The 288358-nt window shown below is 32.7% G+C and overlaps 1 protein-coding gene and 1 long non-coding RNA gene across 4 annotated transcripts; one reads left to right on the plus strand and one right to left on the minus strand.

Moving 5' to 3' along the window:
• Positions 1–47943: 47943 nt before the first annotated feature.
• Positions 47944–179418, minus strand: LOC146996044 (uncharacterized). Its single transcript, XR_015042809.1, has 3 exons — positions 179124–179418; positions 144157–144290; positions 47944–48129 (listed from the first exon to the last, which is right to left on the minus strand). It is a non-coding gene; the product is annotated as an uncharacterized LOC146996044 (long non-coding RNA).
• On the plus strand, positions 74291–241921 carry sas (stranded at second transmembrane protein). 3 transcript variants are annotated; one of them, XM_085822770.1, is made up of 22 exons: positions 74293–76019; positions 187512–187657; positions 193499–193604; positions 196899–197059; positions 198472–198598; positions 201502–201732; positions 204096–204257; positions 207016–207135; positions 211228–211662; positions 214426–214671; positions 218063–218407; positions 220575–220838; positions 222501–222764; positions 224246–224488; positions 226209–226451; positions 228038–228286; positions 229640–229954; positions 231149–231514; positions 233523–233730; positions 235440–235582; positions 237213–237424; positions 239909–241921. In XM_085822770.1, the coding sequence occupies exons 1-22, from the start codon at positions 74615–74617 to the stop codon at positions 239987–239989; spliced, it is 6072 nt and encodes a 2023-aa protein (XP_085678896.1). In that variant the 5' UTR covers positions 74293–74614; the 3' UTR covers positions 239990–241921. The 3 variants fall into 3 exon arrangements, with proteins under 3 accessions (XP_085678898.1, XP_085678896.1, XP_085678897.1); XM_085822771.1 differs by having other exon boundaries at positions 74295–76019; positions 239927–241921; XM_085822772.1 differs by lacking the exon at positions 228038–228286 and having other exon boundaries at positions 74291–76019.
• Positions 241922–288358: the final 46437 nt, after the last annotated feature.

The following is a 288358-nucleotide window of genomic DNA, read 5'->3' on the forward strand; positions in this document are numbered from 1 at the left end:
AGAATCAAAACACAATTCATTCGATAATATTACACTAGAGAGCCCCAAAGACACGTTTACAGACGTCGAAAAACTGCAACAAACACTCTGAAACAATCAGCGACACAGCTTCAGACTACAACGGTGAAGACGGCTTCACTGCAAAGCACTAAAGTAAGGCTTCCGACTCGGTTCGGTCGCTCTCAAACTAATCTCTGAACTCGAAAGACTACTACTGAACACAAAAGCTTTAACCTACCTTCGAGAACATTCCCCAGGAAAATCGTTAAGATTGCGTTCTAAAATGCTCTCGCTCCGTCTATGGCATATCGCAAATGTTGTCCCCAAATGTGGCTGTGCTGTATGAGGATTTTAGCAATGTTTTATGCTTTGTGATTCTGAGTTTACAGAGATCGTTTACTCTAGAAGTCAATAGTAACTTGAATATAAGAAGTTATTCTGATGCATTATACTGCTGAACAATATCAACTGGGTATATTAATGTGCATCATATGTGCTGTTCAGGGCCTAATTTCTAAAATTAGAAGTGCCGAAACCCTATGCAAGATCATCAGGAACGAGGAACAAGAGTAAATAAGTAGTTAAAATCATTAATAATGTAAAAATTAAGTAATTAATTATTACCAGATTAATTAATAATTATTAATATCAATAATCAATATCAGTACTGATATTTAATAAATAATTATTTTTCAGTTAATTAACAATTAATTAATCATTAGGGATTAAAATAATTAAAGCAATTAAATGATTAAAATTAAATTAAATGTACAGAGACAAATTAAAATTTAATAAACGATTTTTAATAATTTTATTGTTAAAAATAATATTTGAGATCAAATGGTGCTCTGTGTGTAAGTGGACCGCACATGTTTTTTTAATGATCACATATATTTCTAACTCTACACACTGATTTGTATTTCTTAGCATCACCTTCAGATATCAGGCAGTTTATATATGAGTGAATTGTAAGCGAACCGACGAATGAGACAAACAAATGTTACACTGCAAATTTCTATTGTATTCTGCAAATTTCTACTGAAATTGTTGTTCAGTTACATAGAAGTGCCGAAGCCTTATTTAAGGCTCCGGTGCACTCCGTCTAGAATTATGATTTATCCCTAAAACAAAGAAGTACCGGAGCCAGGCTCCGGGCGGCTCCGGCACAATTTAAGCTCTGGTGATGTTCACATATTTGCAGGGTTCCTGTGTAACATTTGTTTGTCCCATTCGTCGGTTCGCTTACAGTTCACTCATATATAATCTGCCTGATATCTGAAGGTGACGCTAAGAAATACAAAATCAGTGTATAGAGTTGGAAATATATGTGATCATTAAAAAACATGTGCGGTCCACTTACACACAGAGCACCATTTTATATCTGCTTGGCATTTTGTACCGGTGACTGGTACAGAACACTTGAAGATGGGATTAGAAAATGTTAAATTCATTATACCACCTATCAGCCGATAGATCTGTATTGAGAGCTTCTTTTTTCCCTTAAAAAAATTTGATTGCTTTTAGATTTTCGCAGTTCATTGACAGGAGAGTTTTAAATTTGTTCCGTAGTAGCTTACTCTTTGCAATGGAGAAGGAAGTAAGTATTTCATGACAGGCATTGAAAATCTGCGTGTTCTTAACCGCAAAGCGCTGAAAGAATTGCGTCAGCCAATGTCCCAAGTAAAAACAACCAGCTTTTTAAAAAAACAATTGCATCATTTAACTGCTCTTGCTTTTTTATTACTGCTGCGATGCAGTAATAAAAATCGTTTCATTTAATAGTTTCGTTTTCGCTTTTAATTACAACAGTACTTATGTTTGTTTGAATTTCACATATTTTCTTAATTTAAACTATAAAAAACCCCCTTTTTTTTTTTTTTTTTTTTTTTTCTATAGAAAGTTAATTTTGCGGAGTGCGATTTTGTCGTTCGCGCAATGTATTAATGACGTAACCTCCGCCTTCGGCAAAAATTTACTGTATTTATTTAACAGTGGCAGATAAGTCGAAAAATATGACCAACGGAGTTTCTATAAATAAAAATGTGACCAACGGAGTTTCTATAAATATAAATGTGACCAACGGAGTTTCTGTAAATAAAAATGTGACTACCGGCGGAGTTTCTATAAATATAAATGTGACCAACCGAGTTTCTATAAATAAAAATGTGACCAACCGAGTTTCTATAAATAAAAATGTGACCAACGGAGTTTCTATAAATAAAAATGTGACCAACGAAGTTTCTATAAATAAAAATGTGACCCAACGGACGGAGTTTCTATAAATATAAATGTGACCAACGGAGTTTCTATAAATGTTCATCATATAATATGAATAGGAGAGCTCCTGAAATATACGTTCAATTACCCAGGAAAATCACTTATCCAGAATGGGTGAAGTCCCGTTGCTGCCGTTTAAGAGATATTCTGTTGCATTTCCTAGAGATATACAGGGAAGAAGACTCATAAGCAAGGCCGGCGCCAGAGTTGGTGCAACCGGTGCGGCAACATTGGTTGGGAGAATTTAGGAACGTCAAACATTTTATAATTAAATTAACATCGAGCAATAAAATTTACAGGTGAAAAGTTTTAGAATTTAGGTCACGCACTGGCGAGCAGAATTTAGAGTCCGCAAAACACTGCGCAGCAGAATTTAGGACTTGTGAAAACTGCACCGAGCGGCAAAATGCCTAGCGTTAGCTTTGCACTTATGTTATACAAAATACAGAAAATAACTCGTTTCAGTGCTCGAAATAGTCATGTTAAAAATCCGTAAAGAAATCATTAAAAAAAACCATTAGAAACAGGTGCAGAAAACTCATGTAATTTTAATTACAGTCACGTGGAAACTCATAAATACACATCTTGTATAGATAACCTCAGATTCACCATGCCGTTTGCAGATGTCTAAAAGTGGATTGTTACAGGTTGTTTGAAACTCTGTTGTTGAGGCATATAGATAACAACTGCCAATAAAAACTTAACGTGAGAAACCTGAAAACAACACAACAGGAGGCAATCAACGTGCAATTCGCATTCGTATACGTTTGCAGCTTGAGCTTCCTTACTTTGCGACATGGATCACTTTTAAAGAAATGAATAACGAATACTAACTGCTGTATATATGTGCATATTTAGGCAATCAAGTCATGCCTTTTCTAACTGAAAACGGATGAAATTTTGTTGTTACTCATATCTGCATGAAAAATATAAGTCTGTTGGTTGTGCATTAGCACTGAAGGCGTAATGAGTACGTTTCCTCAAGCACAGAATTAAAGAATCATAAGTCAAAAGTTTAACTACGAATTCTTTATTTAATAAGATAGGATAATTTTGCTTAACTTAAGCATAACAAAAAAGTAATAATCTTCACAGACATTAAAATTGAAGTATTCAAAAGAATAACTTACATAGATTCCTCATCAGTACTAAATATCATCAGGCTTACCTATATTAGGCAATAAGAAAAATAAACAGGAATATACTTTGCCATCGTACCTGAAAGAGAAGAAAGTACTACTGGATTAGACCTTTGGCCAGGTACAAGTAGCTAGGGTGAAAATCAAATATTCTGCATTGCACACGAGCTTTACTTTCTCTCGCCAATATATACCTTGGCGCACGTTCGTTTCGTATGCCTTTCGAGTTTCATTATGCAAAATACCTAAATTTATGCTAACAAAGTCAACAATTTTTAGCCAAAGTTTTACTACTAAAGTTTGGAGATAGGTTTGGAGATAGATTCCATATGAATAGTAATTTGCAAATAATATAACAGATTCAATAAGTGAAAAAAAATTATTTAATCTTAATACACAATAACCACGTTTCTTAATAGCTGGACTCGATTCGGTATTTTCAAGCAATTCGCCGAAACTGCATTCTACTGGCGTAAATCCACATCCTCCATGAGGATTTCGAGCGGTATGTATCACTACACGAACGCAGAGCTCGCCGACATGCATTCTGTATGAGGTTTCTATTAAAACGGAGTAGTTTTTCAAAAAGGAAGTACAGAGAAGGATTCGCGATTGCTCCCTTTCAGCAGCTGCTCCGTTTCTTCATAGATAAAATGAATGTAGAGGAGCTTTGCGCTGCCTAACACCTGAATTCGCACGGGGAATGATGATTTACGCCAACAGAACGCTTTCATCTGCCGCTTAATATCGCCTTTTTATCATCTCAACGCTTCATTTCCTCATACAAATTCCATTACAATATCCGCTCATTTCTTTTCCTTTACATTCTGCCAGATATTTTTGAATCAATATGTTATAGTATGAAAATCCGTTCTCGTAGAAGTGATAAAGCGACTAAGATAAAATAAATCTTGTGATTACTTGAGATTAGTTACCCCAATGGAAAATTTAAGTAAAATTCTTCAAGCTAGTATCAAAGCTCCAATAACTGATTCCACTCTTCAAAGGATATAGAATCCTAGAGATAAAATACCTCCATGAATAATATTCGTGCAATAAAACCTAATTACTTTAGTTTTATTATACATTGCAGCTAATTCCACATGAAATGAAACTTTATGAAATCTAACTGATGGAAATTAGTGTGAATGAAACAATAATCGGAATTTCAAGCAAAAGATTAAAAACGTATATTTGATGTAAGATTCACAAGAGAAAGGAAAGCTCTTTGGTATGTGAGTCGATAATCTTTTTGTGTGATACGCCAATGAAATTTCGTTAGAAAAGATAATGAACAAAATAATGAAAATGCTGCAAATGGGTAAATGGTAGTTAAAATATCTGCTGTTATTAGTACTATTTTTCAAAATTTCACTCGTTATTTTTATTAGAGGGATTGCATTTTTCTGACCTATTTTAATAAATAAAAATATTTAAATTTATTAGTCAAAACGGGGTTTTAGTTCCGAAACGAAGCTCTGCATCACTTTTCATATTGTTGCCATCAAATTTTATCGCCCTGTATTATATTTTAAGAAACTTAATAAGGAAGAATCTGGATGAATAAATGACTGTTTCTTGAACTGTGAAGAAAAAGCGGTACATAGAGCCATCCAATTTTGAATAACGTAGTTCTCAACCCGAATATGGGCACCTGGGAATCCGAATTTCGAATTTGTTTTATTATATATATCATATTTTGTGAAACTTTAACGATTTCGAAGAGAGCAGTGGCAACACTGAACGGAATAAAACAATTTTATCTCCAGCGCGCGAGACTTTCTATCGGAAATTCTAAAGATATGCTGTTTTTAAATATATTTAGCCCAAAGGGGCGTTAGCCAAAATACTCTTTAAACGCGTTTTTGTGTCTAACTGAAAAAATGGCGCTTTGGGCGTAATATAGAGTCTGAAAGCTTTCGCCGATTTTTTTTTTTTTTTTTTTTTTTTTTTTTTTTTTTTTTTTTTTTTACATTTTAAATTTATTTTTTTATTATTTAATTTTCAGTTTCATCAAAAATCTGCGTTTAAGAATTTTTGTGCTCATATGCAAAGCTAAATTTTAAGGAAAAACGATATTTACAATTCTGTCTTCTGAACATAGCAGGTTATAATAATCATAATTACAACTGTTATATCATTAGTATCAGAGGTGCTCTTAGGCTTAACCGTCTTAATCCCTCTTCAACTAAAAGAACGTTGCCAACAAATGCTATTGGCATGGATTATTTAAAAAAAATATATAGCAAATACACACAAACACACACACACACAAAAAAAAAAAAAAAAAAAAAAAAAAAAAAAAATTAAAATCTGAAATGTTTCAGATTTTAAATTACGTCCAAAGGGGCGTTTTTTTAACGTTTTGAGTGTTACCTTTATTTATTAAATATCATGTTCTTTTCACTTAAACCATAAAATTCAGTTCAAGAGCAATATCGCAAAATAATGTTAAATTAAGCATATCTTTAGAATTTCCGATATACACAGTCTCGCGAGCTGGAGATAAAAGTATTTTTTTTCTATATAACGTTGCCATTTCTCGCTTTTAAAGCATTGAGTTTGTAAATCAAAAATTCGTTAAAGTTTTACAAAATATAAAATCTATAATAAAACAAATTCCAAATTTGGGATTTCAGATGCCCATATTCGCAGTAGGATTTCGTCATTCAAAATTCGATGGCTCTATGTACCATTGTTTTATCACAATGCGAGAAATAGACAATCATTTATGCAGATTTTTCATTATTTAATTTCTTCAAATATAATGCAGGACTCTAACATTTTGTGGCAACAGTTTGAAAAGTGAACCGACGTTTATGAGTCCGACGCAAAATCGCAAAACGAAAACAATAGTCCTTCAGGGACAAAGCCCCTTTGGACTAAAATAAATAAATAAAATAAAATAAAAAATAAAAAAAAATAATAATAAATAAATAAAAAATAATAATAAATAAATAAATAAATAAATAAAAATAAAAATATTGCAAAACATAATCGTTTGTCGAGAGTTTTAAAGGTATGGTATAGGATGCCCCCATATATATAAACCACGGACATGGAGACTATTTTTCCCAATCCTCGTCTATCGTATTCAGATGATTATGTTACTATTTTTTGTGGAATATTTTCAAAATATCAGGCTCATTTACGGTCATAAACAAATCTATTGCTATTCTCTGTCTGAATATTCGAAAAATTAATAACATCAACAACACGAGAGTTAAACATAAGTGCTAATTTTAACTACGACTTGTGTCGTCATAACTGATAACTGTAGTTTATGGTCTCGCAGACGATTACAATGAAGTGAATTTTAGCTTTTCTTTTCGTATTTATTATTAGGTATAATTTTTATACCGAGTTCATTTACGATTTAAGATAATAACATCGTAAAATACCCTAAACAGAACGAAACCAATGTATATAAAAATTAGATTTAATGCTGTATTCTTGCATAAGTTACTACCAAATAATTTTGCTAGGTGGTTCCCTTGTTTACCTGCAGCCCTTCCTTCCCCTCATTTCAAACACGTTAAAAAATTCAGGGTAGTCACGTGTGCAACGCCGTCTTACTCGGACCAATACGATACTTTGTAGCAATTCGACTTAGCGTAGAATCTAGAAAGAAGGGACCAGATATTTTTTAGAATAACCCTTTACTGCGCTGTGTTAAGATAAAACTGCTTCTATTATAGTTTATAGCAGAGGTAGGCGGGGTTTACGAGTAGGCGTGTCGTTACCCGGATATCAACGGCACGTGCCTGCCCGAAGACAGACGAGAAAGTAAAAAAGAAACAGAAAAAGAGTTTTCTTTACGAAGCTGGACTGAAGTAACGTCATAGATTTATTACTGTCTCCAAATTTATAGAGCATGGTATCTTTGTATTTTTTTTTTAAAGATATGAAACTTGGAACTGGATTTAAACGCTTAATAATGGTAGAGATGTCAAATGCAAGCTCAAAAGTATAAAAAATGGGCTGCTTATCATTTTTGTGATGTCAACTGGTAGGCGAGGAGATTGGATATTATTAATGAGAGTTACCATGTGAAAGCCTTACTTAAAGATTAATAAAAAGAAAATAGTTAAATAAAAAGAACTAATAGCGTTAAATCCAAATGCCTGCCTCTGTTTTCTCCGTAGCGAGATTACTACTATAAGAACTTCGTAATGTCAAGTGCCTTAGGGCTCACTTGCGATGGAGCCGTCAAAATTACACGAACGTGTAATAGTTCCGACGATATGTTTATAAGTTGAAGTTGTAGTTGAAATCCAAATCTTATTACAGGAATTTTTAAGAAAATATTGCTTAATTTCAAAAGATGAATCGAGAAAATAACACACATAATGTGGTAAAAGAAATAAATTTCTCATAAAAGAAATTTAAATACAGAAGGATATTTTGTGTATATTAATAAAAATACAATTCAACGTTCAGTAATCGTTCATCCTTAAGAAGTTTGCATCTTCTACAGGTAAAGTGACTTAGGATTACTTATCTTAAACACATAACGGTTATTCACAGAAATTAAATCTAATATTTAACGAGATATTGCCTGTAGAATTTCTTCACTAATAAACATTAAATAGAGCTCAAATGTAAAATTTTATTAGCCACAACTTGTGGATGCTACAAACTGAAATGAAAACGAGCTTCTGTAAAGCCAAGATCTTTACATCGGAGTTTACAACATATAAGCAATTTGTTGTCTTCTGATTCAGAAGGTTCATAACTGATTCAGAAGGTTCATAACTTCTGATTCATAACTCGTATAAATAAAGGTAACCCACATTTTGTGGGTTACCTTTATTTATACTTGTATTACGCATTGTAATACTTCAGTTCTGTCGCCCAACCGGTATAGTGGGTAGCGTCGCTGACTGCCGAATCGAAGGGTTCGGATTCGAATTTCGAGACGGCATGTATGTTTGTAAATGTAAATGTATAGTGTCCGTGCGGAATAGGGGCACTCTAAGCATACGGAGAGCCGAAAGTCCTCTCGAGAAGTTGGTGGTAGGGAAAGAGGGGTGGGAAAGCCTAGGACCCATCTCCCCCGAAGTGCTTCTCATAAAAATTGGGGGCGGAACGAAGCTAAATCTCACTGTCACCTGTAAGGTGCTCAAGACTTATCAACGACAGGCGTATCTTACACTCCTTGCCGCGAGAAATTTCGTGGGCTTCGGCTGACTATAAGTCAGACAAGTAAGCATTAGTCAACAACATCAACAATTTCAGTTCCAAGGGACGCCTTTATATGAAGCTCTGTAATAAAAATGCCAGCACTGTTATGCAAATCAGCCACTGTTAAAGGGGGCAAACTTAATAAACCATAAAATTACCATTCTAGGAACAATAAATTAAAATCTGATGTGTACACCACATGACTTCCTTGTACGGAATATTAAATTATACGCATTTTTTCTTGCATTTCGTTTAAACTTATTGGATTGAATTAAATCTACTTCGCTAAGAGCGCATAAACCACAACAGAATAAATGCATTCTTTAAAATTCACTCTATTTGTTTACTATAGTGACACTCTGGCACTAGGTTCTTTTAACAGTATTATATTTCGTTCATATTATAACTCAGAATGCACAAAATTTATATCACTTAAAGAATTATCTAATCGTTGCCACAGGTTCTATTCAAATACTATAATAAAGCTAGAACGATGTATAAAAGAAATTAAGCAAACAAAACAAAAAAGAAACAGTTTTTCACAGACGATTGAGTATTTCACATTCAATTAATTCAGTTCTCACTTCGTGACAAGGCAAAAATACATAAAAACTCAAAATATCTGTCTTAAAAATTACGAAGTAAATCTTAAACACTTATTTCCTCGAAAAAATTCCAGAAAGGATTAAGCATGATTTAATTTGCAATAATAAATGAAGGCGTTATCTTTATTGTTGTGAAGCTACGTTATTCTAGATTGGCAACAAATCTATTACTCTGCTGTTTCAAATGTAAACAAGCAATGGGCGCCATCAAAAAAATTATTAGGCTTAGTGGCACTTAAACAACTTTAAAATGGTTGATAATTCTAAAAATCTTGTATACAGATTTACCAAAGGCATAAAAACCTTAACCGGAAGATAAGAACGATATAATTCAATCTTTTTTAAAGCAAAAAATGTACAATTTACAAACATATAACAGTAAAGAAACTGAGATCACTGAGCCGGGTAACAGATTGCATATATATATAAATATATTTATATACGTTTGGCGCGGCCGATTGCAACCAAAATACGAGGTGCACATCTACATGTTACAGCAGTCCTACATACAAAATTTCAACGTTCTGAGGCTACTCGTTTTTGAGTTATGCGAGATACGTACGCGCAGACGCCACGAAAAATTCTCTTCAGAATTCATTTTAAAGCAGTTTTATAATTTTTTTGGAGGAAAAGAGTCTTTTGTTCTGTCCTTACGTACAGATATCACGCAAAAACATCGTTAAATTGCATTCGATAGCGGTCAAAATGCATATTTTCGTTGAAATATGCTGCCTGAAACTTTTCGCGATAACAATACTTCCTTTTACTTCGTACAAGGAAGTAAAAAAAGAATTAAAGCAATAGCAAAAAATCTGAAAGCTTTCAGATTTTAAATAACGTCCAAAGGGGCGTTTTTTAACTTTTAGTGTGTTACCTTTATTTATTAAATACCATGTTCTTTGCACTTAAAGCATAAAATTCAGTTCAGCAGCAATGTCGCAAAATAATTTTAAAATAAGCATATCTTTAGAATTTCCGATACACAGTTCTGCGCCCGCTAAAGATAAAAAGGTTCCCCCTTTCCCGCCGTAGAGTGTTGCCGGTGCTCGCTTTTAAATCGTTGAGTTTATTACTCACAAATTCGTTAAAGTTTTACAAAATATGAAATCGATAATAAAACAATTTCCAAATTTCCAATTTGGTGTTCCACATGCCCATATTCGTAGGAGGATTTCCTCATTCAAAATTCGATGGCTCTATGTACCGTTGTTTTATCACAATGGGAGAAACAGAAATAGACATACATTTATGCGGATTATTTGTTATTTAATTTCTTGAAATATAATGCAGGACTCTAACATTTGGTAGCAACAGTTTGAAAAGTGAAACGGACATTTGTAGTGATTCGACGCAAAATCGCAAAACGAAAAAAACAGTCCATCAGGGACAAAATCCCTTTGGACTAATAAGGGAATTTTGGACTAATAATAAATTTACTACTGAAAACTTCGCTGCACTTCTAAATTATGAAAGCTTAGTGATGTCTAACAAGTTGACTCAGAACCTACAGCCGAAAACATCGCGGCAAAAACATCGCGGACGAAAACGTCGCGGAGAAAACAACGCAAGGCGAAAACGTCGTGCTACAAAACATCGTGGTATACAAAACATCGTCGTCGAAAATAAATCAGTTCAAAAACTTCGCAGTTTGAAAACATCGCCGTCGAAAATATCGTGGTAAAAAATAAAGTATCTACAAATCATCGCATGACGATAACATCGCAGACATGCTTTTTTCAGGCTTTAATAACTGTAAATGGATATTCCCATAATGATTTGTGAGCGCAAGTGATGTAAGGAAGGATAATTTTTACTTTCACATTTTTTTATTAACTAATAAATTTTTGCTGAAAAAATAAGAAGGAAACTTAAGCATAGAAAATTAAATGCAACTTAATAGATTATACTTTTTATGAAAAATTAAAAGTAAAAACTTTATAAAAAATGATTTATTAATGGTCTTTGTTAGTTAACTATGTCGGTTTAAAATTAAGTGCTATAAGTTGCATTAATTTTCTACGCTTAAGTTTCCTTATTTTCTCAGCAAAAATTTAATATTTAATAAAAAATATGAAAGTAAAAATTATCCTTCTTTACATCTTGCGTTCACAAATCATTATGGGAATATCCATTTACAGTTATTAAAGCCTGAAAAAAGCATGTCTGCGATGTTATCGTCATGCGATGATTTGTAGATACTTTATTTTTTACCACGATATTTTCGACGGCGATGTTTTCAAACTGCGAAGTTTTTGAACTGATTTATTTTCGACGACGATGTTTTGTATACCACGATGTTTTGTAGCACGACGTTTTCGCCTTGCGTTGTTTTCTCCGCGACGTTTTCGTCCGCGATGTTATCGGCGGATACCACATCGGCAGGATATTAATTCAGCGATAAGAATACGAAGCTGATATTCAAGGTTAACAGCTGGAAGAAATAGCGACGTGCGTTCACAATAGCGAAATCCCGCCTGAATAAACTTTTCGCTACATCAGTGTAAATACACTCGTCCACCCTAGCTAATTTACATCCTGGCTAGGAAATAAGAGATGACAGAAGAAGCTAACAAATTAAATAAATATTAGAAGAAATAAATGAAACTTTATATGCTCTCCCGGGTCGTATATAGTTATTCCCCGGCCGCCGAGAAATCTCTGGTACCTTCCACTTCTCGAAATTACTTGAAGAAATATGAGAGCCGGATCCGGTTACAGTTAGAGTTACAGTTACATATATGGATCAATTACATTTATTCACTCAGAACAGCAATTACAGTTATACAGGGATCGTACGAAAATGTCACCAAATGGTCACCAAGTTTGCCACTTTTTACGATTTCTTGTCAAGTTCGGCGGCAAAAATTAGTCGCCAAAACGCTCGCCAGGTTGGCATAGCTCACCAATTCAGCAAGGTAGCCATTTACTCAATGTTAAACTGGCTTACCCCTTTAATCTGATTTTTCTGACAGAGCTCTGTCCCTTTCAAGGATTTCATGTTAGATTATACAAAGCAATCCTACAATTCCACCAAAAATTGTAATGCTTGTAAATGTGCAGTATCTGTGCGGCATAGAGGCAGTCTAAATGTTTGGCGAGACGAAAGTCTTCTGGAGAGGTTAGTGGTAACAACAATTTGGGCTGCCCAGGGCGCGAGACTTAACCGCATATGCAGATCCACGCACCTTCAAAACGAGGCGCGGAGATTCAACTTCCGCTCTCGGCCCTTGGAAGGCGAAACGCACCCCTGGCAACAACAGAGGCACTGGTCGTTAATTTGCTACCTAGCAGTCGGTCGGGCTGCCCGTCGCAATGGGACATTACCCAGCGAATCCAAGGGCACTACCCTCCGGGCTACTACAGTCGTACCGCACAGGACGTGCTAGACCCCGGGCCGGCTAATAAGTGACCTTTCCTGGGCCTTCAGAACCACCAAGTTCATAAATTTCATACCCCCGTGGCCGAGACTGCCTAGGTACAGATCCTAGCCCGTAGCTTCGCAAATTTCTCTACGTCGACCCCCGGGGGGGGGAGAGAATATTGGTAGGAGACTCTCGTACCCGTCTCCCCAAGGTGTTCTCCTTCAAAACTGAGAGCGGAACTGAGCAAAGTCGTACTGTCAGCTGCATGACACCCAACGCTCTTGAACGATAGGCGCAATCTTGTCTCTTTGCCACGGTCAAATATATCAGAGATCAGACAAATTGATCAAATACATCAGACATCATACAATAAAAGAAATATCATACAAGTGAGATTAATCAGAATACAACGCTCTCATACAACGCACGTACAAACGTAAAAAGAAGCTTAGAGAAAAACTCAAAACTCTGTGGGCTGGCTACAAGAATCGTCCAACACAATTTAGCTCGGGCCCCACTGTAGACTCGTTAGGTTTTCGAGAGAAAGAGAGATCTTGAAAAATCAGCCGTGTTGTCACCGTGATTAAATACCATATCATCCAGTTAGCAAAAACTACACGCGAGAAAGACCATTAATTCCTTACAATGGGATATTGATGCTTCTACGAAATATCATAGCTCTGTGAATATAATTAATACTAGTTCTCGCTGAAGTAATTTATGCTTATTAAGGTCTGTATATGGAGGCCTAAAGGTTAAAAAAGTCTAGGCAAGTTGGCGGACTACCAAAGCTCGAACATTTTCTCTTCCTAGGCTTAGAAAGTAGTTGAGAAGGCTTGCCCTCCTTCTCCGGTATCGGGTTGAGATCGCCAAGTCAGTATAAAGTTTTGAACCCTTAAAATAAGACTCTTTTTGTTAAACCCGCTTCTTTCATATTGTACAAAGCTGAGCCAAAAGGATCAGACTTCCTAATTACTGACTCCAATTATTCTCTTTCCTTTTTTTCTTCGTTCGAAACCTTCCTTTAGAGCAGGACTTTTTAAACAATTTTTAGTCACGACCCCTTTTTATCAGTGAGATTTTTTTCGCAACCCCAGGACCCCATAATATTTACGAAAATTTTGTGGGACTCCATAAGCATTGCGCAAATCCGACACACGCGTGAGTGAAGCTGACAATTTTTTCACTTGTACTGTAATATACTATTGCAATTTTAGGTCATTAACTTTAATTTCTAATTTTAAGAGATAGAGCAATGTGAAAATTTTAAGTAAGTAACACGAAATGACAGCGTCACTTGTAAAGCAAGTAAAATGAACGTTTATGTTATAAAAGGAACGCGTCGAAACGTTTTTTTCTTTGTCTGTATTGTCTTATCTTTATCTATTTTCGGATATATTATGTAAAACATGTTTGGTAATTGTAAAATTATTATAATATAATAAGTTAAAGAAATATAAAAATGTTTTGGAGACACCCTGCTGCAAGTCCTGCGACCCACAGTTTAAGAAACTCAGAGCTTTATCCTCTTTTCCCTTTTTTCTTCGTTTCAAACCTTCCTTTAGAGCAGCGGTTCTCAACCTTTTAACTACCGCGTACCATCTAAACAAAAATTGAAAACCTTTAGTATCACCAGTACAAAGTACTACTGCCACCACAACTCTCGAATAAAACTCAGATCGCATAAATTTACGTGTGTTAGGGAAAGAACTCAATCAGGATGTTGGGGTTTAATTTTTGAATTCAATACTTAAAAATACTTTGCTTCTTTGCGTACCACCTAGTTTTCTCTTGCGTACCACCAATGGTACGCGTACCACCGGTTGAGAACCCTGCTTTAGAGCCTGATAGAGAATGTGAAAGAAGACGCCTTTGAAGCTCGGATCTTATACTGAAATGTAAAAAATTCGGTCTCTATTTTTAGAAAAAATCTGATGTGTACACACATGACTTCCTTGTACGGAATAAAGGCATTCTTTAAAATTCACTCTATTTGTTTAACATAGCGACACTCTGGCGCTAGGTTCACTTAACAGTATTATGTTTCGTTCATATTATAACTCCGAATGCACAAAATATATATCATTTAAAGAATTATCTAATCGTTGCCACATGTTCTTTTCAAATACTATAATAAAGCTAGAACGATGTATGAAAGAAATTAAGCAAACAAAACAAAAACAAAAACAAAAAAAAAAAAAAAAAAAAAGTTTTTCACAGACGATTGAGTATTTCTCATTCAATTAATTTAGTTCTCACTTCGCGACAAGGCAAAAATACAAAAAAAGCTCAAAATATCTGTATTAAAAATTACTAATTATTAAAAATTAAAATATTAAAAATTAAATTATTAAAAATTAAGTAAATCTTAAACACTTATTTCCTTGAAAAAAATTCCAGAAAGGATTAAGCATGATTTAATTTTCAATAATAAATGAAGGCGTTTTCTTTCTTGTTGAGAAGCTACGTTTCTCTAGATTGGCAACAAATTCACTACTCTGCTGTCTCAAATGTAAACAAGCAATGGCCGCCATCAAAAGAGTTATATTAGGCTTAGTGGCTCTTAAACAGCTTTAAAATTGTTGATAACTCTAAAAATATTGCATACAGATTTAATAAAGGCATAAAAAACTTCACCGGAAGACAAGAACAACATAATTCAATCATTTTTAAAGCAAAAAATGTACAGTTTACAAACATATAAGATTTCAAAATTTCAACGTTCTGAGGCTACTCGTTTTTGAGTTATGCGAGATACATACGTACGTACGCACGTACATACGTTCGTACAGACGCAACGAAAAATTCTCTTCAGAATTCGTTTTAAAGCAGTTTTATAATTTTTTTGGAGGAAAAGAGTCTTTTATTCTGTCCTTACGTAGACAGATATCACGCAAAAACATCGTTAAATTGCATTCGAAAGCGGTCAAAATAGATATTTTCGTTGAAATATGCTGCCTGCAACTTTTCGCAATTACAATACTTCCTTTTTACTTCGTACAAGGAAGTAAAATAGAAAACACTTAAAATCTTTGCTAAACAATGCAGCGAAGAGAATGCAGTTTGCTATTGGATTTGATACTGCTTGCAAAAATTTAAAACAAAATACTCAGTGGAAATAAATTCATTAAAAAGACTAAAGAAAATAATATTCCTTCCTTCTTTAATAAAAATATTAATGTTTTAAGTTAACAATAAGAAGAAAAAAAAGAAGAAAATTTAGAAGCATCAATTTACATTGCGACGTTAATCGCCTTTTAGAACTTGAAATTGCATAAAATGTCTTTTTAAGAATCTCATAAATTCTATGAAATCGTAAGTTTCGCAAGCGAAAGTTCAATGAACTTGCAGACAAAAGAAATGGAATATGAATCTACAGTTTTCCCCATATCGATATGAAAACGATATAATATGCATTAGAAAAGCGTAGCATTTTCCATTTGCTTCTAAAGTGTGATTTAGAAGCTTTATGTTCTCGCGTTCCAAATTACATTTATTACTTTAGCTCGTATTTTGTAATCATTCACTGTGATGCGCATCAGTAAATATATATCAACGAAGTAACGTTTTCTGAAGGAAAACCTCTAGAACAGGGGTTCCCAACCCTAAAGCCCACAGGCGCGATGGCGCCCGCCGATCGTTTGACGTGTGCGTTTGACGTGAGATAAAAATAAAAGTGTTTTAGTTTTGAATCAAATTCTATAAATTCTATGTGAAAGTTTTCTTATTTTTAATGCAATAGAAATTGCGCCTAACACAGATTCCAGCACAAAGCGAAATGCGACCGATCTCTCTTTTTTGAGATTAGATGTATTATTAACTCTATCGAACTATAAATTCCCCTTGAAAAAATAAATGGTACCCGCCGCCCATCAAATAATCCAGAATGTGCTGTTAGGGACAAAAAGTTTTGACGATTCTGTACGGCTGACAAATGTGCATTAATCATTTACGCATTATTACATGGTTACCAAAATTTCCTTTTTATTGTGTCGGTGTCGATGATGTACCAGCGTCGATTCTATGGCTAGTCTATACTATTTAGTGTGATTCCGCGTAGTGTAGACTCTGTACAGTACCGATTCTATGCAGTGTAAGACTTATGAATGTTGGTTTTTTATGATACCATTTCTAGTTCGTATGGCCATTCTACACTCATGTTCATAAATTAAGGATAATTCGGAGTCACGCGGAAATCGAACTCTAAAATAAATATATCACCTTATAACGTTGCGCGCCTCCAACTTGCACGCAACCAAGAGGTGACTGTGAAAACGTGTATAAAAGATAGAGCCTTGTGAAGGGTTTAAGTCCCTTTTTATTCAACGTAATAAATTACAATTGCGTTCTCTTGACGCTTACAGACGGTGCCAACTCGGCAGTCAAATAAAAATAATAACCTGAAAAGAAACTAAAGACAAGATTCTAACTACGAGGCTCTCTAAAATAACTAACTCACCGCGTTTTACAATACCGCTGCTAATTCAGCAGACTTGAAGCTCACTGGAACGATTCCCACTACTTCCCGCCAAGCACATAGGCCGCAACGCGAGGTTCTTCAATTCTCGCTAACTACCTCCGCGCTCGCTAAGTAATAATATCACACACCGAACTTGTTTCCTTCTATTTAAATCAGAATACTTCCGCTGATAGTTTGAATCCTTGCGCGTTCTACTCAAATTTACATATTCTGGCATTGGCACTTCCAGGGGAAAGTAAGGCTTGACAGGAAAGATAGTTTAAACTTAAAATAAATGTTAGTTAAAATAAATATAAACCCTACAACCTGTAAAATCACTACACACATCTTCAAGAATCATATGCAAATTTCAGGAAGTAACCAGATGACACCGATGGTACGTCACAATGACGAGAGTGTAAGAAAGTGATATATAAGGAATACAGGCAAAGAAGTAAAATTGTTCGCAGGCGCTTTATAAGCATTTCAGTGCAATAACCGAATAGTTACGACACAAAGGACGCATTTGGATGATTTTTTACGTGATAGAATTATCGGCCGTCTGGAATGTGGGCGTACCCAACTGGAAGTATCAGACGAACTTAAAATTGCCCAGAGTGTCATCTCCAGGCTTTGGCAACGATTCCAAGATGATGGTAATGTGAGTAGACGTTACAGCACAGGTCGCCCAGAGTTACAACGCCGAATGAGACCGGTATTTGGCAGTTACTGCCAAAAGAAACAGGCGGAGCACAGCCTCAGACCTGTATCGTCAGCTCTCTTCAGCCACTGGTACGACAATTTTAAGGCAGATCGTGTACAGACGCTTAGGGAAGATTGGTCTATACGCTGGTAGACCTGTCAGATGCGTTCCACTTACTGCAACTCTCTGTCGCCTGCGGTTAGCCTGGAGTAGAGAGCATGCATTGTGGACACCGCAACAGTGGGGTTGTGTAATTTTTTCCGACGAGTCCAGGTTTAGCTTGCAGTCTGATTCTCGCCGGAATTTCATATGGAGAGCTCCAGGTACTCGTTACTACCAAGAAAACATCATTGAACGACACCGTTACGGTGGTGGAGTGCTCGTTTGGGGTGGAATTATTCTGGGTTCCAGAACTGACCTGCGTGTTCAAATTGGAACCATGACAAGCCAAATCTATCGGGACGTCATTCTAGAACAACATGTAAGTTTGTTTCGGGGCGCCATAGGCGTACAATTTGTGTTTATGGATGACAACGCCCGTCCTCAACGTGCAAACATCGTAAGCGAATGCCTCCAATGGGAGGATATCACCCGTATGGACTCGCCAGCATTCTCACCGGACTTGAATCCAGTAAAGCACGTGTGGGACATGCTTGGCCGACGAGTTGCAGCCCGTCAACCTCCTCCTACATGTCTACCGGAACTTCGGAGAGCACTGCTTTTTGAGTGGTGTGATATCCCCCAAGATCAGATCGATAATTTGATACTCGGCATGCCTAAACGTTGTACAGACTGTATTGCATCGTCTGGGAGATATAAAATGTATTAACAATCATACCAACCATGTAATATTGGTTTTTGGTAAATAGGTTTTTAATTTGCTCCAGGGGAAAAAAATCGCTAATTTTTTTAATAATATCAAACATTTCGCATCGTTTTTTGCTCTTTACCTTTTGTTTAATAAATAAGCTTTAAGTCAAATTTGTTTTGCTTCTAACTCTTTCTTTGACTGATTTTGCATTATCCTTAATTTATGGACATGAGTGTAGATCATATTGTTACGGATTTTGTATTTAATTTGCTATTTTTAGTAGAATTATAACATAATTAAAAATTTTTTATTTCCCCGTGTAAGGCAGCTCTTGACGAATTTTAAGAGAAAGCTACTCCAAAAAAGTAAAAATACAAGAACACGCGCATTTAGCGCTTAATAAATAGGTATCGTGTAATTGTACTCTTTTGCTTTCCAAAACCTCGAGAAAATGGGAATTACCAGAAGCTTTTCGTAGCTGTCTCTGCGCTTTGAACTGTGTTCTATTTAACGTTTTAATAGTTTAAAATATAAATACTGTGTGATATTGTACGAACATCTGTGAGGAAAAGTTTCAGCATTTTGTTTTATTTCTTGTGATAAGAGTAAATTTTATTAACTTTTTATCAGACTTGTGCATTCAATCTATTACGAATCTGTACGTACGCAACAATATGTTTTATAATCTTAGTTAAACTAGGTGACATTTAGTTGCATAAGAATATAAATTCAAAAAAATGAGTGAAACTTATGTGAAAGTTGCTGAACAGTGCTAGTTCGATTCCAGGCGAATGAGCTGGTAGCATCGGCCCTTTTTTCTTTCATGTATAACGTGGATATGAGACACTTTTCCTTAAAATGTCCTCCACGAATGCATCCACCCTTAGGTAGATAGCACTCTTATGCTTTGCCGTAATGAACTAAACTAAACCAGAAAATTAAAAACGTGGCATTGAGGCTCGCCATCAGAAGATTTTGTCGATTCATGTGTATTGCAATTGAAACAATCAATTCCTTTCTTTAATGAATGTTTGTGCTGTACGTCAATAAAGCTTCCAAATTTTGGAGTTAAAAGGTTCGAAGTTTTCGAATGCCTAGAAAAGAGCGAAGGTTCGATTTTCAAAATTTTGGATGTTTTTTCAAGATTCGTGGGATTCGAAGATAGTATGTTCCATAACTTAAAAAAAAAAAAAAAAAAATTCATTCCCATTCTCACAAAACGGGCACGAAATTCTGACATATTTTTAATGTTTTTTTTTAATATTTACCTTACATAGGATGGAAAGGATTCTATAAAAAGATACTAACTCCACATAAAGCTCGAAAATGGTAGGAATTCCACAAAAAAGGAATTATTCTTTTATGAGTTCCCTGAGTCTAAATGTTTTAAAACCACTATTTCAAGATAAAATAGACTCTAAAGAAGTATCCACTGCTGATTTTTTTTTTTTTTTTCAGAACGCTTAAAACCGAAACAAATTTCTGGAAATCTAATTTTATTGGAAAAAAGAGAAGAATTAAAAAAAGAGAAGAATTAAAAAAAGAGAAGCACACGTTAAAAGATAAAGTGTGGTTCCTTTTTCAGTGTTTCCAGTGAAGCAATAGAATACAAAATAAAGATTTCATCAAACTAGTTTAACGTAGCCTGATGAAAAGGGGCACGTCCTTGAGGACAGTGTCTAACTCGTGTTTATCATTCAACTATGACGTTTAAAAAGTTATAAAAAATTAGTATTTCCACCACAATAATAATTAAATAAAACATTCCCTGTAAAATATATGCTAGCAGATCTGGAAACTGGGACTGAAAGGCAATGTAAACAGTTCACACGGCAGTATAGTTCACGCTTAGAAAAGTAAAAAATTCCGCATTTGTATTACTTTGTATTACAGTATGTATTAAAATTGACTGTAGCGACGTACAGGTATGATAAATTATGAAAAAAGATGATAATTCTGTTAAAACAAACTGACCACAAATGGTAAATTTTATTGTAAAATACCATCATAACCACGCCAAAATCACGAATCTTGCAATCTTTGGAATTGCCTTTTCAAAGGAAAGGAAACACGCGTTTCAAAAATTTGCTACTCGGTATACACCTGCAAAAGGTCTGATATTTGTTAATGTAAATAAACCAATAATTAGATGGCTCTGTAATAATTCGGTTCTCTTTCTGCACCAAAATAAAATTTTTAAGTTCTATTTAGCCCATAGGGCGTTAGTCCAGAAGGGCTATTAATTTCGTTTCGTCATTTTGCGTCGAAAACGTTAAATGCCCGTTTCAGTTTTCAAATTGTTGCCGCCAAATATTATCGCTCTGAGTTACGTTCAAAGAAATTAAATAATGAAGAATATGCATAAATGTATGTATGTTTCTCGCACTGTGATAAAGCAACAGTACCTAAAGCCATCAAAATTTCAATTACGTATGTTTCTACCCGAATATGGGCATCTGGAAGTACAAATTTGGAATTTGTTTTATTTTATATTTCATATTTTGTAAAGCACTTATGAGTTTTTAATTAAGAAACTCAACGATTTCAAAATGCCAAAACGAAATGAATAGCCCTTCTGGACAAATTGGCCCTTTGGTCTAAAAATAAAATTATATGTGTATATAAAATCTTTTGTTTATGTCATTTGTTTTGTAACATCTCTCACACTTCCATTAGCAATTCTATTCATTAAACGCCAGCTGCTTTTAACACATACTTTACAGTTTCTTATACACTCATGTCCATAAATTAAGGATAATGCAAAATCAGGCAAAGGAAGAGTTAGAAGCAAAACAAAGACTTATTTGTAAAGCTTATTTATTAAACAAAAGGTATAGAGCAAAAAACGATGCTATATGTTTGATATTATTAAAAATATTAGCGACTTTTTCTCCCTGGAGCAAATTACATAAAAAAAACCTATTTACAAAAAACCAATATTACATGGTTGGTATCATTGTTAATACATTTTATATCTCCCAGATGATGCAATACAGTCTGTACAACGCCTAGGCATGCCGAGTATCAAATTATCGATCTGATCTTGGAGTGTATTACACCACTCAAAAAGCAGTTCTCTCCGAAGTTCCGGTAGACATGTAGGAGGAGGTTGACGGGCTGCAACTCGTCGGCCAAGCATGTCCCACACGTGCTTTACTGGATTCAAGTCCGGTGAGAATGCTGGCGAGTCCATACGAGTGATATCCTCCGATTGAAGGCATTCGCTTACGATGTTTGCGCGTTGAGGACGGGCGTTGTCATCCATAAACACAAATTGTACGCCCATTGCGCCCCGAAACAAACTTACATGTTGCTTTAGAATGACGTCCTGATAGATTTGGCTTGTCATGGTTGCAATTTGAACACGCAGGTCAGTTCTGGAACCCAGAATAATTCCACCCCAAACGAGCACTCCTGCACCACCGTAACGGTGTCGTTCAATGATGTTTTCTTGGTGGTAACGAGTACCTGGACTCTCCATATGAAAGTCCGGCGAGAATCAGACTGCAAGCTAAACCTGGACTCGTCGGAAAACATTACACAAGCCCACTGTGGCGGTGTCCACAATGCATGCTCTCTACTCCAGGCTAACCGCAGGCTACAGTGAGTTGCAGTAAGTGGAACGCATCTGACAGGTCTACGAGCATACAGACCAATCTAACCTAAGCGTCTGTACACGGTCTGCCTTGAAATTGTCGTACCAGTGGATGAAGAGAGCTGACGATACAGGTCTGAGGCTGTGCTTCGCCTGTTTCTTTTGGCAGTAACTGCCAAATACCGGTCCTCATTCGGCGTTGTAACTCTGGGGCGACGTGTGCTGTAACGTCTACTCACATTACCATCATCTTGGAATCGTTGCCAAAGCCTGGAGATGACACTCTGGGCAATTCCAAGTTCGTCTGATACTTCCAGTTGGGTACGACCACATTACAGACGGCCGATAATTCTACCACGTAAAAAATCATCCAAATGCGTCCTTTGTGTCATAACTATTCGGTTATTGCACTGAAATGCTTATACAGCGCCTGCGAACAATTTTAGTTCTTTGCCTGCATTCCTTAAATATCACTCTCTTACACTTTCGTCATTGTGATGTACCATCGGTGTCATCTGGTTACTTCCTGAAACTTGCATATGATTCTAGAAGATGAGTGTAGTGATTTTACAGGTGATGTATTTATTTTAGAGTTTGATTTCCGCGTGACTCCGTATTATCCTTAATTTATGGACATGAGTGTATATATAGGCAATACCTATTTGCCGTGAACAGAATCGTCCAGAAAGGATACTAAATTCAAATTTAGTGCACATGTATATGTGAATATGTGTATACACACATAGATTGTTGTTAGCTTCCTTCTGCATCCAATGAAAACAGTTGAGCTGTAAAGCAACACAAAAAATGCTAACATATGAGAAATTTGAAAACAGTGGATTTAGTGTCTATACAATCTGCTACGATTTTCCCAGTCTGCTTTTTTGTTGGAGACGGCGTAATTGATCTATCGTTTTCACTTTACTAACCTTCAAGAAGAGATCATTGTGACCATTTCGCAATCTTAAACTAAATCTGATTTAACACGCCTGAAAAACGCCAGCATAGCAGGATGAGTAACGGTAAAAATATTCAGGCAGAGAGTGACGAGTCACATGAGTTGAGAAGACGTGAATAATCTATATTTAATTTCATTGCCATCCAATAAAAATATCTTGGAATTATGAAGTAAAGAAAGGCCCTGAATCTTGAAGTACAGGATTTAGTTTCAATAATGTGAAAGCTGTAGTTAAATTGCTTAAAGTTAGGCAAAGTTTTAAAGCAGACGAACAATCATCTTTGAAAAATCAGCAATTTCAGTAATTCGAAAATGGGTTAAATCACAATTACTGCTATTTCAAACAAAATTTATATTTACATTTGGTGTAGTGCTGTTAGAAAATCATGGGTTGCGGAACAAATCTGTAGAAGAGTTGATCCCCTCCCCCAGAAAAACCTGCAAGAAGAGGGCAATGAATCAAAAGAGGTGGGAAAACTATAGGCTGAATGGAGAATTAATAATAATGATAATAGTTTCATCATTTAAATTTGATAGTTCTATGCGTATTGGCAAAATTAATATAAAATGCAAGAAACTTCGTTTCCTGTATTTTATACTTAATTTAAAATTATGTATAAAATACAAAAAAGGCATGGAATTCCCGTATTTTTTTTTTTTTTTTGAAGCCATTGCATATTTGTCCTACAAAGATGACTCAGTTATATGAAATTTTTGAATATTCAAAATAGGCTGTTGTTGCAGTTAATTCATAAAATTTGAGTATTTTATTCGACTTAAAAATTACCTCAAAAAATGATTCTAATGTCAGTCAACTTCCGTAAGACAATACTAAGCAGTTTTTCTTACAAGAATTTAAATGAGTAATTATCATGAAAAATATTATTTTATTAACAGTAATGGAAAGTTAAATTTCAATTTCAACTAATAGAATATCTTAATAATAGCTACGTAAAAATATTAATATGAAAAAAAAAGGTGCAAAAATATGTTCTTTAGTTCAGGGAGAGCAAGTTAGAAGAAACATTTACTTGCCAACAACAAAGTTAATAATAAAAAAATCTGAAAGGTTTCAAATTTTAACTCTCGCCCAAAAGGGTTTGTTAAGGTTCCTTACGCTCTCGCGAAGCTCGTAGTTTTCTGTTATACTCACTCCTGGTAACCCATTTTTTGTTGTATTTTTAGCTTTTTTATTAAGCACCATTTTCTTTGCACTTAACGCCATGTACAATTCAACATAAAAAATTACAAAAATTTTAACAGCAGTATAGCAGTTCCTTTTAAGAAATCGGGGCCCACCAGCGGCCGAGCGGTAAAGTTGCTGAACACTGGTAGTTCGGTCTGAGGTTCGAATCCCGCGAACGGGCTGGCTGCATGGGCGTTTTCGTGGTTTTCCCCATGTGTAACGTGTATACAAGCCAGTTTCCCTTAGAAAGTCCACCACGAAGGCATCCCTCCTTTTAGGCAGATAGCCCTCGAGGCTTTGCCATAATCACACACACACCTTTTAAGAAATCACAATACAGCGCTAAGTGTTTGCGTAATATTTTTCTACTTTTTTTCTTCAGTCTTTTCTCATTTCATCATATCAGTGTTCAGTTTTCTTATTAAGGTGGCTTTGCAAAACTGGTATGTACTTTTGTTATTAACATTTTATGTGTTTACTTTATCTATTAAACATTACATTCTTGGCGCCTATGCATAAAATGCGATTCAAAAACAAAATAAAAAATATTAAAAAATAGCATATTAGACTATCTGATAGAGAGTCTTGCGCGCTAGAGGTAAAAATGCTTTATTCCGTACAGTGTTGCCACTGTTCGGTTTGAAATCGTTGAATTTGTTAATCAAAAATTCATTAAATGTTTGCAAAATATGAAATAGATCATAAAAAAATTCGAAATTTAAAATTCGGTATTCTAGCTGCCTATGTTCGGGTGGAGGACTACGTTATTCAGAATCTGATGACCCTAAGTGCCGTTGTTTCTTCACAATACGAGAAACATGCATATTCTACATGATTTAATTCTTTTAAATATAATAACGAGGGATAATATTTGATGGCAACAGTTTGGAAGGTGATAAGCCGTTTGCTGTGATTAAACGCAAACTGCCGTTTCGAGACCAATATCCCACTCGGGACTAATGTCCCTTTTGGGCTAATGAAACGTTTAGTTCAAGAAAAGGTTTGGAGGACAAAGGGGAAAAATAATTTGATATCCTCTTCGAAATAATAATTTGATATCATCAGGAAGCATTTAAAAGGCATTTAAAATCAACCGCTTTACTAATTCCAATTCAGAACGAATTTCCTTTAATAATTAAATTAAAATTAAACCAATGTAGCAAAAAAAATCTTTTAATTTATTACCAGAATTGTAATAATGTATCTTTATTTATTTGCATTACCTGTACTAGTAGTTGTTGCACTTTTAATAGATTTTTATTTTGTTTTCCCTTTTTAAATTAATATACAAACAGAAAAAAGTGGAGACTCAGTGGATAAAAATGGATGCCGCATCAGTCTCTATGCAAATGTCATTCATTTCATCTCAACCATCTTCTTTACCATGACATAGCACAGGAGCACGAAAATTATAACCTCAGCAAACTGCGCAGTTATGTGTTCGATAAACCTAATTTTTGCATACTCATTAAGTTCTTGAAAATTTCCTTACTGCCATCACTCTTCGAGAACTCCGCGCGTGCACGCTAGGATGCTCTGGAACATTTTTCACCAGCGGTATCTATCACAAATCGGTTACGCCGAATTGATTGGTTTAATTACGTTCTTTGAAACAGATACTTGCCGAAACGAAATATCAATAAAAATGGAATCGTCTCTTTTCTTTTTGAAATTCCTCGTGTATTTAGGACATCTTTAAGCAAGCGTGAAAATTACTTTTCATTTTGTTTCACTTTGTTCGAATCAAGAATGTTTATGATTCCATTTCGAAATGAGATCAATTTCGCATTCATTTTCTCTTTGCCATTTTGAACATGTAAAAGAGATCAGTGAATTTATGGTTAAGTTGCCTCCATTTATGCTTTTATCACTCTCTTTATTTGACACCGAAAACACTTTGAATCTGAGTTATGATTTCTTTTACAGGAGCGATCTTTGAACTGGTTTTTTTTTTCCCTCGGAAACCTAGAATTCTTTTTACTAGTAGCATTCCAAGTTTTTTCTTTTTCTTTTTAGTCCAAAGGGATTTGAATCCCGAAGGACTATTAGTTTCGTTTTGGCATTTTGCGTCGGACGGATAAATGTCGGTTCACTTTTCAAACTGTTGCCACAAAATGTTAGAGTCCTGCATTATATTTGAAGAAATTAAATAATGAAAATCTGCGTAAATGTATGTATATTTCTCGTATTGTGATAAAACAACGGTACATAGAGTCATCGAATTTTGAATAACGTAATCCTCCAACGAATATGAGCATGTGGAAGACCAAATTTGAAATTTGAAATTTGTTTTATGATCGATTTCCTATTTTTTAAAACTTTGACGAATTTTTGATTAACAAACTGAAGGATTTCAAAGCGAGCAATGGCAACGTTGTGCAGAAAAAACATTTTTATCTCCAGCGCGTGAGTCTCTGTATCGGAAATTCTAAAGATATGCTCGTTTTAAAACTATTTTGCGATATTGCTGTTGCACTGGATCTTATGGTTTAAGTGCGAGGAACATGATATTTAATAAAGAAAGGTAACACACAAAATGTTAAAAAACGCCCCTTTGGACGTAATTTAAAATCTGAAACATTTCAGATTTTTTTTTCTTTCTTTTTTTTTGGGGGGGAAGGGGAATCATTCTTTCATTATTATCATCATTAACGGCCCAACTGCACAATATTGCACAAGGTCCTTTATCAAAGTGTTATTACTGCTAATGCTCACTTGTCTGACCTATAGTCAGTCCAAGCCCACGTAATTCCTAGTGGCAAGGAGCGTAAGTTTACACCTGCCATTGGCAACAGCCTTGAATAAATTATTGGTGACAGTGCGATTTAGCTCAGTTCTGTTCCCAATTTTGATGAAGAGCACCCTGGGGAGACGGGTGCGAGGGTCTCCCACCCCTCTTCCCCTACTACCAACCTCTCGAGAGGACTTCTGGCTCCCTGCATATTTAGAGTGCCCCCTTGTAGCAAGTACACTATACATTTACACACAGTCATGCCTTTTCCGAGATTCGAGCCTAGGCCCTTCGGCACGGCAGATTTTTACCCAGATAGTGCAATTTTATGCCCTAAGGCCATTTGTGGTAATTATGTTAATTAGGATGCAATCACACCACTCACCTGGAAGCGAAAATATAGAAAAGGCAAAGGCAAGAGTTAAATTCATCAATTCTAATAAGAATGCGCTAGCGAAGTAAAGCACTGCCGTCTTACATAATTTATGAGTAAGCTATGCGTACGAATTGAAATAATTCTTGCATTTACACTTGTATTCCGAATTAAGATTTAAATTAAAATTAATGTAGATAATAAGTTAGAGAGTTAGATTTTTGTAACGCAGTTTACGTGAGTTGAGACAGTACCTCCTACATACAAATTTTGCACAGTTACTCATTCCACGATGTAGACGGGCTCTAAGAACGGATTTTACGTAAATCCTGTCCTAAACGGATTTTTGTAATACAAATAGAAGTTTCTCATACATTTGGTTTTCAAATCCAAGTTCAGAATTTTTTATTGTTGCCAAAACTAGATATGTAATACAATGTTGCCAATGAACGCATTTTCTTTTAAAATCATTAAAATGGTAAATGACTTACATCTATCCAGTAAAATAACATTTAAATGATAAAGTTAATAATAACATTTATATTTAGCTGTTATCGTAAGTTTCATGAAAATAAATGTTATTATTAAGAGAAATAAATTATTGTGATGAAAAATAAAAAAATTTTTGTTATTTGTAAAAATTGCCATATATGAAAAATCAAGAACAAATAATTATAATGGATTAAAAAATTTGATAACAAAGATAATGACATTTATTTTCATGAAACTTATGATAACAGTCAAATATATATAAACCTTAGTTTTATATTGGTAATTTTTCGTGATGTAGGCCTACTGGGGATCCCACCCCGTTAAATAATGGGAACGCGTCGCAATACGCATGAGTGATGTGGAAATCTGTGTATGACAGACTCGCTGACTGGCACTATATTTCCCGAATTTAAATTAAAAAAAATTACGTTAATTATCATTTCGAAATTAGACATTTTGTCTATATAAGAAGTCTAGGTTCACATTCAAATAGTGGGCACAGCAAAGCGGGCGTGTTTATAATCCTGGTTCATAACTAGGTGAAATTTAATTGCATAAGCATATAAATTCAAGAAATGTGTGAATCTTATCTGAAATATACAGGAAATCCTGGGGCAATAATTAATTCAATGCGCATATTAGAAAATCTCTTATCAGACACTTATCTTACTGTGCCTGCATATCTACTTGTCCTTGAAGAAATATAAGCAATACTAGTTAATAAGACATCAAATAAAAATTTCATAGATAATTAAATCCGTGAAAGAGGTCCTTATCATAATACTAGTTTGCTTCTAAAATTTAATAAGGTCGTCGTGTAGGAAATTACAGTTTTCTGCTAGAAATAGACAGATTTCTTTTATTTTTCTATCGAGAGTATAAGAAGACTGGAAAATCAAGAACAAGTCTAGAATTTTTTTTTGACGTGACTTTGAAAAGCGAGTGTGTAAGGTTCAACTGGATTTGATAACGTTTTTTGTTTTAAATCTTTCCACTTTTGTGAAGGTTACGTTATATGACATATTTGCATTTTTATTGTTAAATCACATGATAAAATTACGAATAACTGAATGTGCAGGAATGGTTATTAACTGCCACATTAACACAATGCAGATTTTCCTTGAAGATATAAAACCTTATCTTGGCAAAACTGAGGGATAAGAACGGAAAGAGTCTGAAAGCAGCCCTTGGCAAGTATTGCCACTGCGTGGAATTAAGTCTAATGATTTATCTTCCACGCACTTTATGCTGCTTTTAAAATCGCACGTGACTAGTTTTAAGCATGCCGCTATTCTTCAAGGCAAAAAATCTTAAATTTATCTTTCAAATTTAATCAATCTGATATTGATTAATGACAGATTAAGCGATTTAAAAGCAAAGTAGGGAAATTAAAGAAGTTCCCTATTTTGCTTTTAAAACAAAAATTTGTAAAAAAGAACAACCAAAATTTAAATTATTAAATTAAAATTTTTATTTTTATTTTTTAATCATGAATATATTTATATTAATTAAAATATACATAATTTGCAACATATCCAAGTAACAATTTTAGGAATATTTATAACAGTTTTCTAATTAATAAAAGACAAGTTTCTAGTTCGTATGCTTCCGAACTGGTAGACAATATCTAAAAATGTTTTCATGATTATTCCAATCTAAATAAAATGGTTTTTCGACTTCAAATAGTAGCGCAAAAAAATTATTAACCATATTTTAATTTAAATTAAATTTTCCCTTAAAATCATATGAGAGAATGCCGAAAGAATATTATGCTGATTTGTTTGTGAAGAATGTTGTACACTAGAATCTTTCGATTACTTTTGTTTTCTTGTGATATTTAATGCCTTCTTTTAAATTGCATTTATTTTATTGAAACAGTACGTGCTTCACGCTGAGCCTCACAATGACATAAAATAAAATACGAATAATCCTATCTAGATATAATCTTATTATTTGTTTCGGAAATAGCTGCCAGCTTTTATAAAATAACATTGCTCTTTTTAACACATTTACTACCGCCCAACCGGTCTAGTGGTTACCGTCGTTGACTGCTGTGCCGAAGGGGCCGGGCTCCAATCCTGGAGAAGGCAAGGATGCTTGTAAATGTATAGTGCTCGTGCGGCATGGGGCTCTAAATGCGCTAGGAGCCGAACGTTTTCTCGAGATGTTGGTGTGGAGGGTTGGAACAGGGGTGGGAGACCCTCGGACCTGTCCTTCCTGGGTGCTCTCCATCAAAACTGGGGTCGGAACTGAGCTTAGTCGTTCTGTCACTTTGTAAGGTGCTCAAGGCTGTTGCCAACGACAGGAGTAATCTTGCGCTCCTTGCCATGAGGAATTTCGTGGATGACTATAAGTCAGACAAGTGAGCATTAGTCAACGACAACAACACTTTTTAATTGTTTGAAACATTTAATTTTCACTTTGTTCAGTAGTTAGACTACAATCTTAAAGTCTTTAATTTGAAATTTTTTTTTTCAGCCTAAATGTCCTTAACCTTATCCCGAATGGAATATTCAGCTGAGAATGGCATTTTGTGTCGAAACACTTAAATGCTTTTGTATCACTTCTCAAATTGTCGCCACCAAATATTACTTTCCTGTGTTACAGCTAAGTAAATTAAATAATAAAGAATCTGCATGAATGTGTGTAGTATGTTTCTCGCATTGTAGCAAAACAAAGGTGCCTAGAGTCATCCATTTTTGAATAACGTAGTCCTCCATCCGAACATGAGCACCTGGAAGACCGAATTTTGAATTTATTTTATTATCTGTTTCACATTTTGTAAAACTTGAACCAATTTTTGATTTACGAACTCAACGATTTCAAACCGAGAAGTGGCAATACTGGTCGGAATAAAATACTGCTATCTATCTATCTATCTATCTATCTATCTATATATATATATATATATATATATATATATATATGCCAACACTTAACACAGTCTCGGAAACTTTTAATATATACTGCTATGCTGCTTTTAAAATTTTTGCAATTTTGCCGTTGAATTGTACATTGTGTAAAGTAACGAAGAAAATTGTACTTAGCAATAAAGCTAAAAAGACGAAAAAAAAAAAGGGTTAGCAGGAGTGAGTATAACAACAGACTGGTAGACTGGGAGTTCAGCTAGAGGGTAAAAAACTTTAACAAACCCTTTTAGGCAACTGTTAAAATCTGAAACCTTTCAAATTTTAATCAACGTTTTCGCGTAAACGAAATATGGTGTAAACAATGGTTAAACGTTCAATTCAGTTTTGTTTTCAAACTTACTTCTTTTGTGTCTGGAAACCGAATGAAGCTAAAAGAAGCAGATTAACCCTTTTTAGGCTTCAGTGTAGTATCTGTAAAGAATTATGCTTTAACCAATTTGCAATTCCTTCTGCACTGATTCTTCTAGTGTTCAAATATTTGCATCAGTTTTCTTGCACTTCTTTGAATGAAAAAGAATACAAAAACAAATCGGTCAAATCTCAGTCTTTGAATAAATTTGATAATTTTGTAACATTCGGTTAGCATAAAGGTTGCTTTTATGATGGGATACCATTATGATGCAATCCTGTTATCATTTTTCTAATTCCAACAATGACATTTTGAAACAGAATACACGAAAAAATAGCATACACCAAATTGAAAATTATAAGAGCATACACCAAAAAAAAAAAAAAAAAAAAAAAAAAAAAAAAAAAAAAAAAAAAAACAGTGTGTTACAAGATTCATGTTTTAACAGAAATTATGTTAAGTTGCCGTAAGAACTGATCTATAATTTTATTTCATAACAACAAAATCTGATTATTACATATTATTATTACATGAATAAATTTTATTTATAAAATGCCATTTTGTTCAAAAAGTTCTCCAAAACCTCATGTCAAGTGAAGAAAACTTGCATCAATTAGATTTCGTTATTAGACAGAAATGTTTGAAGTGACAGCGGAATAGCGGACTTTACGCTGTAAATCAAACAGAATAAAACATCTACAGAGCATTGGGCAAGATATAAGATCTTGAACAAAGGGCGTTTGAGCCCAGAAATTAAAATTTCATTGATCAGACTTAGAGACCCCATTATGACACAATTATCTTATTATTATGACACAATTTGCACTTGTTTCTCGTTTCGCACTTCTCTCGTATCAGCATAGTTCCATCGGATCAAAGTTTTCAAAGCATTTATTGAACCTAAAACGATGAGGTATCTAGTTTATTATACAGGGTGATTCTAAATTACTTTTACAAACTAAGATGGGTGATAGTACTCATCCAGATGAGCAATAATTACCATAGAACACAGGCTCGCATTTCACTCTGATAGGCATAAAAGAATATTAGAATTCTAATCTGAACTTACAACAACAGTGTTGGAGGAGCGAAGACTAAATGAGACTAAATGCTGCACAATCAATTTAGTGACAAACTCCCAGAGAATGCACAAAACGGATGAAACCGAAAACTTGTCGTTCAAGTGTTAATTAGAGCTTTGATGGCTAACACTCAAATGCACATCTTTGGTTGACAAGGTCTCAACCTCGCAAACGATTGCAACAAGTTAATTATGTAAATCAAGGGCTGAATATTATCAACTAATTCCAACGACCACTACATGCCGAGATTAGCATGAAAAGCTCATGCTGCGTTCCGGCTGTCAGGACTTCGTATCTCATAGAACGGCGCTTGAAGTAGAACGAGCGCAGCAGAGTAAGTCCAGGAAGACAGGATAGAAGATGGCTAAAAGAAAAACAACTGCTACCTTGATACTTGATATCAAGGTAGTTTTCCTCCCTTATAGATAACTTCCCCCTAATAATTTAGATAATTAACTTGTTGCAATCATTTGCGAGGTTGAGACCTTGTCAACCAAAGATGTGCATTTGAATGTTAGCCATCAAAGTCTCAGCTCTAATTAACACTCGAACGCCAAGTTTTCGGTGCACTCTCTGGAAGTTTGTCACTAAACTGATTGGGCAACATTTGGTCTCGTTCATTCGCTGTCTCAACACTGTTGTAAGTTCAGATTATAATTCTAATATTCTTCTTGTCTGCCTCTCAGCGTGGAATGCGAGGCTATGTTCTATGGTAATTATTGCTCATCTGGATGAGTACTATCTCTCTTCTTAATTTGTAAAAGTAATTTAGGATCACCCTGTAGATACTGAAAGAGGTATTCTCGCAATATATCGAGGTATATTGCCTCTGAGTGTTACTTCTATGAAGGTAACTAGGCTAAAATATTTCACATTTCAAGAACTGCATTATAAACCTCTTCCACTAACATTCTGAACATACGAGTAAGTATTAATCTACTTTTCATCATTAAAGGCAGTTCTAGTGCAATGTTATGAAGCAATGTTGCCAGATGGGGCAATTTTTCGCGAATTTTCCACTTTTGACGAACATGTGCGACTAAAATTTATGCGTATGTGATTTTGCGACATTTTAGGTATTCCATCAATTCCTTGTGATACTTTTTGCGCCTTTAAACTTCTTGTAAAGTACTTATATGTTAAAATAATGTATCAACTAAAATTGATTTAAATAAATAAACAAACAATTGGTTTAGGTTTAAATAAAAATTGAGATAGTCAGAATCTGATCAAATTCAATAAGTCAAATAAGTCAACCAACGGAAAATTTATTGAAAAGAATTAAAAATTAAAATAAAGCAAAAAATAATGAATTAGAAAAAGGAACTGGCAATACAAAAAAAAAATTAGTACAAAATTTCTAGCAATTCAAACTTGAGGAAGCACTTAACAATATATGAACAAATTAATTAAACAACAGAAACCTAAGTCAATGAGAATTAATTAAAAGTAAAAAAGGAATGTTTAATCCATGGATAATTAGAATGTAGTTTTAAAATTTGCGTCCAAATTAAGATACAGTAAGACCCCGCTTAACGCTGTTTCGTTGAGCGCTGTTTCGGTTTAGCTCTCTTTTATTTCAACCCGGGGATTCCACGAAATCGCTCGCAGCATACGGGGATTCCCCGAAATATTATGTAGCGATAGGTTTCAAATACATATCCGAAAGAGTGTACTTGTATTTCTTGTTTGGTGCGGTATTGTACAGACATATTTTGAAGGAGTAAATGTGGAAGATGTCGAAGAAATAATTCAAGAAGCAGCGGCTAGTCTTTCTAATGATGAGCTCAAGGAATTAACTGAACAAGAAGAAAACAAAAATGTTGACAACAGTGATTCAGAAGAAGAGCAAAAAGAACTTTCGATGGCGTTTGTAAAAAGGAGTTTGTCTACCTTAACTGAAATAATGGATCAATTCATTGAAAATGATCCGAATTTTGACAGGAGCTCAAAAGTAAGGCGTGGTGTTAGAGATGCTCTATCCGTTTATGAAGAACTTTTAAGAGAACAACGCAAAAGAAAAAGGCAAACAACATTAGATGCTTTTGTCACAAAAAGGCAGAACACTGAAAACGTGGAAGGCTAACTAAATATGACTGACTGAGAATTTTATTTGTTTTTTTTTTAAGAATATTCGTTTTGTTATTTATATTTTGTTTTTATTTTTGCAAGAAATAATAATGTGGGATTAATTTGGGCTTTAAGAAATAAATGTTTGGTTTTATTTTTATTAAAAAAACATAATTTTTAAATTTAATACCTAACCAATTTCCTAGCCATCTTCCCCTAACCCCAATATTTACATGTAAAGATAGCCTCGTTTAGCGCTGTTTAGCATTACGCTCTACTTTGATGGAACGTATCCCCCGCGTTAAGCGGGGTCTTACTGTACGTAATTAAAATGATCAAGAATCGAATTACAGTCCGTAACTTAACGAAACCAATGGAGACTGAATTTGTGATGAAATCAGAGGTCATACGAATATATGCAACTACGACGTCACTAAAATCACGTGATATCTGACGTCATGGGCTACTTTTTGCCACTTTCCAATTCTTCTCCTGCTACTTTAGTTGAAAAATTTCTGGAAACATTGCTGCGCAGCACACGTGTACGTCGCAGTTGTTTTGCAATAAAATGCAGCAAACACGATAAATTTTGAGTTTTATATTAACTACTTTACAACAAAAGTTGATGCTAGAAGCAGATGTTTACCATTCTGTGAAACACATCTTCAGTGCCATTTTTCCTAGTCTAGTACATGAGGATGCAATTCCAGAACAAATATAACATTTTCACTCATCTTATATATTTTAGAAACAAGTGTCTGGAAATGTGAAGAAAACAAGTAATATAAAAATATTAAAGTCAATTCCTACTTAAAACAAAGAAAAAATTTAAAAATACATAAAAATACAAAATAAAAAAAAAAAAAAAAAAAAAAAAAATCTGAAATGTTTCAGATTTTAAATTACGTCCAAAGGGGCGTTTTTTAACATTTTGTGTGTTACCTTTCTTTATTAAATATCATGTTCCTCGCACTTAAACCATAAGATCCAGTGCAACAGCAATATCGCAAAATAGTTTTAAAACGAGCCTATCTTTAGAATTTCCGATACAGAGACTCACGCGCTGGAGATAAAAATGTTTTTTCTGCACAACGTTGCCATTGCTCGCTTTGAAATCCTTCAGTTTGTTAATCAGAAATTCGTCAAAGTTTTAAAAAATAGGAAATCGATCATAAAACAAATTTCAAATTTCAAATTTGGTCTTCCACATGCTCATATTCGTTGGAGGATTACGTTATTCAAAATTCGATGACTCTATGTACCGTTGTTTTATCACAATACGAGAAATATACATACATTTATGCAGATTTTTCATTATTTAATTTCATCAAATATAATGCAGGACTCTAACATTTTATGGCAACAGTTTGAAAAGTGAACCGACATTTATCCGTCCGACGCAAAATGCCAAAACGAAACTAATAGTCCTTCGGGATTCAAATCCCTTTGGACTAAAAATTATTGTGTGAAAAAATTGTATTAACATCAAGTGTCATCTACTACAAATTAAAAAATGTATTTGAACTTAAGTGGATGAATAAAACGTAATTTATTAACGGTTGAAAATTTGATCAAGATATAGGGAGAGTGTGAGTTAATACTAGGAATTTAAAAAGAGGATCTAGTTTTTACATTATCACTGGAGTTTGTTCACCATAGTTTTAAAATGCCTATGTGAAAAAAATATGTTGAAAATTCTGCAATTTCAAATGGTTGAAAAGTGAAGAAGACATAACTCATAACACCTACTAACCATGAAATGTTTTTATTACACTTCAACTTTCTACTAAAGTAAAGAAATAATTTGCGAGAGATTTTACAAAACATCCGTTGATCTTTTGTTATATACTTCAACGAAAAAGATATTTTATGCAGGAACATCATCTTCTTTTCAGTGCATCGTAAAAAAAGGCTTGATTGATTTACGTTTTTCTCAGAAGGGGACAAATTTATTTTCTATAGTGCCTTTCAAAATGTCATGTTTACATTCCAAAAGTGAAGTATATAACAAATGAATAGAGTTGTTTTTGAAAACGATGCGTAAACGATAATTTGCTACGTTATGGAAATAAACGTTTTCCAGTTACTGTCTTTACTTGGTTCGTTTAAGGACAATTTCCGAGAACATTTAGCTGTTGTTAAAAAACATTCGTGTAATCATAACTGGATTTTGTATGGGAATGTGCATACTTTTTGACAGACATGAGATATTCTAAAACTCGAACTTCCCCGCTTTGTTCCATCATTCCGAAACGTTGTCGTTCTACTTGAAGAATTCTTTAAGCATTTCAAAATTTGGAAAGATTAATTTTGTTGATAACCAATATAAGCGCTCATTAGGGGGGAAGAAGGAAAACATGACTATTGCCACTTTCGGTTGACTAAGACTGTAAGGATCTTAAGTTTTACTAACGTTTATTTTATTTTAAATCTTTACTATCACTTCTTATTTTCTACTTCCGGCCAGAATTATAAGCGTTAAGGTTTTTATGCAAAGTTTGTCTGGCGAACGCCAAGTATTTAAGTTGTGGCTTTTTGCCAAGCGAGAGAGAGGAAGCAGTGAGTCGAAGCAGGCCGCTTACCTTAGAAGTTACGCAGTTGCTTGTTGCCTTCCAGGCCAGAGGTTTTAATCCTCTTGATAAATTTTAAACGTATTGTGGTGTTCACAGTTCTCTGTACTACATACGCTTCCTGTTAATATAAGGCCAATCTTCCACGTTTATTATTCTAAAATTAAATTAGAGTTTAGTTTTATTTTTATACTTTTACGTTTTGACCCCAAGTAGCGGGTCGGTGTATTCCGAAGTACGGAAGTCATTGTAAATAGAGAAAAATAAAGGGTTTTGTATACCCTTCTTGTGTATCCTGGGAGCTGCTATTGTAAAAACAAATTTCTTTCTTTTAAATTTCTAGTTTCTAGCGAAAAATATTTGTAAAAGATTGGCCTCGCGTTAGATTCTAGAGCTAAAAGTTTTCAACAAGGTCGTTTTAGACCTCAGTTTCAAACTAATTAACTCTGGCGGGAAGTATGTAAGGATCTTAAGTTTTACTAACGTTTATTTTATTTTAAATCTTTACTATCACTTCTTATTTTCTACTTCCGGCCAGAATTATAAGCGTTAAGGTTTTTATGCAAAGTTTGTCTGGCGAACGCCAAGTATTTAAGTTGTGGCTTTTTGCCAAGCGAGAGAGAGGAAGCAGTGAGTCGAAGCAGGCCGCTTACCTTAGAAGTTACGCAGTTGCTTGTTGCCTTCCAGGCCAGAGGTTTTAATCCTCTTGATAAATTTTAAACATATTGTGGTGTTCACAGTTCTCTGTACTACATACGCTTCCTGTTAATATAAGGCCAATCTTCCACGTTTATTATTTTAAAGTTAAATTAGAGTTTAGTTTTATTTTTATATTTTTACGTTTTGACCCCAAGTAGCGGGTCGGTGTATTCCGAAGTACGGAAGTCATTGTAAATAGAGAAAAATAAAGGGTTTTGTATACCCTTCTTGTGTATCCTGTTTACTTCCCACAGTTTTGAACATAGCTTTAGTAAGCTCTCTGTTCCGAGTCAGGTCCTTGCATGTTCCCGAAGAAGGTTAGAAGGAACATTGATCCTGATAAGACTACCAATATCACCTCTTAGTGTTAATTTCCACATTTAACGAATTCAACATTCCGTGTTTTCATTTATCTTAAATCTAAAAATAATCCTTTCCTTACATTTGCTTCGATTTTAAAAGATTATATAATAAGTAGAACTGCTACTTGAACATTTTTTTTATCAAATTTTGTCACATTATTAAATTTTATTTACGAAATGAATCTTAGTTTTTTTTCATCACATTTTCAAAATTTATCGTGAAAAATCAGCCTTAAAATTCAAAAGTTTTTAATTATGTAATTATTTTGCTTAATTTTATCTATGAAGTCTTAATAAATAATTCCATATTTTTAAAAACTGTACTGATAATTTTTTGGCATTAAACATGAGTTTCAAAGTTAAAAACTTTTAATATTCGTTTTTTTTTCCTGTTTCTTATTTTTATTCTTCTTCTATGAACGAATCTACATATCGAAGACTTTTTTTTATTCGGATTCAGATTTGGAATCGAAATTAATTAAATTTCTCTCCCATTTTTATTATTTGGAAGTCATGCAGTACGAAACAGTTCTGTGCCTCAACAACGCGCCATTGGGGGACAAGGTGGAAATAAATTGCAATTCATTTTACGATGCGCAAGTATGCAGTTACTTTAAGAAAGAGTGTGATAAAGATAAATATTTTTTTTGGTCGCAATTAACACAGAACTTCAACTAGCAAAACAATTTGCTAAAACTTTTAAAGATAAATATGCTTTAAAATGCATTTTCACAGAGGTTCCTTCACTAATTTTAAAATATCTTATGTGGACACCATATGATTTTCTTGACCTTTTAAATTATACATAAATTTTATTGCACCTCATTTAAACGTATTTCTTCGAATTTCATTAGAGATATATTTCTCATTGAATAAATTCAGTTCCCACTTCACAGCCAGACAAAAATACATAAAAACTCGTAAAATACAGAAGAACCTAAAACACCAAATACAGTTTAAAATAATTAAAAACATTTTTTAAAATTGAAATTGAAGTTTCTAAGTCAAAACAAGCAATTGGGCAGGAAGACCAAATTTTCGGTGCACAAAACTGAAAGTTAACTTTCTGTCCCACTGTACAGAAAGACACTGAAGTTGGTGCACCAAGTAACTTAGTTTTCTATTTTAAAATGTAAACAAATGACGGCCGCCTTAAGACTAGTACCACTTTTAAATTGTTGATAATTCTACAAATATTGCATGCAGATTAACTAAAGGCAAAAAAACTTTAACTGAAACATAGGAACAATAAAATTCAACCACTTTTCAAAGCAAGAAAGACACAATTTACCAAAATATAAGAATAAAAGTACTGAGCTCACAGATCCGGGTATCAGGGTGGGAATACAATATATATATATAAAAATTAATATATGTACACTATATATATACACACACGCATTTGGTGAGGCCAGTCGCAACACAAAAAGGAGGTGCACAATGTTGTAACCCAGTCCCATATACAAAATTTCAGCGTTTTACGGCTACTCGTTTTTAAATTATGGGAGATACATACTACATACGTACGGTACAGACGTTATGAAAAAACTATCTTCTAAATCTATTTTACAATCCATTGAGGAAAAAGAGTCTTTTATTCTTTCCGTACATGCAGCTGTTACGCGAAAAAAAAAATCATTCGAATGAATTCGACAGAAGACAAAATGAATATATTCGTTGCAATATTTAATTATTACCTAAATTTTTAGCGATTACTATACTTCCTTTACTTTGTACAAGGAAATAAAAAAATAAAGGAGAATTACTCAGTTTACCTAAAAATTCAAAAAAATTAGAAACTTTAAATTGATATATTTTAGTTAATCAATCAAAGAAAAACAAGTATGATTTATTTGACCGAAGAAGAATGTATTCCGGTCGAATGGTTTACACCTTTCAGATTGATTAATTGATTAAACAATGCAAGCGGAAGTTGTTTACTTAACGGAACAACTATGTTAATTAAGTATGCTTTTCTTCTGTTAATGCTGCTATACTAATTAAGTATCATTTTCTTCTGTCATGCTTTATTAGCATAAACATTATCAATACTTCCTTAGAATCTTCTTTGCTAATAACTGAGAATATTCTCAATGACATTATAATTGTAAGATGAAAGTAATCTTTAAGTTGTTCTGTATGCATCTGCATTTCTTCAAAAAACTTTGCACTTTTAAGCGGATGACAAAAAACAGCATAATGTAAAGAATTATTGTTGGAAACTTCTACAGAAGTAAGAGTTCTGCTATTTGTTAACTTTATGAAAAGCAAAATGGCAACACTTCGACCAAAAATAAAAAAGGCAATGAGTGCAATTTATGTCGAAATCGAATAAGATTTGAAAATGATACATAGAATTATAATATAAGTACATAGTTTTCAACTGTGCATTCGAATATAAATAAAAATACAAAAAATCTTTAAGACAAATTAATTTATATTTTTCTCGACCAATGTTTCCTGCAAAAACTGAATATGAACTAGTTTTGGCTGCTTCAGGCTTTTAATAAAATGATATTCAGCCAAATCAGATTTTGAAAGCCGTCGAAATACAGTGTGTTTCATACTGGATAGAACAAAAAGAATAACATAGTACAAACTCTGTAATTGATTTATTAAACCGAAGTAAATTAATTGTGAAACTATTATTATACAAGTTTTATCTGGCAACAGCGAAAAATCTTCCGGTTGCGAAATTGCTCCTGAAGACACTGTTAATCAAGATGGCGTCATTCATGCAAGAGAAAACATACTGTGTTTTGAAATGCGTCAAAACTTCATCGTTTATCGGCGTTCAAAGCTATTTCGTACGAAATTTGGAAAAGAACCACCGCACCGTCGCAACATCGAACGGTGAGTGAAGCCTTTCAGGACACGAGCTGCTTGTCTAAGAAAACTATCCCAGGACGAACAGCAGTCAAAACCGAAGTGATTGGAAAAAATCGTAAAATGTTTTTACGAAGTCCCTCAAAATCAACGCTTCAGGAAAGTTCTGAACTCAGTGCGCCTCATATAGCGGTGTGTTCCATAGCTGCATTATGGAAACGCCTACAATTCAGAAGATGGACATTTCAGATGGTGCAGGTGTTAAAACTTTCCGACGAACCATTGCATAAAGCTTTCTGTGAGAATTTGCAAGATACGCTGGAGGTAGATACTTTCGCGAACAGACTTGTGTTTACGGATGAAGCCACTTTTCCCGTTTCTCGCAAATTTAATCGCCATAGTTCACGATTTTGGTTCACGGAAAATCCACAGGGATAACGGAACATAAACGCGATTCTCCAGAGGTTTATGCGCCATTTCCAACAGCTGTGTTTTTGGTCCTTTTTCTTAGCGGAATAATCGATTAACAGATGCATTTATCATGATATGCTATCAAAGTGGTTGATCCCTAAGTCGGAAGAAGCGGTTTCCGTCTTTATTCTGCAGCAAGAGTGTGCTCCACTTTGGCATAAAATTGTATGCCAGTATCTGAACGATAGGCTACCCTATCGCTGGATTGGACATGCAAGGTCAAACGACAGGTCATTGCTTTGTTGGTCACCGAGATCTCCAGATATATAAAAAATATTATAATATATATATATAAAAAAATTAATATATGTATACTATATATGTGGAGATCATCGACGACCGATGCTGACTTAGCGAATACCTAGCGAGGTGACGTCACCCCAGCTTAGCACAGTGCGAAGCAGTCGAGACAACGCCAGATAGTGTCCAGACATGGAGAGGAGCGGAGGCAAGCTGATGGCTTGTAAATCCTCCAAGAGTTGGTGGAAACGGATGGTTTCCTTCGATGTTTAAGTTCCTTGTAGCCAAGCTGATCATATTATCTAAAGCTAGCTGTGGATGTTACGAGTGAGTGAGAAATGTTCATCATTACATGAATCCTGTGTGGACTGAGTACAACTATCATGACATCACCTGTAATATTAATTTTTACTTAACTTACCTTTTATTACTTTTATCTATATTTCTTATTAGTAAAATTAAGCATTTAAAAATGCAATAGAGGTGTTCTATCGTGTGATATATTTTCGTTTTGATTTTAATTTTAGACTAGATTTAGAAAGTTTGATTTTGATTAACATATTTTAACACCTTAATGTGTCATTCTGAGCGGACGCGTCGGGAAATTGGAACAGAGAATTGAGACTATTAAAATTTCCAAGACACTTTGTCAAAAAATTTTTTAGCGAAAAAGTTTCAATTGTCTGTTTCGGCGAAACGCGTAATGGGGTTAGCTTGATTCGACGTTCAAATAAATGAAATTTCCCTTGAAAAGCCTGTTTGGATGTCGAATTGGGCTAATTTACCATTTTCCGCTTACTTTTTAACTTTTTCTGTTTTTTAATTTTATTGTATTTATGTTTTACATGTCTAATGATTTGCTTTTCATGTGTATTAATTTTTGAAAACGTCTTAAACCTTTTGGAGCAGCAGCTCTTGGTAACTTTTAGGCGAGCTTTCCACAATTTATATATATATATATATATATATATATATATATATATGCACATTTGCTGAGGCGGATCGCAACAAAAAAAGGGTGTGCACAATGTTATAACCCAGTCCCATATACAAAATTTCATCGTTTTAAGGGTACTCGTTTTTAAATTATGGGAAATACATACTACATACGTAAGGTGCAGATGTCACGAAAAAAATATCTTTTGAATCCATTTTGCAATTCATTGGGGAATAAGAGTCCTTTATTCTTTCCGTACAAACAACTGTGACAAAAAAAAAAAAAAACCCTCTTGTGATTGTTTCATAAGGAGTTTGGTTATTGTTAGCTCTTGTGATTGTTTCATAAGGAGTTTCATAAGGATTCTGTTCGTGCCTCCATTTCCCCATGACTTAACAGCACCGAACTGCTCGAACCATTAACAAAGGATATTCTGCCAAGAGTGTGGCAGGAACTGGAATACCGTATAGATATATGCCGTATCACCAGAGGGACACACGTATAACACATATAGAAACTTAGATAACTATAGTTTCACTGTAAATTTGGTTCATCAAAATAAAGTAATTACAACGTTTATTGGTATGCTTTCTTTTAGTCTCATTCAGTATGAGTAAGTAAATTCACTTGTTCCTTGGTTCACTTCATAATTCCACTCTTCTGACTGTTCATATGCATATTCAGGTAAATTTAATTATGTATGGTTTGACTAGTCTGATTTTTCTTTATTACTCCTTTCAATAATGGTTCGTGATACTGCATTTTCAAACTGCATTTTCAAACTTCAAAGCAAAGACAATATCACTAACAAGTCTCCACAACAAGAACGTCAGCTGTGCTAATCAGTACGGTGGTTAGCAATGCCGGCTTCTATAATCGTTAAACCTGGGGTTCAAATCCCAATAATAGTTAGTGAATTAAAGTCCCCTGAGAGGTTTGGGATGTTCTCCATCAGAACCATCATGGAATTGAGTAACTATACCTTATAAAATGTTCATGGCTTTCACTGATGACAAGCGTTCCAGCCTTCATCTTGGTTATGATGAATTCATGGACCTTATTTAGAATTATATTCAAATCTTGAGGATTACTAACAACAAATGTCGGGACATTAGATTTTTTTGAAGCAGGAGTCATGAAAAATGAGCAATGCCCTCGCCGGGACTGGAACCTCGGACTTCTCGAACACGCGCCGAGTGTGCTGACCATTACACCACAAAGGCATGCCAAGAAAACGGAAGAAATACCTTACGCAACATTGAAGGCCATGTAGCATTAAACCCGAAAACAGAACTGGTCTCCGTATCAAAGCATCTCTTCCTCATCTTGTATGCTCTGTCCATATTTATGGCAAATTTTGATTCAGATGCTCTCTCAAATGCATTCTATCTTTACGACGAACTTTGACTTAAATGTTCTCCGAAATATTCTGTATGAGAATAAAAAAGTTTTATTAAAAAAAGCATCATCCCTCATTGCACTCAATTGCGGCATCAGCTAGTTTTGTAGTGTATCCAAGTAAATCCGTTCACTGTTGCATTGAAAATGTTGACACACTGGGTATCTGTGAAATATGGAAAAAATTAATCAAGTTGCGTAATTTATTTGCTATGAATCCTTAACATATTTCACGCAATTACGAATAATATCCTTTGCTAAATTTCACTCGTAAACTTAAAACATAATTTTCAAGCTAATAATTATACGGAAATTCGAATAAACATACCAAGATTTTCAAAAGATTTCATTAAATATAAAATGGCTATTGTTTGGAGATTATTTTCAGAAAACAATTCTAACTTCGATTAATGGCCCACCAAAAATTGCACTAAATGAAGAAATTTGTTCAAGTAGCCATTCGTTCTGTAGATGCCTAATTGGATTTACTTTACTTAATGACGTGTTTAAATGTCTAAATCATGGGTAAATAACCGATCTAATAAAAAAGAATAAAAATGTGTAAAGTTAAGATGCCAGAAGTCAGATGTGAAGATGCTACATTCATTAATTCTGTTCAATTTTATGCTTAATATAAGACTGCAGCCTGATTTCTCGAACACATTTATCAAATAATAAGTCATGCCCTGGAATTCAGATAAAGTCACGAAAACGTGTAAATCAGATCACGCTTTACCAATGCTCGTATTTCTTTCAGATATTTACAAAGAAAAACAGAAACAAATCTCTGACGGAATTGAAAAGAGTTATTGAACCTCAAAAATATGATACTGCTTTTTTTTTTTTTTTTTCTTAAAATTGCAATGCTTAAACGTCAAGGCTTAAATCCAAGCCGTTTGGAACCTAGTTCCGAAACATCTGAGTTTTTGAGCCAAATGAGTAATTTCAGACGATGTCATACATAAAATGAGTTTCGTTCTTTTGCTGTTACATGCCCGGATCTTAATATTAGCAGAAACTTCTATTGTTCCTGTAACATTACTTTTAGAAAGAGTATAACTGACATTGGTAACGAGCAGATCCTTAATCCATACCTCACATTTCCTCGAACAACAACGTGAACAACACACCAAAACAACACAAAGAGCAAAACAACGTAAAATACAGAACCCTTGAAGAACAACGTCTCCCATTTCTAAATGTTATATCTTTTAAGAAGAGGAATATTTAAAGGCCAAGAACGTTTTAAGTGAATTAGAAGAAAAATAAAGAAGCATTTTCTTTTTCATAATTCGAAGAATATACAAAATATTTACCTTTTTAATTATTCTGGGCATTATACATTATTGTCATTAACTTTGTTATTTTTTCATTTGGTTATTTGTTCATCTAATTTTATGATCCGTTATTTTTAATTCATTATCCGTCTATTAGTAGCTAATTTAAATTTTAACACTTTATTTACGTCTTTGAATTTTATTTATTAATTATTTATTTTTAATATCGTATTATTAGTCCAAAGGAGCTTAGGAGGGCTATTAATTTCGTTTCGGCACTTTGCGTCGAAAACATTAAATGTCCGTTTCACTTTTTCAGATTGTTGCCACAAAATATTATCGCCCTGTGTTATATTTAAAGAAATTAAATAATGAAGAATATGCATGAATATATGCATGTTTCTCGCACTATGATAAAACAACAGTGCCTAGAGCTGTCAAATTTTGAATAACGTAATCCTCCACCGAATATGGGCATGTAGAAGCCCTAATTTGAAATTTTTTTTATTATCGATTTCATATTTTGTAACACTTTAACGAATTTTTGATTAACAAACTCAACGATTTCAATGCGAGCAGTGGCAAAACTGTAGGGAATAAAACATTTTTATGTCCAGCTTTCAGGTTATTAATTAAAAAATCGTTTGCATTTGCCTACCCATTTTATGATGTTTTTGATGCCATATTTCACTTACCATTTCCTTATAATAACTGCGTACTTCGAAAAAGATCCCGCATGGTAGCAATAATGCCTGTTTTCAACGTTTCAAAGGTGTATGAATTGTTTATGAGCAAAGTTTCTTTTCATTGCCCCCACATAAAATATTACAGACAACCATATTCTTTCTGCAGCCAGGAGTGACGTTCATTCTTCTGTAATACGCAATAAACTACCAGATAATATCTTTCGTAGGCTTCAGTGTCCATACTTGGGTTCAAAGAATAAGGCGGGATCATTTCTTGTTGTTGTAGCTGTGACTTATCTCATTTGTCTGACAGTAACATCAAATGAAGCCCACGAAATTCATCGTGCCAAGAAGAAGAAGATTGCGCCTGTCCGCCCGTCGTTGGCAATGGTGCAGCACCACGCAGGTGACATTACGACTTCGCTCAGTACAGTCCCCAATTTTTATGCAGAGCACCCCGGCGGGGGACGGATCCAAGGGTCTCCCACCCCTCTTTCCCTACCACCAACCTCTCGAGAGGGCTTTCGGCCCGGCACATATTTAGAGTTCCCCATGCCGAAAGCCACTACAAACATTCATGAATTCTCCGGGATTCGAACCCGAGCTCTTCGGCACCACAGTAGGCTCCCCTAATCACTCTACCGTCTGGGCGGCTGGAAAATTTGTAGTTTAGACATGCAGTAACTTTTTCAACAAACAAAGGAGATTCAGTAAATAGATGCATGTTTTACATAAATACCGTACCTGAAACGGTTCGTATATAAAAAAAAATAATTAAAAAAAATCTAAATAATCACCACGAATGAAGTTATTATTATAAATTAATTACAATACAGTCACTAAAGGTTAGAAATACAAAACAATAGTTAGGGTTGAGATGCACAATATGATGACATTCAACTCCTCTTTCCGCAAAACATTCATCAAACCCCTTTCTGCTTCCGAAGAATTTTTGTCCCCCATCCCACCAAACTGGTTTATGAACTTCTCTAGCACAACAGAACAATGCAGGAATCAGAGGACCACTGCAAACAATATTTGCTGAAACTAATGTATTTTACAAATCACAGTTCACTTTTAAAATGAATAGCTTGAACATAGCATACTGACTGATATATATTAATATATACATGATGCAATGTACAAACATCTGTATCACTTTTCAAATTGTTGCCACCGAATGTTATCGCCCGGTATTATATTTAAAGAAATTAAATAATGAAGAATCTGCATGAATATATGTACGTTTGTCGCATTGTGATAAAACAACAATACCTGGAGCCGTCAAATTTTGAATAACGTAGTCGTGCCCCTCTGAATGTGGACACCTGGAAGCCCCAATCTTGAATTTCGAATTTGTTTTATGTATCTATTTCATATCAACGAAATTTTGATTAAGAAACTCAACGATTTCAAAGCGAGCAATGGTAATAGACTATGCCAGAATGAAATATTTTTATCTCCAGTGTGCGAGACTGTCTATCGGAAATTCTGAAGATATTTAGCTCAAATTTTCTCGATATGTGTTCGTATGTATAAAAGAAAAAATACCCATTTGGGTCTAATATAAAATCTGAAAGGTTTCATTTTTTTTTCTTATCAAATTAACAACTTGAAACTTAACTTACCTGAAGGTTAATGGCGTAGCTAGAAGGTTTCGAAGGGGCCAGTTTGCCCTAGGCAGCACATCTTTTGGGGGTCATATATTTGGGAATAATAAATTAAAGGGAAGTTGGTCGTGTGGATCATTGGTGGAGAAAGAAGGATTAAAATTGATTAAAGTACCAGCAAAGTTCCTTATGATTCTCTGCCTAAAAGAAGGGATGCTTTCGTGGAAGACCAAAAAAGGCTGCAGAAAGAAAGCTTGGTTCTCCAAGAAAGGCTTGAAAGAACCAAGAGAGAAGCAAGAAAGGCTTGAAATGCTTGGTTCTCTAAGAAAGGTTTGAAAGAAGGCTTTAAAGGCTTGAAAGAGGTTTGAAAGAAAGAGCCAAGAGAGAGGCAAGAAAAAGGCGAGAGAGTGGCAAGAATGGTTTGAAAGAGGCTTGAAAGGCTTGGTTCTCCAAGAGAGGCTTAGGACATTGAGAAACGTCCTAAGCCTTTCTGGCTCATATTCACATGACAGCATGTATGAATACTATGTTACATATTCTGATTTACATTTTCTTACCTGGCATTTGGGTCATTTTAGAGGCTTCCCCAAGAAGAGGTCTCTCATTGTGTTTTGAAAGGTTGACGTTCGCCACACACTGCGTTAAACATAAGGTACACACCCAAAATACTTGCAGCCGTCTCATTCTTTGGAATTTGCCACCAGGTTGAACTAACAGTATCCAGTCATCTTATTCGCTCGGTCACTGCTGAAATGAAGAATCACGAGACACTGAATATGAAATTAAATTGAGGAAGATTTCTGCCAACACTGAAACAAGTATTAAAAGAAATAGCTGCAAAATTTCAACAGCTTCATGTTCTTGCTATGTATTCCTTTCTCTATCGAAACATTTGAATGAAAACTAGGAATGCCAATTAAATTATGATCACAATGCTATAAACAATAAAAAGTCTCCCCCGAAAGAAATAGTCCAGAGTTTTACTTTTGTTACCGCTTGGAAAGACGAAACAAGATGTGGAATGACAGTCGCTTTGAAATTTGGCAGTTTCTACTACTATACATAATGCTACAAAGACTACTATATAGTTTTTCGGAACGCAATTCTACATGTTATAATATCACAATGAAGTTTCCATACAGTTTATTATCTTGAATGTTATTTATTGTGAGAGGACGTTTTTTTAAATACTAATCGATTAAAGAAACAATTAAGATCTAAAAATCGGTGCCTTGCTTTTATGATATCTCACTAAATTGTTACGGAACAGCATTTGGAATAACGAAGAATGTGATCGACGATATTGTTAACAGAAAAGCAGCCCCTTAGGAAGTTGGAATTAAAGTTTGTTTCAAAAGTAAAAGATTGGCTTTTATTTTTTTTCTATTTTTTCATTTTCTCTCTCTCTTTTCTCCCTCCCCCCAATACTGTTTTAACATTTTTACATTATATAGATTTCCTACTGTGCACTAAGAAGGGCGACAAAAGCGCATCGCTTTGAGCGAAAACGCTCTGCCTGCACAGTGGCACCTTGGTGTAAAAGTATCGCAGCTTTATGAAATTTATTGTACTTTTGAAACATTGTTGTTTGCGATTGCAAACAATTATTGAGTGAGACTACGGATATCTGCCTAAGGGAAGGGATGGCTTCTTGGAGAACTTTCGAAGGAAAACTGGCTCCTATGTCTCTTTCACATAAAAGTCACCCAAAACGCTCGACTACTTAGACATCGGCTGGTTGCCCGAACACCTGAATCTTTTCTACCAGATACTTTACCCTATCAAGTCAGTGCACGGTTCGTTGCTTTCCGGAGTTGTTAAACGGCATGCCAATCATTCTTTTGACGCGATAAAAATACATCAATTATTTGAATGCACCTTTCTTCTCCTTTGTTTAGCATCAGTGTTTTGATGTTGATGTCCGAAATTGCAGTTCTCTCTTAAGGGAAACTGCATAAGTGGTGAGAGTACATGAAGATCCCAAGAGAGAAGTTGTCGCTTTACTTAAGTAGGTTATTGTTAACGCTGTAGCGTTCTACTTGACATGGGGAAAGGAAATCCATTCCAACAAAAATGCATACATACGGGCGTTTCAGATGTTTGAGAGAAAACCGATTTTGGCCTCTACCAATGCCCAACTTTACACAAGGGGAAAACAACGAAAACACCCATGCAGCCAGCCCGTTCGGCCTGGAATCAAACGTAGATCGGAACTTCCAGTGTTAAGCGACTTTTACCGCTTGACCTCTAGTGTTTGTCCTTTGGAAACTGACTTATATGAGTATTCGACCACCATTACGCGAGGGCTGCTATTACCTTATGAAGGTTCATGCCTTTTCGAACAGTGGCGAGCTTACATAAAGGTGGCGAGGCTTTAGGACGAAGAACCATCATGAAGTGGTCCCCTAGTATACTTAGCGGGCCCCTATTTATATTTTTATAACTAGTTTTGGAGATAAAATATTGCAATAAAAATTAATATCATATTATACTGCTGAGTTTTTTTTTTTTTTCTGTCAAAAAAGAACAAAAATGAAATACACTCAGCTGCAAATAACGAATGAAATAACATTTAAACGAAGACATAATATTTAAATAAAGTAAATTAAAACTTGAATGAATGGGAATAAAAGCAAAATTTTCATTCTTAAATCCATGCATGTAGAACAAGTCTCATAGCCAAAAAGGCAAAACGAGATCCTTCCCATTTATCAAGATACGCATATCAAAAATGAATAACAACCCAGTGAAATCTGAATTTAAATTTTAAAGAATTTTTTCAAGCATCGTTAAATAATGCATCATACTTACGGGTCGTATTAAAGCCCTAGGTAATTCAAATCCCAAATAACAACCTGTCTGACAGTTTCATATCACCTGCAGCAAAACATTAAATCAAAATTCTGCTATGCGGTTTGCGGTTTAAACTAACCTCTCCTCGAAATTTTCTTCCAAATTTCATTCTTAGAAGCCTAGAATTTCGTTCTGAGCACCAAAATATCAAGCTAAGGTTGATAAAAAATAGAATGATTCGTTTGCTTCGAAAGTGGCATAAGACCACTTTCCTATAAATGCATATCCAAGAGTGTGTTTCAATTATTAAAAAGGCCTGTGAAAATAGATGTGTTTGCGGTACGAGTTTAAATGCATTAAATCCATCAAGAATTTATCATTTATCAAAATTAACCTATCTAAATATTGATTTTCTAAGCGGAATTTAATATTAACTAAGTCATTTGTGTAAATATAAACCTCTTCGAATCTTCTTCTTTAGTCTTTCAAGTAATAGGAGATGTTATTAGATAAAAGTTTGAATTTTCTTTTTATTTATACCTGTTTTTTTTTTTTTTTTTTTTTTTTTTTTTTTTTTTTGGAGGGGGAATTTTAATTTTACATCCCATTTTTAAATCACTGACGTCATTTTGGAAATATTAACTTTAGAGCTTTGGGCTTCAATACTGTTTCTTATTTTATTCACCTGTTTTCATTTTGCTTTTTAACTATTCAATTTGAATTAAATTTTATTTTGAAATTTATCAATTCCACATTTGAGAAGTTTGGCCATTCTGTGGTTTTTAGATTCTACTTTTAAATTTTACTTGGTAAATTCTGTATCATGCCATTTCGGTTTTTCAATTGGCTTAGTGACCGTTTGCTTTTGTTTTTTTCAACAATTTTGCAAAAGCTTGATTCCATATCTCCATATCTAATTCATCCTGTCTTCATTTTGCTTTTCGACTATTTTTTCTCAATGTAAATTTTTAAAAATTATTTTTAATTTTACTTTCAACAATTTTATATTTTCAAAATTCAGATAATTTTGTCTTTTCTAGTGTTTTATATTCTACATTTGCCTTTTCCTTGGTGATTTGTGCAGTATATTATTTTGCCTTCCGAAACCACTAGTTTAAAAAAAAATTCCAGATTTTACATAAATTGATTTTTCTCTTGATCAAGAAATTGAAAATCGATTCACAATGGAGTAGGTTACATTCTTATGAATGAATTCAAATAATATCGAATTTTATCACTATTATTTTTTTATTTTCTTATTGACCCAAAGGGAACATTTGCCAAGAAAGGTTATTAATTTCGTTTTGGCCTTTTTCATCGTCCACTATAAAACAGCATTTCTCTTTTCAAATTGTTGCCACCAAATTGTCGCCCTGTTTTATATTCAAAGAAACTAAATAATGAAGAATCTGCATGAATGTATGTATGTTTCTCGCTTTGTGAAAAAACAACGGTAGAGACATCAAATTCTGAATAACATAGTTCTCACTCTAATATGGGCAAATGGAAGCCGAAATTTAGATTTTGTTTTATTATCTATTTCATATTTTGTAAAACTTTAATTTTTATTAAAAATTTTTTATTAAAAAACTCAACGATTTCAAAGCGAGCAATGGCAATACTGTACAGAAAAAAAGAAATAAAAATCTCCAGCGCGCATTTTATATATGTGATTTGTGGCAATAGTTAGATTCATCGCATAGTAAGGAGTTGCCATAGTGACGATAAGCTCATAAACTCGGAACAACAATTATTATATTTTTGACTTTTGATTTTGTATCATCATGATAAGTTTCTTTCCTGCACTTAGATATATTTAACTGGTAAATAAATAAATATTTATATACCAATAGTCATAATTTTGTATACCAACATTTCTTTAATATCACATGTGTTATTCCTTGAAATTCTATGAATAACCCTTTCTTTTAAAACAATTCTTACAAAAGCATCCTTAGTTGCAAATGAAAAAGCATCCTTAGTTGCAAATGAAAAAGCATACTATGATAGCTAAAAAAATATTTTTTACTTTCTAAAACATTAATTAAAAAACACGTAATTCTATTTTAACCTTCAAGTTTGATTTGGAAAATAGATCTACACCACTTTCTCCACAAAAATTCGAAATGACAAAAATAAATCAGATTATTCACCTGTGCTTCTCGAAAATATCTCCATCACGCTAGAGGGAGAAAAAAAACTGACAAATAAGAAAGAAATAACTCCTATTTCGAGGTCTCGTTCCCAGGTAAAGGAAATGAGAGGGAAAGAAGAAAGTTGAGAAATTTATGAAATAGCATTTAAATGCTTTGGGAATACAGATCTGGGAGAAGAATAAGAATAAAATGCCGATGCTACACAGCTCATCAAGAAGACTAGATTCTAGCCTGCCTTGAGAGGGTAATTATTATCCGAGTGACGTGGTATCTGGTACGAGAACAGCATTCTAATTCTGTTTAATTAATCGCATTTGAATAAAGTACTTATTCTAATTTTTCCGTATGTGTAGGTAATAGTTCGCTGTTTCTGAATAATGATCTAAATAAAGATGATATGTGGTAACAGTTAAGCTTCTTAAGTACTTATTCTACTAAAATAATATGTTTTATTTACGTAATATTGTGATCGTTAGCTTTCTACTGTAGAGACTATTAGGTTATTTTTGAAAAAGGAAGAAGTGAAAAATGAGCAACGCCTTCGCTAGGAATCGAACCACGGACCTCTGGAATACGCGCCTAGCGTGCTGACTACTGCACTACGAAGGCATGCTATGAAGGCGGGGGAAATACCTTATATACTCCGCCTTTAAAAGGGTGACTGGGCTTTTAGGAGACTCAGTCTCCAAATTCTGGGTGTGAAGAGTCATCATCCACCAACCTTTTAGTTCGGGCGCCACTGTAGAGACATTAGGCTAATTTTGAAAGCAGGAAAGATGAAAAATGTGCAACGCCTTCGCCGGGAATCGAACCACGGACCTCTGGAATACGCGCTAACCGTGCTGACCACTACACTACGAAGGCCGGCTAAGAAGGCGGGAGAAATACCTTATACTATCTTAAAATATTATTAAAAAAGTGAGAAAAGAAGGTTTCAATCTGAAGACTTCAGATTAGAATTTAAAACCTTTAGAATCAAACATTTGAAAGAACTCTTATTTATTATCATTTTAAAGCAATAAAAACATTGTAATAGTTCTCAAATTAAAAACATCTTAAAATTAAAACATCGTAATAGTTCTCAAGTAGCTTCTTATCAGCTATAGCAATAAAAGCTTCTTACCAACTATAGCAAACACATCAATAATATAGCATTAATAGCTTCTAACCAGCTATTGTAATAATATAGCAATATAGCTTCTTTACAGTTACGTAATACTGTGGCATTATAAAGAAATCTTAAAAATTGCAATATCTAAAAAATTTTCATAAAATTATCAGTTTAACATTTTGTTTCGTGCGTATGGGTTCGTAATAGATTGAATGCACAAGTCCGGTAATAGGTTAATAAAATTTATTCTTATCAAAAGAAATATATCAGAACTCTGGAATTTTCCTCAGACATATTCGTACAAGTGTTCACATTAACACACATTATACTTCAAACTACTAAGAATATTAAACTCAAGGCAATGCCAAGCGCATCTAAGAGAAAGCTAATCCGATCTCAGGCTAAACTCGCAACAATAGCCACAATAGCAAATAAATGACTGACTAAAGAATTGAGAGCAGATTCTCCCTCTTCAGCCTTAAATAGTTTTCAATCGGCAGTGAGTTATTTCTAATGCTTTCTACTTCTCGAAATTACTGGAAAGCAATACGAGGGTGGAATTACGGTTACAGCTAACACACTGGTCAATTACATTTATTCAATTTCAATACATATTACGATGATACAGGAACCAGACCAAAATGTCACCAAATAATCGCCAAATTTGGCGACTTTTGACGATTTCCCGTCAAATTTGGCGATAAAATAAGTTGCCAAAATTGTTGTCAGCTAGGCGATATCTCGCCAAATTACCGAGATATCCATTTACTCAATGTTAAATAAATGCGCTTGCCCCTGCATATTACATTTCCGGCATAGTTTTGTCTCGCGCTACATTACACAGAAAAATGCATCAATTTTGCTTACAATTCTACTAAAATTAGCTAAGTACAAAATTCGTTAAAATATAATAAATTTAAAGCATCTTAATTTCTAACAATTATTTTTAAAAATATGAAATACAGATATAAATTATTAAAACGTGTTTAAATTTATCAAATGTGTTTGAAGAAAACATTACATGTTAATTTAAAACTGTATGTCAAAAATAAATTACATAAATAAACTTATTTATGTAATTTATTTTTATAAATTGTAAAAATGTAAATTTATGTAATTTATATTTATAAATAAACATTGCAATCATAACTAAAAGCATAAACTGGCATGAGCAATTCGGATTGAAGTAGTATTTATTAAATATGACCTCCTGTGAAAGTGCTTTTTAACTTCTTTTTTATTTTATATAATTTTCAAGGCAACAAAAATAAACAAGAAATGAATTTAAATGATTATAATTGTTAGGTTAGGTTAGGTTAGGTTATTTAATTACAGCAAAGCCTCGAGGGCTATCTGCCTAAGGGAAGGGATGCCTTCGTGGAGGACTTTCTAAGGGAAACTGGCTCGTATGCACGTTACACATGAGGAAAACCACGAAAACACCCATGCAGCCAGCCCGTTCGCGGGATTTGAATCTCGGACCAAACTACCAGTGTTCAGCGACTTTACCGCTCGGCCGCTGGTGAGCCTTATAATTGTTAGAAAAAATCCTAACAATCCAATTAAATTAACTAGTAGAACAGAACGCCGCTGGAGTAGTCCTTTCCCTAGCATTAACCGTTCGAGAATAGTTAACTAGGTAATCTCGCACAAGTTATATGAGAACATTAAATCAACATTGCGTGAGCATTAGACGTGCAGACAATATACAAATATGAACATATAAAAATTATATACAAAGTCAGATTATTTAGACATGAATACTAGCTATGATGAAAACTATGTATGTATGTATATGTTACGGTGAAACGCCGAAATCTGGACAATGTCGAGTTTCACCGGTGAATGTCAACATTCACATAGTCGCTTGGTGTACGTCCGAAATATTTTCCAAATATTCTTATTTCTGACTTACACCGGTAAATGTCGACATTTACCATGTACTAATGGTGAACGTTGAACATATAAGAATATTATATTTCCTTCTCCGTAATTCATTCGCGAAAAAACGCACTTGAGACTCAGAATAAGAACTTAAGAACATAAGAACTTAAAACGCACAGTACATTCAAAATGAGAAAGGAAAGTAATAGAAGTTAAAAATTTACTAAATTATGTGATTCAAATCTTATTTACTGCAACAACTTAAACTATTAGGACACTTTGAATTGCACAAGAGGTCCTTGCTTTTACAACTGCATTTATTTGTGGAACACTTCCTTTTGGAATGGCAGCGTGTACATATACTCCTCCCTTTTCGACCTACACCAGAGCATATCTGTGATTGTCGACATACACCGGTGAGGGTCCGAATGTACAAGAATGTAATGCAATATTCGATCTTTCACCGACGCATTTGGTGAATGTTGACATTCTACGGTGAAAGTCGACATTCTCCAATTTCGGTCTTTCACGATAATATATATACAAAATGATTTTACAGGTTTGAATAATAGTATGCGGCGCATATTATTATAGAGCAAAGCATACAAAATGATATATAGTTGTGTAAATTTTTGATGCATTAATTTATCGCATGGGATGAAAGTAAAGCTATTATTCGAGAGGTAGAATCGTTTATGATAACAAAGTAATTTACAGGATGGAGCAATTTTTTGAGAATGTAAGTCTTGTACTTCGTGTTTTCCATCGATGATGCTTGGTTCGAAGCATAGTATTTTTCAATATTCTGTGTTCCGTTGTACTGATGCAAGTAAAGCAGTAGTAATCGGGAAGCATATTTCGTAAGTGCATATCTGTATCGCCACCGAGGAAGTGGCTTCTAAACCAATGGGCTTCCGGTAATATTTCTGGCATTTCACATGACCTTTGCCGAGCTTTAAGCAAGATGGTTGAAAATTTTTTGCTACGCAGTTTCCTGTAAAAGTTTAACACAACGTGGATTTTTTTGTGAAAATTTTCAGTGCGAACTTAGATCAGATATAAGCATAATTATTTATGTATATAGTAGAAGTCCCAGCACTTAAACTTTCCTAATTTGCATTTCTACACATTTAGTGTGTAAAATTTCACATTAATAACTGTTGATAAATTTATTGCATGCACAAGAAATACTCTTCCAACATAACGAATGCGTCTTATTCCCAACTAATGTATTTAATTCATTTAGTTATAACTTTTAATGTTAAGAATAGGTATAATCACATCATTCGCAATATATATTTCGAATCTTACACTTTCAAAAGAATACAAACATTGAGATAAGAAAATACTAGATTCATTGTAACACAGTTATTCTCAGCTCAGTTAAAAAAATATGCACTTGAATTCTTTCAATTTACAGGCGTTAGTATTCGAGGCTAGTTGTAGCTTGAGTCATTTTCTCGATATAAAGAGGGACAAAATGCCGCGAACATTAATCCGAATATCAGTTTCGCGAAAGTGAACTGTTGACGATTAAATAAACTTATGAAATAAAAGTACTACGAGATTTTTTTACCAAAATGATAGCAGCATTTATACGTCATATATTTTAACTGCGATACAAACGCAAACTAAAACGTAAACAACAACATGCGATCATATGCACAGTTTCAAAAATTCAGCGTCGCAACAATTAGAAACTCATTGGTTCATTTTTGAAACCCCTCCCTCGGTGGCGAGAGTTGCACATGTGAATTATGCGATCGGGAATGCTCTCCTCTCCACAATGGCAATAATCTGAGCTTTTTCCTGAATTGCCCTAGATAGCTGGGAAAGGGCCAATCTCCCGTTAGGAACTGTACTAGCGATGGGCTGTTGCCGTATACGAGTGACTCCATTTTGACTTTTGTACAGAACTGAAAGATATATCTGCCTGTGGTTCCAGATAACTGAAAGATATATCTGCCTGTGGTTCCAGATAACTGAAAGATATATCTGCCTGTGGTTCCAGATAACTGAAAGATATATCTGCCTGTGGTTCCAGATAACTAAAAGATATATCTGCTGTGGTTCCAGATAACTAAAAGATATATCTGCCTGTGGTTCCAGATAGCCACTTCTCCTGCTATTTATTATGTTAATATTAGTAATGTACTTGAGCTAAGACACTGAGAAAGGTGTTGGCTTCTCTGGCATAGTTAAGTCATTGAAGGCGTGCTTCGCTAGCTCATCAGCCAGTTCTTTCACCTATATTCCACTTGTGGGCGGGAACCCAATACAGATGGAGCCTTTTGTCCTGCATTAATGCTAACAAGGCTTAGTTGACGCTATCGATGAATATTACTTCATCCCGGTTTGAGGCCAGGCGAATGGACTGGCTTGCATGATTGGTTGTAGTGGTTTTTCCCATTTGTAACGCGAATACAAGCCGCTCTTCTTGAAAGTCCTTCACGAAGGTATCTGTCTCTTACACAGATAGCCTTCGTATAAGTTGCAGAGTTCACTTGAATAACTCCTGTGTGAGAACTGTAAGAGTAGTAACTGCACAGAAGAAGGGTTAAAAGTACCCTTTATTAAACTCTAAAAATTTACAGTGTGTCAACTCGACGCTAACAAACTACGCCGCTGCTTGAGCGGTAACTGAAATCAAAGAACTAACTAAAGATTCGAAGATATGCAAAAGTCGTGAACTAGACTACAGGTCTCAGATAATTCCTATTTCTTAAACCCGAGTTAGAATTAGTGGCAGCAACTAAATGCGATTATGCCACAAAAACCATCAATAACTCTGGAAGCAGACGCTTAAGCAACAGAGGTGACGGTAATAGCCTAACTCTCTTTCTCACATTCCTACTGAGCCTCGGTTTTTAAACTCTTTCTTCAAGGTAGAATTTGTATTCCTTCACGCGCGCTACCAAATTTAAATATTCTGGCATTGGCAATTAAGGAAATGAAGGCTTATAGGAAAGAACAACAAATTAAATAAAATTGGTTATTTAAAAGACATATAAATCCCTACAAAGTTATAAAAAAAACCTAAATTAACTATTTAATTAATATGTTCTTTAATCTTTTCTGATATTCACTTTCCTATCTAATACCCTTGCTCGATAAATCAAAGGATTTTCATGGAATTTGAATGAAAGTTGCGCTTCCCACGGCTTTATTTCTTTTGTGTTTCATTTTTTATTTTTCAACAAAATATTATTAGTTAAAATTGAATAAGCCCTAAAATATTTAAGTTAATTATTAAATTGTTAAATAATCTGAATTGACTAGCAAATTATCATGGTTTTAATATTAAGTATGTAGAGACATTAGGTATTTTTTGGAAGCCGGAGAGATGAAAAATTAGCAAATGCCTTCGCCGGGAATCAAACCACGGACCTCTGGAATACCGGCACAGCATGCAGAACCATTACACCACGAAGGCACGCTAGGAAGGTGGGAGAAATACCTTATATACTCCCCCTTTTTAAGGGCGACTGGGGTTTTTAGACGACCCAATCGCCAAATCCTGTGTGGGGAGAAATCATCATCCACCACCCTTTTAGTTCAGGCGCCATTGCAGAGACATTAGGATTATTTGGAAAAGCCGGAGAGATGAAAAATTAGCAACGCCTTCACCGGGAATCAAACCAAGGACCACTGGAATACCGGCCCAGTGTGCAGAACCATTACACCACGAAAGCACGCTAGGAAGGTGGGAGAAATGCCTTATAAATAAGTTAACTAAATCATTCAAGTTCCTAATGCTAATTATTAAATTATTTACTTTTAATTAATTAATAATGGTAAGCATTTAAAAGATTTGGTACGGCAAATCTATCCCTTTTTGAGCATAAAAAAAATAAACAGATGACAGTAAGTATTTAATTTAAATTCTCTTGGATTAGAATCAAAGCATGCCAATTAACCTATTCCTATTCGTTGCTGATATAAATATAACTTAAAGTCATGATTTGAAAAAAAAATCGCTTTTTACTTGTAATGCTTCAAATTAATTTCAGATCAGCTTACGATAAGAAGCTTACTTCTAATAAATCTCGTTTCAAGGAGGATTTTCGACTATACATGAAAAAGTTATATTACCATTTTGTAGATTTTAGAGTAAAGCGGAGGCAGAAATATTTCAAGAGAAGTTTCCGAGAGAAATTTTGCTTAAATATCAGCCATTTGAATTAGCTTTACTCAAAATAGAAGTATGGATTTCATTTACAAAGCAATTTAACAGTTTTCAGTGAAATAAGTTGTTAAGGTTCAGTGAAAATACATTGTTAGAAGTTCTTAGAACTCTCAAATAACAATCTAAATAAACAGGAAGATTTTAATGAAAAGAATAAATTTTTTTATAAGCGAAATAATTGCCTATGAACTTCTCCACAGAAGATAGAAAGATAAGACGAAGGAAGGAGGAGAGATGAGACAAAATTCTCTTTAATACCGAGGAATATCCTGGATAATCAAAATCCCTCAAAAGCAGTAATCAAGTCCAAAAAGTAATCATATCGAGTACATGTTCCATCTTCCTTGAATTGACTGACCGAGATTCGCTTAAGGAGAGAAGCAAGCATTCTGGAAGTTTAGCTTCCAGACTTAAAGTATGTTTCCTGGAAACTTTCAGAATGTCGACAAGTTAGTGAGAAATTGACAAATGTTACTAATGTTCAATGGGGGAATTTTTTTTCTTATATCTCCGGTTCTACGTGTATTGTCTCTCTAATTCAAAATATATATAACTGAGAATTAAAATATCTATCACAAAATACATAAAATAAGCATATAAATACGCACTAAGAAATGAAACCCAAGAAATGAAAATTAAATTATAGGTACAGTAAATGAAATTTATACAGTAATAAAAATTACTGTATGAAGTATGATAAATAAATATAAGTAAATATTTAATAATATAAAAAATACGTAAAAAATATTTTTTAAAACATTCAACAATATTTACAAATGCTCACAATAGTGTGTTTGTAGCTTTTTTTTTCGGGGGGAGAGGATACACAAATGGCTCAGAAATTCAGAATAATGCAAATTATTTTCCAGTTGCAAATGAAGTTTAAGTTAAGAGTTTCATTCTATAATGAACAATTTCTGCGATACCAGAAAAAGAGCAATATATCAAGATAAAGAAAGTCGACATATTGAAAAAACTTCCTTAATGTTCATTACATTTCACATGGAGAGAGAAGCGGAACAAAAACTGAAAACTTTAAATTATCGAGTTCGAGTCATCGAATTAGTAGTTCCATATGATGTTAAAAATGCCTCATAATTAAATCTTGCTAATTTATCATTATTAATTATAATAATGATGCGAATATTTGTAAATATTGACTATACGATATGTTATAAAGTACATTTACATTTATTAGTAAAAAAAGAAAGGCACAGATAATTAAGTAATATAAACATTATACTTATAGATCTAATAAAGTTTCCCACACCAACAACAGCTCTTGTCTCGGAATCGTCAACTGGACGGTTCATGAATTTTGTGGTAAAGTAACGTAACATGACACGTAGAATAAAGAAACTAGACTGCAGATATTTTTGTTATTCAAAAATAAGCATATTTTACATGCTGAGTTCAGAAAATTATGTATAACTTGTAAGGTATTTCTCTCGCTGTGTTAGCATGCCTTCTTGGTGTAATGTCGAACACACTCGGCGTGTATTCGAGAGGTCCGTGGTTCGAGTCCCGGCGAGGCATTGCTCATTTCTTCAACTTCCTAACATTAAAAATAACCTAATGTCTTTACAGTAGCGCCCGATCTAAAAAAACAGGTGGTGGATGATGATTCTACGCCACCAGGATTTGGTGATTAGGTACCCTAAACTCCAGTCGCCCTTTAAAAGGGGGAGTATGTAAGGTGTTTCTCCCGCCTACTTATTATACCTTTGTGGTGTAATGGTCAGCACACTCGGCGCGTACTCGACAGATCCATGGTTCGAGTCCCGGCGAAGGCACGGCTCAATTCTCATCTCTCCTGCTTCGGTGTCCGCCGATAAGATCGCGGCAAAAACATCGAGGACGAAAACGTCGCGGAGAAAACAACGCAAGGCGAAAACTCGTGCTACAAAACATCGTGGGAGAAAACATCGCAGTTCTAAAACATCGTGGTACAAAACATCGAAGTCGAAAATAAAGCGGTTCAAAAACTTCGCAGTTTAAAAACATCGTCGTCGAAAATATCGTGGTAAAAAATAAAGTATCTACAAATCATCGCATGACAATAACATCGCAGACATGCTTTTTTTCAGGTTTTGATAATTGTAAATGGATATTCCCATAATGATTTGTGAGCGCAAGATGTAAAGAAGGATCATTTTTACTTTCACATTTTTTTATTAACTAATAAATTTTTGCTGAAAAAGTAAGAAGAAACTTAAGCATAGAAAATTAAATGCAACTCATAGATTATACTTTTCGTGAAAAATTACCAGTAAAAACTTTATAAAATATGATTTATTAATGGCCTTTGTTAGTTAACTATGTCGGTTTAAAATTCTATTAAGTACTATAAGTTGCATTAATTTTCTATGCTTAAGTTTCCTTCTTATTTCCTCAGCAAAAATTAGTTAATATAAAATATGAAAACAAATTATCCTACTTTCTATTTTGCGCTTACAAATTGTTATGGGAATATCTATTTACAGTTATTAAAGCCTGAAAAAAGCATGTCTGCGATGTTATCGTCACGCGATGATTTGTAGATACTTTATTTTTTACCACGATATTTTCGACGATGATATTTTTAAACTGCGAAGTTTTTGAACCGCTTTATTTTCGACGACGATGTTTTGTATCACGATGTTTTAGAACTGCGATGTTTTCTCTTTGCGATGTTTTCTCCCACGATGTTTTGTAGCACGACGTTTTCGCCTTGCGTTGTTTTCTCCGCGACGTTTTCGTCCGCGATGTTTTTGATGCCATGTTTTCGGCTGTAACCCCTGCTTCAAAACAGCGTAATGACTCTACAATCTAAACGTCATTTCTATAGTTTCCAACAATTTAAAGTAATAATTTTTTTTTTCTTTATTACTTTTTAAACTGTTTTGAAAAGTATTGGACACAGAATCAAAAAACTGATTTTGATTCTACGCAAGTATCCTAAAAATTATAGTTTAATTAAATTCTGAGTCTTTCGATAGTTGCTAGCTATAAGCCTCGTCTGCGCTATGAAAATACCGATGTCGATTCTATGAAATTATCGTGCGCTATCAAAATATCAATGTCGTATCAATGACGTACGGGTATCAACCCTACACATAGGCAGTCGAAAATATGCTTGTGACTATTCTGTGAACAGAAAAGTCCTCCTACTTGTTATTACAAAATTATGAAAATTTCTTTTCTGTCGTGTTTATGATTGTCCTAGTAACTAATGTCGATTCTGTACCCTTATCGATTCTATGCTATGTCGATTCTAACCAGTTTTGAGCTTATTGGTAGTAACTAGATTCGATCCTATGCCGTTGCTGATTCTACACTGTGTCGATTCTGTTTAGTTGTCGATTCTATCCCTGTCGATTTTAAGCAAGGTCTAGCTTATTGACAGCAACTAGTGTCCATTCTATGCCATTGTCACTTCTACTCTGTTACAATGTAATGCTAGTAACTTTTGTTTATACTAGTAACTAGCCTCAATCTCATGCTAGTAACTAACGTCGATTGTTGTCCTACTGTGTCATTGTTGATCCTACGCCGCACCCATTTTTTGCCACTGTTAATTCTAGATCCTGTAGATACTAAGCAGTGTCCATCTTAGGCCAGTAACTAGAGTCGATTTTCTTGAAGATTATTGATTATGCGTCACATCTATTTTATGCCGTTGTCGATTCTCCGTGGTGCCAGTTTTGCACCGTTATTGATTCTACGCCATTTCAATCTGTGCCGTTGTCGAGTCTACGTCGCGTCGATTCTAAGCAATGTCAATTTTACGTTATGTCATTTCTACTCGGTGTCAATCCCAGGCATATAAGCAGGTCGATGAATGGAAGTTACACTGCACTTAATTTTCTGAAACCAAGAAAACCTGGAGCAAACTTGTTCAAAGAGAGTTTTTAAGGTGTATAGCATATTTTCTAGGGTTCTTTAAACCTCGAACAATAAGTCAATAACAAGGCTATTATAATTTATATTTTGTTTGCAAGATCACACGTCCTGAAAATTAGCCATTTACGATACACATAATGCATTCAGTCATGGAAATAAATTTTGCAACCATTACCTCTGAGGCAAATGCTCCGATCCACCTACTCCATAATGTAATATACTTGGCAGTATAATTATGCCCATCACTAGCAATTTTAGAAGTAAGTGGTGCGGAGATCCTCATAAATAGATAATTAAATAAGTCTACAAGTTATTACTTCACCTATTTCATCGTCACGAAACCGTACTGATGCTTCAAAAGTTATCAGATGTGCTGGAATCCGACAAAAGACTTCTAATGGGGTCGTATATTCATCAATAATTAAAGTTTTCTGATAGACATTGACATAAAAGGAGGTAAATAGGAGTGGTTTATTTGAAAAAATAAATTGCTGGAAAATTCTTAAATGCTCGAGATTTTAAATAATTATTATCTTTTGGGGTGAGCAAATGATCCGATTGTAAGTTACTAGCCCAAAGAGGCAATTTGCCCAGAAGGGTAATTAATTTCGTTTTGGCATTTACCTTTGGTTAACTATAAACGACGTTTCACTTTTCAAATTGTTGCTACCAAGCATTAGAGTCCTGCATTATTTTTAAGGAAATTAACTAATGAAGAATAGTATGAATGTATCATAACATATTTTGCAGTATTTAACGAAATAAGAGATGAGTTTCTTAGTAAAACATAAATTTTATTCTAATTTCTCGGAGATAGATAATTTAAAATACAATTTTATCAGTTACAGCATTACACGCTAGCTTACTTTTACTATTTCTTTCTTGATAAATTTTCAATCATCTACTAGTGGTAAAACGTTTAGAATAATAGTTTTAATCATTTCTGACTTTGCCCAGCAACGGTTACACGTGACGAATATGGCGTTGCCACTCCAATATCAAGGATAATAAAAAATATAATTATTTGTGAAATAATAAAATATTACAATATGCATATTTCTCGCATGACGACAAAACAACGGTACCTAGTGACAACAAATCCTCCACCCGAATACCGGCATCTGGAAGCCCAAATTTGGAATTTGGAATTTATTTTATTATCTATTTCATATTTTGTAAAGATTTATAAGTTAATAATTACGAAACTCAACGGTTTCAAAGTGAGAAATGGTAACACTGTAAGGAAAAAAAGAAAAAAAAATTATCTCCAACGAGGGAGATTGTGAATCAGAAATTCTAAAGATACGTTCTTTTAAATATTTTGTGATATTGCTGTTGAACTGAATTTTTTGGTTTAAGTGCGAAGAACATGATATTAAATAAATTAAGGTAACACACAAAACTTTAAAAAAAGTAGTATAAAATCTGAAAACTTTCAGATACTTTTATTATTTATTTATTTATTTATTTATTTATTATTGAATACTGTATGCTTAAATGAAATTATTTTATGTTAAACTACTATTTAAGTTATATAGAGCTAAGTTAACATTCATATGCCAAAAAGTAGAAAAGCACACAGCACTGGCTTGTGATGTTCCATTCTTCTGCTAGTCTATGACTCTACATACTACTTTATACATACCTGCTTTATACTCTATACATACTGCTTTATAGTATTTAAATGCTTAATTTTTGTAATTAATTTAGAAATAAAAATGCACTTCATAGAAATAATTTCTATTTCCTTAAAAAATGGTTTCAAAGAATTTAATTAAAGTAAATATAAATAATCAGTCAATATATAAATATAATAATAATAATAATAATAATAAATCTGAAAGCTTTCAGATTTCAGATTTCACATTACGCCCAAAGGGGTACTTTTTTAACGTTTTGTGTGTTATCTTTATTTATTAAATACCATGTTCTTCTCACTTAAACTATAAAATTCAGTTCAACAGAAGTACCGTCAAATAATTTTAAAATGAGCATATCTCTAGAATTTCCGATACACAGTATCACGCGCTGAAGATCAAAATGTTTTTTTTTTTTTTTCGTACAGTGTTGCCATTGCTCGCTTTGAAATCGTTGAATTTATTAACCAAAAATTTTTTTGATTAATATGTTTTACAAAATATGAAATCGATAATAAAACAAATTTCATATTTCGAATTTGGGCTTCTAGATCCCCATATTCGCAGGAGGATAACGTTATTCAAATTTTGATGGCTCTAGATACCGTTGTTTTATCACAATGCCAGAAACATTCATACATTTATTCAGATTCATCATTTTTTAATTTCTTTAAATATAATATAAGGCGATAATATTTGGTAGCAACAATTTGAAAAATGAAACAACGCTTGCAGTGAATCAGCGCAAAATGCCAAAACGAAATTAATAGTCCTTCTGGGCAAATTGCCCCTTTGGACTAATAAATAATAATATAAATGATAAGAAATAACATAAATACTCATAACAATATAAATAATAATATATAATATAATAATATACATAATAGTAAACAATGTAAGTATATAAATGATAATAATAGCATAAATAATAATGAAATAATATAATAATATTAATAATAAATAATAACATAAATAGCAATGAAATAATATAATAATATAAATAACAATAAATAATAAAATAATGTAAATAATAATAAAATAATATAAATAATAATAAATAATATAATAATAATAAATAATAATAAATAATATAATAATAAATAATAATGAAATAATATAATAATATTAATAATAAATAATAACATAAATAGCAATGAAATAATATAATAATATAAATAACAATAAATAATAAAATAATGTAAATAATAATAAAATAATATAAATAATAATAAATAATATAATAATAATAAATAATAATAAATAATATAATAATAAATAATAATAAATAATATAAATAATAATAAATATTATAATAATATAAATAATCATAATAACATAATATAAAAACATCCCATTGACATTTTTAGGTCAAGTAAATAAAATACAATAAGCTTTCATCCATCTCGATTGAAGTACAGAGAGTTAATAAAATATGCTATTCATCTTGTGCTTGCACGAATCTATGTTTAAATTTTTCGACCATTTTCGTGTCATATGAGTTCATCCTAGCTGCCAGATGGTCTTTCCTGTGAGCCTTCTGTTACAGTTCACCAATCGGTAGTCGATTAAATGCCCCCTGTATGAAACCATGAAATCACCCTCCCCGGCTGAGGGCTCCTGGCCTCTCTCTTCATTTTTTAAAAATATTTATTCAAATATATTGTACTTGATAATAATATTATAACATATTACCTATTTTTAACTTACAGGATTTTTATTGATCTGGAAACTAAACTTAAGTCCTGAAGACACAACTAGAGAAATTAGCTAGTTATTGCTACGTCTTAAAACTCCCAAATACAGAAGAAGGTTCTTAAGTAACTCTTTTATTTAGTCTGACATTTAAATATAAAAGGTACGACTTTGATTTTGAGGATTCCAAAATTTGAGGATTCTAGGTACCATTGTTTTTTCCCAATGCGAGAAACATCCATACATTCATGTAGATTCTTCGTTATTTACTTTCCTTAAATATAATACCGGGCGATAATATTTGGTGGCAACAATTTCAAAAGTGATACTGCCGTTTATAGTGATTAGACGCAGAATGCCGTTTTGAGACTAATAGCCCTTCGGAGCTAATTCACATTTGGGCTAAAAATGTCTTTTTTTATCGATTCCCATTTCACGTTGCAATGGTATAATTAAACATTAGCTAGTTGGAAATGAAACTTTACTTTTATTATTATATAGAGTCAATTCCAAAGCTAATAATTTACGGTCTGGTATATACTGTTATAGAATCTGCACTGGTTTAAGCATAAGATCGTAAATTTGATATTACTGGAAAAGTCATATTTTTTAATTGACTCAAAATTTCATAAATCATCCATGCTAAAAACAAAATTCGAGTAACCGAAGCTTACCTTAATAAGGTATGTAACTTCCTGTCATCTTCAGGCATATAATCCTGAAGGTCCATGTTCCTGTAATCTGAAGTTCTGTATTCCATGTTCCTGTATCTAAGATATGTAACTTCTGTTGCGAGTTCTCCAGCGGGCCTTCATTAAACTACCAAACATGCAAACCTCTCACAAGGCAATAATTATTATTCCTCTAATAAGGCAGTTCCCAGCATTTTTACAGTAAATTAAGGGGCTATGCAGACATATATAAGGTAATCTTGGCTTCCCCGCCCCGTGAACTAAATCACACTACGGGTCTACTCCCCCTTTGGGCACTTCGTGGAGGTTCAGGTTCAAACTCCACTATTACCCTTCCAGGGGAGCAGCGCAGCACCTGGATAAGACACCAGGCAGCACTGGTCGTCAATTGCTCCTGCCAGTCGCATGGGCGAGCCCGTCGCAGAAGGCCGTTACCCAGTAAACCGGAGGGATAACCCCCGGCTACGGATCCAACCGCTCAGGACATGCCAGACCCCGAGGCCGGCCAATAAGTGACCTTTCCCAGGGCCTTCAGAACCACCAAGTTCATGAATATTATACCCCCATGGCCGAGACTGCCTAGGTACAGATCCTAGCCAGCAGCCTCGCAGAATTCTCTTCGTTGACCCCCAGGGGTATGCCAGACATATATAGCACGTGCAATGACTCCATGACTTTCATTGGGGATGAGGTCAAGGGAATATGGTGGCTACTCTGCTAGCAAAGCTTTCATTTTCGAGGTTACCCATTAGCAGTCGCCCAGACGGTATAGTGGTTAAGGGAGCTTACTACGGTACGGAAGGGTCCGCGTTCGAATCCCGGAGAAGACGTGGATGTTTGTAAATGTTATAGTGTCGGTGCGGCATGGGGGCACTCTAAATATGCGGCTAGCCGAAAGTCCTCTCGTGTAACTGATAGAAGGGAAGAGGTGTAGGAAAGCCCCGGACCCCTAATAGAAGGGAAGAGGACTCAAAATTGAGGGGAGTTGAAGTCCAGTCTGTCTTCGGAGTAGGATCTGGCAACGATTGTTCCATGCAATATGGACAAGATAACAACAACACCAGTAAATTTGCTCCATGTGGACTGCATTATCGTCCGTAAGAATAAATGCTAGACCAATTTCTAATTACTGCAGCGTACAGTCTTACACTGGAGTCAAAGACTTCATCCCAATAGTATTGGTCGATGGTAATATCTCTGGTAAAGATGTTTAGGTTGCTAAGGTAGCTAAAAGAAAATTCATGTCCTCACACTGTCAGATGTGAAGGCGGGGTATTCAATAATGTTACTGGACTTATTCCGTGTTTCTTTTTCTTTTCAGCTCCTCACACGCCTATTATTAAATCCCATTTAACTCTTCTATGAATAACACTGGGAACTATTCAGCAACTTTCTGATTTGCATGTTGAGGATATACTTCAAACGTGTTCCTCTAACTTTGACGCTTAAGGGGACACAAACTCGAATAGAGGCATACATTCATTTCAGATATAACATTTGGCCCACCAGCAGCCGAGAGGTAAAATTGAAGAACATGGTAGTTTGACCACCGTCCGATTCTAACAAAAGGGTTGATTTCATGGGCGTTTTCGTGGTTATCATCATGTGTTAGTGGATACGAGCCAGTTTCCCTTAGAAAGTCCTCCAGGAATGCATCTCTCCCCTCAGGCAGATACTCATCAGTGCTCAGCTGTAGTCAAATGAACCAAACCACACCATAATATAGCCATCAGCGCACAGTGGCTGCAGTACTAACTTTGCTGTATAAACAGTTGCTCTTAGAGTTGATGTGGATGTTTGTCAATTGCACTTAAAGCAGTATACTTATCAGCAGTGAGTGTGGTAACCCCTGGACGACTGGGAAAAAAATCTTCCGAAACTTCTCAGAAATTATCTTGCTTATCTTGCTTGCCAGCGTTAAAAATCATACAGTCGTCTTTTTCTGATTCATAATTGCTGTTATGCAATAAAAAAGTAATCAGAATTATCTTTTAAAATTTTTTTGTCAGTAATCAAGTTCATCTACCCAAAACTTTCAGAACAGTATCGTATACAAATAATGCTAAGCTTGCATATATAGCAATTTGCCCTCTAGCAATACTTTGCATATATGTATAGAATAAATCTTAAATTATGTGATATTTACATAGTTTCTTCCACAAGCTTAATAACTTCGTTCAATACAATTAAGTGGTTTTACTCATGTGCAAAGTGTATACGAACCAGTTCCCTTAGAAAGTCCTACACGAAGGCATTCCTCCCTTTAGGCAGATAGCCTTAGTGTACTTTGCCGTAATCTCAATAAACCAAACCAAATCAATAAAATTACCAATAAAATTATAGCTCTTCGAAGCTCAGCATTTGCATCGCGTGCTTAAATTTTAGAAATCAGCACATATTGTTTGTTGAAACAAATTACACAAGATATTAAAGAAAGATGGCTACAGGCTTTAATTCCTTAAATTTTGGCATATTGTACCTAGACCTGAATTTTTCAACTATAAAACTTTCAAAACAAAGAAGCGAATTTTATGAAAACCGTTTCAGCATACAATGTTTCAATAAAAAGTCGGCTATAAACATAAAATCTAATTTTTTCAAAGATTTAGAATGAATCTCTGAGTACGAATTTAAGGATTTTGATTATTTCTCAATGCCTATTACTTTTGCAAATGAAAAATGTTCCGCCAAATTGCTTATTTAGGCAATTAATTAATATTGCTAAAGCAGCAATTGTTATTAAATTGCAGCTGGCCTCATGGAGATATTAATTACATATACCCTGCTTGTAATTTGAACCTGTAGGTATTGAATATTTTGTATTTAATGCATAAAAACTTAATAAACGCTTTATTATTAGGTTTCTTGCTAAGCTAGGACTTAACATAAAAAGACGTTTTTCCTATTTGCAGAAACTTTCAGCACAGTGCTGAAACTATTTTCATAACTTCCTTATTTTATTTCTAGAAATTTTGTAATTGGAAGTGCATGCCGTAGTCTGTTACTTTAAAAAAATACACTTCAAGACGATTTTCTCCAAACCAGGATTCATGACCTTGGTAACTATTACTGGGGGAAAAAAAGTTAAATTCTGTAAAATGCTGAAATCTCCTAGTGCGAATTGACGACACATTATGGTTGTAAATGAGAAGAGGATCTTTACGACCTTGAAGGACCTATTTTAAAGTAACAGATCATAAGGACAATTTCTAAGGAAATAATACGTGTAGTCGCCTTTTTAGATCACCTTGTATAAAAAGCAGTGCAAAATTGATATATGTTCTTTGCTATGTTTATCAACTTTTCGTTTATCTCACCACGAATGTATCTGACGACATTTACGGGATCACGAATTTTGTCTATAAAATACTTGCAGAGTCATTAGGGTTTTCGATGCTTGAGACGTGAAAAATGTAGAATGCGCTGGCGGGGATTCGAACTCTGTACTTCCCGAATAGGCGTCGAGTTTGCTACCAGTTACACCACGAAGGCATGGGGAAAAGTGGGAGAAAATACTTATATACGTTATTCTACTAAGAAAAAAAATTAAATCTGTATTTAAAACGTTAAATTTTTATCATATACGTATCAAACATTATGTTATATTTACAACCATAATGGTACGTTTTCAAGACAACCTTAGTTATTCTGAATTTATGATTACATTTCAGTACCTGAAATGTGTTATTTGTAATCATAGTCATGAGATATCTAAAAGTTTTTCCTCTAACTGAAGCCTACGGTACTCAATAATATTGGTAATTCAGCCCTGATGAGTTACTCCATTCATCTTCCCGTCTTAAACAGAATTGAAAGGCGATTGGATAAGCAGTTACGTTGTATAATGCATTGTTATCATATAGAAATGGTACAAAAAATCCTAAAATAAATACTATACTTTTTTACAAAATTAAAACACTAAAAATAGATATAACTACTGCATTTTAGTATGCTATTTTTTTAGCCCAAAGGGCTTTAGATCAGAAGGGCTATTAATTTCGTTTTGGCATTTTGCGTTGATTCAATATAAGCGGCGAATCAGTTTTTAAATTGTTGCCACCAAATATTAGAACCCTGTATTATATTTAAAGAATATAAATAATGAAGAATCTGCATAAATATATGTATGTTTCTCGCATTGTGATAAAACAACGGTACCTAGAGCCATCAAATTTTGCATAACGTTCATCTCCACCCGAATATGCGCATCTCGAAGCTCAAATTCGGAATTTGGAATTTGTTTTATTACCGATTTCCCATTTTCTAAAACTTTAACGAATTTTTGATTAACAAACTCAACGATTTCAAAGCGAGCAAAGGGCAACTCTTGTAAAAAAAAAAAAAAAAAAAAAAAAAAAAAAAAGTTAACTGCGCGAGACTGTGTATTGGGCGTGCTAAAAATATGCCCTTTTAAATATTTTTTAATATTGCTATTGAATTGAATTTTATGGTTTAAGTGCGAAAACCATGATATTTAATAGATAAAGGTAGCACACAAAACGTTAAAAGTACGTCCCTTTGGGAGTAACATAAAATTTGAAAGCTTTTTATTTATTTTTTATTTTATTTTATGTTTTAAGTCCAAAGGGACTATGTCCCTCAAGGACTATTGTTTTCGTTCTGCGATTTTGCGTTGAATCACTATAAATGTCCGTTTCACTTCTCAAACTGTTGCCACCCAATGTTAGAGTCCTGCATTATATTTCATGAAATTAAATAATGAAAAATCTGCATAAATGTAGGTATATTTCTCGCATTGTGATAAAACAACGGTACCTAGAGCCATCGAATTTTGAATGACGTAATCCTCCTAAGAATATGAGCACGTGGAAGACCAAATTTGAAATTTGGAATTTGTTTTATTATCGATTTCATATTTTGTAAAACTTTAACGAATTTTTGATTAGCAAACTCAACGATTTGAAAGCGAGCAATGGCAATACTCTACGGAAAGACAAAAAAACCTTTTCATCTCCAGCGCGCGGAACTGTGTATCGGAAATTCTAAAGATATGCTCATTTTAAAATTATTTTGCGACATTGCTATTTAACCTACCTTAAAATTCAGTCTATCTGAAAATTAAAAACCTTAATAAAATCTGAAAGGTAAAAATATGAAACCTTTCAGATTTTTTTTAAAAGTTACAATAATAAAATTACTTCATTAAACTATTACAGGACGCAGACCTTTACAGAGTTATACGCAAGCCTTTGCAAATTGATATAGATTACTCATCAATACAGTCTTTTACTAAATGATTGTGAATTTGGAGTTATCAGATTATGGCAAAGCACACTAAGGCTGCGGGATCTCTTCGTGAAGAGCTTTCTGAAGGAAATTTAATATTTACTTTGCATACGGGAAAGTCCTTGCGAAACAGAAAGTATTACGGCGTTAAAGAAAGTGATAACGTACACTCTGAAAAGCTCAGTAAGTAGTCCTTCCCCCAGAAAAAACCAATTAAAATCCTGGTCAGGATAACGGTAAGTTTATACGGTATTTCTCTCGTCTTCTTAGCCAGCCTTCGTGGTGTGGTGGTCTGCACGCTAAGCGCGTAATTGAGAGGTCCTCGGTTCGATTCCCGGCGAAGGCGTTGCTAATTTTTCCTCTTGCCTGCTTCCAAAACTACATGATGTCTCTACAGGTTTCGTTTTTTGAAAATTTATAAATCATTTCGTTAGCAATAAGGACAATATTTTAAACCATAATGATAATGAAAATTCTAATAATATTTTAGTAAGAGAATAATAATTTCTATTAGGAACTGAATGTGTATGTCAAGTAAATCGAAATGCAGTATATCGGGAGTCAGTTGTATTCGAACAATAAAATAGAATGAAAAAAAATTTAATTTGAGCATTTCGAGCATACTTATTCTATAATGGCATTAATCTAAACTGCCCACGTTCCTTAATTCCAGTATCAAAATAATTATCCGGATGGTACAAAAGAACTGTTATCAATAACAAAACAGTGAATAGTATTCCTAGAAATAGCCTTAATGAACCATTCATAAAACTGATATATTAATGCAGATCTCGCTTTTTAATCGAAAAGGTGATGTAAGATTCAACTTTGGCTAACATAAAAGCCTTTAGCCGAAATAAAATTTTATCAATTTAAGTGCTCACCTTAATTTAGGATATGTTTGGTAATATTAATTATCATAATATACTTTATAACATTAGCTTTGCAACATACTCCCATATTTCTTTTAAATTTCACTATTTATATATTAAAACACTATTTAAAAAATTTCAGCAATGCTTGGATGCCGTGTTTTTATATTTTTTTCCGCATCTGTCATTTTTCATTTATTATGAAATAAACAAGTTCAGTTTATTTCATTAAATATTTTTTGTTACATTTATTTTCCATTCTGAAATGCCTTACAAATAATTTGCATTTTTCACTTTGATCATTCTGACTGCTCAGACATAGAAGGAAATAATTCATTTTGTGTATAACAGATAGAAGCAAGTTTTCGTTTTTATTGCCGCCGTGATGAAAATGTCATCTTTCAGAGCTCGGACTGTCTGTTTTTATCTCTTCAATCCGTCTTCGCCAAATGCCATTCTCATCTTCGCCAACTTAAAACACCAAATGAGTCGCAGCATATCGAAGGCAATGCACTGCAAAAAGAAGAACACCCTTAGGCCGAATACGTAAACAGCCGTGCCAAAATTTAAAAAAAAAATTCTCCAAAGCGGGGAAAAGAACCTGGAGAAAAAAAGAAAAAAGAAGTTCCTTAGGGAGGGTCGGATAATAAAGCAGTGAGAAAGAAGGAGGGATAGAACGAACGAAAATATAAGGGGGGGAAGAGCTGAAGAAGGTAGGTAGCACGAAAAGCTGCAGTAGCCAAAGGTAAACCTGTCACTCGCACTGGTTTCCGGCCCCGGGGTCTGTGTAACGGCCTCACTTCTCGGATGGCCTCAGTTCAGTTCGCGTAACCAGTTCGAGTAGTAAGCTACAAACCAGCTCTCTTACTCCCTCGATCGTTCTTCGGGAATGAGACGTTCTCTCTGTTGCTCATGGTGAGCTCTCTCAGTTATGAACTCTTTGGATTCCCATTTGCGCTCGTGTTTTGATAGATGCATTCGGAAGTGATAAGGATTTTGGGATAGTAAGTAAGTAAGTAAATTGTACATCTATCTTTGAGGAGCTTTAATTATCATTGTGATACACCACAATTTGCAAATATGTTGCTGAAATTAATGACTCTGTGGTGCGCAGTGAGCGCCGTTTTAGTATTTTGTGATGATCACGTAGAACATGCTGTCGTTGAGAAGGATAATAGTGGAGACAATATGAGTTTACCTTCTGATGTTGGAGTAGTATCGGACACTGAAATTCATTCGAAAAATGACAGTGATCTATCGGCGACGACAGTTGGTGCGACCCCTTCCGAGTTACCTATTGATGCTACTGTATCAACGACCATCTCTTCGAAGGATTTGGAAGATACTGAAACCAAAAGCCCGACGACTGTTTCTAATCCCCCTATAGCATCTACCACTTATAAACTTGATCCCAAGAAAGATACTAAAAAGAAAAATAAGATGGCTTTCAAGAAAAAAGATAAAAACTACGAAGACGAAGTGGTTGTGGAAACTACAGATAAATCTGAGGAAACTACCCCTACCGTTAAAACTACCACTTTCGTGGAAACTACTACTTTCGCGGACTTCGTGGAAACTACTACCCCTTCTGTTGAAATTACCTCTACTACTGATGAAACGCACGAAACGGTTCAAGATATGCATACTACGATACCACCCGTTACCCACACTGAATCAGTAGATGATGCTGCACTAGAAACAACGACAATTATGCATGCACAACCGGATATGTTGCATATGGATATGAAAGAAGAGATGGTATCTACCCCACAAGAGGATATTTTAACTAAAGATATGTCTGACAGTGTTGTAGAGACAAAATCAGCAGAAACTACAACAATGCAAGATCACCAGTTTGAAACAACAACGAATCTTCACGAAGGAACAATGGAAGAAGAAGCAAAAACAACGTCTCCTTCGGTTGAAACTGACATGTCGGTGAATAATGAAACAACATTAAGTCCTCGTGTTACAGACATAACAACAACGCCCGGCGATTTAATTGTGACGGAAAACAACAATCGTGATGCGACAACAATTAAGACTGAAACAATTGATGTTTCTAAGGTAAAAGTTAAAAAATTAAGAGAAGATGACAGTAGCGATGTTCAAAATATCTCCAATTTGACAACAGAACAAGAAGACGAACTTAATGGTCTGGGCAATGATCTAGATGACAAACAGAGAGAGGTGACGACATTTTCGGCCACGATGAATGAAGATCAGGAGATCACTACCACGATACCCCTCAGTGTACGCAAACAGAAACAAATGGACCTTGGAAATGCGGAAGAGTCGTGCCCCTGTAACGAACCTAAGATTACTTTTGACCCGTCGAAATGTGCCGGCGAGAGGACAACTCCTGATCCTAACTGTCCTTGCCGCAGCGTGTGTGCTAGGCAAAGCGGAGAGTCCTGCTCTCCAGGTGAACCTTGCGACGAAGAATTCGGTTTGCAATGTAATCTTCAAAATAACACCTGCCATGGTAAGTAAACACACAACAATAATTTTTGTACTATGCTTTATTTATTATTATTCTCAGGTGTTTATTCTAAAATATGAAATTATTCTGCGTTCTGAATGAAACTAAGCTTGTCCAACGATAATGTAAATTAAAAAAATATAAATTAAAATAAAACCTCATAAGAATTCAGAGAAATAAATGTACCCTCTGAAATGGCTTTTGAAAAAAAATGTCTGTCAATTTATCAAAATTTCTTTTTGATAAATTGGAACTGCAAAATAATTGTGTTCTGGGGGGAAATAAAATCTATTTATATGCTTAAAAAGTTTATTTGTGTCAAGGTAGTTCAAAATATTAAATGAAATACATCTGATGAATTTTTGCACTTTGTTCCTGATACAGTTCATTCATGTGAATTTATTTTTTAATTAATTTCCTAAAAAAGGGGGGAACACTTACCCCCCCCGTATAGTAAGTATATTTGCATCTTAAATTTAAATTATATGTTACAAAAGTCAACTAATTCGAACTACAAACTGAAATGTTCCTTTAGTATTAAAATTTTGGTTCGGCTTAACTACTTTTATATACTACTTAGAAATGGAGTATGTTTACCAATGGGGAACTAATTAAATTAACTTTTTAGATCTAGTGAAAAATATTTCATTTAAGACTTTTTTTTCTCTTATTTGAATGTAATTCCAACAAAAAAAAAATATGCTTTCTGGTAAAATAACCTGGTAGCAAAATTCTCTATTTTTTTATGGTTACTCATTTGCGAAATAAATTATGTATATCATTTGAATCAGTAAGCACTGTATTTCAAGCTAAAAAGTGATTAGTTAGTCAAATTCCTTAGCATAAACGGATAACTTAAAAAACATTAATAAGAAAGGATTTGATTTTGGACTTTTAAATTCATAATTCTAAGAAAGAAACACGTTGTAAGCCATTCGAAATAAAAGGTAAAATTTTTTAAGTATTTCTGACGTTAAAAACTGATTCTTAAAAGTCACGTTAAACAATAAAAAATGCTTTTTAAAAGTCTTTCAGTATCTTATTTTCTAATTTTAATATACATTTGTGTATATATATACATATATCTTATATAAAGAAAAAACAAATTATGGTTTTGTTTAAAAACCTATGCGATAATATTGTTTGTTTATATTAATTATTATTTTTTTGTATCACATTCCAGATTTTTAATTCATATTATATAAAGGATATTCTTTTTAAAAACATATTTAAAGAAATACATGAAAGGTTTTTTTACATTCTAAATAATGCAAGTTTTAGCAACATAACATTTCTTGCTTTTGAAATACTATTTTAAATTAAAATATGCATGCACGTCCTCCATCTTTATTGAATATGTTTCAATTTGTGCATTTCTTTCATTTTATGTAAATAATAATTGATTCTATTATTTCAAGTTTAAGACTATAATAATATAACGTAACGAAATACAAATCTAATGCTCATGATATTTTTAATATTTAATGCTAATAATTTTCATCGATAAATAAATACATATATGATGCGTCAAAATGTCGCTGAAGATATATAAAAGCTAACGTTACGTCCTTGAATTCACATTGTTGAAAGATGACTTGTACATTAGAAAAATATTAATTTAGAAGTATCGGGTTCTAATCGTCATTTGCAACATTTACTCTTTATATAATATTGCATTTCGAAATATAGTTTGCGATTTTCAGAAAATAATTGCAGGGAAAATAACGCTTTTTCTCGCTGAAATGTTTTTTTCTCTGCCAGGCTATGACAAATTAAATTTGGTGAATTTTATTAAAGCGTTTCAAATGAATAAAGGTTTTATAATAGAAATTCACTTTCTTAAATTAGATCGATGAGTTCTAAAAACAACATTTGAAGAAATGTTTAGCCATACAAACTTTCTAAAATAAATCTCCAATACTCTATTCATGATGGTATGTTCATGTTAAATATTGCACTTCAGGCATGATTGTAAGTATGTGATGTTAAACAGCTGTACATGTTAAACAGCTGTTTCTTAAACTTCAAAAATGTTTAGTTCATATAGCACAGTTTGAAACATTTCTTTAACTCACCATTAAATTAAAAGGCATCAGAGACTGAGTGAGCTTAGATCATTTGAAAAGGTTTAGAGGATTATTAAAAAAATTTATGAAGAGTTAACTCTTTTAACACTTTGCTGCATAAAAGATAAACTGTAAAAGTGTTTCTTGGTTTTTCCATACGGTTAAGAGTCTTCCACCTAAGCAGTATTTACTGCACGAAACGCTAGGATATCTTAGTTGATTAATGCATCTCTAATTAATATTCTTTTTATCTCTGAATTGCTTTACACTCAGGAAGAGACTCACAAATAGTCATATCTAATGGTCAATATTTTTTCATATTTAATCCCAAAATTTCAGTAAAACTATGCATCTTATTTTGTTTCAGTAACTAAGACTACGGTCATTGTCTGTTAGCTAATATATTTCCTTGGAGGATAAATGGTTATAATAGTTTTTTATGAGTATGTATGTAACTTATTTAACCGAAACTGTACATGAATATAGTTAAAAAAAACAAGAAAAGTTTTGTTTTTAATAATATTTCAATATATATACATAGTGAATCTTCTCCAAGATGAGCATTTACATTTCCAGATGATTTTGGGCTTCTGTGGAAGTAGTCACCATAGAAAAGTGATATTCAATACTGATGTTTACTTAAAGTTCTCAAAAATATATTTGTCGTTTACAGAGGTGGCCATTATAGAGAGGTGTCATCACGAGAAGGTTAATTGTGTACATACATATGTATGCTCATCCACTAAGAGTTCACAAAGGATACTTATGGTTTTCAGCTTGAACAATTATGTAACAATATTTTTTAATTGTACTTTTGTTGGTTCCTTTAATTTAGATTTCGAATAAGTTCAGAAACGTAATAGGAATGTAGTAGATTTATAAACATGTAAACTAAACAGTAAATTATATATATATATATATATATATATATATATATACATAGCTAAACAACAATAAATTATATACTAACTACTCATAATTATATACTCGACCGCCCAACCGAGATAGTGGTTAATGATTCTGACTGCCTTACCGAAGGCCCTGGTTCGACTCCGGAGAAGACATGGATGTTTATAAATGTATAGTACCTGTGCGACATGGAGGGCAGATTAAATATGCGGTGAAGTCCTCTCCGGAGGTTGGTGATAGAGGAAAAGGGAAGCGAGACCCTTTGACCGGTTCCCCCGGCCCGGAGTGTTCTTTCTCTCTCAAAATCCGAGCCGGAACTAACTGACTATTCTATCATCTTGGCACTGTAGGGTTTGTACTAACCTTTTATTGAAGAAATTAACGCCAGCTCGAACGCCGCCCAGATCTTAGGAGCATTTTCTGGTCTAGCTGATACCTTGTCTTTTTCATTAATTCCATTAAATATTGCATCATTCAGTGTATTCATAGTGATATTTTATCACTGGTCAAGCTAAAGGTTCTTATAAATCCTCCTATTAACTTGAAAACTAAATTAATTAGTTTTAAAAAATTATATAGAGAGATATGTACTCTCATTTGTGCATATTCATTAATTTAAACTACTAATGCGAAATTATATACTTCTCTTACTTCCCTCATGATTCGAAATGTTAAAACATGTTCCACAAAAAATAGGGTCTCTGCACCCAGGTACCCTGGTGTAAACACCACTCAATCACCTAGGCTATGGTGCTTAAGGCTTGCCAAACGACAGGTGTATTTGACTGCTTGCCACAATAAATGCCGTGGACTTGTGCTAACCTTTCTCAGACAAGTAAGATTGGATCAGTGTCCAACTAGTGAGAAAGACACAACAACTTTTGAAAAAGGAATATAAATACAGACTTTAAGATATTTATGTGTAATATATATATATATATATATATATATATTTGCCCCCCTTCAAAATTGCTGCTACTTGCTTTTTAAGTGTCTGTCGGAAATTGGCAAAACTATTGATATCTTAGCCTCCTCATCACCGACGGCAATTGCTCGGCGTGCACCGACATTAAACCCGCGTGAAGCAGGGGAAAAGCTCGCACAAACAACCCAGCTTTGAGCGGGACTCGAAACCGCACCTTGAGATTTGAACTAGCGGTATAAGCTGACAACTATATCGTATATAGTTGCTAGGTCAATTGCTTCAAAAGCATATAATTAAAGATAATGACTGATTTAGAGCTCTATTCGCCTGAAGTGTAAACCGAAGACCAATTAACATTCATTTTCGGAACATTTTGGAGCTTTTACTAGTTTATTCTAAGTTAAGATTTACGCCATTTTTTCATGCAAACTTTTCCTTTATTTCCTCATGAAATATTCTCTCATTCCTCATTTCCCTCATTCCCCTCTACATGTTATCATGTAGCTTCTGCATACTAACTACCATCTGAAATTTTCATGTTACAGTGCTTTTATACTCGTTTTCATTCTCCGTATAGTTGGATCATGAAGAAAACAGCTGTTATACTTTCTAAAATTGCACATTAAGGAAACTTTACTTTGAGTAAATGTGATCCTCAGTTCAATACCCTCAATTTCTTGAAATAGTTCTCAATGGACGTGATGTAAAGCAAATTATAATAAGCATGATCGATTCAAAAATTTCATCCACGTGCGTTTGTGGATGCGCATCGCCGAACGAAACAAGGCAGCGGAAACCGTCGCATCCTCTGTACTTTCGGAGAGACTCCTCCCCCACCCCCTCCGTCGGCGCACAGTTGAGCGACGTTCACCGGTTCATCAGCGTGTATGCAACTAACGTGTATGCAGCTAACTCACTTTACCGTGAAGTGATGAAACACTTGACATACCCGACACGCACTTGTCTTTTTCCATCAAGGGTTTTCTCACGCTATGTCAAGATACATCTTTCGATGATGATAATTTTTTTTAGTGATTGTCTTTAATTCTCCATTCCAAGGTCAAATCACCATTTCCTTTGTTTGAAAGACTTATTATCGGAATATCTCGATGGTGAACGGATCTCCCCTACCTTGCTTTAGATCTTCACCCTTTTGTTTACAGCCCGATTCATCAAAAGTCAGCTTAAAGACAATAGCATGTCATTTTTTTTATTTATTTATAGCATAATATTCCCACCCTAGGTAGAAAGAGAAACGTACTCTAAACTGTAAATATATGCTTTACTGTCGAGGAAAAAATGGCTCGAATGATAATTATTCTAAATTTAGAAAAATGGCACAGGGTTAGAGTAGTGTCAGACCTTTTCATTCAGCGATAATCAATGCCGTTAATTATGTCATTCCATTTTGCTCCCTCAAATACATTCTCGATTTCATAAAATAAAACTAGCAATAGCATCTTGTAAGAAATTATCTTTAGCTCTTGGTTACCAAACGTACATAAAAATAAATAAATAAATACACAAGTACTGGTGGATATTTATAGGTGAAAGAAAATAAATAAATGCAAAAGAATGAATGTAAATTTATCAGTAAAAGCGGATAAATAAATATAATATATATTTTTTTAATTTTTCGATAAAACTGGATAAATAAATACAATAGTAATAGTGCCAATAAAGCAAATAATAAATTAAACAGAATATCCTCAGTTAAGCCTGAAACTATTTAAAACTTATAAACGAATCTCTTGTGAGTTCTTTATTTTCAACACTTCGATTTGAATTTCTGTAAAGACTCTTAACCTTGATTTGTATTCTATTTGTGTTGTATTTGAATTAAGCAAATTATCTAACTTGTTAAACAAAAATTTCATAGTTATTCTCACTTGTGATTCTTTAATAAAACTGTGCTAAATAGAGGATAGGGTACTTAACTGTGTTAAATGCGCGAGATTTCATTCTGTTTAACAGAAGTTATTAAAAATGCAGCAAATAAAAAGTGAAAACAAATGATAAAATTTGACTTTTAGTTTAACGTATTGATAGCAATGTATAATAACTGGTTCTCAGCATTATTAAAACTTTTCAAATAAGTCTGTAACAGAAAAAAATACTTTTGACCAATGCGTTAATACATAAATAAAACTACCCTTTTTTATTTGCAGTTTTAATAATTAATAATTATATAACTGCTATTATAATTTTTATAATACTATTGGTAAAAATGTCGTTAAACGGTAAAAAACTTAATTATTATCAAAATAATTACTAATTGTTTAAAACTAATTGCTACATACATGCTTTTTTCGTTAAATACCATCATTAAATAGATTAATATACGTCTCATATTAGTGCGCTGAACACTGGTAGTTCGGTCCGAAGTTCGAATCCCGCGAACGGGCTGGCTGCATGGGCGTTTTCGTGGTTTTTCCCATTTGTAACGTGTATACGAGCCAGTTTCCCTTAGAAAGTCCTCCAGAAGGCATCCCTCCCTTTAGGCAGATAGCCCTCGAGGCTTTGCCGTAATTAAATAACCTAACCTAACCTAACCTCATATTAGTGCAGTTGAGTCAAGCCTCGTTAACGAAGGCTAGTATTAAGCATCTTCATTGGTTAACTAGTTTTAATTTAATAAACACAAAATTGTAATCAGTTTCTGGCTATAATTATTTCAGTGAAATTATTAAAGTTTTACTGTTAATCCTGCTTTATTATTATCTTTAACCCAAAACCAATTTCTGAACTCAAACAAAGAAAATAATTACAACATAAATAGGCATAAAAGCAATATCTATGCACCAAAATAGAACATAATCTTAAAATGGGCACAAGAAATGAGAAAAATATTATGAAAAACCGTTAGAATAAAATATCTATATACGTTATCTAAAATTAATAAAACATTCCAGTTAAAAAAATTACTTAATTTTGCGGTATTAAATTTTACGTAAAATCAGCAGTTTAAAAATAGAACATAATCGTAAAATGGGCACAAGAAATGAGAAAAATATTATGAAAAACCGTTAGAATAAAATATCTATATATGTTATCTAAAATTAATAAAACATTCCAGTTAATGTGTGTGTATTTAATTATGGCAAAGCACACGAGGGTTATCTGCCTAAAAGGAGGGATGCCTTTCGTGGAGGACTTTCTAAGGGAAACTGGCTCGTATACACGTTACACATGGGGAAAACCACGAAAACGCCCATGCAGCCAGCCCGTTCGCGGGATTCGAACCTCAGACCGAACTACCAGTGTTCAGCGTCTTTACCGCTCGGCCGCTGGTGGGCCCATTCCAGTTAAAAAAATTACTTAATTTTGCGGTATTAAATTTTACGTAAAATCAGCAGTTTTTGACTTGAGGCAACAAATTGTTGTCTTGTTCATGTAACTTCATGGAAGAATGGTTGCTTTATATTTGGAGTACTCCCAACCCGCAGAGACGCTATAGATTTACAAACATTACAGACTCCGGGATTCGAACCCGGACATTCCAATACCGTAGTAGACTCCCCTAACCGCTACACTGTCCGAGCGCCAAAGCAAGAACCTTTTTAAGCATATATTTTACGAAATATTTTCAGTAAATATGCGATTAAAACTGAGTCGAAAGCTGCTAATCATGTATAAAATTTGAGCATAATGTTAGTTTTTAACGTATTTTTAACGTAACATGTAATTTACAAAAGTGAGTAAATTATTGTTTTTTTATCGGGGTTTCCTTAAGGCATTTTTGCGTAATATATTGACATATTTTACACAAAACTTAGTAACTTCATGCACTTTTAACTATTTATACAAATTCTTATACTCATCAATTTTATAGATTACACTCATTTTTTTATTCTAAGTCAATTATTACATGTAGCTTAGTGCTTTTCTTAAAATGCGTGTGCTAGTCTCTAGAATTTAATGTACAATTTTTCTTTTTGGTGCTTCATTCAGAGAACCAGAATAAAATAAAAATAATGAACGGAAAAATTAAAAGTGGAACTGATTGCGCGTCACGTTATTTTAACTAGAATTCTAACCTTTAATTTACATCTGCGGCAATTACCTACGCAGTTTTCTTTTAAAACGTCACATCAAGTTATCGTTCTATCGACATTCATTATTTTACATGGTTCGTTTGTTTCATCCCAACTGGTAATTCAACAATGGCCACGAGCGAAACAGTTTCGTAGGTGGAATTCTATTTAAAAGATTTTCTTCCTTGTTACTGAAATTTATTAGTTGCCCAATACAGATTTACAAAAGGCATCTAGAAATGTGCGTGGTTTTCCTCTTCCGAAAACAATTTGGATACATTGTCTTCACCCGTTATGTTTTCAGTTGATTTCTCGGATTGCTTTCTATAGCAGTATTCTGATAACTGTAGAGGTTTTTTTTAACCCAAAGCCAGAAGTGGAAATACTATTCTAAATAAAACATTTTTACCTGCAAAGTTCAAGACTATTGCCATTCGAGAAAGAGGAAAGATATTTATTTAATTTAATTAGCAAACTGAAGTTCTATGAAAGTAATTAAGAACTATATTAATAATAACTATATCTATTAATTAATCTATTAATCTATAATTATTTATACTGTCACAATTAAAAACGTAAATATGTTTAAATATATTTCTGATGCACGTATAAATAATATGTTATTATAGTTTCAAATATGCATTAAAGATGCCACATGGCTGGAAGCATTTTATCGATTTCCAACACTGAAATCTATTTTCATTACCCTGGAAAGAAATAATTTGCTGTGAGATTTTTTAATTACCCTGGGAAGAAATAATCTGCTGTGAGATCAGTCATAGATAGAACGTTTAGATAAATGTTTTCACAGTTGTAATATAAAAAAAAATTATAATTATTACTAGTTAATTATTATTTCACTTTGAGCTGAAACATTGCTTTATATAATTTGCTGTGAGATTTTTAATGAGTGTTATAGATAGAACATTTAGATAAATGTTTTCACAGTTGTAATATAAAAAAAGTCTTATAACTATTACTAGCTAATCACTTTGAGCTGAAAAATTAAAAAAAAATTATATAATTCCTTTTTTTAACTATTATTCTAAATAAATAACAAAAAGGAAAATATTACGAAAGCTTTCATATTTTAAAAGGGGCGTCCCAAAGGGGCGTTTTTTTTTTTTTTTTTTTTTTTTTTTTTTTTTTTTTTTTTTTCATTTACACGCTTCGAGAACATTTGGGTAAAAATAAGTTAAAAAGAGTTAAAAAGAGCATATCTTTAGATAGAATTTCCGATACACAGTCTCGCACGCTGGAGATAAAAATGTTTCTTTTTTTTTCGTACAGTGTTCGCATTGTTCTCTTTGAAATTGTTGAGTTTGTTAATCAAAAATTCTTTAAAGTTTCACAAAATAGGAAACGTACAATAAAAAAAATTCGAAATTCAAAATTCGGGTTTCCAGATTTCCATACTCGGGTGGAGGACTACGTTATTCAGAATTTAAGGGCTCTAGGTACCTTTTTTTTTTTTTTTTTTTTTTTTTTTTTTTTTTACAATGCGAAAAACATACATACATTCATGCAAATTCTTCATTATTTAATTTTTTAAATATAATACAAGCCAATAATATTTTGTGGCAACAATCTAGAAAGTGATTCAGACTTTTATAGTGATTCAACGCAAAACCTCATTTTGAGAGTAATAGCAGTTCTAGGCTAGCGTTCCTTTGGGCTAATAATAAAATTTTATCTTTTGTTTCAACCTCTGCTATAATTTCTTTTTAAAATGATTTAAATTCACGTATTACCAATTAGCCTTAACAATTCTTGAGAATTCGGAAGAAATTAATGCGATAATAAGGTCAATAAACTCGAAACAATAACTCATTTTGAACTTCAGTCTTAAGATAAAATTAAACGTATGCAAAAGATTTGTATCTGTAGCATATAAAATAGCTATTTAAGTAAATAATAATGATATATGTATAAATCTTTATTACAAAATTTAAAAACTGGAAAACCAGTAGTTTTTCAAACTGGCAGTTCTTTCCGGAAACTAAATTTATAAATTTAAAAAAAAACTGTTTTATTTTTTTAAGGAGAATTCATACTGTGTTGATATAATATAGATGCACATATACTTATTATCTGTTTTAAGGAGGAGGAAGGAAAATAAGCTCCATTCATGCGAAACAACCTTTTATTTTTGCATAAAGAGCTATCATGGTCTGCGTAATTATTTCACTAACGATAACACCATTTCTTTCTTAAACTCCCCAACGAATGTTCTATAAGCCACAAGCCTTTTCTTAAAAATTTAACAACATTGTTTAAGATTTACAATGAGGAAGTTTTAGAACATTTTACGTAAACTTCAAAGAATAAAAATGTGGAGAATGCGGTTCAATGTTCGTTTCGTGTTTTGTTCCGGAGATGTCACTGCTGCATAGAACCCGACTTCCTACTCCAAGTAATTATACACCGTTTTTCAAAAGCAAAAAGAGAGGCAAAAGATGTTACAGACATCGTCCACGATCATATTTTCCGGAACTCGTGTGTGGGAGAAAATGCCATTGTCTCTAATTGAATTCATGCATCACTGGCAGTTTTCAAACCGTTTTTTGAAGATGGTTATCGATGTTTGGTCTTGTTTGCAGCGGATGATTTGATAATGACTTGAGGTGCGTTTTAAAAGATGCGTTGGAGGTTTTAGAGCTTCTTTGCAATCCATCCAATTAAGATATGTCAATGTATTATATCTTTGCTAGCTATCTTTCTTGATGATGCACACTCTTTCCCACAAAGCTACTTGTGGGTGTCAATTCATAAAGGTTTTTTGTTCAAGAGTGAAGGTCTTTATTTTATACATTGTTAGATGATAAGTTTGTTTCATCATTGGGAACGAAGTTTCTTTTTTTCACCTTTTAATATCGCCATTTGCAATGCCTATAATATTCTTCAGAAAGCACGCAACGAGATTTAATCCATTAAATATGCTTGCAGAAATATAAATGAGACAAATTGGTAAATCATTTCACTGATTTTAAAAAAGGAATGTTGTCAAAATTGCTTTGCAGTTTTCTAAATGAATAATTAAAGATAATAATCTAATATATAAGTTGCAACAATTTACTGAGTATTGAATTATTTACAATAAATATATTTATTAGTCCAAAAGGGCAATTTGACCAGAAGGACTATTAATTTCATTTTGGCATTTTGCGTCGATTCATCATAAACGTTGTTTCACTTTTCAAATTGTCGCCACCAAATATTATTGCCCTGTATTATATTTAAACAAATTAAATAACGAAGAATCTGCATGAATGTGTGTACGTTTCTTGCATTGTGATAAACAAAGGTACCTAGAGCCATCAAAATTTGAATAACGTAATCGTCCATAGAATAATGGAAACCTTAATTTGAATTTGAAATTTGTTTTTTTTAATCGATTTCATATTTTCAACGAATTTTTTTATTAACAAACTAAAAGTGAGCAATGGCCACACTGTACGGAGGTGAAAAAATACATTCTCCAACGCACGAGTCTCTGTATCGGAAATTCTAAAGGTGTGCTCATTTTAAAATTATATTGCGATATTGCTGTTGAACTGAATTTTATGGTTTGAGTACGTAGAACATGATATTTTATAAATAAAGGTAACACACAAAACGTTAAAAAAACGCTGCTTTGGACGTAATTTAAACTCTGAAAACTTTCAGATTTAAAAAAAAAAAAATAATAATTTTTAAATTCAATATTTTGAAATGTGATTTGATTCAATATTTTGAAGTGATTCGATTTTTATGGAAGTAATATTTTCTAAACGTATATTACTTTTAAATGAATATTCCTTGCTCATTTATGTCACTTTCCATACTTATTTCTTTATAAAATTAAACTTTAAAATAAAACTAAAACTAAAATCTAAACTTAGTGGCACAACAGCCCTAGTGGGCCAAGGTCAGCAGTGCCCCGAAATCTGCTTTCTTGACCGTGGGCCTGTAAGCATATGCCCTGAACAAGTGGTCAGCAAGACCCCCAGTGTTTAGTCCTCAAGCGAACTTGGTACTCATTTTATTGACCCAAGGGAGAGAAATCAAGGGATGAAAGGCTGAGTGGACCTTGCCCAGCCCGGGGATCGAACCCCAGACCTGTGGTGCTGCTGCGCGAAAACTTTAAAATAAGCTGCGCTATTATTGAGACAAGTATAAATGACATGTGTAACAGTTTTCTATACATATGATAGAAAAAAAATTCTATAATTCTAACAATTAACTGTGTTTTTAAAATTCATATCCTTCTTATTTAAGTTAAAAACATCTGAATTTAATTGTAAATCGTAAAAGAATTGAAAACATCTTGTAACGTGGGAGGATTTATATTGCAAGTGAATTACTAGAAATTCACAATATTAGATTTAAAATTCCTGTAAATAAGTGATGCCATTTTGAAGAAAATGCAATATAATATTAATGATTACAGTAACCGTCAATTAGTAAAATCGATTTTATTTATGTGAGGTATTTTCCGTTTGCAATTACAATCAAAGTACATTTTGAAATTTCTTTATTCATATCAGATATCCATAGTATAAGAGTGATTTGCTGTTTGCAAATACCTGGTGTAACAATTTTTTTGATTTATTGCTTAAAGTTGATAGAGTTTTGAACTTTGAACTAAAGTAAATCTATTAGCTTAATACATTGTTTCTATCTTTCAAAGAAAATGTGTTTAATGCCATAAAATTTCTCTAACTTAGCACTTTTTTTTTGTTTAATCAAATGAATATTATATACTTCTATTATATACTGCTAGACTGCGAGCTCAGAGAGAGTATAAAAAAACCTTAACAAACCCTTTTGAGAGATCGTTAAAATTTGAAACCTTTCAGATTTTATTTTCTTATTTATTTATTTGAATACAGAAGCAAACATTTTTAGTACACTGCAGTAAAAATCTGAAACTTTACTAAGCTCTTGTTCATATCAAAAACGTCGATTTTCAAAATATCCTATACTAAATTTAGAAATTTATGTTTAATTACTTTCATTCATCAATATAAAGAGCTGAATACAGCAGAGGAAAAATGCTTTCAAATGCCACATTCCTGCTATATTTATTCTTCATTATCCGCTCCAATTTTTTTGAATTAATCAATTATCAGGACGTTTCGTAAATACCTAATAACAGCAATTATTGTTATCTGAAACAATAGAAACAGTTTATGTTTCTATTGGAGCATTTCTATTTAGGATTTTAGTGCTCATCCTAAGGCACTAAGCGCTCCCAAAATGTTTTTGCTTTTCTGGCAATGCATTGAAAAAACAAACAGTTCAATTATGGAAAGTAGCGCATAAACTAGTTTATTTATTTATTACATTCCTTTTGGCAGCGTTGCAGATGAAATGGTTCGTCGGTTCGAGCAGTTTAAGTGATGGAATGCTCGATTAGATGAATTTTCTCTTCCTTTGAAAAAAAAAAAAAAAAAAAGAAGTGAACCCATTTTTGATTTAGTTTCTGATTAACAGCAATCTTTAGAATATACAAAGCGTTTTGCTTAGTTACGTCATACTAGTAATTCTCTCTGGTGCATCGGTTATACTTTATCTTACATAACAGTTTATGATTTAAAGCTTATTTACAAAGCAAAATTACTAAGCATTTCTCGAAATGTCACAATTTAAAATCGAGTCGAGTTCTTTGATCCGTTTATATTTTTGTTAGGTATATATCTACTAAAATGCATGGATACTCACAAGCATCGGAATGTGCATTCGTTGTAGATATTTGATTATATGGAAATTATCGGAAGTACCCGATGCCAGTTAAATTAGATTGATAATAATGCATTTAACAACAGAGAGAACGATATCGCTAGAACCCTTCTCTAATAACGATGCAAAAAATACGATTCATATCCATAGATTTTTCAGTCTGATGCGATATGGAACCCACATAAAAAATTTCGTTAAAAATATACTAATTCTCTGTCATTATATCAGCAAAATGGCACATAGTTTTTAGTAATTTTCGTCTTTCTAATCAAATGGTCGTGAAGGCTCAAGTTCCATCCAATATTTCACCTACATTCAATTTTAGTCGATTAAATGTGGCAAAAAATTGTTCATAATTGATCAGAAAGCAATAACGCGAACAAATAAACAAACACACAAACATTCATTCTTCTTTATATATATAGATTTTGCAAAACTTACAAATTTATCATTAACAAACTCTACGATTTGAAAGCGAGCAGTGGCAACAGTTTTCGAAATAAATCCTCTTTATCTCCAACGCTCAAGATTGTTGCCACTCGGAAAAATGAGTGCGAAAATTAGTGTTTTCAGAGTTTTTAATTAATATCTCGAATAATTAAAGTCGTACGAAGATGCGAATGGTCGAAATGGCTTCCCACGAATTTTTGGAATCGGGAATAATGTATTTAATGTTTGGCAATGCTATTTTTATTTCACTGTAAAACTTAGGAATTTTTTTATTAACGAGCTTTACGATTTGAAAGCAAGCAGTGGCAACACTTCTCGAAACAAAGCAAATTTTTATCTCTCCAGAGTGCGAAACTAATTGGAAAAATGAGAACGAAAATTAGCGCTTTTAAAGTTTTTAATTAGTATCTCTTATTTTAGCTATTTTTTTCGGAGGGGGACGGGAGTGGATATCGACTTTTTCTAGGACCCAGAAAAGAATTGTAGGAAGTTTGGTGACGATAGCTATAGCAGTGACTGAGTTAACCGCGAACAAATACACAAACATTCTTCTTTATAGATATAGATAACAGGAACTTAAGATAGTAATGAAGGAATATATATTGAATTGAAATATTTTGAAATGAGAAAAATATAACAGCATGGAATTGTATATGTAGATAATAACTGCGACTGCAAAATGTATGCAGTATGCTAAAGCGAAACAATTGAATGCATTTTAAAGCTATCATAAACATTAATAGTTGATGATTTGTAAATTACTGTGTAGTTGGGAATTTTCCATTTGGAAATTTATTTATTTTTATTTTAGAAACAAGCTGATTATAAAAAGCTTAAATCTGAACCACATACTGTAACTCAATTCAATCCATGTTTCTAAAAATTTAAAGTCGTTAAATCAGCTTCAGAATTATTTCTTTGCACTTAATTTTACAATGAAGAATGGCATCACAAATAAAGACAAGCCTCGTAGAACAGTTATGTGTTTCATTGCGTTCTTTAAGATCTACCATTTTATCTGCTCTTCCGTCTGTGTTTAAACTGATTTATAACTTCTTGACACCACTTTATAAAGTAGACGCAGACTATAATTTCACTTTTATTAATCTGAAGCAACCATGTATTTCCACGCTTTAGCGTACAATAACGTGATACACACCGGAACAAAAACGCTTTTTAAGATGCGCTTCAACACGTGCGTTTGAAAGACAGAATAGAATGAAAACAACAAAAGAAAAATTCCACTTCTGGAGAGAAGGATTCGTGTAATCCTTGAAGAGCCGACCACCTACATATGCGTGCCCCAGTTTTTGAAACTTGAGAATCTCGTGTTTTCCGGCCTAACTGGTTGTTACCAATCTCAGGGCCTACCTGAATCCTGTTTTCAGAACCGCTTCTCTTCACCTGGACGTTTAGAAGAAGACCTCGATAATTTTTTGTTTTGAAATCTAAAGAACTAGGAATGAAGTTTGCAAGTAAACAATAGATGGCTAGGTTCGTTATAACCAGTTAGGTCATACGGAGTAGTAAGAACCACCATAAACTCGTAGTCATCTGGTATGATTAAATGACATAACAAAACCTTTAAGTCACATTTCCCCGTATTCCATCGTCGTAGTCAAATGCTTAAAATACAGGTAAATGTGTGGTAAGAACGGACTATGATTAGTTGTATTCATCGTGTTAAAGAAACGTGCATGCTATATAATATTTAGGCACGCAGATAGTATGTATTGAAAACACATGGATGCATAAAAGTTAACATAAACTGAATGCAGGGGTTTCTTTGATTAGCAAGTTATGCTCTCCTGCTTGCCTGATGAAGCGTGAATATTGTGATTAACAAAACAGTCAAAGAAATTTACAAAATGTGAGTATAAAATGTTATATTAAACTCCATTTCTCTAAAGAACCAACCATATCTAAACATGGTCAAAATCCTCTGAAAAAACAGATCTTAGAGAGACAGTATGCTGTACAATTGTCATCATAAAAAATTCCTCTAAGCAATCACATCTAAAGATGGTCAAAATCTTCTGGAAATACAGATCTCAGAGGTAGTTTGTTGTATAACAAATTTCTCTAAGGAGCTATACCTAAAGATGGTCAAAATACTCTGGAAACACAGATCATAAAGACAGTGTGCTGTGTAATTGTTAAGTCATTAAAAAAATTCTCTGAGAATCGCATCTAAGTCTAGTCAAATTCGTCTGCAAGCACTGGGTTTTAGCGATACTATGTTGTATAATTGTTAAGTCATTAAAAAGCGTCTGCAGATGTTGAAAGATAAGAAGGAACTAATTTAAAATTTTGAAATTTATGGTAATATAAAATAGAGTTTCATCTCGATTGTAAAATCAATATTATTATCTCACGAGCAAATAGTAAAAATATCCAAAACTTTTGGGGGCAAATAAGATAGGTGTGCTTATCCTTACGTTAGGCTTGTCACAGATAAAATTTATTTTTAGTTGCCATATGATTATCACCTCTCTATATCTTTGATTAGCATATTAGTTATAGAACTATTTGTGTTATTTATTCGGAAAAAACTTTTATCTTAAACGTTTAACAAAGGATTTGGTTTATGTTATTATGGCAAAGCCTCGAGGACTATCTGTCTAAGGAAAGGATGCCTTCATGGAGGACTTAGTAGAGGAAACTGGCTCGTATACACGTTACACAGGTGACAGGTGACGGAGGACGGGGACGCCTGGCGTCTAACAGAGGTAAACAGGCATAGGGGGAAAACCATGAACCAACAGCCTATTTGCGATATTTGAACCTCGGACCGAACTACCAGTGTTCAGCGACTTTACCGCTCGGCCGCTGGTGGGCCCCCTTAACAGAAGGAACTAGTGTAAGTGTGTGTTTAAGCTTGAAATCATTATGGATTTTCGATACGAAAAGCAGAGATCAGCTGATTAATAGTAAGGACACATCAGAGTATATTCAGGAAGGAAAATAAAGTTTGTCCAATGCAGAATATCTGCCAGCTTACTGTAGAGATACATATAAATGCAAAACCATGTCAGCTTTTGTCTAAATTGAATATCTGGAGATAATTATAATTTAAAATCAGATTTTATAACCTCTTTGCTAATTTATATTGAATATAGAATAAACATATGCTAATACAGAATACATTCTCTAATTTTAGTTGAACTGTAATATTATATTGCATAAACAAAAATCTAATCGACATGAAGTATAAAAAAACTCTTTCAAAACACTTTTTCATATGATATGGAATAAATTTGCATTCATAATAATGCATTCTATTCACATTTCAATTGGATTACAACGCATTGCACAAATAAAGATATCAGATTTATTTTATACCCCACCTATATAATATAAATCTAATATATATTATAATATAACGTCACGCATTTTCTTAAGCTAAAAACCTATGAGAAGGTACATACCAAACTGCAATTCATCCTAAAATGACAATAAGGGTAAAGATATATTTGGGAAGAATTTTTATTTCAAATCACTAAGTTTTTTCCATCTTAGTCACTGAATATAAGGCATAGAAAATACCAAATTTTAATAGGTTGATTATCATTCAATACAGAAACGAGAGGGGGATTTTATCAAGAATATGACATTGAAGAAACTGTTATTGAATTTAATGTTACTGTGCATAGAAATCACACAAATTTTTTACTTTTATAAAATCTAATATAATGTCTATGCTTCAAATAAATTTGTTGTCCATAAGCGATGGAAATCATGCATCTATCATCAGCGAAAAGTAAACATTTCAATGTTAATGAATCATTTCTTTTTCACTACAGTAACATTTTTATAATTTGATAATCTTGAGATTGCTTTGGAGATCATCACCGACTACGCACCAACAATCTCAAAAGCATAAAATTTAATGATTTACAAAGTATGCTGTTTTTTTTTTTTTTTTTTTTTTTTTTAGATGCGCCAAATTTACCAACGTGAGGTTTTTACAGATAATGGCTGACGAACATTTATGTACATTTTAAAAGATTTACAAGAAACAAAATTAAGATTTTTATAAAGACGGATAGGACACGGCATTAAAAGTTCCAAAGAAAGGCATACCTATAATAATATAGTTATTTTAAATGAAAATAAAATGGTCAAATCTGTAGCTTTAATAAAATACCTATATTGAATTTTTCTAGACAAATTTTGTGGCCAAAACCTTTTTACAAAGGCTTCTCTGTCCACATCTGATTCGGTTTTCTTAGTTTATGGCATGTTTTTGTGGTCAGGTATTCCTCCTTTCTTTCTGAACAATTAATTGCAAATCGTGTTCAGAACATTCAACGGGTTTAGCGAATGGTTTTCGCAATGAGTTAGCTATGCTTCAAAAAATATCCTTCGTATACTTTTTGGAATTGGTTGGTCAGTGAACTTCACTACTACCGGGAACTTTTTTTTTTCTCCTTCGCCCAGGAGGCAGGTAAGGCAGCAGGCCCAATTCTAAGCAGGCATCTCGGGTGAACAGGTAAGGGAGGGGCCACTTCGCTAGCTAAACGCCGATGACCTCCATGCTTTGCCCCCGGCTCGCTCCGGCCTCGCGTCGCTCAGGGTTGCTATTCGGTTGGCTAGGGTTCTGGAAAGTTTGGCGTTCGATAAGCGTGCCAGATGAATTCTTTTTGTTAAAAAAATTGGATGGTCCAAATAATAAATAAAACGTCTTTAAAATTTAGTTCATACTGATAAGTCATTATAGTTGATAGTTGACGGGGGACGTGTGCACCATCCCTTTACCGTAATGGTTAATTGGCATATGCAACACGTCCACCTCTATCTTGAGCCAGATGGGCCACACAGGCGCCTCGCACCATACACCGAAACCCAGCGACCAGGCCATCCAGGTGACAGTCCAAAAGACCAAAGAAGCCCCCAGAAGCATGTTCACACCAACCGCCCGGGCCTAGTATTTATTGAGTCAAAGTTCAACAAATACATGGCCAGACAAGGGCTAAAAAAATAGATAAATAGAGGGTAGATTTGTAGTTTTGACAAAGCATAAGATTACAAAGGTGCAAGTGCCAGTTTTGAATAAATACTATAATCACATAGACATAATTAGAACAAAACACATACAGATAGCGATAACAATAGAAAACCAAAGGAGTAAACACCATTACAAAACTACTACTGCTACATACTACAATACTACAAAACTACTACTAGAATACTTACAAACAGTACTACAAACTGATACAATGCTAAATATTACAAAACTGCTACTGCTGCTATATACTAGGCTGATAATAATGCTGATAGTATGATATCGGTGATGTAATGATCTTAATACTGATGGTAAGTTCAATACAAGTAGCTTAGTGTACAAAGCAAGGATACAATACATGAATACATTATGCAACTATATAAATACCAATACAAGGTAAAGAGGATACATTATACAACTATATATACATATATATATATATATATATATATATACATACATACACACATACAGATATATACCAATACAAGGTAAAACGATACTAATGATTCTGTACGAGATGCAAGACAAGATAGATAATTCAATATAAGATCAATAAGCCATATTGTTCAATACAATAGTTAATGCAAAGTTAATAAAACACTATTTATATTACTATACCAACTGTATATTTCCTATATTAGTGCAATTTTATACAAGATGACGCATATCTATACGATGCTCACAATTTAGTATATATTACACAGTACTGTATTGCAGGGAACTTATAATTCAATTTTATACAAGATGATACATATCTATACTATGCTATCACAATTTAATGTATATATTATATAATACAGTATACAGTACAATATGATTTACAACTAATACGGATAAGTCATTATACGAAGAAAGCACTGGTGTTGTATAAAATGCTGTACGCAGAATATAATGTTCTTGATTTCCATCGTACTATTCCAAAATAATCAGGCTCACCAGCGGTCGAGTGGTAAAGTCGCTGAACACTGGTAGTTCGGTCCGAGGTTCGACTCCCGCGAGCGGGCTGGCTGCATGGGCGATTTCGTGGTTTTCCCCATGTGTAACGTGTATACGAGCCAGTTTCCCTTAGAAAGTCCTCCACGAAGGCATCCCTCCTCTTATGCAGATAGCCCTCGAGGCTTTGCCATAATCACACACACACACACATCATAATAATCAGAATAATATTATATGCGTTTATTACAAATAAATAAATAAAAATTAAAACCTAAATCTGAAAGGTTTCAAATTTAAAATTACGTCCAAATGGGCGTTTTTTTAACGTTTTGTGTGTTACCTTTATTTATTAAAAATCACGCTCCTTGCACTTTAACCATAAAATTCAGTTCAACAGCAATGTCGCAAAATAATTTTAAAATGAGCTTTTCTTTAGAATTTCCGGTACACAGTTCCGCGCGCTGGAGATAAAAAGGTTTTTTTCTTCCTTAGAGTGTTGCTATTGCTCGCTTTTAAATCGTTGAGTTTGTTAATAAAAAATTCGTAAAAGTTTTGCAAAATATGAAATCGGTCATAAAACAAATTCCAAATTTCAAATTTGGGCTTTCAGATGCCCATATTCGCAGTAGAATTACGTCATTCAAAATTGGGTGGCTCTATGTACCGTTATTTTATCACAATGCGAGAAACATACATTCTTCATTATTTAATTTCTTCAAATATAATACAGAGCGATAGTATTTGGTGGCAACGATTTGAAAAGTGATACAGCCTTTTAAAAAATTTTCAACACAAAATCGCAAAACGAAAACAATAGTCCTTCAGAGACAAAGCCTCTTTAGACTAAAAACACAAAAACAAAACAACTAAAAAATACTTGCGAATATAGAAATGGCTTTCATGGACACACTTAAGAGTAAACGAAATAGTGTGGTAAAATATTATCACAACTCTTTCCTCTTAACACTGGTATTATGTTTCCTAAAATTTCAGAAATCTTTATTTTCTTCTATATTTAATTATAAATTGTATCTTCCTATAATTCTCCTTATAACTTATAATATTCACTCTCCAGTTAGGCTTTTTTGTCTTCTTTAATGATGCTCATAAACATGCTGTTAAAAGTATAAGGCTCAAGTTTCCATTTTTTGGAGGATCACAAAAGTGAGTAAACCTAAGGCAACTATGTATCTATAACTATATTCTACATAACTTAAGAGCTTGATTATGTAAAATTTACATATTGCTAAAATTTTATTGAATTCATCCTATAGCAATATATCCAGTATTATAAAACAAATAAATGACGGCCCACCAGCGGCCGAGTGGTAAAGTCGCTGAACAGTGATAGTTCGGTCTGAGGTTCTAATCCCACAAACGGGCATGGGTGTTTTCGTGGTTTTCCCCATGTATAACGCGTATACGAGTCAGTTTCCCTTAGAAAGTCCTCCAAGAAGGCATCCTTTTCCTTAGGCAGATAGCCGTCGAAGCTTTACCGTAATTAAATAACCAGAACCTAACCAAATAAATGACGAAGACTAAATTTTCTGTAAATTTTGCAGAAATAATTCTGACTTCGTTTTTAAATGCTTGTTTAGTCAACATATTTTAATACAAACTTCGTCAAATGTCTGTTTATATTTTTTGCACAGTTCGTTGTTGTGCCCAGGGTTAATTTATGTTATACTATGACCCTATCATAACAATCTTTTGGGCACTTCAAAGCACACTTTTCCATGTTTTTAGTCCAATAAGGTTCTAAAGGATAAGATCATTGGATACTGGTAGTTCGTCACGGGTTCCGTTCCAGACGTCTGAGCTAGCTGCATGAGATTTTTCGTGGTGTTACATCCCCCCTCCGGATGTAACGTAAATATTAGTCCGTTTCCCTTAGTCTTCCACGAAAGCATTCCTCCCTTAGGCAAATAAATATCTTTAGTGTGCTTTGTCATAATTCAAAAAACACAGTTCCTCTTTTTATAAATTAAGGAATTATGATGTAAAGGATTACTTGGGGTCTGCTTAAAACATGGGATCTTAGGTGGCTATCAGGTTTAGCATTTCCTTTATTATGTTATCTTCAACATCGTAACTTTCTTCACTCATAGTAGACTTGATTTTAGGAAACCGCCAGAAATCAAAGAGATTTTGTAAAGCAAAGGTGAAATTATTCATTTATTATTTAATTTATGCGCAAAAATTAACAAACATAAACAAATACAAACAAATAATCAAACAATAAGTAAACAGAATATTTTTATTTCTTTGCATTAAAAATTACATATACATGCAATTACGTAATAAGGAATGTATATGATATTATTTGTAATGCTACGATAATAACAGAAAGTCAGGAGTTAATTACTCGTATTTAGATGGGGAATTTTTGTGGAAAGGTAATCGCTCATCAACATCAAGGATATGATCATTTAAAAGAAGCCCCACCACTGGCCAAGCGATTAAAACCGCAGAATACTGGTAGTTCGAACCCAGGCGAATGGGCTTACTATATGCTTGGCTTCCGTGATTACCAAGATTAATACGAGCTAGTTTCCCTTAGAAAGTCCTCCATGAAGGTATCCCGCATTTTAGGAAGATAGCCTTTGCCGTAATCAAATAATCTGATCTGTAACAGAAGTCTCGTTTAAACATTCAACAGCCCATTCAACAAATTTATAGATTTCTTTGTTTTGATTAAAAAAAGAGTTAGCAAGCAGCAATAAAATCCCATATTGAAATAATATCATTTGGAAAAGAAAGGTACTGCGTGGTTTATTTTGTGGATAATTTGTTAAAAGTTATTAGATAAGTATGTAATCTTATTGATAATATCAGTAATGCCAATATACTGCTAATAATATAAAAAATAATTTTTTCTGCGCTGTAGGTTTTTAACGCCCTGTTACGTAATTCAATCCCTTTCAAAATGGCGGTATTGGCCACTTCGGAAGAAACTGCTCTAGATTATCTAATTCCTTAGAAGAGAGAAACGGTACACGTGTGCCGCTCGGCACGTAACTAGAAAAACCATTTTTCGCTTTTAATTCGTTTTTTTCACCTAAACAACATCCTCGAAAGAGTTTTTTGTTTCATGTACTGCATTAAACGATTTGGCGCACGAGTATGTTTGATTTGTTGATTTCCCCCTCACGTATGTGATTGATCTATATTTTTTCGAGAAAAAAAAAGAAGCATTTGTCGTGTGTTTTTTATATTGCAAAGCCTGCTATTACATATGATTAAAAGTGACATGTGAAAAGTGAAATGTTTTCTCTCATTCTTTCCTTTAATTTTAATTTTAATTTAATTTAATTTATTTATTTATTTATTTTCAGTTTGAGTGACGTCTCCACAAACACCTAATGTGTAGTTTTAAATTTTAAACATTTTATTTATCGGAAAAAGAATGGCAACGTTGGCAGTGTTTTTAATTTGCATTGTTATGTCTTGTCACGTTGTACTACTGATCATTTATCTTCCACTTGCTTCTTTATATTGCCATTCTATGCGACATAATATTTTTAGTATGTTTTTCATGCGGACTGGTGAACACGTTCTAAGAATGTTGTGATTTGACATTCCTTGGGTAGTATTACTTTTAAATTATAAATGTAACTGCTTAAAAAAGTCTGAGCGATTTAAAGGCAGAAAAGATGTTTTTTTAATCTGTTTTTACTTTATAATAATATAATTTATAAATAATATATTAATTAATAATAATATAATTTCTAATATTTTTAATTAATTTATATTTTGATATAATTTCTAACATATATTTATAAAATATTCAACTGATAACTTTCATAGAAATATGCAGCATTTTGTAGTTATTAAAAGATATTTCTAACGCTTTATATCACGTACTTCAATACAGAATTGCTTATCTTTTTAAATACTTTGAGGTCCAGGTTCGAGTCTCGGCGACGGCATTGCTCATTTTACATGTCTACAGCATCAAAATAATCTAATGACTCTCCATTGGCGCCCGAACTAAAATGTGGTGGGTGATGATCCGATTTGGCAACTGGGTTCCTTAATCCCCAGTCGCCTTTTAAAAGGGAAAGTATATAAGATATTTTCTCCTTCCTTTTTGCATGCCTTCGTGGTGTAGTGGTAGCACACTCGACGCGTATTCGAGAGGTCCAAGTACGAGTCCTGGCGAGGGCGTTGCTCATTTTTCACCTTTCTAGCATCAAAATAACCTAATGAGTCTACACCCTTAGGCAGATAGCCCTCGTATGCTTCGCCATATTCAGATAAACCAAATCAAATCAAATCAAATCTTTTCATATGCTTTGTAAAAAAGTGAAAAGATACTCGGAAATTACTTTTTGAATGAGAATTAAATTCTTGTTTTGAAAAGAAAGTAAATTTATTTTAGATAATTCTTACTCTCTTCGTAAAAATTCTGTCTGCAAGGGGTAGCAAATAAGAAGCAGAAACTACAATTTTCTTATTTGTAAACCCGGTAATCAAAAATCCATCATTGTGCTTCCAGCTCCACTTATGTATAGTCTTATGTAAATACATTTACCGAGATTAGAGCTACTAAAACTACTAAATACTGTATATTTGCATGCTACAGTAAGCACGAATGTTTAAGTTAAATCCTCCGTCAAGAGTCTTTGTAATTAATTCCGACACGAATTAGGTATTCGTACATGGCTTAAGTGGGCAATTATACTGATAGAACAATGGGCCTATTCACTTTCTTTGCATAAGTTATTGTTTAAAGGGCACGTGTAGCAGCATATACTTAACCTTCAGGTAATATGCTAAAGAGTAATTTGTTTCTTTCTTCCGAATGCCTGTAAGAAGATGTCAAGTGTGAAAGTAATTATGAGTAACTTTGAAATGTTTGCAGTTCGAATTAATGACAGGAATTAGTCAAATAAAGTTTCTGAATTTTAGTTAACATTCTATAACAGAAATTTACTTAAAGGAATTTAAAAAATGCTTTGCTAAATTATTTTAATTTTTAAAAATTAAGAGGAAGATTTTTCTCAAAAAGGTTTCTGTTTAGAATAAAGAGGCTTGATAATAAAATGGTGTCATAAAATTATTACTTCGGCATCAATCTAACATTTGAAAAATAAAATTATTTCTTAAATTTATTCGAAATGATTGATTAAAATGTTTATTAGGTATTTTCTTCCTCATTTCTGCACGGCTTCGTGGTGTAACGGTCAGCAAACTCGGCGCGTATTCGAGAGCTCCAGATTCGAATCCCGGCGAAGGCATTGCTCATTTTTCACTTTTTCCTCATCAAATATATCTAATGACTCTTTGCCTGTTTGTAATCGCCGGTTAGGTTAAATTAAGGGCCAACTACTTTAGGTATTTGTGTTTGGCTTCGGATAAGTCTGCTTAGTTTAGTATTAGATTAGTTTCTTATTTTCTTATCCTGAGTAAAAAGTCCGAGTAGAGGCTTTCTTATAAGCCCGAGAAGGGGGCCACTTGTTATTATTTCTTTGAGTGAATAAAAGTGCATTTTAACCCTTCCCTGGACGTGGTTATTATATACGTAAACTCAGCGATTAAGTCGCTGTACGGTTCATTAGGTACCTTTACGTTCTGTATAGACAAAGTACTGAGGAACATTATAACCACGATTGCATTTAGTGCTTCAAAACTTAGTACCACATATTTTATATGCGTAAAGCAGTTGTTTATTTTTTATCATTAGCTATAAGGTAATGATAACAAATAAACAGTTATTAGTTTCCTAATGCAGCACTATGCAGTTATTAGTTCACTAATGCAACATTTCAACAGTTATTAGTTTACTAATGCAGCACTATGCAGTTATTAGTTTACTAATGCAACATTTCAACAGTTATTAGTTTACTAATGCAACATTTCAACAGTTATCAGTTTACTAATGCTTCTGCTGAACAGAAGCTTTCGCGCACATTTATGAACGAATCTGAAATAAAACTATCTCCTCAAATGCTTAAAAAAATAAGTCATGTATAAAACTTTGCTAGATAGAGGAAATTTGTTAAATATCGCTTCCATTGTATACTTATTAACTGCAATCCTGAAGAGGCGCCTGCTCGCTTCGTTCTGTTTTGTATAATGCCTTGCATTCAAATTATTGGAAGGTAAATCATAAGTGCAATAAAAGTTGTCTGAGAGAATCCATCAGTTCCAAGATAGCCTGAATCTTCCACTAAGGTAATCGTCCAGAGAGGTGATATATAATATCGGTGTATATTTATGGCCATCTTCAGAGGTGGTTTCTTAGAAAAGATGCTCTGTATTTGTTGGAACTTTTCAATTCAGCCCTAGTGCAGAAAAATTTTTAATTTTTTTTTGGTTAAAATACAAAATGCATAGACTATCTTTTATCCTGTCTTTAGACTTTGTAGATAATGTTTATTTAATAGAGATAAGATACTCATCCAGCTTAGATAAACATGACAGAAATCGTAAATGTTCAGTTTCTGTTTATCTTTCCCGTTCAAGTGAAAGAGGTGCCAAATGTTGCACTGCTGCCCAACAAATACAGCTACTACCTCTCAGGGGAAGGAAGAAAAATGGTTTCGAGCATGAGGTGGGCACACCCTCTGAGAGCAAAGGGACCAGGGTTTGGGTGCGGCACATACTTCGTAGCCTTGGACTTGATTACTCACCTTGTTTTTCAGGAACTACTCTAGGATTTGGCTGCGGTTTCAATTTGCAATTCGGCCAGACATGCAGAGGGAGGTGTTGGATATATCAAAAGTCTTATATCTAGGGTCTGATGGGAGGGGTTTATTAAAGACAAATTTGTACTTCTACATGCTTTTAAATACTTTGCATGCATCCTTACCCTGCTGGAAATAACATAATTTCACCTGATGAATTCGCTGCTAACAGTGAGCCCCAAAACTTTCACTTAAAAGTGAATGCGGTAATTTTTCAAGCAGTTTAACCCAAATCCATGAGGCCTTTCCTAGGGACTGAGAAAACTAGGCGAATGTTCCTGGGTATATGAATAAGCGTTATTGAGGTATATCATCTCTCTAAGGACACCACCTCCGCAAAAAAAAAACCAAAATTTTCTGGAACCGTGGTTGATTATCTTAGAGAAGGCTTCTTGTACTGTATAAAATTAAATTTGTTTTGACTTGTGAACATTTTAAGTAAATATTTCTTTCTTACTCTTTTATAGCTTCAGAGGAATGCATTTTGAATTTCAATGCATTTTGATATATTTTAAAATTAAAAAGAGGAATAATTAATTTAATACCTTGTTAGGTTACTGTTATTTTGCATTAAACAGTTATTTATAATTTCAACCTTTACTATAACTTCTTCTTTCCGTTTCCTTACTAAAAATGTAAATCAGTTAGGGAGTATTTAAGATGAGGTTTTGAGATTGCAATACAGAGCGTGTTTCAGCCTCTCGAGGCCACGTTAGTAGGTTTCACCGGCTCTGTTGAGATCGTAATTATTCAGCTTCGCGTTTTAGCTGCCGCCATTTAAATTGTTGCTCCGGTGAGAAGTTCTGAGCTAACTTATTTTTAAATTAATGTAATTGTGTAATCTTTGACTACTAGGTTAAGATTTAATTTGGATTTGACTATTACTTTAAGTTACATCTCTGCAAGTGGTTAGTTGATCTTGTCAAGCAGAGAAGTGCGCTTAATGCCCATGTTCTGTTTAATAAAAAGGTTCGGAATAAACCTTTTCAGGAGTCTGTAATTCTATTCAGATACAACAATAATTCGCTTAAGGACAGTTAGGTGTTTGATACCAGTCTGTGCTCTCAGAGAAAGTTAAACTCCATAAACTTAAGCATATTTCGTTTAAAAGATTTCATAGTTTACTGATTAAAAAAAGAAGTTTATAAAATTCTTCAGTTTTCTATGAAATGCAGTAACCTAAGAAATGGATCAGAAAATTTTACTAAAGCGTTATTAATACATTAATTCTCAACGATTTTTGAGATTAAGTATATATTGTTTAATTATATTCGATACAGTATACTTGTAGAGACATTAAATTAATTGGAAAAGCCAGAGAGATGAAAAATAGCAAACACGTTCGCCGAGAATCGAACCACGGACCTCTGGAATACCGTCCCAGCGTCCAGAACCACTACACCACGAAGGCACGCTAGGATGGTGGGAGATATATCCTCCCCCCCTTTTAAAGGGCGACTGGGGTTTTTAGGTAACCCTATCGCCAAATCCTGGGTGAGGAGAATAATCATCCAACACCCTTTTAGTTCGGGCGCCACTGTAGAGACGTTAGGTATATTTTAAGAAGCAGGAGAATTGAAGAGTTAGCAAACGCCTTCGCCGGGAATCGAACCATGGACCTCTTGAATACCTGCCCAGCTTGCAGAACCACTACTCCATGAAGGTACGTCAGGAAAGTAGGAGAAATACGTTATATACTCATCTTTTTGAAGGGCGACTGGGTTTTCATTTGACCCAATCGCCAAATCCTGGATGTGGAGAAACCTCATCCAACACTCTTTTAGTTTGGGCTCAACTGTAGAGACATTAGGATTTTTCGGAAGCTGAAGAGATGAAAAATTAGTAACCGCCTTCTCCGGGAATCGAACCACGAACCTCTGGATACCGGCCCAGCGTGCAGAACCACTACACCACGAAGGCCCGCTAGGAAAGCGGGAGAAATACCTTATATACTGAGTTTTATTTCAACGTATTCTTTAAATTCGATTAATATGTACAGTTGCAATTCTGATTTATTATTTGCACCAACATCAAACATTCTGCCTATCTTAACGATTGTATCATTATGCAGATATGTATTACTATCGACATTTGTCATAATTTTATTCTTATTCCCGTGAACATTATTCTTCATAATTGCATCGGTGCATCATTGTATCAGATGCATCAAAATCGTTCTACATTAGCTGTGTCTTCATCTAACATTCTTCTCATTTACAGTATCGTATCATTCTGTAAACGCATCGTCGTCATTCTGCATATTTGTACTAATATCTGATATTCCGATTATCTATAACCAGAACCTGCTCTAGACATTTTTCCTACCTGTGTAATATCTGTTGTTCGTAAATTATGCGCCTAGTGCCTGCCTAAATTCTAAAAATTTCGCCCCTCCCCTCCAAATTCCACCACCCGGGGCAGCTACACTGGTTGCACAGACCCTAGCACTCACCCTGCCTGTAACAGCATATTAAACAACGTAACTATATATTCATTAAATGGTGCTGTAATAACAGCATGTTAATATAAATGGTATATACTAATTCAGAAGACAAACAACAAAAATCAGCGTTATATTTACAAAATTTTTGTTGTTTGTCTTCTGAATTATCGGCGTGTTATTGTGTCTTAATTAAATGGTATATATCAATATAGTTACATACAGAGCACCATATAGAATGAACCGCAAAGGCTTTTCGAAATGGACATAAATTTTCAACTCTACACACTGATTTGTGTTTCTCAGCGTCACCTTTCGTTATCGCAGATCATATTTTGTATGGTCTGCCTGATATTGTGAATTAGAGAATTTTAAGCGAACTGTAAATAAGTGAATAACCCAAGTGACTTCCATGAATGTGACAAGCAAATATTACACAGGAATTCTACAAATATGTGAACAGCACATATGATGAACAGTATATATGATATACCCGGTTGATATTGTTCAGTATAATGCATCTGAATAACTTCTCATATCCAAGTTACCACTGACTTCTAGAGTAAATGTTCTAGAGTAATTAAGAGTAAGAGAGAGTTCTAGAGTAAACTCAGAATCACGATGCATAAAACATTGCTAAAATCTTCATTCAACATAGTCAAAGTCTTGACAGGATCTCTTTAATAACCACAGGTCACAAATACCCAGCTTTATAAGTAAATTTATAAATTCTGCTACAAATTTTCATATTCCATAGAGATTTTTAGCTAGACCTAACGACAGCAGAATACTCCACCAATTGAGTACAAATGCTGATAGTTGTAGAACAGGCAGCACAGCAACTCAACTGGTGGTAAGTAAAGTAAGTAATAGCGGCATGTATAAAACGTAACAACATATAAAAACATAAACTTTATTTATTGACACAAAGAGTCAAAATGTTAGCTGTTGTTGCAGGTATGTAAATCGATGATGAAATATTGCACCTAAGCAGATCGATACGTTGATGCAGATAATTAGAATTCTAGTTTATAATGCAGACATGCTGATGTTCATATATAGAGAATGATGATAATGGAGATACGCAGCATGAGTTACAGCCAAAAACATCGCGGACGAAAACGTCGCGGAGAAAACAACGCAAGGCGAAAACGTCGTGCTACAAAACATCGTGGGAGAAAACATCGCAAAGAGAAAACATCGCAGTTCTAAAACATCGTGGTACAAAACATCGTCGTCGAAAATAAAGCGGTTCAAAAACTTCGCAGTTTAAAAACATCGCCGTCGAAAATATCGTGGTAAAAAATAAAGTATCTACAAATCATCGCATGACGATAACATCGCAGACATGCTTTTTTCAGGCTTTAATAACTGTAAATGGATATTCCCATAATGATTTGTGAGCGCAAGTGATGTAAGGAAGGATAATTTTTATTTTCACGTTTTTTTATTAACTCATAAATTTTTGCTGAAAAAATAAGAAGGAAACTTAAGCATAGAAAATTAAATGCAACTTAATAGATTATACTTTTTATGAAAAATTACCAGTAAAAACTTTATAAAAAATGATTTATTAATGGTCTTTGTTAGTTAACTATGTAGGTTTAAAATTCTATTAAGTGCTATAAGTTGCATTAATTTCTATGCTTAAGTTTCCTTCTTATTTTCTCAGCAAAAATTAATATTTAATAAAAAATATGAAAGTAAAAATTATCCTTCTTTACATCTTGTGCTCACAAATCATTATGGGAATATCCATTTACAGTTATTAAAGCCTGAAAAAAGCATGTCTGCGATGTTATCGTCATGCGATGATTTGTAGATACTTTAATTTTTACCACGATATTTTTAAACTGCGAAGTTTTTGAACCGCTTTATTTTCGACGACGATGTTTTGTACCACGATGTTTTAGAACTGCGATGTTTTTTCTTTGCGATGTTTTCTCCCACGATGTTTTGTAGCACGACGTTTTCGCCTTGCGTTGTTTTCTCCGCGACGTTTTCGTCCGCGATGTTTTTGCCGCGATGTTATCGGCGGACACCGCAGCATGATATTGATGGAAATATGCAGAATGATGATGAAAACAGAAAATGGCACAAAGAAGCATAATTCTGGCTGTTTGTATAGTGTTTTCAGAAGTGAAACAAAACTATCTTCTGGAATTCCATCTGATATTCTTCTAGAATATATATTCTGATAAAAAGCACATATTACTAAAAATATAAAAATAATGATTTGATGCTGAAATAAATCTCAACGGATGTTAATATCTGTACAGTTATTAAATTAATTTTAGTTGGAATAATCCGGTTTTTATTAGCATATATGTAAAAGCAGAACACTGTGTATCTAATACTTAAGCTTTGCAAGAAACGTCAACTCGCAAAGCAGTAAACCGAACAATTAATATTCAAGTGTAGTCGAGCAGGAAATCTCGTTCTAATAAAGATTACTACTGTTGAACTTTTATCACAACATGCTCGCGTTGCTGCAGATGTTTACACGAGAGTGAACGCTCAGAACTTTCTTAATATACATTAATCTTAAAATAGCATTTGCACCTGGCAACATTGCTCCACATACGCTACAATTATATCAAGTTCCGTACGCGTCTTCCTTGGGGCATTTGATTGCGAACGTATAAACGCTTATTTAATGCTTCGACCGCTTCAGGCGCTTAACTTGGCAGTAAGAAGAACTTAATCTCGACCTGCCATATTTCTTCTGAAAACCAAAGCTGCATTTGCTCTTTTCGAGCATAACCTGACGAAAAAGGATATTAATACTCTTTTTAAGATTGTGCCAAGATGTAACAAGTGAAAGAAGATTTCCTTAAATATTAATACGAGATTCGTCTAGACATGTAATATAAGCATTAGATGCAGCTCAGCATAAGAACGCATGTTCTTGCATATATAGTAGAAAGATTAGAGGTTTTTTTGCTGCTTTTGTTTCTGATTGATAGATTTACAAAATTAATTAATATATTATTTTTTAATTTTCAGCTGCTATTTTAAAAAATTAAATTTTTAATTTCATTATCTTAACAATTATTTAAATCTAAAACTAAGAACTAAATATAAAATTATAGAACAGTTAATAATATCTGTAAAATTTTTTCCAGTAGGATCCGTTATTGAGAATCAAAATATTGCAGACAATTTAAAAATATAAAATTAATCTAACGTAAAAGTGTTAAGTAAAAGTGATAGACGTCTTAGCAGAACTCGTTTCTATTTCATGAAAGACAGATGAGAATGATTTATAAAAGAAAAACAAGGGCAGGAAATCGCTATGAAGTGGGGAACAATATTTGCTTTCCTCTACACGGATATTTGATGTCAGCATGGAGTCTTCTAATGACAAAGTAAAGAAAGCACTTTCTCTTCCAATACATTTACAGTTTTTTGGTAGGCAGCTGTTTGTCAGTCTGAATAACATTCAGCGGTCGAATATGCGTTTTATTTATTATTATCATTATTATTATTTTTTTGCATTGTATTATTTCCTCCCAATGATTAATTTGGCTTTTCTTTAAAATTTCAGAAACACAGTAAATTTATTTTCAATAATATCTATTATTGAAAATAATCAATCAGTATTTTAGTTCATATATCAATATTCATAATATCAATATTTCAGTTCATTTCTTGGAATAATTGCCATACTATTTTTGAATTTATTTCTTTAATTAATCTGCTTTTACGTAATTAGCAATATATTAAGTAACAATTCCCTTATTAAGACACAATAACACGCCGAATAAATACTAATTCAGAAGTCAAACAACAAAAATCAGCGTTAATTTACAAAATTTTCACAGGACTAGTTTCGATGGTTTTACCGAACCATCATCTTCAGCTGCAAAACCGCAAATGAACAAGATAGGAAATAATGTTTAGATAAGATAAGAAAGCCTGGACAAGCCTTTGACTTCTGAATTAGTAATTCCCTTATTAATATCTCTTTCATCTCTGTGAGCAAGTCGGACCATAATCACGTGACGGTAATTTTGTAACGCTTTGAAAAACATTACAGACAGCTTTCGAACATTAATAATTTATGAAAACAACATGTTACTGATTTAAAAATGGATTTTGGTTATCTTTTGTACTCATCAGTTGCCTAGCAACTAAAATCATTGAATAACAATGGCAGATCGTTCTAGCTCGAGTTGATAACTGAATGCCCACCATTGCCAAAGTGTCTAAAATTACTGAACTATATCTTGAAAAGATGATCAAGATGTTTCTGAAACAAGATATAGAGTTTGATTTTCTTTGGTAGCAAAAGCTAATGTCAAAACTCCTATCAGAATTGTAATGAATTGTCGCTGAGTCTGAAGATAGGAAAGGCTAAAAATTAGCCTTTTTATTAAATCAGAAAGATAACAAAAGAACACGTTTCGTTCTTAACAAACTCAGCCAGCATTTGTGGCGAGATAACTTAAAGTAGCGGTCAAATTAAAATTTAAATAAGTTAGTGGTCAAAGACTACTCAGTTTAGTTTAAGGCGAAGTTCGCTTATAAATCGATTGGCGTAAGTATTTAAATCCCCGGCAACAATAAACCAAAGCCGAGTAATTCAGGCTACTAGAGCTGGGACAAACGTAATGCTCAAGCGCACCGGCGGAAACACTTTCTGTCTTACAATCTTAACAACCTCAACTTAAATGCTCAATCTAATTTGCATTCTGGTTAGGAAAACAGAAAAAGAAGTGACAGTAAAGATCTAAATCATAAAATAATTGGTTACACAAAATAATAATAACCTTCAAAGAAACGCAAAATTGTATTTTATCCTCTCTGGGCTACTAAACTTGGATCTTCCTCTTGCAAGCTGGACGTGATGAAAACTTACGGCGAGAGGAATGTGAAGGGAAGTGATGATTCCCAATAGTTTACGTTACTGAAAGGGTGCCTTGGGTAGAGGCGCTAGAGGTAGTCAATCAAATGTAAGTGGCGATGAATTCCACCACATTTTTACAATGGGGAGTTACTGTAAAGGCCTTTCGGAGTAAACATAAAAACTTAACTGTGTCCTCCCTGACATCTGAACCACGGATCTTCGTCATATTAGTTGGATGTGTTACCACTTACGCCACCACAAGAGGCAAACTGACAAGTTTGTCTCAGTTTTTGTTCCTCGCAATGAAGTAGATTATCTGTATAGAGTTTTCATAGATTTCTCAGTGTGTAACATGAAAACAAAGCAGCTTCCGTTGGACAGCCCTCCAAAGAACCATCCCCTTACTGCAGACAGGCCCACTAGCGGCCGAACGGTAAAGTCACTGAAAGCTGATAGTTCGGTCCGAGGTTGGAATCCCGCGAACGGGCTGGCTGCATTGGCAATTTCGTGGTTTTCCCCATGTGTAACGTGTATACGAGCCAGTTTCCTTAGAAAGTACTCCACAAAGGCATAAAAGCAGATAGCCCTCGAATCATATAAACCAAACCTTGCTGCAAACAGCTATCCTTCTAAATCGCAATCTTTAGAGCTTTTGCTGTAATAAATTGGTAAATATTATGTTTCTGGGCATGTGTAACCGCTTTTGGTCAAGTTTAGCTTGCATACTCGTACTCATCTTAAATTTAAGAATATACAACGATTTTTTTTTTAATTTATTAGTTTAATTAAAGATACGGAATTAAAGAAAGAATACGGAAATTGTGAAATTTTTAATCACTGATACTGGTTCATAATAATTCTATATCCCTTTTACAAAATACAGAAATTGTGAAATTTTTAATCACTGATACTGGTTCATAATAACTCTATATCCCCTTTACAAAATTATCAAAAAACACCATAGAACTTGCGATTGTATAATTTGCTCAAAACCATAAGGTTTTGAGGAACTCTTCTAACGTTTAAAATTAGCCAAATAACACAGAGCATAACTTAATTTACTACAGGAGGGACGTTATCAAATTAGTTAGCATTCTTTTATGATTATAGCCTAGAACATTCCATGAATGCTTTTCCTTGTGATGTTTATGAATTAGCATCAAGAGAAAAACTGTCACGAATTCGACACGGTTTGGAAGATTGTGCTTTCATTTTCGAATGATCATTTCCATTGTGTTCCAACCTTAGAATTTTTTTTTTTTTTTTTTTTTTTTTTTTTTTGGAGATTTTGAAATGCAGTGAACTGTTTCTTTCTCAGTTTCATCGAAATGATGAGAACTGACCTCTGATTATTTTTTTTTTATCGTATTTCCTTTGTGTATGTTTATTTCTATTTGGTTTCACCATATTTCTTCTCCAGTCGGGTGAGAAATTTCAAAACAAAGAGGGTAACATATCCAGAGTATCCCAATAATTTGAACGTTTCTAGAGAAAAAATAAATAAATAAATAAAATTAATAAATTTGCATTCCAGAATGTGGTTTGCATCTTATTACAAAAGCGGATTTTTTTTAAAATTAATGATATTAGTATAAGATAATATGATACTTTCTCCACTCCGTTCCGCATGTCTTCGTGGTGTTAACGGTAGCACACTCGGCGCGTGTTCGTAAGGTCCAGGTTCGAGCCCAGACGAAGGCACTGCACATTTTTCATCTCGCCTGCTTCAAAATAACATAATGGCTCTACAGTGGCACCCGAACTAAAAAGGTGGTGGACGATAATTCGTCATCACAAGGATTTGGCTATTGGGTATACCCTTATTCCCCGTCGCGCTTCAGAAGGGGGGAGTATATAAGGTATTTTTCTCTCTAATTTAAGCATGCTTTTGTGGTGTAATTCGAAACAGACTTAAGTCGTATTTAAGAGGTCCAGGGTTCGAGTCTCGGCAAGGGTACTATATATTTTTCATGTCTACTGCTTCCCCCCCCCAAAAAAAAGAACCCTAATGACAAAATGAAAAAATTTATTATTATACAGTATTTAATCATTTATATTTGCGAGCATATTATATTATTAATAACATATAACAGTCAGTTATGAATTCTCAACTTCATGTTTTCTTTCAAAGGATTCAGATTCGCACATTTTCAAAATTATTAACGGTGCGGCATTAACGGTTTCTCAATATCGGCCATTTATTTATTTTACTTGATTTTATAGAAAGTTTCCAAATTTAAGGGATCGCTTGTATTTATGTCAATAAGTATGATTTTCTTAAAGTTGAAAATAATTTAATTGGAACTCTTATTAAAATTTTAATTTAATATTTGAACTTTAATTGTTTAAAAAAATATTTTTGTAAAAAATATTTAGTAGTTATAAGACTTATATTCTGTAAATTACAATTATGTCTGAGTGATTATACTAATATAGAATATGTGATTTAAAATTAGAATCTTTACGTTTTTCTATTTAAATGCCAATGAAATCAAATGTTAATAAAGACTACAGTTAAAGCTCCTTATAATCCCCCCCCCCCGTGTTTGAAAAAAAAAAAAATACCCCACCAGAGTACGAATGGATGGAGACCGCTGAAACTATAGCTTACAACCCGTTTCAAATACCGGATAATGTGGTGTTTACTTACATAACTGCGTAGGTTTCCCATGTGTGTTAGGTAAAGGAGCTACTTTCTCACAGAAAGCTTTCTACAAAGCCATCATTTACCTTAAGTAAATAACCCTCAGATACTTACCTTAACGAATTAATCTAACCTAACCTAATGAAAGACGTTGTAATGAGCAGTCAGTGTAATGAAAGCAGATTTAATGCTCTGTCATAAATTGGTGACATTATTCTCTGATCATTGCAATAAAATGATCGCTTTAATGAGCCTTATTTATAACGACTGTTTAAGTTATCGACTATCTGTATTCTTAAAATCTGTCCGTTTGTTTGTTTATGATATCGTCTGCTCCGGAACGGCGGGTGTTAGTTTCAAGAGAGTTACCTCCGAATTAAAAAAATTCGTGGGAAGCCATTTCGTCCATTCTCATCTTCGTACGAGTTTAATCAGCCGAGATATTAATTAAAAACTTCGAAAACGCTAATTTTCGCCCTCATTTTTCCAAGTGGCAACAGTTTTGCGCGCTGGAGGAAAAAATCCGCTTTATTTCGACTAGTGTTGCCAGTGCTCGCTTTCAAATTGTAGAGTTTGTTAGTAAAATTTTTGTAACTTATATGAAATAAAACAGCACTGCCAAACATTAAACATATTATCATTATATGAGGTCATATTCTGACATTAAAATGAGCATGCGATTGGATGTGACGTCATTCCTTGTAGAAAAGTTTTGGTTAATGTCAGCATTTTAAATAAATAGCTGCTGCTGGGAACTTTTTTGTTTAAGATCAAGATAATTGACACGATATATTATTGCCACGTTAGTTCTTTTTAGTCCAAAGGGATTTGAATCCCGAAGGACTATTAGTTTCGTTTTGGCATTTTGCGTCGGACTCATAAATGTCGGTTCACTTTTCAAACTGTTGCCACAAAATGTTAGAGTCCTGCATTATATTTGAAGAAATTAAATAATGAAAAATCTGCATAAATGTATGTATATTTCTCGTATTGTGATAAAACAACGGTACATAGAGTCATCGAATTTTGAATAACGTAATCCTCCAACGAATATGAGCATGTGGAAGACCAAATTTGAAATTTGAAATTTGTTTTATGATCGATTTCCTATTTTTTAAAACTTTGACGAATTTTTGATTAACAAACTCAAGGATTTCAAAGCGAGCAATGGCAACGTTGTGCAGAAAAAACATTTTTATCTCCAGCGCGTGAGTCTCTGTATCGGAAATTCTAAAGATATGCTCGTTTTAAAACTATTTTGCGATATTGCTGTTGCACTGGATCTTATGGTTTAAGTGCGAGGAACATGATATTTAATAAAGAAACGTAACACACAAAATGTTAAAAAACGCCCCTTTGGACGTAATTTAAAATCTGAAACATTTCAGATTTTGTTTTTTTTATTGTTATTGATGCAAAATTGTTACATTACATTAAATTTGAATCATGACGTGATATGTATACACATTAGTCAGAAGTATCAAAAGATTTCGTTTCGTGGTTTGGCAACAAAAAAGTCATTCACAAATTGGTTGTTGATTGGAAAGAATGAACTTATTTCATTCATATTGAAATGTTTTTGTGCATTTTCGTTTCAGGTTGTACATAGAACTTATAAATTTTGCTTTGGCAGCAGCTAGTAACTTCGTATACAGTACATTAAATTTATAATTCATTTTATTTTCAGATTTTCACTGTATAGAACTTATAAATATTGCTTTATGTCAGACGATTTTGCTCGCCAGATGAGCGGAGCAAATGGATGCCAAGCTTTTATAATTTTATCAGTTTCTAACAATCTTACCAGTTATAATAATCTAATAATCTTAGCAGTCATAATCATGGCAGTCTCCAGCAATTAACTAATTAAATAAAGAACGTAAAAGTGAACAGTGCTCTATATACATCCCTGCCACAAATTTATACCGAAGATATTTATTATTTTTATTACATCACTTACCTTTCTACTCTAGTTTGGAAAGCAATTTCAGATCACATAAATAACATTTCAAAAAATTATTGTTTTCTGTGCAAAAAAATAAAGAGACCTTTTTTTCCCTTCGATTTTGATCTACAGCAGAACGTGATTAGATTTCAAAGACACATTAAAGCATTTCGATCTGTATCATTTAACCTAGTTTATGCTTGCGACACTTCTTCATACACTGACGGAAATACTGAGGCCCCCGGGTTCTTTTGGCTTTTGCAAGAACCTATATTTTAGAGCGCTATTTCAGGTAATAGGTTGGTTTTAATTTTGTATTATTTTTTTTAGCTTCCCCTTTTGGGTCCCGGATATGATTGCGCACAGTTCGGTCAACCATTTGATGAGACATGCTATGTATAACTAAGCCTATAACTAAATGTCTTTTATAGCTGGATACAGTTTCTTGAAGTAGAATAAAGAAACCGGCTCGAAATAAGATTTTTTTTCCCCTTCTGATGTTGAAACATTTATTAAAGAACCCTGAAACAGAATATGGAATCTGTCACTATTTGCATGACGACTGCATTTCTGTTTAAAGCAGTAATTGTCGATAATTCGGTATTTTGATGTGTAATGGTCTCAATAAATGGTTCGGTCAAAATGACACAAAAATGCATTCGTTTTATGCCACCTTACCAACTGAAGTCAACCATCCATAGCATATCCTTATCTGAAGTTATTATGGTTAGAATATATCCTGATTGATCGATGTATTCATGAATAGTAGTTGCTATCTTGCTGCTGTTTTTGATAAGTTGATAAGTAAATCATCTTTGTGCTGTTATTTAATTAAACTTCTTCTAGCAAACATTTTTGCTATATTTAAGCGTTTATTGAAATAACGAAAAGATATGAACCCAAATCTATCAATTATTATTTCAAATGGGCTTTGTCCCTGAAGGACTATTGTTTTCGTTTAGCGATTTTGCGTTGAATCACTATAAATGTCCGTTTCACTTTTCAAACTGTTGCCACCAAATGTTACAGTCCTGCATTATATTTGAAGAAATTAAATAATGAAAAATCTGCATAAGTCCATAAAATGAATTTTATGGTTTAAGTGCAAAGAACGTGATATTTAATAAATAAAAGTAACACACAAAACGTTAAAAAAACACCCCTTTGGAAGTAATTTAAAATCTGAAACCTTTCAGATTTAAAAAAAAAAAAAATTACGTCCAAAGGGGCGTTTTTTTAACGTTTTGAGTGTTACCTTTATTTATTAAATATCATGTTCTTTGCACTTAAACCATAAAATTCAGTTCAAGAGCAATATCGCAAAATAATGTTAAATTAAGGATATCTTTAGAATTTCCGATATACACAGTCTCGCGAGCTGAAGATAAAAGTATTTTTTTCTATATAACGTTGCCATTTCTCGCTTTTAAAGCATTGAGTTTGTAAATCAAAAATTCGTTAAAGTTTTACAAAATATAAAATCTATATTAAAACAAATTCCAAATTTGGGATTTCAGATGCCCATATTCGCAGTAGGATTTCGTCATTCAAAATTCGATGGCTCTATGTACCATTGTTTTATCACAATGCGAGAAATAGACAATCATTTATGCAGATTTTTCATTATTTAATTTCTTCAAATATAATGCAGGACTCTAACATTTTGTGGCAACAGTTTAAAAAGTGAACCGACGTTTATGAGTCCGACGCAAAATGCCAAAACGAAAGCAATAGTCCTTCGGGACTGAAATCCCTTTGGACTTAAAAAAAAAAAAAAAAAAAAAAAAAAAAAATCTGAAATGTTTCAGATTTTAAATTACGTCCAAAGGGGCGTTTTTTAACATTTTGTGTGTTACCTTTCTTTATTAAATATCATGTTCCTCGCACTTTAACCATAAGATCCAGTGCAACAGCAATATCGCAAAATAGTTTTAAAACGAGCATATCTTTAGAATTTCCGATACAGAGACTCACGCGCTGGAGATAAAAATGTTTTTTCTGCACAACGTTGCCATTGCTCGCTTTGAAATCCTTGAGTTTGTTAATCAAAAATTCGCCAAAGTTTTAAAAAATAGGAAATCGATCATAAAACAAATTTCAAATTTCAAATTTGGTCTTCCACATGCTCATATTCGTTGGAGGATTACGTTATTCAAAATTCCATGACTCTATGTACCGTTGTTTTATCACAATACGAGAAATATACATACATTTATGCAGATTTTTCATTATTTAATTTCTTCAAATATAATGCAGGACTCTAACATTTTGTGGCAACAGTTTGAAAAGTGAACTGACATTTATGAGTCCGACGCAAAATGCCAAAACGAAACTAATAGTCCTTCGGGATTCAAATCCCTTTGGACTAAAAAATAATCGATTGCCGGTATTTTAGCAGTCTTACGAAGCATTGTTTTTGCAAAGGTTTTGTTCTGAATATACATATGCTTTACTCTTTGCCTTCAATATACACCTTCGACAGTAAACAACTGTAGATAAATTTCGTTATATATTGCTGTTTCGTGTAGTTACCACCACCAGTCATTAGTGTGAGAAAATGAAATAAAATATTTCACCTTTTCACCAATGCAGTAGTATTTACCAATTGCAACTTTTAAATGCATTATATACTCCCCCCTTTTAAAGGCGACTGGGGATTAGGGAACCCATTTCATCGCAGTTTCAAGGCCGGCAAGCGCTTCACTGGCTGATGGTCCTGCGTCTGCTTCAACTTCGACATGAAGGTCTTCTTCTTCCTCTTACTTACATTGAGGTCTTACTTTTTTCTCTCACACTTTCAATAAGTTATTCATTTAGAATTTGAGACCCAGGGTCTAACGAATCACATACCATCCATTCTGCTGTATCCAGGAACATTCAGGAATTTTCAAAGGAATGTTTCTCAATTCCTCAAGTGATACGTCATTCTCATTTTCTCGTGTCCCTTCCCGCTCCTTTTCCGTGAGCTTCTTTTCCCTTTTTCTCCTTTTCTTTCTCTTCTTCAGTTGATTGTAAAAAATTCTGAAATTCTGAAAGTGATCGGATAATCAGCGATTCCGATAGTTGGAGTTCGGATAATTGGGTTGTACTGTATGTTGATTGCTTCTCTAAAAGGATATACTAAGGCTGGTATAACACACATTCATTTATTTCAGATAGTTTTTCTACCTGCTTTACCACTGAAGGAAAGACGCGCGATTTTTTTTCTTTCTTTAGCAAAATATATGTAACTTACTCGTTTTCAACAACCAATCAGCTATCAGCATCGAATCCCCCATCATCATTCATCATTTGTATTGGAGAACTAGTTTCCCCTTTACATGGTAACCCCAAAACGATCCATGGATATTGGCTATTTCATATCGTGGGACAAAGCAGAAAAATTGTTCTAAAGAATTGTTCTTCCGAAATATTTTGAATGTGTGATACGATTTTAAACGAATTCCTAGAATACCTTACATGGAATTCATTAGGGATATAGGAAATAGTTCTTTTGTAAGGTATTTCTCCCACCTTCTTAGCGTGCCTTCGTGGTCTGCACATGGAGCGGTATTCAGAGGTCCGTGGCTCGATTCTCGGCGAAGGAGTTGCATATTTTTCATCTCTCTCACTTCCAAAAAAAAAAAAAAAAAAAAAAAAAAAAAAAAAAATCCTAATGTCTCTACACTTTTGTACCCTGTTACTATTTATAATAAACTCCTTTATTATTCGTAACAACCATTGCAATTGTTGTTATAGTTAATTAATATACACGCGCGCGATTTTCAATAGTACTTTTTGATTCTGTATAACGGAGGCTTCTCAGTTTGTTAAAAATAATTCCTTTACAAAGGAAGCTTACATCTGAAAGGTTCATTAAGCAGGCTGTTTCTGGTATCCAATGGAACAGAATTATTTTTTTGTTACATTCACAAATTATGCAAACCACAGACATACTTGTAATTAACATAATTATTATCAGAATAGTTATATTTAACATTATCCCTTCATTCGTTGATGATAGATAAATACCATATATAAGCATAAACATCAAACGAAGTAAGACAGACTCCATTATTCGTTGCTACTTAGTGTAATTACTACTTTGAGTCACTAGTCGTGAAGGCGGAATGACTATTCTTTCTCAGTCTTAAAGACCTGAATCTACTTTTTAAATTCTGAGTAGCTATTTTTTATTCGTTCCAAATACGAATATCGTTTCTTAAGTTACAGCAATCATTGGACTTTATTACTGAAATTCTCATTTTTCTCTAATCGCCTTTGCGTATCTAAAGACTGAGAACTCTTGAATCTGCAGCTCAAATGTTTTAGTGTAACAAGTAAATTTTTGAAAATGCTGTAAAAATAGAGAAATATTACAGATGTTTATATAATGAATCCCCTTTAAACCCACCACTTCTCCATCCACAATTTTGATCATCTGTACAGGCGACCGTCTTAGAAAAGTGACGTGTAATATCTACGTTTATTTATGCTCTCAATACTGGTCATTTTCAGAGGTGGTCTTTTCATGGAGATGTTTATCACAAGTTGATTCATTTCAGTTTGTAACATTTGTTTCCCGTTACTAATCAACGTTATTAAGTTTGACTCTGTACTGTACAATTTTATTTTCAAAAACATCACATTCGCTTGCAGAATGAAGACAATAGGCAAAAGAGGCGTTATATGTTTGCAGGTGCCCACCAGCGACCGAACGGTAAAGTCGCTGAACACTAGTAGTTTGGTCCGAGGTTCGAATTCCGAAAATGGGCTGGCTGCGTTTGCATTTCCCCCCCCCCATGTTTAAGGTGTATACGAGCTAATTTCCCTTAGAAAGTCCTCCACGAAGGCATCTCTCCCTCAGGCAGATAGCATTCGAGGCTTTGCTGCAATAACATAAATTAAATCAAAATTCAATGCAAGTAGCTAATAGTAAGTAGATCATAGACTTAATAGCTAGCGATCATAGACTAATAGCTAGCGATCATAGACTTACTCAGAGTCTTAAAAGTTAAGAATGTAAAGATAATTAAGAGCCCATTTAATTTCTAGTGAAAATTTGGTAGGAAAATGTCATTTGTTATAATAACAAGAAGCTCCTCCAAGAATAAAAAGCTGTATTTAGCTTATCATTGATAGGAAAATTATATTTTTACACTAACATTGTAAGCAGTAGTTCATAATAAATTACTTTTAGGCTGTGTTTTCTAAAATTTTTCCCCTCGGGGGAACTTTAAAACTGCATTTTTTTGTTTTCGTGAAACAGCTACCGTCCTTAAAAAAAAGTGGATATTAAAGAAGTTTTGAAAATACATCGAAGTTGTATGCAATTTATGCGGAAAATTAAAAGAAAAATCCTCGTTTCTTTACTTTATTGAACAACTGGAAAAAAAGTTTAGCAAGTTTAGTTATTAATTTAATTATCAACAGTATATTAATTTATTGATAGATAAATTAATAATTTGTCAGGCGTTAAAACCAAACATTTAATTACTTTTGATGCTCCTTACAGATCATACAGTATTCAAAAATCATTTCAAACATTTTGATATATATTTCCGGAATTCCAAGATAAGTTGCGTGTCATTCCAGGATTCATCGGAACACAGTTTAAAGGCCACTGCTATAACCTACATAATAGATGTCTTTAAAGTGTTGAAAGGAACCTATGCATGTTTTTGCAAATGATATGGCTTTGATAATAAATAAAGCAAAGGACAGAACGTTAACAACTCGCCAAATCAGGAGGAAAATTATAGTTAAAATGGAGGGAACCGCAAAGAATCCTCAACCAGAACTTACATCTCTTCTGAGAATTCAGTTTATCTTAGATTAAAAGTTATTTATAAAAGAGCTTAAGCTTTATGTTAATATCTACGTCTGACTAAAAATCAAAGCCAGCAGAGCGTTATATTAAATCTATAACTTTGAGAGTAAGAGCAATGATCTGCCTTCCCCGAACAAAAGCGATTAATCAGGCTTATGAGCGTAACATTCCAGCGAAACAAAACAGGACTTTTCTACGATGAGAAAGGTTTAGAAAATTCGGAATCCAAAGCTAAATTATTTTGTTTGTTTGTTAAAACATAGAATAAAATTTTTATTTGTTCTTTAGTGATTTGATTTTTTCGTTTGTTTCTTAAAACATAGGTAAATAATCCGATCACAAATGAATCAGCAAAAATAAACGCACAATTTAAAGAGAAATATTTTCTTATTCCTTGTTTCTCACATGAATGACTAATCAAGCTAAGTTGTTTTAAAGAGCCCTGATATCAATAAAAATTACACTTTAAAATGACATGAGCTTGAGATAAATTGTAAATAAAATAGAACGGGTTTTTAATTATACTGTTCGCTGCAGGAAAATTGCCTTAACAATACCATAAAGGTTTAAGAATAAAATTTATTGATTTTGTTTTCTTAAAATTAATTTATTGTTAATCAAATAAAATAACCTTGGCAATCAGAATTACTTTTTATTTAGGTAATTTTCTGCGCTGCTTTAATATGCTTGTTGCCACTCAATCGGAATACTGGTTAGCGAGGCTGACTGCTATACCGAAGGACCCGGGTTTGCGTCCCCGAGAAGGCATGGATGTTTGTAAATGTATACTGTCTGCGCGGCATTGAGGCACTCTAAATATATGACGAGCCGAAAGTCCCCTTGAGAGATTGGTGGTAGGGAAGAGAGAGTGGGAGACCATCCTGTACCCTTCCCCACCTCGCGGGTGCTCGGACCCGTCCCCCCAGGGTGCTGTCCTTCAAAATTGGGCTGGAACTCAGCAAAGTCGTTTTGTCACCTGTATGGTACTCAAGGCTATTGCCAACGACAAGCGCAATCTTGCACTCTTGCCACTATGAATTTTGTGGGCTTGTTCTAATGTCAGAAAAGTGAGGTAAGTCACAACACAAAATGCTTCTTCGAAACCAAGGAATTTTTACTTGTGAATATTTTTTCAGTTTAATCATTCCTTTATTGAGAATATATTGTATCGGTGTAAGGTATTATCTCCCTTTTTTCCGCATGCCTTTGTGGTATGGTGTAACTGCAAGCACGCTCAACGTGTTTTCGGGAGGCTCGGAATTCATGTTCCCGACGAGAACAATTGTGGATTTCTTGGATATCCTTTCTTTGAAAAAATTCTACAAGACTCTACAAGAGGCGCCCGAACAAAAACGTGGTTGTCGATAATTCGTCACTACCAGGGTTTGGCGAATGGATGCCCTAATCCCAGTTGTCCTTTAAAAGGGGGAGTATATAACGCATTTTCTCCCTTTTTTCCTTTATGCCTTCGTAGTGTAACTGAAAGCACGCTCGACCTGCATTCGGGAGGCCTGGAGTTTGAATTCTGGAGAGCGCATTGCAAATAATTTTTGCTTCCTGGCATCGAAAATTTCTAATGACTCTAATAAATCTTGTGGCAATCTATTTTTAATCATCGTTGGGTTATTCTGTATTTTGTGAGACGGTCACTTAATGAAACTGCATCACTAGAGCACTCATTTACTAGCATGAATCAATTGACGTTTTCAAGGTCAAAATGTCCGGTCTTCTCCTTAATGCGATTTATAAAAAGCTTTCCCCAGCATAAGTAAATCGAAAATCACCTAGCAACATTGAAAGACCATCTAAGGATTCAATTCTTACTTCGTGTCCAGGTTCTTGCATTGGACAACTAAAGACAAACTTGCTTAACTGATTAATTCATTGAGATAAAGCACACAACGGCTTTCTGTCTAAGAGATGGGATACTTTTGTGGAGGTCTTTCTAAGGAATGTTGGCTTGTATTCACATTAAATAGAAAAAAAAAAAAAAAAAAAATGCAAACGCCCATTAAGACGTCCTGTTCTTCGGGGTCTGAATCTCCGTCAATGCTCAGCGGTCACTTGGGAGGGGGGGTAGAAGAGAATAAGAACACCTTTCACTATCACTGTACTTGACCCGAAAGCCTTTTGCCTAGGCAGAAAAGGATGTGAAATGTACTCCCCTTTAAAATTACCCAACAGGCGTATTATTTCAATCGGGTCGCATAACCTTTTACGCAAAAACTACCGAAAAGCATTTGAAATTTCCGAAAGGTCTTTGACTGAATCATGTGTCCTCCTGGGAAAGAGATTTTGTGTTCGAATCCGAGTTAGAACTAAGCTCTTTACAATTTTGATAACGATAATAATAATGAAACCATACTTAATTTTTAAAGATTTTCACATTTCGATACAAAAGCGATAAATTCATAAAATATAAAAATTATATTTCCTTTTTTGGTCTCTAGGAAAAAAAAGGAACTCTCTCTTTCCTAGAGACCTAGAGACGTAGGTCTCTACATGAACATAAAAAGTTAAAAATTTGGTCACCTTTAAAACAAAGCCAATCTGTTACACCAGATGGAACAAAAAATTTTCGAATAAATCGCTTTTATAGTGGCTTCCAATTCTCACGACGTGGGCGTCCCACCGAAGTTCTCAGGGGAACAAAGTAAAGTTTTTCATTGATTCATGAAAAAAGGGAGAACCACCACTTTTTTATTTTGCATTTATTTTATTTATATACGCTTCTTCATTGTCCGTTCCTTTCACTTCACCTGCATTTTATGCAATAGTGGCAGCAAGGCGGAAAAAAAATTAAAGCCTGCCTCAAACAAAGAAAAAAAAAAAGCTCTTTTCCGATCTCTGCTTCTGCTCGTCTCCTCCCTTTCTGTGGGTTAGCTTGAATTCGAAGGAACAAATGATTCGGATGTAAAACCATCAATAGATTTTCTCAGTACAAAAAATCTGCCCCCCCCCAGTCCACTTGTGGTTGCTCTTGATTCCTCATCTGTACCTATACTTTTTTATCGTTAAGAGAACAGGTGCTAAAATAACATTTTCATGAGAAATTCAATCTTGAAGTCATTTATTGTGCAATAGAATTTCTGATTGATTTTCTGATAGAATTTCTGATACCGTTATTGTTTATCGTCACTGAACTTTTAAAATAAGTGTTATTCAATTAAAAAAGTTTCTTTTGGATTGAACTGGACGTGAAACAATTGACAATTTGTTGCTCGAGTTAGATTAAAACAATGAAGACAAAGCAATCCAAGGTTATTTCATTTGCGGTTATAAGCGGGATTTTTCATAGAAATGCTATGACTAGAAAATGATGCTTATTCGAGTGACATTTTAATAAAAAATGCGAGTAACCTCATTTCAACTTGATTCTGATCGCTCTTTTTCCGAAAGCCATTTTTTCTTCATTGTTAAGTTAATATTAAATTATGCAAGTTGTTGTTTTTTTTAATTTGATGTCAATGCAAATGTTAATGAAAGCATAAGGGGGACTGATTTTTTCAGAACTAATTAAAGGATAAATTCATCATGTTCTACACCCATTATCGAAAAATCTAATGATTTCGAATATGCGTTTAAATTTTAAGGTGAAATAAATACAATATATATTTGGCATTAGAAAAACATTAATAGAACAAAAAACATTTAACAGATTTCAACTCATTTTTATTTTCTTCCAGTTTGGGCGAAAGACGTTGTATATTAATAGTATTCTTTAAATGAAGTCTGCTCAAATCTTGTGACACTCAAGGTAAATAAAATATTTAAAGATATTACTTACATGCATTGCTAAACTAAAGCAAAATACATCTAAAGAATATACCCTATCACAGCAAAATTTCTTACAGCTTCGCAGCATTTCAAATGATGATAATTCAAAAAGAAAACTATTCCTGGCCTTGCTTGACACAAAGTTTGGTCACCACACGGAGAAAGTAGTGGTCACCACACGAAGCCGGTATTTCAGAGGTCTGTGGCTCGATTCCAGGCGAAGACGGTTGCTAATTTTTCATCTTCCCTTCTTCCAAAAAATCCTAATGTCACTACAGTGGCGCCCGAACGTAAAGGGTTGGGGGAAGGGGGAGGCTCATCCTTAATAAAGTATTCTAGCTAAGACCTCATCCTTAATAAAGTATTCTTAAGTCCTCATCCTTAATAAAGTATTCTAGCTAAGACAATATATCTAGTTACATAGTTGCTAAATCCTACAGTAAAACTGCATTATCTAAAAGGCGGACCAGGCAGTTTTGAAGATAAATAATATTCAATCTATAGTTTTCTCCTCATTTCTTTATGATATGCATTTAAACTGGACTAGAAAGACCGCAGTATGATTCTAATTTTTGATCTAAACATAATAAATATCTATATAAATTCAGAGACTGATAAAAATTACAATGCATCAAAAGTCCATTATAAATCTAGGGATTGCTCCATTATAAATCTAGGGATTGCTTCGTTCGTATTTAAGCAGTAAGGCTAACCACTTATTTATGAAATTGCAGCTTTAAGTACATAATCAATCTAAACTATCGTATGATGTAAGATATAACTTTGTATTACAATGAGGAGACATTTCAAAACTAAAAGTTACTGCCCCTGCAAGTATTGCAAAATATGCAAGCATGAGAGAAAATACAAGTATAGACAATCAAAGCTAAAATAAAAATTTAATGCTATGATATATTATTTCCTTTTGTAACGAAATAGTTATACTTCCTTCTTTTTATGTACATAAAGTAGGTCATTTAGATACTAATACTTCTGAGCTGTGATGGATGAAACGACATATGTTGAGAATGCCACCTAAATCTCAAGCTATTTGCCTTCCGAGAGCGAAAGTGTAATCGTAATTTTCCCATTATGCATATCATTATCTTGTCATTTGATCTGGGATAATTATAATTGAAATAATAACTAATGCTGTTATTAATTATTATTATTATTAAATTATTTTTCACTTTTTAATCGTTTTCGTGCGTATATTCTCTTAAGAATGGATAATTATTACTTAAGAACTGATTTTTAAAATAATTTGTTTCAGAAAAAAATAACCGGATATCATAATTTATCACTAATTATAAACAGACGCTTTCAGGCGCTTATTGATCATTTTTAAGCTTCTTAATATCAATTTAAACACATAAAGGAAAAAAGAAAATCAGAAATCTTTCTGATTTTACATTACGTGCAAAGGGGCGTTTTTTTTAACGTTTGTGTGTTACATTTTTATTGATTAAATAGCATGCTTTTTGCCCTTAAACCACATAAAATTGAATTCAACGACAATATCACAAAGTATATAAAAAACAGCATCTTTTGGAATTTCCGATAGACAATCTCGCGCGCTGGAGATATAAATGTTTTTTCTGCACAGTGCTGCCATTGCTCACCTTGGAATCTTTGAGTTTGTTAATCAAAAATTCTCCAAACTTTTACAAAATGTGAAACAGATAATACAACTAATTCAAAATTCCGGCTTCCAGATGGCCATGTTCCGGTGGACGATTACATTATTTGATGACTCTATGTACCATCGTTTTTTCACACTATATTCATGCACGTTATTCTTTATTTAATTTCTTTTAAAATAATGCAGAATGGTAATATTTCGTGGCAACAGTTTGAAGAGTGATTCAGCCTTTTACAGTGATTCAACACAAAATCCCGTTTCGAGATTAATAGCTCTGAGCTAACCATCCTTTGGGCTAATAACAATTCATAGTAATTATTTAATAATTATTGATGACATGCTAGTGAATAACTTGAAGCATAATGTAAGTGAAATATTAGTAAAATGCAAGTGAATTATTAGTAATAATATTAACTAGATTGGCGGTTTCTCAATAAAAGCGAATATTCTAACAGAACTGTTTTACTTCTTTTTAGAAATTCTTTGCGTTTACATCATAATAACGGCAGTAAAAATATTAAAAAAATAGTAAATAAGGAACAAAATAAATGAATAAAAGTGTTTATGAAGATTTGTCTTCCGATGAATACAGCATATAAACACTTAATAATTTAAAATTTCTTGATTCTATATCTGTGTTTTTTAAATAAAATTAGAGGTATATATTATTCATTTTTAAGTCGAATTTTCTGCTTAAAAAAATTAAAAATTAGGGCGAGATATGAGAGTGGGTACTTTTGACTAAATATTTTATTTAGAGACAGTTATAAGGGCGATGAATAATAAATTATTGCAGCTATATTGAAAAATGAAACACCGCACTTTTGTCAGTGACATTCAAATGTCGCTAAAGAGTCGGCACGGTTCGTACCTCAATCTCATTAAAAGTTTTCTTTTTAAATTATTTTTTAGGAAAAAGAGTTACTTAGATTGAAAAATCAAACTACAGTAATCAAGATCTTAGTCTGTGTCTCCTTTATTATTATTATTGTTATTTGAATTTACGAAAGATTCTAAATCCAGCTTCTGACTGGCAAAATAAATTACAATTATTATCTTTTTATCCCGCACTATGTGTATAATCTATTAATTGTCAACAAACTCAGTCTTGAACATGAGGATGCAACACACTATTTATTAATACCTTATAAGGTAAGGTAAGGGTAAAAGTATGGGGGACACCAGCGATGTACCATAGGTCAACTGGTAATGCCTTCCCATACTAACTCTCTGAAAAAAAAATAATAAATAAATAAATAAATAAATAAAAACAAAATCTGAAATGTTTCAGATTTTAAATTACGTCCAAAGGGGCGTTTTTTAACATTTTGTGTGTTACCTTTCTTTATTAAATATCATGTTCCTCGCACTTAAACCATAAGATCCAGTGCAACAGCAATATCGCAAAATACGAGTAGTTTTAAAACGAGCATATCTTTAGACTTTCCGATACAGAGACTCACGCGCTGGAGATAAAAATGTTTTTTCTGCACAACGTTGCCATTGCTCGCTTTGAAATCCTTGAGTTTGTTAATCAAAAATTCGTCAAAGTTTTAAAAAATAGGAAATCGATCATAAAACAAATTTCAAATTTCAAATTTGGTCTTCCACATATTCGTTGGAGGATTACGTTATTCAAAATTCGATGACTCTATGTACCGTTGTTTTATCACAATACGAGAAATATACATACATTTATGCAGATTTTTCATTATTTGATTTCTTCAAATATAATGCAGGACTCTAACATTTTGTGGCAACAGTTTGAAAAGTGAACCGACATTTATGAGTCCGACGCAAAATGCCAAAACGAAACTAATAGTCCTTCGGGATTCAAATCCCTTTGGACTAATAAATAAATAAAAATAAAGGGGGGGGGGTAATTGCAAGTTTTGTAAGAATTTGCATAGACTAAAGCTTTTCAAAAGGTCTAAAGTTTGCCTATTATGGTACATCGTGCAATTCCACAGTACGCCCCGCATCCAGTATTTATTAAAAATAATGGTGTAGGGCATTCTCCTTCCAGCATGCCTTCGTGGTGTAACGGTAGCACACTCGGCGCGTATTCCAGAGGTCCAGATTCGAGTTCCTGCGAGGGCGTTGCACATTTTTCACCTCTCCCGCTACAAAAATACTAATGACTACATATATCTCCCGAACTAAAAAGGTGGTGGATGATAATTCATCACCACCAGGATTTGACGATTGGGTCCTTAATCCTCTTTCACCCTTTAAAAGGGGGAGTATATAAGGTATTTTCTCCCTTCTCAAGTATGCCTTCGTGATGTAACGGTAGTACACTCGGAGCATATTTGAGAGGTCCAGGTTCGAGTCCCGACAAGGGCATGGCATTGCTAATTTTTCCTTTTTTCTGTTTCAACGAAAAAAAAAAAAAAAAAAAAAAAAACTAATAACTCTACAACCCATTAAAAAAAAAAAAAAAGAAAAAAAAGAAAAAAAAAAAAGAATACTTTATTTTCTCTGATTGAACAATATTATTAAACAAGCAGGCTTGAAACATCGCTAAAAATTCTTCAACACGTAATTAATATCGTAATTAAATCATTAGGTCATTTCCAGATTTCTTTCAAAAATACGCAATTCCCACTCGTCAGTAATTAAACCATTACTTGATAGCCTGACAAATTCTTATCAATTCTGCATAAACAACGAGGTGAAATTTGTTAGCAAAGTTTGAAGTATGTGAAACTAAACTCCCTAATTTTGCGTACGTTACTCATATCAACTTTTACGCAAATTTATACGACTATTGATTATGTTATGTTAAAAACAACTTCGCATAATATCTAATCTACCTGTAAAATTATATTATTTTTTGCTTTAAAATTAAATACATTGCATGAATATTCGTAACTATCACTAGCTTAAATTTTTAGCTTTTCATTGTTTTCAGAATTTAAGAAAAAATATCTATCCAAAAAATTCTAAAAATGCGTTTTTTTTTTGGGGGGGGGATCAAAGAATTTTCTAAACACACTACAATGGAATTTTCTACTTACAATAGAGAATTTTATAATGACTGTTCATGATATCTCTAGAAACACAACTTGAAAGCTTCCTTTAAAATAACAAAAAGCAAAGAATCGGAAGGAAAATATTAAAATCATTTTGTGCTGTTTATTATGCGTTCTGCTTCATGAAACATTTGCTGGAGACACATCTCGTGAGAAAAACATACTCGCACGAGTTGATTCTTTTGTTCATGTAGCAAAGAACTAAAAAATCTAGATCTGTCAAAAACAATAGCTAATCGATCGGTGTTTATTGTTCGTTTTTCCAATACCAGACAGAAATGTCATAGATTTTAATAGCAATTGAATAAATAAAATCTAATGCAGCTATTGGTTCAATATTCTTTTGGAAATCCGATGATAACACCACGATAATAATAATAATAATAAATCCGATGTGGTCACCATATGACTTCCTTGCACTGCCTGTTAAACTGTACAAATTTTTCGCTGCATTTTATTTTAACTTATTTCCTCTAACTTTTCATTAGAGATATATTTCTCATTCAACTAATAGCTTAGTTCTTACTTGACGGCAATACAATACATAAAAACTCAAAACATCTTCTTTTAAAATTATAAAACACAGAAAATTATAAAACACCAAATACAGTTAATTTTTTTTTTTTTTTTTTTTTTTTTTTTTACAATTAAAATTAAAGTTTCTATGCAAAATCAAGCAGTGCGGCCAGAGGGCAAGAAGACAGATTTTTCGGTTAACAGTTTCCAGGTTGTGCTGTAAGCCTAACGAACGTTGTGCTGTAAGGTTGCGACGGATGACAACCAAAGGGATCCTACTATGAAATGAAATGGCACCCCAGACCATCACTCCTGGTTGTCGGTCTGTCTGACGAAAGACAGTCAGTTTTGTATCACACCGCTGTCCGGGGCGTCTCCAGACTCGTCTTCGCTGGTCATCGGGGCTCAGGTCAAAGCGGGACTCATCACTGAAGACTATTCTACTCCAGTCAGTGACATTCCGGTGCGAATGAGCCCGACACCACAGCAAACGGGCTTGATGTTCTACAGAGGTCAATGGTCGGCGCAAGGGGCGCAGTGACCTCAGTCCCCTTCCTTTGAGCCGTCTATGAATGGTCCTTGCGGTTGCACTAGTTGCACGTACAAGCGATGATAATGAAGCATCTGGGGCTGTGAGTGCCGCTCTGAAGATTGCTCGGTCTTCACGTTCTGTCGTTTCTCTAGGCCCACCACTTCCTTCTTGACGCTGTGTGCGGCCATGGTTCACCCATTCCTGCCAACATCGTGTAATAGTGGCATCGCTCCTGCTCAAATGTCGAGCTATTCGATAAGACCAACCGGCTTGTTTGATGCCAACTATACGACCTCTCTCAAATTCTGACATCTGCGCATATCGTTCGCGCACCTGTATGCGAGGCATAGTTACTGTCTACCAGAGTACACGGAATGAAATTCGTGAAGAATTTATGACCTGGAATCGTAATTTCTCCTCTTGAATATCCTGCCAGTTGCGCAGATCAGATGCGCTGTAGTGAAAACCGTTCATTCATTGGCAGCCAAAATGTAAAATTTTGCATTTTCCTTCGAAACCGGTATGCATATCAATTTGTGTCCAATCTACTTTATATCTTCTCCGTGCGTCGTGGAGCGTCGTTTCTTTTTTCTTTTTTCTTTTTTTTTTTGTCTAAGAGCGTATATATGCATACTTAGTTTCATAAAGCGATGTATTTATGCTCCTTATCTTTTCGGTAAGATTAATATCTCATATCTCAGCCAGTAGTAAAAGAAGCAGTCATTGCCATATGCAGACGTGACAGGTGTTGCTAGTATAAGAGGGATGAGAAAACATCGTAGCGCCATTGCTTCCCACAAACCGCAGTCTTTCATCTTTTCCAAGAAGCTTTCTTCTTCTTTTAAAAGAGCTGGGTTTTCGAACAGATACGAATAAAGGAAAGAGGAAAAAATAAAAAAAGTAAGACGGAAAGGGATTTCACTCAGGGAAAAATAACTAAAACGATTGATAGAGGATTTATGAATTTATGAGATTTCTAATTCGGGAAGTATTCAGTGTGCTAACAGAAGTTGCCCACAAATGGCCGAAAGGCTGAAATTGTGAAGTCTTGGTAATTCACCTCGAGTGCAGTTCTCGGTACGTAAATAAGCTAGCCATGTACCTGTTTTTGCGTGTAAGTCTACTTACAAGTTCTTTGATAACATCATCTGTGAAGGCATCCTTCCACTTAGGCGGACAGTCCTCACATATATTAGTAAAAAGAATCAGCCAATCAATAGAAATTTTCCTGCTACGAATTGATAGAGCTAAAATGAATAAATTTAAAAAATATACATCAATCTGTCTAAGAACAATGGACTGTGAAATAATTATATTTGTTCAATATTTTCCTTCATAATGACCAAATATAGATGCATCTACGACGTTCCACATGAAGATAAAAATTCATTGGATACCCCCCTCAATGATGGTCTGGTCCTTTGAATCCATATTATACCTGCTAGCAGATGATTATAAGAAAATTTAATGCTACTTCTTACGGCGACTATGCCTGCAACCACAGTAATTCTAAGGCTACTATCTTCACTATAAACTAAAACGTCTGGCGGCCCACCAGCGGCCGAGCGGTAAAGTCGTTGAACACTGGTAGTTAGGCCCGGGTTTACCTTGCAATACCTCCTAGTGGAGCACGTAATAAATTAAAAAAGCTTAAAATTTCTATATTTTCTTCTCACATCTTTCCCATTACAGGGTCATTACAGACTTCATTTGGATATTAAACAGCATAGTCCATTTCTCCAATAAAGATAATCTATTTCTTCTCTAAAATTGTCATTTCTGTTCGTTTTTCTCAAGAATGAGTTAGTAATAATTTATTTGTAAATAACATATGAAAATGTTTTTAATTGCCATATTTAAAGAGCATGTAAAAACAAGGGGAAGAATACTATTTTCAAAGATAACGTGGGAAGATTTTTAAATTTGATAGGACTGTTTAAATATAAATTGAAAAATAAGATGAATTTGATTAAAAGAGAAATTGCTTTAAAGATAAATGTAAATTTAAAACTATCATATTTATCAAACTGCGAAATTAATAGTTTTACAATATCAGTTAAACCTGTAAAATTTAATGCCACTTATTATATTAAATTTAATGCCACTTACTATAAAATATTATAATAGTTGCTAAATTTGTCACTCCCATTTCAAAATACCACAGTTATTATCTGCATCAAGCTTTATCGAATATAGTAATATACAAAATTTCGCCAAATGTGGTTGAAAACCGACAAGGCAGTCGCCAAATGCATTCCTATAGCGCCAATCTAATTACCTTGACCTTGTACGTGAGTCCAGGTGCGACGATGCCCAGAGGTAAAAAGAAAAATAATACTAAAGAACAAAATTAAAGGAAAAAAAAAAGTCTGGCTACCGTGCGACGCTCCGTCGACCGCTTCAAATGCCCCCCCCAAGCAGTGAATCCCCCCATGATGTCCCACAACAGCGAAAACAACACTCCCCTGTTACCCCCACTGCAATGCACCGTAATTGTAGGGTTGACAACAAACGGGAGTATTTGAAGTCTACTGGGGGAGTGAAATGGGGATATAGAATTCAGGGAATAATGCCGCTTATGATGACGGGTATTTTTTAAAGGTGGGCTATCTGACAAACATTTCTTTTCTCGCTTCGTTTTTAATTTTATAGTTTTCAGAGTTTTGTTTGCTATTATTAAAACTTGTAGCTGAGCAAAATTCTTCTTCAAGTGGTTGTTAATTCTAGCGTATCTTTTTTAGTTTTATTTTTTATTTCTCTTAAAAACAAGTTCGCAAATCTAAATTAGTAGGAAAACGAATGAATAGAAAAATGTATGAATGTATGTAATGCTACTGTTCCCTATCTTTTTTGGACGGTCTAAAATTTTTATTGATAAAGTTCGAGTGCTTAGTTAGGATGACATGAGGATTATTATGATTATTATATTTTAATGTATATTTATTGTGCTTTTAATATGAGTATTAAATTTTAACCGAATCTCATTTGGACCTTGAGAAATAAAAAAGTTTTCGACCTTATTTTTTAAACTTTAGTATTTGTTTATCATAATTCTTGATCAAATCTTAATTATGACTTTTTATAAGATGCAAAACGTTCTCAGTCAGAACGCTGTTTTGAAAGCTTGGTTAAATGTTCCCCAATCCGGGTTTGACATTAAAAACGCTTTTAGTTTAAGCTTCCTAATTTTCGTGTCATGTTACGATACGCTAAAAGAAAATTTATGCTTCATGCTTTGCGTGATTTTGATTTTTTGAATCGACATGATACTTTTCACGTGGATTTTTACTTCCACTTCTTCTCAACGATTTCGGAATTGTAATATCTTAGCTTCTTCGTGTTTCTTAATTCTTTCTGTTTACAAATTGCGTTACATACTTTTCTTCTTTGCTCTGCCCAATGATTTGCCTATAAATTGGTTTTTATTTCTCCCACTTGTGCAACTTCATTTTCTACCAATTTTGATGACAGTCTGTTATAATATAAAATCATCCTTGAAATTAACAGAGTTTATACAAAATGTAAGCCAGGTTTTACTTTCCGGCTTATCAGAGCTTGAGTTGCGCCGGAATCCACCATCCACCGGAGTCTGGCTCTGGCACTTCTTTTACATAAATGAACAACAATTTCAGTAGGAACTCTGATCTCAAAAATTTTATTTTGAGCAATAAAATTATATTAAAAATCGCTTATTACATTTTAATTTATCTCTGTACATTTTTATTTAAATTTAATTTTAATCATTAAATTACTTTAATCTTCAAATATTTAATTATTTTAATGAATAAGAATGAATTAATTGAAGAATAATTATTAATGAAATAACAATAAAAATACCGATTATTAATATTAATTTGATAATTATTACTTAATATGGTAATAATTAACTATTTAATTTTTAAGTTTTTAATGATTTTAATGTCTTTTTTTTTTTATTTATTTACTCTTGTTCCTTTTACTTGATGGTGCTCCGGCACTTCTAATTCTAGAAATTAAGCCTTGCGGTTTATTAGCTATGAAAGTCAATGCATCTCTTCATGATTCAATGTATCTATTCGTCTTCTTCATGAAACAAACTTTGCTTGATGACAAATGTTTTGTTTACAGTCCTATGAAATTCAAAGCTGCTTCTTTATTCGATTTACTAAGCTGCCTAATTATATACAATTATGAAATGACAGCATCTGCTGTCATTGGACATTATGTTGAATCATATCAAATAAGTAATAGCTGTGAAATTGTTTTAACCTATTCAAAGTAAATAACTGCAACATTTGAGATTCGTATATTAGGAAATGCAAACGACTTAACTCTTCTTCAATAAAAACAGAATTAAGTACTGCTTCTATTTTAAGGAATGTTTTCTGATTTTCTTTCAGCAAATGGTCAGCCATTAATCCACTTTCCAATTTCTTATATATTTATTAATTTCTGGATTCGAATTAAATTTTTCTTGATGCTATACGTAAACTGCTGAATTGTGTTCTATTATGACATATAAAAAACTGATGTGGACACCACATGGCTTCGTTATGGCATATTAAATTATACACATCTTTTGCTGCACTTCATTTAAACTTATTTTCTCGAATAATTCTAACTTAATTAACCGATTCCTCAAGGCAAGTTGAAAATGGCATCAAAAATTGCAGATTATCCCATTAAATATCTCAGTCAACTTTTATCGTACAGGAGTCAAACTTCTTACAATTTTATTTTATTTTTTTTTTTTTTTTTTTTTTTTTTCGTAATGAATATAAGCTTTTTGAAATTAGTAACCGAAAGACCGCATTAAAAGTTAAATTTCGATATTTAAAATCTACACACTTCAAAATAAAAATGATCATAGTAGTACAAACGTGAAAACTAAAAATGCAAAAAGGGAAATATATGCAAGCTAATAAAAATATAACAATTAATATCCATTTATTGAAACTACAGTTCAGAACTCGTCAGGGAAAAAGTTTCTTTATGTATTTATATATTTAAGGACCCATGCCGAATAAGATCTGCTATTTCTTTTCTGAATTATAAATATATATTGCTTATTAGTGTACAAAGTGAGACGTTTAAGAAACAGAAGTTTTCCTTAACAATGTTAGAGGCTCCTCAACAACAGTTAATTTTTAATAGGTATTATTATCATAAACAAAACCGAGGTTTTGGCTACTTATCATATTTCAGAATAAATATCTAATACTTTTGCTGTATAAAATGAAATCCATACACATTAAATCTGTGACAAAATTAAAAATTAATCTTTAAAATTAAATTCTAAATTAAACTAAAGATCTTCTATACAATTTTTCGTAACATTAATTTTATTTAAAAAAAAGCTTATTTTCATTAAATGCCAATAGTAGGTATTGAATTCGGTTCATAAGATTCGAATTTCATCAGTTGAAGTTTAAATAATTTTTTTAGTTCAAAAGTGGCTATTAGTCTCAAAATGGAATTTTACGTTGGTTTACTATAAATAGCCTATCACTTTTCAAATTGTTGCCACCAAATATTATTGTCCCGTATTATTTTAAAAAAGATTAAACAACGAAGAATCTACGCATATGTATGTTTGTTCTTCGCATTGTAAAAAGACGACGGTACGTACAACCATCAAATTTTCAATATCGTAGTTCTCCAAGCGAACATGTGCAAGTTTAAACCCGAATTCTGAATTTCGAATTTGTTTTATTATTTGTTTCATATTTTGTAAAACTTTAAGGAATTTTTATTAACAAACTCTACGATTTCAAAGCCAGCAGTGGCAACACTGTTTGAAATAAAATATTTTTATCTACGGTGAGCGTGAATGTTTTCCTTCAGACAAATAAATTTAATTATCTTTCAGTTTTAATTAACAAACTCGACTCTATGAAAACAATATGTTACCGCGGCTGGAAATAAAACACTTTTATCTTTTCAATTCAGTAAAACCTATTTTGCTTTCGAATTTAAGTTGTAAAATTATTGAGTAATAAAGTGAGCGATTTGTAAACAATAAACACAGTTCTTAAGAATATTTTTTCTACTTTTTAATGTAGTTGATTTAAATAAACCTGGATTAAAATCATGAGATGTCAATAATAATCATAAGATAACAGTTATTGAAGTTTGTAAATATTAAGCGGCATCTGAAAAAATAAATCTCAATTTTTTGGATGAGGAGCAAAGGTTATGTAAAGGTCATGCGATAAATCGATATTCATTATCTGGAATAAATATATGTTAATGGAGGAAACTATCTGGATAGTGAATGAATAACTCTGGGCGATATTAGGAATTTTGTCGTTTTATTTCTTAATTCAATAAACCTACTTGATTTCCCCCAGTTTATTTTCTACTTATAATAAATAATTTCATATGGATATCTGAAATTATTTATTTTTTTCAACTATCAACATAAAATTAACTATGCGGATGTATTAACCTTTATATGCTTGATTCATTTCAATACATTTGCGTTTTAAAATTGTACAAGGTAATTCCTAAAAATTCCATCAATTTATTCTGTACAGATCTCTGTATCCATTCATCAATTTTTCTGGAAGAAACTATAACTTTTGCGTTTCTTACACAGAAGACTTAAGACAAAAGAAAGCATTCCAATAGCTCATCTGCCCTTTTTTTTTTTCCCAACATTCTCTCTGTTCTTCGCTAAGGTAGCATTAACCTCCATTGCTTTTAAAGAAAGGTTCTTCATTATTGCACGAACCATGATAATAACAAAGCACGAAGATTGAAGGAACTTTTAATGGCTTACCCAGAAGCAGAGAATGAGGTGTGAGGATCATAAAAAAGTGGTAGATCCTTCTATACCTGCAGTAATGAACGGATCTTAGAAAAAAGAAAGAAAGAGAAAGGGTATTAAGGGTGTATACTACAAGGAGACAAGGCATTTCTTTGAGTGCAATGTCTCCACAATAAAGCATGTCGTATTACCGTATCAAAGATAATGATGATACTTCTGAAGATCATTTTGAGAAAAATATATTATTATTATTTATTATTTTCAAAACTGCAAGCTTTAACTATATTCGACGAAAATTTTCGACAAAAATTCAGTACGGGGATACATAAAATGAAATATTTTTATTACATTTGCAGTTAAATTAATACTAATCAGACGTTACATATATGCACTATATAATGCTCTTTTATTTTGCGAATTTAATATTTTCTTAATGTTGATTTGTACAATATCTATTGCACAGTGTAATGTATCTAATAGATATCCAGATGAAATTATTTCATTGGAAAATCATACAGCAATTATTTTGCGGTTAGGCCCACCAGCGGCCGAGCGGTAAAGTCGCTGAACACTGGTAGTTCGGTCCGAGGTTCGAATCCCGCGAATGGGCTGGCTGCATGGGCGTTTTCGTGGTTTTCCCCATATGTAACGTGGATACGAGCCTGTTTCCCTTAGAAAGTCCTCCACGAAGGCATCCCTCCATAGCCCTAGTTTGCTTTGCCATAATTAAATAAACCAAATCAAATATATTGCGGTTAAAAAGTGGTCAGCATCTGTACCTATCACTGTCAAATTTATGATTTTAGATTAAATTGATTGAAACCGACTTTTAGTAGCATTGCAGTTTTTTTTTCGCCTAGTCATTTGGGATAGGTTTCAAAATTATACTCACGAGTTATTTCAAGATAGCAGTTTTTTTTTTTTTTTTTTTTTTTTTTTTTTTTCAGATTGTCTTTGTAAACAATTTAACAATGTTATTGTTAAATATCAACATACAAAATTAACTTAATTCAATAATTTAAATATATTTATTTACAGAAGTTTACCTACAGTAGTAAAAATAAGATACGCATATGGAACAGGTTAATTAACTTTAACCTACAAGCATTACTTTTGGAATATATCTGATAAGTAGTTGCCAGATTCTAAAAACTAAACATTACAATTTGGAGTGAAATAATAAATACAGAAAAGGATTCTTAGCAGTTGGAAACAAGCAGATTCGCTAAAGTCAGTTTAAAGAAACCCTGTTGACGTTTCCAATAAATCCTTAATGATGGGTTACCAACCACTCGGTTTTCTTTGATACTTTCGCTATTATCATAAAGGAAAAGGGATCGTTTAAAAATTTTTAATATTTTACTGAAAACTATATTCAAAATGGCATTTTGAGTTTCTTGACGCTTCAGTTTGATGTTTGGCATCAGTGTTGTTAAACTTACAAAAAAGAAAGTCTGAAAGCTTTCAGACCTTTTATATATATATGCCCTTTAATATAATTACGCCCAAAGGAACGTTTTTAACGTTTTATGTGTTACCTTTTTTATTAGATATCATGTTCTTCGCACTTAAACCACATAAAAATTCAACAGCAATACCATAAAGTATTTAAAAACAGCATATCTTTAGAATTTCCGATAGACCGTTTCGCGAGCTGGAGGGTTTTTTTTTTTTTTTTTTTTTTTTTTTTTTTTTTTTTTTTTCTGTATAGTGTTATCATTGATTGTTTTGAAATCGTTGAGCTCGTTAATCGAAAATTTGTTAAAGTTTTACAAAATCTGAAATAGATAGTAAAACAAATTCGAAATTCAAAATTCTGGCATTCAGGTACACTTGTTCGGGTGGAGGATTACGTCATTCAAAATATTTGATGGCTCTAAGTACTGTCGTGTTTTTACAATGCGAAAAACATACATACATTCACGCAGATTCTAGATCTACTAATAGGGCGATAATATTTGGTGACAAAAATTTTAAATGTAATTCGCTGTTTATAGTGAAACGCCAGAACATGCCATTTTGAGAATAATAACCCTTCTGGGCTACCGACTTTTAGACTAAAAATTGTTTTTCATATAAGCAATATTTCCAAAGTAATGTTTAAAATAATTACCACTACTATGAGTGTAATAATTTATTGTTCTAGAACGCAGGCATAAACATTAGTTAAATAAAAAAAAAAAAAAAAAAAAAAAAAAAGTGTTTTTAAAACTTGATCATCTTATGTACGAAAATTGGTCCCTTGTATAACATTAACAAATTTTGTTGACCTTGTCACGTGACATGAAAACGGGATAGCAGTTCCCATCTTGATAAAACATAAATAAAAATCACGCTTTCTAATTTTCCTGTATAACAGCTTTTTTTGCAAGTTCCATTTTCAAGCAGTAAAACGATTAGCCCAAACTCTCCACTGCATTTCAAAAAATATCTGCTACTGCAATATCTGTTATCTTCTTTCAATCCAATATACTTGGAAACATATTACTTAACTGCGAAAATGCCAGAGACACTTAGATATCTTCCGCTAGTTAACCCTGTCGTTGCCATAGCAGTAATTATAAATACGTCGGATATAGGTTCGCAATTATGCACCTAACAACATGTCTTGAAACCTGTTATACGTCTAAATGAAATCAACTCTTTTAGAAAAAAATATCTATCATTTTAATGATATTCTACAGTGAAAGATTTTTATTAGTCCAAAAGGGCAATTTGCCCAGAAGGACTGTTGATTTCATTTTGGCATTTTGCGTCGATTCACGATAAGCGTTGTTTCACTTTTCAAATTGTTGCCACCAAACACTATCACCCTGTATTATATTTAAATAATGATGAATCTTTAAGAATATATGTATGTTTCTCATACTGTGATAAAACAACGGTATCTAGAGCCATCAAATTTTGAATAACGTAATCTTCCATAGAATATGGGCATGTGGAAGCCCTAATTTTAATTTGAAATTTGTTTTATTATCGATTTTGTATTTTGTAACACTTCAACGAATTTTTGATTAACAATCTCAACGATTTCAAAGCGAGCAATGGCAACACTGTACGAAGAACAAAAAATATTTTTATCTCCAACGTGCGAGACTCTGTATAGGAAATTCTAAAGATATTCTTATTTTAAAATTATTTCGCGATACTGCTGTTGAACTGAATTTTATGGTTTAAGTGCGAAGAACATGATATTTAATAAAGAAAGAAAACACACAAAATGTTAAAAAAAATGCCCCTTTAGACGTTATTTAAAATCTGAAACCTTTCAGTTTTTTTATAATATTAATTTTTAAATTTTTCAAGCTCTAGAACCATAGCGATATGTACAAATAATGCATTTTTGTAAAGAATTAAGCTACTCTTCCCATCTGCTAGACCCTATATTTTGACACATTTAAGATGAAATTATAACCAAACATTACAGAGAAAAAATGTAAACAATTAGAAAACAAAACATTTTAAAAGTTAACAAAAACACATTTGAATTTAATATCATTCTGCAACAACATAATCTGTTGACTTTTATTGTGTTATTTTTATTTAATTGCAAAAAGACATCATTGGTATAAAATAACAACAACAATGCATAATTTTATTCTTGGAACCATTAAATAGATACCCATCGCGTGCTTTGCTTAAATGATAGTATCCGGTTCGATGTAAAAAAACCACTAACTATGTGTTTAAGAAATGATATACGAAGAATAAGTGCTAATGTTTGTTTTTCTTTGTTTTGATGTAAAAGACATGTATAGCTTAAATCTTGCTCCCTCTTTTTTCGGTTTTTATTACATTAAGTTCATTTATCATTCATGCAGCCTAATACTATGTCATTTTTCTTAAATTCGAAGCTATTTAGATTTAAAAAATAGGTAGAAAAGCAGGTTTCGATTCGCTTAGATTTTAAATGAAACATTGTTTTCCACGGCAACCAAGCACAGACATCAACAAAGCAAGAATGAAGCGTCTTTTTAAAAGCAAAACTCTTTTTTAACAATAGATTGAATTTTACTTAAGCTCTAGACTAATGTCTTTTTTTTTCCCTAATTTTAAATTCTACTTCTGTATGCTTCTCTTTCAACTATGTTTTTAATTTGCATTCGAAAACTCAAACATTAATTAATTGAATGATTAAAAGCAAAATGAGTTCTTATCAATAATTTATTGACCTCATTACGTTCTTTTCTTTATTTTTGTTTTCGCAAACGCTTGGATATTATTCTTTCTATTTTTCACATCCAGTTATATCACGTTATGGTATCTGGGTATTTATTATTATACAAGGATTTATTTATTTTTATCTAACCAGTTATTTTATGTTATGTAACTTTACCGTCATTCTCCCTTTCCGTTTTCCTACCAGAATGCTAATTTTAGTTCGCGTGTATAATCAAAGCATATCCCACTTCCTGAAAGCCACGTTGCTAATTGTAATTCTTCTATCGCAGTCAGTCCTCCACGTTGTTTGATTCTTTCCGATAGTGCTTGTCACGCCGGTATAGCTTTGAGTCAACTTGCGCGTTGATCATTTCTGCGCAGCGTTTGGCCAACTTAGTTTTGTTTTAATTTGAATCCATTACTTTTGAGAGACGTCATAAATGCTGGCTGGTTTGTAAGCATAAGAAGTGCCTTCTGGTAAATTGTTTTGAGTTCTGAATAAAAGGGTCTTTTACACCTTTCTTAAATTGTTTTTCATCTTATACATAGCGATAAATCGCTTACCCATTTATTTAAGGATTGGCCACAAGTTACACCTATTTGTGAGCACAATTCTTACATGTTACTAATTTCGAGGCATGGCTGATGGTGCCATTCCAATAAAATATTTCATTCATGACGTATGGGGCCATTTTAGAGGTGTTTTTATTTGGACTTCAATATCTAATCTACTACATGGTTTTCACAATTATCTAATTTATCTTTCAAATTAATGAGAGCCATTGCTTAGTAGCTGAAGGTTTTAAAAAGCAGTGTGCCTGATAATTTATACTTACATGGTTTTTGATAATTTATACTTACATGGTTTTTGATAATTTATATATTTATTTTATATTATAATAGCAGTTTCCGTGCTTGTAATTTACTATGCATCTAATTTATATGACTCATAATATAGCTAACTTATAATTTTATTAGCATATACAACGTTGTTGTAATAAATGTAAAATATCTCTAACACCGTACATAATGAATCAAGAAAGAATAATAACTTCTAATAACATGTTCTATTACATAATGTTAAATTCGCTGAAACATGAAAGATAGCTTAAAAATGGTAGCTCACTATATAAATTGAAAATCTTCCGAATGTGAAATGACTACATATAAGATAAAAAAATGTTAAATCAACTTTATATATTAATTTAATAACAGTCTCTTAATTCCTCATTTTTAATTTCGATAGTTTCCCTCTGTATTCTAAAATTAATGATAACTTTTCTGGACTACGCCGTTTCTAGATTAATCTATGCCACAGAGCTTGCGTAAGGCTGATGATGTGGCTTATTCGGAACTTGAACTCAAAAGTTTGAGAACTGAAACTTTTCTAAAGTAAACATTCCTCTTGATGAGCTTCCATATTGGATAACTGCGGACTTTAGCTTCTTCTTATTAAGACATCATTTCCTTCGCTCTCTTCGTACGGCGACCACAAATGTAAATTGAAATAAAATTGATTCTATAATTTTTCTCGGCTGCCAAGATTCCTAGTCAATATGGTTCACTTTTTAGCACTCTACACTATCAGAATTCTTCCTTTTCAATATGGATCTACGTTCTAAGCTATCTACAAGCTAAGCCATCAACATTTGCTACGTCGCTTTCTGTCTTTATAACGTACATGTGATGTTTGTATGGAAACTTGAGCTGTCTGAAGCAACATCCAATCCTAAATTCGTCCAACATCAGATAATTAGGGCATTATTGTGCTGTTACATTTTTCAAACTCTAAATGCATTTTGATAATGAAGCATGCATTTCAAAGCATTTATATATTCCAAAACTGAAATGTATAAATGAAATTTCTTATGTGACATCGGATATTAAACCTGTTCGCATAGCCTCGGATAATTGGAACAATATTATTGTACATTTCGAAAGTGATGGAATTGAAACATTAAATTCTCCCATCTTATAGAGCTTTCTTCCTCAGAAGAAGTAAAGAAGGAGACATTTTAAGTAAGCAATATAAATCCAAAATACCTACTTAGCGCCTGTAAGGCGTCTAAACAAAGGATGAGGCATTTGCAGTGATTTACATAATTGCATCAATTTAGATTCGTGCAATGTTTCTAGAATAAAGAAGGTACTTTTCTTCCTAATTTAGTCAACCACTAGACAGAAAATGCAGAAACGTAATTTTGTTTTCTTTTTACGGTAGGTAAAACTAGTCATGCATAAAGTTTTATTATACATATCCGGTATTAACCGAGGATTTCATACCTAGAATTTTTCGCCATAAAATATAATTCTTTCGGATTTAGTTCCTAATAACATTTTTATAGCGTCTATTAGAAAATGATCATTACCTTTTAAATCGTAATGCTTTCTAAAAACATCTTCAAAAGGATTTTTATACTAAAGACTCGAAAATTTTTACGTTTTGATTATAAAATGCTTATCATAACTTTTACTTGGTAGGTAACTAAAATGACTTGAAAAACATAGCACACGCATTGTTATGTATGCTGCCAAATGGAATGGAAATAACGTGTACCATGTGCTTTCTAAAACACAAAACCATCGTATTTATATCCAAAGCAACATATTACAGTCTATCTTTCCGAGCTGCTCAACGGATGGATAAACCCGATGAATGCTTAGTGATTCCGCACAAGAACGTTCACAGAATGTTCAGCGCAAATGTTTCCTGAACGTAACAAGAATGTTCAGGCAGAACGTACTAAATCACGGTTATAAGTTGTAAGGTATTTTCTGATTCGTGGAAAAGTAATTCATTGTAAGTTATTTTCTTGAAATTGCTGATGTCCTAGCTAAGGATGTTGCTACAGGGACTCTGACCATGGGCACCCTGACCTTTTTGGAGATCTGCTCGAGAATTAAACCTACTGTTGCCTCTTCCTGGTATTCTCCTCCGGCACATGACTGGTACTTTGTTGCCTCTTCCTGGTATTCTCCTCCCGCAAATGACTGGTACTTTGTTGCCTCTTCCTGGTATTCTCCTCCGGCACATGACTGGTACTTTAATGCCTCTTCCTGGTATTCTCCTCCGGCACATGACTGGTACTTTGGTGGGCAGCGGGGAGGTGCTATTGCTTTTGGGGTAATCGTGCTCAGCAGACTACTTTCACGAGACTCATAAGTGTCACCTGAAATGGATTAAATTTGACCGAGGAAATAAGATCTACCCCATCTGTAGGAAATGTAAAACTGATCATTTCCCTCCTGAGCATCTTCTCACCTCTCTGGGATTTGTAGCGAAAGACCTATTAAAAAGACTTACCTTCGTTTTGGATTTATTGGCGGTTCTAGGACTCGTGGATCTGGTCTAGCCTAATGAATAACCAATCAGGATCAATAACAACTACAGATATTTTCTTCCTTATAGATGCCTTCTTGGTTTAATTGGAAGCACATCTGAGACATAGAATACAAAGTATAAAACACAAGTATAAAAATAAATATAAATAAAATACATGTAAAGCATATTTAAAAATATAAAACACTGCACGTAAATACATATACAAAAATGCTAAGAAATTATATACGGAAGGCCAAAATTTTCTCCCAGTTCAATATAGTGTTACATTAAACAATTATTCAGCTGTTAGCAGAGTTCATCAGCTGTGCTTGCATCAAATCACATACGCATACTCAGCACAGATGAGATCATACTAGACAAGACATGTAAGTTTTTCATCAGGGATGCCTTGTTTAGTGAGCCTGACAGCTGTCCTGTCCTAGCGCAGATAATGAATCCAGAATGTTGCAGGTTTTGGTGACTGCTGGCCGATTTGTAACGAGGATAGGTTTGTATGCTGCCATGTTGTTTGGGTTATTTGGAGGTGGTCGTAGATGCCAAGCGATGGCAGGAGGAAAGCTGGCCATATAAAGACCACGGTTGCTGTCTTTGCCACAAACACAGACATCAGCATTTGTGATGCCATGCTTTTTGAAATAAATTGGAAAAGGGCCATGGCGGGTGATAAGTTGTGGGATGGAGATGTGCTGATCAGAGGAGACATTTGGAATGAAGGAGTGAGGACGAGGTCCATATTGTTGTTATTCTATTCTTGTTGTCAGAGGAAAGATATATACCAGGAAAGGGTACACTTTATGAAGGTTCTGTGAACACTTCGATATTGTTTGCATAGAGTATCTTATGTTCGATTTCTCTGAATGGGCTGCTTGCATGATGTTTTCATAGTTTCCTCTGTGTGAAACATTAATCAGAGCTGTTTCTTCATATAAAGTCTTCCATAAAGTTATTTCTTCTAAAGTATATACATTCTAAAAAGTCCTCTAGTAAGGTAATTTTCACCTTAAGTAGAGAAAAATTATATGCTCTGCCATAATCAACAAAAGAAGAAAGCTCTAATGGGATAGTTCTTGGAAACTTTGTGACCGTTTAGGTAGCCAATCTACTAACAAAAAGTTATGTCAGCAAATGGATGAAGTCGAAGATTTATGTTCCATTACATTTTACCGTATGCTCTAAAAACTAGATCTCAAAAATAGACATTATATTTCGAAACTAATTTTTTTTAATTGTTGACTTTGGAAATCCGCAGTTTTTTAGATAAAAAAATTAATCAAAGAATCAAATGTAGTAATGTATTAGTAATAAAATTAGCTGTGTAACTGATGTTTAACCTAAACAGCTGAAGACTGTAATTTAGAACAAACTTACGACAATGTTTGGGAAATAAAGCCACTTGCAATAAGTAGGCTGTAAGCAGCAGCTTTTTTAACCATTTGTAACGAATTTTGTTGGTCTTTTTGCTCCTGTTATTCAGACTCAAGGAAGTACAGGCCATTCAAGGTCGAAGCGAAAGATTTTTAAAGTAGGTGGCGATGCAGATTACCTGTTACTCGTATGTAGGACAAAACGCCATAAAGAAAAGTCGTTGGAAAAAAGCAAAAGGAAAACAATTTTAACGGAATTTTTGAACTGGATTTGTTTCTCAGTTTAATGCAAAGAAGGAATTCTCTCGCTTTTATTTTCGTTTTTAATCTGTTTATTTAATTTTTTAAATAAATAATATGAGAAGTATTGATTGCGGTAAGAGCCCAAGTGATATGCTGATGATTATATAATAAATAGCTCATAACAAAATTTGCATTTTATGACGGCATAATTTACAGTGAATTTCTGTTGAGCAGCAGAGAATAATTAATTTTAAATTCGGTAAATTAAGCACCACGATTCGTGGATCAGAAAGTGTTTTTTAAAAAAACTTTATCGTCAAAATCTCGTTACTTTTCAATAAAAGGTAACTTTGTGCAGTTAAATCTTCTAGAGCTTGCTTTCATTTTCTAAGACATAACTGTAATTCATTGCTTGAATTACGCACATCCACTATCCAGTTCCTAAACTATTGGAGTAGGTTGTATTATACTCACTAGGACTATCGGTTTAGTAGGGAAAGAAATGTCTCCGTGGAGGATTTTTAAGAGATATTAAGATTTCTGAGAGATAACGCTACACAAGGGAAAGTCATAAAAATGCCCAAGCAAGAGAAGGCTGTCTGCTTAGAGGGAGCAGGACATTTATGGAAGAATTTCTAAGGAAAACCGGACCATATTTTCTTAAAACCAAGAAACCTTCATGCTGGAATAAAATCTAGTCACGACTTTAGCTATTTGGCAACTGGTCAGAATGAGAAAGTTTAATAAGGATATAGAAACAATTTCATTGGCTGTGTACAATAAAAGCTTACACAGAACTAATGGAATATTCCACAATGGATTTCGAATGAATAATTTTGTTATTATTAGCTCAATTTGAAGCAAAGGTGTAGATATAAATAGAATTCTCAAGTTTATTTTGTGAGTTCTGAAAGAAGAAAGATAGTCTAGAAAGCATTTAATTACTGTTAATTTATCCATTGGTAGCAAGACACTAGTCACGAGCACATTGAACGATAAAATCTTACACTAAACAAAGAATAAAAACTGATATAAATTTCATAAAAATGTCAAATTAAAGGTTTTCATGTTACTCAGTTAGAACAAAAGCTCAGCTTAATTCTCAGAAAACAATTAACTAATTCTTTAAAAGAAGGTAACATTCAGAACAAAAGACTTCCCTGGACTTCTACAAAAAGGAGAGGAAAAAAAAAAAAAAAAGCTGCGAAATACAAAAAAGAATACGTCTTTTTCAAAAACAAAAATTTGACTAAACAGAACATATTATCTGCAAATGAAGTCTTTGCTCACATTGGATTCGTGCAGAAATAATAGCTCTTCGATGTTTCTTCAGTTGAAATCCGGGTTTTCATGCCATTGGCAGAATATTTATATTATACCCGGATCTTGCTGCAAAGCGATGGTAAAACAAAACATGGCCATCTTAGTGATACTTCGCCATATGTGGTAACCCTACTACGCGAGTTAATAGCAAGGGTTAAAGATAGAGAATGAACAGGTAAAAACAACCTCGCGAAGCACAACTGTAGGAGTTAAAATCCTTTAAAGTTAAAAGTTCTGTAGCTTGAACTTTCACGAGCGCTTCCGCATTTTCGTTGACGCATACTTGTTGCGTTGGCCGCGCAGAAAGGTCCTCGGGTTATGATCAGCTACGCAAAAGTGTTCACAATTCGATGATGTATTTGCACTCGGAAAACATTCGTTCGAATGTCGATGGACGTTAAATGATAGAAATATTCATGGAAAGGAAATATTTTCGAATTGAATCTGGCAATAGCAGCTTTAAAATGAATTTAGAGATATGCAATCGGAAACAATTCAAACACAGAATGAAAATTTGAAATTGGAAGTATTGAGAAGCAACATAGCAGTGAATGTTTGAAAAGCAAATTGGAGAAAGGAATATAGGGTTAAATGCTTAGGTTACTTGGACGCAGTTTTCATTTTTGCTTTTTACTTATTACGTGCTCCTCCGTTAGGCACTACACGGAAAGGGAGGGATGCCCTGTGGAGGTCTTTTTAAGGGAAACTGGCTCGTATCCGCGTTACACATGGGGACAACCACGAAAATCCCCATGCAGCCAACCCGTTCGCCGGAACTCGAACTTCGAAACAAACTACGAGTGTTCAGCGGTTTTTACCGCTCGACCGCTGATGGGCCCCAGTTTTCATTTGAAATCGAAACATTTAGGCTGGTTCTAAAGTCTAAATTTCATTTGAAATTAATCGCTTAGATAATTTATATCAAATTTATTTGATTAAAAATCTGAAAGAGTTGGATCTTTATTTTTCTACATTGTTCTTATTCTGAGACCCACTTACTCCTTCTTAGTTCATGACGTCTGTGCGTTTTGTTTGACTTATGATTCATATTTATTCGTAAGAAAGCATTAAAAATAGCGCATTTGTTCCTGAAAATCTATAAAAAGAGTTTCTTTTAGCTAATACTGCATGGTGACCTACGAAAACGTAATCTAACTTCAATGCCATGCATGTAACTGCCATGCTCCTTGGAGGAGGTTTTTCCAAAGAGCATGACAGTTACATGTTCTTAGTCTGTCCAGCGACCAGGTGCCATGGAAAAAAAGCAAATTTCAGCTTTATTTTGCCGTCTTATTCCGTTCTTCGTCGAATCAAAAGATGGTGTTCATCTTGGTCATATTATTGCTAGAAGTAGGTTACTTTTTTGCAGAGTACATTAGCTTCCTGATAAAATGGCAGATCACAGATTATATGACATGATTCCCAATTCTGATAATATTTAATGAGAAAAGTTTATATTAATAATTCATACTTTTTTCCTTATTGTTAACAGTTTTTACGTTATATGTTTCCTAGTACGGCTGAATGAAAAATAAGACTTGGGCAATTAGATTTACATTTTAAATAAGGATCTCTCAGTTTTACAATTTTGTTCTTCTCACGAAGCTATAGTAATCTGTTGTGTATAAATTCTTAAGATTGTTGAAAAATTCTGAATGTTTTTGCTAATATAATTAAAAACTTAGACAGTTTCCTAGAGTCAGACTATGTAGAATGCGAGATTTCTTTATATTCTTTAAGGAATTAAGGTAAAGCATGACAGATTACCTTCCTAATAAAATAGTGCCTTTGTGGAAGATCTTCTAACAGAAACTTCCTCATATTCGAGTTCATACATATGGGGAAATCCGCGAAAATACCCACGCCACTGGGGATTTCAACCTAAATCAAATCACTAACTTGTCTCCTCTGGCTATCGGTAGGTCTTACTGCGGCTAAAATAAAATCATCTGCAGAAAGAATATAGCATTCTGTTTGTGTATTTGTAAAACAAGAAAACCTTCCATTTTTCCGTAATATTTATTTTTTGCAATTATTCTTAGGTTTTTTTTTCATCTATAGTGATATGCGTTTATGCTAATAAATTATCTTATTTTTTTGCTGAAATTACATTCTGTCTTATACCAAAATTCATCAATAATTTTTCCACCTGAAGATTACTTCATTATTATCAGTTTTTCAGTTATTCGCATTGACATCATCACCGTAAAAATAATTATCTTAACGGTACTTTAAACTTAACTGTCCAATTAAATAACTTAATAACAAAATTCTTAATTTTGTAAAGTTTTTCTTTCTCTTCATCGCGTGCCCCCGTGATGTAAATGGAAAGCACATTCATTTCCGAAAGTTCTGGAGTTCGATTCTTGGTCAAAGTATAGCAAATTATGTTACTTTTCCTGACTGAGAAAAAAAAAAAAAAAAAAAATCTGAAATATTTCAGATTTTAAATTACGTCCAAAGGGGCGTTTTTTTAACATTTTGTGTGTTACCTTTCTTTATTAAATATCATGTTCCTCGCACTTAAACCATAAGATCCAGTGCAACAGCAATATCGCAAAATAGTTTTAAAACGAGCATATCTTTAGAATTTCCGATACAGAGACTCACGCGCTGGAGATAAAAATGTTTTTTCTGCACAACGTTGCCATTGTTCGCTTTGAAATCCTTGAGTTTGTTAATCAAAAATTCGTCAAAGTTTTAAAAAATAGGAAATCGATCATAAAACAAATTTCAAATTTCAAATTTGGTCTTCCACATGCTCATATTCGTTGGAGGATTACGTTATTCAAAATTCGATGACTCTATGTACCGTTGTTTTATCACAATACGAGAAATATACATACATTTATGCAGATTTTTCATTATTTAATTTCTTCAAATATAATGCAGGACTCTAACATTTTGTGGCAACAGTTTGAAAAGTGAACCAACATTTATGAGTCCGACGCAAAATGCCAAAACGAAACTAATAGTCCTTCGGGATTCAAATCCCTTTGGACTAAAAAAAAATCTCAAAGGTTTCAGATTTTAAATTACGTCCAAAGGGGACTTTTTTTTAACATTTTGTCTGTTACCTTTACTTATTAAATATCACGTTCTTCGCACTTAAACCATAAAATTCACTTCAAGAGCAATATCGGAAGTTGTTTTAAAACGAGTATATCTTTAGAATTTCCGATACAGAGACTCACGCGCTGGAGATAAAAACGTTTTTTTCTGTACAACGTTGCCATTGCTCGCTTTGGAATCCTTGAGATTGTTAACCAAAAATTCGTTAAAGTTTTACAAAATATGAAATCGATAATAAAACAAACGCCAAATTTCAAATTTAGGCTTCCACACGCCCATATTCGCAGTAGGATTACGTCATTCAAAACTCGATGGCTCTATGTACCGTTGTTTTATCACAATGCAAGAAATGTACATACATTTATGCAGATTTTTCATTATTTAATTTCTTCAAATATAATGTAGGACTCTAACATTTGGTGGCAACAGTGTGAAAAGTGAAAGTGACATTTTATAGTGAACCAACGCAAAATCGCAAAACGAAAACAATAGTCCTTCAGGGACAAAGCCCCTTTGGACTAAAAAAAAGGACTGTACAGATTCTTGCTCGTGACCAGTTTTCTCAACCTTTGCATCCAATTTGGGAAATTACCAGTGTTCAGCGGTTTTATTCACTTAACCACTAATGCCCCATGCTTCAAAGAGCCGTTATGTAAGCATTATGTATAATAAGCTATTTTCGAGTGATCATTATTTCTTGTGGATTGCTAAGGATTTCTAAACGAACACTGTGGTTCCAGAGAACGCCGCTGAGAAACAGTCTTAACAGCTGAAAATTTTTAACTGTGAAAGTGGAAAAATTTCTTGCTTCTTTTAAAGAACTACAGATAGCAGTGATTTACAGCATTCTTCTGTTTATTTCATTTTTATCGCATTAAAAATTAAATTTAAAGCAGAACCACAGGAGTATTCAGGAGATACTTTAATTCCCAGCAGTAAAATGTCAACAAGAAATCGCAACCTTAGATAGGTAGAAATTAATATTAAAATGTTACCAAGTGTAGGTCCTTTTAACATTTTATTTACATTGTAAGTGGAACGGTTAAGATTCGCGTGTGTTTTCATATAACGCACATGCAAGCTGGACTTTTCGTGCAAGTTCTCGATCGGATAAAACCTTTGAACACTTGCTAGACTTCGATTCCCAGTAACACGGAACAGTTACCGGAGGTTTCCGTTTTTCTACCTCGCATGCAATTCAAGAATGTTCCAAATACTTACTAGGGAATTCTTTTTGTAAAGAAAGATTTTTCTGTGGGAGACAGATTGTTTTTCGATTTAGTCTTTCATGTGATATCCAACTAATTGAAATTTAATTGAACATTCTATGAATCGTGAGATGCAGAGATAAAAACTTTTGAAAGGAAGCTTTTGGAAGAAAAGCACGAAGGTTTATTACATGTTTACGAAGCATACTGAATCTTTGAAAGAGAAAATTGTTTAATTTTGAAAAAAATGTGTGGTTTTCTCGTGAAAGAAATAATCTAAGCTAAATTTATAATATAATCCTAATTTTTACATTTGCGTTGTGCACAATAAGTGCCCAAATTAAATCCGATAGAATAAAGTAAGATTACAGATAAAACGAAAACCGGATAGAATAAAATAAATATCAAATTAGCATTATTCTCACAGATGAAAATAAAAGATTGCCCTATACTGTGCAAAACAGATAAGGTGTTAGTCCGAAAACTGCAGTATGTAAAAAAACAACAGACCCTTCAGTTGTCACTTTGCAAAATATGGTAAACATCATGGAATAAAAATATGTTATTTTAACAAGCTTTTGCGATATTTAATATTAATTCAATCTTTGAGAGTTCAGTCCCCAACGAGTAAGTAAACAAACTTTTGAAAGAAGAAGAATTTTTTGAAAAGGGACTGGATACAATGACGTCGTATGCCTACATCCTGCCTCTTGGTGTTAGCAATAGAATATCGGACTCAGAACTTGCTTCATATTTCCAGTCTCGTTTCTGTGGCTAACAAGCCTGCAGATCCCTTGAATTTGGTAGCACTCGTTGCCCTTCTCCTTGCACTCAAAACCAATATATTCTCTTTCAGTACAAATTCCAAACGAAACCATTTTTCACATTTCTTCTTCCACCATAGAACTGAATAAAGGAACTATCTTTATTGCACAAGTCAGACATGCATTATTTAGCTCTTGCAAATCCACTTGCTCGACAAATTTAAAACTAGTCCACATTCAGAATAGCATAATCGCTGTTGATTAAACGCAGGTGTTCACCATGAATCATGTTCCCCTCATTTATATCAATTCGCTCAGTTGGATGACATTGCGTGATATATTTTTATCACCATTAGGGTTAAGCGACATCCTGTTTCAGTTTGTCACCTACCACTTTTGCCATTCCCATCTTCTAGAAAGAATTTGCGGGCCGTTGTGACAAATAACTATCGTCCTGAAAAAAAAAGGGGGGGAATTGCCAAGGTTGGAATTTTTGTCCTCCAGGCTTTCAGAAGATACGACGCGGGGGAAAAAAAATTCTCCCTTCTTAGGCCTCTTCGTAAAATGACAGGTGGACCGGTTGACAAGAGTCTTGAAGCAGGGTCTAGGTGTAGTTAATGTTTGCCATATTAGGGCCTCTTCTTGCTTCAGGTGTGTTCCAGTATTTCTGCTGCCCCCCTTCACTTTTTCGCTCGACTAAAGGGCGGGGAAAGTAAATTGGGAGAAGTTCTCAAGTATGTTATTTTAAAGGGAGTGTGTTTTTCTGTATTTTCTCCCTCGGATGAGTTTGCTTTCGCCATTTACACTTTTTTAGAGATTTGCTCAAGGAGGAATATTTGGGATCGGAATTTCCAATCTGATTGTAAACAATATTTCAAAAGTTACAGATGTGTATACATACGAGGGGAAAGATTTCGCTGCCTTTTTTCGTAGTCAGATTCTAAAACTAATACCCATTTACTTTTCGAACTGATGTTATTCGTAAGCTCATTTCTTATTTTTGGTTGATAAGAACTTCGATAATTTGGTCTTTCGTTACCGAGGTTCCCCCCTTTTTTTCTCCTTGTTTATAGTTAACGTGAGACAATGATTAAAAAGAAATAGTATAATAAGTGTAACTATTTAGCTTAAAATTTTGATAAATTTCCTTTAGTTAGAATTTTTAGCCCAAAGGAGCGTTAGCTCGGAAGGGCTGTTAATTTCGTTTTCGCACTTTGCGTCGATTCACTACAAACGGTGAACCACTTTTGAAATTATTCTCACCATATATTATCGCCCTGTATGAAATTAAATCATGAAGAACCTGCATAAATATATGTATGTTTATCACATTGTGATAAAACAACGGTACCTAGAGCCATAAAATTTTGAATAACGTACGTTTCCACCCAAATATCGTCATCTGGAAGTCCAAATTTAGAATTTGTTTTATTACCCAAGACTGTGCATCAGAACTTCTACAGGTATGATGTTTTAAATATTTTCCGATAATAATGTTAGATTGAATTCTATGGTTTAAGTACAAAGAACATGATATTTAATAAATAAAGGTAACACACAAAATGTTAACGCCCCTTTTGGTGCAATATAAAATCTGAAAGCTAACAGATTTTTTTTTATATACATTTTATTTCTTTGTTTACTTTATAGAGCTATAATCACAAAGATAATGTCATAGGAGGCTTTCGAAATAAGGTAAGACGAAAGCGTCTGAATCCATCCAATAGTGTTGCAGGCGAAAGCTCTGAATATCCAATTGTAATGCAGATGTGAAAAGACACCAAGAACGCACAAAATGTCCATAAATTTCAAGAAGTGAACAATAAAATAAAGAATTTAAATTTTTCTCTGCTTTGATTCAGACTTATCAGCATGCAGTTATTAAGGCTGTCGCTTATTTTGTTAAGATATTATTTTAGAGGAAAAGTTTCATCTTTCTCCATTGTTTTCGTATTAATTTTGACGAATAACAGTTCGGAAGTAATAAATAATAATATATTTATTACAATTTTTCTCAGTGCATTTATTTCGAAGAATGTAAACAATTCACAGTTCATTCTATTCTGCATAATTATCAAATTTTATCTTTTTTGTATTGCATAATACAAATATTAATATATTTAAAAGAATATATTCAAATAATATATTCAAAAGAATATAAATATATTCAAAAGAATATGAAAAGAGAAGAATATATCAGTTTAAAACCATTGCTAACTTAACGTAACAATTCTCAAATACTAAAAATTTGTGCGATTCAGCGACAAAACTCATCCAGTGTAATTTAGATGGATCCAAATTTCGTAAACAATTGCACTAACCTAAAATACAGCATTTTTACGTGGCAACGAAAACAATGAATTTATAAACAAATAATGCAATACATAAGAATAATTTTTAATTACACTAACAGTATGATTTATTATAAAAATTATCCATGAGATTTTATAATATTAAACTGCAAAAAATAGATATCTTTTTAGCAAATTAAATAAAAAGTAAAAATTATTAGATTACACATACAATTTGTAAATTTCTTTGTTACACCTTTATAATAGTTTCTTTAATATTTAAAAATAAACTAAAAATTCTCTTCATTCTCTTCATACAACAAAAATTAATTTTTCTTTAGGGTAGCATTATAAAATGCATCGTGAAGAATACAAATACTAGCCTAGAGTCGTTTTTAACGGCAAAAATATTTAAAAAGCAAAAATTTAGTCGTACTTAATCTCGGTCAGCCATAATTTAGCCATAAGTAATCTAATTAATTAATTGAAAGAACTGGTCATGCATTGAAGTAATTATTCCGGGAAAAACAACTGTTAACAAGTCAGCGAAGCCTAATTACATAAAAATTTCGTTATGATTGTGCATTTTTCCTTTCACTATAGTATCAGTAGGAAAGAATTCTTAATTAATATGCATCAATACTGAAGCAACTACTTCGATAACTTCTGTGTCAAGATCCCATCAGGTTCGAGAACCTAACTCTAACTTGAAAATAATAAGGCCACTGAGAGATATCAAAAGCCGCAACCTCAAAGTTTATTCGCTCCATAACCTTCACGTGTGTTTTGGAAAACTGTAACGGGTACACAGTGTCAAAAGCAGCGTTACCCCAAGAACGAACAAGATCGTGAAAATAAAACGAAAAAACAAAATGGCGAGGATAAACATAAACGAAACTGAATAATAATTCTGAAACCCGTTGCCATCTGCTTTGAGGTAATAGTCAGCTTAATGGTCAACCACCTGGCCTCGTAATTGCGCATATTCTCTCCATCGCTATTTTCTTCCTTTAGAGACAGTCGACATATATCTCTTTTATTAATTTCTTTCTCATTTTTTTTATCCTCATTCTTTTCAGTGGCTGTATTTCTTGAACTCATTTCATCTGAAGTCTCTGTCAGATCTTTCCAGGTTATGTAACGCAGACACTCATGTCTCAGCTTTGCCTTAAAGTTTCCTTTTTAACTATTTTTAATATTTACCAGATTAACGCATTAAATTTTAATAAACTTTTGGCTACTTTTTTGGCTTAAATTTATGGTACAATTTAGCCTTTTTAATTTTACGCAGAAACAAAGAAACATACTTATTAAAAAGCAAAAGAATTAGAATGTAAAGCAGCTTCACGCGTTACAAAATCGTAATAATACTCTTTCCTAAGATATGAATCTCTCCCCCCCCCCCAATCCTAAAATTTTCACTTGTACGTCCCAGAAAACATTATAACTGTTGTTGATTCATGGAGAAATGAAAAGTTTTGTTTTAAAATGCTTCACAAATTGATTTTTATTCTTAATGTATAAATATTTATCAAATGAAAAAGTCATAACAATTAAAACATATTATAAATATATATATTGTCGTGAAAGGCCAGAACTAAGTAAATCTGCAAGTTTCGGATAAAATGAGTTTAACATTTAAGGAAAATTGGATTAATTACAGTCGAAATTTGTATATAATAATTCTTTTTCATGCATCTGAGAATCTTTGAAATCGCTATCTTTTGAAATAACGTTAAACATCGAGAAACAAATTAGCAAATGCATATAAGGGAAACCCCCCGCTCAAGAATGAGGTCTGTCCTTTTGGCATATTTGCATTATATAAGTAAGTCCCGATCCTTTAACGAGTCAAATAAATGAACTCATGGAACTCAGTACGGTATGAATTATGCGGTAATGAGAATGGGGGAATTAAAAAGTGTGATATTTCTTCGAAAGCTCTACTGTAAACAATACTAACGGAAGAATGGAATAAAATGGAATATTCTTATACGAAAAGCAATAAAAATATAACTTTAGATAAACATTATCAAAAGAAATATTAAATATCCCGTTATTTTCCTGTTTTAATTAAATATAAACTGTGTGTTCAATAAATAAATATAAACTGTTTGTCTGTGTCCGAATACTTATATGAGTTCATTTGCAGAACTTTCTGAATATTTTTTTTTCTACCCGAAAAATTTTGAATGACTATTTTCAGAGCAAACACATTTTAAAAAAGATAATAAATAGTACATGTGAAAGGAAAGGAAAGTCATTTCGCTTATATATAGTAATTCACATTTTCTAATAAAGTTGAAAAACACAAGTGCCCAAAAACAAAAGTGAGGCCCTATAATTCTAAATGGAGAAGCCATTAAGCGAACAGTGCTGATATGCATCAGAAATTAGACAAGTGAAACATCTTCATATTCAGTACTAAACTTGATGAAACTCTTGATCACTGCATACCTGTTTACCATAGGTAATAACACGAAAATATACGCATTTATACGACTTCCTCATAAATAAAATAAATTGATTATGAAACAAAATTAACCTTCAACTTGTGTACGGGTTCCAGGGGCCATAGCGTCACGTTTTACCTAAAGATATTTTTGTTTATCTCAAGATGCCGTGTATCTCGGTATCATCATAATTTTGAGTTGCTGAGTATTTTTATATTAACATGAAACTATTAATCATTTCGACGAATAGCTGATTGCCTATTTCAATTATTTTCGTAAAAATTATAATTTTATGTGTCATTAGAAGGGCTAAAAATTGCCTGTTATGTAAAATTTTTTATCTTACAGGTTAAAGGTTACAATGAATCTTTAATCTAAAAGTGTATCAGCTTGGACCGAATTTTTAGATATAGTTTTATTTTATGAAAATAATTTGAAAAATTGAAAATGAAATTAAACTTTTCTCTATTTGCTGATAATCATTTTATACTTTTAGCATGATTGGTGATAATAGCAAATAAAAGTCCATGTACAGATAAAAGGTCAGCTTCATTACAAATGCACAAAAAAAAAAAAAAAAAAAAAAAAAAAAAAATTAAAAAATATTTCTTTTAAAAAGTGTGTTAAATCTGATAAATGATCTGAAGAAAGTAAAAGAATTGCGAAATTATATGAAGTACTGATTCAGTTGCAATGAATCAGATTCAGTCAGTTTGTTTTGTTGATGGGTTATTGATGAATTCTTGCTTCATAATTTCCAAAATTATAATACAACATAGTATGTGCAGTCTTATTGTGGGTACATAAGTATAATTAACGTAATGAAAATATTATACACTTCTTTACGAAAATCACGCCACATCTATTGACGAGGGATTTTATTTATTTTTTTATTTAGAAACATTAAAATATAGCATATAAAATTTAAGTACATGTTAGGTAGAGAAAAAGGAGCAAAACAAAATAACATTATGTATCAGACAGGGAAAAAATTATCGCACTAAACAAAATAGCATGTAAAACTATTTAAAAAATTCTTCTCCAAGTACTGTCTTAAAAGCAGATTTTTCATTATATGTGAAGTAATGTGCGATTGTATCATCTCATATCACTTCAAGAAAAAAGCAATTAAAATATTCATTTCGATGCAAATTCACCTCCGAGGAGGATATTTTTATGAGTCCATATTTATATAGTTCTCATATGAATCAATGTAAATTAAAAATTGATATTTAATTTTTTTCCTTCATTAAAATATTAAAAAAGATTAGATTTTAATCCAACTTCTATTCCATTATTTCTTTTACAACTGAAACATAACTCTTTGCAGTCAGATAAAAACATTTCATTTCGTTACTAAAAGCCACGATATGGATTTACAGCTGGACCTCCCCTTCTCTCTAAAAACTTGCGTCACGCTCTCTCTGGGACTGTGTTCCCCTTTCTTTTATGCCTTATCCCCCGTTCCACATTACTCAAGCATTAGCATAGAGTTTGATACTAAGGTCTCACGACTTGCTACAAAATCGTGACTGACGTCACTGGCACGCGTCTCGAACATTCACCGAAGTTCACGAAAGGCATTTGTTATTATTTTGTTTTCACCCCATCCTTTTATTCCGTGTCCGTTGGATTCGACTTCCCCCCCCCTCCAAGTTGGTGAACTGCTTTTTTAATGCTTAACCCTCCCACTGAGCGGTCCGAATAGGCGGATGCCTTTTGGACAGCGTGATTTACTGGATGTGAGAGTTACCAACTCAAGGACGCCATTTTATTTCCGGGTTTTCGTTTGTGTTTTGATTGTTTAAGTTGTTCTGTTCTTGCTACGTTTTATTTTATTTATTTTTTTTACAAATCCTTGTTTTTTACAAATCCTTGTTTTTAACAATGTACTACTGTGTGAGGTCAGTACGTTGTAGTTCATGCCGGTTATACAGTTTTCCAAATGTCAAGACGTGACAGTTACCGATGTCGGTTTAGAAAACATAGTAAACAAGTTTCTAGAATAAGTATCAATATTAAGCCAAATCACTTTTTCAGACGCCCAAAGGGTATCGTGTTTAAAGTCACTGACTGCCGGGCCGAAGGGCCGGCAGTCAGTGACTTTAAACACGGCGAGCCGAAAGTCCTCTTGAGAGGTGGATGGTAGAGGAAGAGGGGTAGGAGACCCTCGGACCCTTCCCCTCCCCCGGGGTGCTCTTCATCAAAATTCGGGGGTGGGGGTGGAACTGAGCTAAATTGCTCTGTCACCTGTAAGGTGCTCAGGACAGGTGCCAAAGACAGGCGTGTCTTGCGCTCCTTGCCACGTGGATTTTCGTGGGTTTGGACTGACTATAGGTCAGACAAGTGAGCAGTAGCCAACAGCAACAACAATCACTTCTTCAACCTGAAAATTAAAGAAAAAATTGGACAGTTAGTTTTAAACTGCTTTTTGAGAGGAACGTGTGGGAGGAAGAGCTCGAAAAGGCAAAGTAAATAGAGTAGGGCCCCCGGGTGAAGACTGTTAAAGGGCCCTATGCATTTAAAAGATTTTTGTGCCCCTACATAAATTTGTGTCTGTTTTTTTTTTTTTACCATTTTTTGATTTACCTGTCTGATTTACCAGGTCTTGATTTACCTGCACCATTAATTCCACGGTCAAACCAGGAATGGTAAATTTTTGTGGTGCCCCTTTCTTTGTGTTCCGAAGAAACTTTTTTGTGCACCCCATTTCTTTGATACTCTAAGCGTGTGCTTATTTTGCCAGACTTAGAGAAAATCAGCGCTTTTCATCACTCGAATGATATTTCTGTTAAAAACAAAGAACGTTTTATGTTTGTAATAGCAACAACCATGCTTTCCTAAAAGAATCTAAGCTATTTTTTTTTTCATTTTTTCAGTTGTAGATACTACGTAGTAAAATATTTTTTTTTTTTTTTTCAATATTTCATTCAAATTAAACATTTGAAAGGATTAACTTTAGGAGATACAGTATACTCTCAATTATACGGTAGTAGATTGATTATCTGTTTAGCAGATTATCCGTGCGCATCAGTGCCCGCGCACGCACACTCAATGCTGCGCACGAATGTATAAAAAACACACACACTTAAGTTCGATCATGCAGAAAGATTCTTCCTAATATAGAAATCGGAGATTTATCTCTTGTGAAGAAGTCAATGCAATAACTGAAGTTGTATCCCCAAAAAACTGGAGATTTAGATTTCTAAGAAAATGTCAGTCAGAAAAATATCGAGGAATAGTACGATGTCGATTCAACTGAGCCAGTTTTCAAGCCTAGATGATGCGGATGTCGTCTCAAATGTCACAAGAACAGAAGACGCAGAGAGTGACACTGAAAATACAAGAGGAAGAGACACTGATAATTGTATTAGTACCGACACACCAATGACGTTTGACCAAAGTCACATTGGACTTTGTAGACTTAAGAGGACTTTGCCGGCATTAGCCTAGATAATCGGCAATTAACTCTACGTAACTTCAATAAAATTGATCTCTCTGAGCTTCCCTGATATTTCATTACTTGTGATTGTACAGCCATTTTGTTTACAAATGGAACAAAAAGTAGAACAAAAAATGAGCAAAGTTCTCGTTGGGCATTGCTTTGAACATTAGACCTTCTTATTAATAGCGGATGTGCTTTCTATTAAATCACAAAAGCAGACGTAATGAAGGAAAAAATTCCTTAGGTGATAAACCTCTCCATCATAGTGATATTTCTAGGGTAAGCAGAAATTACTTGTAAGTCTGTTACCTCCAAAGAACTACTCCAACTCTATTAACTATTTTTATCATCTTGCGATATTCTATTTAACATCTTCTTCTGAGAATTCAATTTCATTTGATGTCAAACATCCATTGTGGTTAGTAATGCCCAATTTTGCTGAAATCTATGTACATTTCTGGTAATCTTTAGGCACCAAACAATACCAGTTATCTCGATGTTATGAATATTTGTTCAAATTTTTGAATAAATGAAACTAAGCATGTATTGATGGTAAAGTTACTCTTAACTGCATTGTTTGTAAAATTTGTTATTATCCCCTCCCTAATGTTTAATGCTTTTCTTTGAATTAGCATTACTATTACTGGAATGCATTCTTGTTGACTTTTTCCTAGCACAATATCTCAAGATTTTCAATTTCCGAGATTATGTTTATGCATTTTAAAATGATAATCATTGATTGTGTAGACCGTTTAGGTTTATACTCGTATTTAATGAAGTTATGCTAAATTATTGAAAATTAGCATTCCTAACTTTCAGAAACACTTACGAAAGTTATTCAAAAAATTACCTATTTGAATTTTTGGTAGAATATTACAGGCATTTTTATTTAAAATTAAGTATTAAAAAAGTAAAGGGTAATGATGATCTTCAAAAATTAAATCCATTTGACATTTTAATGTTATTAAAATATAAAATATAAGATGTTATAATTAATATCTTCAGAAAAAACCAGTTTGCAAGACCAAATTGTCTTTAAATGTCTTTTAAAACAGAAATAAATTTTGTCTGCGATTAAGAATTATTCTTCAAAGAGAACAACCAGAGCAAACATGCTAAAAAAAGTAGCCTTGATGAAATAATTACAATCTATGATTAATATGCTAAAGATTGCTTGATTAAATAACGAATATAAAACTATTTATCTTTCATACTGCGATTCGTGTCATCAAGTACTGATAGCAATCTCTTTTACAATGTCTGACAAGGTAGTTATCTCACTGAAAAAGATGGTATATTTACTTTCAAGAATCTATACCGTGTTGTTCATTGTTGACTGCTGTTGCAAGTCGTGTTCTTTGTTCATTTTCTAGGGCAAACCTTTTGTAATAATTAATTTGATCTTTGCTTTCATCACATACGTACTGTTCATCTGAAGAAATGATTTATATTTTTGCATTTATTCGAGCATTACGAATCAGTGTCAAAAACAAAAGACAGTGATGATAACGCAGGGTTAAAAATAGTGGCAAAAGAACCACTCTTCGGGTTGCATTCATTGCATTCTTCCCTTCTTACTAGTGAAAGATCGAGTTAGAGAAATTCTTCAGAAAAATGAAATATGGTGAAAACTTTGTTGGAGACATCTTCCTGAGACGACCACTTCTAAAAGTAACCAGTACTTCTCAGAGCATAAACGAACGTCAACATTGAATATCACTTCTTTACGACACCCACGTACACAGAAAATAAGAAGAAAGCGTTTTATCATCACTTCTCGGCGATTATAAAATGTTCTTCATAAATTTTGTTTTCCAGCAGAGTGATTGGATTATTCAATTATGGCAAAGCACACGAGGGCTATCTGCCTAAAGACACGAGGGATGCCTTCGTGGAGGACTTTCTAATCCAGCAGAGTGATGTATTAACTGTATGATATTAATTCAGAAATCAAACAACAAAAATCAGCGTTAATTTACAAAATTATAAGATTGTATGATATTATAAGATCTAATCTTCGTGGCTATCATACAATGTGACTAGATCTACTTGGATGTCAAACCTTTGCGAATTATCACACAGGCATGGAGATGAACACAATAAGGAAAGGATTTAAAAACCCTTTTATTAATCAGAACTCTTTAACAGATAGGGGTGGACTTACATGCGTATAAAGACCATATACGCATGTTACATACCGAATCCTTGAGGTGAGAACTTAAAGGTAATTTAACAATATATTTAGAGTTCAACTATACAATTCAAGTTTAAATCTAACAGGCTGACTCCGCAACCTACACCGGCGATATACTAACCAGACGGCCAGAATGCGTAACCACTACTAAGATTAACAGCTAAAGAGCAAAATAGCAAACGTGCGCTTTATCTTAACACACTTTATCTTAACTTTTCCGTTTCAGCCGTTTAAATACTCTCGTTCGCCTATTTAATTTGCATTCTGGCGACAAAATACGAGGGGAAATAAGAGAATTCAGAGAGGGTTCAAAGATTAAAATAACTATTAGTACAACTGAACGGAACCCTATAATATTAAATTTTATTATTTAAGTATGATATACTGAATTTATAGAAAATATGAATTACTGAACAATATAGCTTATGGAATTACCAGGAATTATGATTGTTGCAAGTTCAATGAATAATGATAAAATCATTTTAGATGTCCAAAATATGTTTTCATAGTACTGTAGAAATTTATTTGTAGCAAAATCATTGCGGAGAAAACGTACAATTTATAATGACACATACAAAATCGGATATATTTATTATTTACACTCTTCCCAAACTTTTGATTTTTCAACCAATCTGTATCTTGCATACTTGTTTAAAAAGCAAAGGAAAAAAGTAATGTAAGGAGGAAATGTATGAAAATATTAATAATCAGTTAATAGTTATATAGTAATTGGCAGTTAATTATACATGAATTAATATAATTATGAAATAAAACAAAAGCTTTTCAGTCCGCACGATGGCAAACACTGTTCCAATGTATAACACGTATAGCACTCCTTACATAAAATTATCTATTAAATTTACATTCATATTTTCAGGCATTAGTTTTAATTACTATTTATTTTGTAAATAAAATATTTTTATTTACAAAATAAATAGTAATAAAGAGGCGTTACACCCATGCGGCTCTTAGTCTCGAAACGTAATTTTTCGTCGTTTCACTTTCTGCGTTGATTCACATTTCAGACTGAGGCCATCAAATATTATCGCCATGCATTATATTTAAAGAAACTAAATAATGAAGAGTCTGCATGAATGTTTCTCGCACTGCGAAAAAACAATGGTATTTGAGCCATCAAATTCTGAATAACGTAGTCCTCCCCTCCCTGAATATGGGCACCTGGAAGCCCGAATCTTGAATTTCGAATTTGTTTTATTATCTATTTCAAATTTTGTAAAATTTTTTAATTAGGAAACTCAACAATTTCAAAGCGAACCATGGCAAGATTGTACAAAAAAAAAAAAAAAAAAAAAAAAAAAAAAAAGAAAGAATTATCTTCAGCGAGCGAAACTGTGTATCGGAAATTCTAAAGATATGCTATTTCTCAATATTTTATGATATTGCTGTTGAATTGAATTTTATGCGGCTTGAGCGCGATGAACATTATATTTAATAAATAAAGGTAACACATAAAATGTTTTAAAAAAAGCCCTTTTGGACGTAATTTAAATTTGAAACTTTTCAGATTTTCTTTTACTAATGTATAAAATTTTCTTTCCTTTTATTTATTTATTACGTGATATTTAATAAATAAAGGTAACACACAAACGTTGAAAAAACGTCTTTTAGGCGTAATATAAAATCTAAAAGCTTTTAGATTTTATTTTATTATTATTTTTTTTTTTTTTCATTTATCTTACTTTCTACACGCGTTGAATAAAAGAAAATGTATATTTAAAACTATGCAAAAATGTTATCTCAGTTTGTAATCGATTTCATATAAAGTTTGCCTAGTCGTCAGTTTTACATCGGTATGTTTCTTTTCCAGTTTAAGACAATACATAGTTTGTTGTCCATGTTTGTCTGTAATCATATTTGGTAGTCTTCCAAATCATCATAATTCGCCAATATCTTTACATATATTTTCAGTAAAGTGTTTTAAAGTTTACCTATATTTTTAGTAAAGTTTTTAGTAAAGTGTAGAAGATTTTTGTATGTGACATCATAAATTGTATTAGAATATCTTCAAACTATTTATTTTTTAAAATTTTAGAAGACTAACTATTGAATGTCATACCATAGGGACACATAATCATAGAGGAAAAGGACAGGAGTTTCATATTTCAATCCTTTCTGTTTGGAACTTAGACTTGATTGAAATTACTGATAGCCTAATATTAAAGGCATTATAACTTTTCAGGTATTTTATTCAAACAAATGTTCTTTCCAGCTGATTCATTAATTTACCAAGAAATCATAAATTTAGTTTTCAAAGCCTATCATTTGAAGTCTTTGCGGCACAGGTTAGACTTGTGTCGTAATCAAGGAGTACAATATAAATAAATAAATAAAAATTTAGATGCGTTGCGATACAGGAGCTCAAAAATAATTGATAAAATTTTAACTGCCATCAAATCTGTAACATTATCCCAGAAAGCGTCTGTACTGATAAAGCATCAAAAAGGAAAAGCTTGAAAGCAACGTTTCGTATTTTATATGGATGAGAAGGACACAAGAAGTAACCCTTATTTATTTTCCAAGCAAATAAATCAATCATAGTTCTAAGACATGGTTTTCTTTCGACGTGGCTGAGAAACGGCTAGTGAAAACTCACAATAATGAAAAGTGGTGTCGGGTCTGAAGCAAGTGTGATAAAGTTTTCCTCACGTGAATGATTTGGAGGCCGAAAGCAAAAGAAGAACACCATTCCTTTGTGGCGATTTTGTAAGGAATCTGGGACGAAACAACAATAAGACAGACGAAAATCAAAAGCGTACGGGAACAAAACGTAAAAATGCTTTGTTCTTTTTTCAGTTCAACTTCGCGCAAAGGAACGCTTCAAAGATTTATAGATTGGATGGTGTGTTTTTCATCGAACATATTTTAGCTGTTTTTTTAATATTTATTTACTTTATGAGCGCGTTAGCGGTTGTTTTGTACTGAGAACAGCAATTGAGCCACATAGACATCAGCGATTTCCGGATCAAAGAAAAAAGAATTCGATGCTTATCAGACGAATAGCACAGAAATCACTCTTTGCTTTCTTCATCGGAATTGATCTAAAATACCATGAAATATAAAACTTTCGTAGTGTTCTATAACAAAACCGTAGAAAAAATGCCTTAAGATGAAGGTGAAGGTATATCAAAAGAGTTTTGAAAAACTGTTTGAAAATAAACCTAAATTTTTAAAGCAACAATTTTTTAAACTTTATCTATTCAAATTGCGATTTCTTTTGTGTACATCATGTAAATAAATTTATAAAAGTATATTCGTTTGTAATTACTTGCGACCCAAATTTTCTCACTTGTATTAAAAAAATTCAGCAAATTTTCTTTTTTTGCAAATTAAGATTCATAACCAAACCTGTGTAAATGTACTAAAAAACTTTATAAGGTAGTTTCCCAGTAATTATTTGATGTTAATAATATTAAGACATAACGAAAACAAATACTAGAAAATTGAAACGTATTGAGCAAAACAAAATGTGGCTCATTTGAGCAAAACAAATGTGGCTCATTGTGTTGATGATGAATGTATAAAAAGAAAACCTTTCCTCAGATCTAGTTAAATATGTACTATTTATCCGTAAGGAATCATAAATGATACGACATTCAGAAAATGAACGATTTAACTGAAAGGATAAAAATATTGAGTGTAAATCTCTTGCTGTTGTTACTGTTAGCTTGTCTATGTAATTCACGGAAGATTGGTTGTTGAATGCTCAAGGAGGTTGGACTTCTACTTCTACCCTAATTTTCAGGGAAAGCCCTCCCCCGAAGGTTGGTCCGATGGTCTCCCCTTTCTCCTACTGCCAAGCCACTTTCGGCTTGCCACATATGAATATTCCCGCATGCTGCAAAGACACTATATATTTGCAAATATCCATATCTTTGATACCGCAGTAGGCTCGTCTGATCACTATACCATCTAAGCGGCTGTAAAATCTCTCTTGCTGGTATTTATTTTATATCATCGACTCTGCAAAACCCTTCGTATAACCAGATTCGTATTTACTGGAAAAAACAAACTGTAGGACACCCCCAGTGGCAGGTACTTGCCTATAACGGCACTGGCCACTCCTAAGGCCAGAAGTGGTGGCCATTTTATTGTAGCGGCACCTAATAGGCGGCCACCGTTACCTCCTATGAAGGGACAGACAATTTGACATCCATTCCTTCTCCGAGATTCGAAACCGGGCCCTTCGGTATCGCAGTCAGGATCCCCTACCAACTATACCATCGGGGCGGTAACTGTAGGACACTGAAAATCTTATTTAGAGGAAATCTAATTTTCAAAATTAATTTTTTATTTACATGCGCCATAACTTCTTAAGGTAAGTCTTATGTTAATAAAAAATAGGTATCTTTTATAAAATTAATTTAAATCATAGGTATGCGTGTTTTACCTATGACTGAAAAACACGTAGAATGTTTCAGAAAGGTAAGCCTGTGTAAATTACCGCTATTTAATGATTCAAAACTCATATAATGATTCTGGTTTTACCAGTGCCTCAAAAATATCCTTAAATATTTAGTGACGTCTAGTTGCAACCAATGAATTCTTCTACGAAACAACTGGTTTTGGAATGGTTTGTAGATATACAGTACGAAACGTGTGAAGATTGCAAAATACTTAATTTGACTTAACATTCTTGGGAATATTTTACACGAATTTTTTGTGGCTGTCGAATTTTGTCATCGAAGGAAAAAAAACTTCGTTTCCTTCCATCGCATGTTCTTTGATGGAATATTTGTAGAAATCTTTCATATTTTAAGTTATTTTGCTCTTGAAAATTGAGCTGTCACAAAAGTGAGTTCTGACACAACATTCAGGTGGTGACACACCGAGAAATTTATTCTAGTGAAACAGAAATCCAGTCGGAGAGGCGAAAACTGCTCTCGCTTTCCATAGTTTTATTTTCAGTGACCTCCATTACAAAGCTGGTTTTGAACTGAATAAGAAATGTAGGTGGAACCCTAAAAACTTTTATGACTTACCAGAATACGTGATATTTTATTCTAAACTTTAAGTAAGTAGGTTCCGCTACCTACAGAGAGGCCTATTTGGGAATTTGGTGTCCTGCCCATTGCTTCAAAAGTTGCAAAACGCCTTTTTCTTAATCAGAGCAAATGACAGATATCATTCTAATAGATTTTAATGGTAGCAAAATGGTTGTTTTTAATAGTATTTCAGCTGTTTTATAAGTGTGCTAAATTTTTATTTATTTACCTATTTATATTTTTGCAAGAGAGTACATATACCTGAGTCTAAGACTTGAGAGATGGAAATGCTATTTGAACTTGTAGAAATCTTTTAAAAACTGGTTTTGTTAGAATTATTTTTGAATTTGCCTGTAAGTAGCTGAATTAAGGAATATTTTTGTTCTTTAAGGAAAAGAGATCCTATGCCTGTCTTCTTCAAAATACACAGATTTTTTTTTAATATATAAAATCGCCATAAATGTAAGTTTCAATGTTGCCTAATTTTAAATATAAAACTATCCTTCTTATCTTTAGTGTACTATAAAGTATCCAAATATATTTATTTTAATTGAAGGATATTCATTAACGAAAAAAAAAAAAAGAAAAAAAAAAAACTGAGTGGGGGGGGGGACTTTTCTAAATTCTCATATGAGGGACATTTAACAAAAAAAGGCTACGTTTTAGAAACAAAAATTTTCGCCTTTTCCAGCGTATTTACATTTGACTATAAAAAATAATTAAAATGGAAAACTTGAGATATATAACTATAAGGCATATAACTTTAGCTAAGTAATCTTAAATCATGTAAACGTTGAGGAGTACTTGTCATAGTAGAGCTGTCAGTTAGGCAAAATGTATTTTTAGTGTATTTAATTTCCAGTTTTATTTTTACTTGGGTAAGTATCTAAAATGAAGAAGTTATGCCATTAAAATTCCAAGAATAACATAATGAATAATTTTTAAAATTTCAAATGTGAGACATTTGCCTCTGACGAGACATCTAGTTGTACAGATTCGACAATCTGCCGAAATACTAATCATGGATCTTTCAGCTACTAGCTGGACGTGCTAGCCATCTACACTATAAGAACATGCTCCACTATAAGAACGCGTTAATTCCTTGCTGTTCCCCGCTTAAAAAAACGACTGGAGAAGCATAAGATCCAGTCAACCAAATCCAAGTGGTGATAATTATCGTCCACCCCATATATTGATGAGGCATTATTGTCCACTACATAGTTAGCTCGGGCATATTTTAGTTAGATGTCACTGTTTTCGTTTTTAAAATTTTCGGAATAAGAAATGTGGAAACTCAGTTGGGATCTAACCGATATTCGAACACCGATCGCCAACTAGCAGCCAAGCAAAGTAGCTGAACACTCCGAGGTTCGAATTTCGACGACGCATAACTTGTATACGACGCGTTCCCCACGTGTAACTTGTATACGAGCTAGTCTTTCATAGAAAGTCCTTCATGACGGCGCTTCCTTCCTTTAGACAGATAGCTCTCATGTGCTCTGTCGTAATCAAATAAACCAACGGGATACCGATTTTCCAACCGTAACTGAACGCACCAATCATTTATCGGAGAACACGAAGGGAAGAATGTGATATTTCCTCAAATAATTACTTTAGTACATCATATTCTGAGTATTTACTATTCATAACAGGTAAAAAATCTTAATAATGTTGCAACATTTGTGATAAAAATTAATGATTCAAACAGTGTAATGTTTGTTTTAATGAGAAAATAGTGTTTATCAAAGTCATCCATCAAAAATGTGGGACAATCTGTCACATATAGTCCCGATATGACAACACATGTTGTTTACCTCATCTGATCTTGCAACGAGATTTTGATGGCTGCATTCTTCGCGTAACAAGATTGTCAAAACAGCGGGAACTAGATGATTCAATGCCATCATATTTTAAGACCTATGCGTTAAAGGGCTTATCCCCTGTTTTAAACAATTGCTGCCATCTTTCATGAGTAATACTTTCAAAAATAAAGTAAGAAGTGTGTTAGACGCGAAAAATGATTATGCAGTTTTTATAAACATACTTTTGGGAACTTCTTCGCATATTAAGTGACAAATGTGCTTCTAACTAAACATCGTGGGTATTTATTGAAACAAATTTTAAGATGAGTCACTAGACCGTCTTGCGTATTCCTCAGAATAAAAAAGTCTGCTTTGAATAAAGAAGTAGCAACGCAAGATAACACTAATAATCCCTTTTATTAAAATTTCGGCTACACAATCTATTTGATCGTCGTGATATGTTATTTGATACCTCAGTAGATGCTATGAAAAACAGCAAGATGAAAGTAATTTTCTAATATTACCACCAGTTTAGTTATAAAGAATCTCATTCAATGTCATCCAATCAATGAGATATTTTTCTTATTATCTTTATCGATGATTATATAATTCTTTCCCACGTCCACTGTATCCGTAGCCGCAAGCCAGAAAGACACCATTCGGCTTTTATTGGAAGATTTCTCTAGTTTTTTAGCCCTGGCGGCAGAACTTCAAGGTCAACAAATTTCTCAAGCCAGATTCTTCAGTAGCCTAATTTGTAAGGGGAGGAGATATGAGATAGTCTGTTTTATTCACTTCTCGTTGTATTTTTATTCTGATAGCTAGTTGTCAAAATAAGTATTTATAAAAGCAGTATATTTTATAATAACACTTTTTATCGAAACTTGAGACGTGTCTTTTTGTATGACAGTTGACAGTTCCTTTTGAAACATTTACCCGTATTATGTTACTCTCAGTTTCGAAGAACGTTACTCTTTTCGTCTAAACTTGTTTATTGGTAAAATAGAAATAATAATTAGAATTCAACTCAACGATTTAAATAATGGATAATGTTTGAGTCATTTTTAGTAATAAGTACATTTTCCAACGAAAAGGTAACGGAAGATCACTTTTTTATTTTTACTGCATCTTTAAAATTTGCATAGTCTTTCATTGTTTATTTTGGCTGAGAAATGTTAATAAAGGATGCAGATTTCTTCAGTTATTATAGAATTATTATTTTTATAGAAGTCAGTGAAATGCCAGAGTTGTTAGATGCTTCGTAGTTAACAACTGAATTAGATTTCATAATTACTAGTTTGTTCCTAACTGGATTATTATTGGATTTCTTCTATGACCGAATAGTTAATAAGACTTAAAAGAATATGATGACATTTCAAAATTCATATGCCTCTCTCATATTTAAGTGATATATAAATGATTCTTCCATCGCTTCATGGTGATTGCAAACACCAAAGAAAATATTTTTGCTGTCTTTTAATAGAGTTAAATTTTAACTTCTTGCGTTTTTACCTTGTCCTGGTGAAAAAGTTATTAAAGACCACAGCCAGATTTACTTATGGTTGCGTAATGCGTTCTATGACTGTTTAAATTGTCGGTTATCATTAATTATTATTGAAAGCAAAATAAAGGTTTCAAAAATAGAATCAAATTTATTATGGCTACCAATCCCGCAGACGACGATCTTTGAAGTTAATCCGCATTTCTGAGAAGCAGTACTGAATTTGTATCTCTAACATGATCACTTCCACAGAAGACCTAGAATTGTGGACGGTCATGTTGCAGAGGGCTCTATGTTTCATTAAACACTGAAAATTAATATTTTGTGTATCTTAGAGAGTGCAGTATTATTTTGCTAAGCACTGAAGTTAATAATATTACATGCTCTTATTTTCATTGTCCTCCGTAACTGCTTCACTGGAGTTTTCTTGAAAATAGTTCATAATTTTCTATCCCGCATTCACGTTAACAGATTTTTAATGCCATACTAGAGGGCTGCGGCCAAAGCAAAATTTATAAGTTCTATGTACATCTGAAAAGAAACAGTTCAATATGAATAAAATCAGTTAATTCTTTAGCAATCTTGCTTTTAAACAAGAAGAAAGGAGATGAGGACTTTGGCGAACGCCGTTTCCTCCAGTCCGTCAGGAGTTCATTCTTTCCAAGCAACAAGCAATTCATAAATAATTTATTGTTGCCAAACCAAGAAACGAAAACTTTTGACACCTCTAGAAACTCAACTCCTCGCCGTTTCGATGAAGATGATATCACAAACAAACAAACAGAGGCGCACAGATTTTAATAGTGCAGAAGATACTTGAAAAATGGGAATGAAAAGAAAAATTTTATTATTTTAAAACCTCTATTCTAAGAGGGCAAAAAAGTATACGAGTCATTTACATATACAGCAAATTATTTCCTGGCGACTAGCATAAATGACCATCTCTGAAGGCGATCAGTATTTCTGGGAATGTTAATTAACGTTAACATTAAACATTATTTCAGGGGAATGGTCATTCCACAGAAGACCAATATCATCTGGAATTGCAATGGCTATCTTAGAAAGAGTTTAATATATTTCACCTTCCAACTATAACATTTCATTCTCTACTCAATTTTTTTAATTTTGATTGTGTCACGTTAAGAACTAATTTGCCTGGAGAGGTTTTTACCCTTTGACAAGGTTAGACATAAAGATGTTTTATTTCTGCGAAGGACAAATGTGCCAACCTATCGTGTAAATGCGCGCCTACATTCTACCAGCTGTGTGACATCTCCTATTTCAGAATTAGGTGAAGGCTTCTTCAGTACGACAATTATTGAAGAATTTCAAAATTAATTGCAAGATTTTTCGCAGCAATACTGAAATGTCTTTATAGTCTGAGTTTCTTTTAACCCGAGGCATGTTTAAAAGTAATTCCCACCTTCCTGAAGTTAATTATTTTTTTAAGTCCTTATTTCTATATGATAAAAACTATAAATAAGAAAAGTAATACAAGAATTTCTAGTAATCATAAAGTACCATCTACTGCTTTTTAATTACTTTTTTATTTGTTAGAATGGTGCCGCTAAAACGCTATTTTTAAATTCAAACGTACGATAAAATGGCGGAAAAAAGAAATGATTAAAAAAACAACCAGCTTTAGCGCCGCCTTCTAAGAAATAAACAGCTAAAAACAGCTAACTAAACGCAGTAGATCGCATAATATATTTTACCGGATTTCTTCTTGAGTATTAAAGTGGATTACTGATACATGATGGGTGTCCAATATTTAGTAAAAATTACACAATTTATATATATTCATTGATCCGACATAATAATACTGATTGCTAAAGTAAGGAACACTCGAGTTATATGTGCTCAACTTATGTTTTGAGGGAAGAATAATTTCTCTGACATGCCCATCAATGATTTCATAAAAATTGAATTTTCAGTCCAAATTCCTGAAGTTTTTCAGTAACTATGAACCAACTTCATTTGACGCATTAATTTCCATTCAGTGTCCAGTTCAATTTACTTCAGTTTCGTAATCATCATTTTATTCTTTACAACTACCCGTATTATCGGGATCCATGCACACAATGTGGTCTGTGTACTTTGTTTATGAATGCTTTGTTTATAATCGCCGAAATGTAAAAGTAGTTGCATACTACCATCCATGCACACGATCCAAGCACACGATCCATGCACATGATGTGATCTGTGTACTTTGTTTATGAATGCTTTGTTTATAATAACCGAAATGCAAAAGTAGTTGCATACTAATACTACCAATGTCCTGCTTAAATTAAGTAAACATATTTTGCCTTTTTTTGGAACATTTAAGACTTTATCAAGATTTAATAAAGTTGAATTGTTTTCTACTTTTCAGTTTTTCTCTTAAGTCTTTTCAAAAAGTTTTATATTAGAATTACGGACCTTGTATTCATTACCACACACTTTTTCCTTGCTACCTTTTAAAAAAAAATGAACTCTCTTTCTAGAAACTATTAGGCTTTTATCGGAGCGGGAAACAGGAAAAATCAGCTATGCTTTCATTGGGATCCAAACTCCGGACCTCTTGGTGCTAGCTGGACATACTTCCAGTTATACCATTTAAGAACGCGGCAGGAATGAGAAAATTCCTCATATTCTTCCTTACTTAGAGAGCAGCTGGGGAGGAGGTAGACTCAGTCGCCAAATTCAGTCGGTGATGAACTGTCGTCCACCACACAGCAACATTATTTTTTTCCTTTTTTCTTTTCTTTTTCCTTTTTTTCTTTTCTTTCTTTCTTTTTTCCCCCTCTCCCAGAACGGGAAACGTGAAAAATTTAAGATGCCCTTACCAGGATTTTAATTCCGGGCCTAGCTGGATGTATTTTTAGTTAAAACATGAAGACACACGATTAGGAAGGAGCAAATTTCTTATATCTTATGGAACTAAACATTTCTTATATTTCTGCGAAATACCAAAATTTTGTTATACTTTGAAAAATTACTGTCTGGTCTCCTTCAGAAAGGGGCTTTTCCATTTTTAATTTTTTTTTAACAAATAAAGCTACAAGGAACTATCTGACTCCTCTGTGCTATCATGGTGGAAGTCGTAAACACGTCTAATTAGCAAATGGAAGATCCATGATTCCAATCTCAGAGAAGGCAAAACTAATTATTCACGTTTTGTGGCTCACGAATAATAAAATATAAATCTCTATGGAAGTTCCCGAACTAATATGTGGTAAATAACAACTCGCTACCACCTTTCAATCGACTGGACTCCTTCCTGTAGCTCTGTATATGTGAAAGAACTTAGAATTCATCAAATTCCCTCACTTCGCTCCCTCACCTCATTCGTAAATAGTTAGCACGTCCAACTAGCAAGTGGATGATCTGTGGGTCGAATCCCCGACGAGGGTAAAACTGATTATTCACATTTCCCGCATCCGGAAAAGTATCCGATACAATATCTGGTACCTCATCCGGCACAATAAGCTCTACAAAAGCAGTAAAAATGTTTAATGGTAAAATACTCTTATTTTATCAGAAAAATCTAATGACATGAAGTAAATTGCAATTATGAAATTATAGTTTACACTCTTTCCATTATCATAACGTATAGCCACCGATGCATTGTTCCTTTAAGAACAACTACAAGAATTATATCGCTGAAAGTGGCCATTAGCCGTGACAGTAGAAACGTAAACAACGACTTAAAAATCTCAGAAAACCAGAGGAACTATTATAATAGGTGCTTCCTTTATCTACAAATCATTTTTGTTTAATTTCTCTGTTTCGAAAATTTCATACTTGGTTGTTTTAACTCCTTTTTAGATTATGTGCATTTGAAGGGGAAATGGCCCATCACAGCAGGAGGGGAAGGAAGGATTTTGCTTACGTTGAACCATTTCGGTTCCGAATCGCTGAAGCATGTCAACAAATTTCTTTTTCCCATTATTACTATAATCAATGGCATGCGAATTTTTTCGCTTCTTTTGCATGTTTTTGAAAACAATACCAAGAAATTTTTTACCTGTGCTGTGATTTATAAAAGTATCATTTTAAAGAAAAATATTCTTTCATGGGAGGAGGGTTTTTTAATGGTTTAAAATACTCGAATAATGAAATGAAAAAAAAAATTATGTGAGTTTGAATAAGAGACAATTCTGTGAATTGAAAATACACCATTTCGCTTAGCATGTGTTTAATTTAAATCCTTATCATTTCTCTGATACTCTCTCATTTTAACATTACCATAAATGAAATTCGTTACAAAGATGCTTGCGTTTTACGTTTTATTAATTCGAAAATCAAACTAAACACGCCCACCAGCGGCCGAGCGGTAAAGACGCTGAAAACTGGTAGTTCGGTCTGAGGTTCGAATCCCGCGAACGGGCTGGCTGCATGGGCGTTTTCGTGGTTTTCCCCATGTGTAACGTGTATACGAGCCAGTTTCCCTTAGAAAGTCCTCCACGAAAGGCATCCCTCCCTTTAGGCAGATAGCCCTCGTGTGCTTTGCCATAATTAAATACACCAACACCAAACTAAATACTCATTTTGTGCAGTAAAATTACAAACGCAACTACTATTTTGACGTAACCATGCTAATTACACAATAAATTTTCCCTGGCTAATTTCCTGAAATCAAGAAAAATTATTTCTTTTGTTTATTGAAATCTTCGTTTTAATTTGATTATTTAATTTTTTCATTATGTTAATTAAGGTTTATTTTAAATATGTATTGTTCATTTAAAATCTCTGAAGAATTCAGTTCTTGCGCTACATGTGTATTCATTGTTAATATTATAGAATTAACAATGAATTATTTTTGACTAGCAGCTTCTCTTCCAGCCTTCGTCTGGCTTTTAAATGTACCCGAAAAATGGCTGAAGGGAACACCAAACGTTAAATTTAAAAACTGAGTAGAATTTTACTCTGCAGAACAACTTCATAAAAAAAGTTATTACGTATAACAAAATTACAATGAAACTAAGCAATATCCCTTAATACAAATATTAATTATCCTAATAAATAAATTAACCAACTTCTTTTTGCAAAATCTTAAGAACTCAAATGGTATAAAGGAGGTTAAGAACTTTGTTTCCTAAAAAAATCACTCAAACTTTTCAATGTCTTAAAGACAGTGAAATGAGCAATAAATAACATAAAAGAATACAAAAAAGCAAAAATTTCTGAAAAGCAAAGTATAATTAATGATATTTTATCTTATATTTTCAAGATAAAAAAATTGCAATGAAATAAGCTATATCCCCTAATACAAATATTAATTATCCTAATAAAAATTAATTGATTTACTTTTAAATAGAAAATTAAAGTAATATTGTTTTTCCAAAATACGAAGAGTTAGGTGGCGAGAAAAATTCGCTTTCATGCACACTTTGATACAAGATTCGGTTTTTGCAAACAAACCATCCAAAGATTGTGTCAGCAATTCGAAACCACTTGTTGCGTATTGGAGAATCGAGCGCACCTATCAAGTATCCTTAAACCTGAAAATGGCAGCAAGTCTTCCTCAGTGGTTAACATAAAACGGACTCTGCAAATGTGGGTTTTGATTTCTTGTATGAGATGCTTAATGTGATTGTAATGTTACATCGGTGTCCAGAATGTTACGATGCTGGGAGACAGTGGCCACCTTATAGCCCGGATATTAATCTTTGTGATTTCTTTTTATGTGAGTTTTTGAAAGATAGCGAATTTGCAAGAAAGCCTGCAAATGTATTGCAATTCTTATTGTGCAGTTTTGTCCTTTAGTTTCGGAAGACGTGTACTGGAATTTTTATTGTGCAGTTGTGCCCTTTAGTTTCGGAAGACGTGTACTGGTATATTGGAAGTATGTGACAAATACTGGTGTGTACTGTAGTATGTGACAAACACTGGAAGTATGTGGTATTTGTAAAACAAAATGGTGAACACATTGAACACATTCTGCCCTAAACTCACTTTTCATGATCAGTCAGTTAACTGTGCTTAACTTTAATAATATTTCAGTGTGAAATAAATGTGTAATAAAAAATCGCCTGACATTTCGTGTTCCACCCCGTAGTTCTTTTTTTTTTTTTTTTTTTTTTTTTCGGGAACTATTGCATAAATGGAAGAATTTTAATCTTTACTAATACGTTTCTAAATTTCGGGACGAAATTTGAATAAACAGCTCGATGCAGACCGGTGCATTAAAAAGATGCTTAAAATTCAGTATACATCCAGTCAATGCACATTTGAAAGGATAGCCATTGTATCGTTTTTGTCAGGGTTGACGATGTCGCTGAACAGATGCAAAGTGGGCTTTGAAAAGAGAACGTGGAAAAAAAAGCTTGGAAGATACGATATAATTAGATAAATCAGAAGATCCAGGAAGAATAATTTTGTTTTTGGTGCTCCTTTAGTGTTTAGTGTTTTGTTTCTTAAATTCAGAATTTTGTGTGTGTGTGAAATCAAATTAAAATACATTTCGGTATAAAGCCACTTGCGATTGAACTACATTCTCTTAATTTGTGTTATAACATTTGTAGTGAACGCTGTCGAAATGACCACAGCTTTTGAATAAAATTCTTCTGAAAATGGCCAGTGTTTATGAAAATCCAATAAATATTAGTATTGAGCCTCATTTCTCTAATACGACCATCTCCAAAGAAGACCATATCATCTGGAACCATTGATAGTTTTATTCAATCAGCACTTCCATTTCACGGATGTAGCTCTTGATTAAATATATTAGGCATCTTGAAAAATCTTCGTAAGCATCTTAAGCATCCAGAAGATCTTCCACCCAGGTTTGGAATTCCGGCGAAAGTAAATATTAATTTATAATGCAATTAAATCAGTAACCAGGGCATGGCTGAAAGATCCTATTTTACTGTTTGCTGTATGTCAAAACAATGGCAGCAGCACAAAAATATCTTTTTCAGTCTTCATTATAAGTGCCGAAGATTTCATTGAAGTGTGCAGTTGTTTAACGCTCTTTGTTTATCCCCCTTTTGCAGCTTTCACCCCTATTGCTTTTAGTCAGCATCCTCCTAGGTCTTCGATACTCATTTATTTCGACCTTGGGAAGAGTAAGATAAAGATGAAGATTAAAAAAATTATCGATAACCTGTTACGTTTTAGGTACCCCCCATCCTTCTTTGTCCCCAGTACATGATTGATGTAGCTACCGGTTATAGGCGGTGGTTCTAATGGAGGGCCTCTGTTTGTAATTTGTCAAAACTGTGTCCGGGATTTGATGGGATTCATATTTGCAAATGACTAGCCTTTTTTTTTTAATTCCCTTTTCAACTTTTTTTTTTGACAGTGTCTTCAGTAATGAGGATTTTCCTTTAGATTTATTAATTGTAGAGACCGAATGACGTTTAATAAGTTGATGAAGTACTCGGATTTTTTTTAACTAGAATGTGGCTTTTTTACGTTGAATAAAATAACTCTGAATAATAATATACATCATCCTGCAATTAAGCCCTAATACCAGAAGAGATGAAAGTATTAGGTAAATAATTACACTTTGTACTGTGAAAGAAATTTACGTTATTTTCATTTATAAATTAACAGTAAATATAATGGCCTGAAGCTTTGCTTTGTGCCGTGTACCCAAATTAGTCTTGAGTAATTACATAATTAAAAACCCAATTTTAGTATGTCTGGAAGAACCACCTGAAACTTATAAAACAGTTTCCGGAAACATAAAATAGTGATAACAGTTTTAAAAATAAAGGAAAGCGAACGGCTTTTATAAACAAAGGGTAATCTCCTAAAATTAAAAGCATTTAAAAATTATATTCAACTCAAGTAAAAATAAATAAAAATTTGTGAACTAAAAGTAAAAGAATTACTTATGGAGATGAAAACTTGACGTAAGTGGATAGTTGTTCCTTTTCTACTTCTGTGCAGAGTACAAAGTACAAAGAAAATCAAGTCCGATTTCAGTAATACAAAACGTATTTAAATGGCAACAAATGTTTTAGATTCATTTCAGTAAAAATGAAAAGGAAAAAAAAAAGTTATGTACAAATCGTACTTGTTGATGAAAGCAAAATCTTTTTATACAGTTAAAGAAAATATTTTTAAAGTTAATAATCAGGGCTGGATTAACCATAAAGCAATATAAACAATTACGTAGGGCATCAGTGAAAGCGGACACGATAAAAAATGTCTTTAGGTATTCAAACACATACGGAGGCAGTGCACCAAACTTTCTTAAGTCTTCATGCGATCCTGCTAATAATATAATCAAAATAAAATCTTTAAATAATTCGAGCAATAAAGAAGAAAAATTACCTTCATGCTTTGATTCCATTTTCTTCTATCCGGAAGATAGTTCTGAATATTCTCGAAAAAGATTTTATACCAGTACCAGTACACAAAGATATCTTAAATAAGTGCCAACAAATCCCAGTCATAATTTACAAACTAAATAAGATTACTTTTCAACTAAATGCATGTAACATATTTGAAGAGTATCTGATGTTAACGAATAATCATACATATTAGATAAGTTATACATAGTTTACGAATAATCATATACACCTTACGAATGATCGTACATATTACATGCCTAGTAGCACAGCCATGTTCCTTTAACTACACTTTTATTTCAGTCAAAACCAAACGATCCGGCTAATGTTGCCACAACTTCGCTAAGTGTCTGAATTTGAAGTAAACGTTTAATTCTGTTATCGAATTTCAACAAATATTACTTCTCAGACGATCCGTCTAGTGTTGCCACAACTTCGCTAAGTGTCTGAATTTGAAGTAAGCGTTTAATTCTGTTATCGAATTTCAACAAATATTACTTCTCAAACGATCCGGCTAGTGTTGCCACAACTTCGCTAAGTGTCTGAATTTGAAGTAAGCGTTTAATTCTGTTATCGAATTTCAACAAATATTACTTCTAATGAAAAAAAAAATTCAAAATTCAACGTGTTTTTTTTTGGCTAGTATAAACTACTACAGAAGAAGACCTTCATACATAATTTCATTTGTCAAAATTTGTTTTTCATTCTCATTATAGTTGAACCAAAGCCAACTACAAGGCATTTTATGTGCTGAAGTTAAGCATGCTTTTACGTTCACACAGCTTCCGACTTAGGATTTGACTTGAGATTTAATCGAGTTTATAACAATGAGAAAATGCTAAGAATTCAATGAAAATCTGAACTCGATTTGAAATCTCGATTATTTTCTGAGGCGTCAATAATGGTAAGATGTAATAAGTGTACGAGTAAGAAAGTTGAAAGGCCAATACAAGATGCTTCATTATCCCTATAAAGAAATCCATAAAGATAAGAAACAAAAGGGGAGTCAGTACTTGATGTGCTCTTGGAGAACACTGGGCGAGTTGAACCCTCAGTATCCTGTCAACTATCTTGAACTTATGAGAAGAGAGCGATATTGATTAGCCTACTTTCTATAATTTTCCTGACATCTGGGAATTCAGCTCAGTATTTCAAACATTCTTTAGAGCCCATGTCCTTTGAGTTCTGGACATTAATGCTTTGCAACCATACTGTTTTTCAGTACTTTGCAATTTTTATTTCACAAGTATGGTCAATTTCAATACATTATACTATAAAATTTTCGAGTAATCTTGACCTATTCGATCATACAAAGAATATTCAAGAAATTGCATATGATATTATAAATTTTATTATAAAATGGATGTTGTGCTACATGATTTCAATTAATTGTAATCAAATTTAAGTCTTGTAAACACATTTAAAGATGGCTGGACTCAGCTATGGCATTGAATAAATTATACGTATAAATCATTTTTGGCTCTTAAGCTTTTTGTTACTCTGAGGTTTTTCAGAACATAATCATAAATCAAGGAGTAATTTTATTTAGAGGAAGACTGCAAGATCAGTCGCATAATACTTTTCAAGTTATCTTTATCAAATTTCACTTTAGAAACGTAAAAAGATGCTAACTTTATTTAGTTCAACAAAGTTATATCTACATTGCATTTTATAATCTACGGTTCGACTTTCTACATCCCTTTATTTATTACTATTAAGCTAACAAAGCAAATGAGAAAGCGACTAAGAAGACTATTCCCTACATTTCCTCGGCTTTGCTCATAAAAACGAAAGAATATTAAGGAGGCCAATCGTGTTCAGGGTCAAATAGCAAATCAAGCCTTCATTTACAGAAAAAAATTAAGACATTTAATGACTTCTTAAACACAACGTATTAATTTTCTGAAGTCTTAGGCAAAAACATAAGGCAATATAAAGTTAACTCCCTGTAGAAACAGGATAAACTGTGTCATGTTTTTCGTCCGTAGCGATCGACCTATCTCCTTCCTATCAAGGCCATTTAGGTTCAGCCGTTTAGTTTTTCATCCTCTGAACATTCGGCGGTTATGATTAAGAGGCATTCCGATCAAAACTTTTTATTTTATTTTATTTTCTCCCTGTCCTTTTCAGCGATCAGCAGATTCGCACGCAATATTCCGTCACGCAATGAAAGCTGATTAACTGTTTAGTCACAGGTTCATATTGCTTTCCATTTGGTTAAACAGCAAAGTATCGTTCAGTTATTTGAATATTATTCATATTTAAACTCTGTTAAAATATGAATACTGTACCGAAATTTTGTCATACAGGTTTAACAGCTTACATTACAGTAACACTTTGGTCATTTGTAGCGATTTACAAATAGAAGTAAATGGATACCTTCTAAATATACTCTCTAATCTAATAGTGAAATGTCAAGTTCAATTGTATCTCTTTGGCATCTATTTTTGATTACCTATTTGGAAATTTATTGACGATCAAAGTCTTTTTCTTTAAATTACAATCATGAAATAACACAGAAACAATAAATCGAAGTATCATTTATCGAAAATTACTATATATATATAGACAGAGAGAGAGCTGGCAAATTAAAATTACATTTTTAGAACTTCTAGCAATGCCACTGATCCTAAAAGTCCCTAAACTTCTGTCATGGGATAACGTAAGGAACTAAACTGGCCAATTGCCAATTGCCCAAGAGATCTTTATACGACCTTCGTGCTGGACACACAATTTAATGCAACTCCGGGTTCTTTCAGACCTATCATTCTTTCAGTGTTAATGGGTAATGATCGAGCCCTAAACTCGGGAAAGGGCTGGAATGGAATGGAATTATCAGATTAAGGAAAAGCGTGCTATGACTATTCATTCTACGGTAGAGGTACCTTCATGGAGAACTTCCTAAGCCTGGAAAAGCCTGGGAAAGGCTTTTCCAGGAAGAGGAAATGAAATCTTCCACCTGAATTACCCAACAAATCATACTTGGGTATGCTGCTATATGTAGTAATTAAATTGCGTTTTGTTACTTTGTAGAGTCATTAGGTTATTTTGAAGTAGGAGACATAAAAAATGAGCAATGCCTTAGCCGACACTCGAACCTAGACTTCTTGAATATGCGTCGAGTGTATTACCGTTACACCACGAAGGCATGTTGAAAGGAAGAAGAAAATATAGTACATCAAAGAAAGACAGATATTAAAAAGCAGCTAAGTTCTGATTTAAATCACTTTATGATCTGATGATTTTGAGAAAAGTCTTTATTTTTTATGTAAACTAAGAAAGGCATCGAGGAACCTAGAAAGAATGCTGCGCCTTAGGCCTCCAGACTCTCTTAATCGAATCCGAGAGGTAATAAATATTTAAGCCAGGTGGTAGAGCAACTGTTGGATGCTTAAATGATCCCGAATTTCAATCACAAACTCTCAGCATGGGATGTCTGATTGAGCAAGTTAGAGCTGGAGGTCTACGTAATCTATTGCAGAAAATTCTACAAAAAAGACATGAGCTTTCTCATTATTAGCAGCTACAACACCCAAGGAGAGAAGCAGAAATCGTTGGTTCATTAAAATACTTTTCCATTTACGAGTTCAGCTGTCGAATTTGTAACAGAATGACTAACTAATGTATAAAAAATGTGAAACGAAAGAGCAGAACGCCCGGGCGGAACTTTCGAATCGCCCCGGGAATCGTTTGCTTATCCACCCTTTCGAACCGGATCCGAATCCCCGCTTCACCAGCGCGCATGCGCATAACCTCTTGCTATGCCGATGACCTGTGCTAATGAGTAAATGAGAAACGAATAGTTTTTCTCCCATGCAATAAACACAGCTTTCCTTTTCGTCATTAAATCTGCAGCAGCTATAAAAGAAGATAAATTGCTAATGAATACTCAATTGTCTGGATAATACGAAATTTCACGCAGCTTGGAGTCTTTACCTGACTTTCGATCAAACTAAAGAAAAGATTTAATTAAACTTAGGCGAGAAGAGTAAATTCATAAAAAAGTTGCAGGTTGCTTTTAAAAAAAATTCGCACGGACTAAATATTTTTCTGTGTGTGAGTCAACAATATTTTAAATTTCTTTCTTTCTTTTCTTTTGAAAATTTTAGTGTGAATTAACTAAAGATCTTAATATGAATCAAAGTATGATGTAGAACGCAAGTTTGCAAAAGTAAGCAGTGCTTCGTCTTTACTTCCAACATTTTATACTTACGTTAGATTTATTTTATGTGCAACGAAATTCATGCAAATTTTAAATAATATTTGAAATTCGTGGGTTGAAATGTTTTGGGAGAAGGAGAAAAAATCGGCAAAATTCATAATTACACGTATCTAACTTTACATTCGAATTTGGAATATAGTAATTTAAAATTTTATGATAATAGAATAATTTATAAATGTTTTGCTATTTACTTTATACATATAACATTGTAAAGCGTTTTCTGAAAAGAAAAAAAAAAAAAAGTATAAACCAATACTTCAGAAAATATTAAAAAAATTCTCTAATACTATTTTGCATTATACAATAACATGAGCATTAATTATGCTATTATTATTATAAAATTAAATAGATCATCAGAAACTCTGTAATCAGAATTTCCATGAGATCTCCAGAAAACCTGTAACTCACAAAAGAAATTAAAAATGAAATTACTCCCATCAATAGCGGGATTTCGAACTTAGTTCCAAGATTTAATGACACCTGTAAGAATCATCCCCTGATGTCTCTAACATCAGAAGAAGACATGATCACTCAAACGAAAGGAATATATTTCAATTAAAAAAAATGGTAAAAATATTTTAGAATCATTGCAATGCATTTGTGCGTAGGTTCTAAATCAAAAGGAATTCATATGGGATTTATGAAGGAACAGGTAGTGGTCCTATGCATCGATACTTGTCCAGAAAGTCTGATTTCTGATCTAACTTCAGTTGAACTTTATTTTCTGAGTAAACACTTCCGAACAAACATAAATAAAGCGAATAAAATCAAAATAGTACTGATATTTTGTTTTGTTTAATGCAATTTAACGTGTTATTAAATTTTCTCTTTAAAAATAAATTCTAAATGTCTAGCAATAAGAAACAAAAATAAAAATATATCTAAAATGTTATCCAAATGAATTAAATCCTCTTTCTTTTTCTTCATCATTGTAATAAAAGAAAATTGCAAAGCTTATTTTATGCCTGTGACATTAATCGCAATCAATATCTTTCTTGTATGCAAAACTTTGAAAGGAAAGATTCTAAAAGATTAGTAGCATTTTTAGGGCAAATAAAATCTCTTAAGAAGAATTTTTCAAAGAAAATTGTTTCAGTAGCATCAGATTAAAAGTAATCATTGTAATAAAAATCTTCATCATTGTAATAAAAGAAAATACCTCAACATTTATCAAAATGTTGAGGTATTTTCTTTTATTACAAATACCTCAACATTTATCAAAATGTTGAGGTATTTTCTTTTATTACAATGATGAAGATTTTTATTACAATGATTACTTTTAATCTGATGCTACTGAAACAATTTTCTTTGAAAAATTCTTCTTAAGAGATTTTATTTGCCCTAAAAATGCTACTAATCTTTTAGAATCTTTCCTTTCAAAGTTTTGCATACAAGAAAGATATTGATTGCGATTAATGTCACAGGCATAAAATAAGCTTTGCAATTAAGATCCTTCAAAGACATGAATCAGAAAACCCAGTTTTCTTGCCGAGGAGTTGGCAGATATAATTAAACCTGTCTTGTTTCTTCTTCGTCAATCAAAGAGAAGAGTTCATCAGTCTTTAACTGTCGTTCTAAGAATGTCAAGGACAAGCTTAATTATACGTGAATAGATGGGATGTGTTTTCAGGACACAGCTTTAGCTTCTCGTTCTACAAATGGTGACAGATCATAAAGGCGGTTTTCGCCATTTTCAAGGTGAACGGCAATCTTTGTATTTGATGAGCAACGGCTCCACCTTTTATCGATAAAGAATATATAAAAGGGAATAATAAATAACATCGATAAGAAACTCATCAAAATATGAACATTATAATTTAAGATGAATAAATCTAAGGAATAAAGTTTCAATTTCAGTGCAAGTTAAATTTGTAATACACAAAATGTTTCATGTTCTTATACACAAGAAGGCAGTTTATTGAAGTATTTTATTTTAAAATCTTGAAAATACTTTTAAATTTCTTTTTCTTTAGAAGGAAATACACAGAATGAATTAGTTGCCTTCACTTCGTACTACTGTCTTGGTGTAAATGGTTAGTACGTCGTACTACCAAAGTCCAAACTGTAAGATGCGAGATTGGAATCCCGGCGAAGACACACTTACGTTTTTATGTTTCTCATTATCAAAATGCTAATAAGCAAACTGCATAACAGCCTTCATACACGCACATAAGATAAAATCAAAATTAAGGCTTAATTTTGATTTTTAAAATCCACAATTTTTTTATTGAATCATGTGATTTTCCATTTGTTATGCCAAAAGTTATGAACATTTAGTCTTTAAATTTCTGCTGTACTTCACTCTTTGATCTATCTCAGTACCAAAAAGACCACCAAGGAATTGCCAAGTGATTAAAGTTGTGAAATACTGATAGTTAGCATTGTGTTCACCGTACTCGTATGAAATTTCAGTGGTTTGCCTGTTATGTAAAAAATCAATTTTCGTAGAAAGTTCTCTAAGAAGTTATTCCTATTCATAAAAAAACTGCTTTAAGTTGATTTGTTATAGTAATTGTGTCCAATTCAATGCATAGTTATGTATAACGCTTAATTGAAATTGATAGCTGAATGGAAAGGGAAAAAAAGATATATTTCTAACGAATAATAGTTGACTATTTAAATATGAAGCAAGTAAAATTAATGCCATTGGAGTTCCTCGGATAAATGGTAAAAAAAAAATCTGTATTCTAATACATTCTTTTCAGTCTTTTTTTTTTTTTTTTTTTTTTTTTTTTATATTTTTTCCGACGGTGAGAAGGGTAGTCACTATGCCTTGTTAAATGTGATGGTTAGCCTTACCTTCTGCCTTACCGTTAGTCCCAGAATAAGCAAGTATGTCCGTAGACCTCTGCTCCCTTCTTGCGAGTGCGATATCGCTCTACACCCTGCTGTGCATGCTGTTAATGTTCTCGGTTATGAGATAGCAGAAACGGCAGATGGAGTCGCTAATTCTCAACCAACGCTTAGCAAACAAATGTGTGGTCATTGGAGAGAATGAAAACTTTTAACATCACAAGATGTATTTTTATAATCTTTCTGTCATGAGCAGAAATTTGATTGTGAATTTGCTTAAGGATCTGTAAAATAAGACGGGCTTCGATAACGACATCTAGAGTGCACGAGAAAAAGGAGATAAATAGAAAATATATATTTATCTCACGACTCTGCAATTTATTTCATACATTTATGAACCTCTATCCATCTAACAAAAAAAGTGTATATTTTCACATCCGTACGTTTGAAATTTTCCGGCACATTCCAAACATATTACAAGGAATGAGGCCAGTAGCCTGGGTACTCACTGCAAAAGAATGCAATATATAAAATTAATACAAATTAAATCAACTTCACTGTCACAACTACATATTGGGAGAAAAAACAAATTATGGCGGGATAAATCACTATACACATTTTATTGAATTTAATTTATCATACCATCATCATATTCATCCTTTTAGAATTTAGGGAGATATCGGGCAGTATTTTGGCCCTTGCGGGCGCTTATACGAACTGACGAATTACGTAGCTCCATATTCCTGGTCAGACGTTTTTCAGCTTTTTTTTTCCACTGTGATTGTAATAATTGTTCAAGAATGGTCAGACTTTTGAATACTAACTGCAGTTTCTCAAAATTTTATCTCATTTTTTCATCCTTATTAATTATTCAACACATTATAAAATATAATGCGTACATACTACATACTCTTGTGAGACATTTATACACTGTGAGGATACTCAGAAATTCGCTTTATTCATTTAAATCATTGACACGTGCTCCTGAAAGCAACTTTTGTCTTTAGCTCTCTCAATCTAAATTAGGCCCTTTAAATTTGTTTTATTTATTAAACATTTTTTTCTATAACAAACGGGCCTCTTGTTTTCTTTTTTTCCCATCTGTGTTATCCGGCTTTAAAAGTATACGAAACTGTTTCCTCTGAAATGCGAAATTGCCTCTGCCTATCAATCTTTCTCTCGCAACAAAGCTTGATTTTTCTCCCTGGGGACAGAAAGACCTATTAAGTGCAAAACAAGAGATTTGTTTACTTTGTGTGTATGTTGAGTTATTGGATGCAAACAATTTGTTTACAAGTTTTAATATTTAAATTTGTTGAACTTTCCTGTTTTCTAAATTCATTGTCTTTATTTCAGGTCAGCTGTCTGTCGAAGTTTTTGATATCACACATAATTCTGCAAAAGTGCGTTGGAGTGTTGCTGATCCAGAGCTTCAGCCTCAGGCTTTAGTTTCTTACGCTGCTGCATATAGAGGAGCTTATACTCAATGGATTAAAGTTAATGTAAGTTTATTTATAACTGTATATCAAATGTTGTAAATTACGATATATTTGATCTCAGGAATTTTTTGTTTATTTTTATATACTAAAATTTTGTTTTTCTATCATTATTAGCTTATAAGATTTTAAAAGAGGACAGTTTTGTTCAAAAAAATTTTAAGATAACTGAGCTATTAACATAATTTTTTTTCTGATGTTACCAACTGTAGTGCCAGATGAGTTTGTTTTAGAAAGTTGTTTTTGTTTCTTAAAAGTGAAGTAAATAACATAGAAATAAAGGCATTTTAAATCAAATAGTGCTAAGAATTATATAAAAAGGTATGTGTTAGTTTATAGAATGTGTTAATATTTTATTTGTTTTTTTTTTAATATTCAATATATGCATTTATTTATGCTGTTATAACATATTCTAAAATTTGAAGCAGAAGAAATGGCATAGTCAAAAAGTTAATCCACCTATGCATCCTATGTTCATTCATTCAGGGCAGATATAAACTCGGTTTAATCCTAGTACCCGGTGCACATGGGATTAGGCTACTTTTGACGACTTTATGATGAGCAGTAAAAACGCAACATGTACGATGAGTAGTAAACAGGTCATTCAAAGAATATATATGGTTATACATAATATAAACTCTATAGTGTTATAGTGTATAGTATATATATATAGACATTCTTTGGATCATTTTTGGTGTTGGCGATAATTTTCAAAATCGTGCCAAGGCTGCACCGTATACTAGGATTTTACCATAAACTCTATTTGAGTTCTGATTTTGAAAAAAAAAAAAGTATCAATATACATTTGTTAAATAATGACTTTCATAAAGGTAGTGTTTTCATCAAATAGTTTCAAACTCGTAGCCAATTCTGGACTAGTGTTCTACCATCAAATAGTTTCAAACTCATAGCCAACTCTAGACAGCATTTAAAAATTATACAAACTCATTGACAGATATTTTGAGTATCTTTACATCTGTTTTAGTCTGTAGTGCAGTCTATTTTTTTTTTTACATTTTTCTTGTTTTCATACTTCATAGTTTCTTGCACTTTTGTTCTTCTCACGTACTACACATGTATGCAATCTTGCACACATACACACACACTCATAAAAAAAAAGGGGGGGCACAGTTCTATATCTCTTGTTTTACTGGACCAACTGACGGAATCTAACTTGCATTTTTCATGTCTTGAAAGCATGGCTTAGTATATATTTTGAAACACAAAATTGGACTTTTTTTTGGAATGACATACAATTTTATTTCCATATTTCGATTCTATGACTCATGCCCAAATATTACATTTTGTAAAATTTGGTGAGAAACTTACCAAGAAATTAAAAAAATTATCTTGGCACATGTTTTGCAATTTGCACCAAGAATAATTCACTCAGCCAATCTCTTAATTTACAGTAACGTATTTTCCTTTTTTTCACTTTGCAAGAGCAGAAAAAAAAGGTGCATCTTTCGTTCTTTCAAATAATTTTAACAAAGAATGAAAAACACATTTGGCATTATTATCACTTATAACAAATGTGCCAAATTTCAAAATTCACCAATATATAAATTCATGTGTATCTTTAGGAATTTTGAATAACAAAATCTAATTTTTTGCAGGTATGCCTAGAAATACATCTACTTTAAGGTAATGGTAAAAATATCATAGGTTATAATTCAAAAAGTTTTTCAAAAAATTTACAAAATCTAGTAAAAAGTACACATTTTAAAAACAAATCGGAAGATAACTGCAAGCTGTATTTGGATTGAACTTAAATTTCAATCTGTGAAAGAAGTAATCAAGTGAGTTTAATAAAAGAAAACGAGAGATATTAATAAATACATACCATGAAACATGCAGTGATATATGGTAAAACTATAAATTAATTCTAAAATTTATAAACTGCATTAATTCAGTAAACTTACTTCTTTTAACCCTTTTGAGACTGTGCACTTTTGTTTAAAACATTCCCTCAGGATAGATGGGAGTTGAAAAGAGTCATCCCACAAGCTGGGAATTTTGCATCCACTAAGGCTAACCTTAGAAAAATTAATCTTAAAAAAAAGAAGTTTATGTCCTTATGTCATAATTTTTAGTAATGTTTTAGATTATTATATGAGCTATCATATATGTTAAAGTTAACATGTAGTAACTTTTTCCCTTTATGAGAAAATATATTAAAAAATGCTTACTTTGAGAAATAATTTTGGAACCATTATTCAAATTATTCTGAAGTTTTAATTGATAAAATACATTAATAGACTTTTAAATTAATAAAAAAATACAGGAAGTCTGTTTACAAGAAGAAGTAACACAATCTTTCACGTGAACTAGAAGGCAGACACTCAAGTGAGCTCAGTTTCTGATAAAATGTCCATTTGAAAATCACTAGAAGTATAACATTCTAATTCTTTAGAAAATTGTCTCAAAAACAACACTTGCTTCCTATAATAAACTATAAGGCTTTCCAAAATAAAAGCAATGCAAAGTGTAATAGAATTTCACATAGTAACTCATGTGGCAAGTTAAAAAATGAAGTCTGTCTGTTTACATTATGCCTCTCCCCACAACAGCTGACAATAACGTTACTCGGAAAGCGATCAAGTTAAAAATCAGGATCCTAAAGCTATACTTAGTTTAAAGGTAATGGATACAGGGTGCCATCTAGTGGTCCTTAAAACATTCTAGGACACTGGCACAAATGTGTGATGGCCAGGGTTGAATGAGAAACGGCTTTGGCATGGCAGCGTGCCAACTAGGAAATGAGTGCATTTCTTGCTGGCATGTATGTGTGACAATGGACGTGAAAGGGTTAAAGAATGCAATTAAAAATATTGAATCTTGCCAATTAGGCCACTTCTTGTAGTGACACATAAAAAATAAAAATATTTTAATTTGTTTAATATTAAATATTTGTATTCAGAAGTTATTTCTTTTAAATGTTTAGTTTTTTGTGTGTCATATATATAAATTTTAATATTAATTCATATTATTTAAAAAAAACTCAGTATTAATGAATTATTTTAAAATTATGTATAAATATGTATGAATTATTTTGGAAGGATATTGAAAGTTAAAGGGGGCTAGTTTCATGACAACTGGACACCTCTAAATTTTTATTTTGCTGTCTTTAACAAGTGTCAGTACCAATTCTGAAACAGGTTTTGAATTCATTGTTTGAATTGATATTACAGAATCTAAATAAAAATCCATCTGAAATTGTACAGTACAAAGTCCGTAATCCGAACGTCCATTATCCGGAATGATCTATAATCTGGACCTCAAAGCCACAAAAACCTTTTTTTTTTGTATGCTTCACGCATGCGCATTTAATGTATAATGGACGGTATAAGCTAGGTTAAAATTATCTTTACTGATTCTAAGGCATTTCAGTTAATGTTGCAGATTGTGCTGTTCCTTAATCTTCTAATTGGATCAGGCTTATTATTATTATTATTATTTTTTTTTTTTGCAGACTGTTAGAGCAATTTTATAAAAATTAAGCTTGAACTTTCGATTAAGTCAAAAAGAGTTTCCAATTCTGGAGCTGCCAAAGGATCTACAAAGCGAAACCATGTTTTGATGTCCATTAAACAAAAAGTGGAATTGCTGCAAAAAATAGATAAAAGCATATCCGTCTCAAAATTATGGGAGGAGTATAGCATTAGAAAGTCCACTGTATATGACACAAGAAAAAAGAAAAAGGAACTTTTTGAATTTTTTGAGGAAGCATCTTAAAAAACTTACATTGAAAGAAATGTTTAATAAAGTAAACAAATAAATATTAACCTGTTTTTTTTTGTAAATTTTGATACCCTTTGGATCATAATTGCTCTTTATTTCATAAATTACAGTTTCATATTTTTAATTGTATAATTTCTGCATCCCATCTTACCAGATTTAAATTAATGATCTATAATCCGGAAAAACCCATAATCTGGAATCGCCGAAGTCCCGACGAGTCTGGATTACAGACTTTGTACTGTATTTAATTTCTTGAAGCCATTGAAACTTTATATAGTTTTTTTTTCATAAATAGCCTTCTAACATACAATGACAAAAACTAAAAAAAGTAAAGTCTAATAATTAGCCATATAAAAGTGGTACATGAAGCCGTTATATACTTGTTGTTGTCTTGTCTGAGGAATCAGTGCAGAGGAGTCAAATAGGACTGAAAGTATCCAGAACAGCCGCAGCAACATCAATAATTTTCAAAGAATAATATATACTTTCTTGAAGCTATTTAGATTTAGAGTAATTGAGATGATGAGAAAATGTAATGTCAGCTGACCCCCCCCAAAAAAGTAAATTTAATAAATAATTTAATTTGATTAACGCTTCATTCTGCATGTAAAACATGATAAGAAAATGTAATGTCAGCTAAACAAAAAAAAAAAAAAAAAAAAAAAAAAAAAAAAAAAAAAATCAATTTAATGAATAATTTAATTTTATTAAGGCTTCATTCTGCATGTAAAACTGGGTATTAAAATTAATATATGGCAGCTCTAATAATTCAGCATTTGAATGTGTAAAATAATTTTTATAAAGTACAGTACAAAGTCTGTAATCCACTCTCGTCGGGACTTCGGCGATTCTGGATTAGGGGTTTTTCTGGATTATACATAATCAATTTAAATCTGGTAAGATGGCATGCGGAAATTATACAATTAAAAATATGAAACCGTTATTTCTGAAATAAAGAGCAATTATGATCTAAAGGGTATCAAATTTTACAAAAAAAAGCTTAATATTTATTTCTTTAATTTCTTAAACATTTCTTTCAACACGCGCCTGCGTAAAGCATACGTTATGCACGTGCATAATGTATGCGCATTCTTTACGTGCATGCTTAAAGTTTGGCTTTGAGGTCCGGATTATAGATCATTCCAGATAATGGACATCCGGATTACGGACTTTGTACTGTAATTATTACACATAAAATGTTGGGATTTATCAAAAATTATTAGGCATTAGTTTTCATTCTGGTTGTTTTTTATTTGAAAGTTAAGTAAATTAAATTTAAGTCCTCATTGCTGTTACAAATATTATTTGACTAATCAGAGTCACAATCAAAACCATTATGTGTCAGTATTAAAGTTACTAGGCAGTTTTAATTATTTTAAAGGAAAACAAAGTACAGTTATTTTCTGTGTAATGTAAAACTAATTTTACAGTTGAAAGTATATTTTAAAATTTTTTGATACTTAGGCGAGTATTTTAAAATATAAATATATATTGCATAATGTGTTTCGTTCATATAGATTATTCATAGAGCTTCACTGTATATTGGCCAGTTTTGATACAATAATATTAATGCTGGTTAATAAAAATTTAAATTAAGTTTTGTAGTAGAGAAATTAGAGAAATTTATTGTTCGTTCTTTTATATATTTTACATTCATATTTATTTATAGAATATTATTTTTTGAAATTTTGATTTTATCTGATTATAATTTATCTAAAAATGCAACTTATTTATTCTGTTAATTAAATTTGAATGAGATACTAAAATTCTAAACATCCTTGATCTTCTGCTGTGTATATTTTTTTTTTATGTTATAAAGCTATTCATTTAACCAAAAAAAAAAAAAAAAAAGTTGTGTTTTCAATTAATTATGTCAGTACATGTATCAGTTTAGTTACTAATTCTTGTTACTGATTAGCTAGCTTAAGTCAATAACGAATATTGTGTTAAACAAAAATTAGTGTAAAAAAATAAGTACATGATAAGTATAAATGAAAATTATATGAAAAGTATTAAAGTACAAGTACAGATATGATTTATAAAATATTATTCTTGATTTGTTTTTATGAAATGGAAAACTGATTAGAGATATGTAATCTGTTTTAGGATGTAAAACCTGTTATATATTTGGACAATCTTTTGACTGGCAAAAACTATTATTTAAAAGTTGAGGAAGATGGTAAACAAGAAATATCAACTTTTAAAACAAAAGGTAAATATTAAATATATATCTTTAGATGTACATGTAATTTATTATATATTTTAAGGTATAAAAACTGTTGATGATACATGCTATAAAATTTGTGTTGCCATAAATTATGAATTTTCTTTTCAGGTTAATGCTGTTCATATTTATTTTAGCAATATTTATTATAATGAAGAAATGGAAGATTGCGTATATTTTTCTTTTTCTTAGAAGGTCAATTAAATTGGATTCTATGCATTCAGACCTAAATAATTCTGAAAATGTTTTATATTCATTGGAGATCTTTCTGTATTGTTAGAAATTTTAGTTACTTAATCTCAAGTTAACAGCTGATGACTACATAAAATTCTACAAATGTTTCATTTAAAATACCTTCCGTCATTTATATTAATCTCTGTTTCAATTAATGAAATGTAAAATTATATTTATGTTATGTTTAAAGGCCCACGAAGCATTAAAAATTTCTAGAGTAAGATATATTCTTGAAATTTTTAGAGTAAGATATATTCTTGAATGTCATACTGCTCACATTACATCTGTAATTGAATTCAGTCCATATCTGACTTTGCCTAATGAAGGTAACTGGGATGGTGGCAGCTGTAATGTGGTGTCAATGTAAATTTTGTTCATGTAACTTCACATGAACAAATCATATGGAATCAAGTCTGATGACCTGCTTGACCAATTTGTGAATGCCTGATCATGAAACACACTGCTTTTGGGTGACTAGCATGTTCAGATGCAGCAGGCTTTTTTTTTTTCCAGCATATAATATACTATTGCAGTTTATGTGTCCAAAATGGTGAAAGATTGTCTCAACCCTGAAGATTATCTCTTGAAACTCTCCTTTTCCATGTGTTATTGCATTTCATTGTGGTAACAACTGCTTGAAGGAGATTTGTAGTTTTATGGGTAAATGTTTGCAAAACATTTTCCATTCTTTAAAGTGGGTGATATTGAGCTCCCATATTGAGCTTAGATTAGCTATTGGTTATGGTACTCCACTTCAGAGCCTCCTTCACTTCTTCCACCTTCTTTTTTTTGACATGTGCCTAATGCTTTAAGTTTGTCTTCTGTCACTTTATTATATCACTGTAGGCAAATGGATCATTTTGGTATTTAGTGGGAAATGCTCTTTGCTGACTCACACGGGCTGGTAATGAGCAAATTCAAGCGCATAAAAAGGTTATATATCAGTGCCATTTTGTTAGCATATGAATGTGGTGCTGTAGGTAACCAATCATTTGCAGCAAAATAATAGGAAATGATATCCGGGCCTGACTACTGGTGTCAGATCCTCCCCTCTTCACTGTACTTGGGAGATTCCAGAATCCATTTTAGCCCAAAGGATATTAGCACAGAAAGATTATTAATTTTGTTTTGGCTTTTTGCATTGAAAACTTCAAATGTCTTTGTCACTTTTCAAATTGTTGTCACCAAATATTATTTCCCTGTGTTTTATTTAAAGAAATTAAATAATGAAGAATCTGCATAAATGTATGCAGGTTTCTCTTATTATGATAAAACAACAGTACCTAGGGCCATCAAATTTTGAATAACATAATCCTCCACGAAATATGGGCATCTGGAAGCCCAAATTTGCAATTTGTTTTATTATTGATTTCATATTTTGTAACACTTTCACACATTTTTTATTAACAAACTCGACGATTTCAAATTGAGCAACGGCAAAACTGTTTGAAATATCTGATGTGAATCTCAGAAATTAAACAATTTAATATGATTTAGAAGACTATTAATTTTGTTTTGGCTTTTTGCATTGAAAACTTTAAATGTCTTTGTCACTTTTCAAATTGTTGTTACCAAATATTATTTCCTTGTGTTTTATTTAAAGAAATTAAATAATGAAGAATCTGCATAAATGTATGCATGTTTCTCTTATTATGATAAAACAACAGTACCTAGGGCCATCAAATTTTGAATAACATAATCCTCCACCAAATATGGGCATCTGGAAGCCCTAATTTGCAATTTGTTTTATTATTGATTTTATATTTTGTAACACTTTCACACATTTATTATTAACAAACTCGACGATTTCAAATTGAGCAATGGCAAAACTGTTTGAAATATCTGATGTGAGTCTCAGAAATTAAACAATTTAATATGATTTAGAATTGTTTTGTAAGTAATTAAGTTTATTATTTATTTAAAAAGTGATCATAAATTGCTTTGAATTATAAAAATTTGAAGAGCCGTTACTTACTCCTATGATCAGTACAAATTGAAAAGGGGAAAGTGTGACATGGTTCCTTTTTTGATTCCATTTTTAAATCATAGTTATTGTTCGTGTTTTACAACTGTTCTTTTTATTCATAAAGCTAGTATTTTTTGTTTGTATTATCATATATTTTAAGCATTAATAATTTAACAATAGAGGAGCTTTTAATATTTTAGTTTTCCTCATTTTTATAATTTTATGCATTATTCATTTGTAATTACAGAAAATCACATGTATTTCTTTCTAAACTATTTTAGCCTTCAAGCTTTAATTTTTTTTTTTTTTGCCTTTGCTTTCACACCAAGCTTATAGAACAGCATTGCAGTTTTATCACATTCATTTGTGATCTCTTAATGGAAATTCCATGTCACAGAACACTTTCAAAACATTTCAGAAGGCTGTATCATCAATGCAACATTATCATATGGAATTGGAGAGAGATTCAACTTAAGTTGTAATCAGGCATGCATATGCAATGCAATTGGGGCACCTGAATGTAATGATAGGTGCTCTTACAAGCCAGCTGATGTTTTGCATCCATCCTGTATAGAAATTCCGGATGAAAATGATCCCTGCTGTGTTCGGTTATATTGTGAAGGTAGTTTTTTCAATATAAACATGCATATACTTTAGGAGCCAAATAATTATTTTTCTATATACATCTTCTTAGACATATATGCTATAAAGTAATTTACATTTGTATGTTAATGTAGTGTGTTCTCGTTAAGAATCCATGACATTTAAGTGTCCATATTCAAGCTATATGGATGTTGAAATAAAATAATCAGAAATTTAAAAGCAAATTAGGAAAATTAGAAAGGTTTAAAAAAATGAAGAAAGTTGTATTTATTCTTGAATGAAAATATATCTTTAATTTTTCATTCCTGAATTGTTTTATAATTATGTCATTTAAAAATGAAAGTAAACAATTTAATTTTATTTAATGTAGTTTACGAAATGTTTATATATATATACATCTTCACATATATATATCTTTCACATATATATATGTGAAAAGTTTATATATATATATTTCATTATCAAATCTTTTATTTTAGAAAATCCTGCTGCAAATATGCCAAAAATTTTGGTTAAGCAACGTAGCCAAACCACCTTGACCGTAGTGTGGGATGATTTTCGCCTCCCAAGTTATCATTCAGAATATATATTAGAATACAGACCAGCTGAAGAAAGTAATATGAACTGGACAAAAGTGCAGGTTTGTAAATACTGTTATTAAAATCACTTATTTTGCAACACTGATGCTGAAGCATTGTTAGCTTTCAGTTTTGTTACATATAATGCCTGCAATCCAATGGTAAATCTCAGCTGCATGAATTTAGTTTTAACTTTTATATACTGCTGACACCAATTTAGAAGCATTTGAAAATAGAATCAGCATTAAGTAAGGCAGTTAATCAAGATCATGGCTAATCCGATGGTAGTTATCATACAAAAAACAGGAGTAACATGTTGTAAGTAAACAAAAAAACAAAAAAAAAAAAAACCTGTTAATAATTTACCTGTATTTTTGAGCAGTTTAATTTGGATAATAAATTCATTTTGATATTTCAAGATGAATTTATTATCCAAATTAAACACAAGAGAACAAACACATAGTAAATGATGAAAAAATAAATATTATTAGAAATGAAGAAATTATGTTATAAATGTTTGTGATATAATCTGGTATCATAGCTTTTTTCTTTTCCATTTGGTAATTTTTTGTAGACAGTTTTGTTTGCAGCTTTGTTGCAGAATTTTTTTTCATTATTCTGCAATAAAAAGCTTTAAATTTTTCGTAGACAAACCTTCCCCTCACAATTAATTGATTAAATTAATTAATTGAGAGTTGACTTGTATAATGTGCAAACATTCTTCAGATTACATTCAATATTATCATATTTTCTTTGAACTTTCTGTGTGGCTTAAAAATCTAATTGTGATGTTCTATTTCTAAATTTCATGTAAAGCACTTTTTATATTTTTTGTTATGTTTAATATGCCAGTCTTTAGTTCACTTTATGTCATTATCTTTTATTTTTAATTCTATTCATATAATAAATTTAAATCATTACTTTAATTTTTTATTGCAATACCTAAACTAATATAAATAAATATATAAATATAATCTAATAAATGCCTGAATCCAAGAAGTTTAATTAAATAAAATTTTGCAATTATTAATATGTACTAACAATTAGAGAAATATAACTGCATCTAAAAAAAACACATGTAATAATTGCATATGTTATGAGCAAAAATGTGATGTTTTGATATTTGGAGATAAAAAATGTTTTAACGAAACTTTTTTTGTAAAGTGTACTTGCAGATTATTGTAAAATATATCATTAGCAAAAAGTAGCTATATTTAAAAATATTTGGAGAAGAATTTTACACGTGAAAGTTTAATTCTTTTATCAAGTGATGAATAATATTTAATTCTGTAAGGAAATGGTATTAAAGTAATTCTGTAACGGTAAAAAGCTATTGGATATTCAAAATACTGTGTAAAAATAAATGTAATTTTTATTTCATATGTTCATTAATAATTATATTTTAAGTAAAAGCAAATATTAATAAATTTCAACATTTTGAAATTTTTAAAAAATTCTTATATTTCTTTTACAGGCTGGCACTCAGACTATTGTGACAGTTACCCATTTGAAGCCCAATACTCCATATCAAGTGAAAGTAGCTGTTTGGGAAGATGACAGATTAGAATTGCCATCTGAAGTAATCACGGCATATACATCAGGTAGACATTACTGTCACTAATTTTGTTTAGGTTGACAAAGGTATTTCAGTAATTAGTAAATACTTATTCATTTCTCTTTTCATCACAAGTAGAGGAATTCATTAAAATTTTCAAATAATAAAAATATATTTTAATGCATAATTTTTAATAGTAATTCAATTTCAAAGTATGGGTTTATATTTTTTATGATAATAGTTTTACTTTTGTTTTAGCATTTTTATATATACCGTATTTATTGTTTTGAATTTTAATTGTATATCAGTAATTCATATTAAATCTAATTAGTGTGATATCTTCAGCAGAAAAATTATAAAATGGTAACAAGTATTGGTTAATAATCTGTTAGAAATTAATGATGAGGTATTTTAATTGCAATTTTAAGTGGTATGCAAGTATTTTTTTACAAGTTTCAGTACCAGTTGAATAATTACTAAATCTCTAGAATCACTGCCATAATATCACTGACATAACTAGTATTTAGTGGAATATTTGCTAATAGAAATCTGATTAATCTTTATTTGAGGGATCAAGATTAACTATGCCAGTTAGATAATATTGGCAACAGTTTTTTTTTTTTCTCTTCAGTATTGAAGTTAGTTATCATGTTTATCTGTTTCTTTCTTTTTATAATTGTTGTCAAGTAAATATGATATAAAAAGCTGTCAAAATTTTATCTCCAACTGGAGTTTAACCAAAATTCCCTAATGTAAAAAAGGCTGTTGGAATTAATTTAGGATTTAAGTTTTAATTAAGTGGAGAAGAAGTGCAGTTTAAAGTCATGCATATACATTAGAATTTCTTTTAACAAGCAGCAATGAGATTACAGATAAGATAAGATTACATTACAGATAAGAAATTTTTCCGGATAATTGAATATATATTTCTAGAATTTATTTGTTCATGTTTTTCGATGCCAGATGTAGAAATTACGGTACTCTTCTGTTATTGGGATCGCATTAAAAAATGTATGCATGTACGTACCTGTGTATATATGTGTTTGTGTGTGTATACATATATATATATATGCATGCATACATGAACACATACTTCCATCCAAACATGCATGCTTATGTGAATCTGGTCACAGTAACAGAATAGTACCAAAATTACAGCATTACAAAACATGAAAAAATGTGTTGACCATACTTTTTGATCTATCAGCTACAATTAATGAAATGATATAAAAAATGGCACAGATTACTAAAAACACATACCTATGTTTTTTACATTTTAGAAAGCAAGGCCCACTTATGGTTGAGCAGTAAAGTCACTGAACACTGGTAGTTTGGTCTGATGTTCGAATCCCATGAACAGACTGGCTGCATGGGTGTTTTCATGATTTTCCACATGTGTAACATGTATATGAGCCAGTTTCCCATACTCTTGCACAAAGGCATCCCTTCCTTTAGGCTGATAGCCCTCAAGGCTTTGCCATAATCACATAAACCAATGTCAGAAAACAAAACTAAATAATATTTTAAAATTATCATATACATTACCGACAAAATATTTTAGTTGTGATGACATATAATTTGAATACCTGCGTGCTTGCAGTATCTAGCTGGAATTTAAAAAATTCGATACATTTACAATGAAGTATTATAATGTCATGTACTGACATATATGAACAATGCTTGGCAAATCTTATGAAAATCTGCAGTCATTCATCAGCTTCCTTCTCATAACTCTTTTATTAAGCATGTCGTCTTAGGCTTCATCCTCCTTTCTCTCTTCCTCATCTTTCTTCTCACCCAGTACATATCTGATTATTTCGTTGTCATCTTGAGAGAATATGATGCAAATGAAATTGTCTACATTCATTCAAGCCTCCATCTACTATTCACTAACACTAATGTTCTCCAACATGTAAATAAATCCAGGGTGTCAGACAGGTGCTGAACATGATTTGAAATTAAAGAATCTTTGTCACGCGACTAGTTGTCAGCAAACATGATTATAAACCACAATTTGCATTAACAATGACATAAAGTAATGGTCTTATCTTTCCAGGCAAGAGCCAAAGCAAATATGGTGTCTTTCATTATGAATTGTTTCTGAAAGTCATGGACACTACCTTCAAAGTTCACACATTAACACATAAAAAGGGATTGGTTGTTCATTTTTATACATTGGATAATTCATTGGTTGGATAAGGCTTGTTACATTGAGAAGCAGAAACATAACACAAACATTTTCCAATTTTAAGTCTTCATCCTATTATCTATTTTTTTTTATCTCATAATCCTAAATTTTGAATTTAAATCTAGATCATCAAAAGTGTCATTGTTTTGATATTGCCATTTATGAGGGATATTACTTGATATTCAATATTTTAGGTATTATTACAATGATATTCAATATTTTAGGTATCAGCTTTGTTCTTTGCTGATTTTTTCAAATCATTTAGGCATTTGAATAGACAAATGATAAATAATTTTGTTTGAAGTAAAAAATATAAATAGAAGCAATGTGCATTGCAGTTTTGTTTTAAAGGTTGAAAAGCATATAAAATTAATTTTCCTATATCTTATGTATTGTATTTCATCTTTTATTTATTTATTTTTTATTTTGTACATTTATGAAATTTATTTAATGAGCTTTTTGTTTTATTTTTATATTATCAATTATTAAATTAATGTTCTTTACTGTTGTTCATGAAAACTTAGTACTTTTTTAATATACAAATGGAATTCTAAAGTAGCTGTTATTAAATTATTTTATTCTTTGTTGAAATTTTTAAACATAAGGTATAAAACAATGTCATTCTAATACTTTTATTTGAAGTTTAAATGTATACTGATTTTTGTCCTAATTTTTACATCACAAAAGTTTGAAGTCGTAATAATTTGAATACTGAAAACATCATTGCTGTAGCTTGTACAAATTTGTGTCTTTTTCAATAGATGGCTGTGTGATAGACAACAGGATGTACAATGTTGGAGAAGAATTTTTTGTTGAATGTGACTATAGATGTGTTTGCAATGAAAATAATGAAACTGACTGTTCACCTCGTTGTAATCCACCCTATGTAAGATATGGATCTATCCTTGATCCCCTGTGCTATGAAAAACAAATCCCTTCAGATCCATGCTGTGTGATCATTGCGTGTGAATTATCAGTACGAGATCCTGGAGGTTAGAAATAATTCACTTTGAAATATTTTGGAGATTTGAACATTTATTCTCAGTTTTATTTTTATTAATAAGTCGGTATATAGTTTAAATGAAAAGTGCTTTTGGATTTTATGTGTATAATGTATGTAAATTAGTATATATGAATATTAAGTATTAAACTTTATAGACAAGATAGAAATTCTTCTTAGTTTAACTTGTTTGAGTTGTACATCATAAACAGTTAAGTAACTCTCAAATGATTAATTTGAATTTTAAATTTAATTACTTTTAATATTTGTTGTTTCTGTATTAAAAAATCCAAAAGAAATCAGAAGTGTATGCTGGAAAATAAGTTATTTACCATCAATAAATAATAATAATTATAGTACCTTTCTGATTATCCAGTGGTAACTAGTGTTTCATCAAGCAAAGCATGCAAAGCAAGTCAGCTGTTTTCAAAAATGGAAGCACACTAAAAATTGCATAAAACAGCAGCCAGTTACCAAAATTAGAAAGAGGAGAACCATTCGTAATAAAGCGGCCCCTTTTTTTTCTTTTCTCCATATGTGTCCCAGTGATTTTTTATTTAGTTCCCCCCACAAAAAACAAAAAAAAAAAAAAAAAAAAAAAAAAAATCAGACATTTGCAGAAAGTTAGCATCATGCACAACTTGGCATTGTGCACACTTTCCCATAGTGATTTGTTTTCACTTAAAAAATGTCAGAGACAGTTCACCATATACTGTATGTGATTTAGTCATGTATACGGTGACCAACTTGCATAAAAGTTTCCCATAGTTTTCACTTAAAAAATTAATTTTGTTTTGATATATTTTCACTGTCAAAACAAATTGGCAAATGACACTTTGCATGCTGTTTTTTCCATGTACTTGGCAATTTGGTTTCACCTAAAAAATATCGATGAATTGTACAAATTTAGCTTTGGTGCACAAAATTCTATCAGTTACAGAGTACAGCTTCATGGAATGTGAATTTTTACATTCCCTGCAAAATGCCACATTTCTGAAAAAATGCAATGCTTCCTTATTCATTAACCAACAAATTCCAATTCATCTAAACTGCAGAACAATAGATATTGGCACTCACCTGCTGCAAACATGTGCATACCTGGATTGTCATATAAATACATCTTGGCGGTGTTATGGGTTGCCTGTTTTGGCAACATAATGTTGCTTTGTGAATACTTTTTAGGGAAAGGTTGTAGACAAAATTATTTTAAACTGAAAACAACTATTTTAAAATTTGTTCTACTCAAGTAGTATTTGAAGTAGATAAGTTACTGCATTAAAATTTGAAAATAAGCTAATTTAAAAGATTATTTTATGATTATTCATTATTAATAACATTAGAAAAATGTAGTAATCTCATATTATATGATATATGTATATCAGGGTGTAACAACATTTATGGTCGTAACATTACAGAGTGATAGAGTATGGCAAAAGTAACACTTTTTTGTTATAAGAAGTCTAGTGGAATATGAACTGTAAACTCAGAAACACAGTACATACAAAGAGCATGGAGTACGAAAGGTCATTTGAATGAAATGTAATTATAAAAAATAATATTTGATATTTACAAGAATTGTTAATGAATGACGTCAAGTGCATCACATACTTCACAATGATAAGAAAGTAATTGGTGTGCACTTTGGAAGATGGCTGCTGTGTTCTTTTCTGCAGTAATAATGCTAATTCTGGCAACAAGGTCTTCAAAAAAGTAGATCTGCACCTTTAAAGGTAGTTCATCACCACTGTGATGCATTTATTGCAATTATTGGCCATTTGATCTATTCTTATAAATATCAGATACTGTTTCTTATAAAGATCCATGATTAAAACAACTTTTCACCATGTTCTTCATATTTATTGTGTTTTCATATTCCACAACTCATTGTATTAAAACAATTTTTAATTTTAGAACCCTTTAAAGTTGTGACCATTAATTCCATTTCATTTTGTATGTATGGAGAGAGTGAAAGAATGCTTTTAATTGTTTTAAAATTTGCATCAGATGATGAGTTAATCTATGGCTGATTAAGTCTATGGACAAGCTGATTAAATATTACAAATATTAAATATTACTATAAGACAGGCTGATTAAGTCTATGGAATTGTTATGTTTTAATGTTTCACCCTACATGTTTTCTTCTGTATTTTATATTCAGATTTAAACATATTTAACAATCTACTGGCGTTTTTCTTTCCTTCTTTCTTTCTTTCTTTCTTTCTTTTTTTTTTTTTTTTTTGAATGAGATACATATATAATTGTTTTTTTTACTGAGGTATAGTTTATAAAATATAGTTCTTAAACATAAAATGTTTGATATTGAATGTCTAAATATTCTTTTATGGTAATTTTTAGGAAGAGTAAATAAATCTGGAGACTGTCCTGAAAATCTTTTTAAGAATATTGAAGATTCTGAATCTGATGCCTGTATGTCTGATTGTGATCAGGATGAAGATTGTGCAGGGCCTCAGAAATGTTGTCCTAGCTCTTGTGGTGGAGCAGTTTGTGTTATGCCATGTAAGTCATGTTAGTTTTAAAATAAATGTTTTCTATGCCAAATATTTGTCAAAACTCAGAAATCTATTTTAATTTTATCATTATATGTGTTTATACTAATGTGTAGCTATTAGCTATTAAAATACCCATTGCTGTAATCTGCATTAGCCTTTCATTTTAAAATACAAATTGAACATGCATAAACTTTAGAGAGCAACTGATATTGTAAGCTCAAGTCAGAGTTATGAAATTTGGTTAACAATTAAGTTAACCAAATTTCAATTTTAGATTGGAATTGATTAAAAAGTTTCATGGGAAAATTCTAGCATTGTGAATAAAAGTGATCCAAGTCCTGTTTCTCTGAGATAAAAAAGTATTCTAGTAAAGGCTGAAAATATAGTACATTTTCAGAATGCAAGAGGGAATTCTGTAATTTTTTTAAAAAACTAAAAGAATGATGATTTGACATTGTTAAATAATTGGTAATTGTCAGTAACATAATCATCTTATTTGAGAATGTATTTTGAGTAACTGATAGATTCAAGAATTGAATTCCAGTGGTTACACATTTTTTATGTAAATTGCATATAGGTATGTGGAATGTTCATGTTACCCTTTTTTGCATAACACAAGTGCAAACAAATTTCCATAAAAGTCTTTTACAAAAAGAAATAACCAAAAGCAAATAATCGTTATGTTCTTTGCTGTAATTGCATAGGCTGATTGGAAAGTTCAAAGATTGCTTCAATTTCTCATTCCCGGTATTAGATGTAGCAGCTGTACATTGGGTTTAAGTTAAGGTAAATGCATTGGAAAGTCTGAACATGCAGTTGGACAACCATGGCCTTCACTACTGGGTCACAATAAGTGGAAGGTACACAGTAAAACAAATTGGGATAGTTCTAATCTCCCATTCTACTGAGCCATTTAATGAAATTCAACATGTATTTTTAATGTCTTGAAAGCACAACCTAAGTTATGTATTAGATTCATGTACAGCATTGTTCTAACATAGGTATTTTAACACAAAATCAAACTTTTTTCTGAAATGACATACCAATTTTGTTCCATATTTCGATCCTATACCTCAAATTATGCCAAAGTGCTAAGTTTCATAAAAATCGCCTGTATAGTTTTGAAAAAAATTAGATCTCAAAATTTTAGCTTCCCAGTGTTAATTGAAATTGGTATATATTTATCAATATCTCTTTTCCTTATTAAACTTACATAGTTCCTGCTTTCAGAATTCAAAATTTAGGTTGAATCCAAATAAAATTTGCCTGTTTAGTAAGATTTATTTTTGAAATAATTTTTATAACTTTTTTTAGAAAAGTTTCGAATTATAACCTATTAAGGTCTTGCCATCATCTTAAAGTAGATGTATTTCTAGGTATACCTGAAAAAAATTAAGAGATTGTTAATCAAAATTTTCCAAGATATACTTGAATTTATATATTGGCATGTTTTGAAATTTGGCATATTTGTTATAAGTGATAATAATGCGAGATATGGTTTACGCACTTTCTTATAATCTTCAATGAATTGCAGCAGTTACTTTGAATACAATGTTACAATGAATTGCAACAGTTACTTACTTTTACTTCAATTCTCAAATAAACTTTAGCTGAGGATATCTCATGAGGAATTTCTTTATTTTCATTTTTATGAATAATGCTTAATAAATATATATTAATAATATAGGAAAAGCTATTTTCTAAATTATAAAGAATATTAATCAAAAGTTTAAAGACTTTTTTTTGGCTTTCATAAGAGTAAATTTTTATCTTCACTATTTTATCATGTACTGGTTTGCCTAGCAGGGAAATTTATTTCACTGATTTTAAAATTTTGCATCATATATACATTCAATACTTCTGAGTATGTCAAACAATCCATCAAAAATATAAATAAAACATGCTGTGATCTACTGCAGAAATATTTAATAGCAGCAAAATTTACTACAATATAAATTTTCATCTTGGTTTCCATGTGTAGCAAAGGCAACAAATAAAAATGATTTTGAAGATGTTTTTATGTCAAAAGACATTTTGTGGCCTATACTGCATATATTTCTTTAAAAAAAGTGTTGTTTACTTTTCAAAAGGGCTTTGGGGGTATAGAGCGTTACATTTCAAAACATTTCAAAAGATTTGCATTTCAAAAGACTACTCCATCTGATTACTAGGCATTCTCACCAATAAAAAGACATTAGAGATTCTATTCAGATGAGGAAATACAAAGCATTATGACTGTAGAACTATGACGGATGTTACAAAACAATTTATTTCTTGTTTTGAATCATTTAAAAAGGGCTGTAAAAAGCATAATTCGGTGTTAAGGGTTTTACTTTGAGAGACAGAGAGAAAAAGTAGGACCTGTAGACCTTGAATAAGAGAATAAGTCTGAAAACTTTCCAATCAACCCTTGTAAGATAGCTAAAAAAAAAAAAAAAAAAAAAAAAAAAAAACTTTATTACTAATACTAGTTTCTAGTGGGAAACTAATTGTTTGTTATTTTTAACATACTTCTGGATTATATATAAGTATGATGATACTAGTGATTATTTCATAGTGTGTAAATAATAATAATGTGGGTAAGTAGTGTAATAATAATAGTGCAAGGAAAGACAGAGAAATTAAGCAATAGTTTTTCCTGTATTTATTGCATTCAAAAATTTTTGCTTTAGAAAAAATCAGGCTTGTTTATAAAAGTCATAAATTTTTGTGTTAAGATGAAATTCATTGTGGCTTAATAATGTAAATAATATTTCTTTTAACAGTTTATTGTGAAAACGTTCATTGTGGGCCTAATGCTAGATGCATAGATGCAAAAATGCCTTGTGTTTGTAATGAAGGCTATGAAGGCGATCCTAATGATCATGTAAATGGATGTCTTTTAAGTGAGTTTCAATTTAGTAATTCATTTCATAGTATGTAATATGACCTTTTTTAATAGCAGTATTAGAAACTTTTCGTAAATCTCATTTGATTAATATTATGGAGACGATACACCACAGAACTATGTTTTAAAGTATACTATGTAAAAAAAAAAAAAAAAACCACTTCAGAATTAAAAAAATTATCCTAGACATCAAATTAATGTATTCAGTAGATATAAAATCAATCAAAAAATATATTATTTTTTTATAAAGTTGGAAGATTTTATCTCAACCTGTTTGATCAAACAGTTAATAAATTTCACTCTCCTTAATTTTTTTATTATACAGGAAGTAATTTTCAGAATAATAGCTCTAAATTCTGTTATTGATTAAATAATGTGGCATTATAGCTTGTTCTAATTGTTGAAAATGCAACTACTTTTAATTGCTGTATCTAAATGGAAAAAATTAAAAATAATAATGATAATAATAGAATTAAATTTTTAGAAAAAGTCCTTGCATATTTGTTTTTTGGTAGATTATAATCTTTTACTTATTTCCCTTTTTAATTTTTTTTTTAAAAATAAATCCTTTTCACCAACTCAAATTTTTTCCCTTTTATTTTGATCATTGATTTGTGTATGTGATATTTTTCCATTATTTTTGTTTGTTTTGTTTTGTTTTCATCAAGATAGTATTAAAAACTTGTTATACTCTTGGCTAATTTTGTTTACATAGGTTTAATTTCACATATATAGATTTGATTCTATGTACATAAGTTAACAAATCAAAGTTCTGATAAATTCTTATTAATTTACTTTATTATCAATTAAATGTTTTGCTGATTACTGTATTCTAATAATAATGTTTGGAATTATTGTTTGGTTTTGTTATATGTAATGAATTATCATTTATGTGTTATAACTTCATGATGCTTTCCATTAAAATAAAACATTACTTTAATTTTACAATTTTAATGCTGAACAACAAAGAGCCCTTTTAAAAATTTTCTCAATTTTATGAATTTTCATTTTGGATGGAATTAATTTATCTGATATACCGTCTAACATAAGAGGATATTAAGACACAATAACACGCTGAATAAATACTGATTCAGAAGTCAAACAACAAAAATCAGCGTTAATTCACAAAATTTTCAGTTTCACCTTGAAGTTAAATTCGAAAAACTTCTTTTACAGTCTTCCAGTTCAAGTAGTTCAAAAAATCTTCCCATTGTAAACATCAAGCCAATAGTTAATATTTCTAATGTTAGTCTTTCAGAAGAACAAGAGAGAATTCTAAAATATAATTTTAACTTCTCACAAACCTGTAAACCCTCGATTCCAAAGATTTTGGCTCCTATCGAAAAAGCTTTCAAGTTCAGTAAAGTTTCAGATTCACAGAAAGAAATGATTAGGCATCTTATCGCTCATAATGTGAAATTCAATAATAAACCTTTGAAACCAAATCTAACTGCGAGAGAAAGAGCTACAATGCGCGAGATTCATTCTAACCCGGATATTGTCATTTCAAAGGCCGACAAAGGTGGCCAGATAGTCGTCATGGATAAGAACACTTACATCGATGGTGTCACTAAACTCTTAAACGAAGGACCATATAATCCAATCCCTAAAGATCCTTCACCTTCAGACTTATCCAAAATAAAAACTGCGATCAAATCTTCGCAAATCATTTCAAGCAACTTAAAACATTCGCTTATCCCATCTGTTGCGAATTGTACCAGATTATATGCTCTTCCCAAAATTCATAAAAGTGGTATTCCTTTCTGCCCTATTGTATCAAATTTAGGTACTGCCTCATATCCATTAGCTAAATATTTAGTTTCTAGATTTTCCACTCTATTAGACAATAACATTTACACCATAAAAAATTCAATAGAGTTTGTAAAAAAGGTTAAAAACATTTCTCCTAGTAATTTACTCATGGTTTCTTTTGATGTAAAATCATTATTCACCAATGTCCCAGTGGAGGGTGCATTAAGATGTCTAGAAACCAGACACTGCGAATTTCATTTCTCTTGCATCGAAATTGATGAGCTAATTTCTCTCACTCTGTTTGAAACAAACACATTTTGTTTTCCAAAATAAATATTACAAGCAAACTGAGGGATTAGCCATGGGAAGCCCCCTCAGTCCCATCCTGGCTGATATCTACATGCATTATTATGAATCAAAATTGTTTGAAACTTTAAACTTCCCGGCATGGTTCCGCTACATAGACGATACTTTTACCCTGTTTGAAGGTAATAAAGATGATTTAAATAGAGTTCTTTCAACAATGAATTCTATTGATCCTGCTATTCAGTTCACTTTTGAACTTGAGACTTGCAATTCTCTTCCGTTTCTCGACATTCTGGTCACACGTAACACATCCAACTTCAGTACTACAGTTTACCGTAAACCTTCATCAGTTTGCCTTCCACCACACTTTAAATCATGTCATCCGACTAAACAAAAGTTAGCTTCATTTTATTCCTATGTTTTCCGTGCTCTTCAAGTTTGCTCCTCCAAACTAGCCCTTGATGAAGAACTAAATTATTTAAAAGCAATAGCTATTGACAGGGGCTTTTCACCCAACATTATTAATCAAGCAGTTAAAAAATTCTCATCTCAACACACTAAAAGCCACACTCTTATTTTAGGAGATTATAAAAATTCTGTTGTCATTCCCTTCTTTCCATCAATTAGCTATAAAGTTGCACATATTTTGCAGAAATTTAACTTTCGGGTTGTTTACTCTCCCATCAATAAAATTCCAACTTCTATACTCAAGGACCCCATTCCGGATATGAATTCCTGGGGTATTTATAGGATTCCTTGCCAGTGCGGTTTAATTTACATTGGCCAAACTAAGAGAGCCTTAAAATTTCGCGTCAAAGAACATGAGGCATATGTTAGAAAAAAGGAAACACAGAAGTCTTCTGTTGCTCAACATTGTTGGTCCGAAAATCACACTTTCAATTTTTATGCTGCCAAAATTATTCAAAAAACATCTTCCATTGGAGAACTGGATTTTCTAGAGGCATTTCACATTCATAAAAATCTTTCTGTTCTAGTTAACGATCCTAATTCCAATCCAAATTTGCCTTCGGCTTTTAGAGAAATTATGTTTTAGTTCTGGTTTCGCCAACAGATGGCGCCACTTGCTTATTCTTGTCCAGGCTTTCTTATCTTATCTAAACATTATTTCCTATCTTGTTCATTTGCGGTTTTGCAGCTGAAGATGATGGTTCGGTAAAACCATCGAAACTAGTCCTGTGAAAATTTTGTGAATTAACGCTGATTTTTGTTGTTTGACTTCTGAATCAGTATAAGAGGATATCCCAAGTTTTATGTACTTACTATTGTTTAATAATGGTGCTGTGTATGTAAATTTTTATATTACATAATGGTACAAAATTATATGCTAGTCAAGAGAATTATAGCTCATTTCTCTAGTTAATGATATTAAATAGATTTAAATTTTGTATTAATTGGAATTTCATTAAAGTGCTAAAAAAAATTCAAGTTTATTTTATTCTTACAATTATTAAAAGGCAATCTAACTAGAAACTGCACCCAACTTTTTAACTGAAGTTTAATGTTAATGAACTAAAATACTATAAGTTTACTTTTTTTTATAAAAAGCATTGGTTTCTGGTGCATTCAGTGTTCGTTTTTAATCCTCTGAGCAGCGTAGCTTCTTGGATCTACTCATGGAAAACTGTTTTTAAACAGCTTTTATTGGCTAAATTTGCATAATAACTTATTTTAGTTTCTTTTTCATAAATTTCCATTCATTTAGATAAAATTCTCATTGTTAAAGAAAGTAGGAAAGTAAATTCTAATACATCCCCAGTAGCTAAAAATTTCATGACTAGATAATGGCAGTCATGCCACCTTCGGATTAACAAGTGTTAATCATGTATAGCACATAATTTTGGTACATTAAAATATGTTTATTAAAGTTAAAATTAAAATGCCCTAAGAAAATGTGAATTAAAATTGAAAAAATAGTACAATGTCTCTCTTCATTATCAAGCATCTAATTTGTTTGTATCTGGACTTGATGTTTGCACTTGTCTGAATATGTTGTTGGTTTTTTTTTTTATAGATAATTCATCATATGAAAATGTGACTGTAATTCAGAGTAACAGATCAGGTTTTGAGTTAAATTTGGAGGACAAAAGCTTGCACGGAATGAATGTTATACTGACGACTGTAACCCCAACTCTTGATAATCAGCAGGATTCTATATCTAAAAATGAACTCGGACTTGAAAACAAAGAAACTAAAGATGCAGGTTTAACTGAAGCACCTTTTGAATTAGATCTCACTTCACATACAGAACATGGCAAAGATTCTAAACATGATGTAGCTTTGAATAATGATGAAGCAAAACTGAATGTAAGCTCGGAAATGCCCAATGAGGAGGAAAATTTTCATTTTAAAAGACCACAGGACATGGATACTGAAATGCCTAAACCTGAATCTATGCCTGAAGCTGTTGAAAATGATACAGATTCAGTTATGAAAAATGAAAAATCAGGTATGTTTTGAATACAATTCTTTAATACATGTATGTTACTTTTTGATATATTATTTCTGTAATTGCTTATAAAATTGTTACAGACTATTGTGTTATATTCTGTATGACACATAATCAGTTTAAAAAAATTTCTTCATGCCTTTAATTTCTTTCTTCTTTCAAAAAGATTATAAATGCTTATATATATTTCTATGAAATATTTAAAAATATGCAACTAAAGATACATCAGAATTTTGTTATGATTGATTATTATTTTGAAAAACTTAGATGCATATGGGGAACATAAGAAAGGATATTTCTGAAGTTAGCATAACAAAACAGGCAGTGAACATTTGTTATATATGTTATTGTTTGGAAAGATTTCGTCTTTTGAATGAGCAGTATATGCTTAAAAATGCATACATACTTGCTTTTTTAAATAAAGTTAAATATTTAATTTACTTTATTTTTTAAATAAAGTAAATATTCAGTGACATAAAACTTTGTGACTCAATACCTCAATTTCAGAGCTAAAAATGCATTTTTAAGATTATATGTGGACTGCTGATTTGAAAAAGGGTGGGTGTTAAATGTGTACTTTTGATGTGATCAATGAAAAAAAGTAGATCAATTTAAAATACAGAATAAGCATTTGTTTAAAGATCGGTAGAAACAATATAGACACTTTCTTCAAGGACTTATATTTTGAATGGTACTCATGCAGAAATGGAGCTAAGAAATTTATTATAAAAATATCTTCTCAATCTCAAAGTAATAAAGTTTGCCTTTGGTGTAAATAAATTTTTGTTTCTGCTTTTTCTTAAGCATTAATTTCACGATTTTTGAATACTAACAATACGATATTAACTTTTAAACATCCGATATGTTTTTAAGAGTAATAAACAAAACATTAAGGGGTTATTTAAGAGATAGTGACAATATCAGTGTCAAATTTGCATTTCACTTATTTTAAATACATTCAAGATACTAATTCAGAAGACAAAAAACAAAAATCAGCGTTATATTTACAAATCTTCTGAATTAGTATTTATTCAACATGTTATTGTGTCTTAATTACATTCAAGATATTCAGAAAGGGAATTTTAACCTGAAATTTTTTTTTGAATTTTTAGTTGATCATAAATTTGTTGAATGAGTTTAAATATTCTTGCTTTCCTGTTCATGAAAGGCTAGTAAACTTTATCTAAAATAGGTTTAAAAGCATTACTCTATAACTGAAAGTGGAAAAGGAATGATAAGACATAAAAAAAAAAAATAAAAAAAAAAACAAAGCAATGTTGTTATTTATTAGTTTACAATATAATTGTTCAATATGGTATTTTTGTAAAGAAAGGGTATTACTGTACATTTTGTAAAAAATAAATAAGCATTGTATTTAATAATTATAATTATTATTAATTATTTAATAATTTGTTTTAAGAATATGAATAATAATTTTTGTGGGAGCTTTTTTTTCACCCCTGGAGATCCCAGCATTCATTTTTTAAAGTACTAAGTTTAGGTCTTGTTTGAACACAGCATTAAATATTCTCACCAAATCACTGACCATAGAAAATGTCTTTTAAGGGATTATATTAAACAAAAAATTTTTATTAGAATAAATATTTTTATCGTTTTACTACTAATAATAATAATATACAAACAGTAATTAAGCTCACTGTAGTAGTGAATAAAACTATTGGATGTCGGTAGGTTGTCCTGGGTGTATTGCTAGCAACCAAACAAACTGTTTATTGGCTCTAAAATTTTCTCCATGTTTAACATGAATACAAGCCAAATATTTAGAAAATTCCCCACAAAAATATTATCTTAAAAAAGATAGCCCATGACTATTTTAACAACTGTAAAAAATAATCTATGAATATTTTTCATTGTATAACAACACGAGCAAAATGATTTTCTCTACAAAAATATATGTATCAGCACTGCTTATTGATTGCAATTAAATTAAATGTACTGTTCTTATTCCTTGCAATATTTCACTTTTTTCAAAAATGTTTTAGAAAAATTTCCAAAATGCCAGTTCAGCATAAGTAAATATTGGCATTTTCTTCAAAAGAATTTTTGCCTAGAACAAAGGCCTCTGCCCATGTTTCTGATTTCTATTGGAGCTGTCTTTAAAGTACATAAATGGCCAGAAATCAAAATTTTATAAAACTTCATGCTAAGTAAACCTAAAATTACCATATAATATACATCAAATGAATAAAGTAAATAAATACAATATGTAACAGTATCAAAAAAGTGGACTAGCAAAGGTACAGATAAATAATGGTAAATATTCACATAATTAATTGAAATATAGATTTGAATAAATTATAGGTATTCAAAATTTACATTTATGAGCTTTCTAAGCATATCTAACTATTACTTCACTCTGTTATCTATAAAATGTAAATTGAACTATTATGACATGGAATCTAATCATTCAGTGTAGTAAAATCGTATGTAACCATTGCACACACACTGAATAGGAGTTCATTGTAACTACTTTTCTCATAATTGTAACATTCCACCATTATTGAAAACATGTGAGAAGTGGTTAATCAGTAAATTTATAATTTTGAAGGATTTTTATTTGTTTTAATTAGTAGATAAAGTAGTGCTTGTAAAAAAGTAGATTGTATGACTATTCAACATTTTCTACATACATTGCAGTAACATTCACAACCCATTTATCAAATTGAGGATGTCACAACTCAATAGATCCTTTTTTAGGTACATTTATATAGTTTGTATAGTTATACTCTCAAAATTTTACAGACCAGCCCACAATTTTTGGTGGTTGTGAGTATAACAACATCACCTATGAACAAGGTGCCAAATTTGAAGATGGATGTGATGCTCGCTGTACATGTGAGGGACAAGGTCATGTGTCTTGTGTACCACGTTGTACAGTGTTATCATCTGGTGGTCCAGCCTGCAGAGAAGTTCCTGATCCTGATGACTTATGTTGTAAAATTATGGTTTGCAGTTTTCCTGGAAGTTCAGAAGCTGAGGAAATAGATGGTGAGTAGTACTAAAATTTGGTCTTTAGTTTGATAAAATATGAGTTTATAATTATACTGCTGGTATATGTATCAAACATATTTTTTTGTGACACAAATAAAATTCCTGTTTGAAAATTATGTTGCTTGAGGCAATATTGTATTCCTACTTCAGGAAATGGTTCTTGCCAGCTGATGCTGGTTATATTCATCCAGAGCTTTTGTATGATCACATTGTTATCATAAACTCAAAGTGTGTTATAATTATTTTGTCAAGGTACTTTCTTGAAATCATCATATGAGAAAATCTAGACTTTCCTCTTCCTCTAAAATGTTGCAGTTCATCTCAAGAGCTTCAACTATTAGACAATATTAAAAAGTTGCTTAAATCATAAAAGTTTGTTTAGCATTACTATGTATTCTGCATAGTTTCACCTGTACTGGTTATTACTAATTATTTTGGCACTTCAGTTTGTGTCTGTATATATATATATATATATATATATATATATATATGTAAGATATAATAAAATACGATGGCTGCTTTAAGAATAATTGGCAACCTCAAAATTAACAATTCTAGATTTTATGCTCTTCCCCTAAATTCATCTGTTCTCCCAAATTCAAGATCTTTCTAGGTAACATAACGCATAATGCAGATACCTCTTGCCGCCCAATCAAATAATTGTAAACCAAAACTTTTTAACCCGAATAGAAAGTTTTGACTCCCTGTCTTCTTCCTTTGAATTGCAGTGTCTTTTTTCTCTTTTGCTTAAGCTTTCTTCCTGGCCAGACGCTTTGTTACTATGCTTATCATCTAAAATGACGTCGTACTTTAAAATCTGTGTACATGGAAATTATTGTATTCAACTATAATTGAAAAATATCTTATCTACTAAAAGATGATATGATGGGAAATATCTTGCAATAAAATTATGTTTTGGAATGGCCATATCTGGAAGTTATTGGCTTATGCATTCATCCTTCCAGCTACACAATAAAGTGTCTTCGGAGGCCAGAAATTGAAGTACAGGATTCCTTCATCTACGCATTAAAACACAACATATATGTACTCATACAGACATACACACACGTATATAAAAGACTATATTCTTAATTTTAATTTGTAATAGCCCTTAAAGTATTTTTTTAATTTGATTATTTTCTCTTTTGTCTTTTGCAAATACGCTTAAGGTAAATCTTTCTAAATCTTTTTGAACAGTTCAAAATTAATCTCGATCATATGATTCTCATATAATAATAATAATGTGTCTACTTTCATTATGATAAAAGTAAAACTGACATCTTTTTTTCAATAATATGGATAAATTTCTAAACCAAAATTTTTAACTAATCTGTAGAAACAAAGTGGAACCATAACTTCACTATTATTAACCCTCTGAGTGGTGCGTGTTCTTGGATCATGAAGAAGACCTGTATTTAAACAGCATTTATTAGCTAAAATTGTATAATTACTTACTTTAGTCTATATTTTCACAAACTTACATTTATTAAAATACCAAGTGACAGAAAATGTTATTGCCAGTCATGTCATTAGAGGGTTAATCAGTAGCATCAATACCATAACCTTTGCAGTCCTCTCATGCTTCTCTATGTCCTGCAAACATCTACTTTGCTGCCTCTGTTTATTGCCAATTTATGCTATCAATATGTGATACATGTGCTTATGCTGTCCTATTGTATTTAGTTCTACAAATGATAACTGAAATAATGGTTAGTGTCAAATGGCCATGATTCTGTCTAATTTAGAACATCTCCCTCTTTCATCATGATCTAGATCACTATCAAAATTTTTAATTGCATATATATGTAATGAAAACAAATTTTAGACGTGAAGTGAGAACACTGAGATGCAGAAACACAGAAATACTGATTGCAAAGTGTGTAGATCCATACTGAAGAGGAAGAATTTTGATTGCGTAGCATGCTAATCCATAATGAATAGGAAACTTGGCAGATGTTTATTTAAATTCACATTTGTGCTCACAATTCACTTGGCACTCTAATCATGCCTATTTCCAGATCATTTACATATTTTAATACTATTTGGGATAGGAAGATAGCACAGAGAAATGGTGTCCAAGCAGCAACAGGGATACAAGCTAAAAGTGCGAATTTATCCAGTATGGAAGATTGCCAAGAGGAAGGTTTTGGTTTAAGTCAGAAAGGTTTTAGTTCTCAAAATCTTGAGTTCAAGTTCCCACTTAGTTACGTCATTAGCATTACACAAGCCATGCAACATAGATTGTTTTAGAAATGATGTAGTCCAGAAATATTGTTATTTTTTTTAGAATAGAGAGATGAAGTACCCAAATTAAAAATGAGGAATTAAGAGAGTATTACTAAATTAAATTATAAAGCATATTTGCATATTTTTTATCTTACATCTCTCTCTATATATACATGTATTACTAAAATTTTTTTAATTGTAAAACAAAATTATCCCAATTATTTCTGTGCAATATACTGCTGAAAATTAACCAATATTAGATAAGAAATAAGAAATTTAGAACCTTATTCACAAAGACACGAAAGAAATGATTAAAAACCAGTACAATCAAAAATTCATGATAAATATGTGAAAAATTAACCAATAGTATTATACTAGAGAATTATACATATGTAAAATTAAAAAATTACAAAATACAATATATATATATATATATATGGAGAGGAATGTAATTAAAATCTGATTCAATGTTATAAGGAGGAGGTAGATCAGATTCTATTGAACCCTTTTCCACAGGAAAACCACTGTGTTTCTGTTAAACCAAAATTAGCTGATAAAACATTCTAAATTATTTAATCATAACAGTTCACCTGAAAATTTTGAATTCCACCCAGACGCAGAGGAAATCCATTAATGAAAGATACAAAAAGAGATCCATATGTAAAAAATTCCAGTGTCAGATAAAGTAAAAGAAATTAATTAGCCACTTTTTTGCTGAATTTAAGATTAAAATGAATTAGAGGAATACAAAATGTATATAAAAATTAACAGAGAACATTGAAATCAATACTTATGAAGAGCGAAATGATGCACTGGAAATCTGTTAATGAAATATACGTAAAAAATTCCAGGGTCAAATAAAGAAATTTATTATCCACTTTTTACTGAATTTAAGACAGAAATTAAAATGTGGAAATACGAACTATACAGAAAATTAACAGAGAACATAGAATTCATAAATAAAAAGAGCGAGACTACCCCCCCCCCCAAAAAAAATGAGATTAAAAACAGACGCTTAAGGGTTGCTAGTTTGGCTTGGCGAAAGAAATTGGCAGTAGTTTAAAATTTTTGTTTTGTACATGACGCTTTGTGATTTTTAACTTTATTTTTCAAGCTAAGTAAAATTTTGAAGTACATATTTTATTTAAAAATTTATTTTTAGACTTACCTCTGAAAATCTTATCTGCTTTGGCCCAAAATGGAAGTTCTATTCGTGTACGTTTGGGACTTTCGACTCATAAAATGCCTACAATGGTTGGAAGAGATTCATTGGAAGTTTGGTATCGAGAATCATCTGATAGTGACAATGATTTATCACAGTGGAATAAGAAACTGATATCACCAAATGAGCTCACAGAAGTGCAGAGAGGGGTTTTTGAATTTGACATTAATAATCTGATGCCACAAACAGATTATTATATTAAAGTTGCAAAAGAAAGTCAAGGATCTACAGATTTAAATATGGCTGATTTCAGTAATACAGTGAATGTAAAGACTTTTCCTGCTGGTATGGACTTTTTAATATATATGATGCAGAATATTCAAGTGTATAATTATGTGTATTTACTTATTTTATTTTGCTTGAATTGTTTAATATTATGAATATAATTATTATCTGATTTTTGAGTCATATTTTTTTTTTATAATCATTAGAAACAAAGTAAATTCTAACTGTAGTAAAAAAATTAAATTATAAAGAAGTAAATTCTCATTGAATAATTGTATTATTTAAATAAATTTAGGAAAAGAAAAATTTTCTTTTATTTAATTTATTCTGCCTTCCAAAATTTAAGGAACTTAATTTACAGACAATTTTTTCTTTAGATCCTTCACTATAAATAAATAGAGAAATTATCATGAAATACTGTTCTCACTTAATTTGTGTATTAATCCTAATTAAGAAAATAATTTATATATGCCTGAGGATAAATACTTTTTTTTTAATTGGAAAAACTAGATGGTTAAAATTTGTAATAATGGAGTTTTAATAATAATGTTCACTTGCATATTTTTGAATTAGTTTTTAAAATCATATTAATTTTGAAAATGTTTTAGGAGGTATTAAAATGTTATGTTTGAATTATTGTTTATGTTCATAGAGAATTGTCCACATTGAGAAATAATTTTTCTGATCCTTGGCAAGCAGTTGACTGGATAGACATTGGCCTGTCATAGACTGAAATAGCAATGCAGTTAAATGCTTGTTATAATCCTGTCAAAAGAATATGGAATCAGATTCTAACTGAGTTGCAGTTTCAAAACCAGTAGACACCAGTCAGTTCAAATTCATATGATAATTGCTTTCTGATCCAAAGGGCCACAAGAAGGAAAAGTATAATTGCAATCTCAGCTTTTTGGCAATCATTTTGCTATAATAGGATAGGAATGAAATCTACTTCAGCTGAGATTAAACTTCCCATACAAGAAATGTTTGTTAAAGGATCTTTGGTGCTTATTCTATGAACTCAATGTACATAAAGCACCTCAACTAGTTTTTGCAGAAAAGCACGTTTCACGAGGCAGATGATACTGGGGCGAAGTAATATTCACAAATGAATCCAAGTATTTCCTATATGGTGACTGAATTATGTTATGATTTGAGAAATAAAAAGACACACAAAACAATTAGTCCAGCATATTTTTAAGGTATTACAAAGATGACAGTATCCTATTTGCTATTTGGATAAGAATTGCTTGTGTTCCCAGACTAACCTAAATATGTTCGTTGGTAGATCTCTGAATGCTGCGAGTTACTGGGGCAAAGTCCTTTTTTTTTTTCCTGTCACTGTAGATCCTACATATGTTTTAAGCATTTAAATGGCATGGATTTTTTGATCTGCTCATTAAGAAGCTATATTTGTACACATTTATTTATTTATTATGCTCTTAGTTTTAACAACACTTCATTTATTAAAATTACATTTAGAACATTTAAGAAAGTAAAAAAAAATAATAGTGAAACAATATATACTAAATCAAAGCAAATATTATGCTTGTATAAAAGTGGCTGTGACACTCAGAGTTAATGCCAGGCTGCGTACAGTATCTACTATCAATCCATATATTGCAAATTACAAATTAAGCAAATGTATTGATTAGTTGCATGATCAGATCACATTTAACTAAACATTCATCACTTTTGCAGTTTTTCAAAAACTACATTTTATAACTTTGCACTTTTCAAAAAAAAAAAAAAAAAAAAAAAGTGCAAAGCATTATGAAAATTGCAAAATACAACAAATAATTATCTTTCATACATCTCTGCCAATTTTTTTATATAGTAGTTATCTGAATAGTTATGATCTAACATTAACTTTTTTCTTAACTTTAGAGGACAGTTAACTAAAAATTACAGGCCAAAAAAATACGTATATTTAATAGTCTTTCTCTGATAATCTTCAGTACTGGTATTTTTGATAGTTAGAAAGCTACTTCTATCATACTAATGAAGTGTTAAATGTAATTCATTTAGTTTTAATATTAATTTGTAGTTTGTGTTGGAGAACTTAATTTTTCTTTAAATTATTTTTTCATGACAATCTTCTTTAAACTCATCTTTTGTATGATCTAGCATAAATGTATTATTCTGAAGGCATTTAATGAATTTATATAAAAAATCATATATGTTTTGAGAATATCATTACATTTTAAATGCATGCAATTATGTTTTACAGCTGTGAAAACTGTACTTCAAGGATGTTTCCATCATAATCAGTCATATAGCTTGGGTGAAATATTTTACCAAGGATGTGATCATAAGTGCATATGCAGAGAAAAAGGATACATTGAATGCCAGGAACGATGTGAAGTTTATATTGACACAGTTGGTTATGAAGGATGCGATTGGATTCCATCTGCAGAAGATCCATGTTGTACCATTCCAATGTGTAATCGTCGAAAAATACCTGTCCTCCCAGATGGTCCAACTTCTTTACCAGGTATGCATTATTGATTAACCTAACGAATATTACGAATATATATATATATATATCTTATAAGTTGTTGACGTCAAATAAGACCAGCATTTTTACTAAAATGGTATTGTAATCCTTTCTCCTCCCACCCACATACTGTCACAGTGATAGATTAAAAAAAAATTAAATTAAAAGGTAAGAAAAATAAAATTAAATTAAAATGATAAAAATTATGTTTTATAAATGCTACATAGTATTTATTGTCAACATCAATATTAGAAAAACATTCATTATACTGATCAAATACATTGTATAATACAAATCTTCATCTAATATTAATACAGTCAAAAGTCGTTAATCCGGACTCGTCGGAACTTCGGCGAATCCGGATTATCGATTTTTCCGGATTATAGATCATCAGTTTAAATCTGGTAAGATGGCATGCAAAAATTACAAAATTAAAAATATGAAACCGTAATTTATGAAATAAAGAACAATTATGATCTAAAGGGTATCAAAATTTACAAAAAGAAAAAAACTTAATATTTATTTGTTTACTTTATTAAACATTTCCTTCAATGTAAGTTGCTTCGTTTCATGTGATAATACTTTCTCTTTAATTCTATTAAACAGACATAATTTCTTGTTTAGTTACAAAGTTCCGCTGTTCAAGTCCTATAATTGCTGTGTTGAGAATACCGACTAATTTGTCAATCGAAATGTTTTCGTTTTCAATAACCTCTGGGTCACTTTCTTCACTATCGGAAGCGAATTATAATGACGAGGAACTTGATTTAAATCATATCAAAGACCACTAAACTTAGTACGGAATTATAATCCAAATAAAATAAAAACATCTGCTCTGAAGGTAAGGATAGTGTTGACAGATCAACTTCCAATCCGCAGTGTGAAATTGATAAACAGATTTCGGATTTCAAAACATACTTTCGCTTTGTAGATACAAATTACATATTAGTAAATATATATTGGAAATTCTATTTGACATAATCTTTCTAATCTATCATAATCTAATAATGACGTTTCTGCCCCCCCCCCCTCTGCCGCAGAGCAGCGTGAAATTGATAAACAGATTTCGGATTTCAAAACATACTTTCGCTTTGTAGTAAATATATATCGGAAATTCTATTTGACATAATCGAAAGTTCAAGCTTACTTTTATAAAATTGCTCTAACAGTCTGCAAAAAATTATAAGCCGGATCCAATTCGAAGATTAAGGAACAACGCAATCTGCAACATTAACTGAATTAGATAACTTTAGCTTAGCGTATAACTCCGTTACACATTAAACGCGCATGCGCACAAACATATTCGCAGCCGTAAGGGTCTTACGCGCTCTCGTAAACGCCTGTGCGCATGCATGAACGCGACGCATGCGCAGAAAGTTTGTAGCTTTGAGGTCCGGATTATAGATCATTCCGGATTATGGGTGTCCGAATTAACGACTTTTGACTGTACTCAGGATTTTGTTAATAATTTATAATCACCCTTTTAGCTATTATTTATAATTTAAAGTAAAATTTTATGTATGATTTCAAATTACAGATTTAAGGCACTACTCTATCATTCTGAAACTTATGCAAAATAAATTATACAATTCCGATTAGAAATTAATTTATGTGTCAAATGCATACTTAAAAATTTTAATATATATTTTTGTTTTTCAGAAACTTCTGAGGATATATGTGTTCTTGACTCCAAAGATATTTTAAAAGTTGATGAAATATGGGAAACATCTGATGGGTGTAAAACTACGATATGTCGATGCACACGTCTTGCCAATGGAAGTACAAGCATTCAGTGTACGAGTGCATGCCCTCCTTTACCATTTAATGCTCATATTCCTACTGCATTCTGTGCTCATCCAGTTTTAATAAAACCAGATGGTCCTTGCAAATGCCCTTATGTTGTATGCAATGATCCTCCACGAGGTATGTGCAAAATTTCAATTCTTCTTACCACTTGAAAATTTATATAAATGGCAAGTTAACTGTTAAAAAGTATTACCAATTAAATTGATTTATATAACACAGTAAATTAGATGCTATGCAAGTTGATTTATCAGATGCCTATATCAAATGATAAATCTATTATTGTGATTAATATTTTGTTTGAGAAATTTTATCTATTTTTTTTGGTGCTGTAGTATCATTGTACTGAAAGAAGATAAAATACACTAAAACAATTTTTTCTTATTGTTCTTTTTAAATTTAATATGCATGATTTGATGGAGTGGAACTTATGTATTAATGCAGCCTCTAGTAGTCTTTAAATTTTCAGAATGAACTAACCTCTGACAACTATACATATAATAATTCATCACTTTTGCACATGTTCATCCGCAGCCCCCAGTATTCCAAGTTACAATAGCTTTTGTAGATAAATCATATCTTTTTCCTTAAACTCAATTTTAAAATATGCAATTATGGGATTTATCTGCAATGGAGAAACTGCAGTAAAAATTCTATAAAATATTGTATATTGCTGCAGAATTTATGAAAAGAAAAATTGCTTTCAGTCTGTGATTAAAGTAACTGCCATGAATTTTAGAATGAAAAAAAAAAAAAAAAAATGTAAATGGGTTTTTGATGTTCATGATAAATAATCTCATTAAAAAGCAAAATGGATATAATAAATATGTAATAAATAATGTTTATATTGTAATTATAAATCATTCTCTTCTTTCTATAAAAAACTGCTAAATTATGTTAAGTTGGTTACACTAATATAATACAAATACTGACTTGATAGCAGAATCAGGGCAATAATGGCTGGAATTGCTGAATACTGAGACTTAAAACTGAGCATTAAATTAGAATCAGTATCAGTCTAACTGATAAAGTGTTGAATTTAATTGAAAATTCCAAATTTTTTTTTTTGTTGCAATAAATTGAAAATATTAAATTAAATACAAGAAAATTTGTATAATGACTTGATATAATCTAATATAATGATTGGGTTTTTATTTTCAAAAAGAGATAGGTTGAATTAATGTGGTCATTAATTTAAGGATTAAAGAAAGTATAGGAAAGTATTTATTCTGTATATAGTATGCCAACTAAAACATAAATAAAGTAGTTATTCTGTATATAGTATGCCAACTAAAACATAAAGATCATTATTTCATTTTGTATTTAATAAAATATTTTGAAGACTTTATCAGCATTTTAATTGAATGTTAGAACTCAAGCAATAGACTCTTAACCTTCATTGATATTATTTTATTTTAAAATTATCAAAACCAAGGAGTGTTATAATGTAATTATTTATGCTTGCAATTTGAGTTTTTATGAGTTTATTTTGATATTTTTAACATATAATATTTCAATTAGATATCATTAATATTTTACAAGATGCATGGTAATAACTGCATGCTTAATTATAAGTTCAAATATAAATCCTTTCATCCTAGGATTCTTACAACCTCCTCGACCGCAATGTGAATACAAAAATCAAAGATATAATATGGGAGAGGAATTTTATGATGGCTGCATTGCTCACTGTCGCTGTGGTCAGGACCTGAGAGTAAATTGTGCTCCAATTCAGTGTCCAGTTAATTATGGTACAGAATATAAACACTGTATGGAGTGGGATATTGATCCTGACTTTTTCCCTTCTCCACCCAATTGCTGTGCTCCTTCAAAATGTGTAAATGGTAAGTTTAGAGTGTTTTCTCTTTTACTAGAAATTAGAATGCTAATACAGTACAAAGTCCGTAATCCGGACTCGTCGGGATTTCAGCAATTCCGGATTAAGGGTTTTTCCGGATTATAAATCATCAGTTTAAATCTGGTAAGATGGCATGCAGAAATTATACAATTAAAAATATGAAACCGTAATTTATGAAATAAAGATCAATTATGATCTAAAGGGTATCAAAATTTACAAAGGAAAAAGCTTAATATTTATTTGTTTACTTTATTAAACATTTCTTTCAATGTTAATTGTTTAAGTTGCTTCATTTTTGGTGCTAAATGTGCATGTGAAAACGCATGCGTAAAGCATACAAAAAAAAGTTTGGGGTTTTGAGGTCTGGATTATAGATAATTCCGGATAATGGTTGTCCGGATTACAGACTTTGTACTGTATTTTCCTTTTTTCCATGAAAGAATTTGTTTCTAGAAAATTATAATTGATGTGTTTCTTGCCTATAAATACTGCTAAAGTTTTGAAGTGTCATTGTAGTTTTTAATTCATTTTCTCCTTGATTTAATTTATACATTCTGTAATGTAATACTTTGCCGAATTCTAATTTTATGCCGTATTATTTATTTATTTATTTTATTCATTTATTTTATGAATGCCAAACATTAGCGCTTAAGCCACTAGTTCACAGGCTCTCCAACACATTTTAACAATGCCCTCATACTGAGAAAGTGCGATTCAGTTATTTAAGTGTTAAAAAATCATAGGCCAATTGGAGTCATACAAAATAAAGTTTGGAGAATCTACGACTCCAGCTCTGTAGAGGTGGTCTCACAGACAGTGAGACTCATACTGAGAAAGTGTGATTCAGTTATTTAAATGTTAAAAAATCATAGATCAATTGGAGTCACACAAAATACAGTTTGGAGAATCCATCACTCCAGCTCTGTAAAGGTGGCCTCACAAACAGTCATGTCTGGTCAGATGTCTAAATAGAGCTACCACTGTCTTTCTTGGAAAACTGGGAATGAAAGTTATCTCTTCCAGAATTTTCCTAAATCTCTCATCCATAGCACATTGAATCATATCCTGCTTAAGAATTTTCTTAAGAGTCTGTTAGCAAACAATATAGTCACATGAAAAGAAAGCAGTCGATTAATGTGATGCATTATCAAAGTTTCATTGTATCAATAGTCATTGTATCAATTTTTCCGTTTCTCATAATTCCACAGTGTGCTGGAATCCGTTGGGAAGAAATTCCATGTGTTATTGCCTTAAGCAAAGGCCTATAGTCTAAAATTCTTTGGGAATTATTTTGATGGCCAGGGCAATAACTTGGATTTCCCCATCAAAGGCTTAAGAGGGTCCATTGCTAAGTTTATGCCATATTGTTGAATACAAGTTATTACTTATCTTAAGTTGCTTCATAAGAGATGTATTAAAAATTATCATTTTTATCATCATCAATTCCATTTGTATTAAAAATTAACATAATTGTATGTTTTAATGTCAGTTATTATAAATGATATGAAAATTATTTACTTCTTGTCTGTGAAACATTATATTAATAATTTTAAAGAGTAATAAGTATAATGTGTGACTTTGTTTAGTGAGTAGATAATCAAAAATTTCAAAACTAGTTTTCTGCCTAAGTAAATACAGTTATTACAAATACAGTAATAATGTAACTGCAGTAATTTAACACTGGAATTATATTTTTGAAATTGTAGATGGTGCCTGTATGGTCAGTGGTCAACGATTTGAAAATTTTGATGTTATTCCTGCTGAACTTTTGCCTTGTGGAGCTCATTGTATTTGTGTCAATGGAAATGTGACATGTGAAAACAGATGCCCTCCTATTGAAGATGTACCTCCAGTTAATCTTCCATGTTCTCCAAATTTTGCTTTTAAAGGCCATCCTGATGGTGAAACTTGTTGTTTAGAATGGATGTGTAAAGAACCCTTAAAACAAGGTAAGGAAAAATTCTGTTATAAAAAATTAGGTTAGGTTAATAAATATATGTTTAGTATTCAGAATAAGTTTTTGCAAAAATGAATACATGACATGAGTGTTTATAATACTATGCATGAGAGTACTATTCATTAAACATGTTAATGCACTTGATAAGTTTTTAAAGATTTAACTAAATATTGCTAATTGAAATTTAAAAGTCTATTACTATTTATTATTGACTTTTAATTCCTTAAATCCATACTTACAGATTTTCAACTACTATAATAGTAATGGGTGACTGATGTACATTTAAAAAAAATTCATTTTTCTCAAATTTGTATGTAAATTTGTATTTGAAAATTAATTAACATTTGAATATTTTAATGCAGTACTTAAATGTAATTTAGTGATAGTAATTAAAATTTTAATTCATCTAGTGGTTGTTAAATAAATTAAGAACAGAATTTGAATGATGTAGCTAGTGAAGAGAGAGGAAAAAAATTGTTTATTAATTGAATTTTTTTATATTTTAATAATTAATTAATGTGATTTTTATTATTATTATTTTTTAATTAAATTGCTTGAAATGGATAGGACCAGGCTACTGCAAAAATTTTGAAATCTTTAAAATATATTGCCAGTCTGAGAGAGCACTGAAATACAAGGTCATAAAATTATTACTGCTGGATCAAGTTGGTTATTACTTGAAGTTGATTTAATAAAAAATAAGCAAACCTATTTGCCTGTTAAAAATAGTTCAGAAGTTGTAGCTATTATCTCCCCCTCACATGGATGACATTTTATTCTTTTGATGACATCATTTAAGTATTTATGAAGGAAAGTTATTACAAATCATTAAAATAGACAGCTCTGATTTAATTCTGGCTGGGAAGTAAATGCATCTATCTATTAGAGATGTCTGGGGATTTTAGTTTTAAGATGTGAAAAACATAATATTGTACATAAATATTGCATTTACAAGTAAAATGTATAAAAGTAATTAATATGTGTATCAGATTACATAAATTTAGTATTTATATGTACATTTTTAGAAATATGCAATATCATTATGAAATTCTTTTTGAATATCATTATTGCATTTATTAATCAATAAACATATAGTGGTTATTATGTCCTTCCCCCATTATGCAGCTTTAGTAATTTCTTTTGAAAACCTTAGTAGCTTTTTGGAAACTGAGCTGTACATTATAATCCATTTGAATGCTGATGCTTGCACATGCTTCACTAATTATGAAAATATAATTTAATGTTTTTACCTACTTGAATTTATTAAGGTTTTGTTTATATGGTCAAAAGAAAATTTAAAACATTTATACTTTTCCCTAAACTTTTGTAATAATTATTTCAGAATTCATCAACTAAATTTTCGTGTAATTTTTCCTATATGCCTGTTTTTGGTTATAATATCTTTATTATAATTTTCAGGCTTTCAACTCTGAATTTATTTATAAATTCTTTCTAATTTTTATACTAATACATATTTAAACATCTTAAATTATCCACAAAAATAATAACATGTCTCTCTTATTTAATAAGTTATTTCCCTTTTATTCATCCCTAAAAGATACTTTTACCTTTTCACAGCCTTTTGTATGTTTCAAGGCTCTAGATATTTATTATCAGAGCAGTGGGAAGTACATAAAGGTACTCAGCAGAGATTATGCACCTGCTTTTTAAATGCTATGGGCCTTCCTGAGGTGGAATGTAGGAAAGGATGCCCTCAGATCCCAGACAGATTTCTTTCACCCACTGAACAGTGTCTTCATCCTGTTATTGTAAGACCAGATGATCCACAAATGTGTCCCTATGTTGTATGCAACAATACAATTTCAGGTAAATTTTTTCGGCAAATTTGCCTGTTTATTTCTACTTAATTTTACCATGAATGGTATTCTTCAGAATATTCCCTAAATGTCTTGCAGCACTGTAAGGATTATTATTTAAACTATTATTGAACATTTTATTTATTGTTTAGAGTTTGTTGTAATTATAATATACTCTAAAAATGCTTGCTTTTGGGATAAAACTGACTTTTAAGCATTAATTAGCAATTTAATCTTGCTGCTGCTTAAAAAAATGCTGCACTTAACATTTAAAAGCACGCGGTTCTATTTTGTACCTAATTAGTTATTTTTAATTCAATTTTGTAAATATTTAAACCGAATTATTATTTTATTTGTATACCTTTTCATTGTATTATTATCTTATGAAATCTGTTTTGTGCAGTTAAATTTATCTGAAATTATTATTAATTGAAATCTACTTTGGATGGTCTTGGTTAGCTGTGAATCTAATTATGAAAGAAATTCAAAATTGCATCAGTTAAAGTATTATGCAATTCAAAATTTGTACAATTCATCTTCTACAGTAATATATGCCAAATAGGTTAATGTGTATTTAGAATATATAGTAATAGTTATTGCATATTTTTGCTTTAATACCTTTTCTAAGCTGATAAATGTATACAATTATAGCAAGCAAAGGAATAAAATCAGTTTAAAGACACATAGGTTATAAAATTTCATCATTTTGGTATTTACTTAAAAAAGCGGTAGTTTAAGTTGGGCATAGCTGTGTAACAAATGACTAAGAAAACAAACACTGTAAATATGAAAGCTATTTAAATGTCATCAAAACAATGGGTATTTAAATAATTCACAGAAGGTTACATATCAAAATCAAAATTAGTTGTACGAAATTCATAGAAGCCTATAAAGATGGCAGGTATTTTTATTTATCCACGTTTTGGAGATGTAGCATATTTTAATCTTTAATTTACACAAACCAATAAAATGACAGTAGTTTATGTGATAGATTTTACTTTTGAGTTTTTGAAATAGTTTAAATTGTCACAAAGTAGGAGACATTAAAATTGTTAGCATTCAAGAAGGAAAATTAGAAGTGGATAATAAAATTTATAAACTCATGAATACATAATTAATCATTTGAAGTGAAATAATGTACAAGTAAAATAATGTTTGGATGCTTACGAATTTAAACTGCAAATCTTCATATGCACACATTAATACATATTTTATATAGTTCTATAAATTATACAATATTATTTTTGCAAGAATAAAACATAGACTACTCAGTTTTTACGTGTGTTTCTTTTGTATGCACTATGCACATACAATATATATATATAATATTAATTTGATTTATGTTCTAAACATTTCATTATAGGTCAAGAATTGTATAATGTAAACATTGTTGCCCTCAATTCAACTGCAGTTCGTGTACGATTTTCATTATCTAATATCCTCGTTGGTTTGATTGGCCATGCTGAGCTTCATTTTACTACTGACCCAACTCTTCCACCTAACCAATGGCATGTGCAAAAATTCTCCAGGCCTAACCGCTTGTTTGATAGTCCAAATATTGAATACATTTTGAATGCTCTTAGACCAAACACTACTTACTTTTTGCAAGTTAAAATCATAATGGATACATTACAACGTAGGCCTGAAAGTGAAGTTTTCAAGTTAAAGATGCCAGAAGGTAAGTGTATATCTTACAGTTCTTACCTTTCTGTAGTAACAAATTTTAAAATAAAGGAAATGATGCTACAATATTTGCATATGTAAATTTAATTTATAAAAATTTTTATGTATTATTTTTAGTTTACTTGCATGGCCAGCTGCCTAAAATGGTGTAATAAAAATGGAAAGATATATGACGATTTTAATGAATCCTGCTAGTATAATTTCACAATAATTAAGTAACTGACAATAATGCAAATGAAGAACTGTGTTTATAGTCCTTAAACAACTTAGTTTGTTTTAATAATTATCGTGCAAATTAAATGTGAAAGAAAATTAAAATCAAATGGATCAGAAACTGATTTGATTCTCCGTTAAATCACTCAGAAACTGCAACACTGGCACAGAGAAGATAAAAATATGTTGTTTTAAAAATGGTAACACATTTCTTTTAAGTCTCTGTGTTTGTTGATTAAATTTGAAAGAAAAATTGTCATGGGGCAACACATTTTATTTAAATTAATGAGATTTTTTATTACATTTTAAGCATAAATATCTTATGTTTTGCTGAGTGACAACGTGTTACTTTTAAATGGTTGAGTTTGTTCATAAAAAGTGATTGAATTCACACAGAATATAAAATAATTTTAAAAAAGATACTGAATCTCAAAATTCAATTTCTGAAATGCATATGTTTGAGTGGAGGACTATGTGTGTTTTAATCCAGTTAGAACAACACAAAATAGACTTGGATATTAGTTCAACTGAATACAAGAATGTGAGAGAAATGGAGTGAAAATCATCAAGTTCACCATGTGGAGAGTTAAGCACATGAATAAAAATCGGTATTGAATATGACCTCTCTAAGAAGCCACCTCGACAGAAGATAAAATAGAATCATGGATTATCATCTTAGAGAGGTCTCATGTATATTGTAACTTTTTGGTTTACATTATTCAAAACATTTTTGTTGTAAATTAAAATCTCATCCATTTTCCTTGTTAATTTTATTTTATTGCAGATTTTATGTTTGTAAGCTTTCAGAACCCTGATATTCGTTGAAATACTTCAAATAGTTAAAAAGAAATCTTTTAACTACTATAATACAATAGAAATTGCATTTTATATATTAGATGTTTAAAAGTAATTTCATCTTTTTTTTTTTTTTTTTTTTTTTTTTTTATTTTAAACATGTGAATTCTTTTAATTTCAGAAGTGATTGTTACAACTACTACTACAACAACCACTACTACAGCTCCTCCAGTAATGATTCTTGATGCAAAATTGGAGGCGCATGTAATTGATGTCAAAACTGTCAGGATTTCTTGGAGGAATTTTGAACCTCAAGAAAAGAAATATATTTATGCTTTGCAGTTAAAGTACAAATTACAGAACGAGGCAGAGGACAAATGGATCACAACACCTATGATTCATAAAGACGTCACTTCATATTTCCTACATGATCTTGAAGCATCAGCAGACTATGTTGTAGACATAATATTTACTCCTCCCAAAGATATACCGACTAAAATTGTTTCTTCTAAAGATTTGGAGTTCCGAACCATGACAAAAAAGAAAGGTACCATAAATCTTCTGAATTACTGTAATTTTTATTTGACTTTTTTTAAATTATTTTTTTGAGCAATTACTAAATATTTTAGCAGCATCTTCTTAAAATGGATTATATGTTATATAAAAGAACATTATTTAGTCAAGGGAAAAGGGTTACTTTTCCATTGAAGCTTTACCGATATCATTTCTTTGCCTGTGTCTTTGGCTCCATACTAGACAAAACAGAACAGTCAGGAATAATGAAACGTTCTTCTAGTTCCATGATAAAATATTTAAAACCAATTGTAAAAGAAGAACTTGGCCTATGTTATTTTTTTCTTTCATTGAATACGCTTTCATCACTTTCCACAGTTTTGTTATGTGCATCAATTTTAATATAATGATGAGAAACAAAGAATGGGTACATCTCTCTCTCTCATGTAATTGTTGCAATCAACCATGTACTGGGATTCATTTGAAGTGAGTTTTGGTCTGCAAAGCTCAATAGACATTAGCTGCTGACACTATAAATAAATGAATCATACAGCATGAATGAAGGGAATGTGTAGTCTTATAGACTAATGCTGTTATCACTTCTAGCGACAGTCCTTGCTAGGGGTACTTTTCTGTGAAACAAGATTCTGGTAGCACTGGTTTAAACAGGGAGATTCCTAGAAAAAAGCACCATGCTGGAAACGAAGTCCCACCCAGCTACAAAAATGATGTAGTGGCTACGCGGGATTTTTTCAAACCTCACCAAAAATCTCTCAATTGGAGCTCTGTCCCAGGCAGAGTCAATCAATCAGATGAAAATTCTACTCCTGAAAGGTCATATGATCCCAGTCTGAGCAATAATCGATTACTGTTTGCTGTTCACGTCTTCGTGGCAAGGAACAATGGTAACCTAGCTATGCGAGTTTTCTGGAAATATGTGGGTTCTGAGAATTGCCTCTTTCGACGTCTAATCGTGCGTAGTTGAAATATATGTGATTAGAACTTAAGTCTACGTTTGAAATGCTTTTTTCTTAAGAATGTTGCATAACCATTTTGGCTTCAAGTCTCATTTTAATTTCATAAAGAGGTTATTTGAATACAGCCTTTCTTACAGCTGCTTGTTCTTTTCTTGGCCAAGCCATGAAACCCATTAGAAGAGTTTAAATAATAATTTAAATATTATTTAATAATGATAATAATAATAATATATATATATATAAATATTAAATAAATAATTTGATATATAAATATAATGGTTGAAGGAGTGATCATTATTAATGCAGTTATCATCAGAAGATAAACAAATAAAACCGATGACACTTGGCACCAAGGAAATACATCAGAGCACATACAAAAAACAAAAAAACAAAAAATGCCTAGTATGACTTAATGAAAAAGTACCGAAAGAAAAAAATGTTATTAATCAGAAGCTTATGATTTAATTTAATTAATTTGTGTGAGAGTAACTTATAAGTAAATATTTTTCCCTCTTATAAAACACATTCAAAATGCTGGGTCATCTTGTTTATGATGCTATCTTATGTTTAGATCAATGTGATAATAGTCTTTAATTGGGGCTGACTAAAAAAAAAAAAAAAAAAAGGGTTTCGATACATTTTAAGAAAAGTGATGTGGTTTCTTTTTTTTCCAGGGGGGGAGAGACTATGAGGAAGGTTGTTCTTTCTGAATTCATCAAAAAGAGAAATGCTTTTGTTTATCTTTTGATATTCATTTAGTATCTTTCTGGCAATATGTAATACTCAGGCTTAATAGAAGTTCTTTTACCAGTGTTACAGCATTATAAATTTTCATGTAGTATTAAATACCTTGAATTGAAACTGAATTAAATGGTAATAAAATTACTGCCACTTTTATGAAACATTCAGTATAAAATGAAATTAATATATTTCTCAGACATATGAAAAAAATTAAAATAAGAAAAATGATGAAAATATTAATTTCTAAATTTTGAAAGTATTTTTTATAATTTTCTGTATGTCTGATAATTATACTATTTTATTAATAATGAAATTTTTTTATAGATGATTATCATTTACAAGTCTCAGTTGAAGATAATAAAATTGAAGCTGACAAGTCAGCTTTCTTGTTTGCTGGTATTCCTGAGCCAATCACAAAATATGTTCACGTCATTAAAATTATGTATAAAACTGCTGATGGAGAACAATCATATAGTTTCAAAGTGCCAAAAAACAACCATATAACTCTAGATCATTTGAAGCCAGGAAAGAAGTAAGTATGAAAGATGAAACAATTCTTAAGAATTTTATTCTTATTCTTTGCTATGAATTATTTTGTTAGTTGCAGTTTTTAAATTTCAAATTATATGTTTAAACAAACAGATCTTATTAAAATAAATCAAGGTTATCTTTTAAGCACTGTTACAAGCAGTCATAGCTGCTGCATTATTCATTTACATTTTAATATTTTAGTGACTTTCTGTCCCATATCTGTCTTTTTCATATAAATGTTTAAATACTGTTCCTTGATTTGTACTTTATTTAAAGTGTTTAATAAAGTGTAATTTTATCAAACTGTAGTTTTGTTACATACACAGTCCAGTCACATTAATGTGACCATCTGTCAAAAGCCAGAATAACCACCTTTCGCAGAGCGGACTGCTGCGAGACGTGCAGGAAGAGAGTCACATAGGTCCCTGAAGGTGTTCTCTGGGATGTTGAGCCATGCCGACTCTAATGCCGTGGCCAGCTGCGTTAGATTACGCGGTTGAGGATCCATGGCGCGAACAACTCGATCGAGATGGTCCCACAGATGCTCGATTGGGTTTAAGTCAGGTGAGTTTGCTGGCCAGGGGAGGACGGTAAACTCATCCTGGTGCTCTTCGAACCACGCACGTACACTGGCAGCTGTATGGCACCTCGCATTGTCCTGCTGGAAGATGCCATCATCCTGAGGAAAAACAATGCGCATGTAGGGGTGAACATGGTCCGCAAGGACAGATGCATACTTGTATTGATCCATTGTGCCTTCCACAATGATCAGTGAACCTAGAGAATGCCAGGAAAACATTCCCCAGACCATAATGCTCCCGCCTCCAGCTTGGACCGTTCCGGCAATGGTTGCAGGGTGGTTCCTTTCAGAGATTTCACGCCTTATACGCCAACGTCCATCTGTGCGATGGAGCATAAAACGCGATTCATCCGAAAACGCAACCTGTCGCCACTCAGTGGACGTCCAGCTGCTGTACTGGCGTGCAAATTCTAGCCTTCGCCGTCGATGAACAGCAGTCAGCATAGGTGCACGAACCAGGCGTCTGCTTCGGAGGCCCAGACGCAGCAATGTTCGCTGAATAGTACTTTGGGAGACACTTTTGGTAGCCCCTTGGTTCATTTTGGTGGTCAGTTGCTCAACGGTAGCCCATCTGCCCGAACGCATCTCCGCAACCGTCGTTCGCCTCTGTCATCTATGGCCCGTGGTGCACCACATTTGCCACGTCGCTGATTTTGGACAGTCCCATTTTGCCATGCACGGTACACTTTTACCACGGCGGCACGCGAACAGTTCACAAACTCAGCCGTTTCGGAAATGCTTCCACCCTTGGCCCAAAAGCCAATGATCATGCCCTTTTGGAAGTCGGATAAATCGCTTCGTTTCTGCATTACGCCAACGATTGAAATGTTTTCCGAAGCCCTCACACACCCTTTATATACGCTCAACTGCACTGTGCTGCCACCTGCCTTCTGTGATTGGTTATTTAACTCTGACATGGAAAGTACGTGGTGGTCACATTAATGTGACTGGACTGTGTAGTTGGTTTACTCAGTTTTTGTTCTGAAAGGTATAGTAATTGGACTTTTGCTACTTTTTAAGTGTCCCTATTTTCAAATATAATTTTCTTATCTTAAGAAAGAAACTTTACTTTTCCTATCTTTCTTCTTTCTTATGTGAATAAATTTTATTAAATTTTAATTTTATTACAGGTATCTTGCTCAGTTAGAATTATACTTAACCAATGGGCAAACATTAACTTCGAATGAGGTTGAATTTATTACAAAACCTGCCAAAACACAAGCTAATATTTCATCATCTGAAAACACTATTAGTGATGATAGTCATACTAATGGTAAGTTTAAATGGATTTCTTTCCTCCCCCTCCTCATATGAGGTTTTAAGGGAGTACTAGCATATGTGAATAGTTTTCATATAGAACTAGAAAAAAACTTTCACGCAGAAAAGAAATGTTAATGTTATATTTAATGCTAATATTATATTATTTTTTTTAAAGTACTAATATTGAACATAGGGGGAAAAATACATTGATTGATATTTAAGTTCTTTTAACTATACATGTTAAATGATATTGCAGTTTCTTATGACAAGTATAATGTCAAATGTAGCTATGAAATAGTATTTATTAAAATGAGCAACAAAATTACGCTTTATAAAATGTGTGCAAAATTTTTGTCCAAAAATAAAAATTTAACTTTATTTATTATATACTTATAATGTAAGAAAGCAACACATGTGAATATGTTGCATTTGTGCTATATGAACAGTACATACAAATTTATACTACATAAAAATAGTGATTGTATTATGAAGTCTAAATACAACATATGGAAAAGGCAATTTTTTCTATTTCCCCAAAGAGATTTTTTTTAATGATTTTCATTACATTAAATATTTTTCATGAAAAAGAAAACTTTGTTTTAGTAAAATTTATAATATGGGGTGCTAACTGAAAACAACCATAAAGGCTGAAATTTGAAAGTCGTAGACTTTGGTTTGAAAGAGTTCTCCAGATTAACTTAGTTGGAAAGAATCTTTATAAACAATGCATAATGTGATATGCAAAGATTATATTTAGCATAATGTGATATGCAAAGATTATATTTAGCATAATGTGATATGCAAAGATTATATTTAATTATTAACATAAAAAGATTATATTTAGTTTTTAACTGTATATTAGTATAAATAATTTTAGTAATTTTTTGCCCTTTTATGTAGCACTTTTTGATTTATTAAATTTAAGTTATAGATATTAATGATATCAGAGTATCCAGTCTGAGTACATGAGTACAAAAATAAATATATTTTATAAGTAAAATATATTTATTAATTATTACAGGAAAAAGGCTGATAAGGATTGAGGGAAGTTTATGTAATAAATATAATCTTAGAAAATATTGTATTTAACATTGAAAATACTTGAAAAAGTTAAAAATGCCAAATGCTTGGAATACTTGGAAAAGTCAACGTCAAAAAGAAAACCAATAACATTTTCTGATATTATTAAATACATGTCTATGTAGCCTTCTCTAAAAATACCTTAAAGTGGAATAAATAGTAAATTGTAATAAAAAGCAAATAATACTTTGATTTTCTCCTCCAAAAATTATATATGATCAAAAATATTTTATATTTTTATTCTTATTATAAACTATTTCAATCTGTGTGAAGAAAAGAAAAATCTCATATAATATACCATTTTGGTAATAATCCCATCATTTAAACTATAAATTTAGAAACTGTTATTTGAAAAATAATTTTAAATTTGTTTTATATTATTAATTTTTAGTAACTTTTGAAAAATATTAGCTTTAGGAATTACAAAGAATGGAAACTGTCATATTTTTAACTGTTTTAAACTTATATTAATCTGCATTAGATGCAAGAAGAGTTTTTCTTTGAAAGCTGACTTGCTGACTTTTTTGTATTGTTATGAATTAACGTTGTGTATAAAATTTCAGGAAAACAAGCAGAGCTTTTGCAAAGCAAAGAGGGTGGAGAAGAGGAGAATCATGCTTATTTTATAGCATTAGTAGTAGTTGCAGTAGTCGCAGCAGTTGCTGGTTTTGGATTTGTTTTACTGTTAGTATTATTAGTAAGGAGGCAGGCCTCTGCTAAAGCTCCTATATCTAGAACTCCTTCAGAGTCTGCATATGATAATCCTACATACAAAGTGAGTACTTCCTCCATTATTTTTCATATTTCTGAGTAGTATATTTCTTCAGTCAGTTTTGACTTCTATGCACTACTAATTTAACTTTCATAGTTTGACACTGAAAAGCGTGTGTTATTTGAAAATACTTTTAATTATTTTAAAAGAAAGGACATTGTGGGTAGTTTCTAAATTCAAGGATTTTTTTTAAAGTCTTTTAAAAAAAATTATTTGAATGAAAAGGAAAGAATATTGATATGAGAGGTATATTTTCCAAATGAAATTCTTGCATTAATCCTTTATTGTATATTTTCCTTCAACAATCCATTGTAATTTATTTCTATTATTATCATCAAAGAGATAATTAATATATATATATTTTAATTAAAAACAAATGTAGCAGTTTGATGTTTGTAGAGAAAAAAGTGAAAATTTTGCTCAAACCTTTTATTGCCTAATTGGAAGAGAAACAAGCCAGTATTGAGAGTTAAAATTGTAAGGGAAAAACAAGCTTGGTGTAGATTTTAAATAGGACTCTTTATGAATTTCTGAGGGTAATAAAACACAAACCTGCCTTCTTCAGGAGAAATAAAGAAAGGAAAAAAATTGTTTTTGTAGGAATTTTTTTTTTTCCGTCTGAAGAAGAGGACCTCTTTTTGATTGCCCTCGAAATCAATAGATTTATATTCGAAATCTATGCCAAACTAAAATGCTTTTATGTCTAATTTTAATTTTTTATGCTTATTCTCATAATAGAGTTGTATAGCATAGAAAACAAAAGTCGGTAAAATTGGATTACGATTCATAAAAATTTTATAAAAATATTAAAAATCAGCTTTTATGTGATTGCAAACTTTGAGCAACAGATAGAATGCAAATCTGGTTCACTAGTTGCTCAAGTGTTTGTTTAAAACTGATAATAGTTAAGCACAAAATAGTGTACACTCATTAATTAAGTCGACAAGTTTATGCATAAATTAAGCTGGTGTACGGTGGACATTTATCTATATTTTAGCCTATCAGATTTTAAAGTCGCTCTTATCACATTCAGATATGAATGAGTTTGTGACTTAACAATGCCATGTGCCAGCCATTTAGGAACTCTAAGGGTTGTTAAAAGAAAATTATTTTCAACCAAAAATCTCAGACATGTTTTACATGTTTTTATGGTAGTAATGAGAGAAAAATTTTTTTTTTGAGAAATCAAAATAAGACTAATGGAATAATGTAATTTTTTGTACTTTTTCAAGAAATTTTGTAAATCTAATAAAAATGTAAAAAAAAAAAAAAAAAAAAAAAAAAAAAAAAAAAAAAAAAAACTATTTATTAGCCATACTTAAATTCATTTTTAAGTCATATAAATTCATTTATTAATCAGTTTCAAACTTCACAATATTAAGCTTACTGAGCCCTACCAGTAAGCTTTATATTGTGAAGTGAGTGGATAAGATCGCCGATTACTTCAACCCAGTTTCAATGACAAGCTGTATGTCATGGTTTTCCCCATGTATAATATGAATAAAAGCTATTTTCGCTAAGAAAGTCCTCTTCAAAAGGTCTTCTTCTTTCCCGCAAATCATTTGCGGTTTTGCAGCTTAGGATGGTGGTTCGGTAAAACCATCGAAACTAGTCCTGTGAAAATTTTGTAAATATAATGCTGATTTTTGTTGTTTGACTTCTGAATTAGTATTTATTCGGCATGTTATTGTGTCTTAAAGTAAGAGTATGTTACTAAATAAATTACTTCTGCTATTGCTTGTAGCGATTTTAACAACATATTCTCAGTAGTTACTATACTTTCATATTTGGCATATTATTTGCATTAATAAAAACACACATTTTAGGTGAGCTTCTGTTTGTAATAAATGCCATCAATTACAAATGGTTTATTGATATTAAAATATGAGTATAAATTATGAATTTTTATTCTTTGCCTATGTGTTGATCGTCACATTATTAATTCACATTTAAAGAATATTTGATGCTCAAACTAAAATTCAAGAAAGACATAATGTTAACTCAGGTTTCTTAAGGAAAATGTGTTTTGTTTATTTGTGAGTAAAACTGAAACAGCTGTCATTTTTTTCTCTATATATTTTCAAACCAAATATCCAGTTGCCCAAGATTAACCGAACTGGAACTTTCTTTGTACTCCACTTGCTTTGCGTTCCAATTATCTTGGGCCACCTCTTAGAAGTAATTATGAGTCTCATTAGAAAAATCCTTAGTGCAAAATTAGGAAATATTTATATTTTTAGTTAAAACAATTTTTATGAACACGTATACTTTTGTCACTTCTAACTGATGCATATAATGTTTATTGCAGTTCGGAGTCTCATATGTATGTTTTTAATGTATGTGTTTAAAAATCTTTAATGGCCATTAAAAAAAAATTAAGTATATTTGTTTGAATTTTGCCCTAGTTTTAAATGTTCTATTAATCTTACAAATTAACATATTTTATGCATTTTATTTCTAAATTTATATCATATTTATTGAGAACAGGTTATTAATTTATTTCAGACATATGATGGTGAAAGGCCTGAGGATAAGACTAATGGACAAATTCAAACAACTCAAGCGTAGCCATTACTGACCTTTAGGACTTTATTTAATAACCATTCTCTAATACGAATAAAAGAGTGAAGCAGCTTGCAGCTTGCATTAGTGAATATGTGAACTCTTGTGGAACATCACAAATGTGCTTTTGAATGAGAGGTAGTCAGATTTTACTGCCACTAAAAATGTGCAAAAGACTCTCTAAACTGCATGTTTATAACAACATCTGTAATCTGGATCATCATAGAAAGAAATAATTGATTTATTTCTACCTATTGGAATGGTAATAGTTTTGTTTACCATTTGTAATTTCACTCTATTCTGAGAAGTTACTTGCAGTGTATTTAGAAATAAACATAAAAATGCATTGAGACTGCAATACTGTGCAGTTACCTTGTGGTTATTAACATTAAAAATATTTTAGATGTTTGGTATGTAATATACAGTGTCATAAAATCTATTCATTCCAGTTTTTAGATTTTGAGTTGCTAATATTTCAAGATTTAAAATGTCTGCAAAGGTAATTAAAAAATTCAGAGTTCAGCAGAAAAAAGTAAAGTAAAATATAAAAGTTCCACTTCTTTTAAGTATAAGTTATGATTTGAGGTATTTAAAAATTATGTGATTGATTTGAATGTATATATTTAACATATATGTTCTAGCAGTTATTTTGTTCAGTTTAAAATTTAAAATGTTGATCTAAATTAGTTTTTTAAATAAATAATATATCTTTACATAACTTTCTCTTACTTTATGCTAAAGAGAAAGATTTTTATTGTGATATTTTGCTCAAAAAACATGTAATTATCAGAGTACAGAAAATTATTCTACAGTTATACTTTTTTTTTTGAACAATTAGTAAAACTGGAAAGTTATGTGGTGATCAAATGTTTATTTAATTTTTGTTTGTTAGGTGTATTGTTTGAACATTCAAATGTTTTATCATTATGTCAATATTCTATATACGAGTTTATTTCCCAGAATGACTCATTTGACATCTATTTCTAAATTTTGATATTATTGCTGTGCTTTTTAAAAATCCGTTATAGTTAGTTTCTAATATAACTAAAATAATGTATTTTTAAATTTCTTTGTAATGTAAAAAAAAGTTTACTATATTGCAAATTTTTATGTTTAAAATAAGGGGTTCCGAATGAAAATGAAAGCCTTTCTATGTATTAGTTTTGCTAGAAAACTCACTGAGCTGAATTGATTTTTATATCTGGCAACATATATTATCAAAACTGTATCTTTAGTCTTTAAACTGAGATAACAGCAGATATAATTAAATCAATATAAATTATGGAATTATGTTTTGTAACAAAATTGCAATTTTGTTATTTTTTTTTTTTTTTGGCAACAATTTACTTCTTGCCAAATGATATGTATTTTGCTACACATATTTTAAAACTAAATCGAGGATGTTTTGCTGAAGGATTTGCTATATTTATTCCATAGAATTTAAAATAAAATATGTTGCAAACTTCTGCTTTATTTAAGTTATAGCATTTAATATATAGTATAAATTTCAAAGTATTTAAAAATTTTGTACACATATGCATTTTGAATTTTGAGTAATAGTACATAAATGATATTTGTAGTATGCATATGTGCAGTTTTTAATAAATTAATAGTTGTACTTTGTAACTTGTTTGAAAGTTATTGTCTTATTTTCAAAATAACTTTATACTTTACATTAGTCAAAGTGTGAAAAATACATATATTGTTTTAAATTTTGTTATATACTGTACAGTAAGAGATTTATATTTTTATATCTATTTTATAATTAGCACTATTTTACTTGAAGTCTCTGTAAAGCACTTTTTGTAATAAGACAGATTATATCAGTTGATTGCTGAAAACTTGTACATATTAAAGTATTGTAAGGATGAAGATTTATGTATTTAAACTGGTCATTTTCTGACCTGTTGTAAAAATAAACACTTAATTATTGACTAACCTTTTTTCTGACTTTTTGTTTATGTTAAACAATTAGACTGTTTTGTTTGTCTGAATGCATTTCTCATTAAGCCTCTGTTGCTATTTCAAATGGAATTAATTCAGAGTTTTTCTTTCTTCCCAAGAAAAGAAGATAAAAAATTTGTCTAAGTAATTTTTTTTTAAAACTTTATTTGTACAGATATTTGGAGGGGGACAGAGGCATGTGTAACAGGGATCGTACGGTCCCCTTAAGAGTTCTTAGGTTTTTTTAATCGATTTAAGTCTAATTGCGTCCCAAAATCGGCAGAAAACCCTTAATTTTAATCATCTGAAATTTCTATCTGTTTGTGACTGCCATTTTGAAGGAATGTTTTTGGAGATTCTCTGATAAATATGGTTATCTTTTGAATGCATGTGAATGGGTTCATGGATTATAATTTGTTCTTATTTCTAATATAAATGATGGGATACTCAATTCTCTAGGCAAGAAGTGAAACATAAGCATTTTGAAATTATTTCATTTTATGTAACAAAGAACTCTTAAACAACTTTTCGCTTTTGGGGATGCGAATTCTTTTATTAAACGGTCGTAAATTTCGCGACTTATCTGCATTTTGGAGATTTTAAGATCAGTTTCTAAACATTTTTAATTCCGAGATCTAGGAATTTTCCCACGATTTATTTTTTAAACTTTGTAACATTGATCAATTTCATCAAAATAATGGTAATATATTGAAATTATATAAAATAAATTTTTATTTATCACTGTCATATTATAAAGTTCTATTTTGACCACTTATTATACAATAATTTGAATTGAAAAATAAGCAAGGTATAATGCTATAAAACGGAATTTATGAAATAGTTCTTAGCAAAAGCAAAATTGCTGTGCAATTAATTAAAAATGTCTTCTTTTGAATTTTTTCATCATAAGAGTTTTTTCAGAATTCTCAGAGTATGCTTAAGTTTTCTTTATAAAATTAATTTTACACTTTTTCCCTCTGATTTTTTTTTTCAAAATATTTCTAGCAGAATTGGTAGGGGTAATTTTTCTTTAGTAGTTTAGACATTGTAGCTTGGAAAGTTAAGAAGGATTTGAAGGCAAAATTAATAGACCCGCGATTCTAGAAGATTCCAGAAAAATGTGACAAAATGAAAAATATCCCCATGGTATTAATGGGTGTAATGGATGCATTTTATGGAAAGTTTGTGATAAATTTCTTACTTTTTGGAGAACGTCTGGAAGAACAATGAAAGCATATTTGAATGTTTTACGTCTGACACTAGGATCTTTATCGCAACATGTTTATCTTCCCTATATTTTCTGGATTTTTCTCTAGACACAAGCATGAAAATATCAGAAATGCTTGTAATCTTATCACAAGGACACATAGAAAAAAATCTTTTTTGTTAATAAAGAAATTGAAAATTAACAATTTAAAAGCTTCATCTAATATGTAATAATACATCATATGCAGGGCTGGTGCTAGGCATTTTCCCCCTGATGCAATCTGTGTTGATTCTAAATTCTGCTTCCAGTGCCTTTCCTAAATTCTAAAGTTTTGCCATTTCTACATTTTATTGCTCGGTGCGTCACTAAATTCTAAAAATCTTGCCACACCAGCTCTGTAACCAGTTCTTACCATATATATTTCATATTCCCTCTGAATGTTCATATTACTAAAAGTTAGCAGCTTTTTCTATGCATTTTAAATGCATTTAGTTTTTTAGAATAAAAGAAATCTTTAATTAAATTAAAAAATTCTAAAATGAAAAGAAAATGTGCTGAAGAAAGAAACTTAATAAATAAAGGGAAAGAAAATTATTTTTCAAAGATATGTACAGCTATTATTATGTTTAAATTACTCAGTTTTGTATAATTTAAGTTTATACACTGTAATTATAATAATGGTATTAAGTTATAACATTATTATAATTTTTCCTCTCCAGAATGCAAATCACTTAGACAAGTTCCTGCCAGCTCTGATAATTTGTAATTATTCCTCTTTGCGTTATCGCTGTTGACATTTGAATTTATGATGACGATAGAGTTACTGAGCCAGCTTATTGTATAGTCTTTGACCACTAGTCCACACTTTTAGCTTCAATTTTAGTGTTCTTGTTTAATTACATCACCACAAGCTGCAACTGATTCTGTTAACATAAGAACATGCCTTTATGTTCCAAGTTCCTTTTTAAATAAGAGGCTTATTTAAACCTTTTTCTGACTTTGTAGTTACTTTCAGACATAGCGATAATTTGCTTCATGTCTGTCGGGGGGATTTTGAGCTACTTAACTGTTACTGGATGAAATAAACCCTCATAGGTACATTATGGAGAATTTGACAAGTTAGGAGATAAAGCATGCAGAAACTAATGAGAACACTGGTTTGCATATTGAGACAAATTTCTGATTGTTAGAAAAGGTGCTTAAAGAGAAGTGAATCTATATAAATCAGCCAAAATGTCTGGGAAGGCTTCAATTTAAGAAGATGCATAAATACAGGGCAATTCATAAAGTATACAGTTTCAATGCACTATAAATCAAGAACAATGTAAGCTATTACATGTTACCTATAACGAACTGTATGGGATTATTTTTTGTTAGAGACAATTACAGATGTTCTACGTGTAAACCCTTAGTCACATGACAGACATTGAGCCGATAATCCATTTCTGCCCAGACGCGTGTTAAGGTACCTGAATCAAGTTCATCGACAGCGGCTGTGATATGCTGTTTCAGCTGCGCTAGATCATCAAGAAGGAAAGGATGATAACTTGTCCCTTAGGTACCCTCCCCCACAAATAGAAATCGCAAGGTTTTAAGTCAGGTTTTCTGGGCGACAATTGGATATGGGGCATGTTGTAGTCTGTGGCTCGTCCAATCCATCGGTCAGTGAGAGGTTCATCGAGGTAATCTCGCACGTAGGCCGTGTGGTCGTTCACCACCCAGTTGGAGAAGGAAGTTGTCAATGTCGTCTTGCAACTGTAGCATCAACCAAAGAGTTAATTCATCTAAGAAAGTGGCTCCCGTGACAGTTTGCTCGCGAAAAATGAAAGGTTTGAACTCTTTCTTTCTGGACACTGCACAGAACACATTTATCTTACAGGAATCTTGCACGTTTTGTACTGCGAATTCGGGATTCTCTAAGGTGACCAGATTTTAACATTGGCAAAGCTGGACACCATTTACCGGGTGGAATTCTTGATTAAAAATTTGGTCTATATGGAGCAACACAAATTTCATAGAACGCAAAAATATTGTAAAATAAATTTTTTAAATTTCAACATAAGTACAATTTACAAATATAATACATTAAAAAACTACGCATAGTATTATTTTATTCTTTGGCATATTTCTCATTTGAGTGAATTCTTTTAGTAGATTGCTGTCGTTTTTTGTTGGATAACTTTTGGACAACTTGTGATGTACAAGATCTGAACGAATGATTGTGATTATTAGCATGAAAAGACACAAGTCCTTCTGCTAATGCTAATTTCTTTTCTTCGTCTCCATAAATTGTTTTCCGAAAGAATTCCTGCATTTTGGATGAAGATACAGTAGTATTTAAATATTTTTTATGTTTCTGTGTCCCCGAGTGTTTTGAAATATCATTCTTCAGGCCGGGCGAAATATTCACCATTACATTTCTCACATTTTATCATGTAATCTCTTTTGTTTTTTTTTTTAAGAAAATTAAATTCACTTAGATCATCTAAATGATCTGAATAGCTGATTTATTGATGTCACTTGTTTAACTAGCACTAGCACGCAGTACAATGTGTATCGTCTCAGTAAACAAAATGTTTTCGTCAATGCCAATGCCAAAAAATGCCATGAAGTCCAAACAATGCTGGTCGAACTCTAACAACTGATCAACAATGCGAACTTTGATAAGCAGTTCTCTATAATTTGCCAACGATAATTTGTTATTATTAAAATTTAACATTATAAAATTAACAAAAATAATACAAGACTCATATCCTGGCGATGTAGCAACATGGCCGCCGAAAACCGTATTCTCCCGTCATTCCCTAGCTTGTCGTGCATTCTTTCCAAAAAATGGGGACTTTTTTTAAAACGCCGCTGGACAAATTGTTAAAAATCGGGACTGTCCCTCCAGAAACGAGACGTCTGGTCACCTTAGTATCTCTGTTCTCCAAAAGCGAACATTATGCTTGTTTACCTTCAAACTGACGTAAAATTTTGCTTCTTCAGTGAAAATCAAACGATTAGCAAAACCGTCATTTCAAAACGAAGCTGTGTATCTGCACAAAATTCAAAACGCTTTTGCTTGTCACTCATTTTGCAACACCTGCTCTTTATATAGAATCACTTTCAGTTTCTTTCTCAAAATTATCCAGACAATGGGCTGAGAAATCTGCACTTCACGACTGACCCTCCGCGTTGATTTTCCCGGGCTTCGTTGAATGGTGGTGCAAACTATCGGCGACTTCTTGGGATACAGTCGTACACTTGGGGTTCCAGGACTTTTACTTTTGCACAAACAGCCCGTATTTTAAAATTTTCATGCCACTAACAGATAGATTTTCTAGTTGAAGGTCTTTTCTAAATTGCGATTGAAAATGCAGTTGCGGAATTCTAAACACACACACACACACAAAAAAAGGTGAATTTAAGAACATAAAAAAGCCTTCTCCATTGCAGACGTCGCCTGAAACGCAAGTTATAGTCTATATCACTTCTATCAGGGGCTAGACGCAAACTTTAAGGGATGTCAACCTTGTGGTTCGCTAAGGTGGTGCGTGTCTTTGACTTTCACTGTTTTATAGCATCTGGAAAGTGTATAATTCTTTATGAATCACCCTGCATTTTGTTGCGTGTTGTTGCTACAAAACATAAATTTTTTGTAGCTTTTCATGTGTAATTATCCTATTAAAGTTTAAGCATCATTGCTATGAATTACATGTATTTTTAAACTCTGAAATTTTATTAGATTGCGATTTTAATGTTTGGTACTATTCGGTTTTGATGGCCGTAAAAATTCGCCAAACTATTGTTGATGCCAGTGCTGACAAAAATAATTGCGGCAACCCTAACGCAAGAAAGGAAGTATAATAGTAAATAACTATCTAAGATTGATGTTTTAATTTAGATGAAAGGTTAATTTCATATAATACTTTTTTATTATTATAATTTATGTATAAAAGGCTAAACATGACTGAATGGAAGCATAAAAGTAAATAACTGTTCAGATCATTATTATAATTTAGTGTATAAAAATTGCTAAACATAACTGAATGGATGCCTGCATCGCTATTTCGCTACCGAGTTATGGCTCAAGCATAATGTCATCTCGTCGGTTGTTCAAACATAATTTTTTTATAATGAATGATGCCTTTTCTTTGAAAACATTGTCGGGAAAGTGCAGAATCACCCACTTATTTGTTTGGCGCTTTTTACAAGGGTTAAAAACAATTGGATTTTTGTCAATTTTCTTTTACTTTTTAAGTGAGAATAGGTCGATGTGTACATAGATAAAGTCAAGGGTGTGCGCGGTGCCATTTTTGTGCAATTCTGGGATTTTTTTTTTAAAGTGAAAATACGTCGATGTGTACATGAATACCGAGTATGTGCAATTCTTAAAAACGTGTCAAGCAGTGGGTGATTCTGCACTTTACCCAAAATTCTATCGCAGACTTTTCGTCATGGGCAATTCCCAAATTGTTAAATCCATACGATATCAAAAAAGGATTTAAAAATTAAACTAGTATTTCAATGGCGTCTTAAGAAATATAGAACTATCTAAACTTACGCAATCTGAAATCGGCGCGTACGCTGGATTTGGCACTCTGTTAAATGGGCGCGTTTACTATATTTGGCCCTTTTGCGCATACATTTTCGCTGCAACTCTTTTTATGGCTCTCAAAACGGAATAGTACCTAATGCTTTTTTTAACAAATATTGTTAAAAAATAAATAAAATTTAATAGTCGCCATGTAAATTCATAATGACGAAGGTTATCTAACTACCTAATTTATTTATTTATAACTAACTGCTTACCTTCAAAAATTATATCTGTATATTAAAGCGAGTTATTACCTTTCATTAACCCTTACCGTGGTCACAAGATAAAACACAAAAACGTATGTAAAACTTATTCTTTGCATCTAATAAGACTTAAATAATACAAAATAACTTATCACCTCTGGTGATTTAGTGGCTTATTGGAACCTCAAACTATATTAACTGGGTTACAACCTCTGGAACTCTACACGAAGCTACGACACTGACTGCGTCAGAGACAGCCCGTCTAACTTCCCTCCCTCCAAAACTTGGCCCAACCGTGCCTACATCAGGCCTTTCAGGTTTGTTCTGATCAGCAGATCTCTCTCTAGGCAAGCAACAGCAGCCAGTCTATTGTTATGAATCATGCTGATTATTACGTTACTTCTTATTTTAATCTAGCCCCTTAACATAAAATCTACCTGCTATTTACTAAACCTCTAACTTGAGTAAGAATATGACATAAAAAAACAACATGAAACTAACTGTTAATAAAAAAATCTGAAATGTTTCAGATTTTAAATTACGTCCAAAGGGGCGTTTTTTAACATTTTGTGTGTTACCTTTCTTTATTAAATATCATGTTCCTCGCACTTAAACCATAAGATCCAGTGCAACAGCAATATCGCAAAATAGTTTTAAAACGAGCATATCTTTAGAATTTCCGATACAGAGACTTACGCGCTGGAGATAAAAATGTTTTTTCTGCACAACGTTGCCATTGCTCGCTTTGAAATCCTTGAGTTTGTTAATCAAAAATTCGTCAAAGTTTTAAAAAATAGGAAATCGATCATAAAACAAATTTCAAATTTCAAATTTGGTCTTCCACATGCTCATATTCGTTGGAGGATTACGTTATTCAAAATTCGATGACTCTATGTACCGTTATTTTATGACAATGTGAGAAATATACATACATTTACGCAGATTTTCATTATTTAATTTCTTCAAATATAATGCAGGACTCTAACATTTTACGGCAACAGTTTGAAAAGTGAACCGACATTTATGAGTCCGACGCAAAATGCCAAAACGAAACTAATAGTTCTTCGGGATTCAAATCCCTTTGGACTAAAAACTTTAAAAAATGTCATTTATCTTTTTTCAAATATGCCCAACTATTGTAAATGTAAAATCATGCTACTTGATAAATTTCGTAAAGTTTATTTTATTCTCAATCTTATTAATAATTATGTTAATTAAGTTATGTTTAATAATAATGCAGCCTACTTACGTATCTGTTACAAAAGTGAAGTTGAGGCATAGATAATATTTTTAGCTGAATTTATTTAGTTTCCATTTGCTCATAGGTCCTTAATTTTTTTCTTTAATTCTCCTTAGAAGCACTTAATTTCCATGCTCAGAAATGTGTACAAACCCTGTGAAAAAGGGGCATTTTTGTCTACAATTATTCTTTGGATCCTCCATCACGCCATTTTCACTGGCTTCTTTATCTTCATTACAACAGCTTTAATTAATAATGACCGAACAAGAAAATACCAAAGTTTACGCATTCGGAACTTGGCAAGAACTTGTTTGATGTGTGGGGACGAATTGAGCCAGTGTTCAATAATAACACTTAAAAATCGGGCCTGATAGTCATAAAACGAGTGCGTCGCAATCCAATTGCGGATATCAGTGTTATACTTGTCGGTACAGTTGTACTGAAATCAGTACAATGAGCCATTTCAGTAAAAATCTTACTAGAATCCGTACAGTGGTAATTTTAATTTGATACACCAAATAACGTAGAAATGAAATTTCGTGTCAAAATATTTCGCTTTTCAGTTTTTAGACATTTCCAATTTGAAGTTTCTTCGTATTATATGCAGCCCAAACATAGTCTATGTATTTTATGTTGCCCAAATTCAGTTGGTAAGAAAATTTTTGTTTTAGCCACTGGAAAAGCCTTCGAGGCTAATCTTTGGAATATGGTAACAATAGTTTGGCGACATTTTGGTAAGGCGATAAAGGTTACTAGCTAGGACTTTAGCAGTGTACATGGATAAAGTCAAGAGTGTGCGCAATGCCATTTTTGTGCAATCCTGGGATGTTTTTTTAAGTGAAAATAGGCAGACGTGTACATGGATGATACCGTGTATGTGCAATTCCGAAAAACGCGGCAAGCAGTTTGCGATTCTGCACTGTCTCGCAATTTCGCACCTAATCTAAGTCATGATTAAGCACTTTTGTTCCATAAAAGTTCTAGCATAAGCGTAATTCGGCTAGCAGATTTTTGGAAAAAAGTGTTGAGTAAAAGTAAAAAAAAAAACATGCCTTTACTTCGTGAAAACAAAATGGCGTCCAAACAAAAACTAGCAGGTTGCTGTAGCAGGGTTGGTCGCCAAATTTTCACCAAAAAATCGCCAAGTTACCATAATCCAAAGATTAACCGACTTCATTTTTAAACTAAATTTCATTTGTACGTTATTTGGTTTCTCATTCACGTTAAAATTGCCATTGAACGGTATATTAATTCAAAACACTTCAATAATTAAAATTTGGCGTATGACAATTACTACGACAGCACAATTTGAGTCGATCAGTACAATCAAAACAATTTCAGTACAATCAAACACCAAAATCGGTACAAAATTTTCTAGGAATAATATATGCAGATATCTATTCAATTGTTTTCGTGCTTGTGTAAAATTTGACTGCCTTTGCGTTGTATATTCAAGATTTTCTTGCTTTTACGTACGCGCGCCCGCATGTGCTATTTGTAAAAGAGCCACTTTCAAGGAGCCAAAGAGCCACGGTTTTCCGACCACTGGCCTAAGAGGAGATGAGCCTTCCTGGAAAACTTAAAAGAAACAGGTTCATACACACGTCATACGGGAAAAATCACGAAAACACACATGCAACCTGTCCATTCGCCGAGATTCGAACTCCGGACGAAATTACCAGTGGTCAGCTACTTTATCGCTGGGCAACTGGTGGGCTTGACGAAAGTTGGAAAGTTAAGATTGGTTTCTGATAACTAAAAGTAGTTCAAAGAGACACTAGCTAAAGTAAAAAATAAAATTAGCAAAAATTCAACCTTTGGTTGGCGTCTGTGCATTTTGCAAAAATCTAAAGTAAAGTAATCTGCCATTAACACATTTGGTCACTGAAGAAAACCCTGTTGAATCAAAACGATTAGAACTGCGGCAATATTTCATTGAAGGATATTTTGTGAGTTACCGTTACCACCAACTTTTAATACCGTTTCCTCAAGTGATTAAACACAATTAACTAAAGGACCAGAATCGGGAACACCATTTAGGGAAAACCTGCTTCCGAACGTACCGATTTCGGAGATCACCAGCTATTTTCATAAGCCATAGTTAATTACTGTACATTTTGCTTAGAGCTGATATATTTAGTTCATATCCCAAGCGTACCGATTGCTTAGGGCATCGAATATTGTCTGCGTAACATTTAAATACGTATTGAATTTCAAGTCTGGCATTTGTTCGACTCGATATTAGATTTTATACAACTGAATTATTTTACCCCGTTATTTGTACTGTTGCTCAAGCTATGTGTTTTGATTGGCTCTTATGGGAGATTTGCGACTCCAAATGACCTATTTGGTGCTGCGGCTGTCGTTCAACATCAAATTACGAGATAAAGCAGCCAACAGACAAACAAATATATATTTTCTAAAAGTTAGTGCCATAGAGGGCACCAGACCCAGGATGGTTCTAATTGCTATAAAGGCAAAGCGCCTCTTTTCATCACCAAACACTTCTTAAGAAGGACACATTTTATATACCATTTATTCCAAGGCTCCGTAAAGAACTCTGAAATTGCTCTGGCAAGTACGGCTTAGGTTACCATTATAGGCAAGTGCTGCCCACTATTTGGGGGGGGGAGTACAGCTTAGGCAGTAGAGCCACAGAATAACATTGCAGTATCGCAGTATATTATACATATGCTACTTAGTATGTGCAGATTTTTACCATTTGACAATTGAAGGGTTAAAAAGATTTATCGGAAGCCCATTTTTGGTTGTTTTGCAATTTATCCAATGTTGCTGCACTTTTTATTTCGAGAAAAATGTCGATCAAGAATTCATTTTAAAGCAACTTAGATTTTTCTCGAAAATTGTTAAGAAATGTTACATTTTTTGGTAACAATTGTATTGCTGCGTTTTCAACACTGATCCACTAAAGAAAAAATCAGTTGAATGAACAATTTTAAGAATGTTTGCAAATTTGTTACAATATTAATCGCAACTGAAATATTGTAATTTCTGTTAGAAGAGGTGACGGCAAGTTATAGAGCTTCTAAATGAAAGTTGTAGTTTTTGATTTTTCGTGGTGCTAGAGTTTTCGGGAAACATTGAATAATACTCCCGAATTCTGTAATTTTCTTTTATATTGGGGAAATAACTGGAACTCTTTCGCTGCTTCTTACATGTAAGAAACCACTTCATCCACCATTTTAAAATAAACCTTGAATATTAAGAAATATCCGATATTCCCATGGATATCTTTGGATTACTATCTGAAACTGAATTTTCTTCAGTACTTTTAAGAGTGTACAAATCAAAACCTTCGTCCATAGTTTCCCTTTATGATAGAAGGGTTAAATCAATCTTCATAAAAGCAAGTGTTTTTTTTTATGAACTTGTGTAAATTTGGGTATTGTAAATAATTCGCGTAGTTCAAGCTGTTATGAAGTTTTAACATTAATTTTAGAATTGCTCAAAATGCAGCGTTTCTAATTGTGAAATTGACGATGGAATTTATGACAACCCGAGATTCAAGTTGTGACTATATTTTAGGCAAAAGTGAATACAGTTTTGATGAAGGCTAGTAAGAATGAGTAAGGATAAAGGATTTTTATGTGTATCAAGTTTGCCGCCTTGTTGACATGGTAGTAAAGGAGCTAGCTGATAGCCAGTCGTTGAATTTATGGAAGAGGCCTAGATATTTACAAGTATGCAGTGTTTTTGCGGCATAAAGGCACTTAAAATACTGTTGATCCGAAAGCTTCTTTTCAAGAGGTCTCCGATACGATCGGTAAAGGTAGTAGATGATCCAAAAATGTCCTCAGAGGTACTCTCAACTGAAAAGAAGCTGGGTATACATGTCCAAGGATTTAACCACAGACAAGAGTAACCTTTCCCTCTTAGCCACGAAGAAATCGTGGACTTCATTAAGATATATTCACATCCGAAGGGTTTATCACGAAACTTCCGCTTACATACTTAGACCATGAAACTGAGCAAAGTAACATGAGTAATAGGTAAATACTAAACCTTGCTTTTCATCATTGTCAAGTCTTCTGTAGAATCATTCACTTCAGAATCGAATAAGGCGAAACATACGAAGGGTAAGGACGTTAAGAATTTACTTGAGAGTTTCTTAGGATAGGGATATTTATTAACTTATTTTACCAGAGATTATAAAATTCAGTAGGTAGACTAAAATTTCTGAAAGTTAACATATCTGAAAACACCTAGTTCCCCAAAGCTTTAGTTTCAAATTCATTGGAAGATTGAAAAATTAAATGTTTTAAAAAGCTTTGCTGTTCTTTAATATTTCTTTTAATGGACGGACAAAGGGCACTTAAAATGTATTAAACTTTATGTATACTACTTAAGAATTCAATTACTTCCCTACTCTTCAAAAGAAATTACAGAAATTCTTTCTCATGTTTAATTAGATAGCTGTATTATTTTAATAATTGAAAGCTCTGTAGTGTTAGATACATTATCTTAAAACTGAAAGTGCAATTTTCAGCCATTGGGCGCAACTCGCTTATCGTTTATGAAGGTGCTTATACGGCATTCAAAATGATCTAAAATAGATCAAGTACCTAAGTATGTTAAAGTGTTTCAATATTTAAAAATGAAAACTAGAAATTAGCAATTGCAAAATTTTAATTTAACGGTGAATGCGTAAAGCAAAAATATTCAGTTCAATTAGGAATTTAGATTCAGAGTTACATTAAACTAAACTTCCCTTGAGCATACATACGAATATATGCATTTCTTAATTAAAGGAACTGTTATTCTTACCCTTTCTTAACACTGCATTCCACCGTGTGATTATTCTGCAAAGTTATTAGTTTATTTATATATAAAGTTTCTAAACAACGATATTTTAACTCCACTGAATTTTAAAAATAAAAAGGAGATCTACAGTTTTCAAAAAGGAGAATAATTCTCATAACATGAAAATTTATTTAACCATGACAACACAATCATATTAAACTCAATTAAGAATTTCTTTAATTAACTACCGAATCCATTGCGGAATAAATACCTGCACTTAATTTCTTCTATGCTTTCCAAGAAATTGATGTTCCTGTCATTGAATGATTAAGCAGAGTCTTTGGACAAATTTGCTTCTTTCTTATCTCCACCACGGCTGGCCGAATTAACTGCAGGCGGTGTCTGCGAACTTCTGGGCAGCGGAATCTTCTGCAGCGGGGCCAGCGGCTTCCTCGGTAGCCGAATCTTCTGCAGCGGGGCCTTCCACTGATTGACTGGCTGTCTGGGTGCTCGCTGAAGGTTTATCCTTAGGAAGTGCCGGAATTAATTCGTCTAATCTCTGTAGCTTTGCTACCATCATTTTAAGGAGCTTTCCGTGTGTCGGAATGTCCTTGTGGGGGTGTAGTTCCATTGGTACTCGTACAGGAATTAATTTTTGTTGATGGCCAGATTGGACATCAGCGCACTTAGATCGAGGCATTATAACAAGAAATTCGTCTTCAGTCCACATGGCGCATAGATTATGCTTGTCAATGTATTCTGGAATTTTGAATTCGTATGACCAGTAACGAAGAATCCGCCTTCCATTCATGTCACGGAAGCCATGCTCAGCGCTCAATTTTAAAACATTGAGGAGAATCTCCAATTTTATTTCGTTAAGCTCAAAGTATCGCACACTGAGTATTACCCGGAAATCACCTTCATTGATCGGCAGTTGAGCGCGCGCTGATTTTAGAAGGTTGGATACCTCTTCTGAATCAGGACATGAACGAACTTCTTTGTTTGGTGATTTAACGACATTCTCGCTCACACGATCTTTAGAACTCATTGCCGCTTTTGTTAAACACTATCAAAAGTAAAAAAAAAATACTAATGATTATTAACCATTACCTTCAAGCTACAAGAAGATGGATTCTTACCTTTTTTCTGTTTTATATGAAGGTACGATATCTGACTGCCGCTTATTGGCTGCTGAGTCTTAAACCTATCGAGCAGTGCTTCTTTTCACAGTTTATTTGCATAACAAAATTCATAATGTTTTCGAAATTTTTAATAATGTATACATATTTATTTAGGGTCATTAATATATTATAAGTTGCTTGATACCTAATTCTTTGGCAAGGAAATTTACGTTTTAAAAACAAAAACAAAAAAAAAAAAAAAAAAAAAAAAAAAAAAAACTCCTTAAATTTTTCTAATCAAGCATGCGAAATCCATGAAATGCTTAAAGATAGTACGATATGAACATGAAATCATTTTAAATATTTGAAGATTGCTATAGCAAGAAGAAGAAACTTCTGTGATGACACAATTTAAGGTTGCTTTTGATTGGTTTTGCTACGGAACAGTTTAGACCTATGTGCTGCATATTCATACACATTGTTTCCTTAGATACACTCTACTTTTTTCCATGACCCACCAATTTTGACTTACGCTACTTGTTGGTATAATTTGATGGATTTATTGAAGTTCAAATTATGCAGATTAGGTGCACTGATAGTTACTAAAGCCGGAATTATGTGAATAGCTTTTATGCAAAAGAAGATATCTGAACGATGTTCGAAGTGGACTTGTTTCATTTATTGAGAAATGTGATGACGTCATCACATGCGCTAGACGTGGCCACTGTCTACTGCAGACATAATTAAAGAATTAAAGAAGATAATCTCTTCTACAAGAAATCCTTCGCAAAGGGGCTTTTTCCTCTTAGACAGGTAGTCTTACACTTAAATAACCAACCATCCAACACGGTGGAAATACTCGATTTCCCCATCGGCGGATGTTTATGTCCAAATTTCTGCAGAAATTACTCTTGAAGTGCCGAATTAAGCTGATCTGAAGCTGAGACCAATTCGTATAAATATGCCGGCACCTTTTCGATTTTGTCGAAAGGGTAGCGGCACTCCTGTGACGCTAAACTTATTTATCCTATGCAGAATGATGTCGGGGTGCCCATGTAAATATACTTATTCTGGTGAATAGTCTCCAATATGCATAAAAGTTCTGGTACTCTTCTGAAGGCCAGTCTATGTTATGAAAAATGCAATCCTCATCAAGGTGCTAGGACAGTTATGTAAAGATCTAAGTGGATAATCAAGGGTTTTAGTAAATGTATCGACTTCGTTCGGGATGACGGAAAATTTCCAGCCTTTAGGAAATACAGTAAATTTTTAGATCTAGTAAATATGAACTTGCAACACGCTATCCTGTTTGGGCTATGGACGATGGGTTTAATATGTTTATTAATATTGTTTCTTTAGATTTTCTTTGTAATATCATTAAATATTTTATTTCCAGTGAATTTACTGCTTTTTAATGCATGAATCTTGCAATCATGATTAATGTTACAACTGTTCTTAAACCATCGGTATCAGGTGTCAAAACGCATCTAAGACCAACGGCACCTCTGGAAATTCCAAGAATTTCTGATAGCGCCATTCGGCCCTGCACACGACTTTACTTTCCAATTTTTGAGAGAGTGCGAACAACAAACGTTTGCTGATTTAGGGTGTACAGATACATTTTTCAACTAACCTGGGCGTACATATACATAAAGATTTTACCACAGCTATGGAAGCGAAACGTTACAGAGTACGTCTCCCAGAAATGCATTCCCCAAAAGCTAGTTTGAGTAGCAGGCTTCGAGCTGAACCAATGGTGAAAACGTTCCTTTTGACATTATATCTGATGTAGGTTAACCAACCAGGAGAAAAAAAAAAATCATGAAAGCTTTTTATCAAATTCTGAGGTTTTTCACAGAAATATTCGTACAAGTGTTCGCAGTATCACACAGTATAATCAGTAATTACACTACAAAATACTAAGAACGTTAAACGCAGCGCAGTGGAAAGCGCACCTAAAGAGAAACTAAAAGAACATTCTCATTATCTGCATTTCCGATTTCAATGTACGGTAGAATGCTCTGCGTTTAGTGCATTTCAGAGTATAATACAATAATAACCAATTAATCATGATGTGCATATATATCGCACACATGTTTCAATGCACGTGGAGTTACATCTATGATATTTTATCATCATTTAGCTGAACAGGAGCCACCAGATATAAACATATAGATTTTTGTTTCTTTCTCATAAAATTTACCTTTTTTTATGAAAGTTTTCTTTTATTATTATCTATGAACAGAAGACTAAAATATTACTTATGAACAGAACAATACCTATTCCGAACTTGGGGTGTTTGCCTGTTTAATTAAAGTGCATTTCATGTCCATCTGAGTCTTGAACCAAATTTAATATTTAAATCAATGAAAAGCAATTTTTTGATTTTTCTTTTAAATCCATTACTGGATAAAGAGCAAAGCACATTAAAACCGTCTAATAATGTCAATCATATATGAATTTAATGAATAATTCTTTAACCAAATTATGTTTTTAAATAATCAACCCAAAACTCCAAGTAATGCTAAAATAAAAAAAGTTTTTTTTTTTTTTTTTTTTTTTTTTTTTTTTGTAAATGGTGAAAAACTGTTCAAATATTAAAAAGCGAGACTAAATGAGAATTTTTGGAAAGGTGTTTCATTTATTTATTTGTGGTAATTAATGGCATAGCACACAACTGTATTTTCCAAAGACAGGATGCTTTGAGGGTTATTTTGGTTTCAGCGGGAAAATAAACTTGCTCTTCCCAGATCCTGAAAGAGTCTCATTTAGAGCATGACTTTTAGAAAATCTTGAATTGAGATTCATTAAGAGTTAGTTGAGAGGGGACTGATGACGGTAGAAGATTTCAGAGAGAAGCGAAGTCTTGGCAGTGCTTGGTGGTGTGGTGTATTTAATTATGGCAAAGCACACTAGGGCTATCTGCCTAAGGGGAGCGATGCCTTTCGTGGAGGACTTTCTAAAGGAAACTGGCTCGTGTACACGTTACACATGGGGAAAACCACGAAAACGCCCATGCAGCCAGCCCGTTCGCGGGATTCGAACCTCGGACCGAACTACCAGTGTTCAGCGACTTTACCGCTCGGCCGCTGGTGGGCAGTGCCAAAGGGAGAGATGCCTTTAGCACTGGGTTTTTAATGGAAATTTGCTTGTACTGGTTTTTAATGGAGTTTCCTGGGTTTTTAATGGAGGGTTTTTAATGGAAATTTGCTTGTACTTAACGTTATGCATGCAGAAAACTACGAAAACGCTCGTACAGCAAGCCGGGTTCGCCGAAATTCCAACCGTGGACCGAACTACCAGTTTTCAGTGACTTTTACAGTCTGGTGGGCCTAGTCTGGAACAGTATATTACTGAAACCAATAATAATTTAATTAATTTTTAACTGAATAATTCAAACGCACGAAAAAAACACTTTTTAATGCTAAACTTTATTACATTATAAGTAGATAAAATGTAGTAGTACTGTTAAGACATCACTGTAGAGACTAAAATTTTTTCGTTAAAATCCCCATATTATTACCGGATTTTTACAGATTGTTCAAATGAATACAATAAAGCATCAGGGAGCTACCTGCCGAGGAAAGAAATGCCTCCCTGAAGGAATTACGGGGAAATTGGATATTGTTAATGTTACCAATGTGGAAGTCAGTGAAAATGTCTTTGAAATCAAATCATTTGGATTTGATCTCCGGTAGAACTCTCACGGCTTCAGAATCCTATCTAATGGCTACTGGTGGGCCAATCTGATTTTTAATCTGAGGACTGTAATGACGGTTAGATGTTCTGAATAGGAGGAAGCACAGAAAAGCTATTTGCTTAAGGGGGATAACTTAGTGGAGGAATTTCTAAAGAGAACGCCCCCCCCTGCCCAACAGCGGCCGAGCGGTAAAGTCGCTGAACACTGGTAGTTCGGTCTGAGGTTCGAATCCCGCGAACGGGCTGGCTGCATGGGTGTTTTCGTAGTTTTCCCCATGTGTAACTTGTATACGAGCCAGTTTCCCTTAGAAAGTCATCCACGAAGGCATCCCTCCCCTTAGGCAGGTAGCCCTAGTGTGCTTTGCCATAATTAAACACCACACCTAAAGAGAAACCCCTACTTAGAAAACTAACGGCATAATTGGAGACGTTTAGCGATGTTTTACAAGCGCTTCTTCTGTAACCATAATGTATATTTTGACATTTTACGAAAAAATTCTAAAAGAAGCTGGTACGTATTCCCACTGCATGTAAAGAAAAACGCAATCACCATGCATCTTGCATGTTCGAAGGGAATTAATTCATCTGAGAAGATCAGTGTACAGTATTAGTACTCACTTAATCATCGGGTGAAATCAAAGAACGAAAAGGACAACGGTGGTGCGGAAGTGATATTCGTGCAGTATGTTTTCAAAAAGAATATTCAGTAGAAGATTTGCTCTGTTTGTTTTTGTATCCACGTAATACACGGCAAAACACCAAGAAAATTCCCATGTCACTGGGCTGTTTCCCTCTGATACTTCGGTGGAGTATACTCACACTGAGCAGGGAAAAAGTTGCTGTTTCTTGCCAGTTCCTGATTGAGTTCCCAATTGGGCCTGACTCGTGTTGAAATCCATAGATAGATTTATCTAGATGAGATAAATATCAGGGGCTTGAAATACAAGCGCGCTTTGCATCTGTGTTGAACACGTGGGTGTGCACTATGACCCCTTAAAATGTTCACAAATTAAGGTCCATGTGTAGGAACTTAGAAGTCTCTTCGCCTGGATTCGAACCAAGGTAAATAGGAGACATCAGCGATTTTACTGACTGAATTTATTTGAAAAGGTACATTCTTGAGGTCTAAGCTAAAAATAGATATATTTGTCCAAGATCTTTTCCCGCTAATCGGGCTTTGTTTCTATATCCAGTAAGTGCATTAAACTGTTGGAGTCCAGGAAGCAAAGGGAATTTAAATTAGATCATTGCTACAGCAGTTTTAAAGTTTCGGAACTGAAAGATTCAGTTAGTTGTTGTGTTCCTGTGTCTTTTGGATCTTATCGGTTTGTGTATTTTTTTTTTTTTTTTTTTTGGTTGTTTTGTTTTGTTAAGTTCTTCCAATTTGAAATGATAAATTGTTAATTGCAGAAACATATGTGGTAACCAGCAAAAAATTACAAACGTTTGAACCTACCGATAATAATTAGGCTAGATTATCTGGATATGCCTACAAAGAGAAGTGGTTTAACTTCGTGAAGGACTTTTTTTTTTCTAAAAGAAACCGGGGCGTATTCACTATTAATGACGAAGAATTTTGCAGTTTGATAACCGATGATAATTTTGTTGCATCCAATGTGTAATAATGATTTTGCAATGTAACTGAATATTTCATGTAATATAGTGAATGTTAATTGGTGATTTTGCAATTAAAAATTAATTTTGCATTGATTTGAAAAAAATAATCAGTAAATTTCTTGTTAAAAACTAAGTGCTTAGTAAATATGGATCTTTAAAGGACAATAAATGCCAAAACATTTACTAATGAATGCGCCGAAATTGCTTATTTGCCTATGTTAAATTAACACTCTGGCTCACCAGCGTCCGAGCGGTAAAGTCTTGAACGCTGGTAGTTCGGGAACTGAGTTCGATTCCAGGCGAACGGGCTGGCTGAAGGGGTTTTCGTGATGTTCTCCCATGTGTAACGTGTACACTATGATCAAGTTTCTCTTAAGAAGTCCTTTACGAAGACATCCCTCCCCTTAGGCAGGTAGCTCTAGTGTGATTTGCTGTAATCAAATAAATCAAACCAAATTAACACTCTGTATTTGAATGTCTTCTCTGAGCAGAACATCACAAGTCTGATTTACCCTTAGGATATTCCCTGTAACATGACACTCAAGTTTATTATCTATTACATAGGATAAACTTACTCCTTCAACGTTTGGAAATAATGCTTATTGTCCAAAAATTTCCTATTGAAATGGCTTAAAATTCAGAACTAAACATGGGTTTTATACAGTGATACACAAATATTACTAGTCTGTGACATGATGGCTAAGATCGCGCAACGTTCATTCTTAAGAAGGGGATAGGAAACGTTTCTATTCTTCGTATTTTACAGTACGAAAAGATAGATAAGTAGGCCTAACACCTTAGTATAAAAGAGGATTAGTTTGGTCTACTGATTACGACAAAGCACGCAAGGGCTTTCTCTCTAGGACAAAGTTATCTTCGTTGACAGCATTCTGAGGGAAACTGGTTTGTATCCACGTTACATATGAAGAAAACAACAAAAATGCTCATTTAGCCAAATCGTTCTTCTGGAATTGAGCTTAGGCCCAATTACCAGTGTTTAGCGACTTTACCATTCGGCCTCTATTGGGCCTATGATCTAGAACAGACGCTTAAAGCTGAATATAGAACTCGTGTTTAATCATAGAAATGTATAAATTAATACTAGCACTAAATGTTACACTTTTTAGTAAATTTCTTGTAGTTTTGATTATATATTTTCGAAAAACAAAATGCTAGAAAGGCCTTCAAATATAAAGGATTAAATTTGGGTTCTGTCCTTCTAACTGCTCTTGTTTTCAAAGTATTGTCAATAAAATCTTTTAAATTGTCTATATATTTGTTCCTTGAAATAATTAGCTCAAAAGTATTCTCATATTATAAAATATTTCACCAAATTACATTCCAAGGGGGTTAATGAGAAAAGTAGTTTTCTCGCTGAATGTATTATATTAGCACTTATTTTTACATAAAACTGCTTGGCTCATGCTGTCATATAATGGAAAATATTGAACATAACGTACGGCTAATCTTTGGAATATGGTAACAGGTAGTGTGGCGACATTTTGTTAAGGCGATAAAGGCTACTAGCTAGGACTTTAGCAGTGTACATGGATAAAGTCAAGAGCGTGCGCAATGCCATTTTTGTGCAATTCTGAGTTTTTTTTTTTAAAGTGAAAATAGGTCGACGCGTACATGGGTACCGTGTATGTAGAATTCTTAAAAACGCGGCAAGCAGTTTGCGATTCTGCACTTTCTCCCAATCTCGCACCCAATCTTAGTCATGATTAAGCATTTTTGTTCCATAAAAGTTCTAGTATAAGCGTAATTCGGTTAGCAGATTGTTGGAAAAAATGTCGAGTGAAAAAAAACATGCCTTTACTCCGTGAAAACAAAATGGCGTCCAAAACAAAACTAGCAGGTTGCTGTAGCAGGGTTGGTCGCCAAATTTTCGCCAAAAAATCGCCAAGTTACCATAATCCAAAGATTAACCATACGGACTTTATAAATATGGCTTGCAATTTGTTTTGCAGCATAAGCTGAACCAATAAAAATAAATTTAACATACATAATTTCTTAGGCAAATCTTACACAGCCTTAGACCATGACTATCAGCGGACAAGGCTGCTGAATGCTAGTAGTTTAACCTAAGGTGAAAATAACTAGCGAACGGTTTTGGTACTCGAGTAGTTTTTTCCATGTGCAACGCAAAACGTAAATAAAAGTTTGTTAGATGGCCCTCCATGAAGACGCTCCTTTCGTTAAGGAGATAACTCTTGCTCAGGATTTGCCTCAAACCCCTACTTCTAATCAGAGTAAAATATTTGAGTTGAGGCAGAGCTGCTTCGAAGCATACGTTGGTCAGGTTATAAGTTTTCTGAAGTATGCGCTGGTATAAATTTTGTGTTGAGGAAACTAAAATTAAACGTTCTCGTTTTGTTTCCAATAGTTAAAACATTTAAGAATTTTCACTCGAAACACATCTCTCTTCTGGCGGCCGTTAATTTATTGAAATGTAAAAGTGCTTACTATGCTGTAAAGTAAATAAATATTAATTTTATTATGCAGGAATGAGTTTAGAAATTATTCTAGTATTTGAGCTTGTAGATTAAAGGGAATTGTAGAAAGTTTACCGACTGTAGAATAATTATTATGCAGGATTGTGTTTAGAAATTCATATAGTATTTGAGCTTATAGATTTAAGAGAATTAATTGTAGAAAGTTTACAGACTGTAGAATAAGGACTACAGCGACTGAAAGCTTCAAACATCCATGCGAGACCTTTACAGTAAGTTAACTTTGATGCGATAAAAAATATGCACGTAACAGGCATAGTAAAGTGTAAAAAAAAAAAAAAAAAAAAAAAAAAAAACCACCCAAAGTTACCATTTGAAGCTGCTGTACACCCACACTTTTATTTAAAAGCAGGTTAGGTCTGTAAAATCTAATTTAAGATTGAACTACAGACTTAAAATTTTCAAACTGGATTCCCCTTAATTTCAGCAACATGGAACGGGTGAATATGGTTCTTAACTATTTCAAAACTCGTAAAATTTTGAATTAAATTTCTCAAAGTAGAGTAAAATTAATCTCTTGGTCAGAAAATTATCACTTCAAATATATTGTAGTAAGGAATTTTAAGTTACTTCCAATAGATTCGGTGTTCAAGAATAAGAATTTTGACAAGTTTAAATATTTAGTTTCGCTTCTAAAAATCATAATTAGCTTATGTTTAATTTCATTCCAAATGTTTTTGTTCAACTTAATACTATTAAGTTTTCAAAGCCATTTTATTTTCAATGTACTTAAATGTTTCATATTTTCCTTAAAGCTAAGGAGAAAAAAGTTATGTTAATTCAGTTTCCTTGGCAAATCCGATATTTGTATGCCAGAATTTGAAGCAAATTTCTTTAATGCATTATGGAAAACTTATGCCGAAGGTTATACATTATTACTCTAATCTAGTAATTTGGTAATCTATTGAAGTAATCTTATTCTGAGTTTAGATGGCCCTCCATGTTATTTTTAGTCAAAAGTTATTTTTAGAGAAATTTACGTTTAAGGGAAATAAGAGTAAAATTTTAATTAGAATTAGCTTAAACCAGTATACAGTTTTAAATTCTAATTACTTGAAATAAGATTATAGCAAGCATTTTAAAAAACATTTAAATTTTCTACTCCCTTCAAACGCAGTTTCTAACGAGATAAGCTCTAGAGTTTCAAGCTTATATTTCGAAACAAATTCGAGCTGTCGTTTTAGACTTGCATACTTGCAGAAAAGTTTCATACTTAACTGTTTTAGGATGTTTATTATGATAAATTATCATCTAAATATAATTTAAAACACAAATGGGTATGCACTCAGAATTTGAAATATCTAACAAATAATAATTTTTAAATTAACAACTACGTTAAGAATTTTCAAATTTCAGACCTAGCGAGTATGCTTTCGCATTCTAAAGCAACAAATAAAATTTGATAAAATTCCAGTAAACAAAAATACTACCCCATTCGAGCTGGTAGATAATACAAGTTTTAACATACTAAACTAATAGAACTTTAAGTTTACATAGTATACAAATACTTATATATAGTATAGAATATGTAAGATTTGCAGCAATGGAATTAAACTTAGTCTAGGAAAACCCAGATTCTCTCCGTATAACTTTCCAAGCAAAACTATACATAATCATGTAAACATTTGGGAAATCAAATAAAAGGAATATTATATTGCAGGAGAAAGAATTTATTTTGCATACCAATTACTTAAGGAATCATAGGGAATTTAAAACAATATTTGATCATTAGTACAAAATGCATTCAATTTATTCCTCGTGTATGAACAGCAAAAGGATGTTCCAACCAATGTATCATTGTGGACCGCAGAATTATAAGGGAGCATAATCAGATTCAGAACTTTCCTCATCAGATTCAGAACTTCTTCTGATTATATCCAGAATATTTTCTCCTGAACTTCTTTTTCTTACATAAAACTCATCCCCAGTCTCTTCCAATTCTTGCTCACTTGTATACAGACGACTTGATGAAATTCCTTCCATCATTTTCAATAAGGTAGGCAAACGATCTCTGGGGCTTAGATACTCTGGTATGCGGACTGGAATTAACACGTCTCTGTTATCTTCCACAAGAGATGAGTTAGTTGAAAAGTGGGGTATTATGACAAGATAGTCATCAGCAGTCCACAGAGCATACAAGGTTTCCTTCTTGATATGTTCTGGTATCTCATAGGTATGAATGAAATCACGTTGAACACGTATTCCGTAGATATCTCGGTAATGATGTTTAGCGTACAACACGAGATTCTTGCCTTCAAATGTTAGCTTTAATTCCTTCTGGTTGAAGAACCGGACATTGAGAATTACCCAGAAACCACATTTGCGAATAGCCTTCTGGCTACAGGAAAATGGTAGAAGGTTCTTGACAGGATCGTCCAACTTGGCAACAACATCCAGTTCGCGGCCTGCAAACTTTATTTCTAGTTGCTTCAAATGGTTATCGAGAAACTCCGACATAATTCAGATTTACAAAACCTGTTAAAGATAAACGAAACCTATCAACGACTACGTCTATCTTTTATGTGAAACTTCGAGAGGTGTTTCTTATGAATAATTACAATTCTTACTTGATGTTTATTGGCTGATAAAGTTTTGACGAAGAGCGTTTGCGCTTTTCAGTTTATTTGCATACGAAAACAATATGCCGTTTTTAAGCAATTCGTTAGAGAAATAGTTTAATGCTACTTTTTTTTAATCACAAATGAACTAGCCTCTAATTAGTTAAGCATCTGAAATTTGTATTCTGTAATTTAAATACTAAACTTAGCATAATGGTAATTAAAAAAGAATTTTATAAAGTTTAGCATATCTTAAGTTTTGCTTTGGTTTGTGGGATTTCGGCAAGACCTCAAGGGTTAACTGCCTAAAGGGAGGGGTGCCTTAGTGGATAATTTTATAAGGGAAACTGGCTAGTATACACGTGACGCATTAAGGTTTGAAATTATGTACAAAATATTGTGTTATTTAGAAAGTTCTGCTTGTTTTTGATAATAGATAGAAATAAGTACAAGCCATAAGGAAATTTCATTGAAACACGTAACCAACCTTTTGTTCTATGACTTTTGCAAGCTCTCCAGCTGGGACTTTATTTTATAAATTCATTAATTTATTCGTAAAGAAGTTACAGAAGTGCTGTTTGATAGGCTTCAAAAGCGTGAACTCCAGGATATTAGGAGAATGTTGGAGGAAGAAATGAACAGAGGAAAATCCGAACGGACAAGATCTAGCTAATATGGGGAATGACCCGGAACATCCCAGCCGTATTCGTTATTGTCAGACAGAAGGCTTTGTCAGACATTCATCGACTAGAGCATTATTGTGATGAAAGCCAACACCTCGACGAGTGGTTAGTTCTGGACAATTTCTGCATTTAAAACTGCGATTAGAACTTGCCCTTTTGCGCAACAAGACCGAAAGTTAACTTTTTGTGCACCAAAAATTTTGTCTTCCTGCCCGCTGTCCGTATTGTTTGTTTTTGGGTAGAAATTCTAATTTTAATTGTAAAATTTGTTAATCTGTTTTTAACTGTATTTTAAAATTTTGAGAGAAGATATTTAAATTTTTTTTTTATGTATTTTTGCCTTGCCGAAAAGAGAGAATTGAATTGATTGAATGAGAAATATATCTGTACTGAAATTCGAGGAAATGTGTTTAAATGAATTGCAGCAAAAAATGCGTATAATCTAGTAGTCCGTACAGTTTTTATGTCTCGAAAGCGCAATTTGGATAAATAATAGATTTATATACAGCGTTGCTCCAACATGCGCAAAAAATCGAATCTTTTTGTGAAATGACATGCCAAATTTTTCCATATTTGGATTCTAGACTCAAATTATGCCTAAAGACCAAATTTTGTAACATTTGATGGGAAACGTACAGAGTAATTCCAAAATATTATTTGGCGCATATTTTTCTCTTTCCACTGAGAGTAATTCACTTGGCTTTCATTTTCGTTTTCTTGAATGTGCGAAAAATGTTTCGTTTCTTCTCTTTTGGAAAAGTTTTTATTTCATAGAATACTTTTAGTCACATTTGCTACTTTTAGTATTTGTATTTTGCCAAAAGAATTATTTTAATTTTTTCAGTTCAGTAGTTGGATTATAGATTTTCAAACAGTTATTTTAGAAATTTCGATTCATTCAATACTTTTAGCATGTTTAATCACGTAATTATTTTATGTTTGATTTTGTTTGTTTGCATAGCATTTCTTATGGAAACAACTTTGAAAACTGTATTCTGCATTAAAAGAGAAAATACCTAAAGCATGGTTAATAAGTCTTTCAGTGTACTGTTCAGAAAAGATATATAAATGAGAAAGATGCATAATCTGCATTTTAATTTAGAATGATATGTAATAAATAATTCAGTTTTTTTTTACTGTGTCATTGCTTTGCACAATTTTATCATCCTACATTTAGTTTGTTAAAATGTTAAGTGTTTTTTCGAAAGAGTTTAAATTTTTCACTTTTTTAAATCACAGAATCAAATAGCATACACATAAACAAGAATAAATTTTATGTAATTAATAAATAAATAAAAAAATCTGAAAAGGTTCAGATTTTAACGGTCACCTAAAAGGATTTGTTAAGTTTTTTTTTATTCTCTCCGTAAACTCTCAGTCTACCCATCTTGCACTCATTTCTTACTAACCCATTTTTTTTGTTTTGTTAGCTTTATTATTAAGCATTATTTTCTTTGCACATACGCCCCATACAGTTTTCAACAGCAAAATCACAGAATTTTTAAAAGCAGTGTAGCACACTATGTTTAGAATTCCTAATACAGTGTTAAGTATTGGTACATTTTTCTATTTTTTCAGTTTTTCTCTCAGTTCAGTTTTCTTAGTAAAAAGGTCTTTAAAAAACTTTTCGTCTTTATATTATTAAATTTATGTGTATACTTTATTTATGATATGTTCTTATGTTCTTCGCAATTACGTCACATAAAACATTCAACAGCAAAATCACGGAATATTTACAAAAATAGCATGTCTTTAAAATTCAAAAATAGAATGTTCGAAGTTGTCATACAATATATTCACTATATTATTTCTTTAAAGAATTCCCTTGTCATACATTATATTCGCTATATTATTTCTTTAAAGAATTCCCTTGTCATACATTATATTCGCTATACTGCTTCTTTAAAGAATTCCCGATAAAGTGTTCGAAGTTGTCATACAATATATTCGCTATATTATTTCTTTAAAGAATTCCTTGTCATACATTATATTCGCTAAACTATTTCTTTAAAGAATTCCCTATAAAGTGTTCCAGGTTGTCATACATTATATTCACTGTACTGCTTCTTTAAAGAATTCCCGATAAAGTGTTCCAGGTTGTCATACATTATATTCGCTGTACTGCTTCTTTAAAGAATTCCCGATAAAGTGTTCGAAGTTGTCATACAATATATTCGCTATATTATTTCTTTAAAGAATTCCTTGTCATGCATTATATTCACTATATTATTTCTTTAAAGAATTCCCTTGCCATACATTATATTCGCTAAATTATTTCTTTAAAGAATTCCCGATAAAGTGTTCCAGGTTGTCATACATTATATTCGCTATTTTATCTCTTTAAAGAATTCCCTTGTCATACATAATATTCGCTATAGTATTTCTTTAATTTCTATTTCCCTTGTCACACATTATAATAATATATCACACATCACTATGTTATTTATTTAAAGAATTCCCTTGTCATACATTATATTCGCTATACTGCTTCTTTAAAGAATTCCTGATAAAGTGTTCGAAGTTGTCATACAATATATTCACTATATTATTTCTTTAAAGAATTCCTTGTCATGCATTATATTCGCTATATTATTTCTTTAAAGAATTCCCTTGTCATACATTATATTCGCTATATTATTTCTTCAAAGAATTCCCTTATCATACAATATATTCGTATATTATTTCTTTAAAGAATTTCCTTGTCATACATTATATTCTCTAAATTATTTCTTTAAAGAATTCTCGATAGTGTGTGCGAGGTTGTCATACTTTATATTCGCTATATTATTTATTTAAAGCATTCTCGTTAGAGTGTTCGATGTTGTTACACATTATATTCGCTGTATTATTTCTTTAAAATCTGTCTGCCCGGGCGGCCATCCGCCTAAAATAGTTATCATAAGCAAAAAGTTATAATGATTTCAGTGAGTTCAGCTAGTGTCATTTGATAAAAATATTGAATATTTCTAATTAAACATTTCATGATTTTAACACATTTGTATTTAAACTAATCACATTAAAATTAGAAAGAAATTATACTAAAGAACTGTGTTTAATTTTTTAAATCGTAGGTTATTACTCAATAATCTTAGATTATTTGAAAGTGTGTTAGGCTTTACTTGAATGGCAAAACGCTGGGTGTAAATGCTCTTCAGTCTATCTAGTTCTTTCCTTAGTCTTGGTAAATGTAACCTGCAGAAACAAATTGATAAAATATAAATGTACTCCCAAACGAAAACATTATAATTGTAAAAATTCTTAAAGGAGCTTATTTATCTTTTGACAAGCACTAATGAAATTTGCTCAAACCCGCATCTTCAAATTTTGAATAAGATTTATGTCATATATTAATTAATTAACTCCATTTGTAGATTTACTGGGGCATCACTCAAGTTCGTTTTCAATAGTAATGAAAATGATCTAAAAGTGGACTCAAACAAATTTTGTTTATAATCATGTTATAAACCCATAAATGTTAATTAATTTATGGGAAATGCACTCGCGTGCCGCAAGTTTGAGAATACTGCTTAGAACATAAAAAAGATAAGAAAATGTTCGAGTATTCGGATATAGGACAGCATTTATAGGACCAAACAGTTTTTCCTACAGGAAAATAAATGCGCTAAGGTTGCCTATTGGCCACCATTTAATATATTTCACATTCTTCTCGTAACAACGTTTCGGTGATTTTGTTTTCAAAGTATTAGCAATAAAAGTTTTTTAAAGTGTGCCATTCTCTTTCATTCTTTATTTATTGAAATAATCAACCTGAGATACGTATTCCTTATGTTTAGCGGCCCACCAGTGGTCGAGCGGTAAAGTCGCTGAACACTGGTAGTTCGGATTCGGGTGACTGGCATTGGCGTTTTCGCGGCTTTCCCCATGTGTAACGTGTATATGAGCCAGTTTCCATTAGAAAGTTCTCCACGAAGGCATCCTTACCCCTTAGGAAGCTAGACCTCGAGGCTTTGCGGTAATCCCATAAACCAAGCCTTATATTTAGCATAATCGAAACAATCATATGATGAACGAATGCTTTTCACTGAAAATATCTTTCTGCAGGTAATTATTTGGAGCATAGTGGTAGGAACTTAAAGAGTGGCAAAATTAATTGGTTTAGCTTGATTACGGCAAAGAACGCTAATGCTATCTATCTAAGGGAAGTGATGATTTCATGGAGGAATTTCTAAGGAAACCTGGTTCGTAACATCGTTACACATTGAAAAAACAAGAAAACGCCCATTCAACTGGAATTCGAAACAGCAGGTTTAGAATCGAACTACCAAAGTTCAAGGACTTTACCGCTCAGCCGCTGAAGGACTCCTTGCAAGGTCGAATTACAGTAAAATATGCGAGGCCTTTTCTCTTCATCAATAATATTTTAAGGGAAACTGGATTAGACAAGGAAAAGCTAGAAAATTCCAAGAAAGCACACACTTTCAAGCACCAAGAAGCGAAAATCACTCAAACTAATATATATAGTTCGTTAATATAATCTGTTGGTAAGCTTAGATAAAAAAAGTTTAACTGGTTATTTCAGAGTTTATTGGACATTTTATCTTTGGTGAAAGTCTGTTGTAGTTTCACACATGGAACAAGACGAGGCATATTAAGTGTAAGGAGAGGGATGCTTTTCTACAGAACTCGCTGAAGGAAAGTGGGTTGCAAGTGTTCACGTTAAGCATGAGAAAAACTCGAAAACATTCGTACAGCCGATGCATTGACCTCGATCCGAACCTAGCTTCAAATTCAGGGTTTCAGCGACCTTATTCATTCAACTACTATTAAAAGTTCTTCGTGGATAATTATCTGTAGAGAATTCGTTCCTATTTCTATTCGAGATCGTGACTTACTTCCAGAAGGGATTACTTCTGGATTACTTCCAGAAGCTATTAACAGCCAACAACCGTCAATAGCCGAGTGTGTAAGATCGATAAATACTCGTAGCCTGATCCGCGTTCGAATCCCAATAAACATCCAAGATGTGTAAGCGTTTTCGCAGTTTTACAGTCATGTACAACGTGATTAACCACTTGCGCTAAAAAGACGTGCCACGCACGCCGAGATGCTTTTGTCTCAAACCGCGAGCGACGTGAACAAAACGTCGATAGGCATTTATCGCAAAAATGAAAATAAGGTGATGCACACGTCGCCCAACAACGAGATTGTTTATATCTCTCTGGACTGCACTCGCAGACGCGGAGTGGCGTAAATAAGACACTTTACCGCTTGTTATAATGTAGCGCACGGCATCGCAACCGTGAGGTCTAGTCGTAGCGCAAGTGGTCAAGAGTGGTCTTTCAGAAATTTCCTCTAAGAAGAAATCCCTGACAATTGATTAAGGAATTAAAAATGAAACCAAACATTTGCCTAAAAGCATGGAAAGATTAGCCATTCAGAAACTGAAAGCTCCAATGTTTTCTTAAAGTAAGCTTAAACTATTACCAAATTAAATTAGATTCATCAGATATTTGAATGGCTATTTGAAAATTTTGTTTATATGCGTTATTTCTTAAGGTTACGGTTGCATTTGTAGAAGACGTTTCTTACGGAAACTGGCTAGTATTCACGTTCTGTATGAGAGAGACTTGCAGCACAACTTCGTCGACCTGCCAAATAGCGCTTTTTATCGCCAATTATGGATGATCGTGTCCTTTAGAATTCAGTCTTATGACGGGCAACCGTTGTCAAAATTTCCGCCAACTATCAAAGGGATAATACATAAATACCGAGGAACATCCCGAGTATATTACTTTCTGGGAGGGTGACCTCCCACGTGACTGGCTCCGACGAATGAACAGTTAGTATTCGGGCTATCCTGCACAGGTCATCCGAAGTTTCTTTCTCCGGCCCCTGCTTGTCGGATTCCATCCAAGATGTAGCAGTACAGGAGCAAAGTGCTTCTTTTTCTCTTTCTTTCTCCCCAGCACACTACTACCTTCACGAGAGAAAATTTCTTTCAGGTTTCTACTCTGTCAGGCTCCACATGGGATCACATCAGGAACTGGCAAGAGCAGGACTTTAATTTCCTGCTGAAAGCCAGTATAACCGCAAAGTTCCAAAGTTCCAAAGAGTATATTACTACCATCATAGCCCTTAAGGCGCATTTTGATTCCTCGCAAAAGCTTGAAGTAGTTCAAGCCAGCAGCAAAATGTTGATACGTGATCCAAGAATACTTTTACAACCAGCCTATTTGCTGGATTCGTTTCCATGTCTTAACTACCAATGTTCAGCAAACGGCCATTGTTGGGCCCTCCGTTTGAAATACGCTGAAATTGTGGATTTGGATTTTAAAATGTTTTCTCAGTAGACAAAATTTCGAAACGTTTAAGCGTTTTCAGATGTTCATATTACTAAGTTTACAATTTTACGACTCTCACTCGTTTCACCTTGATTGGTATTGTCGTACCGTTATAAAAAAAAAAAACAAGTTTGCTGATAATAAACTGTTTTGCGAAATAGCCCTCATTTTTTAGAAATTTAGATTGTTAAACCATTAGGTACAGCAATGGGAAGAATAAACTTCTTTCCACGCATAGAAATATACTAAACTAGCCGTGCCGCATTTATTGCACTTAGGTCTATTTGTCCCTTAAAATGCATGCTTTAATTAGGCTTAAGGCCAAACTGTCAGATTCTCTTGTAAAATCCTTTTCATAAAGCACATTTTCTACAAGTTTACTTACTGTAGAGCACGCGATAGCTACCTGCGTAAGAGGAAGTTTTAAGAGAAACCGAGTCTTATATTAACTCACGCAAAACCACCGATACATTCTTCGCTTGGGTCGACTTAGAAAGTTATAACATATGTTTTAGTTTATTATAGTAAACCACACTACAGCTATCTGCCTAAGAGCAGGGAGGGCTTCGTGAAGGATTCTCCAAGGGAAACTGGCTCGTATACATATTACGCATGGGAAAAACACGAAAATGCCCATGCAGTCAGCCCATTTGGCTGGATTCATTCGAATCCAAGTCCGAACTACTAGTGTTCAGCGATTTTACCGCTCGGACCCTGGTAGGGCATAGACATGGTTATCTGGTGGTCCAAATTTTCCATAAATTAATTCAAGCTAGAATTGCTACCTATCTCAATGAGATTAAGTTTTCTAGTACTTTTATGTTTCATTACTTGTCTCATGAATGGCCGAGCGATTTACGACAGCTGAGAGTTCCATCCCAGACGATAGGTTATTTGAACGTGACAAAAGGCTTACCTTTCTTATACTGTATTTTAGTGTTTACGAGCTAGTTTCCCTCACAAAATCCTCCACGAAGGAATCACTTTACGCACATAGCCCTCGAGTGCTTTATCGTAACTAAATTAGCCAACTTACTGTATTTTAAATAACTTATACGATTATAATATGTAAGAAGTTTCATTCCTCATAGAAACAGCCTTGTGCAAAGTGGATTCGAGCCAGTTTCCTTAGAAAATGGCCCAACAGCGGCCGAACGGTTAAGCCTTGGACCACTGGTAGTTCGGTTCGAGGTTCGAATCTCACGAACGGCTGGCTGCCTGTGCGTTTTTGTGGTTTCCCCCCCTTGCGTAACATGTATACGAGGTAGTTTTCTTCAGAAAGTCCTCTACGAAGGCCTCCCTCCCCTTAGGCAGATAGCCATCGAGGCTTTGCCGCCATCATATAAATGAAATCCTCTACTTGCGCATTCCTTTCCTTAGGCAGATAGTTCTCGTGCGCTTTTCCATAATCAAACCAACTATCATAGGAAACGGGGCAATTCCAAGGGCTCAGAAGTAGGATTTCTTCAAAATTCTAAGTTTGACAAAAATGCCTGAAACAAACTTTAAAATTAGATTTTTTGTAAAAGTCGGGAAATTAGGCTTAAGTTTTCTTCTATACAGATGGCATACATTTCTGTAAAAGTCCTCGATATTTTAGAAGATTTAGTGCATAAATTTATTCAGCACATATTTGAGAATTCGACAGCGCTTTTTTGAACAAATTTAACGTAGAATTCGAACGTGATTCAGTTTCCTGAATTGGATACCTTAATTTGGGAAAATATATTACTATAGATAGCACATAGGTAAATTTAATTTCAATTTAAAATAAAAATTAAAATCGGAAGTAAATCTTCCAAATTAAAAATTTTACTACGAAATCACGACGAGTTAAGGGATATAATCTTTTTCTACTGCAGTTACGTACCTTCAAACTAACGCAAGTTAACGAAAATTGGGCAAGAATTGAGAAATCCTCGATATTGGCACAAATTCAGGATGCCTTTACATTTTTAAAGTTTCACAAATATGTGCTCCCCATCAAGAATGATAAAATCAAGAGGTTAATGTTAGTTTGCTTTCGGATCAACATTAGAATTTTTACGAGTGAAAATTTTGATTCTAAACGAAGTTTTTGTTCATCTTTGGATTATGGTAACTTGGCGATTTTTTGGCGACCAACCCTGCTACAGCAACCTGCTAGCTTTTGTTTAGACGCCATTTTGTTTTTACGAAGTAAAGGCATTTTTTTTTTTACTCAACATTTTTTTTCCAACAATCTGCTAGCCGAATTACGCTTATGCTAGAACTTTTATGGAACAAAAGTGCTTAATCATGACGAAGATTAGGTGCGAAATTTGGAGAAAGTGCAGAATCGCAAACTGCTTGCCGCTTTAAGAATTGCACATACACGGTAACCATGTACACGTCGACCTATTTTCACTTAAACATCCCAGAATCGCACAAAAATGGCATTGCGCACACTCTTGACTATATCCATGTACACTGCTAAAATCCTAGCTAGTAACCTTTATTGCCTTACTAAAATGTCGCCAAACTACCTGTTACCATATTCCAAAGATTAGCCCAAGTTTTCTTAAGTTTGTATATAAAACGTAACTTGGCATTAAGTGTATGGAGCTCATTTGAGAACTGAAACCTTTACATCAGCTTCTGTGTTTTATTTATAATACTTGGATTTAGTAATTAACACAAACTTCTTCCAGATTAGCCTTACGACCGTGCATTTATTTACCAATTCTTATGAATTTAAAGATGTTTCTCTAATTATGAGGCAAAACTCGCTAAGTTTCTTTTCATTACAAAATCAACAGCTTCTTCCTAAACCAACATTTCGAAAGAATTACTAAACGGCGCCATTTCTGAGGAACTCGCGTGCATGGGCTGAGAGTTTAAATACGCCAACATCACTATACAGATTAAACGGCGACTTTCTTAAAATCACTAGATCATATTACGCGATATATTTTCCAGAAGTTAACTTTTACTTGCATGTGAAGTCTTTTGATTTAGATCAGACAAAATATATCAAAGAATTCATAAATTTTAAATCTTTGAAACAAAGCAAATTTGTTTTTGGAGACCTAAATTACTTAAAATTAATGCGTTAACAGAAATTGGTAAATGCCTAAATTAAATAGTACTTAAACACATTTTGAAAAAATAAGTTTATGCACGATATTTTACATTATAAGGCACAACCTTGTATTAAAATGTTAAAGTTAACATAAAACTGATATACTACTTATGAATATAAAATTTAGTTAACTTTAATTATGCTTCTATAGCTACTTAAAATAGAACAGGCAAAAATTTTAAGTCACATATTTAGTTGTTATCCTTGTAGTAGTAGCATGCACTTTAAGTAATATTTTCCAGGTTATATTAAAATCGGAGTCTTAAACCAGTTTAAAAATATTTACTTGTACTTTATTAAAAACTAGTTTCAAGAAATACCAAAAATTCTTACGTACACCACTAAATGCAGAAATTATTTAACTTTCAGTAATTTGAATAAAATTGGAATGCTATTACCGATGCATATAAAAATTTAAATTACCTGTAAAAAGAACTGCAGAAACTATGCCCAATCATACTTAAATGAAAGAAACTCTTCAGAAATACAGAAAAATATAGGTATGCTTACAAGTCTTAACTGCTGCAGAAGTATTTATTTAACACTAAAGATATAATACACAAATACAGATTAGCTTTGAAAAACAGAACAATTCTCACACCAGTTCACGAAAATATGGTGCATTTTAAATTACTCACATGAACATTAACAGAGAACCTTTATTCAATTCTTGAACTTTAAATGTTCATTGTACTTTGTGAATATAATTATTTTTCAGAGCCTTCAGGACGTAAATCTTTTACGATAGGTTCTTTAGGTATATCATTTGATGAATACGGAGTCGGAACCTTACTCATACGCGAAGGTGGTTCAGATTTGGTTTTCTCGAATACGTATTTTAACTGGTCAATGGACTCATCATGCATGTACATGATACTACGAGGGTCTTTGTTTAACTTCAAAATCCTTTCTTTACGGACTTGAGGTATCTTGAGGCTCGGATATTTCTCCAAAGAACTTTTCTGTTTTATAACAAGAATTTCGTCATCAGTCCATCCGACAAATAAATCCTCCTTCGAGAGATTCTCAGGTACTTCGTACAGATAAGTGCAACTACGAGTGAAACGCATGCCATGTGCTTCTCGCAGTGCATGCGTGGCATAAACTTCAAGGACATTGTTCTCAAGCATAGTCACGGTTACTTCGTTCAATGTAAACAGTCTCACATTAAGATATATCTCGAATTTTCTTGCGGGACTCTTTACTTTCTCGGCGGCTGATGCTTCGGTTTCGTCCTTACTTTCAGTGGATTTTGTTTTTGATTCTGCTTCTTCCTTCTTGAAGGGTGCTTCATATTTGTTGCTGCATGTTGTTTTATCCGCGGCGTCGACATACTTTGCTCCAGCTCCTACTTCACCAGCGGCCTGGACACTTTTTACTTCCTCTTTTGTTTCAGCCGCGGTGTCGACTTTTGCTTCCTCTCTCGTTTTATCCACAGTTTGGACTGTCTTTGCTTCACCTTCTGCTACAGAATCGCGGTTTTCTAGAAGATTTCGAATTTCGAGTTCTTTTTTCATTTGACTTCTTCCTAAGTCTCTCTTTGGGCTAGGGTCAAATTGCCAAAAGTCGAAAGTTTCCAACTGCGGAGAGAAAAGAACTACATTATCTAACTTCTTATTTATCTCTTTTGTTTTCTCTAAGTTGGAAGCTTGGACCCCCGCAAGATAATTTTTTTTACAAACACTTGTCTCTGCATTTGCAAATTCCGATTGACGCTTTACTACGCCCGTTAATCCTGAAGACTTTTGATCAGGTGGGCTAATTACGAACACAGCACCAGATTGCGCGGAATGCAGCTGAAGTTCCATGTTTCCTCCTAAACGCATTACGGGCAACAAACAAACTTTCGTTTAACCGTTGAATGTTATACCAGCTTTCTTCGCTCTTATTGGCTGAAAAGTAACTTACGTTGACGTTTCTTTGTTAATTTGCATAGGAAAGTAAAAATGACTTTTTAATGTCACAGGCATTGGATTAACATCTTATATTATTTATAGCGCAATGTATTTTATTGAATGCTGCTTGAAATAACAAAATATAGTGAAAAACCAACACTTCAAAATAATAATAAAACTTAAGGAAATAAATATTTGTTTTCTAAAATTTTGGTCTAAGTAGTTCTTCTAATATGAGTCTGTTTTTGAGGGCATACTTATATGGGCAGAACGCCACGTTAATGAGATTTATATGAAGACATAAAATTAATCATGTTTTGTAAAGAAGCATAGATGAGTTTTAAAGAAAACTGGCGTTTTCCAGATGAAAACGATCAACGAATATGTTACGTGGTAAGCTCATTGATGCATCAAAACAAATTTAACACAAGTTTTCTGTATGTAGTTATTATTAAATCACTTTTAGACGGGAAGTTATGAAACTGTTAGCTGCAAAAAATAAACATAAATCATGGATAGTGACGTAATTTTATTCCAAGGGGGAAGTAAAAGTGGAATTTGTGTGGCGGTTGCGGAATAAATAGAGAAATTCCACAAAAATTTTACGATCCAGCATTTACAATAAAATTTTGCTGGTTAGGAATTACGTTAAAAAGTTTATGAAAAATTCAGCCGTCATCTCTTTTATATACGAATCTAACATGAATGAAGTCATGATATATTACTTAATTTGTAATGATTAAACATCATATATTTAAATCGATACTTACCTTTATCTACCCGTAAGATTCTGCGTGTAATATTCAAGCAGCTCCATTCTTGAAACTGTTAGGAATTTCGGACTAAGAAATATTATATTTACACTTCATCTTTAATGGGATCCGAGCTAAGGATTTTCCATTTGTTACAGAAGGATGACAACCACTTACACTACGAGAACACGCGCACAAGAATGAAATAATTATTTACATTCTCCTTCATTTAAGGAGTAAGTAAGAAATCCAATGAGTGAAGACGACGACCCCATATTTAATTCAGGGTCACTGTAGATAATGTTGTTAGGTTTATCAGAGTTGGACACATGAAAAATCAGTTGGAACCTCACTGGGAACTGAAACAATTCTGGCTGAACTATTCATACCAAAAAGCCTCGAAGTATACTATATTCTATAATGGATATAAGCACTATATTCAATGCCCAGTGTTCATACCCAAAGGCCTTGAAGTCTGCTACATTCTATATGGCGTCAAACCTCCAGCCTGGAAGATGCTGTATCACAGTAGATTGCGACCATCATTCATTCAGGAATAGTCTTGGGTGTTGCGCCATGCTTCATCAAGGATTCAATCACAGATTAAGATTAGATATTTTCAGTATTAACAAACATCACTATCAGATGCTATTTAAGAGCTTCTCAGAAATCAGCATTTTTATATAGAACGACTCATGAAAAAATAGCCACTTTCAACACCAGTGCTATTCTTTTGAGGTCCACCAGCGGTCGAGCGGTAAAGTCGCTGAACACTGGTTGGGTTCGAATCTCGCGAATGGGCTAGCTGCATAGGCGTTTTCGTGGTTTTGACCATGTGTAACGTGTATACGAGACAGTTTCTCTTAGAAAGTTCTCCAAGAAGGCATCCCTCTCCTTAGGCAGATAGCCCTCGAGGCTTCGCCATAATCACACAAACAAAACCAAACTAAGATACTTGTAAGATGAACTCTCTCCACTGACTGTTTGTCTGTTCGGCCAAATAAAGCAGTGTTCTGGGTTCATTTCGCATTTCTGTTCATTCCATCTGACACATCGCGGCAGACAGGTGGTGTCTTATCCTGCCATATTATCAACTGATTCTGGTTATTTCTTCATTGGCCAACCTGTACTTACAATGGATGACGCAATTCTTTAGTATGTCATGTCGTTATACAAATATTGCATCTTATATAGGTTTATGAACTGAACTTCCATCTTAAGAAATAATTAGAAACTAATCTGAGCATGACTTACGAAATTATTGTGGACAATGGTCTTTTAACTATCAATTGCCATCTTAAACTATGCGCAAATTAAATCTATTCTTTAAAAATTCAGACTGGTTGCTATTGAATTGCCTCAACATATCCGCTGTTTCGTTCATCTAAGCAAAAAACATTTGTTACTATAATTAACCATCCTCGCAGTACGTTTCCGTACATACAATATAAAAAGCGCCACAGGTGCGAGGTTCAATCCCCGGGCTGGGCAAAGTTGAGGTAAACTTTGATCTCTGGAGTGGGTCGATAAAATGAGTACCAAGTTCGCTTGAGGACTAAACACCGGGAGTCTTGCGACAAGCTGACCACTTATACAGGAAAGATGGACAAGCACCCCGGAGTGCACGGTTTAGAAAGCAAATATTAGGTCACAGCCGGCCATGGCTGTCTAACGGCTGTTTGTCCACCGAGTTTAGTTTGACTAGCGCGGCAAGCAGCAGCACCACAGGTCCAGGGCCGATCCCCGGGATGGGCAAGGTTGACCCAGCCTTTTATCCCTGGAATGAGTCGATAAAATGAGTACCAAGTTTGCTTGGAACTAAAAACCGGGGGTCTTGCGACAAGCTGACCACTTATCCAGGAAAGATGGACAAGCACCCCGGAGTGCACGGTCTAGAAAGCAGATATTAGGTCTCTGCTGGCCATGGCTCTCTAACGGCTGTTTGTCCAGCGAGTTTAGTTTGACTAGCGCGTCACGCAGCAGCACCACAGGTCCATGGTCCGATCCCCGGGATGGGCAAAGTTGACTTAGCCTTTTATCCCTGAAGTGGATCGATAAAATGAATACCAAGTTCGCTTGGCGGACTAAACACATGCGACATGCGACGGGGAACGTGGGCACCACCCCTTTACCGTCGGTTAATTGGTGAAGCGCCACGTCCACCAATATCTAGAGTTGAACCTTGAGTCTTTCAAAAGAGCAATTACGTGGCCATACAAGGGCTGTTAATATTTAGTATTACATTCTTGTTTGCTGGTTAACATATTCTATGGATAACGTGATTTACAGAGTTACGTACTGACTTTGTCTCTCATTTCCGGCATACAATGCATATGCATTACCTGAATTACATGGCGGACTAAACACAGGGATCATGCGACCACTTGTCCAGGCAAAGATGCACAAGCATCTCGAAGTCCACGGTCTAGAAAGTAGATATCAGGCCACTGCCGGCCATATCTCTGTAAGGGCTGTTTGTACCACCGAGTTTAGTTTAGTTTAAAACAGATATTCAATTTAATTTGTGAATTTCAAATTATATTGAAACTATATTGCAATCTCTTTACGTCCTAAATTATTATTTGTAATAAATTTGGGATGCGGGTCGTACGTTGAATTGCATGATGTACCATAATAGGTAAACTCTAGATCCTTTAGAAAGCTTCAGTTGCTAAACTCCTCAACATTTTTTCGTAAACTCTTACCAAAGTTTGCAATATTTTTAGATATAAGGTGTATTTAATTATGGCAAAGCACACGAGGGCTATCTGCCTAAAGGGAGGGATGCCTTTCGTGGAGGACTTTCTAAGGGAAACTGGCTCGTATACACGTTACACATGGGGAAAACCACGAAAACGCCCATGCAGCCAACCCGTTCGCGGGATACGAACATCAGACCGAACTACCAGTGTTCAGCGTCTTTACCGCTTGGCCGCTGGTGGGCTTTTTTAGATATAAATTAAATAATTAGTTAATATGGTAAAGCATTACTAGTTAACCTATGGCACATCGCTGGTATCCCCCATACTTTTAAGTGTATTTTCCTTTGCATCAGATATCTTTTAAATTTTATATAGAGATACCGACTTGAATTTTAGGTATTTGTTTCACGTGCAGTGCATGAAATTAAAATTTAAAAATCATAGGACAATACGAAAACAAAATGTCAATAAACAAAATCTTCTCAAAGCATTTATTGTTTGTTATAAACTTCATCAAACATAATCAGATTTATACAACGGAGTACGCAGTATTATGTATTGAATGAACAGCTATTTATGCACATTGGATATCACTGAATTTTTCATCTTGTTTTCAGAATTTTAGACTGATAATTTGCAGCTTCCTGGAACTTTTGTAAATCTCTGGAATAAACAAAAGAATCTACATACAACAGTCTCCAAAGAGAAACAAATAAAAAATTATTTGGCTAATGTTGATGAACAAATTTTCCATTTACTGAAATTTTTGTAAATTACATAAAAGTTAGTTTCTTTCTTTTTTATTTGGAATACATATGCTATTAATTTTTCTCCTTATTCTAATTAAGTTTTGCTTTTTCTTTCTAATGCAGTGAAACCTCTCATCACGAATATATCGGTTCACAAACAAATTATCTGAACAAAGTACGTCTCGGAAATGATGGCTAGGTTTACGAATGCTTGCAAAGAAAAAAAAAAAAAAAAAAAAAAAAAAAAAAATTAGCGTTGTCAGGGAAAGGCTATTAGCTTCGAAGCAGAATTTTGCGTCGGTTCACTATAAATGTCCATTTCACTTTTCAAACTGTCGCCACCAAATATTATCGCCCTGTATTATATTTAAAGAAATTAAATAATGAAGAATTTTCGTGAATATTTGTATTTTTCTACAACATGGATTTATAAGAAATAACTGTACTTAGAGCCACCATATTTTGAATAACGTAGGCCTCCACCCGAATATGGGCACTTGGTAGCCCGAATTTGGAATTTGTTTAATTGTCTATTTCATATTTTGTAAACGTTTAAGGAATTTTTGATTAACAAACTCAATGATATGACAACACTCGTACAGAAAAAAAAAAAAAAAAAAAAAAAAAAAAAAAAAAAAAGCATTTTATCAGATTTTCTAGAGGCATTTTAGATTTAAAAAATCTTTCTATTCTGGTTAACGATCATAATTCAAATCTATGTTTACTCTCAGCCTTTAAGAAAATTATGTTTTACTTTTCTTGTTTAATCAATAGATGGCGCCAGCAGCTTGACTTCTTTCCAGCCATTTTTATTTTATCTCCATATTCTAACTTGTTCATTTGCACTTAGACAGCTTGAGAATGTGATTCTGTATTTAAATCATCGAAACTAGTCTTTAAAAATTTACAAACATTACAATGGGTCTTGTTATTTAACTTCTCCAATAATCGCCATTCGGCGTGTTATTTTAACTTCAATGATAGTATTGTTTTTCTGTACCTCTATCATCATTCTTTTATGCTGTCTTCTGTATTATACGTGGTATCATGTCGGTATTTAATAAATGACAAAACATTTGCCCAGTGAAATTTACCTGAGTATTTTCCGCTACAATAAGAACATAGGCATTTATGATGAGAAAATCAACTACATTAGTTGAATGGCTAAATTCTCAAAGACATCTATTGAACACGTGTGTGTTTTAAAATCCAATGTCTTTGCTTATAAGATATCGAGATTATTTATTTTCTTCATTAAATATGAATTTACTAATAAAGAAGGTATCAATTAAAAACAGGTTGCGAAAATCTATAGATCTTTTGTTAATACGAGTACAATCCTTGATTGAATGGTATTTTATTCCGACATTGCAGTTAAGAGCGGATTTTATTGCCCAATCAGTTTCATTGTCTAAAATCAAAATTATTACGAAATCTCACAAGCATAATAAAAGAAAAAAAGGCTAATGTCTTTCACCTCAGCCACGTGTATGCTTAATTTAGAACATAAAGTTACTTCTCTTGTTAAGCGGAAGACTCAACAAGAACCCTTAAAATTGATTCATCTCCTTTCTAAATTAAGGAAATCGATTATACATAACGACGGGTGTGGTCCCGTTAAACTTACGGGTAAGTTGTAATTTAGAAGATCAATGGTACCAGAGGAAGTGTGAGTGAAGTGCCTTTATTCCTGCTCTGAAACAGTTTTCAAAAGATTAATAACCCCATCGAATACTAGAAGGCGAGGGGAAGTCACATTTTTTACTTCAGTAGACTACGCTGCCTTCGCTTGCTAGATAGTGTCTTTCGGGATTTTACCTATGAATTACTGACATTAAGGAAAGGTATACATTAAGAGCAAGTGAAGAACTTTTTCTAGCTCATTTTAGCGGTATTACGTATGCATTAACAGTGTAACTCCGATGTTGAAAGCAGATGGGCTATTAATTTCGTTTTGGCATTTTGTGTTGACTCACTATAAACAGCAAATCACTTTTTAAATCGTTGCCACCAAATATTAGAGTCCTGTATTATATTTAAAGAAATTAAATAATGAAGAATCTGCATAAATGTATGTATGCTTCTCGCACTGTGATTAAACGACTATACCTAGAGCTATCCAGGTTTGAATAACGTAATCCTCCACCGAATATGGGGATATAGAAGCCCTAATTTGGAATTTGTTTTATTATTTATTTCATATTCTGTTTTTGATTAACAAACACAACTATTTCAAAGCGAGCAATGGCAACACTGTACGAAAAACAAAACATTTTTATCTCCAGCTCGCGAGACTGTGTATCGGAAATTCTAAAGATATGCTCTTTTAAATATTTTGCGATATTGCTGTTGAATTGAATTTCATGGTTTAAGTGCGAAGAACACGATATTTAATAAATAAAGGTAACACACAAAACGTTAATAAAACGCACCTTTGAGCGTAACATAAGATGTGAAAGTTTTCAGATTTTTTAAAAAACAATTTTCTGTCGTTTTTATAATTTTTTCTATTGAATTGCATTTTAATTATATCAAAGATTTCTCAGAGGTAAGTAATGAGGGCAAATAACAAGGCAAAAAAAATTTCTCCGTCTATAGCCTTTAGCGACACGTTCAAAATTTAACCCCAAACTAAAAAGAGTTGCAGAGATTCATCAAGTATCTAGCAGTCAGGCTTGGTTCCTAACATAGGTGACCGTCTAGGCTACTGATTTTTGAAGGATGGTATCTAAATTGTCAGGAAGAGGGAGAAGCTTTGATGGAGCGATAAAGGTGACATCTTCTTGGAAGTTTCAAACAAAAATTAGACAGGAGCTGATTATTGGCAATGACAGCTGAAGTTGCAGTAATTAACTATCACTCTAGTGTTAACGATGAATGGATGATCATAGAATTGCGCAGTTTGCGCAAGCTTATTTTTAGTAGGTGAAAAAGTACTAAAACAAGTTGATTTCTATATCAATGTATGTATAGATCGCTTTTCGAAATATTTCGAAAATTCCGATATCGGTACATCGTATTGGCATTCCTCTTTTCGCCAATTAAACGCCAGTAAGAATTACCTCACCCGCAGAATCATGCACAGAGGTTCAGCCTCTGCAATCGCAGCTTGGAGAGAGGGACGCATCGCTTTTGTGACACCTGTCGTTGTTTATGATTTGCTACCTGCCAGTCGCTCGAGCTGCCTGTCGCAGATGGACATTACTTAGCGTACCCGGGACGCCACTCCAGGAAAGCTCGAGACAACACCCCGGGCTACTAGAGCCCTTAAGTCTAGGACTTACCAGACCCACAAGCCAGCCAATAAGTGACCTTTCCGAGGCCTCCAGAACCACTAGGTTCATACTTTGTATAACCCCGTGGCCGAGACATCCTAAGTACATATCCTAGCCAGTAGCTTCGCAGAGTTCGCTACGTCGAGGAGTGTGATGGTCGTGGGAAGCTGATACGAAATTGTTTCAGGGCATGTTTAAATCAAGCAAACGGGCAGATTATCTTGTATTTCTGCTTATATAAAATGATATTTCTTCAAAAGTACAACACGATAACTTTGTTGACGAACACTCTTTTACAAAAGGCGGTGTATTTATAACAGATTGAATTTAAAGTACGCTGGAAATATTTGCGGAAGAGATTATCTGGCATATATTATCCACTGAACATCATCAGTTTAAAATACTTCGTTTTAAATGCGCTAAGAATGATAATGGCATAGAATTTCGGAAGCTCGTTTAGCACGAAATCTCTTTTGCAACACATTTTTGGTAAATGAAGCAATATATTAAATATTGAACAGAAATTCCCAAATAATTTAGCTGTGCACTCACCTATTCTTAATATGTTCAGCAGAAAGCACATTGAACTCCGTTGTTGAACGGTAGGGATTCTATTATATGTTAATAATAATAACAACATTATAGACAATAATAATAAGCTCCGAAGATAAAGTGTTCTATCAGGTTGAAGAAAGGTATTACGTATTAGCATAGATATTTTTAGCTAAATGGATGTTATCGTAGGTTTTCCCATGGGTAACAGATACGATCTAATTTCGCTTAGAAGATCTTCCACTAGGGTATTCCGCTATCACGAGCACGCAAGTATTTGCCTATCCATGCAATGCAAGGCACATACACCTTGCGTGCTCGTGCGAGGGGATGCAAGGTACCCTTTGCATGCTCTGGCATGATCAAAGAAACTAAACCGTACCATACTTATCTCCTAGATTTTCAAAAACTCCAGCATCAATATTTCATTACATTTATTTAATGAGAGGGAATAATAGACTCGATTAAGCAGCATCGTACCATGCCTCGCTACTGATGCAAAATGACATGTTAATACATCACCATTATTTGGTACCTGCATCCTGAAGCATAAGCTGTATCTCACTTTGCATAAAAAAAGAACCCATCATTAACAGTCCTGTTTGGCAGTTGGAGCTGTATTGAAGTATTCCTAGAATTCATGAGAGAATTAAGTACCAAAACCCACTAAAAGAGATTCATTGTGAACAGCACTCTGCTCCATCGTGTTATTGTTGTTGTGGCTAATCTTACTTGTCGGGCGAAATAAGAACAAGTCAACTATTTTTATTGTAACAAGAGTGCAAGATTATGTCTGTAGGTCGTATGAGTCTTGAGCACCATTTATTACAGTACCATTTTGTTTGCTCAGTCTCAGTTTTATAGAAGAGTACTTCAAAAGAATGGGCAGAGGATCTCCCCCACCTCTTCTTATACTACCAAAGCTCTCGAGCAGACTTGTCTTGCTGTATATTTTGATTGTCCCTATGTTGCACAGACACTATACATTTACAAACATTTGTGACTGCTCTCTGATTTGAACCCGTTCCCATCAGTACAGCAGTCAGAGATACTAACCACTGTACGGGCTGTCGACTGCTCGATTATTGTGTGATTAAGGGGACTCGTACACCTTAAACCCCTCATGATCTTCGAATAGGTGACTGTTGCAAGAATTGGGTTATTTTATTTATTTTAAAAGCAATTACTTCCAACATTTTACAGCTGACTACATGATATAGCTGCTTTAGAAACTAGTAACCAGAAAGTTTGTGTTGCCACAAATATTTTTGTAATTTAATCCGCTTTGTGACAAAATATTTCGCCGTGTTTCCACCTTGCGCGCATGATATTTTAAAAATGGCTAATGGTACATACTTGAAATTGGATGGAATTCTTTATATGGGCACTATTTTCTAACTGAACCAACAATCTGATGAATATTTTAATATAGAATAATTTTATGGGCGAAAACATTAAACATTTTTTTAATAAAATACATTTTATAAACTCAACTCAAAATAAAATAAAAATTTAACATGAAATTTTTAGAATTATAGGTTCACAGTAGTTTCCAAATGTTATAAACGCTATATTTTAAATATGGAATTAAATGATGAAACAGAATGTTTTAAACTGTGCGCGCAAGTTGGAAACATGACGAAAAATGTTGTCACAAAGCGGATTAAATTATAAAAAATATTTGTGGCAACACAAACTTTCTGATTACTATTTCAGAAAGCAGCTATATTATGTAGTCGGCTGTAAAAAGGTTGGTAGTAATTGCTTTTAAAATAAATAAGTCATCCCAATTCTTGCAACAGTCCCCTATTCGAACATCTTATTGGTTTTACGGTGTATGAGTCCCCTTAAGTATCCCTTTTAGTATCTCATGTTGGAAGATGAGAACGCATGTGTTATAGACTTAAAGAATGCGTGCTGTAAGCTCCATATTGAATATTAAGAGAATAGGTTAAGGTACTTAACCATTGCATTTCTCATTTTTAATCCAGGTTGGGTGCATAGTTTAGTTGTTGTTTCATAATCGTTCTGCCATGCAGTTAAGACGTGTAGGAAATATTATGCGTATTGTCTACGAGGCCCACTTGTGGCCGAGCGGTAAAGTCTTTGAACACTGGTAGTTCGGGCAAGGATTCGAACCCCGGCGAACGGGCTGGCTGAATGGCTGTTTACCCCATGGTGACGTTTTATACGAGCCAGTTTCCCTTATAAAGGCCTCCACGAAGGCTTCCCTCCCCTTAGGCAGATAGCCCTCGGGTGCTTTGCCGTAATCAAATAAATCAAACCATTATCAATCTTTTTACACAAGACACTTTTGATTAATTATTTTTATATAAGGTGAAATTTAGCTCCTTATCGAAAGCTTAAAATAAATATTATTGGAAAAGGGAACAAAATAAGATCTGAATTAGCCCTTCACAAATACAGATTTTTAATAGTTTATAGGTTTTTCAGTACTTGAAACTAAAAGTTGTTTCATCTGCTCTTCTTCAGAGAGACTTGGTTTCTATTCCTTTTATTTAATTTTTGAAACTCAACTAGTGGTCTGTCTTAAAGTTTTGAAATAAGGCGTATTACTTGCCCCATCCAAAATGGAAGATTTTGATGCTGCGAAAGAGTCAGAACTTAGTATAACGTTTTTTAACAGTCGCTAAATGTGAGAAACTACACTTAACTCTCTTTAAGAGGTCCACGAACATTTCCAGATGATTGTTTTTTCTGAAGAAGTGACCGTTTTAGATAAGTAGTTTTTGATACTGATGATTATGCTTTCAAGCATCTGACAATTTCAGAGGTGGTTGAGATGAGAGGAAGTTTTATATAAAATGAAATAATGTCTCAAAGTAAAATTCTGATATTTATACTTTCTGAATTGATTTGCAATAAAAGGAAACTATTTTAAACAAATTTATATGTTACTCTG

Source organism: Stegodyphus dumicola, chromosome 8 (genome assembly GCF_044657685.1).
Source record: "Stegodyphus dumicola isolate Sdum_Otavi_A_Nest chromosome 8, ASM4465768v1".
NCBI classification, from domain to species: domain Eukaryota; kingdom Metazoa; phylum Arthropoda; class Arachnida; order Araneae; family Eresidae; genus Stegodyphus; species Stegodyphus dumicola.

Coding starts and splice junctions, on each gene's coding strand:
- sas (XM_085822770.1), top strand. CDS start 74,615: ATGTTGCTGAAATTAATGACTCTGTGGTGCGCAGTGAGCGCCGTTTTA. Junction 220,839..222,500: donor TGGTCCAACTTCTTTACCAG/GTATGCATTATT, acceptor TTTGTTTTTCAG/AAACTTCTGAGGATATATGT. Junction 237,425..239,908: donor ATGATAATCCTACATACAAA/GTGAGTACTTCC, acceptor TATTGAGAACAG/GTTATTAATTTATTTCAGAC.